General features: G+C 41.8%; 7 protein-coding genes and 1 long non-coding RNA gene across 33 annotated transcripts; 2 read left to right on the top strand and 6 right to left on the bottom strand.

Annotated features, from left to right (window-relative positions):
- The first annotated feature begins 1933 nt into the window (after positions 1–1933).
- On the top strand, positions 1934–25319 carry LOC109572265 (zinc finger protein 235). Of its 8 annotated transcripts, XM_070771201.1 has the most exons (6): positions 2491–3420; positions 3724–4044; positions 10323–10388; positions 14630–14756; positions 15596–15688; positions 22464–25319. In XM_070771201.1, exons 2-6 carry the CDS (start codon positions 3862–3864, stop codon positions 24428–24430), a joined length of 2436 nt encoding a protein of 811 aa, XP_070627302.1. In that variant the 5' UTR covers positions 2491–3420; positions 3724–3861; the 3' UTR covers positions 24431–25319. The 8 variants fall into 8 exon arrangements, with proteins under 8 accessions (XP_070627304.1, XP_019834459.2, XP_070627302.1 ...); XM_019978900.2 differs by lacking the exons at positions 2491–3420; positions 3724–4044 and adding an exon at positions 2004–2095; XM_019978903.2 differs by having other exon boundaries at positions 2491–4044.
- Positions 18633–65174, bottom strand: LOC109571750 (zinc finger protein 233-like). Of its 2 annotated transcripts, XM_070771213.1 has the most exons (7): positions 65042–65174; positions 62029–62077; positions 58435–58558; positions 57549–57641; positions 47132–47179; positions 45743–45801; positions 18633–19136 (listed from the first exon to the last, which is right to left on the bottom strand). In XM_070771213.1, exons 1-7 carry the CDS (start codon positions 65065–65067, stop codon positions 19056–19058), a joined length of 480 nt encoding a protein of 159 aa, XP_070627314.1. In that variant the 5' UTR covers positions 65068–65174; the 3' UTR covers positions 18633–19055. The 2 variants fall into 2 exon arrangements, with proteins under 2 accessions (XP_070627314.1, XP_070627315.1); XM_070771214.1 differs by lacking the exons at positions 18633–19136; positions 45743–45801; positions 47132–47179; positions 65042–65174 and adding an exon at positions 52263–55715 and having other exon boundaries at positions 62029–65034.
- A 1256-nt stretch (positions 65175–66430) lies between these two features.
- Positions 66431–93658, bottom strand: LOC109572263 (zinc finger protein 227). Of its 8 annotated transcripts, none has more exons than XR_011561615.1 (8): positions 93533–93658; positions 80214–80383; positions 78486–78547; positions 76250–76376; positions 75011–75133; positions 69012–71000; positions 67452–68094; positions 66431–66618 (listed from the first exon to the last, which is right to left on the bottom strand). XR_011561615.1 is itself a non-coding variant. In XM_070771198.1 (8 exons), exons 2-7 carry the CDS (start codon positions 80347–80349, stop codon positions 68018–68020), a joined length of 2514 nt encoding a protein of 837 aa, XP_070627299.1. In that variant the 5' UTR covers positions 80350–80383; positions 93533–93658; the 3' UTR covers positions 66431–66618; positions 68000–68017. The 8 variants fall into 8 exon arrangements, 7 of the variants coding, with proteins under 7 accessions (XP_070627299.1, XP_070627298.1, XP_019834445.2 ...); XM_070771198.1 differs by having other exon boundaries at positions 68000–68094; XM_070771197.1 differs by lacking the exon at positions 66431–66618 and having other exon boundaries at positions 67517–67628; positions 68000–68094.
- On the bottom strand, positions 87610–102477 carry LOC109572264 (zinc finger protein 226-like). 3 transcript variants are annotated; one of them, XM_070771205.1, is made up of 3 exons: positions 102259–102477; positions 96615–96660; positions 87610–89805 (listed from the first exon to the last, which is right to left on the bottom strand). In XM_070771205.1, exons 1-3 carry the CDS (start codon positions 102475–102477, stop codon positions 87644–87646), a joined length of 2427 nt encoding a protein of 808 aa, XP_070627306.1. In that variant the 3' UTR covers positions 87610–87643. The 3 variants fall into 3 exon arrangements, with proteins under 3 accessions (XP_070627306.1, XP_070627307.1, XP_019834456.2); XM_070771206.1 differs by having other exon boundaries at positions 102236–102263; XM_019978897.2 differs by lacking the exons at positions 96615–96660; positions 102259–102477 and adding an exon at positions 92663–92726.
- Positions 93533–145501, bottom strand: LOC109571749 (zinc finger protein 721-like). Its single transcript, XM_019978271.2, has 15 exons — positions 145391–145501; positions 137996–138156; positions 137803–137912; positions 136575–136632; positions 134641–134767; positions 133486–133581; positions 129632–131456; positions 121529–121712; positions 111782–111844; positions 110292–110418; positions 109307–109399; positions 102259–106994; positions 97005–97153; positions 96615–96660; positions 93533–93659 (listed from the first exon to the last, which is right to left on the bottom strand). The coding sequence occupies exons 3-12, from the start codon at positions 137811–137813 to the stop codon at positions 105193–105195; spliced, it is 4386 nt and encodes a 1461-aa protein (XP_019833830.2). The 5' UTR covers positions 137814–137912; positions 137996–138156; positions 145391–145501; the 3' UTR covers positions 93533–93659; positions 96615–96660; positions 97005–97153; positions 102259–105192.
- Positions 145502–151208: 5707 nt separating this feature from the next.
- LOC139177139 (uncharacterized) lies at positions 151209–152885 on the bottom strand. The gene is made up of 2 exons (XR_011561616.1): positions 152775–152885; positions 151209–151448 (listed from the first exon to the last, which is right to left on the bottom strand). It is a non-coding gene; the product is annotated as an uncharacterized lncRNA (long non-coding RNA).
- A 72-nt stretch (positions 152886–152957) lies between these two features.
- On the top strand, positions 152958–175833 carry ZNF404 (zinc finger protein 404). The gene is given in 4 exon segments (XM_019978904.2): positions 152958–153089; positions 168437–168588; positions 171698–173031; positions 173033–175833. Coding segments are annotated over 3 exon segments (1662 nt in total). The 5' UTR covers positions 152958–153089; positions 168437–168443; the 3' UTR covers positions 173216–175833.
- A 148-nt stretch (positions 175834–175981) lies between these two features.
- ZNF283 (zinc finger protein 283) lies at positions 175982–195897 on the bottom strand. Of its 9 annotated transcripts, XM_070771209.1 has the most exons (6): positions 195758–195894; positions 194730–194785; positions 194286–194347; positions 193550–193637; positions 191124–191250; positions 175982–184385 (listed from the first exon to the last, which is right to left on the bottom strand). In XM_070771209.1, the coding sequence occupies exons 3-6, from the start codon at positions 194297–194299 to the stop codon at positions 182683–182685; spliced, it is 1932 nt and encodes a 643-aa protein (XP_070627310.1). In that variant the 5' UTR covers positions 194300–194347; positions 194730–194785; positions 195758–195894; the 3' UTR covers positions 175982–182682. The 9 variants fall into 9 exon arrangements, with proteins under 9 accessions (XP_070627310.1, XP_070627309.1, XP_019835572.2 ...); XM_070771208.1 differs by having other exon boundaries at positions 194286–195357; positions 195758–195897; XM_019980013.2 differs by lacking the exon at positions 194730–194785 and having other exon boundaries at positions 194286–194344; positions 195647–195893.
- Between the last annotated feature and the right edge of the window lie 14769 nt (positions 195898–210666).

Genomic DNA, 210666 nt, shown 5'->3' with positions numbered 1-210666 from the left:
ACGCTATTTAAAAAAATCTATGCAAAAAGCAAAGAAACAAGAATAGCCTTAAAAATATAAAAAATGAAGAACAATATTTGAAGATTCATAATATCTGATCTCAAGACTTACCATAAAGTTACAGTTACTGTAAATTGAGACAGTGTGTAAATCGATAAACATATAGAACAGTAGGATGTTAAATAGAGTCCAAAAATAGAGCCATATATGTGGTCAATTGATATTTTTAAAAACATGCCAAGGCAATTCAATGAGAGAAACAGTATGTCATTGAAATGTGCAGGAATAATTAAACATCAACATGCAAAAGAGTGAATCTTAACCTATACACCACACTGTATAAAAAGTTTACTCAAAATGGATTTTCAATGAAATTTTTAATCCTAAATAATAAGAAGTTCTTGAAGAAACTGGACAGTTTTTTTCATCACCTGTCAGCTTGAATAGGCAAGTTTTTCGTATGATCAATACAAGAAAATTTGATAAGTTGGGCTTCATCAAAATTTTAAACCTCAGCTTTTCAAAAGACATTTGTAAAAATACAAAGAGAAGCTACAGACTGGGAGAAAATATTTGTGAAACATAACACTAAAAAAGAACTTGTGTTCAACACCAAGAAAATAACCCATTAAAAAAAGTATATAAGCAAAAGTTTTGAACAGACACTTCACCAAAGAACGTATTAGACATATGGACATATTAGAATCAGCATCACTATCATCAAGGAAATTCAAGTTAAAACCCCAATGAGATGGAACTACACACTTACTAGAAGGAAATATTTTTCTAGTGAAAAAAAAAAAGTGGACAATATAAAGATGCAGGAGGGTCACAAGACTTATGCAAAAATCATGCATTGAATGGACATATTTTGATATAGATTTTTTAAAAAGTGTAAAACACTTGGAAGAATTTGGAACTTAAAGTAAGGATAGAGTAAATTATTATTGAGACTATTAATTTTGTTCAGTGTGATAGTGAGTACATGCATGAGTGCATTTTCACTTGTGTCCCACTCTTGGCAACCCCATGGACTGTAACCCTCCAGGCTCCTCTGTCCATGGTATTTCCCAGGCAAGAATACTAGAGCAGATTGCTATTTCCTGTTCCAGGGGCTCTTCCCGACCCAGGGATTGAACCCGTCTCCAGCTTCTGCAGGTAGATTATGTACCACTGAGCCACCTAGATTGTGGTTATGAAAATAAATGTCCTATATTTTTGAGAAATATATGAAAATATTTTAGGGAGAAGTGACAAGATGTCATGGATTTGTACTTATGTCAGTTATTAAAAAAGAAAGGAAAAAATGAAGCACATGGGGAAGCATGTCAATAATGTTTCATTTGTAAGATGTGTTTATGCACATTTAACTTTTTTCTCCAGTGTTTTTTGTTTTTTTTTTTAAGTTTTCACTATAGATTATTTCATTCTTATGCCATTGAAAAGTAGACAGGACAGCCTTTTTGAATTTTGTGAGATTTTTCAATTTTGGTGGTAATCAGTTTTGTTGTTGTATAGTTTTTCTAGACTTGAGCCCCTATTTCACATGATAAATCATGGCCTCTCTGATTTCAATTGGCATGTGGAATAATAAGGCATATCATTAACTCATTGGATTTACTGTGCCAAGAGCAGGTTAGTAGTAGGTGATGTGATATCTCAAGATTAAAAAGAAATATTCTCAAGATTTTATATATGATTTACCCTTTTAAGTGTTGCAGTGTTTACTCCAGTTCCCTGCCAGTGTAGCTTTCATTCACTTTTAAAGTGAGAAATTAAGACTAAGGAAATGCTGGGAATTTTAAATACTTCTGCATTATGACCTAATGAACATTTGTCTTTTTGTGATTTCGTAGTACTTCTGATGGTTGGATGGCATCACCAACTCAATGGACATGTGTTTGAGCAAGCTCAGGGAGTTGGTGATGGACAGGGAAGCCTGGCATGCTGCAGTCCATGGGGTTGCGAAGAGTCGGCATGATAGCGACTGAACTGAACTGAATACTTCTGAATCAACAGTCTACACCAGCTGACACTGGTAGAAGTTTCAGATGCATCCAGGTACACATGGAACAAAGAAGGCAAACCAGTCGAGGTAAGACTGAGATCTTGTGTTCCTTAAATTTTCCAATGCAGTTCAGGCCAATCCTCTTTCAAGATCTCCATTTTTAACTCACACATTGCTCCCATTCTGTAACAATTTTTATTTTCTTCCCATAGTTCAAGCTTCACTTTTCTCTCCTATACAAGGTATTTTCTTGACAATAGCTTATTAGGATCAGATCAGATCAGATCAGTTGCTTAGTCGTGTCCAACTCTTTGCGACCCCAGGAATCGCAGCACGCCAGGCCTCCCTGTCCATCACCACCTCCCGGAGTTCACTGAGACGCAAGTCCATTGAGTCAGGGATGCCATCCAGCCATCTCATCCTCTGTCGTCCCCTTCTCCTCCTGCCCCCAATCCCTCCCACCATCAGTCTTTTCCAATGAGTCAACACTTCGCATGAGGTGGCCAAAGTACTGGAGTTTCAGCTTTAGCATCATTCCTTCCAAAGAAATCCCAGGGCTGATGTCCTTCAGAATGGACTGGTTGGATCTCCTTGCAGTCCAAGGGACTCTCAAGAGTCTTCTGCAACACCACAGTTACATGAAAAAAGAGGGGGGAGTGATAAAAGGGAAAACTGGGCTCAGTCAGCAGCACAGAATTCATCCAAATTGAACCCACTTATTCATAACACCCAAGGGCTTCATGACAGTAAGCACTACCTTGCAGCCACTCTAGAAACTGGAGAAAGAAACTTCTGGTCAGGCAAGCTGTCAGTGGTGCTCAGTCCGCTAGAGCTTTTTTTTTTTTGGTGCCATTTGGGCTCCACAACCATGTCTATCGAATATTTTCCCCTCTAGGACTCTGGGAAATTTAACCCAGATACTTAGAGTAGTATTCCACGTTTCCGTCCTAGAAGACTGGGCTGTAGTCTTCGCTGCCCTAGGCCACTGTAGAAAGTGTTGTCCAGGCGCTCCCCTTAGCCACAAACACTTGGCAGGACCATGGACAGCGGTCTCCCGCGGCATTCTGGGAAGCACCTCTCTGGAGTTCAGAATACTCTAGGGCATTTCCGCCCAGAGGGCCCGGGCAGTGGATGTTGTCTCCTCCCGCATTCTGGGAAGTGTAGTGCTGGAACTCCGTGGTGTCCCAGGCACTTCCGTTCCCAAAGGGCCGTGACGGGGTATTCTGGGAAACATTGATCTAGGGCACCTGGTAGTTGCAGGCACTTCCGGCCCAGGCGGACGAGGTTGTGACTAACTCTTCCTTTGTAGTGATTGTCAGTTTCGCTTCCGGCAACTTTTCCGAACTTAAGAGTTGCTCTGCAAGCAGCAGCAAACCGGTTGTGGGTTTAAGGAGAAAAAGGATGTTTGAGGTGTAAGGACGACATTTTTAGTTCAATTAGACGGAGTCGGCTAGAGTTTGGGGAGATATCCTCACACGGAGTTGGGCGCGGGGCCCGGGTTGCAGTCCCTTCCATGCTCAGTTCCCCCAGCTAACCTCTCCCATCTGTTAGCTATTTTCTAGCAGTGTAATATTGCATAAATTTTATAATCTCTCTATGCCTGTTTGCACATCTATAAAATGGATTAATAGCAATTCTTTCCTAGTAGCGTTGGAAGCCCTTCTGTGGTTCATTTGAGCCATGATGATATTTCACAAATTCCTTTCCTTCCCCAGCCCTGACTTCATAAGGACTTGCACTGACGTGAAGGGAGTGGTCACTTCCTTGCAATACTTTGGCTACTTGAATCGAAGAACTGATTCATTTGAAAAGACCCTGATTCTGGGAAAGATTGAAGGCAGGAGGAGAAGGGGATGACAGAGGATGAGATGGTTGGATGGCATCACCAACTCGATGGACATGAGTTTCAGCAAGCTCTGCGAGTTGGTGATAGACAGGGAAGCCTGGCGTGCTTCAGTCCATGGAGTTGCAAACAGTCGGACTCAACTGAACTGGAGGGAGTGACTGACCCTTCGGCTCCTGGCCCAGGGCCCCATGTGAGTAGGACTTGGCATTCTTCTCCTGTAAAGATACTCGCACTATTTATTTGGTTGTGAGGGATGCCAGTAGTTACACCTTAGTTAAGTTCCAGTCTAAGGGCTTTATACAAATTACATTTAGGGTGACCAGATGAAAAGTGTTATTTACTGTTTAGGAATAGTAATACTTTTTAAAAATTACTTTAAAACTTTGATTAGTCTATTTTTAAAATAAACCAATAACAGAACTAGCTTTTATGAGAAAACGGTATTTCCAAAAACAAATTTAACAAGAGTAGCAATGTTTTACATTTTTGCAAATCTTTTTGTTTTTTATGAGAAAAAAAGCTGGATTTTCATATCTTCTGTTACCTGTGGTGATATATTATTTTGGTTGAAGTAATGACAAAAACCCAGCCCCACAGTTATAATTAAGAAAGAAAAGATTGATAGACTTTACAGGTAATGCTCACCTTTGATACTGCACCCAAGTTCCGTATGTGATAGTTTCTTAAGGTTATTGCAGTGTACAACCTGAAACCATCTCAGAGTATCTTCTTACTCTATTCCATTAAAATTCTTTGGTTTGTCCTGTACTTTTTTGAGTCTTTTTATCTATTCGTGGTTTTGTGAAATTATGCATCCCTCATATGGAAAATACGAAATGACTGAGTTTTATTGATTTCATAATACCTTTAAAAAATCACATTTGTCCATACCATCACCCATCTCATCAGAAAAGTTCTATCTTTAAAGACCTGAAGTCTTTAAGCACTGGGAACCTGTCAAGCTCTTAGCGACACAAATTTTCCAAAATTCTGATACTTTTTTTTTTCTTTTTCTTTTGGACACAATGCATGGCATGAGGGATTACCAGGGATTGAACCGTGCGCCCTACAGTGGAAGTGTGGTGTCTTCACACTGGACCATCAGGGAAGCCCCTTATAGTTTCTTGAAAGCATAAGTTTGGTCATTGGCAACAGATGCTGACAGTAACTTTCTCTGAAGTGCCAGTGCTCACTTCCAAAAGTTCTGCCAAATACCTGGATGTAACCAACTGTAGTTTCCCAGTTCTTTCAAGAAAAGGGTGTTGTCCATAAACAAATGCCTAATTTACCTGAGTTACCAGGTAAAATTAATAACTTTTACTGTTTCATCAAGTATATTCTTAAGCAAAACTATCACTGTTTTTTTCTGAGTGAATGGAAATTAAGAATACAATAACTGGGAATTCCCTGGTGGTCCACTAGGTAGGTCTCCGTGCTTTCACTGCTGAGCTTGGATTCAATCCCTGGTTGGGGAACTAACATCCTGCAAGACATGCGGCACAGTTTTTAAAAAAAGAATACAATAACTGCTTACATATTTGGTAACCACTGTTTTATGACCAAGGGGCCAGCAACTTTAACCAACATTCTTATCTATCCATACTAAATGTAATAGTTTGCATCTACCAGCCCCAAACTCCCAGTGCATCCCCCTCCCACTGCCCACCCTCAGCCCAGCAACCACAATTCTGTCCTGAGTCTGTTTGGTTTTGTAGATAGGTTCATATGTGCCATAGTTTAGGTTCCGCATGTAAGTGATATCCTAGGTATTTGTCTTTCTCTTTCTGACCTACTTGGTATGATAATCTCTAACTGGATCCATGTTGCTGCATAAGGCGTTATTTTTATGGCTGAGTAGTGTTCCATCGCATATATACATGTACCATATCATCTTTATCCATTCGTCTGTTGATAGGCATTTGTTTCTGTGTTTTGGCTGTTGTGAATAGTGCTGCTATGAACATAGGGGTGTATGTATCTTTTTTAATGATAGTTTTGTCTGGGTATATGTCCAGGAGTGGAGTTGCTGGATCATATGGTAAGTCGACTTTTTTTCTGAGGAACCTCCATACTGTTTTTCATAGTGGCTGCACCAACTTACATTCCCACCAAAAGGGTAGGAGGATTCCCTTTTCTCCACACCCTCTCCAGCATTTGTTATTTGTAGACTTTTTAATGATGGCTATTCTGACCTGCACGAGGTAGTAACTCATTGTAGTTTTGATTTGCATATCTAGAATAATTATTGATGTTGGGCATATTTTTCACGTGCCTATTGGCCATCTGTATTTCTTTTCTGGAGAAATATCTCTTTAGGTCTGCCCATTTTTCAGTTGGTTGTTTTTTTGTTATCGAGTTGTAGACATATAATTATTGATAATACTTTCATGATCTAAGACACGTTTCTTTAGAAACAAACCAGCACTAAATGTGTGGTTCCTGTATGTATCACATGGTGACTTTAATCATAATGATGATAATTATTAGCAGCTATGAAGCACTTACTAACAGGCAGAGACTCTAACGCTTTGCACGTATCAGCTTGCATAATCCTCATATGACCCATCCATTACAGGAGAGGGAAGAGAGGCACAGAGAGGTTCCTTGAACAATGGCTTGTACTGAGGGTCACACAGCCAGGAAATGGCAGAGCCAGGAGTAAGTCTCAGCAGCCTGGTTGCATTGCCAGGCTCTTGGCCAGCACATCCAACTTTCATTAGGATGTGAAGAAGACACACGTGCTGACAAAGCAAGAGACTTTATTGGGAGGGGACGCCCAGGTGGAGAGCAGGCAGCTAAGGGAACCCAGGAGGACTGCTCTGCCACGTGGCTCTCAGTCTCGGGTTTTATAGTAATTGGGTTAGTTTCCAGGTTGTCTCTGGCCAATCATTCCTACTCAGGATCCTTCCTGGTGGTGCTCACATTACTCAGCCAAGATGGATTCCAACCAGAAGGATTCTGGGAGGTTGGTAGGACATGTGGACTGGAGTCTTCTCTCTCCTTTTGACCTTTCTCGAAGTCTTCTGATTGGTGGCAGCTTGTCAGTTCTGCACTCTTTACCAGGACCTCCTGGTCCTGGTAACTCGTGCAAGTGGTTACTCTGATGTCTGGCCAGGGTGGGTGGTTTCAGTCAGTGATTCCCCTAACAATACCAACCCCCAGCTGGTTGGTGACCCCTACCTTCCCTCCTACAATTTACTGTTTATATTAACATAACTACTATTACTACTACTACTAAGTCACTTCAGTTGTGTCCGATTCTGTGTGACCCCATAGACGGCAGCCTACCAGACTCCCCTGTCCCTGGGATTCTCCAGGCAAGAACACTGGAGTGGGTTGCCATTTCCTTCTCCAATGCATGAAAGTGAAAAGTGAAAGTGAAGTTGCTCAGTTGTGTCCGACTCTTCAAGACCCCATGGACTGCAGCCTACCAGGCTCCTCTGTCCAAGGGATTTTCCAGGCAAGAGTACATAACTAGTAAGTTTTGTTGTCATGCCATTATTATTCCAAAAGATTCTTGCCCAAGTAAATGGCTTGAGTTTTAGAGAAACTTCCACAAGCACCCATCCACTCTTCCATCTCATCTAAAGAGAGGGTCAACAATTTCAGCTGTAGTTTCCTCACCTCACAAAAATCGTTGCTGCTCCCACCAGTCCTGGACTACAGCATCCTGACCGTCAAGCAATCCCATTCCTCTTCTGCATTGAAAAACTCACCTTAAATCGAACTTCCAATTATCAGTAAATTCCAACCTTGGCTTCCGGGCTCTGTGCACACCGTCAAGGTGCTGAAGCTCTGTGGAGGTGTTCTTCCTTACTGCGGTAAGCAATAAACTACGTTTCTGTCTCATTAACAAATTTTGTTGCCAATATTTGGGGAGCCAGAATTCGAAGCAAGTGAAAAATCCAGTGTTCCATAAGTTCTGTGTTAGGCAGCCTAGCCTAAGTTACTTTTATATTTCTCATTTCTTAGTCTACCTTTTGTCTTCCCTTAAAAAAATTGTTTTTTAATTTATTTTGGTAGCGCAAGCCTTGCTTTTCTCTCTTACACGGCTGCATTTTTTTAAAGTTCGCATTTACAGCATTATTTTCTCATGAGTTTTAATAACTGAATAAAACAGAAAGGAATTTGACAGGTCCAGCACCTGCGACTTTAAATCCGAACCTTCTCCAGTCAAAACCCAAGACAGCTGGTGGGAAGCAGGGGCGAACTTCATTCTAGGAAATGTAGTCCGGGAGTTGCGTGAAATCGGAGGCGCTTCGTGGGGATTCTGGGAAGTGTAGTCCGGGAACTGTGTATAGCCCAAGGCACTTCCGCTTTGGGAAGGCCAGGTTGGGGCCGAGATTGCTTCCCGGGAGGTGAGTTAACCCAGCGTCCCTGCGATCCTTGCCGGCCTCTGCGTGGGGCCAGCAGAGACCCGGTCCTCGCTCCTGGGGCAGGGAATCCTCGGCGATCGGCGGGGAGCGGCAGGGAGCCGCGGCGCTCCCCTGGAGTCGCGAGTTGGGGGCGGGCTCGCGTCCTGCGTCGAGTTTGAGGGTCTCCCGCGCTCTGCTCCCTCAGCCCTCCTCGGGGAACCAGGGGCCAGCTCTGTCGCTTTCTTGGGCAAATTATTGAGCGGCTTGTGTAATCTCTCTGCCTGTTTCCTCGGGTTAGTTCTTTCGTAGTGGTGGTCTTCTGAGGATTGAGATTATATTTGAAAAGAACAGGGCTGAGTACGGTAAGATGTTGGATGTTACCATAAAGTCCACTAAACACTCAGGCGCCCTGTTGTTTGGGAAGTTCCTGCGAGCGGAGATGGGGTCGGAGCTCCAGCAGCAGCCCCGCTGTCCTTTCCCTCGTCACTGACCGTGGGTTTGGTCCTGGATTCCTGGACTCTTTCTGGACACTTGTTTAGGAAGGAAAGTTGTTTTCAGCTGGATTCAGGGAAAACTCCTCTGTGGCTTATCCCAGACAGAGAAATTAGAACAGTGGAGTCTGGCTGATTGTTTCTCAAAAGCCGGTAAAGAGACCAGATTGGTGGAAAGGAAAGTTTGCTTTATTTTGGATGCTGGCAAGGAGAGGAATACCTGTCCAAAGACTGAGTACCCCCACCCCCAGTCAGTGGGCAAGATCTTTTATAGACAGAGGGAGGAGGGGACGACCTGCAGTAACAGCACAGTCAGCTGTGACAGTCATCTGGAAATTGATCATCAGTGGTCTGACTAGCATCATCTTAGTTGTTTTAGGTACAGCTACTCTTCACTTCCAGGGTTGGTTGGTTCCCATTTCATTGAGGCCAGTTCTTGGGATGGCAGCTTATGTCATGGCCACAGTCTGGTCATCATGTAGTTAACTTCTTCCACCTGGTGGAGGTTCCAGTAGCTAGAAGACAGCTCGCTCACAGGATACTACTCCGAATATTACCTATAGCCGCTGAGAAGGAGCTAAAGGTCCTTGACTGTGCTTAATGACCAAACTATTAATCATTTGTTCTCCTTGGACTCTTTTCCCTTTTTTTCTGCATATTCTCACTTCTCTGATTAAATTTCTTCTTTGGCTAAAGTTTGTCCACAGACAAAAGGCAGGCTGAGACTATACGGGGGAGGGACCACAGGGTCCTGCTTCATTTCAGAGTGATCCTGCTCACAGCTTAGCACGGTGCCTGCAGCCTAGCCGGGCCTTAATTTTTTAAAATGCCTAGTATTGTGTAACAACTCTGTGTCATTAATTTAAATGAAGCATGATTTCTTAGTCTTAGGTTTTTATTTGTCATTGTTTACCTTCATGCATATTCTAGAAGAAACTTAGTTGAGTGCCTCCAGCTTAACAACACATGCAAGTAGTTAAGCTTATTAAGGAGGAAAATTCCTTGACCATTTAACCTTCATTAACAACAGCACAAATCACCTGTGAGACCACTTGTCCGAATTAGACTTTTTTCTGAAAGTGAGGGAAACTCAGGAGCCATCATCTGTGAAGTCAGTGTTTCCTAAGATCCGTCTTCTGTGGAAGTTTTATGAGTCTTAAGAGGACCTCTTGTCGGAAGCTGCAGGCCACAGGGAGTTAGGGCGCTGTTGTGCCCATTTATTTACAAGTAGACTGGACTGAGATCAGAGAGATTAACAGCCCGCTCAAGGTTTATGTGACAAGTAGAAAACAAGCAGAAAGGCCGGAATTGGATCCCAGACATTTTGGCCCCATTAAGTTGTTGGTGCTGCCTGTCTGCATCTCACTTCCTCTGATAGCCAGCCTCAGGAATACCCTGGGAGCTTATAAGAAACACTTAGGGTAGGGCTGTTTCTGGATTGTTCATGAACTCAGGCAGCTGGCCAAGGGGGGCCCAGGGAGCTGGAATCTAGCTCCGTTCTCACGGGGTATGTCATCACTGCGATTGCCGAGAGAAAGGGGACCCTCTTCCTGTACATTTAGCCCCACGTGCTCCAGCCATCCCGGCAGCTGTCTCACCGTGGCTTTCTTTCCCTTCCCCAGTTTTACCTTCCCAGAACTTGGCCTTTCCCCAGAAGGAAGAGGGAGAAAAAAATGACCAAACTCCAGGTGAGTCGGATATGCCTGTTTCTTAAAATGACATCTCATTTCACAAAGACTGGACATGGTTTTCTCCTGCTCAGGAAAGGTAAGAGGGAACCAAAGGCACCTGAGGAACTGTGTGACAGGCCCTTGCTTTTTATTTCCAAATAATGGTGTGAGAATATTTTTTTAAAAAAATACTTACTTGGCTGCATCAGGTCTTAGTTGCATCACATGGGATGTTTTATTGCAGGACAGTCTCTAGTCATGGCTCCCGGCTTCAGTACTTGTGACCCATGGGCCTCACTAATTGCACCGTGACATGTGGGATTTGTTCCCCCACCAGGGATCAAACTGGAGTCCCTTGCATTGCAAGGTAGATTCTTAACCACTGGACCACTAGAGATGTCTCCAAAATTAATATTGTTAAAAAATAAAAAATAGCTCCCACATTATAAACATGTTTACAAATCAGTTTTCATCTTCCCACATTCCTTTTCATTTGTATTTACGTGTATAGATTTGTGATTATAGTTTCAGTACCATTTGGGATTTTTAAAATTTGATTGTATAGCACCTGCAACTTAAATGGTCATATCACTTTCCATAATTTACCTAATATTTTTCCCTGTTGTCCATATTTATGTGGTTAATGAATTTCAAAGGGCTTCCCTGGTGACTCAGTGATAAGAACCCACATGTAAGGCAGGAGACTTGGGTCCAATTCTTGGGTCGGGAAGATCCCCTGGAGAAGGAAACGGCAACCCACCCCAGTATTCTTGCCTGGAGAATCCCGTGGACAGAGGAGCCTGGCGGGCAACAGTCCATGGGGTTGCAAAGAGCTGGACACGACTTAGCAACTAAAAAACAATGAATTTTACCATTTCAAAATGTTAGCAGTGACAGTTTTCCTTCATATAACCTTTCTTCCCAAACAGGAATTCTGAGTGCTCTGCCATTTTCTTTCTAAAATTTTCAGAGCTCATTTTTCTCACGGGGAGCCTCAAGTTTTGTGTCTAAATTGTCTAAAATATGGTTTAGTGTAACAGAATCCAACTGATATTGAACTCAGAGAAAATAGTTTTGTTTTCAGACAAAAAGAACTAGAGGTTTTTTTTTTTTTCCTTTGAGTAATTTATTTATTTATTTGGCTGTGTTGGGTCTTAGTTGCAGCATGTGGGATCTAATTCCCTGACCAGGGATCAAACCCCGGCCCCCTGCATTGGGAGCGTGGAGTCTTAGCCACTGAACCACCAAGGAAGTTCCAAGAAAGACTAGATTCTGTAATTCTGAGTTACATGTGTATCTATTATAGTTAAGTGTCTGTTTTATTCATTGCCGTATGAATATATTTTAGAGGGACACACTTGAGTTTGGAGAGTCTAGTAGCATCAGGGACTTACCAGACATTTACTCTATGGAGCAACTGTGTAAGGATATGTGTGTGTGCTCAGTCGTGTCCGATTCTTTGTGACCCCATGGACTATAGCCCCCCAGGCTCCTCTGTCCATGAATTTTTCCAGGCAAGAATACTGGAGTGGGTTGCTGTTTTCTTCTCCAGGAGATCTTCCCGACCCAGGGATTGAACCCGAGTCTCCTGCATTGGCAGGCGGGTTCTTTACCATAGATGCCTTGTGTCTGCATTACAGCTAAAATACAGTTAGCTGTATTAAGATACAGTTAAAATACAGCTGCATTTTAACAGATTTGTGAGCTTTCAGTTTCCTATTAAAATCTGCTCAGTCCCCAGCTGACACCAGAGTTTCCATTGCCTGGGCTAGATCTTTTCAGGAGTTGGATGAGGGTAAATGGAGAGAGCCAGGAGAAGAGACTGCTCTATTCTGGGCCCTGAGGCCGAGTCGTGTAGACACCTGGCAGGGCCGGTGGCTGGAGGACTCCAAAAATAACACTCCCCTCACGTCCTGCCTTTTCTAAGTGCCTGCCTCTTCTTTGCCAGATGTGCCAACTAGTTGTTTAATACATCAGTGCTCAGGACTCCAGTCAGAGCAAGTGCAGAGATGAGCGAAACCTTTAGGGAAATAGTCTCATTTGTTTATCTGTGGCTCTGCTGAGTCTTTTTTGTTGCTGCCTGCAGGCGGTGAGCGGGCTTCTCACTGCTGTGGCTTCTCTTGTGGAGCACGGCCTCTGGAGCTCGGGCTTAGTACTTACGGTGCAAGGGCTTAGTTGCCCCGCAGCGTGTGGAATCTTCCTGGAACAAGAATTGAAACTGGGTCCCCTGCATTGGCAGGCAGATTCTTTCTTTTTTAAAAAATGTTTTATTTTGTGCTGTGCTCAATCGCTCAGTCATGTCGGACTCTTTGCGGCCCTGTGGTACATTACTTTATTTACTGGGTCTTTGCTGTGTTCGGGCTTTCTCTAGCTGCGGAGAGCGAGGGCTACTCTAGTTTTGGTGCACGGGCTTCTCACTGCGGTGACATCTCCCGTTGCAGCGCAGGGGCTCTAGGCACGTGGGCTCAGTGGTTGTGGTGCACGGGCTTAGTGCCCAGAAGCATGTGGGATCTTCTCGGACCAGGGATGGAACTACTATCCCCTACCTTGGCAGGTGGATTCTTTTTTTTTTTTAACTGGAAGGATAATTGCTTTAGAGTATTGCATTTGGCAGGTGATTCTTAACCACTGGACCACCAGGGAAGTCCCTCAGTTCAGTTCAGTCGCTCAGTCGTGTCCGACTCTTTGTGACCCCATGAATTGCAGCACGCCAGGCCTCCCTGTCCATCACCAACTCCCAGAGTTCACCCAGACTCATGTGCATCGAGTCAGTGATGCCATCCAGCATCTCATCCTCTGTCATCCCCTTCTCCTCCTGCCCCCAATCCCTCCCAGCATCAGGGTCTTTTCCAGTGAGTCAACTCTTCTCATGAGGTGGCCAAAGTATTGGAGTTTCAGCTTTAGCATCATTCCTTCCAAAGAAATCCCAGGACTGATCTCCTTCAGAATGGACTGGTTGGATCTCCTTGCAGTCCAAGGGACTCTCAAGAGTCTCCTCCAACACCACAGTTCAAAAGCATCAATTCTTCGGTGTTCAGCTTTCTTCACAGTCCAACTTTCACATCCATACATGACCACTGGAAAAACCATAGCCTTGACTAGATGGACCTTTGTCCCTAGAGGTGCATATTTTTTGATAGACAGTTGCTACTTCTTGGAACTTAACCTAAGGAAATAACCAGACAGGTTGGCTGAGGTCTATATGAAAATATGATTGTTTGTTTTTGCAGCATCTTCAATAGGTTTAAATCCTTAAATTTTTATATCATTTATTTGGAATGATTAAATGTATTTTTCACTTGGGCGAAGTACCAGGCAGACACAAATAATGATAATAGGAATAGTGGTGGCTGACATTTGTTGAATATTTATTTAATGACACGTGTCAGGTACTATCCTAAATCTTTTGCACATTCTCATTTAATCCCTTCAAGTACCCTATGGTGAGTCGCCTTTTTATTTTTAAAAAAAGTAATTATTTATTGGACAGCATTGGATCTTAGTTGCAGCATGTGGAATCTAGTTCCCTGACCAGGGATTGAACCTGAGCCCCCTCTATTGGGAGTTCTGACTTCGCCACTGGACCACCGGGGAAGTCCCTGATGTTCTTTTGTGCAGATGAGGAGATTGAGGGATTGAAAAGTTAGGTGACTTGTCCAAGACCGTAAAGTTAGAAGTGGAGCCAGAGAGTATGAACTGAAGCATTCAGTCTCCAAAACCTGTGTTCTTCACCTTGGCACTGAACGCTGCTGCACTGATAGATACGGCACGCTCCTGAGACAGAATGAACTATATACCTGCCTCCACTCGAGGTGCTGAAGGCTGGTTAGATGGGCAGGCATTGACAAAATTGTGGTACTGCCCACTCAGAGGAGGAGATGGGCACTGTTAAATACTATTGGGAGCCAATGAACTCAATATTTCTTACAAAACGTGGCACTTTCAAATTGTAAAATGCATGTATACCATGATTGAAGGACGACATTTCTAGAGACACGACCATACAAAGGGCGCTGTGTTGCGTGCACGGAAGGTTTTAGAATTTTTCTTTTTCATTCCTTCCTCCACCATCCCCCTCCCACTCCCTGCGTCTCTGGTGTGACTGTGGAAGGGGAAGAGGAAACTGTCTCCTAAAAGGAGGTTCAGGTCACTTAGAATCTGGAACAGCTTCCCATGTGTCGTCTCCACCGTCTCCGTGCTGCTCTTCCCTCAAAGGCAGTTGGTTGTAGGACTGAGGCTACATGTGTTTGGTGTCGTAGGAGGCATTGACCTTCAAGGATGTGGCTGTGACCTTCACCGAGGAGGAGCTGGGGCTGCTGGACTTGGCCCAGAGGAAGCTGTACCGAGACGTGATGCTGGAGAACTTCCGGAACCTGCTGTCCGTGGGTGAGGATGGCGCCCTGTGACTTGGCATCACCCCCGTAGGGTTCCCTACGTCGGCACTACTGACTTTTGGGGCCAGATGATCTGTCATGGAGACTGTCCTGAGCATTTTAGGATGTTTAGTAGCGTCCCTGGCCCTCTGCCCGCTACTTCAAGACTGGGACTCCTCAGAGACCAGTTTTCCAGTCCCTTTGGAAAACAGAGACAAAATGTTCCTAGTCTTTGTTCCAAGGTAAACATTAGTCTTTTGTAAATGAATTGTGTGAACAGTCGAGCTTGACTGCACCTGGCTCCTTATTTCATATTATAGCTTGCTTTTTTTAAATCCCAAATTTAACCCTCTCCTTGAAACTTCCCCAGGTGGTCCAGTGGTTAAGAATTCGCCTCCCAATGCAGGGGGTGTGGGTTCGATCCCTGGTTGGGGAGCTAAGATCCTACATGCCTTGCAGCCAAAAAAAAAAAACACACACAAAACCCTTTCCTATTATATCTTTTGTAAACTTGTGGGTCCTGATGCATTGGTGCATCATGAAATTAGTAAATTGCTTTAGCATTCTTACCATAATGTAGAATAAAGTAGCAACATCAGAGCCCCTTGGCCAGAATGGTGCACATTGTAGCGGTAACTGCAGTGCTTACAGTAAGGAGTGTGGGAGTCTACAAAGGATGTGATGACCACAACGAGAGCCAGGTCATTCTGGCTTTTATTTCAGTAGTTTGTGTGGGGTAGTCACTAAGGAGACTATATGTATTTTTCACAGTGGGTCTGATGAAAAATGTTCATCATGGGATTGGAACCAGAATTGTTCAGTACTTCCCCCCCCCCACCTTTTTTTTCTCAGGGCACCAGTCCTCCAAGCCAGACATGATATCTGAGTTGGAGAGAGAGGAGTTCTGGATGACAGAGATCCAGCCCCAGAGAGGAGGGTGTTCAGGTGAGAACAGCGCGGTCGGGCCGTTCCCCGGCGTCTGTCTGGAGCATCTGTGTCTTCTCCATGCAGCAGCCAGAGCGGCCCTTTGAAGAGCTCAGTCACCGCACAGTCTGGCGCTCCGGTCCTCCCGCACCGCCCCCAGCATCCACTCCACTAGGAAAAGGCCGCTGTGTTTAAGGGCCCCCTCGCCCAGCCGTGCCGTCCTGCACTTCCCTCCTGTCACATCCCCTCCCATGTCCTCTGTTCTCACATCCGAGGTTTGTGTTTGTACACGAGGATCGTTTCCTCTTTTTCCTCTGGCCGGAAGGCTGCTAGCCCACAGACCTCCGACCCCTTATCCTCTGCTCAGAAGGTGTCTCACCCACGGCCTTCCCTGGCCGCTCCTTTTACTCTTAATTCATGTTTGTTTGATTTTTTGGCTGCGCTGTGCAGCATGTGGGGATGGAACCCGAGCTCCCTGCAGTGGAAGCAGAGGGTCTTAACCACTGGACCACCAGCAGAGTCCCTGGATTCTGTATGAGTTTTCGGATGAATTTTCCTATTTCTGTGTTGGGATTTTGACAAGCATAGCGTTGAATCTGTAGATCCCTCTGGGTAGCACTGGCGAAGCAGTATTAAATCTCCCCATCTGTGGACCAGCGTTTTGTGGCTTTCAGTGTACAAGCCTTTCACCTCCTTGGTTCATTCCTAAGTATTTTATTCTTTTTGACGGTATTATAAATGGAATTTTTTTCTTTGTTTTCAAATTGTTCATTGAGGATAGAAATGCAACTAATTTGGGTTTTTTTTAATTGCAGTATAGTTGAGTCACAATGTTGTATTTTCTGTTGTAAACAAAGTGATTGAGATATACATGCACACATTCTTTTCTACATAATTCTTTTCCATTTTGGTTTATCACAGGATATTAAATACAGTTCCCTGTGCTATATAGTAGGACCTTGTTTATCCATGCTGTATATAAAAGCTTTATCTCCTGACCCTGGACTCTCAGTTCATCCCTCCGTCCCCCCATGTCCCTTCACAGCCGCCACTCTGTTCTCTATGTCCATGTTTCTGGTTCATAGATAAGTGCATTTGTGTCGGATTTCAGATGTCACACATAAATGACATCGTGTGGTATTTGTCTTTCTCTTACTTCACTTAGTGTGATAATCTCGTTGCAGCCACGTTGCTGCAAGTGGCATTACTTCGTTCTTTTTACGGCTGAGCAGTATTCTATTCTGTGTACGTGCTCACCCCACATCTCCTTCATCCGTTCATCTGTCGATGGCTGTGTGCTGCTGTGAATACAGGGGTGCCTGTATCTTTTTGAATTTTCGTTTTGGCTGAATATATGCCCAGGAGTGGGGTTGCTGACACACATGGTAATTCCATTTTCAGTTTTCTGAGAAACCTCCCTACTGTTTTCTACAGTGGCTAGAAATGCAACCGAATCTTTGTATGTTAACATTATACCCTGCTGCTTTGCTGAATTCACTTACTGGTTTTAGCAGTTTTTTTCTGTGTGGAGTCCATATTCCCAGCCAGGCAGGCAGTCACCTCACCCTCTCTGCCCCTCTCTGGTGCTTAAACAATCACTTGGCCTCAGTGACGTTTTCTACATTTCAAACGTGACATTTATAGAAGTCACAGATCTTGCAGCTGGGTCGACGAGGCGGCTTTGTGTAGGAACAGAGAAGAAGTTACAGAAATGAACCTTCTGCCATTCTAAGTTTAATTTGCATACTTTGGTTTTACTCTTAATTTGTCCTTAGTATTATAAGCACCACCTTGTGGATTCCCCGTGGACCAGTAGTGAGGCCTGCGTGCTTTCACTGCCAAGGGCCGGGTTCATTCCCGTGCGTGATGATTGAGGAGGAAAAAGATCTGTACTCTGAAAACTAGTCCCTGTTAGCGTTTCCATGGACCCCTAAGCTGCCTGTTTGCCATCTCCTGGCAAGTGCAGCATCTACTGCAGAAGTGGAAGAATCTCATACAGAAAATCAGTTAATTCCAAACGTGTGAATGTGATTAAGATAATCATATACAAAAGCACCAACCTGAGGTATACATGATAAAAATGAGTTCAGTTTTAACACCCATCTTTTTTTTTTAAACTCCACCAGAGAATTTCCATCATCATGTCTTCTGTTTGATTTCTTTCATCAATGTCTTACAGTTTTCAGAGTACAGATCTTTTTCCTCTGATGCAGTGGTAAATGGGATTTCCCCCTTAATTTCTCTTTCCGATCTTTTGTTGTTAGTGTAGTAGGAATGCAAGAGATTTGTTGTGTTAATTTTGTCTCCTGCAGCTTTGCCGAATTCATTGACGAACTCTAGTAGTTTTCTGGTAGCGTTTTTAGGATTTTCTGCCTATAGCATGGAGTCATCTTAAGCCGGGTGGCCTCCTCAGTGGTCTTCTGTGCCTGCGTCTCAGCTTCTCTGAAAGTGTTCACCCAGGTGCAGCAAGTGCTGCTGGCCACAGCGCAGATACCGCCTCACTCAGCGGGAAGATAATCGAGGGCCATCCTGTCAGGCAGGCTTCTCAGGTGGCTCAGTGGTAAAGAATCTGCCTGCTAAGCAGGAGATGCGGGTTCAATTCTTGGGTTGGGAAGATCCCCTGGAAGAGGAAATGGCAACCCACTCCAGTATTCTTGCCTGGGAAATCCCATGGATAGAGGAGCCTAGTGGGCTACAGTCCATGGGGTCGCAAAGAGTTGGACATGATTAAGCAACTAAACAATCCTATTAGCAGCAGCCTCGACCAGAAGGTCCACATATTTCTTTAGGCAGCTAGTGTCATAGCAACGGAATCTGCAGTCTCTTCAAGAATTAAGGTTTCTGATCACAGCCTCACTTACATCTACTCTTAATCAGGGAAGTAGGGCCCTGCCAAAGGAAGCGGATCCTGAATCAGGAAAAGCCTCCCGGTAGGCCCTTTCTAGAGCAGGTAGGGGGCATGGTTATGTAACTGACCAGCATTACCCAGCTGTGTGCCACCATTGAGGCATCCACAGGCCCGAGGAGAAGCATAATCACCCCAGAGAAAGAGGAGCCTTGTCAGGGCACAAACCACTTCTGTGAAGACGGCCCATTAGTGGATTCATTTGTAAGAACTGTTATCTGTTTGTTATCATTTCAAACCAGGGGTCTGTTAACTTTTATATAAGGCCAGGACAAAATCTAAATTCCAGGCATTACCCCCTTAGCTGTGGCCTGGGGGGTGCAAGTGACGGTATAATCTCCCCAGGTCAACGCCCAAGTAAAGAACAGGATTCACGCTTAGTTAAAGCCTGGATCCGGCACGTTGGGCTGAGGCAGTTGTCTACCCTGGTGTCAGCTGCCTCTCGCCTGTGTCACTGTGGTCGGGAGGTCCCCAGCGTACCTTCTAGTTTCCCCGAAGGGGCAGTGGATAAGCACACTTGGTGAGGCCCTTTCTGAAGGGGCATGAGGGCTGCTTTTCTTCTTCCTGATTCCAAATCAGAAGGGGGGAGAAAATTGGAAGTGTTAATTTGAATCAGTTAGATATTTGAGGAAACCAGAAAAATTCAGGATCCAGGCCAGTTTACACATATGTGAAAAAAGCTCCAAGACAATTAGCAGGAGTAGAATCTAATAGCCACAGAGGTAAAACCTTTTTTTTTTCTTTATAGTTACTCCCCCACCCTTTTTTCTTTAACCAAAGATGATTGCAGTAAAGCTCATTTGTTTGTGTTAAACTTGGCCTAATTGTTTATATAAGCACAGCAGGAAAGGTGACTGATCACATTAAATCTTTTCTAAGATTGCTTTCCTGGAGGCCTGAAAGCCAGGTACCAGCTCAGTTGCTCCAGGCAGTTCCTTGAAGCTGTGTGGGCGCGTCCAAATCTACACCCATCTCTCAAATACGATATTCCAGTCAAGCCTGGGTAAATGATGGTGTTTCAATTTGTGTCCTGTCACCAGGAGAACAGATTCTTAGTGAATTTATGTGAACAGATACACTGTCTGGAAAATAAGGATAGTCACTGAGACTTCCTGAATTCTGGAAGGATCAGTTAAGGATAAAAAATAGATGTCTCAGGGCTAGATGTCCAACGGCTAAGACTCTGCTGTCCATGCAGGGGGCCCGAGTTCAATCCCTGATCAGGGAACTAGATCCCACATGCTGCAAGTAAGAGCTCATATGCTGCAAAGAAGACCTGGTGAAACCAAAGAAATAAGTAAATTTTTTTTTTTTTTAAGTAGATGTCTCATCTTTGCTAACAAAAGTATATTTTACCAGATTGCTGTTAAGTCATAGGTAACCTAAGAGAAAAAGGTCTCTCTAAATCTGGAAAAACAAACAAAAAATAAATAAATAAATAAATCTGGAAAAACAAAAAACATCAGAGCATCCTCCCCAGCCTCTGTTGTCCCATAATTAACACTTAATTCTGGTTGAATTTGTTTTTCCCATTAATTCTTTCAACGTTGCCTGATGATTGAGGTCAACAGGGCAGCAATCCTTCCAAGAAGTTCGTAGGGTTTTCATGTGATTTGCCCGGTTGATGTGGGTGCCTGTATCATTAGAGACTGGAAGGTGCACCCCAAGCAGGAAACTCAGTCTCTAACAGTTTCTTTGCCACCATGAGGGCTCTGGTCTTGTGGCCGGGAAAGGCTTTACCACCTGGAAGACATCCTGCCTAGTGACCCACAGTGAGGGGCCCTTGAATGAATCCCTGCTGCTGCCGACTAGTCAGAGGATCCACAAAGAGCAGGTCTGAGGCCTCTAGGGACAAAGAGTTTTTGTCCTCCCTAGAGGCCTGTTTTACTTTTTCCTTTAAATTGAGGTAATTAACATTAATTTCAGGTGCACAACATAATGAATCAACATTTGTATACATGACAGAATGAGTCTAGTTAACATCCGTCACCACATGGAATTTTTTTTTCTTGTGATGAAAACTTTTAAGGTCTCCTATCTTAAGGTCTCCTCTCAGCGACTTTCAAATATGCAGTACAGTATTATAACTGTAGTCACCAGGCTGTACAGAGAGTTTTGACTTACAGGTTTTTCTTAAACGCACTGTGGTGAGTGAAGGAATGCAGACACCAACAGTGGGGTTTTCCAGGGAGCTGGAAAGATCAAGCAGCCACCTGGGGTTTTTCCTGGAGCCCTGACTATCCCTTGAATTTACAGCCATTGTTTGCGCGTCTCAGTCTGATTCAGGAGCTGGGTGTTGCCAGGTGACAAGTATGTCAGGGTGACAGAAGTCTGGCATTGAGGGGTCGCTCTCTACAAAAGCAGAGTGCACTTCATCCACACACACCACACTGAACAGATGCTGCTGCTGCCTTCGTGTAAAGGTCAGCAAGGGCGCTTCCCTGAGACTCGGGTGCAGTCCTTTCTGTCTCAGCCTCAGTTTTGATGACAGACAATGTTTATAACATTTCAAGCCAGGACACACAATTTCAGGAACACTTGCAACGTGTACCACCAGTCCCCAGAAATGGCGAGAAAGACAGTGAACTCAGATGGCTCTCCCGACGCCGTGCTTGTGTTTCTTCTTGACCCAGAGCACCCTCAGAAGTTCTGCTTGGGGATCTTGTTGCTGCTACTGATCTGATACGAGACAGAATTCAACGGAGTAGATGTGAAGATCTAAATGGACTTATTCATCAATTCATGAAGCATCCTGGGCTTGTTATGAATAATAAGACACCCATTTCACCCTTAGGGCTCTGAAGCCATTTCAGGAACAGAGACCAAAATATTAGAACAAAGTAAAAAACCAAGTATTGGAACAAAAGACACTCCCATTTTCTTTCCCCTTAGGAGCCGTGAGCCAGGAACAAAAGACACTCCCATTTTCTTTCCCCTTAGGAGCCGTGAGCCAGGAACCACGGAAGACAATGAAACACCTGTTACAAATCACCACTCACCTATAGCATATAGTGTGTAGGAATTGTATATCGCTTTTTCAGAAGTGGTTTTTTTTGATGCTATATAAATGGAGTTAATTCCACTTTCCAATTACTTCTATTACATCTGAATATATTTTTGTATAATTTTATTTTCTTGTGCAGCAAAAGTTTAAAGTGAAAACAGAGAAAACTTCTGACACAGACCTCAGAAGGGAGCAGAAAGAGTGCCCAGATTTTTGTACCATCTTGTAGCTTGTGACGTTCCTCTATTCACCTATTCTAAACGCATTTTTGTATATTCCTAAAGACTTTTCTTTATGTAGATTCATAACCTTTGCAAATATATTCTTTGCTTTCCTTCCCAATCTGTATGCCTCTTGCTTCCTTCTGTGTGAATGCGGGTAGAGATTATAGGGGAGTCTGCGTCCACACAATATGGTTACTGAAACAGTATATTAACAATCACTTGTTGGGGGCGGGTTCTCCTCTGTTTTATTCATCTTTGTCCTCTTCTCATTCTTTTGGGTAAATCACGTGTGTTGGTGTCACGCTTCCGTGTCTGTCTTGGCTTCTAGCGGCTGTTTTTCAGTCCAGACCCTCCGTCTCTTCCTTGTCTGCATCCACCAAGGATATGGGCACATCTCACTCTCAACTGATCCCAAATAGCACTTTTTAAAAATTATTTAATTTTTTTCTACTCCCCTGCCATACTTTTTTAAATGTGGCTTTTTCTTCATTGATGTTCTCTTGGTTTCTGTAGGCCTTTGTTTTTCGGAACTCTGATGAAGGCATTTTCCCTAGTCGCTTACTGAATGTTTCCATGGCGGGAGCAACGGCTTGGTGCTGCCTGGCCCACCGTCTTGGTGATGCCATGCTCTCCTTCCTTAATTCCTTATTCTTTCCCTTTCAGGAGGCGGGAATCACGAGATGGCAACTGTTCAGGACACAGGAGTGAGGTGCCTTTCACGGGTAGAGCTTTCATGCTGGCAAATCAGGAGACACGTTGTGAGCAAATCAACTAAAAGCCAAGACTCTGTGATAAATACTCAAGAGAAGAGTTCTCAGTCCCCCAAACAACATAATTCCCCTGCAGGAGTGTCCGCTCAGGCTTCCATGGAAGGCAGCTGTTTTGTGACTCTTATAGAGGATCATTCTGATATTATTGAAAATCAAGCATTTCCAGCTGGGAGAGCTCCGAATTCCTGGAGTAAACTCTGTCTGAGCGAGACCCAGAATTACCAGAGGGGTTGTCAGCTGACTTCCATGAAGAACAAGATCTGTATGTTTGCTCCATGTGTTGACTTTTTCCCACGTATCTCCCCCCACCACGATGACCACACAGTGCCCCAAAGAGAGAAGGCTCAGGGCACGAGAGAGTGTGGCAAAGACCTCCTCAAGGCATCACCACTAGCCCAGCGAAGCATCGTTGAGGCTGGACCGAAAGCCTACCCGAGCAATGAGGGTGAGAGAGGACTCGGTGACCGCACCAGCCTGGAGCTTCATCAGCGGCTACACTTGGGCGGGAAGTCCCCGACCCACAGGACGCCCAAGAAGGACCCAGCTCACGGCTCAGCACGCCCCACTCCGCCGGGCGCCCTCCCGGGGACGAAGCGCTACTGGTGCCGTGAGTGCGGGAAGGGCTTCAGCCAGAGCTCCAACCTGCAGACCCACCAGCGCGTCCACACCGGGGAGAAGCCCTACTCGTGCCACGAGTGCGGGAAGAGCTTCAACCAGACCTCGCACCTGTACGCCCACCTGCCCATCCACACCGGGGAGAAGCCCTACCGCTGCGAGAGCTGCGGCAAGGGCTTCAGCCGGAGCACCGACCTCAACATCCACTGCAGGGTCCACACCGGCGAGAAGCCCTACAAGTGCGAGGCGTGCGGCAAGGGCTTCACGCAGAGGTCCCACCTGCAGGCGCACGAGCGGATCCACACCGGCGAGAAGCCCTACAGGTGCGCGGACTGCGGGAAGCGCTTCAGCTGCAGCTCCAACCTTCACACGCACCAGCGGGTGCACACGGAGGAGAAGCCCTACAAGTGCGAGGAGTGCGGCAAGCGCTTCAGCCTGAGCTTCAACCTGCACAGTCACCGGCGCGTGCACACGGGCGAGAAGCCCTACAAGTGCCAGGAGTGCGGCAAGGGCTTCAGCTCCGCCTCCAGCTTCCAGAGCCACCAGCGGGTGCACACGGGCGAGAAGCCCTTCCGCTGCAGCGAGTGCGGGAAGGGCTTCAGCCAGAGCTCCTACTTCCAGGCCCACCAGCGCGTGCACACCGGGGAGAAGCCCTACAAGTGCGAGGTGTGCGGCAAGCGCTTCAACTGGAGCCTGAACCTCCACAACCACCAGCGCGTGCACACGGGCGAGAAGCCCTACAAGTGCGAGGAGTGCGGCAAGGGCTTCAGCCAGGCCTCCAACCTCCAGGCCCACCAGAGCGTCCACACCGGGGAGAAGCCGTTCAAGTGCGCCGCGTGCCAGAAGCGGTTCAGCCAGGCCTCGCACCTGCAGGCACATCAGAGAGTCCACACCGGGGAGAAGCCCTTTAAGTGCGGTACCTGCGGCAAGGCCTTCAGCCAGAGGTCGAACCTTCAAGTCCATCAGATAATTCACACGGGCGAGAAGCCCTTCAAGTGCGAGGAGTGCGGGAAGGAGTTCAGCTGGAGCGCGGGGCTCAGCGCCCACCAGCGGGTGCACACGGGAGAGAAACCCTACACTTGCCAGCAGTGTGGCAAGGGCTTCAGCCAGGCCTCGCACTTCCACACCCACCAGAGGGTCCACACGGGGGAGAGGCCCTACATATGTGACATATGTTGTAAGGGCTTCAGCCAGAGATCACATCTTGTTTACCACCAGAGGGTCCACGCAGGAGGGAATCTATAGGGGTTGGGGGTGTGGAACTGGCCTCAGTGAGAACCCACCTCTTCACCTCTGTTGGAAAAGTCCTGTCCCAGGGGTCATGGGAGGTTCCTGTGGGCCTCAGAAGCTCCGAGGCATCTTCATGGGAAAGAAGTTGTAGAAAGGCAGTGTTGGCAAGTTTCAGCCGGGAGGTGACCTCTTTGTATTCTATAAATATGGTCAGTAGTTACACCAGAACCCTGAGGGCCCTCTCAAGATGTGACTCGAGAAGAATCATTGCCCTTTTCCTGGGAGAGAAGGCTTAAACATGAAGGTTTTCTGGGCAGGACTTGAACTAACAGAAGTATAGTGCAGACGGTCAATGCCAACTGCAGGGTGCCCTGCGCACAGGGCGGGCTGTTGGTCGCCACTCCGGCTCTACCGTGTAGAGCTGTGTGTGGCTTCTAATAGGTCCCTGGCGATTACTGAACCAAGTGGAGAAAAACCCTCTAATCAGGACAGATATTTGAAAATTCTAGTCCGTTCCCTAAATTGTAACAACATACTCAAGAGGAATCCTGCAAGTCGCCTTAATAAAATTAATTTCAGGAAACATTCATTGACAGAATCACATTAATACTGCCACCCCCAACACTATAGATTTGGACAAGGCTTGTGAATGGCCACCAGCCTCCATCCAGCTTCAGTCATATGTATGGAATTACCCATTGTGAGCAGTGTAATATTGAGTATCATTAGCTTGTATTTTATACACCGAAAGACTTTTTATTAGTCTAATAACATATTACAATTTATATGATGGGAAATTTTGTACCCTAACTTGTTACGGTAGGGTGTTACTGTAACTGAAAGTGTTAAAAGTAGTTACTAGTGACAAAAAGTTTCTTAGTAAACTTGAATTGTTAATAATTGATTTCTTTGTACAGTTTCCATTCAGGTCCTGGTCACAGTGTCTTTTCTATGCATGACCCTTCGTCCACACTTCTTCAGGCAGTGGGTTTGGCAGAAACCAAGGATATTGTTGGTCACGTTCCACCCAGTTGTTCCTTCCCTAAAAATGGGGTGGGGTAGACAAGAATGCTTTTGGATTTTGAGATTTCATGTACACAGCATTCTGTGTTCAAGGATTGAACGTCTTAGTGAACATTCACTGGTTAATATATATCAAAATACTCTGACCTGGCAAGTCCTAGCAGTAGGGGTTTTGCTTACACAGAGGAAGATCGTCTCACTTGTTCAAGGGGCCTCCCTAGTGGCCTGGTGGTCAAGAATCCACCTGCCGACACAGGAGATGCAGGTTCAATCCCTGAGTCAGGAAGATCCCCTGGAGAAGGAAATGGCAACCCACTCCAGTACTCTTGCCTGGGAAATTCCAGGGACAGAGGAGATGGGGTCACAGAGTCGGGTGCGACTGAGCATGCAAGGAAAATTGTACATAAAGATGCTTATACTGATTTAAAAAGGGGTGGGGGGGGACAAAATACTTACATAAATATATTCTAATAATACACAGCCATGGAAAATATGTTACAGGTTGTGATGACAGGAAAAAAGATGTTCGTGAGAAAGTGAGGTGAGAGTTCCTGGTGTAGTCTAGGTCATTAAAGGATGTATATACCTAATGATGTGATCAAGGGCACGGAGGTGTACCCAACCGTGTGATCATGGGCACGGAGATGACAGGTGGAGCGGTACTGATTAATATGCTACCTGGTTTACTCCAGCAGAGGTTGGGATGGATTTTCTTTACCTTTTTGAAAAATTATTTTACAGTGACCATTACCCATTTTACCAAAGCAGTAAAACTGGGACAGCAAAGTTACTGAATGAAAATCCCTTAAGCGCTTTATCTCACAGCATGTAAACCTGTGTCATGGATGTACACAGAAGGGTGTTCACCGTTAGCATCACTGGTAGCAGCACACGCTGCATTCATCAGCTGGATCTGACAGAACAATCTGTGGCTTATCCCTTCGGTGGAATATGATACAGCATCAAACAGGAAAAGGTAGATTCACAGTTACTGACATTAGTAGGTATGCAGAATATCCTGAGGAAAGTGGGCAGAGGCAAAGAATTCTGTATGAAATGTTTCACATAATGCCCTCCTTTTAAAGGTAACTAGATCATACACATATATGTCACAATAAAGATACATCACAGATACCTAAGGGTATTATTGTAAATTTTTAATTTTTTGAAATTAAAGTGTTTTAGAGCATTTTAGTTCATTCTAAACACTCAGAAAGAAGAAAAATAGAAATCTCATATATACTTTTTGAGTAATGTGATTACAAGCAAGCCTATTTATCTAATAGCTGAACTGAGAACCCAGGGAGCCTTGGCCTGTCTTTACAAATCGGCATGGCCTCCAGCATGACCGCATCACAGTAACTGGACTGGACAAGGGGCTGAGTCTGCTGAGAAAAACCAGCAGACACACTATGGCCTTTGCTGATCTGACTGTGGAAGTAACACTGTCAGCCAGTCTGTAGAAATAGTCACAAAAGCCTGCCAGGATCAAGGGGAGGGGATATGGACCCCACCTGAGGTGAGGAATGTCAAAGAATTACCAAACATAATAAGACTATAATACATTGCTACAAAACTTTCTAATAAACAGTTCATTCAAATTCCAGTTACTCCTATATACACACACACACACACACACACACACACGTGTGTATGTATAACATTCCCCCCCTATTTCTGGATGTAATCTTAAGATGTGTCATAATCTGCATTTGATTGTCATGTTCTTTAGGCTTTAAATCTGGATCCGTTCCACAGCCTGCCTTTGCCTTCCATGAAACTCGTCTTTTTGAAGAGCACAGGCTAGTTATTTTGTAGGATGTTCCTAACTGGGGCTTTGACTCCTCATAATTAGATTCACGTTAAACATTTGTCACGTGAGTGTTATGAATGATGCATAGTTCCCAGCGTGGTAGGACAGGAAACACAATGTATCTGTTACATTAATGATGGTGACTTTGGTCACTTGGATACACTGATAACTACTAGATTTCTCCAGCTGTAAAATTGCTATTTGCCTTTGAAATTAATAACTAATCTGTGGGGACGTCTTGGGGACTGTGTAACAACTACCTCATCATAACCTTCACCTGCTAGTCTTTGCATTCATGAATATTCTTGGAATCAATTATCACTTATAATGATGGCAAAAGGATGACTTTCTTACTGCCTCATCCCTTTTATATTTAGGAGTTGGCGCTCTGCCGTTAGAAGAGCTCTCCCCTCTCCTCCATGTCTCTCCCTCAGTATGAATCCTTGCTTACTAGCACAGCAGGATCCTGGGTTTATCTTACTGTGTGCTGGAGCCTTGGAGTGGAGAAACCACTCACTGTTCTCATTGTTACTGGGGGAGCAGTCCTTCGTGTATATGTGTGTAAATGCTGACACCTTTCATTTCAAGTAAGTCTTCCAGTCTTTCCCTGTTCCATATTGACTTCGTTCTCCAATAGTCAGAAATTGGCTCCCAGTCATCGGTCTGTTTACTCATTTGTTGAGCCCTCCAAAATGCAGCTCTGCTGGAGAAGGGGTAGGCTAACCGCTCCAGTGTTCTTGGGCTTCCCTTGTGGCTCAGCTGGTAAAGAATCCTCCTGCAATGCGGGAGACCTGGGTTCGACCCCTGGGTTGGGAAGATCCTCTGGAGAAGGGAAAGGCTACCCACTCCAGTATTCTGTCCTGGAGAATTCCACGGACTGTATAGTCCATAGGGTCGCAAAGAGTCAGACACGACTGAGCAACTTTCACTTTCCAAACGCAGCAAGTACCTTTAGAGTTCCTAAACAATGTCACTGCAAAAAAACACACCTGCTTGTGTGGCAAGGCAGATTCTTAACCACTGGACCACCAGGGAAGTCCCTCTTCAGATATTTAAAGTGGGCTATTTACCTCCTTGGAATTACACAGTAAATGCTTTTCAGTGTTCCATATTCTTCATGAAATTCATCTTTAATGACTGCATTATATTCCTTTGCGTAGGTAGACCATACGAATGGAGAGACTATAATACATGGTAGAAACTGGGTGGGTTTACAAAAGCTGGAAAAGACCCTGATGCTGGGAAAGACTGAAGGCAAAAGGAGAAGAGGGTGGCAGAGGATGAGATGGTTAGATAGCATCACTGACTCAATACTCCTGAACCTGAGCAAACTCTGGAGACAGCAAAGGACAGGGGAGCCTAGCATGCTGCAGTCCATGGGGTTGCAAAGAGTTGGACACAATTTAGTGACTGAACAGCAACAAAAGCTGGATGGCTTATAAAGGGATATTTGTTTCATTCTTATATTTTTCTTTATATCAAAAATATGCCAGGAATTATATAATATAGAAAGAGCTAGTGGGTATAGACATTTAGGGTCAGAAAGTTTATAGCAGAGCTCTGTAGTTGATGTGGTTGCTTTAAGACTTGGACAATTTACTAGTTATGATATATGTATTTATAGATATATGTATATTAGTGTATACTAATAATATGTATATTAATGTGTGTGCTGTGCTTAGTCGCTCAGTTGTGTCCAACTCTTTGAGACCCTGTGGACTATAGCCCGCCAGGCTCCTCTCTGTTCATGGGATTCTCCAGTCAAGAACACTGGAGTGGGTTGCCATGCCCTCCTCCAGGGGATCTTCCTGACCCAGGGACTGAACCCAGGTCTCCCGCATTGCAGGCGGATTTGTTACCATCAGAGCCACCAGGGAAGCCCATGAATACTGGAGTGGGTAACCTATCCCTTCTCCAGGGGAAATTCCTGACCCAGGAATCAAACCAGGGTCTCCTGCATTGCAGGCGGATTCTTTACCAGCTGAGTTACCCAGGAAGCCCATATTAATGTATACTAATAATTAATATGTAATCTTATTTATACTATATATTTCTGCCTATAAATGAGGCATTCTTAATAAATATTCTGAAATTTCAGTGAAGTTATTCCCCCCCCCACCCGCCATGACGCTCCTCTTTCTCTCTTTCAAGTGGTCTCCTGTGTTCTCTCTCACAGTCCTTGTCCCACTAGGTCTGGACATGGGGTGGGTGTCTTATTCATTTCTCCTTCCAAACTGTCTTCTGAAATTCCAGTTCCCACCCCTCCAGCATTAATCTTCATGTCAAACTATCCACCATGCCTTCTCCATAGAGCCACCTACCAATCTGTTCATTCTTCCTTATTCCTCGAAGGTTTTATCTCCAGATAAAACCAGACCAGTTTCACTCCTCCAGCCACACTATTTGAAGATTAACACACCCACTTCCCAAACCCTCAGTTCCTCCACTCTCTGCGTCCAGGCGTCTTGTCTTCCACGGTGCCTCCGCCCCTGCCTCCACGGTAACGCCTCACTGCCAGTCACCTGAAACCCCTCTTTCCTCTCAAGTTCAAGTGCTCCACTCTGCAATCACCAACTCTTATTTCCCCAGCTAATTCCCTCTTTGCTCCCACTTTAATAACTGAGAGCACAAGGACCTAAAACCCATTGCTCTCAGCTTTTTCACTCTCCTTGGTCACTTCTCTTCTTTGACATTCAAGGTATTTGCTCCTGTGTCTAGAAAAGGGAGTGGACTTCTGTTTGTGTCCCACTGTCCAGAGCTGTGTCTCAAGTCAGCCTCTAGCACCAGGGAACACTGAGTTTCTTTTCTCCAGTTGTTTGTTACAGAAGACGCAAGCAAGAGCTAGGAATTTGGGTTAGGAATACGTGGGGGATGAAGCTGTCTATAGTGTGTGGTTCAGATAGGCTGTGACTGAAATGAATTCTAAGCATACTAGCTCCAACTCTAATTTTTGTCTTCCACTTAAAGAACATTGCTGTTCTGGTGAGAATAGGGCTATTAGAGTAATAACACCAACACTCTTGGGATTTAAAAAAAATAATTTCTGAGTTTGGAGACTGAGCAATTGCCAGAACAAGTTATCTGGGAAGCATCTCACGAGCTGTCATGATGTAGCTGGAAAACACTTAAGGGATACACTGCTTACTGGGATAGACATACATGTAAACGGGTAACCACATATGAAGGACGTGAGGAGAGGAGAGTTTACATATGCTGGAGTTCAAAGGACGTTCTTATTGTACCAAAACTCTTAATGGATAGCAAGTATTAATTCTATACCAAATATTTTAAATTAAAAAATGTTTAACTATACAAAAGCAATGGCGAATGAACAAAAGTAGGTACATCCTACTTATCCTATCCTGGGACTAGATCAATACTGAGAAGGAAATGACAGGATCAGTTTTCTACATGGCTTTCACCCTGAGAGCAAGGCCCAGTCAAATCTAGGGCAGCTAAAATTTTAGATTGTATCTTGGACATTACCATTTGGAAAACTATAAAAGAGTTCAAGGCCTGTATAACTGCTGCTGGAAAATGACATGTGTAGGACAGCCTGGAAAAAAGCAAGCCAGAGAGGGAAAATCCCAAACTCAACTCTAAAAGGCAGAGGAGACTTAAAGCTACCAAGTCAATACAGAGAGAGCTGAATTGAAATTTGAGCTGTTACTCACAGGAAAGAATTTTCAGCTTGAATCCAGCTGAATTAAGTACCTAATAAAAATACATTTTTTTTTTTAAAGAAAATCAATATTCTTTGGAGGAACTCAATGAAATCCAGTTTCTTCAATATATTAATGACAATATCTAGGAAATAATCCAAAATTACTAGACAAATGAAAGAAATGGGAAAACGTGACTCATTCTCAAGAGAAAAGAGATCAATAGAGATCAGCCATGAGATGATCCAGATATTGCAATTAGATAATGAATTTTAAAAGCTATCATAACTATACTTAACATGTAAAGGGATTTATACTCACTATGAAGGAAGAGATAAGAAATCTCAGCTGAGAAATTGGATCTATCCTAAAAGAACAAAATAAAAATTCAAGAACTAAAAATATATATATATATATATATATATATCCTAAGTTAAATTTACTAGATCACTGTAACAGAAATGAAAATGACAGAGAAAAGTATCTCAGTGAACTTGAAAATAACTTAGATGAAATGGACTTATTCTTTGAAAGACACAATCAAGAATAAAATAGGTAATCTGACTAGGCCTGTGTCTATTAAAGAAATTGAACCAGTGGTAATAAACTTACAAAAAGTGAGGCCCAGAGGGTTTCATCAGTGAAGTTACCAAACATTTAAGGAAGAAATTATAGAAAACTGATATTATTTGTTCCAGAAAATAGAACAGAGGGATATTCTATGAGGGCAGTATTACCCTAATATCAAAGCCAGGTAAAGATATTAGAAGAAAGAAAACTATAGGCAAATCTCTCTCATGGACAAAGTGCAAAAAATCTCAACAAAATACTAGCAAAACAAATCCAACAATGTATGAAAACAATTTATACCATAATAAAGTTTAATGTTTAAAGTTGAATATTGGTTCATCAGTTGTACAAGTATACCACACTAATCCAAGATGTTAATAATGAGGGAAATGGGTGAGGAGAAGGACAGGGAGACAGGGTTCATGGGGACTCTCTACTATCTGCCTCTTTTTCTTTGGTAAACATAAAACTTCTCTTTTAAAAAATCCACAAAATCTGTTAATTAAAAATATAATAACCAAAGTGAGTTTGCCAGATTACTAAGCGTGCAGAATGGAAAAAGATGATCAGTGGTCTTGAAGATGGATTAATAGATGATCAAATCTGAAGAGCGCAGAGAAAAAATATCACAGAAAAATTGGAGAGAACCTCTGAAATCAGAGGGGTAATACAAAGGTATAATGTGCATGTATTTACATTCCAAGAAGGAGGGGGACAGGGATTGAGGCACAGAGGAATTTGAAAAAATAAAGACCAAAATGTTGCCCAATTTGGTGAAGGATGTAACTTTACAGATTCAAGAAACCCAGGGTGAAATGAACCTATCTATGAAACAGGAACACAGAAAACAGACTTGTGGGGGCCAAGGGGGAGGGGGTGCGGGAGGGATGGCGTGGGAGGTTGGGATGAGCAGGTGCAAACTGTTAGACATAGGCTGGATAGACAACGAGGTCCTGCTGTGCAGCACAGGGAATACGTGCATTATCCTGTGATAAACCATACTAGAAAAGAACATGGAAAAGAATGTCAGCATACATATATATACATGTATAACTGAATCACAGCAGAAGTTAACACATTATAAATCAACTAGACTTCAATATTTTCTAAAAAGAGCTCAATGTACTCTAAATAGGAAAAACTGACCTATATACATTGTAGTCAAACTGATGAAAAGATAAAAGTCAAATCATGAAAGCAGCTAAAGAAAAAAATGATATTGCAGAGGAAAACAATGATTTAAACGACAGCTGACATTTAAAAAAAACGCCACACAGAAAAGAAATCTAGGGCAGGAAAAAGAGGAGCAATATCTTTAAACTACTGCAAGAAAAAAGAAAATCAATCCTACCTTCAAAGAAAGCTTTCTTTCAGAATAAAGACAAACTAAAGACATTCAGATAAAGGCAAACAGAGTTCACTGCCAGCAGAACCACACCGTAAGAAATGCTCGAGGAGTTTTTCAGGATGAACAGAAATGATGCTGGGGAAACATCTCCAGGAAGTGCAGGAGGACACCAGGAATGGCAAGGATGTGGATAAATATAAACTATAATATTTTTTCTTAATTAATATACATGACTGTTGATGTAAAATATATAGTGTATATTGATGAAATACATGTACAAATACACTATTTGCTTTAGATGAAATGACACAACAGTCACTCTAAGACAACTGTGAAAAGCTAGGAAGAATTTTGTAATCACTAAATTCCCTGTTAAATGATGCAGAAGTATAGCCAAGAAAACAATAAATAATTGAAATGGAATCACTGAAATATCTTAAAGATACTGAATTAGCCCAAAAGATAGCAGGAATGGAAAAACAGAGAAACAAAAATCAAGAGGAAAGATCATAAATAGTAAAAGAGTAGCCCTAAATACGGAGAAGGTGATGGCACCCCACTCCAGTACTCTTGCCTGGAAAATCCCATGGATGGAGGAGCCTGGTAGGCTGCAGTCCATGGGGTCACGAAAAGTCAGACATGACTGAGCGACTTCCCTTTCACTTTTCACTTTCATGCATTGGAGAAGGAAATGGCAACCCACTCCAGTGTTCTTGCCTGGAGAATCCCAGGGACGGGGGAGTCTGGTGGGCTTCTGTCTATGGGGTTGCACAGAGTCGGACACGACTAAAGCGACTTAGCAGCAGCAGCAGCAGCCCTAAATATAGCCACATAAATATATTAAATCTTAAGTACACAAAGGCAAGGACTGAATGTATTAAAAAGTAACTATATGCTCTCTTCTAGAAATGTACCTGAAACATCAAGAGACAGACAGATTGAAAGTACATATAATAATTTTTACCTGCTAATTCCAACCTCCCACTCCATCTGTTCTCCACTCCCCTCCCCCTTGGCATCCAAAAATCCATATGACTTTGCTCATAAGTGTGAGAAGGCTGGAGCATATGTTAATATTAGATGAAGTAGATTTCTTTTCAAAGATTCTTATAGAGCTAAAACAGGGAATTTTTTACAACAATATAAAGGTCAATACATGAGTAACAATTTTTAAATGATTATGGAACAAATCACAAAGTTTTAAAATACATGAAGCAAAACTTTGAAAACTAAGAAAACAATCCAGAAAACACAGAGGTAAAGATTTTAACCTCTCTCCCAGAAAATCAGTACAACTAGACAATAATCAGTTGAGACAGATATTAACAATATTAACCAGGTCGATCTAAATTGATATTTATAGAACACGATACCCAAGAACAGGGCTTCCCAGGTGGCTCGGTGGTAAAGAACCCACCTGCCATTATAGGAGACACAGGTTCGGTCCCAGGGTCAGGAAGATCCCCTGGAGAAGAGAATGGCGGGAAAAAAAAGAAAAGGAAATGGCAGCCTTCTCCAGTATTCTCGTCTGGGAAATCCCATGGACAGAAGAGCCTGGTGAGCTACAGTCCACGGGGTGGCAAAAGAGTCAGACACGACTTAGTGACCGAACACAGAACAGCAGAATACCAGTGACTGTTAACTGGGAGTTTAACAGAATAATTTGGTGACAAAAAAAGAAAACTATTAATCTGGGCATGAATTAACTTAGTCATTTTACATAAAGACCAAATCTACATCCCTTTGGTAAGACATAATAACTTGTAGTTTAATAACGTTTTTTTCTTTTAAACCATTTTTGATGGTCAATCTTGACTAGATATTCCCAGAATAACAGCAGAATGATTTTTTGGATAATGAATCTCAAAAGTTTCACAAGAGAAAGGAAAAAAGAGGAAGTGAAACAAACAAAAGAAAGAGAGAGGGATCTAACTTCAGACAATTATGCAATTATACTGTAAAAGGCTGGGAAGAAAGTTTAGATGTAGGAAAAAGATTCAGACGTAGACTCACTCAAAGGACATAATTATTTTTGAGTTTAATTAATAAATTTTAAGCCTGGTGCGCTGCAGTTCATGGGGTCACAAAGAGTTGGACACGATTTAGCCAACTGAACAATACAGAAAGAAAACAAGACCAAGGCTTTTTAATGATTGACTTAAAAAAAGGCAGTTACTCAGATCAACCAGGAGAGGGGGCTAGTTGATCATTTTTGTTTGGGTGCTATTTTTGTACCTGTTGAGGCAGTGTTTTGCACAATGGGCTTGGTTTTGCCTTGCTGTATGTATCATTATAACAAAGTGGCCTTGTCTGATGTTGATTTTCTGTGCCACTGTTTATATTAAAGAGACTCCGCCCTTCAGGCCCTTCCTCCTCAGGCCAGATGCTCTATAGTCTAAGAATGTCTCCAAGTGATGGCAGCTAGACGCAAAGCGTGCCCACCACCTCAGAAGCCCACCAGGGAAAACAGAGTTAGGGCAAGAATTTTCTTGTTATTTAATTCAGGGGTCCCCAGCCTCTGGAATCTGATGATCTGAGGTGTAGCTGATGTATAATACACGTAAAGTGCTTGAATGATATTGAAACCATTCGCCCTCCTCTATCCCTGTCTATGAAAAAACTGTCTTCCATGAATCTAGTCGCTGGTGCCAAAACAGGTTGGGGACCGCTGATTTAAATGCACACATATCTTCAATTTGCCTCTTGGCCCACAAAGTCTAAAATGTTTACTCTCTTATCTTCAGGTGGCTCAGTGGTAAAGAATCTGCCTGCCAGTGCAGGAGCCACAAGAGATGTGGGCTCGATCCCTGGGTCGGGAAGATCCCCTGAAGGATGAAATGGCAACCCACTCCAGTATTCTTGCCTGGGGAATCCCAGGAACAGAGAAACCTGGTGGGCTACACAGTCCACGGGGTTGCAAAGAGTCAGACACGACTGAGCATGCACACACACACACCTTTTCAGAAAATGTTTACCAATATTGGTCTCAGGAAGAAAAAACATTTCATTGTATCATTTCAATTGATACAGAAAAGGCATCTGACAAAATAAAATATCCAGTAATGATAAAAATCTTTGAGCAAACTAGGGAAAGAACTTCAACTTGATAAAAGACATGGAGAAAACCCAACAGGTGACATCATACTTAGTAAAGACTGAAGGCTTTTCCCATGTGACGGGACAAAGCAGGAACATTCACTCACCACTTCTATTCAAAATTGCACTGGAAGTCTTAGCCAGCGCACCAAAGCGAGGGACAGAAAGGTATATGGACTGGCAAGGAAGAAATAATTATCTACCCAAGAAAATTCTAAGGAATCTACAAATACCTAGAATTTAGAAGCAGTACATCAAGGTCATTTAAGGCCAATAAATACAAAAACACAAATCAATTATATTTCGATATCCTACCAAACTCCAAGAGATAGTGAAGGAGAGGGAAGCCTGGCGTGTTACAGTCCATGGGATCACAAAGAGTCGGACACGACTGAATGACCGAACAACTTTTTGCCTGGAGAATCCCAGGGACAGAGGAGCCTGGTGGGGCTATAGTCCGTGGGGTCTCAAAGAGTCCAATTTTCACTTCCCTAGTAATGTATAATATTTCTATGCCCTAGCAATATACAAAATTTAAAAATAATGCCATTTACAATCTCTCCAAAGAATGAAATATTAGGTTAAATCTAACAACATGTAGAGAATTTGTGTGCTAAACATTACAAAGTACTGATAGAAAGAAACCAAAAAACACCTAAATAATTGAAGAGATATACAGTATTCATGAATTAGAATACTCAACACGGTAAACATATCAATTATTCCCAAATTGACTTACAGATTTAATGCAACATTAATCAAATTTCTAGCAGCATTTTTTTTTTTTTTTTTTTTTGCATCAACGCAAGGCATGCAGGACCTTAGTTCCCCAACCAGGGATTGAACCCACACCCCCTGCAGTGGAAGCTCAGAGTCTTAACCACCGGACCTCCAGGAAAGTCCCCCAGTAGCATTTTCTTAATACAGATTGTGTGCGTGTGTGTGTAGTTGCTCAGTGGGGTCTCTTTGTGACCCCATGGACTGTAGCCCACCAGGCTCCTCTCTGTCCACGGGATTCTCCAGGCAAGAATATTGGAGTGGGTTGCCATCCCTTTCTCCAGGGGATCTTCCTGACCCAGGATTGAACCCACATCTCCTGTGTCTCCTGCATTGCAGGTGGATTCCGTTGAGTCATCACAGAAGCCCATAGATGTGGATTAGCTCTAAAGCTTTTGCACAGCAAAGAAAGCCATAGACTAGACAAAAAGACAATCCTCAGAATGGGGAGAAAATATTTGCAAGTGGAACAACTGACAAAGGATTAATCTTCAAAATATACAAGCAGTTCGTGCAGCTCAATATCAAAAAGACAAACAACCAATCAAAAAATGGGCAGAAACTACCTAAACAGACTTTTCTCCAAAGAAAACACACAGATGGCCAACAAACACATGAAAACATGTTCAACATCAGTCAGTATTAGAGAAGCTCAGCATCACTATTAGAGAAATGTAAACCAAAACTACAGCAAGGTATCAGCTCACACCGCTTGGAATGGCTGCCATCAAAAAATCTGCAAATAAGTGTTGGAGAGGACGTGGAGAAAAGGGAACCATCTTGCACTGTTGGTGGGACTGTAAACTGATAAAGCCACCATGGAGACTGGTATGCAGGTTCACTTAAAAATCAAACTACCATATGACCTAGCAAAACCACTACTGGGCATATACCCTGAGAAAACCGTAACTGAAAAAGACACACACCCCTGTTCACTGCAACACTATGGACATGGGAGCAATCTAACTGTCCATTGACAGATGACTGGATAAAGAAGTGGTGGTGCATATATGCAATGGAATATTACTCGGCCATAAAAAGGAATGAAATTGGGTCATTGGTAGTGATATAGATGAACCTAGAGTCTGTCATACAGAGTGAAGTCAGAAAAAACAAATATCATATATTAACGCATATATATGGAATCTAGAAAACTGGTACTGATGAACAACAAATATTAATAGTTACAGACCAGGAATAGAGACACAGATGTAGAGAACAGACATGCATACACAGCCAGGGAAGGAGATGGCGGGATGAACTGAGAGAGTAGCACTGATGTACATATACTACTGCGTGTAAAACTGATGGTGAGAGCTACTGTGGAGCACAGGGAGCTCCGCTCAGTGCTCTGTGACGACCTAGAGGGGTGGGAGGGAGGCTCAAGGGGGAGGAGATATATGTATACTTATAACTGATTCACATTCCTGTACAGCAGAAACCAACATGATATTGTCAAGCAATTATATTCCAATTAAAAATAAATGAAATGTATATGGAAAAACAAAGAAACAAATAGACAAGTTTTGATTTTAAAAGAGTAAACTGGAAGAAACACACTACCTGATATTGAGAGATACTCTAACGCTACAGTAAGCAAGAATGTTGCGATAGTGACTGGGCAGACACACAGATTAGCAGCAAACAGAAAGTTCAGAAATGTATGCATGTAAACCTGGCAAACTGAGAGGCAAAAGCGATTCAGTGGAGAAAGGACAATCTTTCAACAAATGATGTTTGAACAACTGATCTCCAGTGCGGAAAACGGATGAGCCTTAACCTAAACGTACACCTGATGCAAAAATTAGCAATGACTTACAAATCTGACTACAAAATTATAAAATTTAAAAAATAGTAAGAGGATATATGTATAACTGATTCACTTTGCTGTACACCTGAAACTAAAACACTAAATCCACATACTCCAATATTTTTTTTAAAAGGGGGGAAAATTTTAAAAAGAAAACATAAGAGAAAATCTCTGGGGTCTGAGACTAAGCAAAGAATTCTTAGATTTGACACCGCAAGTACACTCCATATAAAAACACATTCAGATTTCAGTTCTGTCGCTCAGTTGTGTCCGACTCTTTGTGACCCCATGAACCGCAGCTAAATCTTATCAAATTTTGAAACTTATGTAAAAGACAACATTAAGAGAATGAAACATTCAAGCAATGGGCAGGAAGAAAATATTTGCAAAAACATATTCAAAAAATATTCTCTCCATAATATATAAAGAACTTTCAAAACTCAACAATAAGAACTTTAAAACTCAACAGTAACCAACAACCCAATTGAAAATGGGCAAAAAGACATCAATGTACACTTCACCAAAGCAGATATAATGATGACAAATAAGCACATGAAAATATATACAGCATCATTAGCAGTTAAGGAAATTACAAGTTAAACCACAATTAGATTCCACTACACACCTTCCCTTGTGGCTCAGCTGGTAAAGAATCCACCTGCAATGTGGGAGACATGGGCTCGATCCCTGGCTGGGTTGGGAAGATCCCCTGGAGAAGGGAAAGGCTACCCGCTCCAGTATTCTGGCCTGGAGAATTCCATGGGCTGTACAGTCCGGGGTCACAAAGAGACAGACACGACTGAATGACTTTCACTTTCACACACCGATTAGAATGCCTTAAATAAAAAATAGGAGCGATATACAAGCAGCTCATGAAGCTCAATACCAGAAAAACAAAACAACCCTGTCAAAAAGTGGGCAGAAGACCAAAACAGGTGTTTCTCCAAAGAAGATATACAGATGGCTAACAAACACACAAAAAGATGCTCAATGTCACTCAGTATTAGAGAAATGCAAAACAAAATTACCACAAGGTTATCACTTCACACCCGTCGGAATAGCCATCATCAGAAGGTCTACAAATAATAAATGGTGGAGAGGGTGTGGAGAAAAGGGAACCCTCTTGTTGCACTGTTGGGGGAATGCAAATTGATACAGCCACTATGGAGAACAGTATGGCGATTCCTTAAAAAACTAGGAATAAAACTATCATATGACCCAGCAATCCCATTCCTGGGCATATACCCTGAGGAAACCATAACTGAAAAAGACACATGGACCCCAGTGTTCATTGCAGCACCATTTACAACAGCTAGGACATGAAAGCAACCTAAGTGTCCATTGACAGATGAATGGATAAGGAAGTTGTGGTACATGTACACAATGAAATACTACTCAGTCAAAAAGGAATGCATTTGAAAAAAAAAAAAAAAAGGAATGCATTTGAGTCAGTTCTAATGAGGTGTATGAACCTAGAGCCTGCTACCCAGAGTGAAGGAAGTCAGAAAGAGAAAACAAATACTGTATGCTAAGGCATATATATCGGATATAGAAAGATGGTGCTGATGAACCCACTTTCAGGCCAGCAGTGGAGATGCAGACAAAGAGAACAGACTTGTAGACACAGTGGGGAATGACAGGGTAGGACGAATCGAGAGAGTAGTATGGAAACATACAAACCACCATATGTAAAATGGATAGTCGGTGGGGATTTGCTGTATGACTCTGTGACAACCTAGAGGGGTGGGGTGGGGTGGGGTGGGGTGGAGTGGGAGGGAAGTACTAGAGGGAGGGGACATATGTACACCTACGGCTGATTGATGTTGATGTATGGCAGAAACCAACAACACCATAAAGCAATTATCCTCCAATTAAAAATAAATTTAAAAACAAAACAAAGATAGGAACAATGTCAAATTGTCACGAGGTCCCAGAACTGGAATTCTCATATATGACTGGGGAGGGGAGGAATGGAAAATGGTACAGACAAGAGGAGAAGGGGGCAACAGAGGATGAGTTGGTTGGATGGTATCACTGACTCAATGGACATGATTTTGAGCAAACTCAGGGTGAGAGTGAAGGACAGGGAAGCCTGGCGTGCTACAGTACATGGGGTCTCAAAGAGTCAGACATGACTTTGCAACTGAACAACACTGGTGGAAATCAATTAGAAATGTTGCAACAAATTTAAAAATACTCTAGAATACTCTTCTCAGCAATCTTTCCTAGAGAAATGAAAACTTATGCTTATAGTAAAGGGCTTCCTTGGTGGCTCAAAGGGTAAAGAATCTGCCTGCAATGCAGTAGACCTGGGTTTGAATCCTGGATTTGGAAGATCCCCTGGAGAATGGAATGGCTACCCACTTCAGTATTCTTGCCTGGAGAATTCTATGGACAGAGGAGCCTGGTGGACTACAGTCCATGGGGTTGCAAAGAGTCCAGCACGACTGAAAACCTGTACATGAATATTTATACCTGCCTTATTCATAATTGTCAGTAACTGGAAATAACCCAAATGCCCTTCAAAGGGTGGATGGATAAATAAACTGCAGTATATCCGTACAATGAAATACCATTCAGCCATAAAAAGGAACTAACCATTGATATACACAACAACTCTGATGAATCTTAAGTTAAAATTAAGATTACTTTGGCCACCTGATACAAAGAACCGACTCATTGGAAAAGACTCTGATGCTGGGAAAACTGAAGGCAGGAGGAGAAGGGGACGACAGAGGATGAGATGGTTTGATGGCATCACTGACTCGACGGGCATGAGTTTGAGCAAGCTCCAGGAATTGGTGATGGACAGGGAAGCCTGGCATGCTGCAGTCCATGGGGTCGCAAAGAATCAGACACAACTGAGTGACTGAACTGAACTTAAAATTATTTATTTATTCATTTGACTGCACCGGGTCTTAGTTGCGGTATGTGGGACCCTCAGTTGCAACCTGTAAGATCTTTAGTTGCAGCATGTGAGGTCTAGTTCCCCCACCAGGGATGGAATCCGGGGTCCCAGCATTGTCTTAACCACTGGACCACTAGGGAAGTCCCTTAAAGGAATTATCTTAATTGAAAGAATCCAGTTACATAATGTTAAGCATTATATGGTTTCATTTAAATGGCATTCTCTAAAAGACAATACCATAGGGTTAGAGAGCATATCACTGGTTTTGAGGGTTTATCAATGAGGAGGAGCCATAAAGAGATAGCATAAGGAAGTTTTTTGGTGTGAAGATATCATTTTGTATTCTGAGTATGAGGCTTACACGCATCTATACATGTGTTAAAATTCACAGCATTTGGGAACTCTCTGGTCATCCAGTAGTTAAGACTCCATGCTTCCAGTGCAGGGTATGCAGGTTCGATCCCTGGTTATGGAACTAAGATTCCCACAAGCCATACAGAATGGCCAATAAATAGATAATTCAAAGAATTAAACACCAAAATATTCTTTATTATTATAAAGTCATTTTTATTATAAAGTAAAATAGTGATATTTTAAATAAACTTTGAAGAAATAGACTATCTGAAGCACAAATATTTTTGAAATTACATGTGTGGGGTGAAATGTATGATGATAGCACAAAGGACAGAAGGGAGAAGCTAGAAGCACATGGTTGTAATGATCTGACATCATTCTTTAAGCAACGCAGCATTATTTGAAAGATTATGACATTGTGGGGTCGCACAGAGTCAGACACGACTGAGGCGACTTAGCAGCAGCAGCAGCATGACATTGTGTGGGTTTCCAAGGTGGCGCTAGTGGTAAAGAATCTGCCTGCCAGTGCACAAGACACAAGGGACATGGGTTTGATCCCTGGATCAGGAAGATCCCCTGGAGCAGGAAATGGCAACCCGCTCTAGTATTCTTGTCTGGAAAATTCCACAGACAGAGGAGTCTGGTGGGCTACAGTCCATGAGATCACAAAAGAATTGGACATGACTTAGTGACGAAACAACAACAGACCTATTAGAATGGATCAAATTAATAAGGAAGGAAGTTCTACTCAGGATGCACAACTGGAACTCACATAAAATTTAACAGCACTTTGGAAAATTGTTTGATAGTTTATTATAAGAATGACTAAAATGTACCCTAAGACCCAGCAATCTTAATCCTTAGGCAGTGACCCAAAAGAAATGAAAACATGCTTTCAAAAATCTGTATGCAGTGTTTATAGCAGCTTTATTCATAAGTGCCAACTGCTGAAAACAAACTGAAAGCTCCATCAGCTGGTTAATAGGTAAACAACTGTGACAGATTCATATCATAAATTTATATCCATGCCATAACACGAAATAGAATCTTAAGAGGAATGAACTGATTAATGAACTAATTAATTCTAATTGATAAACATTAAATTAACAATATTGATGAACCTCAACTCTATGTTAAATCAGTAAGTCATACATGAAAACATAATTAAGTTATATGACATTTCAATTGTATGATTCAATTCATGTGACATTATGAATCATAAAGTTGAGGTTTGTATTGAAAATAGTACAACTTACTGGGAGTGGGGGAAGTCTGGCTGTTTTTTTAAAAACCTTAATATACTATCTCTCCTGTGCCCCCTTAATATACTATCTTTCCTGATTACCCTCCTGGGTGTTGATGTAGGACAAATTAATCCATGGTAGTACTTATATAGAAATGTTTGGCCAAAATGGTAGAGTTAAGGACTTTGGAAAGTCCACTCTACATAAAAAAAAATGAAAAAAAAAGGGCAGATATGGAATTGACTTTTTCCCAGAACTCTGGAAGTTAACCAAAGACCTGCAGCAACCAACCCAGGTGGATTTAGTCAAGAAAAATTGCTGAATGTCAGTCAGGAGAGGAAGGTCTGTGGTTTTACTTTAGCTTAGGCCCACCTCCCACTCCCCAGCTCAGCAGTAGCCTTGGAAACTGAGACCCTGTTCTTCCTATCCTGGAGGAAGCAGAGCAGACCTAGAGCTCTTCCCAAGCCTCCTTCCCAAGGAGTTATTATTGGGCCAGTTGGTAGATTCCCTGGAAGGCCCACCCCATACAATGTTCGTGCACCATGGTGGCCCAAGGCAGTTCAGTTGGGGCCCATAATGAACTAATCACAAAGCTTAAAAGGGAAAGCTGAGGAGTGAGACGTCCTGTATGGGTTCCTGGTCAACCAAAATATAATGTGGGAGGCTGCAAATAAGAGTTTATCTGGGGTCTTAAGAATTGCAAATGAGGAGATGCAGGTTCAGGTAACCACACAAGTGTGTTCCAAAGAAGGCAGAGTCATGGACTTACAAAGACAAAAGGCTACGAAGGTTGTCAAAAGTTGCAACTAGAGATAATCATACTAAGTGAAGTTCAGAAAGAGAAGGACATACTGTATGGTATCACTCATATATCACTTATACGGAATCTAAAATATGACAAATTGAACCTATCTGTGAAACAGAACAGGAGAAAATATTGGCAAATCGTGTATCTGCTAGTATTTAGAACATACGCTGTACTATTACAACCCAATAATACAAAGTCAAATAACCCAGTTTTAAAATGAGAAGATTAGTTAGGAAAAGGCAGATCAAAACCACTTCATACCCACTCGGATCGCCAGAATGAAAAAATAAAAAAATCCACAAGCAATAAGTGTCGGGAAAGATGTGGAGAAATTGGAACCATCAAACATTGCTATTAGGATCGTAAAATGGTGCAACCACTTTGGAAAACAGTCTGGCAGTTTCCCAAACATTTGAACATAGTTACTAGATGACCCAGTAATTCCACTTCTAAAGAGAAATGTCCCAGACAAATGAAAACATATTCACACAAAAACATGTATAGAGGTTTACAGTAGCATTATATACAGCAGTCAGAAGGTGGAAACAATCCAAATGGATGAGTAGATCAACAAAATGTACTATAGCATAAACAGAATATTATTCGGTCACAAAAAAGGATGGAGTAGTGATACATGTCACACATGGATAAACCCTGAAAACATTACACCATATCAAACTGAAAACATTACACCCTATCCAGCAACTCAGTCACAAAAAGACTATATATTATAGGATCCATTTTCATGAGGGGTTTGGGGGTGCAGTAACTAAAGGGTACAGTGTTTCTTTTGAGGTGATGAAAATGCTCCAAGATTAACTGTGGTGATAGGTGCACATATCCGTGAATATATGAAAAACTACTGAATGTTACATTTTAAGTGGGTGTATTACACAGTATGTGAATTATAGCTCAATTAAGCAGTTATAAAAAGTAGGCAAAGACAGCACTCTTCAAAATCACTTTTTCTATTATTGCAAATATTATCACGAATGCCTATGTTTTCTTTTTTAAATTATGAAAGTATAACAACACATTTACTTGGGAGATACAAGTAACTTGGAAAATACAGAACAAGGTTACATATAGTTCCACTATACATAACTCAGCAACCAAACAACAACCAAAAATACATTACAATTATTTAAGTGGATAAATTAAGATATTTGGTTAGTTTCAATAGCAAACACTCAAAAAATTAATAGAATGAATATACAGAGAACATAGTAGAGCTGAGACAGCACTATGAACTAATTCTACAGAATTAAATTTTTTACAATTTTCACACAACAGTAGGATACAAATTCTAGTCAAGTTCTCATAAACTAGGAGACACTGGAACATATCCAGGAACATAAACACATGCAAAAATTTCATGGTTGAAAGGATGAATGCCTTTTTTTTTTTTTAAAGAGCGCTGAAAACAACTGGCTTAGAGGAGAGATACATTGGGAGTATGGGATTAAGAGAAGCACACTACCACATATAAAATAGATAAAGAGCAGTATTTTCTGTATGGTACATGGAACCATATTCAGTATCTTATAATAAACTATAACAGAGAAGAATTTTGAAAACAGAATACAGATATATAAATATATGTGTAACTGAGTCACTTTGCTATACATCTAAGACACAATATTGTAAGATCAACTTCAATAACAAGTAAATAAAATTCAAGTCAGAAAACTGGTTTGTAATGAAGTAGTAATGCAGAAACTTTTAAATTCACCTTTATACTATTATTTGGGAAACAAACAAGAACAAGCAAAAACTATAAATGAAATTGCACCATAAAAGGCAAATGCCTGGCACATCACAAGTACTAAATATTCAGTATCATATTTCATACTTCCAGAAATCAGAAAAGACACGGCCACACATTACAAAACAAGACATGAGAAAACAACTCACCTGGAACTTGGTTGTTTTCTCCTTCCTCTGGGGAAGGGCAGAGTCATGAGAAGACAGAGCTAGAAAAAGACATGATGAGAGAAAGCCTGTTTGGCATCTTTGTGAAAATTACAAGAAGGTGCCCCTCCTACAGAGCAGACGTGGCCCCACATGCCTTGGTGAGCCAAGTGTGGGCTGGGGTCCAGCTGCCACTAATTCACCTTGGCTGAGCACCATCATGGTCAGCAGCTGGTCCCCAGAGAACCCAGGCTGGCTGTACTATCCTGGGAAACATGGGTAGGGAGGCAATAGAATGTATTTTGGTGCTGGATCCAAAATGCCCGAGTTCAAGTCATGGCCAGGCTACTCACTGGTCAAGTAACTTGTGCTTACATTAATTCGCCATCTGCTAGTTGAGGACTCCAACAGAGCCTACCTCTCAAGATAGTTGTGAGGATTCAACATGTGGGCAGGTGAAAAGCTGTTCTCACGTTCCCTCAGGGACCCTTCCTTTCCTGGCCACTGCACAGAAGCTGATGCTATGCTGCACGGTAAAGCCATCTTTGTCAAAGAGCTTGTCAAACACCTGAACATCAGACTGTTATCTTGAAAAGTGTAAAATTCTGAGCGCTACTTATCTGTTGCCTAGTTATTTTATATTCATAATTAAAAAAGGAACCAGGCTTCCCTGGTGGCTCAGTGGTAAAGAACCAACCTGCAATGCAGGAGAAGTGGGTTCAATCCCTGAGTAGGAAAGATCCCCTAGAAGAAGGAAATGGCAACCCACTCCAGTATTCTTCCTCAGGAAATCCCAAGGACAGAGGAGCCTGGTGGGTTACAGTCTATAGAGTCGCAAAAGAGTCAGACACATCTGGGCGACTAAACAACAACAACAAAAACCCAAATCATTGCTGGTCAATTTTCTTTGTGAAGCCAGTCTCTATTTCACTGTTTCTTTTAACTGCTTTTCGGGTCCCATCCCACAGTATGTGATGGAGTCTTAATTCCCTGACCAGGGAGTTAACCTGCACCCCCTGCACTGGAAGGCAGAGTCTCAACCACTGGGCCACCAGGGAAGTCCCTGTGAGTCTCTGTTTTAATACTACTTGAGCAGCGATGACAAAAACCCAACCCATGTAGTCATTTTGGAGGTTCTGTGAGCCTCAGGGCCTGGCACATTAAATTCTCAACAACTAATGAGATGACCAACTAATGGGATGACCATTGCTCCAATTTAACAGATAGGAATGCTGAAGTTCAAAGAGACCAAGATACCCGGGTGTTACAGCTGGCAAGTGGCAGTGGTTGGGAATGAACCCAGGTTTTTTGTTTTTGGGATCTGTAAAAAACCTCATGGAAATTTAAAAACATATATGGGCTTCCCTAGTGGCTCAGTGGTAAAGAACCCACCTGCCAATGCAGGAGACGCTGGTATGATCCCTGGGTCAAGAAGATTCCCTGGAGAAGAAAATGTCAATTCACTCCAGTATTCTTGCCTGGAAAATTCCATGGACAGAGGAGCCTGGTGGACTACAGTCCATGGGGTCTCAAAGAGTGGGACACGACTGAGCAAATAAACTACAACTAAAGGGGTAGTTACTGAATCCACTTCTGACTCAAGAACCTGTGCTCTTCACCTCATCATCAGGCTGCTCTAAAGACAAGTACAGACGAGAAGCGGGGATTCTCGTGGAATCAGGAAAGGACAGTCCAGGAGTGGATTCGTTTCCTACGGCTGCTGTAGAAAATTAGTACAAACTCAGGGGCAAACAACACAAATGCATTCTCTTACAGTTCTGGAGGTTGGAAGTCGGAAGCGAGTAAGGCTAACATCAAGGTGCGTGCAGGGCTGGGTCTTCGTGGCGGCTCTGTGGAAAGCTCCGTCTCTCACCTCTTCCAGCTTGACGATGCGCGCGGTCCCTTCCGCCATCTTTAAAGCCAGGTGCCTGCTATTTTCTGACAGCCGGCCCGCCTCTTCTAAGACGCTCGTGATTACATTGGGCCCACCTGGATCATCCGAGCTCCTCTCCCCATCTCCAGACATTAATTACACCTGCAACGTCCCTCTTGCCACATAAGGGAACATATGTACAGGTTCTTGGGGGTCAGGACATCTTTAGGGGGCACGAACTCAGTCAACCACAAAGGGTAGAGGACAGACACACGGAAAAGGGGAAAGCTCCTGCTGACATGCGATCATAATTTTCAGGGGTGTGTGTGTGGTTTCTGGAGCCATAACTTTGAGGGGGATGTGTGTGTGTGTAGGGGGGGGGCCGTTTCCTGGAGCCATAACTTTGAGGGGTGTGTGTGTGTGTGTGTGTTTGGCTGCACCACGCAGCAGGTGGGATCTTAGTTCCCTGACCAGGGATGGAACCTGCACCCCCTGCATTGGAAGGTGGTGCCTCAACCACTGGACCACCAGGTAAGTCCCTGTTTGAGGTTTTGATAGTGACTTGCTACCTCTCTGTGCTTCACCTGGGTAAAAGGAAGAAAATCATAACCTCCTCACTAGGTCTTCAGGAGGCATAACACAGTGACTATACATGAAACATGGATCTGTGGTAGGCACGTGGTAAACATTTAGACGTGTTCCCTATTCTTGTTAGTACTCATGCTCAGTCGTGATCAACTCTATGTGACCCCATGGACTGTAACCCACCGGCTCCTCTGTTCATGGGATTCCCCAGGCAAGAATACTGCAGTGGGTCACCATGCCTTTCTGCAGGGGATCTTCCCGACCCAGGGATTGAACCTGCACCACCGGCATCTCCTGCATTGTCAGGTGGATTCTTTACCACTGAGCTATCGGGGATGCCTATTCTTGTTAGTGTCTATCCTTCCTTGAAGGAGCATCCCGTTCCAATTCCTGATTTCCTCTCTCTGCCTCCAGGATTATCAGATGCCTTCTGCCTTGTATCTGGGGGCCACACAGAGATCTGGCAATTCTGGATGTTTAATTGGAAAAACTCATTGGACCAAATAAGGGTCAGTTCTGTCTGTACAACCCAGATAATCATGATGGTGTGATCACTCACCTAGAGCCAGACATCCTGGAATGTGAAGTCAAGTGGGCCTTAGAAAGCATCACTAGGAACAAAGCTAGTGGAGGTGATGGAATTCTAGTTGAGCTACTTCAAATCCTGAAAGATGATGCTGTGAAAGTGCTGCACTCAATATGCCAGCAAATTTGGAAAACTCAGCAGTGGCCACAGGACTGGAAAAGGTCAGTTTTCATTCCAATCCCAAAGAAAGGCAATGCCAAAGAATGCTCAAACTACTGCACAATTGCCCTCATCTCACACGCTAGTAAAGTAATGCTCAAAATTCTCCAAGCCAGGATTCAGCAGTACGTGAACCGTGAACTTCCAGATGTTCAAGCTGGTTTTAGAAAAGGCAGAGGAACCAGAGATCAAATTGCCAACATCCGCTGGATCATGGAAAAAGTGACAGAGTTCCAGAAAAACATGTCTGCTTTATTGACTATGCCAAAGCCTTTGACTGTGTGGATCACAATAAACTGTGGAAAATTCTGAAAGAGATGGGAATACCAGACCACCTGACCTGCCTCTTGAGAAACCTGTATGCAGGTCAGGAAGCAACAGTTAGAACTGGACATGGAACAACATACTGGTTCCAAATAGGAAAAGGAGTACATCAAGGCTGTATATTGTCACCCTGCTTATTTAACTTATATGCAGAGTACATCATGAGAAGTGCTGGGCTGGAGGAAGCACAAGCTGGAATCAAGATTGCCGGGAGAAATATCAATCACCTCAGATATGCAGATGACACCACCCTTATGGCAGAAAGTGAAGAGGAACTCAAAAGCCTCTTGATGAAAGTGAAAGTGGAGAGTGAAAAAGTTGGCTTAAAGCTCCACATTCAGAAAACTAAGATCATGGCATCTGGTCCCATCACTTCATGGGAATTAAATGGGGAAACAGTGTTAGTTTATTTTGGGGGGGCTCCAAAATCACTGCAGATGGTGACTGCAGCCATGAAATTAAAAGACGCTTACTCCTTGGAAGGAAAGTTATGACTAACCAAGATAGCATATTGAAAAGTAGAGATTTTACTTTGCTAACAAAGGTCTGTCTAGTCAAGGCTATGGTTTTTCCAGTGGTCATGTATGGATATGAGAGTTGGACTGTGAAGAAAGCTGAGTGCCAAAGAATTATTGCTTTTGAACTGTGGTGCTGGAGAAGACTCTTGAGAGTCCCTTGGACTGCAAGGAGATCCAACCAGTCCAACCTAAAAAGAGATCAGTCCTGGGTGTTCATTTGAAGGACTGATGCTGAAGCTGAAACTCCAATACTTTGGCCACCTGATGCAAAGAGATGACTCATTGGAAAAGACCCTGATGCTGGGAGGGATTGGGGACAGGAGGAGAAGGGGACAACAGAGGATGAGATGGCTGGATGGCATCACTGACTCGATGGACATGAGTTTGAGTGAACTCTGGGAGTTGGTGATGGACAGGGAGGCCTGACTTGCTGCGATTCATAGGGTTTCAGAGTCGGACACGACTGAGCGACTGAATTGAACTGTTTGTGCTGTTTTGTCACAGTTTAGGGTCCCTCTAGAGGGGTTTCCTGGGCTTCTCTGGTGGCTCAGATGGTAAAGAAATCTGTGAGCAATGCAGGACACTTGGGTTCAATCCCTAGTCTGGAAAGATCCCACATGCCAAAGAGCAACTAAGCCCATATGTCACAACTATCGAGGCTGTGCTCTAGAGCCCGTGCTCTGCAAACAAGAGAAGCCACTACAGTGAGAAGCCCAAGCACCACAACTAGAGAGCAGCCCCCACCCAACAACTGGAGAAAGCCCGCCCAACAACAAAGAGCCAGCACAGCCAAAAATAAGTAAATAAAATAAAAATTTTAAAAAAGAGAGAGAAAGCTCTTGAGAGCCTAACTTGGTGCTGCAGGCTGCCGTTGGCTTGCCTGACCACCATTCCCTCAACTCTGCCAAAAGTGTGTATGCCTCTTATTGCTTGCATTAAAAGCATGTGTGCCTGCAGAAACTAACACAACATTGCAAATCAACTATACTCCAAGCAAAATGAACACTCCATGGGAATTTTCTGGCAGTCCAGTGGTTAGGACTCTGAGCTTCCACTGGAGGGGGCACAGGTTTGATCCTGGTCAGGGAACTAAGATCCCACATGCCACATGGCAGGGCAAAAAAAAACAAAAACCCTACTACCAACCCCCCTCCCCCCCGCCCCCGAGACACACACACAAAGCATTCATGCCTGGAATATACAGAGTGGCATCTGTTTCTCTATTGAACCCTGACAAGTCAAGTACTGACCATATGCATAGAATTTCTGTCCTCTTGTGCAGGCTCTGATGAGTGAGGTCTGAACTGTTATTAAAAGCAATAAACTCAAAAAAAAAAAAAAGCAATAAACTCTTCACATACACATGGTTTTCTTTTCCTCATGCACCTCTGCTGAATAAAAAGGTATGAGTTTCACTTGAAGTCCTTAATATCTTTTTCATACGCCTGGAGCCTCTCATGGGTTCTGTGCATGTGTATGTGCTAAGTCACTTCAGTCATGTTGGACTCTTTTAAGATCCCATGGACTGTAGCCCCCAAGTTCCTCTGTTCATGGAATTCTCCAGGCAAGAGTACTTGAGTAGGTTGCCATGCCCTCCTCCAGGGAATCTCCCTGACTCAGGGATTGAACCCACTTCTCGTGCATCTCCTGCATTGGCAGGTGGGTTCTTTACCACTAGTGCCATCGGGGAAGCTCGTGGGTTCTGAGATGGACACAAAGATCTAAATTCCAAAGCAACCTTTACTCCACTCATCACCTTCATGGCTGTTTCACTCATTACACTTATAGGATTCATCTACTGAAAGAACCCTCAGATGAGTGTGAAAACTCAGCTCTACGCAATATCCTTTCCACACACACAGCACTTGTAGGGCTTCTCCTCCTCATGGACTCTATGAAGGTATTTGATCTCTCTGGAGCTCTTTCTACCCCTATTCACAGTAAATCCTCCATCCTGGGTGTAAACTAAGAAGACTTGAGGAATATCACTTAAACTGAATTTGGGGAAATGCTTCCCTGGTGTTCCATTGGATAAGACTCCACATTTCCAATGCAAGGGCCCTGGGTTCAACTCCTGGTCAGGGAAGTAGATCCCACATGCCACAACTAAGACCTGGCATGTGTGTGTGTGCTAAGTTGCTTCGGTCATGTCCGACTCTTTGCAACCCAATGGAATATAGCCCAGCAGGCTCCTCTGTCCGTGGGATTTCTCAGGGAAGAATACTGGGATGGGTTGCCATTCCCTCCTCCATAGGATCTTCCTGACCCAGGGACTGAACCCACGTCTCATGTGGCTCCTGCACTGCAGGTGGATTCTTTACTGCTGAGTCACTTGGGAAGCCCTTAGAACTGTGTACTACACCTAAACAGGTTTCCTGCCACAAAAGACCCAAAGTCTTGCAGCAGCATACCCCAAGTATCCAGTATACAACAACAACAAAAATCACTCATCATACCAAGAACCAGAACAATCAGAACTTGAATGAGAAAAAACAATTAACAGACATCAATACCAATTCAGATGTTGGGATTATCTGAAAAAGATTTGGAATTAGGTACATAATCCTCCTTTTTGTCTCAGCTAGTTTGAGTTGAGTTTCCTGTTTCTTGCAATTGAGAACATCCTAGTGGTTATAAACCACCAGGAGCTCTGAGCAGCCCACTCCAGGGTCTGGTGATGGCCCTGGATTTCTTCAGTAACATGAAATTTGAGATAGAATAGAATTAAAGTATCCAGTGTCCTGGAAGGTAAGGCCCAGAAGAAACTGTGAGAACAACAAGGTTCTACTATATAGCACAGGGAACTCTACTCAATATCTTGTAATAACCTATAGGGGAAAAGAATCTGAAAAAGAATATACCAATATATACATAAATCACTTTGCTGAACACTTGAGAGTAATACAACATTGTAAATTAACTATATTTCAATAAAACAATAGTGGAAAGCCTCCAGTAAATGTACACTTGAGTAAACTGTTCAACCAAGCAAACTTGAAAGCATCTGAGAGGTACAGAGTGGTGTTCAAAACATTCTGCCTTAATAGCTTAGTGCAGCATCTAGAATGCATGTTTTAATGTTTCCCCCTTTTGTACACTCTTTGCCACAAAATTTTATGGAAAGAAAACCAACTTTCTCTGTTTAGTCTGGTCACCAAGGACCCAATACAAGAAAAATAATGAAACTTACACTACATATGACTGATGGTACACTGTCCAGAGAAAGTCTTAACTGGTAAGATAAAAACTTGGGTCCTTTTCTGCCTGTAAAGTGAAGCTAAGCAGGACAGAATGCAATGGAAAAAATCTAACATTCAAATTGCAGATTGCATCATTTTACGTATCTTTATTAAATGATCATTTCTTTGAATTAATGTTTAAGGCCTCTTCTAAGAATCCTTTTCCTAGTACAATTTATTGTGATTAACTGGGATTGAGTGCACTAAAATTTTCAAATGTTTGTCCTATTTATAGTAGGTTTTCCTATCCTTCGAGTGATACAAATTCCAGGGCACCTGCTATGTTTGGCACTGGTGCCAGGTCATGGCTGTATAGCAGCAAGTAGATTTCCTGCCCCTATGGAACCTACATTCCAGTGGACATGGATTTTGTTGTGTCCATCATTATACTTTTGCTAAAGTCCTGAGAGTACTTCTAATTGTAAAGCCTCCCCTATGTAGATTCTATTGAATGTGAAAGTTCTGATTGAAACCCACTGCACCATCCTTATAGGTTTTCACTGCTGTGTATTTTCTTGAAAATTGTGACATTTTGGTCTCTGTTGGACACACCAGCCATACTCATACAAATAGGTCTCCTCATTGGAATTCAGATGACTGTAAAAAATACAGCTCCCTCTTGAATTCTTAAAATACAACATTTTATAACTAGCCCCTGCTGTGCAGGTTTTCTGATAAAAATGTCATGTCTAGGTTCTGAAGAAATTTTTATCACACTTGTACACACAAGTGTACTGGACTGATCACTATTATGGACTCTCTGATGAACCCGAAGACAAGAACTCTTGCTAAAGCCCTTACCACAGTCAAAACATTTGTAGGGTTTCTCTCCTGTATGGACCCTCCAATGAAGATGGGAGGTCTGACTGAAGCTCTTCCCACACATGCTGTACTTAAAGGGTTTCTCTCCTGTGTGGATACGCAGATGAACATGAAGGTATCAGTTCCAGATGAAGCCTTTCCCACATTCTTCACATTTCTAGGGTTTCTCCCCTGTATGGACTCTCTGATGGGCTTGAAGATGTGGGCTCCAACTGAAACCCTTCCCACACACATCACACATGTAGGGTTTCTCTCAGGTGTGGACCCACTGGTGGTCTTGAATATGTGAGTTTTGACTGAAGCCTTTCCCACACAAATCACATCTGTAGGGTTTCTCCCTCATGTGGACTCTCTGATGGGCCTGAAGATGGGAAATCTGACTGAAGTCCTTGCCACACATATCACATTTGTAGGGCTTCTCTCCTGTGTGGACTCTCTGATGGCCCTGAAGATGGAAATTCCAGCTGAAGTTCTTATCAAACACATCACATTTGTAGGGTTTCTCCCCGGTGTGGATTCTGATGGGCTTAAAGGTTTGAGGCCTTACTGGTCTTTCCCACATACCTCACATTTATGTGGTTTCTCTCCAGTGTGAACTTTTGAAGAGGACCACAGCTCTGGCTGAACATCCTGTCACATGTGTTTTATTTGGATGTTTTGTCTTGAGGGTAGGCTGTTTGATGGGCTTGAAGTTGTGATATCTTATTGAAGCCTTTACCACACAGCTCACATTTCCAAGATTTCTCTTCAGTGTTGTCCACACAGCAACTGTTGAGGTCTAACACATGACTGAAGCCCTTCCTATACTGGCCACATCTATACACATCCACCCTGGGGTGAATGGGCTCAGCAGCAGGAAGGGAGGAGTTCTGATTGAAGCACTCAGCACATACCTGACATTGTAGGGTTTCTCGCCTGGGTTGGCTCTCTGGTGGGTTTGCATATGTGAGCTCTGATTCAAGCCCTTCCCATACTCACTATACATACCGGGCTCCTCTCCTTCTTGCAGCTGCTGCTGAAGTTCAAGATCAGAGACAAGGTTGATGCCTTTTCCATTCTCATCAGAGGTCTGACCTTCTGAGTGGATGATGCTATGCTGGGATGTGTTCCTCACAAAGTCTTTTCCACAATTATTGTGGCCAAATGCCATGTTGCTTTTGGGTACTTCCTGATCACCATGTGATGAGAGATCATTCTCATGATGCAATGATCACATGGCCACAGTTTATTTTTTATGTCAATTTGCTGATACCTCAGAGAAGGCAATGGCACCCCACTCCAGTACTCTTGCCTGGAAAATGCCATGGACGGAGGAGCCTGGTATGCTGCAGTCCATGGGGTCACTAAGAGTCAGACACGACTGAGTGACTTCCCTTTCACTTTTCACTTTTATGCATTGGAGAAGGAAATGGCAACCCACTCCAGTGTTCTTGCCTGGAGAATCCCAGGGACAGGGGAGCCTGGTGGGCTTCCATCTATGGGGTCGCACAGAGTCGGACACTACTGAAGTGACTTAGCAGCAGCTGATACCTACTCTGATAATTCTGACTCTCTCAGATTCATTTTCATCCAGAAATCTCAGGAGGTCTGAATTTGAAGCTATTGATTGTTGACACTATTGGAACTCTTCCCTTGAAGCTTTCCCACACAGTTCTCATCTTCAGCAACCTCAGCATATTCTCCTGCCTGCACCCAACAGGAGGAATCAACTTGTTTTAGTAATTTGGACTTGTTGATTTGTAGACCTATTATTGAGTCCTGAGTTCTGGTTAATTTATTTGTAAATTGCTTCCATATCTGCCTGCACATAAGGCCTTCATGCAAAATGTGTATTAGTCCTATTTCTTGAATTCATTTTGATTCCTGTGTCCTAGAAGGATAAAAAATTCAGAGATGAAAGTGAGGACAAGTTCAGGGATATAAGATATTTCACAGGTCGACTGTGTTGGGAGATCCTATTCAACCAATGCATTGTTCAGCTGGATTCTTAGTTTTATCATGCCTATGGAAACAAAGAAGTAATAATGGGACTCATTTAGAAGTATGCTGATGGGACTTCCCTGGTGGTCCAGTGGTTAAAACTCTGCATTCTCAATGCAGTGGGTATCAGTTCAATCTGTTGGTTGGGTAACTAAGATCCCACATGCTGCATGTCATGGCCTAAAAATAAATAAATGAATGAATAAAATTAAATTTTTAAAAAGGAACTAATATGCCGAGGCTTATAGATGAGGTCAAAAGAGAAATACAGTGCTACAGAGCACGGGATGTTCTCAGCAAGAGTGAAAAGAATATATTTGCAAAGGGAGACATCGCTTCTGTCCTGATAATGAACCCATGAGATGATAACTTTATTTTCCTTAATTTAGCCACTAAATGCACATGTTAATACATAAGCTGGGCTTCCCAGGTGGCACAGTGGGAATGAATCCTCCTGCCAGTGCAGGAGATGCAAGAGATGTGGGTTTGATCCCTGGGTTGGGAAAATCCCCTGGAGTAGGAAATGGCAACCCACTCCAGTATTCTTGCCTGGGAAATCCCATGGGCAGAGGAGCTCAGAAGGCCACGTCCATGGGGTCACAAAGAGTTGGAGATGACTGAGCACAAGCACAATACATAAGCTAGATTTGAGAGAGTTCTTCTTTATTTCAATGATGTCTGAATATATAATATTCAACTAATGAACATTATAACTGGGGAAAAAAACTAGAAAACTTATTCCCTTAGCTGACGCATCTTATGGCAATAAAAAAAAATACTATGATAATTATTGCAGCTCAATTTGGCTGGATTTTCTGAAAAGCCTGAATGGCTAATATTATCTTCCAGGTTTTGTAGATATGCATCAGCATATACCAATAGATGCTGTGGTAGCTAGCACACAAAACAGCCTCAAATGATCCCTGCTTCCTAATATGAACATCCTATTGATGTCCCCTCCACAACCTATCAGGATTGGTCTGCGAAGCCAATAGGATACGGCAGAAGTGCTGGTGATCACTTCCAAGATTATCCCATAAAAGACACTGTAGTTTCTGCCTTCTACTCCTTTGAGTGCAAGTACCTTGGGAAAACTAGTTCTCAAACCCAGTGGTTAAAACTCTGCATTCTCAATGCAGTGGGTATCAGTTCAATCTGTTGGTTGGGTAACTAAGATCCCACATGCTGCATGTCATGGCCTAAAAATAAATAAATGAATGAATAAAATTAAATTTTTAAAAAGGAACTAGTGTTTTGAGAACATTCAGGGAGAGGGCTGTTTGCCAATGAACTAAGGCCTCCTCTCCTGTCAAGCCAGGGTAGAAATGAGGCCTCCTACCAACAACTCTGTGAATGACCCCATCTTGGAAGCACGTCCTTCAGGCCCATCAAGCCCTCAAAGGACTGCAGCTCTGGCAGACTTGAGATCTTACGAGATCGTGAGCGAGGCTGCCCCAGAATTTTGATGCACAGGAACTGTGATGTCTATAGTTTTAAGCTGAGAAATTTAAGAATAATTTGTCATACAGCAACAGATGACTAATTAGGTACATAGAAACTAAAGTTAGACATTCATCAGAAGATGAACTGTGTTCTGAAATAATCCTTTCATCACACCACTTTATCCTCCACTCGTGAGCTGTCTGCAGGAGGAGCGGACAGTGAGACCCACTTAACACCACTCTCTGTGAGCTGCAAGGGCTCAGATCTGCATGGTTCTCACCTGAACACTCATCTCGGGTTTCTGGCTCCATCACCCAAAGCTGCTCTTCTCTCCCCAAATGGAGTATTATATCTAACGTGAAGGGTTGATATCCTGTGACAAAGTAACCATACATGTGTAAGGTGAATAAAAACAAAATTTTTAATTCCAATACTATGATCTTCATGCACTCTGAGCAATATTTTTCCAAATTCTGATCATGACCTGTTGTAATAAATATCTCTTCTGTTGTGATTGGGCACGCAAATAAACAGATGCACATCACTGAAACAAGTGACTGAGTCCTAACCATTATCTACTTTTTTTTAAAATAAGGATTCTACTTTTACAGCTTTGTAGATCTCAACATTTATGCGTTTTCATTTTCATATTGTACAGAAGTTTTACTTCACATGATTAAATAGATTAGCTTATTTCAACTGCCAGTTAACTTTGTTCTTTTGTTTGCTTGTTTTTTGGCTGTGTCCTGCAGCACATGGGATCTTAGTTACCTGACCAGGGGCTTGAACCTGTGCCCCCTGTACTGGAAGTACAGAGTCTCTTACCCACTGGACCACCAGGGAAGTCCCTGATTAACTACTTTTATCATATCTCCTTTCCTGTTTTTTACTCACAGTTTCTGTTGCACTATACACAGTTTCTGAAAAGCTATGCTACTTCTGTCCTAGTTCATTAAATGCAATAATGATACAATTCACTAACTGACTTTAAACCACAAGATGTTACAACTGCAATTTGAGGAAACAGACAAGGAATAAATAAGATGTCCCATAAAAAGGAGGAAATTCAGGCCCCCACATGCAAGGAAGCATTTCAAGAGCCCCAAAATCTTAACATGTTGACACCAAGGCACTCTTGAGGGTTGACAGAGTCCCTGAGCCCTCACCCATGGAGACCAGGTTCCAGAAGTTCTCCAGCATCATGTCAGGGTAAGTTTCCTCTGGGCCAAGTCCAGCAGTCCCAGCTCCTCCTTGGTGAAGGTCACAGTCACCTCCTTGAAGGACTGCCTCCTACAACACCAAACACATGTAGCCTCAATCTTATGATCAGTAGAGTGTGGGGGGTAGGAAGTCACTGTTTAATGGGTATGGAATTTCACTTTGAGAAGAAGAAAAAAGTTCTGGAGATGTGTTCAACAGTGTGAATGTACTTAAAAGTACAGAACTGCACATTTAAAAATGGTTAAAATGGTAAATTTTATGCTATGTATATTTTATCACAATAAAAAAGCACATCAGGAGGTGGATGAATAACCCAATTGTGGTATATCAAGTGAAATATGCAATGAAATACAATGAAGTAATAAAAAGGAGCAAACTATTGACCTGTGTTCAAAATGAACAAATGATGCCAGACACAAAAAGAGTACATACTGTGTAATTCCATTAACATGAAACTCAAGAAATGATGAATCTAGTCTGTAGTGACATAAAGTACATCAGTTGCTGCCTATAGTCAGGCATGTGGGGTAGGGATTAACTGGGGATGAGGGAACCTTTTTGGTGATGAAAATGGTCTACATCTAGACTGAGGCAGTTGTCACATGGGTATGTTTGTCAGAATTGATCAAATACACTTATTATATGTAAATTACATGTAAATTTCACCTCAAATGATATAAAAAGACACAATTAACAAAGCAAATAGACAAACCACAGAATGGAAAAAATTACTCCCAAAATGTATATATAACAAAGGACTTGAACTCAGAAAATATAAAGAACTCCTTAATAATAAAAAGTAGAAGCCATTTTTTTAAATGGGCAAACAACTTCAGCAAGCTTTTCATAAGAGATATGACAAAGGAGAAAACCCACGAAAAAGTATTCAACATCACGAGGGAAAAAGAAATCACAGTCATGGTGAGATGTCATTCCATTCAGCTCAGTCACTCAGTCCTGTCCGACTCTTTGTGACCCCATTGATTTCAGCACGCCAGGCTTCCCTGTCCATCACCAGCTCCTGGAGCTTACTCAAACTCCTGTCCATTGCATTGGTGATGCCATCCAACCATCTCATCCTCTGTCATCCCCTTCTCCTCCCACCTTCAATCTTTCCCAGTATCAGGGTCTTTTCCAATGAGTCAGTTCTTCACATCAGGTGGCCAAAGTACTGGAGTTTCAGCTTCAGCATCAGCCCTTCCAATGAATATTCAGGACTGATTTCCTTTAGGATTGACAGGTTGGATCTCCTTGGAGTACAAGGGGCTCTCAAGAGTGTTCTCCAACACCACAGTTCAAAAGCATCGATTCTTTGGTGCTCAGCTTTCTTTATAGTCCAACTCTCACATCCATACCAACTCTCACAATCATAGCTTTGACTAGATGGACCTTTGTTGGTAAAGTAATGTCTCTGCTTTTTAATATGCTATCTAGGTTGGTCATAGCTTTTCTTCCAAGGAGCAAGCATCTTTTAATTTCATGGCTGCATTCACCACTGCAGTGATTTTGGAGCCCAGGAAAATAAAGTCTGTCACTGTTTCCATTGTTTTCCCATCTATTTGCCATGAAGTGATGGGACCGGATGCCATGACCTTAGTTTTCTGAATGTTGAGTTTTAAGCCAACTTTTTCACTCTCCTCTTTCACTTTCATCAAGAAGCTCTTTAGTTCTTCTTCACTTTTGTCTGACTCTTTGTGACTTCATGGACTATACTGTTCATGGAATTTTCCAAGCCAGAATACTGGATCCCCTTCTCCAGGGGATCTTCCCAACCCAGGGATCAAACCCAGGTCTCTCACATTGCAAGCAGATTCTTTTCTAGCTTAGCCACAAGGGAAGCCTATCATTTCATTAGAATGGCTTAAAGAAACAAGATCCATAATACCAAATGACAGAAAAGAAGAAGGGCACACTGAAAATTTCATGCACCACTGCTGTGCTGTCAAATGGCACAGGTATTTTGCAAAAGAGTTTATATTCACTTACCCTACAAATCCAGTCATTCCGTTTCTAAATGTTTACCCAAGAGATAAGAAAACACATCCCTAAGAAGGTCTGTGAGGCATGATCATGAGAGCAAAATAATTAAAAGCTACAAATAGGGCCTTCCCTGGCAGTCCAGTAGTTAAAACTCCATGCTCCCTTAGCAGGAGGCTTGGGTTCAATCCCTGGTCAGGGAATTAAGATCCCATATGCCACAAACTATGGGCAAAAAAATAAATTAATGAATGAAATAAATAATATACAAATAAATTATGAAAATTTAAAAATAAATACATTATAGCTACAAACAACTCAAATATCTCTTTTAAAAGGACAAACTGTGATCTATTCATAAAATGGAATATGATAAAAAGGAATGGATTACTGACACCTGCAACAACACAGCTGAATCTCAAAAACATTATGCAGGGTCAAAGAGGTACAAGAGTACATACAGTGTGATTTTGTTAATTATGTTTAATTTGAAAACAAACAAATTTAATCATATGATGACAGATCAGAACAGGAGATGCTTCCCAGTCAAAGAAACTGACTTGAAAGAGACATGAGAGAACTTTGGGGGTAATATAAGAGTTTTTATTTCTGTTTTGGATAGTGGGTTAATACAAGTACACAACCTTGAAAACAGCATATACAACTGTCATTGACCCAACACTTAAGATTTGTGTAGTTTTTGTAAGTAAATTATATTCCATTTTTAAAAGCCCTAAGCAAAAGTGTTATGAATCAAAACCAAATTTATTCAGAGTTACAACAGTCTGTAGGCTTAACTGTGACTTCTGAATGGTTAAATAAAACACAGAAACCCTTCTGAGGTAATACATAAAAGAATGCTGAATCATAAAAAAACTCGATAATATTAAGTGAAAATATAAAATTGAAGTCTGTACATAGACTATGATTCTAAGTAAATAAAGGATCATAGACTATGATTTTAAGTAAATAAAGTATAGCTGACTTACAAGCAGTGTAGTAATTTGTGTTTTTCAGATTTTTTGATGTCTGAGTTTCTGTACTATTATTTGTGAAATGAAGATGACAAAATAAAAAAAATAACTAAAAGCAAAAGCAAAAAATATAACCATAAAAAAGCAAGTACATGGCATACAAGGAATGTTTTCTTCCTTTATCCTTCCCATGGAAGAGAAAAAAGATAACAGAAGAGAAGAAAATAAAAGAGAAAAAAAAAAACATGATAATAGAGAAAAGACTTGTGATTGTTAAAGGGTGGAAGAGGGATGCACTGAGAGTTTGGAATTAGCAGATGCAAACTACTATTCATAAGATGGATAAACAACAAGGTCCTACTGTATAGCACAGAGAACTATATTCAATACCCTGTGATAAACCATAATGGAAAAGAATTTGAATAAGAATGTGTTCATATGCATAATGCAAATACTCTGCTGTACAGTGGAAATTAACACAACACTGTAAATCAATTACGCTTCAATTTTTAAAAATGTACCTAATCTTTAAGAAAAGAGAATCTTTGCAGAAAGAGATGTAATTTTAAGAGATAAAACTCAACTCACCTGGAACTTGGTCATGCTCTGCCACCCATTCTGGGGGAAGTCAAGAGTCCTGGGAAGACATAGTGGCAAAGGAGAAAGAAGCCTTGAGACATAGGTCCAAGCCCAAGTGTCTGCTTCGTGTGAATCACCAGCCTCTCTGGCCCTTAAGCAGTAGAGCTCATACAAGAGTCCCTTGGGGCTCCCGGGGTTCGGGGCCATCATTCTCATCCTGGGTATTGGGGGAAATGAAAGGCTGTGGGATGTACTGGCTATGAGAGTGGACTCTGGGGCCAACAGGTCCCAGGTCAACCCTGGTGCTACTCCTGTGACATAAGATACTGGTTTTCCTGCCCTCAGTTCCTGACACAGGCTCCTGAAACCTTCATAATTTCCTGAATGCTAGAAGTGTGTTTTGTTTCGCCTTCATTCCATTAAAGGAGTCTTTTTATAACATCCAGATTTCAGAGACTGTATAATGCTCTGTCTTAAGAAATTCACCCTTATTTCTAACAAGTCCATAGTTCTGATTGGCTATGTCACTTAATAGTTTCTGGTCTTGTAATGATATTTCATTGATATCAGCATCTGGTTCTATGAAAGGTATAAATACAGTTCTTGTGAATTTTCTTCCAGTAGTCAGAAGAGTCTCAATGGCACATCCTCCTCTGCCATGATGACTGAAGTAAAAAAAAAATTTTTTTTAAATACAACTGCTAGGTTTCCTTTTTTTTTTTTTTTTTTCATTTTAAACAAAAGTGCAATGGTCTGTCTCACTTAAATGAATACTGTAGTGGCCACAAGAGATCTGAATTTATAAGGGTGCTTTCGGGATTAAGTGAGCAAGTCCAATAGCCCTGAATAGGCAAGTCAATCCTGACAGAAAGTCAATTAGTGGTTGCCAGGGGCTGGAAGGGGGCAAGTGAGAGGTGACAGCTCAGGGGCATGGGGTTTCTTCTGGGGGTGATGAAAATGTTCTGGAACTAGACGGTGGTGATGGTTGTACAATCCTGTGAATATACTAAAAAGTTGTATATTTTGTAAGAAAAAGTATATGTGAATTACATCTCAAGTTAAAAAATAGAAAAAAGGACTTCCCTGGTGGTCCAGTGGTTAAGACTGTGCTTTCACTGCAGAGGGCATAGGTTCAAACCCTGGTCAGGAAACTATAACCCCACAAATCACAAATAGCAGCCTAAAAAATATTTTTTTAATAAAAAAATTTAAAAAAACAGGGGAAGAAAACAGGCTTGGCTCAGTGCTTGGCACATAACACAAGCTCTCAATAAGTGATGATATGATGATTATTTTCCCCATATAATGGAAGAGAAAGCTGAGGATTCATGCAATTACTTTACTGATAATCACAGAGCACATGACTCCAACTCTGATTCCAGGGCTGGTCTCCAGGTCTCTAATCACACAGAAGGGTGTCACTGGGGAGAAACGAAAGGGGAGTTGGAGAATATAGACTCTGCACATGGAATCAAAGGATGACAGAAGACACACTTTCTCAGGCAAGGATTGGGCTGGACCGTCTCAGAGGTTCCTCTGAGCTGTAAAATCTTGAGGCTGTTCCTGATTGGGAGGAGAGAAGATAAATTGCATCTTCCAATTTTTTCCTCTGGGTTTCGGGAACCTCAGTCATCAACCTGGTTCCAACCCATCCAGGCTCTACATGACGGTGGTTAACATGCATGTAGACCCCAGATAGGTTGGAACCAGGTTGATGAATGAGATTCCCAACAAAAGTCTGTATAGTCAAAGCTATGGTTTTTCCAGTAGTCATGTATGGATATGAAAGTTGGATCATAAAGAAGGCTGAGCGCGAAGAATTGATGCTCTTGAATGGTGGTGCTGGAGAAGACTCTTTTGAGAGTCCCTTGGACTCCAAGGAGATCAAACCAGTCAATCCTAAAGGAAATCAATCCTGAATATTCATTGGAAGGATTGATACTGAAGCTCCAATCCTTTGGCGACTTGATGCAAAGACCTGACTCATTAGAAAAGACCCTGACGCTGGGAAAGATTGAAGGCAGGAGGAGGAGGAGACGACAGAGGACTAGATGGTTGGATGTCATTGCCAACTCAATGGACATCAGTTTGAGCAAACTCCAGGAGATGGTGAAGGATGGGGAAGCCTAGCACCCTGCATTCCATGGGGTTGCAAAGATTCAGACACAACTGAGCAACTTTCACTTCACTTCACAATGCATATAACGCCTGTAGAAGAATACCTGGCATTCACTATGTTAACAGATTATTATTACTCATTCATCAGCAGGTCTCATCCAACCTCCCATTTATTCTATAAACATTGGAACATTTATCTGGTAGACAAAACCTGCTCATGAGTGAAGGAAACTTGTTGCCCACCTGGCAGAAATGACATGGCAAGATAAAATTCCCTCACGTTGGGACAATGTACCAGGATTCGTGCGTCACTCACTCTCTCCTCTCTGTGAGTTCTCTTTGAGAAATCAGGGTCAGGCATGGAGAGATAAGAAAATATGGGAGAATGAAAAGACACAGTTGTGTGTCTCGGGCCCAGGATATCTTACAGCGGACATCCCCATGCACCGGCTAGAGGTGAGACCCTCTTCTTCCTTTAAAAAAGATCAGGGCTGTGGGTGTCAAAGGAATCCACGGAAAACCCCTCTTTCTGCAGAGGTTAGAGAGGTTCTGAGCTGGAGCTCAGAACACCCGGGGCTCACAGAGGCTTTCAAGGACTGAAAGCATCGCGGAAAGAAGAAACTGAACAATCGACCACTTTTAGCAGGTGCCAGCGATCGGTTCTAAGCAGTTTCACATTTGCTTCCCGTGAATCTCATCACATGCCAACTAAGGAGGTAACACTATTAACTCTTTACATAAGTGAATCGGAGCAATCTGATAATTCTATGAAGAGTATATCCGTAAGAGATGGCAGAGCGTGCCCAAGGTAAGGGAGGCGAGGAAAACCAAGGGGCTGAGAGACTCTCAAACTGGGAGAGCGCTACCCCGCTTTGCCCCCAACCAGGGGACCCGAGAACCTCACCAAACGCCAGACACAAAAACCGTCATCCCTGCCCTCCATTGCTTCTGTTTCACGAGGGTGAAGGCGAGGGCGGCAGCTGCGTATTCCACATCCAGACAGGATCAGAAGAGACCCAGACTCCAGGTACTGACTGACTCACCTCTCAGAAGATACTGAAGTCTCTCACTCCTGTAGCGGAAGTGCCCGGACTGCACGCTGTTCTCAGACTACACTTCCCAGAATCCCCCACCGGAACAAGGCCCACCCTCGGGGACGGAAGTGGCGCTGAATACCCGGAGCACTGGACTACACTTCCCAGAATCCTCGGCAAAAGTAGTGAAACTTTGAAAAATGAAGCTTGTTCAGTTCACCGAGGTGCTGTTTTAGCTTGATCTTTCTTTTCCTTCCTGTCTTTTGGAGGGTCTGGGGTGTTGTTTTCATTACATTACTAATAAGTGTGGCTGAAAAGTAAATGTGGCTGCATGAAAAAACGGCGAAGAGAGAATCTCAAACTTGGTTTATTGTTTTTTTACTTGTACCTGGATGCATTTAGACCACTGACAATGTTTACTTGGCATGACCTAGTCATTCCAATATGTTAAAAACTCACCAGAAGGAAAAGTAACCTTTGATCAAGCCACAAAACAAATAACAAAGTTTCCCACTTTTGTTGGCTTTAATTGCTCCTTTTGAAAGCTGGAGTTTCTAGCAAATTAAAGAAGATGCATTAGCAAGAAGGGAGGGAAATACTGTAATTTGAAAAAGAAAGGCCTAGAATACAGGCATACCTCGGAGATATTTTAGGTTAGATTCCAGACCACTGCAATCGAGCAAATTATCAAATAACGTGAGTCCCATTAATGTTCAATATTACACTATAGTAGTCAAGGTATGCAATTACGTATTAAAAAATAATGTATGTACCTTAATTTTAAAATGCTGTTGGAAAAGTGGTAGCAGAAGACTTGCTTGACACGGGTTTGCCACAAACCTTCAATTTGTAAAATCATCATAACAAATAAAACCATCATAAATACTACAGAATGTTTTTTCTCCAGGTTGGTCTAAATCATTGAGCCATGATTATTCAAAAAGTTGGTGTGAAAGTGGAGTATCCTGCTCAGATAACGGTAACAAATTCAGCTCCTTTTTTTCAACTTTATGAGGTATAATTGATAAGTAAAATTTTAATATATGTGTTGAATTTATATATACTGTAAAAGGATTCCCACAAATGAATTACTTAACACCTCATCACATAGCTAACTGGGGGTGCAGGGAGACCCTTTAATATCTATTCTTAGCAAATTTCAACTATACAATATTGCATTATCAACTATAGTCACCAAGCTATAGATTAGATCCTTAGATCTTACTCATCTTAAAGCTGAAAGTTTGTACCCTTTTTATAACCTCTCCACATTCCCAGGCAGCCACCACCATTATTATACTCACTGTCTCTAGTAAGTTTGACACTTTTCCCCTTTGGATTCCACATATAAGATAAAATGATGCCATGCAGTGTCTTTGTCTTGTTTCATTTAGTTTATGTCCTACAGTTTCATTCATGTTGTCACAAATATTTCTCCATATTTTCCCTGTGAACCAAGGGTTAGAACGGTTTGATTCCAGTTTTTGTTTTTTTTTTTTTTTTTAAGAAACAATACTTCATGGGGGTTCTGTTTGTATCTCCTATTATCCTAACTGGAAGCTGCCAAGACACCCCTAAAAAGAACAAGATGAGAAAATGTCTTCTACCAAATACCAAGACTCATTGCAAAGCTATGTTGAAGTAGTGTGGTATTAGTAGAATCACTGAAAAGCAGACCAGTCAAAGGGAATTGAGAGTCAAAACATCTATCTAATCATATTTAAATCACTGATTTTCTTCAAAAGTGGCACTGCAAAGTAGTGGGGAATAGGGAAATTTTCAGTAACTGGTATAGCAACAACTGAATATTCAAATGGTGAATAATTAAATTATATGGGAGGCAATATAGACCTTTCTTTAAAGATCCCATAAGTTGATTTTAGTTCTGTCACCTATCAAAAAATAAATAAAAAGGAGAGGGAGGGAGAAAAGGGAAAGAGAGAACTGATAAATTTGAATAAGGTCTGGAGGTTAGACAATGTTATATATCAATATTCAATTTTCCTGAGTGCTGCTATACTTGTAGATATGTAAGTAAATTTCCTTGTTCTTACAATATATCAATACAGGGTAAAAGGACTGGAACATATTCATGGTTAAGAAAAAGTACATGTCAATGTAATATTACTCAGCCATAAAAAGGAATGCATTTGTCAGTTCTAATGAGGTGGAAGAACCCAGAGCCTATTATACAGAGTGAAGTAAGTCAGAAGGAGAAAGACAAATACCGTGATAAACACATGCATATGGAACCCAGAAGGATGGAAGTGATGAACCAACCTGAAAGGCAGCAGTGGAGATGCAGACAGAGAAGAGACTTGCAGACACAGCGTGGGAAGAAGGTGGGAAAACCTGACAGAGGAGCACTGAAACATGCATTGCCAGGTGTAAAATCAGACAGCCAGTGGAAATTTGCTGCATGACACAGGAGCTCAAATCCAAGGTTCCGCTGACAACCTAGAGGGGTGGGGTTGGAGGTGGGAGGGAGGTTCAAGAGAGAGGGCACATGTGTACACCTACAGCTGATTAATGCTGATATATGGTGGAAACCAACATAATATTGTAAAGCAGTTATCCTCCAATTAAAAATAGTTTTTAAAAGTATGTGTCAACACGTGTGCACATACATACACATTCACATACATTAAGAGAATATGTTTCAAATATGTTAACTGGTAAATCTGAGTAAAGGGTGCATGAAAGATTTCAGATAGTTTTTACAATTTCTGGCATGTGTTAAATTATTTCAAAATGAGTTTAAAGAAACATAAAAAATTTACATGAAGCAAAATTCCATCATTTAGAGATCAGTAAAAATAAATACCTACCTTTTCTTTTTAATGAGATCACACAAAAATCCCATGCTTTGTTTCTCCAGGTGAATGTTTTCTGGATATCCTCCAACATCCATTAACAATTAGCACTAGATAAATAAATCATAAAATACTTGGGCAATCCAACTGATTATTTGTTTGCTATTATAAACAATGATGCAATGAACATTCCTTCATATCCATCTGTGGCAGATATATGTTTTAATTCATATTATCATACAAAATAAAGTCATATTATAAATTCTTGGCTATATGAAACTTTTAGTATTTTATTCATTTTCATAGTTTTACAGTATTAGTAAAAATAATGACCATTATAAATAAGTATAAAATGGAAATTGATGAAAAAATAACCCCAAGTCTTCCTTGACTCCCACCCTCCCACCAAAAAACTAGCTAGTATATGGCAAATATCCTTTTCACATATTATTTTTAGGCATATATTCACTTTGTAGTGGTGGATGGTTTAGTCACTAAGTCGTGTCTGACTCTTGTGATCCCACGGACTGTAGCCTGCCAGGCTCCTCTGTCCATGGTGTTTTCCAGGCAAGATTACTGGAGTGGGTTGCCATTTCCTTCTCCAATATTCACTCTGAGATCATTTAAATCAAGGGGATCTTACCAAGAGGGTTACAACCTATTTTTTCCCTATTACTATCTATGGTTCTATGTCACCAACCATTTTAAATGGATTTGCTAGAAAGAGCCACCTGAAGGAATCCCTTTCCATCTCAATATTTTATAGCAGCGGACCCAGGACCAGAGGTAGGGGGAATGGTTTTGGGATGATTCAAGCACATCCTTAGCTCCAACTCAGATCATCAAGCATTAGATCTTAGAGGTTGGGGACCCTTGCTTTATAGTTTATCACCAGCATGGACTCTCCAAAACCCTGAATGTGTGTATCCTGACTGAAGCCGTCAACACGTTTCTCATTTTTAAAGATTCTTGCCAGTGTGGACTTTCTGATGGTATGTCAGCCGTGAACGGTGACTGAAGTCCTTACCGCATATGTTGCACTTGTACGGTTTTTCTCCTGTGTGGACCCTCTGGTGGGCTTGAAGCCGAGAACTCTGACTGAAGCCCTTCCCACAATCCTCACATTTAAACAGTTTCTCCCGGGTGTGGACGCTCAGGTGGACTCGAAGATTGGAGGGGAGACTGAAGGCCTTCCCGCACTCCTCACACTTGTGGGGTTTCTCTCCTGTGTGGACCCTCTGGTGGTGGCGAAGGTTCAGGCTCCGCCCAAAGCCTTTCCCGCACTCCTCACACTTGTAAGGCTTTTCGCCAGTGTGGCCCCTCTGGTGGTAAATAAACTGGGAACTGTATCGGAAGCCCTTCCCACACACATCGCATTTGTAGGGCTTCTCCCCGGTGTGGACCCTCTGATGGGACTGAAGACCCGAGGACTGGCTGAAGCCCTTCCCGCAGACACCACACTTGTAGGGTTTCTCGCCTGTGTGGACCCGCTGATGGACCCGGAAGTCTATGGCCTGACTGAAGCTCTTGTCACACGCCTCACATTTGTAGGGCTTCTCTCCCGAGTGGACTCGCTGATGAGCATGAAGGTTGGACCTCCAGCTGAAGCCCTTCCCGCATGCCTCGCAGGTGTATGGTTTCTCTCCGGTGTGAATGACCTGGTGCAGCTTCAGGTTGGAACTGTAACTGAAGTCCTTGCCACACACGTCGCACCTGTAGGGCTTCTCCCCGGTGTGGACTCGCTGGTGGGTCTGGAGCTTGGACGACTGGCTGAAGCCCTTCCCGCATGTCTCGCACTTGAACCGCTTCTCCCCAGTGTGGACGTTCTGGTGGACTTGAAGATTTGAAGCCTGACTGAAGCCCTTCCCACACTCCTTGCAGATGTAGGGCTTCTCCCCTGTATGGACGCGGAAGTGGATGTGGAGGTCCGTGTTCCGGGTGAAGCCTTTGCCGCAGGCCTCGCACCGGTAGGGCTTCTCACCAGTGTGGACGCGCCGGTGGCAAATCAGAGGCGAGTTGTGACTGAACCCCTTGCCGCAGACGTCGCACTTATAGGGCTTCTCCCCGGTGTGGACCCTCTGGTGTATGTGGTAATGGGCGGCCTGCGTGAAGCCCTTCCCGCACTCCTCACACTTGTAGGGTTTCTCGCCCCTGTGGACCCGCTGGTGAACACGGAGGTTGACGCTCCAGCCGAAGCCCTTGCCGCACTCTTCACACTTGTAGGGCTTCTCTTCCGTGTGGACTCTCTGATGGCACTGAAAATTGGAACTCTGGCTGAAGCATTTGCCGCACGCCTCGCATCTGTAAGGTTTCTCCCCTGTGTGCGTCCGGTAATGGATGATGAGGCCTGTGCTGCTACCAAAGGCCTTGCCACAACTGTCACACCGGTAGGACTTTTCTCCTGTGGGGTTGGAGTGATGGGGGTGAAAGGAGTTCTGATGGAAACCATCGCCAGATTTAGGACATTTATTGACAGTCCCTCCTGGGTGAATTCTCTGATGAGTCTGCAGATGGGAGCATTTTTCTCCAGGGTCAACCTTCTGATGAACTGGGAGCACTGCACCATGACTGAAGCCCTCCCCACACACTCTACAGGGATGCGGTCTCTCTCCTTTGCAGGGTGTCTGTTTTGCGTCAGTTTTACCAGGATCGCTCAGCGGTGAATTCTTTGTGAAGCCTTCACATACATGCAGATGATTTTTCACATTCATCTGTTTACCTCTGCTTGGATTCTCTGACTCGCTCAGACACCTACTCCCACAGGAAGCCTGGGCTGTCGGAATCAAAAACTCCTGATTCTCAAGGCAACCGAAGAGATCTCCTTTATGATTCATTATATGGTTCTCATCTTCAGAAACTTGAAGAGAATGACCTTGCAGGAACCAGGAACTCTTCCTTTGCAGAGTTAAATCATTTGTGGTGTGTTTCCAGATTTGCCAGCAGGACAGTTCTTCACACGAGAGGTATTTAAACATGACTTTCCCAAGAGTCTCCATCTCATTTGGGATCTTGCTGCCTGAAGAAAAGACAATATTCAGGGGTGAGGACAAGTAAATGCTTTGTTCAGAAATATCGGGGTTTCACACCTGGGCCATGGGATGAGGCCTTGATAATCCAGTGCAAGGGTCATGTCTGTACCACACCGTTTATCCTTTTGTTATTCTTTCCAAAGCAAAGAAAGGGGTCAGCAGACTCTTATGGAAATGTGACCCATTTAGAACCACAGGTCCAACAGTTTAATAGGAGGGTGGTAGGTTTGAAACCAGATGGCTGCAGGACAACTAAGACAACCCACACTCCAGACAAAAGCAACATCAATTAAAAGCCCCCTCGTCTTTTCCTTAGCAGCCTTACAATAAGTGGGCTTCTACCCAGTTAAGTTATAAAAGCTCAGAGTGCAGGCACAGAACAGTATTTTAGGTCCTGGTAGAAATGATCTTCCAAGAGCAAATCTGGGAAGCGGTTGGGATAATAGCATCCATTGTTCTAAACCTGGGAGTGATTCAGGTCTCTGTGAAAAGAAGCAGGAAAGGGGAAAACTAACTTTGAACAGCTGGGAAAGAACTTGGGTGGAGGAAAGAAAGAGAGCAGAGTGCACACTCTCAAAGGAAACCTCAAATGGGAGGAGAGGGGGTGTTCTATTCAACTTAGAAAGTTTTTGTCCAGGAAGCTGTGAAGCTTGCCTTTTCTCTTATTCCCTTTGGGTTCTCTGCTTGAATGTCACTCTGTTGGGTGAGGCCTTCCTATCACCCAATGTAAAAATAATTCCTCCCCACTCCCCACACTTTCCATTCTTCCCATCTGTCTTATTCTGCTTTATGTTCCCCCACAGCACTTACTGATTTACTAATACTCCCTAGTTTTTTCTTCCCTCTTAGACCCACTAGAATAACAGTCATAAGGAAGACATGCACTTTACTTTCTTCACTGCTTTATCCCCACTGTAGCAGAATCCTTCGAATTGCTGACATGTTTTAGAGAACTGTGAAACCAATCCTATACCTTGTGACATTGGGGAAAAAGAAAAGATTAAAAACATGAAAAGTGTATCAAAAGCAGTAAGGGTACGACTACATGAAATGCCTGTTTCAGCTGTAGACATACACATAAATATGCACATGCATTATATTCATGCTGGGTTGGGATATAAAATACTTCTTATTGAGGATCACAGTTAAAAATGTATGGAAGGGGCTGCCCTGGTGGTCCAGTGATTAGGAATCCACTTGCCAATGCAGCAGACAAGGGTTTGATCCCTGGTCTGGGAAGATTCCACGGGGCAACTAAACTCATGCACCACAGCTACTGAGCTTGTACTCCAGAGGCTGCGAGTGGCAGTTACTGAAGCCTGCAGACCTAGAGCCTGTGCACCATGAGAAGCCACCACAATGAAAAGCCTGCACACAACTAGAGAGCAGTCCCTGCCTGCCGCAAGTAGAGAACGCCAACGCAACAACGAAGACCCAGCACAGTAAATAAATAATTAATTTTTTTAAATGTATGGAAGCCGCTGGCTTAAAATCTTTACGGGGGTGTCAAGTCCTGAATGATTTCCTTAAATGGAAAGTTACAGTCAAAGATAAACTGAACAAGTCCCAGCAGTTATGTGCACGCTTCTGGGTATGACAGACTTGTTAACTGAATGTCCTTAAGATGCCCATGCCCTAATCCCTGGAGCCTGCAGATATGTGAATGGACACAGCAACAAGGATTTTGGGTTTGATTGAATGAAGGATCCTGAGATGGGGAGGTTATCCTGGATTCTCCAGATGAGCCCAGAGTAAAGACAAGGGTCCTTGTAAGAGGGAGACAGGAAAGAACTCTCCCAGAGTTCCCTACACATCTCCCTCCAGTACCAATCTGCATCCTTTTTGCTATAATAAAATCGTAATTGTACGTAGAGAGCTTTCCTGAGCTTGTCCTGAGTTGTCCTAGCAAATTATTGTAGAAACGCCTGAATTTGTAGCCAGTTGGTCAGAAGTGAGGCCCTGGGAACCCCAGGCTGGTGTCTGAAGTCCTGGTGGGCAGTGCCCTTAGCCTGTGAACTTTGCGTGTTTGGTATCAGAACTCATTGCAACATGTAGAAGGCTTCTCATGTTGCCTATGACATCAGCCTAGTATGACACCAGGATGCAAAGTACACTGAAAAATCTATTTAGATTTTCTGTAAAAATTCTGTAATTTTCTTTCCTAGGATGTGAATTACACTGGAAAATCTATTTAGGAATTCTGTCATTTTCTTTCCTAATCAGAACTCCTTCATATCCATGGGTTATGTCAATGCCCTTAGACTTCTGGAAATATACAGCTTGAAACAATTACCATATATGTCATAAGACTGCTTGGGTAGTGGCTATATAGAAGTTCAGTGGGAAGTTGGCTGGAGGGATGAGGCAGTTCCTGTTCATAAGCAGCCAAGTTGAAATTGTTACATGAGAAGCGATGAACTATAATGCCTGGCATCTTGGTGTGGCTAGTTTTTGATAATTTAGTGATACATTCTGATAACTGTGAACAGCTTTTATCTTATAAGGTTACTGAGTATGTACTGTTACATATTGAAAGATGTTAAGAAATTAGAATTATATTAGAGGTTCATGGGGAGACAATGTTCCAAAATGATCCATTAAATCCTGAAATGTGGATGATGAAGAGGTCCAAAAAAAAAAAAAAACTACAAAAAAACATTTGAGAAAGGGTGGCAGAAAATGCTACCAGATTTTTTAAGAGAAAGACTCGGTCTATGGCACAAAGCTGAAGTGTGACAATATGGAGGCTCATGATTCCTGAGGTCCAGTGTGCAATGTAAAACACTGTAAATTAACTATACTTCAATTTAAAAAAAAAGAAAAAGAAAAGAGAGACCCTTTCCAGTGAAGCAAGTATGTAATATTCCTGAAGGCATCAAATTGTGAAGCAACATGTAGATCTGAGAAGGGAGATGGACAAACGAAGGCAGATCGGCGATTCTCAGAATTCAGGGCCTGGTCCATCATGTTTACAGATAAACTTCTCTGCTTCGTTCTTCAGGCAGAGGGAGAGTATATAGTATATTAGTATAGAGTATATAGTATATTAGACATTCCCATGAATGTCTAATATGTTTAAATGGGTAGAAGTGAGGAATGTGCAAATTAAAAGAGAAAGGAAAGAAGCGGAGGGAAAGGAAAAGGAGGTCAGAAAGTGAAGTGAACAAAGATCTGAGCAAGGGCAGGAGAACCGAGGGCCACGGAGGGGCTGGGGATTTGGAGGATGAAGCGCACTTCACGGATGAGGAAGGCTGGGGTCACAGGTCAGGAGGAACTGTGAGGAGAGCTTCCTCACCCCTGCTCCAAACAATAGTAATTTTTAGAGTAATTTCTTCACCCAAGAATTATGTGCTAGGCACCTACCACGCAGAAGGGCCACTGGAGGCTTTGAACAGAGACAGCAAATACAACTGCCCAAATTCTTACTTTCACAGGGAGACAGATGATGAACAAGGAAATAAAGACAGGTTACTGGGTCAGGAGGTGATCAGTGCTTAGACACAAATTAAGACAGGGTGAAGGCATGGAGAATGGGGAGAGGATGGGACAGTAAATGGGGCAGACACAGAAGGGCTATCTGATGAGATGAGATTTGAGCAAAGACCTGAGTAAGTAAGGGAGTGGCTGGGGGCCTGGACACCAAGGCAGAGAGCAAGTCGAAGGCCAGGAAACAGAGGAGAATACTCCAAAAAGGGCCAGGATGGCAGGGATGATGTAAGCAAGGGTCAACGGCCAGGTGATCAAAGAGGAACTTGGTGAGAAAGCTAGGTCAGGTAGGGTCCTGCAGTCCACTGGAAGGTCTCGGAGTGAGACGGGAGGCCTTAGGAGAGTTTCGAGCAGAGGAATGGCGTAGTCTTACCTGCTTTCTAAAGAACCAGTCTGGCTACTATGTGAGCTTACAGGAGTGCAAGGGTGGAAGCATGGAGACCAGTGTGGAGGCTGCTGTCACAGGCAAGAGACGATGGCATGATGTGGAGAGAAGCAGATTAACTAATACCTGAAGTAACAGTTGAGTGGATCTCACTGGAATGCCCATTTCTTTGGGTTTCCCTCTCCGTTGTCCACAATTTTTCTTCTGTCTCCAACTGGGATACCATATCTGCTTTGAATGGAACATGTCCTAGGAAAAGCCAGATTTATGTATTTAAGGTGAACACACTGCTAAAAGAGATCTTTGTCCAAATTCTATAACCCTTGAGTGATATTTCAGAACCTTCTGATCATGAACTGTAATAAGAAATAAATTTTGGGAACTACACTCAATGTTTTGTAATAACCTACAAGGGAAAAGAAACTGAAAAAGAATACGTATATACAACTGCATCACTCTGCTATACACCTGAAAATAATACAACATTGAATTAATTTATCAACTATACTTCAATTAAAAAAAAAAGAAAGAAATGTCATAACCTAGTTCATGACTATAAATAGATAAAATCAGATTTAGCCAATGTCTGTTTTTATCATATTTCCCACATTCCCACACTACTTAATGCAAACGGTCATGCGTTTTGCTGCAATGTGAGAGGGTCTTGATAAGGAACTCTGACAGTTTCTATTCTTATTCTATTTTATTGAAAAAAAATAATCCCAGTACAATGAACTAAGGTGACTCCATGATCCACCAAAATATTTGACAATGTATAGAAGCTAAGCTGCGCATTTCTAGTTCCTCTAAAACAGGGTTTTTCAGTCAGGCACTACTGATATTCTGGACTGGCTATTCTGTGTGGTGGGGGTTGTGCTGTGCATTGGAGGAGGTTTAACCGCATCGCCAGCCACTAGATGCCAGTAGCACCCCTCCCTCAGCTGTGACAATCAAAACCATCTCCAGACATCACTAAATATCCCCAGGGAGGCCAAATTACCCCTGGACAGAATTTTGCCCAAGTAGACAGGGACCAGAGAAACCTGTGAATTAGAAACACCTCTGTCTTCCAGGGCAGGAACCATTTCAGAAGGGCCAAGGTGGACAAGGAAATGGCAATCCACTCTGGTATTCTTGCCTGGGAAATCCTGTGGACAGAGGAGCCTGGTGGGCTATAGTTTATGGGGGTCACAAAAGAGTTGGACACGACTTAGCAACTAAACCACAACAACAACAAAATAGTAACTATAAAACTAACCTTCAGTTAAAAAAAAAATTGGCTAAAAGGTCCAACCCTTCAAACAAAGAAGGATCAGAGACTCTCAAGGGGGATGAGGTTCAGGGTCAGAGGGCGCCCGTCCTCACCCACTGAGACCAGGTTCCGGAAGTTCTCCACCATCACATCCTGGTACAGCTTCCTCTGGGCCGAGTCCAGTAACCCCAGCTCCTCCTCAGTGAAGACCACAGCCACATCCTTGAAGGTCACGGCCTCCTACAACATCAAACACGTGTCAACTCAATCTTACAACCTCCACTGGAAGGACAGCATCAAGCAAGATAAAGAAGATGAACCCCAAAAAGGTTACTGATTTGGAGGGACTCCAGGCAGTTTTCAGTCCCAACACTTGTCTCTTTCTCTCAGTGACGGCGTTGTCACCTCCCTACCACCCCACTCCGTCACTGTTTCTAACGTCTGCAAAGGTCATGGGCCATCAGTAACCCTCTAGGACAGGTGCACAGCTTCTGGTCTGTGCTTTAAAAGCACAAGCCACATCCAGAAACTGCTGCACGCACAGCTGGTGAAAGCATAGGCTAAGTTCACACTTTAAGGCTTTAATTACAGGATACTGGGCAAATTCCCTCGCCTCTCACTATCTTAATTTCCTCTCTATAATGGTATCTAAATCACAAGGTGTTTGAAAGGATCACATTAATGAATATATATAAATCACTTACACTGGTGCCTGGAACATAATAAGTGCTCAATAAATTTGAACAAGCAGTTTTATCAGAATCTCTTTCATTTTGTGACCGTACAGTATAGTATTCCTTAGAACTGGTGACTTAGCTTTACTCAATTCAAATAAAATACATTTAGTTACAGATATTTACTTATCATCAATGCTGTAAAGATCCTTTTTCAGAGACCTTAGCCAAGAAGTAGCAATTGCAAAGTCAAAAAATATGCACTTTAAAATATTTGAAAGTGTAATGGTAGGTTTCCCTCTCAAAAGGTTTTCCCAATTCACCTTTCACATGCTGCTAAGCTGCTAAGTCATTTCAGTTGTGTCCAACTCTGTGCGACCCCATAGACGGCAGTCCACCAGGCTCCCCCGTCCCTGGGATTCTCCAGGTAAGAACACTGGAGTGGGTTGCCACTTCCTTCTCCAATGCATGAAAGTGAAAAGTGGAAGTTAAGTCGCTCAGTCGAGTTCGACTCTTCGCGACCTCATGGACTGCAGCCTACCAGGCTCCTACGCCCATGGGATTTTCCAGGCAAGAGTACTGGAATGGGATGCCATTGCCTTTCACGTGAAGGAGTACAAATGCGCCTGAATCTCTAGACAGGTTAATAAGGACCTAAAGCCTTGTTGAGAAAGATTGAAGGCAGGAGGAGAAGGGGATGACAGAGGATGAGATGGTTAGATGGCATCACTGACTCAATGCACATGAGTTTGGATAAACTCTGGGAGTTGGTGACGGACAGGGTAGCCTGGCGTGCTGTGGTTCACGGGGTCACAAAGAGTCGGACACGATTGAGCGATTGAACTGAACTGAAAGCCTTAAAAAATGAAACAAAAAAAATTCAAGAATCCAAGTGAAATAAATAAATAGGAAGATTTATTAACATTTTCACACATTTAGTTATTAATGATCATTATTTTCTTCATAGATCTACTTTCCTTTCTTTTTGACACGTCTAATAATTTCTTTTATTCATATTCCAGTTGGGTCTTAGTTTGTATTGCTAATTTTGATAAGAATTAGAGATATTAAACCTTTATCTAATGTTTACACGTACACCTCATTGGACTTCCCTGGTGGTCCAGTGGTTGAGAATTTGCCTCCCAATGCAGGGCACATGGGTTCAATCCCTGGTCTGGGAAGATTCCACATACCGTGGGGCAACTAAACCCACACACCACAAGCAGAGAGTAGCCCCCTCTTGCCACAACCAGAGAAAGCCAGTGTGTAGCAACAAAGACCTAGCATAGCCAATCAATCGGTTACACAATAAAACTCTAAATAAATAAATAAGTACATCCCATCAGTTCTAATATTGCAAATATATAGTCGTGAATGCCTATAAAAAAGGAAAATAAGAAAGTGAAAACAGCTAGTCTGTAAGGAGGGTAGCACTGTAAATTATATTTGTCTATTTTAATTTTCCCTTATTTTTTCAAAGATTGCTTTGTGAAGCAAAGAAGATGATAAAACAAACAAAACACACAGCCAGCAGCAGCAGCAGCAGCAGCAGCACACAACGTGCACTCAAGACGTGTTGTGTTCATTAAGCTTTCCAAGGAAGATTAGGGACAAAGATGTCCCTAATCTCTGAGAAATAGAATCCTCAGAAGACAGAAAGCAATGCCTTACTTACCTGAAACTCGGTCATTTTCTCATGTTCCTTCTGGGGAAAGTCAGAGTCCTGAGAAGGCATAACTGGGGAAGGACAAAGAAGCCATGAGATGCAGGCCACGGCTTTCATGACCCCATGTGGATCTTTGCAGAAATTATGCACAAACACGCAGGCTCCAAGGTAGATACGCCCACATAGCTTGGTAAGCAGAGCTTGGAGTAGACTGCAGCTACTAACAAGACTGTCAGCCAGCAGCCAATGGACAAAGAACAACCTGCACGACCACACACAGCATCCCTATTGTGAATATTTCTGCTCCTACTATACACAAAACAAAAAGACAACCTATGGAATGGGAGGAAATGTCTGCAAATGATGCGACCGATGAGGAATTAATCTCCAAAATATACAAACAGCTCATACAGCTTAATATCAAAAATGTAAACAACAGGGGGACTTCCCTGGAGGTCCAGTGGTTAGGATTCCAGGCTCTCACTGCTGTGACCCAGGTTCAATCCCTGGTTGGGAAACCAAGATCCCTGCAAGCTGTGAGGTACAGCCCAAAATACAAAATAAAATAAAAATAAATTTCAAAAAAAGCAAACAACCCAATCAAAAAACGGACAGAAGACCTAAGTAGACATCTCCAAAGAAGACATACAGGTGGTTAAAGGGCACATGATAAGATGCTCATCATCATTAATTATTAGAGAAATGCAAATCAAAACTACAATGAGGTACCACCTCACACTGGTCAGAATGTCCATTATTAAAAAGTCTACAAATAATAAATGCTGGAGAGGGTGTAGAGAAAAGGAAACCCACTTACACTACTGGTGGCAATGTAACCTAGTGAAGCCACCTGGAAAACAATATGCAGATCCCTCAAAAAAACTAAAAGCAGAGTTGCCATATAATCCAGCAATTCCACTCCTGGACATACACTCAGATAAAACTATAACTCGAAAAGATACATGCATCCCAATGTTCACAGCAGCACTATCCACAACAGCCAAGACATGGAAACCACCTAAATATCCACTGCCAGATGAATGGATACAGTACATGTTGTGTATACATATGCAAAGAAACTTTACTCAGACATTAAAAAGAACACAACAGTGCCATCTGCAGCAACATGGATGGGCCTAGAGATTATTATACTAACCGAAGCCAAAAAGAAAAAGGCAAAGACTATATGACATTACTTATATCTGGAATCTAAAGTATGACACACATCCATGAACAGAAACAGACTCATAGATATAAAGAACAAACTGTTGTTGGGGGAGGGGGGGGCCGCGGCGGACGACACATTAGGGGAGGGGAGGATTGGGACCTTGGGATTAGTAGATGCAAACTATTATGTACAGAATGGGTAAACAAGGTCCTACTGTGTAGCATGGGGAACTATATTCAATATTCGGCGATAATCATAGTAAAAAGAAGATAACTGAATCATTTTGCTATACAGCAGAAATTAACACAACCTTGTAAATCAACTATACTTCAAAAAAATTTTTTTAATATTTAAAACCTAAAGTAAATAAAATGTTCTATATTTTTAAAATATTTATTTATTTCAAAAACATATTTATGGTAGAAACACACACGCACATATTAACAAGCATATTAAACATTCTCAGATGTATTCAATAGATAACTGAACGTTTTCCTAGTGTAATTTATTGAGTCAAGGAAATCTAATTAACTGAAAACAGATGACCAACCAAGAAAGACCGTATGTACCTGCGGCTATGCTCTGAGGAGGCAGGAAGTCCTTCCTTTCCCTCCCTTCCGGATTCAAGACGGGCGATGAAAACGATGCGGTGGGACAGAATGACTGTGTTCGTCTCACGTTTCCTGTATAAACTGCAGCGGACATTCCGAGGCACTAGCGCGGGGTGACTCAGTGCTTCCTAAAGAAAGAGATCAGTCAAAGCTCGGAAGGAGCTGTCTCCGGACAGAAAGGCCACGCCATCGCTCCTGGGTGTCTTCCCTGGGGCATCCAGTCAAAACGATGCTCCTGGGAAAAGAACTGCATCAATAGCAAAAGCCAACCCGTGGTGCCGCCAGTATTCGAAGCTGCTGACACGTGTGATCTCACTTGAATCTAATCACAACCCTAATCAGTAGTGACCATATCTCTCGCAATCTTACAGAAGATGCAAGTAGGGGCACGGATAATCAACAGCTCGCCATATATCGTACGGACAGAAGTAGCAGCGCTGCTTGGCAAGCCAGGGAGGAGAGCAGAGGGATTCCGCACTTCTGCTCTCCGATTCTTGGCTTCCGCCGGCGGCCACGACCTCTCCGTACTAAGACAGCCGGCCAGGTAGTGACTAGTACCACGCTCAAGCCAGAAAACCTCGGAGGGGTCGCGGGGGCGCAGGGATAACTCACCTCCCAGACCGAAAGAAATGGTGGCGGCTGCGCTTTCCCGGAGCGGAAGAGCCTCTGACTACACAGAGCTCAAGAACTACACTTCCCAAAAGCCCTAGAGAACAGGAGCAGCAGCCCCTCATTTCCGGAGAGAGTTGCGCCGGGGGGTGGGGGTGGGGGGGTGGGGCGGTGATAGGGCGGCGAAATACATTTCCCAGGACCCCAAGTGGAGGAAGGGCCATGCCCGCCCCTTGGGAGCTTTAACCCCAGACTCTCAGGACCTCTCGGCCAAAGATTTCCAGAAACTCCTTCATGCCATCCATCCTATTACTGCCAACCTAAAGCAGTTCTCTGACGGCAGTAGAGCTTTATCTCACTGATAAAACATAACAAATATGTGAAGAGTCAGAATCTTAATAAAAAGAACTATAAGAAACATATCATTGCAGTAGGATTGTAACCACTCTACCAGAAAAAACAAATGGGCCGGGGGTAGGGCGTGGGGAGGATGATAGCTTTAAAATGTAGTTTTAACGTTTTTAGATATGAGTGAAATACCCCAAAATGCAATGGGGGAAGATCACAGATTTCTACTATTGTTAACAGAAAAGTCATATAATTCAGAACTTGGCTGCTGAGGACAACTAGACATGAAGTGGAAAGACAAGTTTCGTAGCCTGTGGGATCAATTTCTCAATGCAATCAGGGCCTTTGTACTCAATCCTCAGAGTTACTGAATTTGAAAGATGAAAACATTATTGTTAATTAGCTGTTTAGTGCTGGAGAAGGCAATGGCACCCCACTCCAGTACTCTTGCCTGAAAAATCCCATGGACAGAGGAACCTGGTAGGCTGCAGACCATGGGGTTGCGAAGAGTCGGACACGACTGAGCGACTTCACTTTCACTTTTCCCTTTCATGCATTGGAGAAGGAAATGGCAACCCACTCCAGTGTTCTTGCCTGGAGAATCCCAGGGACGGGGGAGCCTGGTGGGCCGCCGTCTATGGAGTCGCACAGAGTCGGACACGACTGAAGCGACTTAGCAGCAGCAGCTGTTTAGTGGATGGACTGCAGCCCACCAGGGTCCCCTGTCAAGGGGATCTCACAGGCAAGAATATTGGAGTGAGTTGCCATTCCCTTCTCCAGGGGCTTTTCCACCACCCAGGAATCAAACCCAGGTTTCCTGCAATGAAGGAAGATTCTTGACCATCTGAGCCACCAGGGAAGCTCCTAGCTGTTAAGTTTGGGCAGATACGATAAACTCACTAAAAGTAAAATTTTAAAAACCTGAAAGAAGACTTTTCCTTGTCCAAAGGACAACTAGACATGGAGTGGAAGGACAAATTTCGTAGACTGTGTGATCAATTTTTCGATGCAATAAGGGCCATTGTAATCATAAAGTTACTGAATTTGAACTTTTCCTGTCCTTTTTCTTATAGCAATTTCATAAAAAACCCAGTGCTTTTGGATCCTTTCACTAACCTTCTGATATGCATGAAAATTTTCTAAGACACTAAACTCTTTAGATCACAATAAACTGTAAATTTCTTAAAGAGATGGAATACCAGACCACTTTACCTGCCTCCTGAGAAACCTGTATGCAGGTTAAGAAGCAACAGTTAGAACTGGACATGGAACAACGGACTGGCTCAAAATTGGGAAAGCAGTAGTCAAGGCTGTATATACTGTCACCCTGATTATTTAACTTATATGCAGAGCACATCATACAAAATGCCAGGCTGGATAAAGCACATGAGTTTGAGCAGGCTCTGGGAGTTGGTGATGGACAGGGAAGCCTGGCATGCTGTGGTCCACGGGGTCGCAAAGAGCTGGACAACGACTGAACTGAATTACACTACTTTAATAATGCGGATAATGAGGCCAGGACAGAGTAAGCAACTACCACAAAATTATACCCTAGGAAGTGGCAGAACTGACTGTAGTTGAGGGAGGCCAGTTGAAGTGCCGGGAGACCTTCAAACCTGACGACCAGCGACTGGGCAGTCCCCAAGTTGGGGCTACAGGAACTTCTCTGAATTGGAGGCTCAGCGGAGGGGAAGACAAACTGCAGCCGGCCGCGGTTTCTCTTACTTTCTCTGAGGACGAGGGTCAGAGACTCGCTGGCTCCACCACAAGATTAGCCGGGCCCCGCAAATTGAAGACACTTTTACCCGAAGGGAAAGTGGGAGGTAGCCGGTCCCTCCTACAGCGAAAGCACCACCTATCAACTAGAGACAACCCGTGGACCACTTCCCAGAATGCTCCAGCCGTCCATAACGGAAGTGCTCTATGCTATACGGACCTCAGACTACACGCCCCAGAATGCCCTAGAGAAAAGACGGCCACGGCCCCGCCCCCTGAAATGGAAGTACTTCCGAATACCCTGAGCCTCTAGGTACTGAATTCTAGAAGGCCAGTGCGGAGTTTGGCGAAGTTGTTCCGTTTGGAGCTGCTACTGTCCTTCTTGAGAATCCCAATCATTCTAGTATTGAAAGCTGAGCATCACTTTAGCCACGTTCAAGGGGCTTGAGAGGAGGTCGGGGTAGGCAAGAGAAGCCGGTAGTAAAATCTCAAAGAACTGTCCTATAGGAATAAGTACATAGGGTGATGTACTTCAGAAGGAGATCAGCCCTGGGATTTCTTTGGAAGGAATGATGCTAAAGCTGAAACTCCAGTACTTTGGCCACCTCATGCAAAGAGTTGACTCACTGGAAAAGAGTCTGATGCTGGGAGGGATTGGGGGCAGGAGGAGAAGGGGAAGACAGAGGATGAGATGGCCGGATGGCATCACTGACTCGATGGACGTGAGTCTGGGTGAACTCCGGGAGTTGGTGATGGACAGGGAGGCCTGGCGTGCTGTGATTCATGGGGTCGCACAGAGTCGGACATGACTGAGCGACTGAACTGAACTGAACTGACATAGGGTAATGGATCACCTTTGCTGCTAAGTCGCTTCAGTCGTGTCCGACTCTGTGTGACCCCACAGACGGCAGCCCACCAGGCTCCCCCGTCCCTGGGATTCTCCAGGCAAGAACACTGGAGTGGGTTGCCATTTCCTTCTCCAATACATGAAAGTGAAAAGTAAAAGTGAAGTCGCTCAGTTGCGTCCGACTCTTAGCGACCCCCATGTACTGCAGCCTACCAGGCTCCTCTGTCCATGGAATTTTCCAGCCAAGAGTACTGGAGTGGGGTGCCATTGCCTTCTCCAGAGATGGATCACCTTTGGTGGAGACTAAAACCAGACTCTAAATCACCTCAATTACTTGAAATAGGATTAGCATGAATCTTTTCTATTATCTTCAAGCACTTAAGTCCTGGCTTCGCTGGTGGCTCAGATGGTAAAGAATCTGCCCGCAATGCGCGAGACTCAGGTTCGACCCCTGGATTGGGAAGATCCCCTGCAGAAGGAAATGGCAACCGACTCCAGTACTCTTTGCCTAGAGAATTCCATAGACAGAGGAGCCTGGCAGGCTACAGTCAGTCCATGGGGTCGCAAAGAGTCGGACACGACTGAGCTACTGACACTCAAGCACTTAAAGGGAACAAATGACAATTCTTTCTAGGGAAGATAGCATTATCCAAGGTTTCAAATTATTCCTATCATTTAAAAATTATTAATATATGGCAAAGTAGTCCTTGAAGAAAAAAGCATTATAAAATACACAAACTTTATAAATTTCAGACTACCAAGAATGGGTTCACATACAATATAAAGCAAACTTGGAAAAGCAAAACTGACAGAACCACAAGGAGGAAAATTCACTATCAGAATGGGAATTTTAAATACATAATTAGGAAGAAATGTGGGATTTTGAAAGTATATACTAATACATAAGTTAATTATTAAAATGAAAAAATCGCCCCTTGGTAATTTAAAAAATAACAAAAAATACAGTAAGTAGATGTATGTGAATGAAGAGATCTATGAAATAGAAAACAAACAAGGACTTCCCTGGATGGGGAACGAAGATTCCATATGCAGAGAGTTGTGGCAAAAAAAAACAAAAACAAACTTAAAAGGCAGTAGTTTTCCAGTCCTTGACCTAACTCACTATACAAATTACCTTGAGAGTTGGTGGGCTATTTTGATATCTACTCAAAACAAAATATAACATCTAATGCAATTTGAGGTAGCATGGACTTTCATACTCATATGAAGATGTGGTCTAGGAAATGAATCTGAAAAACCTGCCTCTCACATTATTAACATACTCATTTTTGCTGAGTAAAGTTCTTTAACCAAACAAGTGTTAAACATCAGTGAAAAATGAACTAAGAACTAGTATTCAAATCTCAACAGGTTGTTCCCATCATGCTGTGTTCTTTCTCTAAGCACATCTTTTCCATTTTACCTCCAAGACTTACATATATTGACTCTTTTATCTTCAGGTTTGCCCATTGTTACCTTGGTAAACAATTAAAACACTCATTTTCTAAATTCCTTTCCCCCCATAGCTCAAGGTTCTTTGGATTACAGTACCTGGAATGAACCAGTTATTTTCCTAATCAGACCAAGCACTTGAAAGGATAAGCCAGTACTCCGGATTATCCATCCATCAGCCCAGTAAGGAACAGAACTAAGATGTATAAATTTCTACTATTGGAATTAAAATAATCTTCTGAGCTGTATGGATTTATGCCTAAACTTCGTTACAGAAATATATGTTATACTAGCTGATATTCTGTATCTTTGAACAACTATATAAATTTCCTTTTATAATTGATTCCGAGACTTCTATTCCTTAACTTGGGCTATATATACATTTTCTTACTGTGAGGGATTAGTTTAGTAATTTTCTGTTTTACATAGTTTTACTACCTACAGTACTATAAATATCACAGTATTTTACTGTAAAATTGATGCTTAATAAAAATTTTAAAATATGGAATCTAAAACATGGAAACTCCCTGAAAATCCTGTCACTGTTTACATGAGGGTGAATATACCAGGCTCTTCCGTCCATGGGATTTTCCAGGCAAGAGTACTGGAGTGGGTTGCCACTGCCTTCTCCATTTACAGATGACAGGACGCATTAAAAAACACACGTTTAAACTGTGTGATGTCCCTAAACTACATCAGCCTGTTACATGCTTTGGTCCTGAGTCTTGGACATCATTTCTCTAGATCTGGTTTCATATACCAAAATATATTTAAATAAACTCCTACTGAATATTTCACTTTTATAAAATTTAGCAGCATCCTTGATGTGCTACTCACCTTTTCTACATGACTCTCTTAATTATAAGTTCCACTTCTATGATTTCTGTATCATAGTCACATCCTGTATTTTGATATATACTTCCCAACTTCTCTTCAAAAGCAATTTTTCAATCCATCGCTAGGAAAAGTTTGCAAGTCAGTCACTGAATCAATGTATTTGATGAAATGACCAACTTCCAACAAATTTTTTTCCTTTTATTTCAGGCCAGGAAGGAGTAGGAATGGGGTAGAGAACTTGATGAAAGTAATCTACTTTATAAAGTGTTTCTTCTTTACTTCGGAAGTCTTGATGAAAGTTAACACTAAGACCTTTGGAAGACTATCACATCAAAGCCTGGATGGCAATGTGAAGAATAAAAAACCAACAATCGATTCATTTACTAAGAAATGTTTGTCCTTTAGTCACTGTCATTAATAACTCTGATTTGAAAAAAGAATCAATAGTATGTTTTCTGTACTGCAAGATTAACAATCCATTTTTCAGTAAGTCTATACTGTCACAAGGGCTTCCCTTTTGGCTCAGCTGGTACAGAATCCTCCTGCAACGTAGGAGACGTGGATTCAATCCCTGGGTTGGTAAGATCTCCTGGAGAAGGGAAAGGCTACCCACAGTATTCTGGCCTAGGGAATTACAGAGTTGGACATGACTGAGCAACTTTCACTTCACTTTATACTGTCACAAAAAGTAACTTAATTTGCACTGTATAAATCTGACAGAATACTAGACAAACTCCAAGATGGTAAGATCCAACTGGAAGCAAGGCTAGGTGGACAAGAGGAGCTAATCAAAATGGGACAATGTCAAATTAATACTGCAGACTGCAGTACTGAGTGGTTTACTTATACTTTTAACTCTGTCTCTCTGAACTACTTGTAAGGCCACATTTAATTACCTGTTCTGAATAAAACTTTTTATGAAATTTTGAGCATGATTGCAATATAATTTATAAAACATTTTTCATTTACTAATTTAACAAACATTGAGCACCTATGAAGTATTATGGGTTTCCCTGTGGCTCAGCTGGTAAAGAATCCACCTGCAATGCAGGAGGCCTGGGTTCAATTTCTGGGTTAGGGAAATATCTTGGAGAAGGGAAAGACTACCCACTCCAGTATTCTGGCCTGGAGAATTCCATGGACTGTATACTCCATGGGGTTGCAAAGAGTCAGACATGACTGAGCAACTTTCACATGAAGTATTACTTGGCCATGGTCAGACTATGCAAATTCAGAACAAAGTCTCTGCATTCTGGAGAGACTATTGGGCATCAAGAGTTCTAATGGGCATTAGTTTTGACCCATCCATCATACTTTTGTACAAGGCCTGATAAAATCATACTAAGTCTTCTCATCTGAGTAGTATTTAATAATAAGGTCAAAGTTGAACTGAAACCCTTACTATACCCCTTATAAGGGATCTCTGTTACGTGGCCTTCTGACTACTGGGACATGGTGAGCTATGGTTAAAATGCTGACTTTTTAATGAAACAAATGATTTTTTTTTTCTTTTGAACTTGACAACTGGAAGCATTCACATGACACTTGAGTTTTTAAAAAATCATTTTAATGAACTTTTCTAAGTTGAATCTCTGATGGTCTTACCACCCCTATGACTTTTATAGGATTTATCAGCAGCATGGATTCTTTGATGAATTGTTAGATTGGAGCGCCAACTGAAGCTCTTACCACACATCTCACACTTGTAAGGTTTCTCCCCTGTGTGGACTCTCTGATGAGACTGCAGTTGTGAAGACCGACTGAAGACTTTACCACACACATCACATCTGTAGGGCTTCTCTCCAGTGTGGACACTCTGATGAAGCTGAAGACTTGAGGCCTGACTGAAGTGTTTCCCACACTCCCCACACTTATATGGTTTCTCTCCTGTGTGGACCCTCTGATGCATGTCGAGGTTCAGGCTCCACTTAAAGCCCTTCCCACACTCCTCACATTTGTATGGCTTTTCTCCAGTGTGGACTTTTTGGTGGGCTTGAAGGTGTGAACTCCGACCAAAGCTCTTGCCACATTCTTCACATTTGAATGGCTTTTCCCCACTGTGGACTCTCTGATGGGCCAGGAGATTTGAGGCCTGCCTGAAGACTTTTCCACACTCCTCACAATTGTATGGTTTCTCTCCGGTGTGGATTCTGCAGTGAATTTTAAGATCTGCTCTACGACTGAATCCCTTCCCACACTCTTCGCATTTGTATGGTTTCTCACCAGTATGGATCAGCTGGTGGATCTGAAGTCGTGAATTCTGATTGAAGCCCTGCCCACACTCCTTGCATTTGTAGGGTTTCTCTACACTGTGGGCCTTTTGATGGATTTGAAGATATGAACTCTGACTGAAGCCCTTCCCACACACTTCACATTTATAGGGTTTTTCTCCTGTGTGGACAACCAGATGAACTTGATAATGGGAGTTCCTCCTGAAGTTCTTCCCACACTCCTCACATTTGTATGGTTTCTCCCCTGTGTGGACTCTTTGATGTGCCTGAAGGTTTGAACTCAGAGTAAAGCCTTTACCACACACATTACATACATATGACTTCTCTCCAGTGTGGATTCCCTGATGGGCCTGAAGACTTGAAGGCCGACTAAAGCCTTTCCCGCATTCCTCACATTTGTAGGGTTTTTCTCCTGTGTGGACTCTCTGGTGAATGTATAGATTTGAGCTACAAATGAAGCCCTTCCCACACTCCTCACATTTGTATGGTTTCTCTCCTGTATGGACTCTCTGGTGGGACTGAAGGTGTGAATTCCGACTGAAGCTCTTACCACATGCATCACATATGAATGGTTTCTCCCCGGTGTGGACTCTCTGATGGTCTTGAAGGTGGGAGGCCTGACTGAAGGCCCTGCCACACTCCTCACAAGTGTAAGGTTTCTCTCCCGTGTGGACTTTACAATGAATGCTAAGTGCTGATCGACGACTGAAGCCTTTCCCACATTCCTCACATGTGAATGGTTTCTTTATGCTGTGGACTTTCTGATGAGTTTGTAGTTGTGAGCTCTGATGGAATTCCTTTCCACACTCAGCAAACACACTGCATTCTTCTCCTATGTGAACTCTCTGATGAATATGAAGAACTGAGCTATAACGGAAGCCTTTTCCACACTCATCGCACACGTGAGAGGTCTCTTTTGAGTGTAACTGCTGGTGAAGATCAAAGGTAGAAAGGCTGGTAAAGGTTCTTTTACATTCATTACACTGGTAAGGTTTTTGTCCTGTGTGAATCATACTATTCCGATCCAATGTGGAAACCGTGCTGTCTTTTCTATAATCATTGTGGCAATAAGACTTTTCATTCTTGTGTACTCGATCATCAAGGTGGTATGAGATCCGACCAATGCTGTCAACATCTGCTTTACACCGACACAGTTTACTTTGCATGGAAATTTCCTGGTATCTATTCTGGTAATTCTGTGACTCAGTCAAGGAACTTTTTCTCCAAGAATCCCGGGCTCTCAAAGATGCAAACCTTGGATTTCCAGTATCACCAGGACCACCTGCTTTCTCATTTAATATATAGTTCTCATCTTCAGAAATTTGAATAGATAGTCCTGACCCAACCTGGTGCGGGGAATAACCTTGTTTGTGGAGCTGACAATTATTTATCATGGAGTCTTGACATCTGGTTAAGTCGTTAGCAATTTGTTGCCAGATTTGCCAGCAGGAAAGCTCTTCATGTAATCCTCTCTCTTGAATGGCACTCAACTCACTCTGATTGTTTTCTTCTATAATAACAGAGAATTGAGAGATGTGGACAGGTGAAAGCTTTGTTCAAAGAGTCAAGAGTTCACACTTAAGACACAGTACGAGACTTTAATGAATCCCAGCATGGTTTGACTTATCTTTCTCCCCACAAATAAAGTTCTCAGGTTTATATACTGACAGCAACCAAGAGATGGTCCATTAAACTCCCAAATACTTAGCAGTAATGAAAACCATGTAAAACAAAATGCTATCTGACATACTATTTACAGCATCTTTCAAAAATTACATATTGCTCCTATCACAGTACAGTATCAAGACAGACAAGCATTTTGCTGTGCTCACAGGTTTCACAATGTTTGGCAGTTAAGTTAGTCAGGGCTCAAGAAAGGCATGTACAGGTGAACCCCAGTTTGATTTCCAGGATGCTCAACAATTTGAATTCCAGATTATCTCTGAATCAAGTCAGAGAAGCAAAAGAGCTTTCACAAGGAAGGTGTCTGAAAGAGGAAAAGCACTGGAAAGTACAGCGTGCTGAAAAGCTGAAATGCTGCACCAGAGGCAGCAGTACACCAAGGAGGGAGTGCTGAGAAGATTCAAGGTGCTAAGAATCAGTGGGGGTGATAAAAAGCACAAACCTATACAATACTCTGTTTCTTAGTGCGGTAGGCAGCACGTCAGTATCATAATCTGAAACCTATACACTGGATCCTTCTGAGGTAGCTGTATAGCCTAATGTGGCTCCACATCCCCATAAAGTAGGAATCAACATTTACAGGCTAGGGAAGAATGATGTCTCAGCATGGAAAGGACTTCCCTGGTGGTCCAGTCGCTAAAACCGGTGGTGCAGTTCCCAATGCAAGGGTTCTAGGTTTGATCCCTGTTTGGGAACTAGATCTCACATGCTGTAACTAAGAGTTACCTGTTGCAACTTAGAGATGCCACATGCCACAACTAAGACCTGGCACAGCCAAATACATAAATAAATATTAAGAAAACAAACTGGCTGCTTATTTTTTTTAAAAAAATAACCACAGCATGGAAAAATTTTGGACATAAATACATTGGCCTTTAACAAGAATGATTTCCAAAGTGAAAAAGGCAGTTCATGAGTGAGGTGGGAATAAATTCCATAGCTTATGATAAGTATTTAGAAAGACTAGACACTGTCAAAGAATCATCAAAGCAGTCAAGGCAAACATGATCTGAAGTCCCTTCTAAAGGATATGTACAAACCGCCACACAAACAAAATGTTTGTAGAGGTAACAACCTAAGATCCATTTCTTGTTACTGAGGTGGGCTTGGGAGGAAGGAGATGGGACAGAGCTGGGAAAATCTTTTCAGGGCAAGACTAACTCACCAGTTAGCTATTTTCTGAGACCTTTTCTCCCCGGATATGATGGATAAGGAAATAGAATTTTTTTTTCCTTCTATGAAAAGCTACCTAAGAAGTAGACATAAGAATTCTTCATTCAAAAAAAATTTTTCTCCCCAAATGAATATGCTTGCTAGTAACGGCTAAAAGAAAGTCACAGGGAAAGCATTTCACTCAGTTTGGTTATAATTACAGGTTCTATGCATGTGTCTGCTCAAGTTGATGAGGGTCAACTTGTACGGAAAGGCAAACACCCACATATACACCATGGGACCTGAGAAGTTAAGAATTAGGCTGCTGCTGCTGCTGCTGCTGCTAAGTTGCTTCAGTCATGTCCGACCCTTAGCGACCCCAGAGACTACAGCCTACCAGGCTCCGCTGTCCATGGGAGTTTCTAGGCAAGAGTACTGGAGTGGGTTGCCATTTCTTTCTCTGAGAATTAGGCTAGGAATTCATTTGAAGACACAAAAACATTTTGCAATATCCCTATTCACTTGGATTTGTTCACCAGCCACTGGCTATTTAAGTGGTAGGCAAATTTCTCTATCCATCAACTCATCCATTTATTCAACAAATATTTAGAGTCCTTGTCATGTACCAAGGCTATTCTAAGCACTTAGGCTTGTAAGCAATAAATGGAACAGACCAAATTCCTCCACTCTGGGGACTTCCCTAGTGGTCCAGTGGCTAAGACTCCACACTCCCAATGCAGGTGGCCTGGGTTTGATCTCTAGTCAGGGAACTAGATCTCACATAGGCAGTGAAGATTGAAAATCCAGCATGCCTCAACTAAGACTGGCACAGCCAAATAAAGAAATGAATATTAAAAAACAACAGTGACAAATTCCTCCATTCCTGGAATACCCTCCAGGGGAAGAGAGAGAAGTGAGAAACAGGTGAACCAAAATGTATGTACATGAGTGACGATCAGTGCCCAAAGATCAAAGAAGGCAGGGCAGAGAAAGAAAGAGAGGACTGGATTTTCTATAGGGTGGTCCAAGGACAGCCCTCTCTTCCTCTTGAAGGTGAGTGACCTGAGGTAAGTACATAGGCCTGAAGGATTACAGGTGAAAGAGTATTCCAGGCAGAGAGGACAAGGAGATGCATCCTTTGCAGGTCTGAGACAGTAGGGAGGATGATGGAGATGGAAAGGACAGAGTCAGAAGGAGGGGAGATGTACTCAAGGAGGTGGTAGGGTCGAAAAGCAGACCATTAGAGGATTCCAGAAGTTGCTTTAGGTGGTTTTTATTCTAAGTAAAACAAGCCATAAGAGAATTTGAACAGACAACTAACATAATCTGACTTAAAGTTACAAAGGATCCCTTCGCCACTTCAAGAACAAACCATAGGAGGGGAAAGCTGGGAGCAGGTGATCAGTATAGGCTGTATAATAACCAGGGAAACAGATGTCCCATTGGGACCAGGTGATGGACAGCACAGGGCTGGTGAGAAGCACAACATATGGAGAGTTAACCACGAGAATGAACAACTGCTTGGTGCTTACCTAAATTTCTATCTGGGCCGCTGAATTCATCATCCAAAGCCTCTCTTCTCTTTCTATATGTTTTGTATCTCTTTTGAAGAATGAGAACATGCAGAGTTGCAAGTTAAAATGAACAGGTCAGAGCTACAATTTACTGGAAATTTGAGTTTCCAACTGCATATTTAAGATACTGAAGAGTGAAGTATGAACAGCAGAGAAGAATAAACTGTAAAATGGTTCTGATTATATTTCCATTATCAAGGCTAATTGTTTTAAGAGATTTTGCCTTGATTATAACAATAAACAAATAATTTATGTTTCAAAAAAAGATACTGAAGGCCCTGTTTTTCAAACTTTGTATCGTGACCCACTGAAGAAGTAGCATTTATTTCATGACTCAGACACATATGTAGAAATATGCATTACTAAAATGAAGGCTGAATGACCTATTTCTGACTGGTCTATTTTCCTAAAATCTGTTCCCACTGGCTCTCACACCACTCATGCATCGACCAGGGTTTTCACTGCAACGTGATCTATTCTTCCTAAGAAGCTCTTGATATTTTCTCTGTAATATTTGATTTCATTAAAAACAGCATATTAGGCTTGATAAGTTGGCTTTATAATCCACTAATGGGACTGCCACTAATGGGACATGAGTGAAATCTGAAAAAGAACAGACAAAGTACATCAGGATACTGTTCACTGACTGTTCTTTGACCAAAAAAAGAAAAAGACCTGAAACATACTGTTTAGAAAGACCAGAGATAGCCTCTCATATTCCACTGGAACTGAAAAGTCTGGTCTTCAAACTCAGGGAACCATTTCAAGAACCCCAGAGCCTTGAAACACCAAGGTCACAAGACACTTGCAGAGAAAGGCTGTCCTCACCTACTGAGACCAGGTTCCGGAAGTTCTCCACCATCACATCCTGGTACAGCTTTCTCTGGGCTGAGTTCAGTAACCCCAGCTCCTCCTCTGTGAAGGCCACAGCCACGTCCTTGAAGGTCACTGCCTCCTACAACAAACAATACCAGCTCAGTCTTATAGCCAGTGTCCAGTGGAAGGGGGCAGCACCAGGAAGGAGAGGAGGATGATGAGAAGTTGCCCTGGCTCCTGTGCAACGTGTAGACTTCGCAGCCCCACTCCTTCCATCCTGCCAACATCACACTGACTTTCCTTAGCCTCACCGCAAGTGCAGCTATGAAGAAGGAAGGTTTGTGTATTTACCTGGTGTTCTCAGTGAACTCATAAATAAACTCCCTAGAATTCTAACTGCTGCATCCTGAACTAAAAAGCCTTCACTTTTTATTTCTGGCCATGCCTTGCAGCTTGTGGGATCTTAAGTTTCCTGACCAGGGATTGAACCCGGGCCTTGGCAGTGGAAGTGCAGAGTCTTAACCACTGGACTACCAAGTGAAAGTCACTAAGTTGTGTCTGACTCTTTGCGACCCCATGGACTATACAGTCCATGAAATTCTCTAGGCCAGAATATTGGAGTGGGTAGCCTTTCCCTTCTTCAGGGATCTTCACAACCCAGGGATTGAACCCAGGTCTTCTGCATTGTAGGTGGATTCTTTACCAGCTGAGCCATAAAAGGAACTCCCCAAAACATTTCACTTTTTAGTTACAATCGTCAATTGTCCCAGAAACATTTACTAATTTAGGCCTGGCAGTATATGATGCCTGCTTCTCACTGAAGTAGGAACCAGGTGAGTAAGAGGGTCATATGAGGGAATTAACCAAAAGGCCATGCCAGGCCTCAGATGAAACCCTTCTTTCTTTCCCTATTTGTCTTTCTCTTATCTAATGGTGTACTCTGACTCCAGAATCTTGGTTTTCTGGATAAATCTGAATTGGTTCCTCATTTTTCACAACCCTTTTACTTAAAACAAAGATAAAACCAAGTATGTACCTCTTATAGACAATTGTTCTCAGGTGTCAATGCAGTGACAAGTGAAGTACCACCTGACTTTTAAAATTAAGGTCATGGATTATTTTGATCAAAATAAAAAAAAATACTGGGTTAGCCAAAAGGTTCATTCCAGCTTTTCTGTACCACCATACAGAAATATCTGAACAAACTTTTTGGCCAACCCAGTACAAGATGGATAAACAAACAAACCAGTAAATAAAATACACACAGGGTCTGATTCAACCACAGGAAGACAGAATCTCACTCTTGTCATAAGAAAACTACCAATAGTTATTTTCTCTGTGTGAAGAGGCAGTTTGACTCTGCTGTGCCATATTTGGCTATTTTACCAAAAAACATCCAAGGCACCACTTACAAAACATACCACTTCAATTTTGCATATCTAGTATGTCAAGGGCAAAAAGAGGCAATATTTTTTAGAATACATTTTTTGAGAAAAAAGTTAAATCAGGAACATTGTCACTGTAGCATTCTTAAAACAGTCAAAGTCCTAAAGGTCTATGAATAAAAAATAGTGTAAAACTAGGTATGTAAGAAAGCTAAGCATCAAAGAATTGATGCTTTTGAACTGTGGTGCTGGAAGAAGGCTCTTGAGAGTCCTTTGGTCTGCAAGGAGATCCAACCAGTCAATCCTAAAGGAAATCAGTCCTGAATATTCATTGGAAGAATTGATGCTGAAGCTGAAGCTCCAATACTATGGCCACCTGATGTGAAGAACTCATTCACTGGGAAAGACCCTGATGCTGGGAAAGACTGAAGGCGGGAGCAGAAGGGGACCACAGAGGATGAGATGGTTGATGGCATCACCAACTCGATGGACATGAGTCTGAGCAAGCTCCAGGTGTTGGTGATGGACAGGGAAGCCTGGCGTCCTGTAGCCCATGGGGTTGCAAAGAGTCAGACACGACAGACATGACTGAAGTTTTGGGAACATGATAAAGCAATTAAAAGCAAATGTTAGGTAGTATTAAATGAGAAAAGTTTTTAAACTATATCTATTTTATAAATGAGTTTCCCTGTAGCTCAGATGGTAAACAATCTGCCTGCAATGCAAGAGACCCAGGTTCGATTCCTGGGTTGGGAAGATCCTTTAGCAAAAGGAAAGGCTACCCACTCCAGTATTCTTGCCCGGAGAATCCATGGACAGAGGGGCCTGGCAGGCTACAGTCCGTGGGGTCACCAAGAATCAGACATGACTGAGCGACTAATACAACTGTTACTATGTTATAAATACAAATACACAGATATGAATACACATGATGAAGAGATTACAGAAATATAAAAGCAGCTAATTTGTAAGCTGGGAAATATTAAAGTGGAAGATGTTCTTCATGTCCCTTAATTTTTCTTTTACTTGTGAAATAAAAAATGACGAAATAAAACCAAAATTAAAACCAAAACTAATTACATAAGACAGGAATTTTTTAAAAAGCACACATGGCTCACAAAGGTCTTCATAGGCTTAGACTCTCCTTGAAAAAGAAAAACCCACAGGGAACTACAGTCAGTATTTTGTTATTACAGAATATTTCCTTGTAAGGGAAAAGAATCTGAATATATATATGCATACACATATATATAATTGAATCATTTTGCTGTACCTGAAACTAACACAACATTGTAAATCAACTATGAAAGTGAAAAGTGAAAGTGAAAGTCACTCAGTCATGTCCGACTCTTTGCGACTCCATGGACTATACAGGCCAGAATAGTAGAGTGGGTAGCCTTTCCCTTCTCCAGGGGATCTTCCCAACCCAGGGATTGAACCCAGGTTTCCCGCATTGCAGGTAGATTCTTTACCAGCTGAGCCACAAGGGAAGCCCAAGAACACTGGAGTGGGTAGCCTATTCCTTCTCCAGCGGATCTTCCAGACCCAGGAATTGAACCGGGGTCTCCTGCATTGCAGGTGGATTCTTAACCAACTGAGCTATCAGGGAAGCTATACTTCAATTAAAAACAAAGAAAGAAAAACCCACATAAAATCTCTGAGTACAAAAATGGTATTTTTTAACAGGAAGAGAGACAAGCTCTACTCACCATGAACATGTTCATCTTCTCTCTCCTTCCAGGGAAGTGCAGAGTCCTAGGAAGACAGTGGGGGAAAGCAGAAAGAAGTCAGTGAAAACTGGTTTACAAAAACGTGACTAACCCAGGTGGGACTCACTGTGAATCAGCAAGGCACTCAGTCCTCCAAGTGGCTGCAGCCGAGTGGGCTTGAGAGGGATCCTGCACTGATAGCAGATGCCTCCGAAACCTCTCTCATTAGCTGTTCAGGGAGCAACGTGCCCACCCACACACTGGCCCTATCAGTGTGCTGCGGCTTCCACAGTGGTCATTCTTATTCCAAGGTGTAATAAGAGACCATGTGAGTAAGAGCAGGCTTTGGAGTCAACACGCATGGGCTGAAATCCGGGCTATACCACTCACTAGCAGTGTCATCTTTGGCAAATTATTAACATCTCTCCGCCTCAATTCTGTCATCAGCAAGTACGGGAGAACAGGGGTATCCACCTCATGAGACTGGTGTAAGGCAGAAAGCTCTGAGAACCCCGTCAGGATTTCTTATTTCTCAGCAACTGTGGTAAAGCAGATGATATTGTACAATTTGAAATGATCCTTATAGATGTGGTTTCTAGCAATAGAACACTGTCAAATATGGGCAGGTCCCAGGTTGTTGTCCCGAAATGGGAGCTTTTAGAGTTCTGCAAACTTCTGCTTGTATTCCTCATAATTTTGTTACCACAACATTAATATTTAAACTGAAATAGGCAAACTTTTATAAAAGATATAAAAATACATTGTTTCTTTTTAACCAGGAAGTACCCTTCTGACAATTATGCACAGATGTAAAGACAACTAATAAAAGCCTGGATTCTGCAACAATAATAAGAAACACCTTGACAGTCCATACCAAAAAATTCCATACAGGAATCTGGATTATAAATAAAGAAATGTTTAAGAAATAAATGGATGAAGGGACTCCCTGGTGGTCCAATGGTTGAGAATGTGCATTCCAATGCAGAGGACACAGGTTTGATCCCTGGTCAAGGAGCTAGGATCCCTGTGTTTCGGGGCAACTCAGCCACAAGTACTGAGCCAAGTGTCGCAAGTAGATAGACGTGCGAGCAACACAACTAAGACCCGATGCAGCCAAATAGAAATAAATGGATGAGAAGAGAGAGCTTCCCCGCTATGGTAGAACACAAACTAATAACTGTAGAATGAAAGACAGAAAATCATCAATGGGTGCTAAAATTTGGAAAAGTTTAGTGCAGAGTAAGATAGCCACATTGCTTCAAAATATTAATTGCAAAAAGGACAACAGTTACTTCGCAGACACCTTAACCAAGCACACAAAGCTGAAATCACCAGCTGGAACAAACCCACAAACTGACATTTGCTTGGTATGATGCCTTAGAGGGCTGCCTCACCACTTCTGGGGCATCACTGTTAATAGTGGATAACCTGAATCCAATTATGAACAAATATCAGATAAACCAGGGCTTCTCTGGTGACTCAGTGGTAAAGAATCCACCTGCCAATGCAGGAGATGAGTTTGATCCCTGGTCCAGGAAGATCCACATACTATGAAGCAATTAAACCCATGTGTCCCAACTACTGAACCCGTCTGTGCTCTAGAGCCCGTGAGCCACAACTACGGAGCCCTCAAGCTGCAACTACTGAAGCCCACGTGGCCTAGAGCCTGAGCTCCACAACAAGAGGAGCCACCGCAAGGAGAAGCCCGGGCACCACAGTTAGAGAAAAGCCCGTGCAGCAACGAAGACCCAGCACAGCCAAACACAAATGAGTAAAATTATTTTTTAAATGCATAACCTGAATCTAATCATGAACAAGTATCAGATAAACCACAGCTTCCTTAGGTGGCTCAGTAGTGAGGAATCTGTCTACCAATGCAGAAGACGTGGGTTCTATCCTGGATCTGGGAAGATACCACATGCTGTGGAGCAACTAAGCCTGTGCTTCACAACTACTGAGCCCACAAGCTGTACAACCTGTGCTCCACAACAGAAGCCACCACAGTAAGAAGCCCGTGCACTGCACTAGAGTGCAGCCCCCGCTCACCATAACCAGAGCAAAGCCCATGCAGCAGCAAAGACCCAGCACAGCCAGAAATAAATAAAATTATTTTAAAATGATAATGTATAACCAGAACCTAATTATGAACAAAGGTCAGAGAAACCAAAAAAGAGGGCCCTCCCACAACATAATTTATCAATACTCTTCAAAAATATCAAAAGCCAGAAAGTCTGAGAAATCATTCTGGGCTAAAGAAGACTAATGAAACAAAGATTAAGTGCAAAGCATATAACTGGACTACACCTTGAAGAAGAGAAGTGGCTCGCCAAGACTTTATTAGAACCAACGAGGACCTACTGTATAGCACAGGGAAATTACACTCGACATTTTGTAGTAACCTATAAGGGAAAAGAATCTGAAAAATAAGTGAATCACTGTGCTGTGAAATAAACATGATATTATAAGTCAACCAGATTTCAATTTTAAACAAGATCTTAAAGAAAAGGCTAATAAAAAATATAAATATGGGCTGTGCATTAGATAGTAGTGTGTTATCAATGTCATTAACCTCCTTTTGATCAACTGGCTCTGCAAACGAAAAAATATACAAGCATGATAAAGCCATGAAAAACCACACTGCACTGAGAACTAGCAAGAGAAACGGCTCGAACTTGGTGTTTTTAACTGATCAACAAGAATCGTGTTGAAATGAGAAAAAAACAAGCTGCTCCATAACACAGACAAAAATAACCAAAGAACTGGGACTTCCCTGGTAGTCCAGGGGTTGAGAATCCACCTTCCAATTTAGGAGATGTGGGTTGGACCCCTGGTCGGGGAACTAAGATCCCACATGCTGTGGAGCCACTAAGCCTATTTGTCGCAACTAAGACCTGATGCAGTCACAAGTAAATAATACTAAAAAAAACAAAACAAAAAAACAAAGAACTGTCCTCTCAGCAAACATGAAGTGACGGACCACTTCATTAATAATGACTCCAGTCCCATTTTGTTTCTCTCATCCACTAGATGCAAATCATTATGATATTCAGTAGTCAAATTGCATCTCCTTCTTGACACCATCCAATCCAGAACAAACTCTCACTGCCTAAAGCTCTCCCCAACTCAGTTAACACGAACCGAAACCGTAGAAACAGCCATACCTCACCGCCTCCTTACCAGGACACCAGTGCGGCATAGGTGTCCTTGCTTCAGTAAGCTCAAACAAACGGAGCTCTTTGATTACAGGTATGTTCCTGGGGGCTGCTGCCTGGCGGTCACAAATGAGCAACTGAGCAAAACAGAAATAATTGGTGACTCCACATAAAGAGTATATGAGAACTCCTTATACTATTTTTGCAACTTTTCTCTGTTTGAAATTATTTTTATATTATTTCCTAATATTTTAATGAAAATAAAGTTATAGAAAACATATAACACAGCATATCAGCTATACTCCAATAAATATTTTAAGAAATAAAATTTAAAAAGAGAAGCTAAGAAACAGTCATAGTAATAACAATAGTAATAATAGTAGTGGTTCACTGATGATGACTATGGCAAAAATATCTAGTACTAACTAACAATAACTACTAGTTGATCTTCCCACTTTAGGCACAAGTACTCTAGTTTACGAGGCTTTCCAGGTGGCTCAGTGGTAAAGAATCTGCCTACCAAGCAGGAGACTCAGGTTTGATCCCTGGGTGAGAAAGATCCCCTAGAGAAGGAAAAGGCAACCCACTCCAGTACTGCTGCCTGGAAAATCTCATGGACAGAGCTGCCTGGTGGGCTACAGTTCATGGTGTCCCAAAGAGTCGGACACAATCTAGCAACTAAATACCAGCAACAGAACTCTAGTTTAAAAGATAGCAATGAATCTACCCCCAAAAGCCTGGAAGGGATATATCTTCACATCTAATACCCTTCCATTTTGATTCTACACTTGCTAGCTACATTTTGCTCAAGTCAAGATTTTTTCCAAGGATCCCTGACAAGTGACAATCATTAGTGGGGTAATAAAATCCTCCAACTAAGTAAAGCTCCGCTTTATCCAGCTCAGCTTTATTTGTGACATCCAGCAATTTCCTCGGCCTCAGTTTCCAGACAAGAAAGAGCCTTTCCTGAGCTTCTCATATTTTCACATGCAGGGGAGTTACTACAGGATCTTGTTGGAATGCAGACTTCTGGGCCCCCTATGCAGAAATTCTAAATCAGAAGGTCTTGAATGGGGCTCAAGGCTGGGCCTTCCTACCCAAGTGATGCCAATGCTGCTGGCCTGTGGACCACAATTTGAGTAGCAAGGCAGTGTAACCTCAGTCCCAAAGAAAACAGCCTCCACTAAACACACACACAAACAAAGAGTAACCAGACAAAAAGGCACAAAAACATTAACAGCTGTTATCTTTACATCCTAAACTTATGGGTAATTAAAATTTTTCTTTACATCTGCATTTACCATAATGATTGTTACTTCTGTAACATAAATATTATTTGAAATAAAATAAATGACCCAGTTGAGAAAACTATCTTAAAATTGATAGACTAGGCAATTCCCTGGTGGTCCCTGGTTAGGACTCGGTACTTTCACTGCCATGGGCCCTGGTTCAATCCCTGGTCAGGGAACTAAGATCCAGCAAGCTGTGTGATGAGACTAAAGAAACCACACACACAAAATACAACAAACAAAAAAACTTCACAGAATAACCTAAACTTTGCTCTCAAGGTCCCCACATTTAAGCCCCAACCTACTTTCATGAAGAGATTCTAGTCAGTTCCCTATGCTCAACAAGAATATATCAAAGAGATTAGCAAACTCAGGTGTTGGATTCAGCCTGCCCAGGGTTACAACCGCAGCTCTGCTTACTATTCAGGTGAGGATGGGCCAATAGGGTTGTGTTCCCCTGGCTCCATCTCCTTATCTCTAAAGCAGAGAAAAGAGCAGTACCGATGCACAGAGCCAGTGTGATGGAAAGGTGTTCATCAGTATAAAGCTTTTGGAACGTAACTTAAGTGACCAAGGCACAGTTACAATCATTACTCATGCCCCATACGTTCTACAGTTTATGTATCTTAAATAGAAGAATGCTGAGTTCTACTCCCGTGGGTCTCTGTTGCCTCTTCCTTCGTGTAGTGCTTTCTGAGAAGTCAGGGCTGGAGAAGGAAAGGAGGTTGTGAAATCCCAGGATTGTGTTTGCATCCCCTATATTTCACACCCTCTTGTACCAGCTAGAAGAAACCCTCCCTTTTCTAAACAAGTCCGGAGTCCAGGACAATTCAGTTTCCTGGGCTCTCAGAATCTGTGAGAATCCAGGTGCTTCTGAATTACAGAAGCATTAATAACAATCATGTGTCAGGCATTTGTTGACCTTTTGCTATTTTTTTCTCCAAATACTGTATTAAGAAAGCATTGCTTTTATTTCTCTTTTACAGAACAGCAACGGAGGCACAAAAGGGTTAAGCAACTCACCCAGTGTGACAGAGTATGAAGCCAAAGTGTTAGCTTCATAAGTGGGAGGTCAGGTTAGGGGTTCAGAAAGCCGGGGAGACCCTCAAATCCCAAGAAGCACGACCTGAGCCCGCCCCATCCCGAGATGCTACCAAACGCTCCGCCCAGGGGCACGAACATCATCACCCTTGGCCGTCAAACCTCTGCTTCTAGCCGCTGCTTCTCTTTCTCTCCAAATGAAAGGTCAGGAGATGCTGGCCCCAAGCGCATTTCGGGGAAGTTTGAATGAATCGTGAAAAGCGGACCTGAAACATCATCATCAAGTGAAAGATGGCTGCTACGTCGTCTTCCCGGGGCCGAAGGGCCTGCGACTACCCGGAGCTCCTGGACTACACTTCCCAGAATTCCGTGGGGAGACATTCGCAGTCCAGCCTTACTATAGCTGCAGTGTGCGAACCTACACGGAGCTTTGGACTACACATCCCAGAATACAAAGGGAGTGCGTGTGGGCCCTGCACACTACCGCCCTCTTGGACTACACTTCCAGCGAAGGTCCGAGCGGAAAACCGTCAAAGCCTCGCCCCCTGATGAGGAAGTGGTCAGTTCACCTGGTTTTCACTTCCCTTAACCCCTAAGGTCTCAGGCAAATGTCTTGCCAGTCTACTGTGTCAGCCTTAGAACAGGGTTACAAGCTTAGAAGCACTTTGGACATGTCCAAGGGCCTAAGTGCCATAAATTTATTACCAGCCATAGAGGCTTCCTGGTAAACCCCAGAGTTACTGTTGAAATAAGAGAAGGAAACTAGGCTTTCTTAGGAATAGGCTGAAGTCAAAAGTCAAAATACCTCAATCCCTGAAATGTGACCAAACATGCTTTGTCCTTACTGGTTCCACATCGAGAGGGTCCTCTGTTGTAATTCTGTTTTCCCTCCTCACGCACATCTTTTCAACAGGAAAAGTGAAAGTCGCTCAATCGTGTCCGACTTTTTGCGACCCCATGGACTATACAGATTGTGGAATTCTCCAGGCCAGAATACTGGAGTGGGTAGCCTTTCCCTTCTCCAGGGGATCTTCCCAACCAGGTTTCCCACATTGCAGGCGGATTCTTTACCAGGTGAGCCACACATGTAAAGAATCTGCCGGCAATGCAGGAGACGGGATCAATACCTGGGTCGGGAAAATCCCCTGGAAGAGGGCATGGCAACACACTCCAGTATTCTTGCCTGGACAATTCTATGGACAGAAGAGCCTGTCAGGATACAGTCCACAGGGTCGCAAAGAGTCAGATGCCAATGAAGGTACATCTACTTCGTTTCCAGCTACTGAATTTGCCCTCTCCATGTTCCGTATTTAAAGTACAGCATAAAGATTCAATGGTTGAAACATCAATTTATCTGTGTATACAAAACAATCAGAATTTTTTTTTTTAATTTTGAAATTGGCTTCTGGGATCCTATCATAATTTTGATCTTTATATGCCTTATGACAATATAGAACAATCATATTATGTGGTGTTAACTACAAGGGATATTTACTAGTAATTTTTAAAAATTCTATTGTAATTTCCTGCTTTGATAGTACTGGTCAATGAAAAAACCATAACAGGAAATTATAAAATAAAAAAATACCACAAAATGCTCCTAACTAAGGAAAACCACTATGGAAGAGTATCCCTTTACACATGATCTTATGCATGTCTACATACAGATGTATGTGTACATGCACATGCACACACACACAGATTCGATTATACTCTGAAGGTTACAATCTGTGACCTCTCAAAGCCCATATTGTGTATCTCTTGCCATTATATTTGCCATAATTTTAATGGCTTCAGATTATTATACAAATATAGTAAAACTCAAATTCCTACAGCTGTACAATTATTTCCATTAAAAAAATTCAGTGACATCATTGATGTGGTGCTTATCTTTTTCGTATTTTAACTTCATAATCAAAAACATTCAATTATATGATTTTGAGATCAAAGAGATATACAACCTAGATACTGATAAGTACTCCTTTCCCAAAACCATGCTTTACTGCTACCAATAGGTCAAAGGACATAAATGTCAGTCTTGCCTCAATACTACATTTAATAATTTTATCAAATTCCTACATTTTCCTGGGTATTTTCCTCATGGATGTGTATGAAAAATATGGCATAGCCTCTACCTGAGAAGTTTTGACAGAAGAAATGCTACAGTTCTTAGTAAGCAAACATTTCAAAGTCTGGATAATAATGCAGGGAATTAGAAATCAGTAAGTTCAAGGTCGACCAATAAAATTTTTTCTAGTGACAATTTTTGTGACATTTTCAAAATGTTACAGTAAATCCTGCCTTAACATTGAGTGACTCATAAAAAATCAATTGTAAAGTATACAGTTACCTACTGTTGCAAAGTTAGTAACATTTTCAGTTTGTACTGTCAGAAAAAAAATCTGCAAGACAGTTCAATTTTATATTAGACACAATCCTTGGAAAACTAGACAGGGCCTCAGAAAATAACTCTACTTGAGAACAGAGGCTGTGGGAGGCAAGGAGCCAGTTGCAATAGGCTCATATCATATTAATACTTCAGATTATAATATCAAGTGGTTTTCTGTACTTCAACAAATGATCACTTCCTGAATTAATTTTATTTGGTAGGTTTCCTCCTCTGAAACAATTTTCATATAGTGTACATTTCCCCCTTTTGGTTTATTTAACATACATGAGCTGAGCACACCTACAGGCAAAAGTTGATGTTAAGGTTGTGTAGATTCAGCATCCAAGTGCCTGCCCTCATGGAGCTCACATTCTCCTGGACATCAGTTTTGACAAGCCCATACTTACACTTTCATTAAAGGCAAGACCAAACTCTTCCTCTCTAAGTGCTATCTCCCTAAGTGGTATCTGACAAATGTCAAAGTTCTGAATGCAACCCTTACTGCACCACTCAGAGGAGGTTTCTGCTGTGTGGTCTGGTGAACACTGGGATATGTTCAGCTACTGCTTTGATACCCAATACCTTCCCTCCTATGAGACCTGACACTTGCAAGAATTCAGGGTTGCACATGAGTTTTTTGAAACAATCATTTTGTGGAACTTCTTTCCTCTGACAGTTCCCTGATGTTCTTACCACTCTCATTGCTTTCATATATCTCCAGTATGAATTTTGTGATGACTTACAAGATTGGAGCGCCAACTGAAGCTCTTACCACACGTCTCACACTTGTAAGGTTTCTCCCCTGTGTGAACACGCCTGTGATACTGAAGCTGTGAAGACCGACTGAAGACTTTACCACACACGTCACATCTGTAGGGCTTCTCTCCAGTGTGGACACTCTGATGAAGCTGAAGACTTGAGGCCTGACTGAAGTGCTTCCCACACTCCCCACACTTATATGGTTTCTCTCCTGTGTGGACCCTCTGATGCATGTTGAGGTTCAGGCTCCACTTAAAGCCCTTCCCACACTCCTCACATTTGAATGGCTTTTCTCCAGTGTGGACTTTTTGGTGGGCTTGAAGGTGTGAACTCCGACCAAAGCTCTTGTCACACTCTTCACATTTGAATGGTTTTTCTCCACTGTGGACTCTCTGATGGGTCAGAAGATGAGACGCCTGACTAAAGACTTTTCCACACTCCTCACAATTATACGGTTTCTCTCCGGTGTGGACTCTGCAGTGAATTTTAAGATCTGCTCTACGACTGAATCCCTTCCCACACTCTTCGCATTTGTACGGTTTCTCACCAGTATGGATCAGCTGGTGGATCTGAAGTCGTGAATTCTGATTGAAGCCCTGCCCACACTCCTCGCACTTGTAGGGTTTCTCTATGCTGTGGGCCTTTTGATGGATTTTAAGATATGAACTCTGACGAAAGCCTTTCCCACATACCTCACATTTATAGGGTTTTTCTCCTGTGTGGACGACCAGATGAACTTGATAATGGATTTTCATCCTGAAGTTCTTCCCACACTCATCACATCTGTATGGTTTCTCTCCTGTGTGGACTCCCTGATGGGCTTGAAAACTTGAACTGTAAATGAAGCCCTTACCACACACTTTACATACATATGGTTTCTCTCCAGTGTGAATTCTCCGATGGGCCTGAAATTGTGAAGGTTGAACAAAGCATTTACTGCACTCCTCACATTTATAAGGTTTCTCTCCTGTGTGGACCCTCTGGTGGATATGCAGATTTGAGCTACAAGTGAAACATTTCCCACACTCCTCACATTTGTATGGTTTCTCTCCAGTGTGGACCATACAATGACTGTTAAGTGCTGATCTGCGGCGGAAGTTCTTACCACATATATCACATTTGAATGGTTTCTCCCCAGTGTGGATTCTCTGATGTTCCTGAAGATGTGAAGCATGAATGAAGGCCCTTCCACATTTGTCACAAGTGTAAGGTTTATCTCCCGTGTGTAATTTACAATGAACAGTAAGTGTTGATCTACGACTGAAGCCTTTCCCACACTGCTCACATCTGAATGGCTTCTCTACAGTGTGGACTTTCTGATGAATTTGCAGCTGTGAACTCTGGCTGAATTCCTTGCCACACTCATCACACTTATAGCGTTTCTCTCCCGAGTGCACTCTCTGATGAATGCGAAGTGCTGAGCTGTAACAGAAGCTTTTTCCACACTCACAACATGTATGAGACTTCTCTCCTGAGTGAATTTGTTGATGAAGGTCAAAGTTGGAGAGATCATCAAAAGATTTTGTACATTCATTACACTGAGAAGGTATCTGGCATGTGTGAATTACAGATAGTCCTGCCCCATTCTGGCCAGGTGAGTCACATTGTTGGTGGAATTCAGAACATTTTATCCTGGAGTCTTGACACCTGGTTAAGTCACTTGCAATGTGTCGCCAGATCTGCCAGCAGGAAAGCTCTTCATGTGGTCCTACTTCTGAAATAGTCTCCATCTCACTTTGGATCGTTTCTTCTGCAAAGACACAAAATTCAGAGATGTGGACAACTGAAGGTTCTGTTCGCTGTTTTCAAGATTTCACATTTAGGAGAGAGTATGAGACGTGAGTGAATCCAGAGAATGTTCAGTTTGTCTCTTCCATTGTGTGTCATGTGCTCTGATTTGCATGCCAGTGGAAACCAAGTGGTGGTCCAGGTCGCTCCTACCCACTAAGCATAACAAGCTTCCTCCATGAGGTGCAAGTTAGATGTCAAAAATTTAACTTGAAAAATTGATAATTAGATTCAAACTGTTCACCTATAGACATTTTCTATTGGATTCAAAGGCAGTGTAGAATCTCCAATAGTAAACTTTATAGTTAGTAAATGATGCAGACAAAAAAGTTATATAGATAATAAAATATGAATCAACTAGAACTTTAAGGGAAAGCAATAACTTTTTTTGTAAATAAAACTTGGAAGCAACTAAGATGCCCTTCAGCAGGTAAATGTATAAATAAAAAGTATGGTACTTCCACACAACGGAATGTTATTCAGTGCTAACAAGAAATGTACTACCAAGCCAGGAAAAGATGTGGAGGAAATGTAAATACATATTTCTAAGTTTCTAAATAGAAGCCAATCTGACAAGCATACATACTGTGTAATTCCAACTATATGACATTCTGGAAAACCCAGTGCAGCCAAATAAAGTAAATAAAAATAAATATTTAAAAAGAAAAAAGAACCAGCATCATCATCAACAGGAAAGGGGTCATCACATGAAATACCTATGAAAGTGATACATATAAATCTCCAACACCTGAAATGCAGGTTTTTGTTATGACAAAGCATGCATTTCTTACCATGGCTCATGTTTTACCAAAAAAATCCCTCAAAAACTGAGTCTAACTTCTTGAGTTACTTTCCTGCACAGCAGAAATTAGCACAGCATTGTAAATCAACTATTCTTCAATTTAAATTAAAGAAAAAAAGGAAAGAAATTAAAATAAAAAGGAACTGGGAAAATTAAATTTTAAAAACTAAAAGGAAGAAAAAAAAGAAAGTAATCAGATAGGCAATCATCAAAGACAAAAAATGCTCTCCAACCTCCTTCCTTCACTCTGGTTTTTACATGACCTATAATTATCCCCTTCACACTGAGAGAAACAGAGCTCTCCTATCCCATCCATCAAACTTACACAGTCAACAAATATTTACAGATGCTTGCCACAACTGGGCTGCTCCGGGTACTCAAGACAGACAAAACTCCACACTCCTGGTGATCACACTCCAGTGCAGAGAGGGGTGATAAACAAGCAAAGTCTGTGAGATCCAGTAAGATGCAGAAAGAGGAGAGAAAAGGGAGGATGGAATTTTACACAGGGTGGTCAGAGAAGGCCTCTCTCATGATGTTGGAACTGAGCAAAGACCTGAAGGCAGAAAGGGAGGGAGTTGGAAGACCAGAGGTAGAGGAGTAGGTCTGGCAGAGTTAAAGGCTCATAGGTGGAAGTATCTGCTGTGATCACAGCAACTGTCCCCCAAAGAACTCACATCCTGATTTTTGGAGCCTAGACTATGTCAGATTATGTGGCAAAGGGGAATTAAGATTTCAGACAGAATTGAGGCTGCCGATTAGCTGACCTTAAAATGTAAGTACATCCTCTACTTTGGGGTGGAGTGGGAGGCTCAATGCAATCAAAAGTCTCCTATGAAGCAGAAGCATGATGCAGGAAAAGAGCAGAAGAGGGACATGTGACAAGGGAGGACGGGGCAGAGAAAAGCGATGTCGCTAGGTGTGAAGCTTGAGGAAGGTGGCCACGAGCCACTGGAAAGGCAAACACAGATTCTCCCCCAGAACCTCCAAAGTGAAACCACACCACACCTCTGACCTCTGGAAGTGTAAGATGTTCAACGTGTGTTGTGTTAAGCTATGGTGTGTGCAGTGATTTGTTCAGGCAGCCGCGGGTGATACAGCATCCCTGGCGAGTCTGAGCCTGGTGTGGTGTACAGCATGGGTAGGAGACAAGGAGCGAGAGGAAAGGAATCAGAGAGACAGTGGGGGACCATGAGCAGATCCTGGAGGACTGCAGAGCCACTTTAAGAGGTTTAACTTTAAGAAAAATAAGAAGCTATAAAAGATTTGGAAGAGAGCAATGGCAGTCTTGCCTAAGCATCACTCTTGGCTGCTACCTGGAAAACAGACTATAGGCGGGGCAGGGCAACCAGTACTAAGGTGTGTTAAAGAAGAGGTCTGGCAGTTTGGACGAGATGCCAGCCAAAGGGTTGGAGAGAAGCAAAAACACAGGGGAGGGCTTCTCTAAGGACCCCCATCTGCCTGGTTCTTACCTGACTTTCCTTCTCTTTGGGTTGCTGTCTTCACCACCCAAAGCCTTTTTTCCTTTTCTAAGTGAAATATATCATGTCTGAAGGGGTGACACCCTGTGAACATGCAGAGTAACATATTTAAAATGAACACACTGTGGCTGATTCATGTTGACGTTTGGTAGAAACCAACACAATACTGTAAAGCAATTATCCTTCAATTAAAAATAAATAAATTTAAAGTCAGAAAAAAAAGAAAATGAATACACTAACAGTACAATTTACTGGAAATTAAGATTCCTGTATTTAATGTTGATCAATGAGTCAAAACGAGTGTAATTAAAATATTTTTAAGAAAACATGACCTATTTGAAAAAATATTGGAACTTCTCTGATGGTCTAGCAGTTAAGACTCTGGGTTTCTATGCAGGAGGCACGGGTTTGATCTCTGATCAGGGAACTAAGATCCCTCATGGCCCAAGGTGCAGTCAAAAAGTTAAAAGGAAAACACACAAAAAACACACACAAAAAAACCCCAAGATACCAATATTTCAAGACCTGGACACATAAATACAGTAAGTATTACAGAAACCAATTTCTCACCAGTGTCTATTTTCATTAAATCTCCCCTTACTGGTTTTTATATGATTCACACAATTGGCCAGAGTTTTTCCTGCAATGTATTCCATTCTTCCTGACAAATTCTGATATTTTTCTCCCTTATTTTATTTTGATAAAAAGCTTTGGTATGAAAGTCAGGTCCCCAAATGCCATTTTAATACCCCAAAAGCCTTCCACATCTGAGGACACAAAGCCAAACCAAGGCGATGACCTTGTTAGAAAAGGTGCCTGGGACCTCTCTGGGGGTCCAGTGACTAAGACTCTGCACTCCCAATGCAGGGGGCCCGGGTTTGATCCATGGTCAGGGAACTAGATTCCACATACTGCAACTAAGACTCGAAACAGCCAAGTACACATTTTTTTAAAAAGAAAGGGTGCCTGTCCTCACCCACTGAGACCAGATTCCGGAAGTTCTCCAGCATCACATCCTGGTACAGCTTCTTCTGGGCCGAGTCCAGCAGCCCGAACTCCTCCTCCGTGAAGGTCACAGCCACATCCGTGAAGGTCACTGCCTCCTACAACAAATAATCTCAGCTCAATCTTACAACCAGTGTCCAGTGGAAGAGGGACAAAGCCAAGAAGCAGAGATGGATGATGGGAAGATATTCCGGCTCCTGTGGAAATGTGTAGACTTCCCAGTCTCCCTCCTTCTGTCCTGCCAACACCATACACTGACTTTCCTCAGCCTCCCCAGAAGTGCAGCTATGGAAAAGAAAGGATGGGTGAGATGTAAGTTCAGATTCTGAAGGACTTCAGTCAATTTGTAGACTTCCCAGCCCTTCTTCTATCATGCCAGTGCCACACACTGATTTTCCTCAGCCTCAGTGGCTTCCTCAGTGATTCTCCTTCCTCAGTGGCAACAGACTGACTGAAGTCCCTCAGAATCTGGACTCACTTCCTACTCATCCTCTCCACCTTCCTGGCACTTTCGCTTTTCAAGTAGCCACTGATTGTAAGATGGACATTACATGTGTCTGGTGTTATACCAACATTTTTAAAAAATAAGTTTATTTATTTATTTGGCTGAACCAAGTTTCAGTTGCGGCATGCAAATTTTTAGTTGGGGTATGTGGGACCTAGTTCCCTGACCAGGGATTGAACTCAGGCCCCCTGCATTGGGAATATGGAATCTTAGCCACTAGACCACCAGGAAGTCTCCCCAAATCTTTTTAACAAACTAAAATCCCACAAGCTGTGTGGTGCATCAAAAAAAAGAGAGAGAGAAAGAAAGAAAGAAGAGCTGTGCCATGCCGTTATTTGGATATTCTACCTAAGAAACAGCCAACACAACACAGATCAAATGTACTCTTTCTATATTGAATGCATAGTACATCAAGGACAAAACTGACATTGTTTTCAGAACTGATTTGAGGGGAAAAGGTATCATGGAAGAAAGCTGTCACTGAAGTGTTGCTTAGAACAGTCAAATTTGTAAACCACCTAAATGTCTACAGGTGGAAAGTAGTCAAAAATAAAAAGGCAGCCCCCCTCCCCAAAAAAAGGTGTATCAATACAGTGGCAAATGTCAAGTATCCATTTAAAAATATAATATTAAAGGGACAAAGTCACAATTTAAAGTTAGATGTACACCATAAATACAAATACAGTTATAAATGCACATGAGGAAAATACAAAATAAAAAGTTAGTTTGCCAGTAGGGAAGTAATGAAATGGGAGAGTTATTCATTTCTAGTCATTTTTCTACTCCATAAAATATATAATAATCACATAGAATAAAAACAAACACAAAGAAAACTCAAGAAGGACAATGCAATGTCTCCCATGTCTCCTGTTCTGCTTGAGTCATCCCAAAACAAACATGTAACAATCTGAGCAATGAGATGGAACTTTAAAGTGAGAAAGGCAGGTACTACTCACCTTAAATGTGGTCATGTTTCTTCCTATGCCTGGGGATGGGCACAGTCCTGAATTATACAGGTTCTAGGAGGTCAGAACTGTCTTGAGAGAGTTCTGAGAGTCTGAGAAGGCAGAAAAAAACATGAAAGAGTAGCTTGGGTCACTGCTCATCCACACAGATGCTTCTTGTGAATGAGTGTATGAACATTCATAGCAGCATTACTCAGAATAATCTACAACTGGAAACAACTGGAATGTTGGCCTATGTGTGAATGAACAAACTGTGGTATATTCATACAATGGAATACTATGCACCAATGAAAATGAATCCAGTACTGACTATGCTACAACATGGGTAAACCCTGCAAATGCTATGGCAAGCAAAAGAAGACAGACACAAAAGACTGCATACTGTATGACTCTATTTACATGGAATGTCTAGAATAGGCAAATCTATGGAGACGGAAAGTATGTTAGTGGTACCCGGGGTTTCTGGGGAGAGAATGGGGGTTAACTAAGGAATCCAACTGCAGAAATGAAAATGTTCCAGATTATTATGGTGATAGTTGTACTGCTGAGCAAAGTTACTAAAAATCTTTAATCTGTATACCTGAAATGGGTGAATTCTATGATACGCATATTTTGGGCTGGTAAAAGTAAATGTTTATTAATCAACATGTCATTTAGATTTGCAATATGAATTTATGGATTGAGTCCATCTAATATTTATATATGAATAAATAAATACATAAGTAGAGAAGGAGAAGCTTCTCTTTACAGTAGAATGTAAACTAATAAACATATCTCCCTATTAAAAAAGTTTATTAAAAAAAGAAGATAACTTTACAATGAAGAAATCTGACAGACATTACCTGAGCCTAGTAAATAAAGCTGAGTTTACTAATATAGGGATATACTGATATCCTTTGGCTCCAGCTATGTTGCAGTGACAAGGACACCTCACCACTTCTGTGGAATCCCTGCCAACAATGCATAATCTGAACTTAAAAATGGAAAACATCAGACGAACCTCAAATGAAGAACTTTCTCCAATATAACTTGACTCTATACACCCCCAAAAACCTAGACAGCATATTAAAAAGCAGAGACATTACGTTGCTGACAAAGGTCTGTCTAGTCAAAGCTATGGTTTTTCCAGTAGTCATGTATAGATGTGAGAGTTGGACCATAAAGAAACCTGAGCATCAAAGAATTGATGCTTTTGAACTGTGGTCTTGGAGAAGGCTCTTGAGAGTCCCTTGGACAGCAAGGAGATCAAATCCGTCAATCCTAAAGGAAATCAACCCTGAATATTCATTGGAAGGACTGATTCTGAAGCTGAAGCTCCAATACTTTGGCCACCTGGTGAGAAGAGCCGACTCACTGGAAAAGACCCTGATGCTGGGAAAGATAGAAGGCAGGAGGAGAAGGGGTCGACAGAGGATGAGATGGTTGATGGCATCACTGACTTGATGGCATGAGTTTGAGCAAGCTCCAGGAGTTGGTGATAGACAGGGAAGCCTGGCATGCTGTCCGTGGGGTCATAAAGTCGGACACGACTGAGCGACTGAACTGATACTCCCCCAAAATATCAAGAATAAAAAAGACAAAGGTTGTAGAATCATTCCACATTAAAGAATGTTAAGAAAAGTATGAGAAAAATTCTGTAAAATGTTTATTAACAAAAAGTACGAATTAAGGCATAAAATTGGACTTTGAACTGGGGGGAAAACCAGTTATGAAGACTTTTAGTTAAAAAAAAACATAACAAAAGAAATACAAGACTGTGGATTATTTAATAGTACATTATTTAATATGCTATCTGGCAATACTTACTTATGATTAACTTAATAGATACCTACTAGATAAAACACTATTCTTTAGTATAATATATAACATTACCAAGTATGTGATGCTAAAATTCTACAATCAGTCTTTCTGAAATCCCTCTTATCAAGACACCTCCTGATTTCATGTTATGTGGGCTTCCTTCACGCAGAAAGTTAAGATAAGCTGTCATTGAATACAAGTAACTTCCTGGTGTTATTTGGATGATGGAGGTACAGAGCAGATAGGCAAAATGTAAACAATTGGTCAATTTGAGTAACAGGTATATGAGAGCTCCTTATAATATTTTTGCAACTTTTCCATAGGTTTAAAATTATATAAAGATAAAATAGCCTTAAAAATCAGAAAACAGGATAAGAAAGCTATGGTACATATACACAATGGAGTATTACTCAGCTATTAAAAAGAAAACATTTGAATCAGTTCTAATGAGATGGATGAAACTGGAGCCTATTATACAGAGTGAAGTAAGCCAGAAGGAAAAACACCAATACAGTATAATAACGCATATATATGGAATTTAGAAAGATGGTAACAATAACCCTGTGTACGAGACAGCAAAAGAGACACTGATGTATAGAACAGTCTTATGGACTCTATGGGAGAGGGAGAGGGTGGGAAGATTTGGGAGAATGGCATTGAAACATGTAAAATATCATGTATGAAACGAGATGCCAGTCCAGGTTCGATGCACCATACTGGATGCTTGGGGCTAGTGCACTGGGATGACCCAGAGGGATGGTATGGGGAGGGAGGAGGGAGGAGGGTTCAGGATGGGGAACACATGTATACCTGTGGTGGATTCATTTTGATATTTGGCAAAACTAATACAATTATGTAAAGTTTAAAAATAAAATAAAATTAAAAAAAATCAGAAAACAGTCATAGGAATAACAATAATGAAAATACTAAAAAAAAGAAAATACTAAGACTAATTATGAAATTATATGGAAGTTCATTAGTTTATTCTATCTTATCAGGGCTTGGAAATTCCCATAGTTAAAACACATAAGGGGAAAACCATTGAGAAAGGCGTGATTAAAAAAAAAAAAAATCTGTAAAATGTTTATAGAGAAATATACAAAAAGACCCACTAAGCAAAAACATATTAGAAGCTTAACAGTTGCTATCATTACACCCTGGATTAATGAGTAATTAAGAAATTTTTTCTCTCAAATTTTTAATTCCTGAATGCTCCACAATAAGAGTCTGTAAGAATAAGAAATATTATTCACAACAAGGGAAACAAAATAGTTGACAATGACTTTAAAAACTCACAGGAAAGTCCAAACCCATCTTACTTGATTTAAGGTCCTTCATGACCAATTCCTAACTATGATGCCTGATTCCACCTGGTTCCTAAGCCTTAAGGACTAAAAGACTATGAACTCAAGCTCTGGACTGACTGCCTGAATTTCAACCTCAGTTGAGCCCCCTGACTTGGTGGGTGACTATGGGCACATAATTTACAGCACTCTGAGTATCAATCTCATTTTACAGAAGGGGAAAAAAGCAACATTTCTTTTCAGAGTCATGGTGTGGCACAATGTATTTATTTGTGTAAAGCCCTCATCATTGGCGGAGAAGGCGATGGCACCCCACTCCAGTACTCTTGCCTGGAAAATCCTATGGACGGAGGAGCCTGGTGGGCTGCAGTCCATGGGGTCGCAAAGAGTCAGACACGACTGAGCGACTTCACTTTCACTTTTCACTTTCATGCACTGGAGAAGGAAATGGCAACCCACTCCAGTGTTCTTGCCTGGAGATTGCCAGGGACGGGGGAGCCTAGTGAGCTGCCATCTATGGGGTTGCACAGAGTCGGAAACAACTGACACGACTTAGCAACAGCTCATCACTGGGGCTTCCCTGGTGTCTCAGAGGGTAAACAATCTGCCTGTAATGCAGAAGATCAGGATCGGATCCCTGGGTCAGGAAGATCCCCTGGAGAGAAGAGAAAGGCTACCCATTCCAGTATTCTTGCCTGGAGAATTTCATGGACGGGAGGTTGAAGGGCTACAGTCCATGGGGTCGCAAAGAGTTGGACAGGACTGAGCAACTAACATTTTCACTCACTGAAGTTAACGGTTAAGGGTTAATTATTATCAATGCCCATGTCAAGTTACACATCGGACACATTCTCTGATTGATGTAACCGTCATTGTAAGAGAAAAATATCAAGTCCTACTCACGTGGAGCTTTGCAGTTAGTAGCCCAGGAGTCACTCCTACCTCCTGTAGTTCTTTTTGAGGTCACGTTGGGGAAAGAAAGAATGCTAGGAAATGCCAGGACCGAGCCCTCGGCCTCGTTAAAAGTTAAAGCCTCCCTTCCCTCCGAGCAGTCTGGAATCTTCTCTTCCAAGTCATAAGGGGTACAGGATGACCCAGTGTAGCACAGAGATAGAAAGAAGGGTAAGGGTCACTGAAAATGGATCTCTGATGCTAACCCGGTACCTGACCACTCCTTGAGATATTAACAGCACGGAGAAATCACCATTCACTATTTGCCAGAAACCGGCTAAGACTTTTATCCTATCACCTCTTCCCAAAACAAAAAGTAATGGGTAGGCTCAGGCGATAAAGACTCCTCCTGCAAAGCGGGAGATCTGGGTCCGATCCCTGGGTTGGGAAGATCCTCTGGAGGAGGGCATGGTAACAGTATTCTTGCCTGGAGAATCCCATGGACAGAGGAGCCTGGAGGCCTACAGTTCATGGGATGGCAGAGTCGGACACAACTGAGCGACTAAGCGAGCGGCGCGCACACACACACACACACACACACACACACACACAACGGGAGGCACAGGGAGATTCACACACACACACACACACACAACGGGAGGCACAGGGAGATTAACTCCCCATGTGAGGAAGTAGAAGCGCGCGTGGACAGCTGAGAGGCGGAACGGGTTATCCCAAAGCCACGGAAACTCCTAATCTAGGAGATATGCGAGGGGAGCCGGTCCTCTCAGTCTCCAGAATACCCCAACCGCTCCGCCTAGGAGAACGCACACTGCCGCCTTTGCTCCTCCGCACCTGCACTCTGCGCCGAGGATTCGTTTCCCCTAAGTCGATTGCCAGGTAATTGCGCATCCCAGGCATGGATCCACGAAATTTGGAAGGACCAGCAAGACGCGGAACTGACAAGCCCTCCCCACCGAAGAGACACCCCAACCTCACTCTCCCTGAACGGAAGTCCTAGGAGTTCGCAGGGCGTCTGGACTACATTTCCCAGAAATCATCAGATTTCCTCTTCCTGAGCGGAAGTGCAAGTAACTAAGTGTCAGAACTACACTTCCCCGAATGCCAAGGGACACTAACCAGAGTCTCGCTTTCCAGGAAGTGTTGAAACTACGGGGAGCTCCTTAACTACACTTCCCTAAATACCACAGCGGAAAGAACCCCACAGTCCCGACTCACGGGGTGGTAATGAGGTTTCCTGTACGGAATCTGTTACTTTTCCTTGAGTTCCCCAGTGAAAATATTCCATAGACATGACTTTCTGAAATCAAAATGTCTCCCAATTTTGGCAGGAGTGTTGTTGGACAGGAACAAGATACAATCTTCAAGATATTAACTGCTTAGGGGACACAAGGTGATTGAATGTAGGCTCATTTTAGTGTAATCTGATGTTATGAGGCTAAAGCTGTGAGATAAAAGAATACGCAAAGAGGAATGACTTGGGAGGGGCAATGAGGAAGGAAGGAGGTAACAATGCCAACTCCAGACCCTTGGTACCACTGCTTTGGCAGGAAAAACAAACTTGAGAGGGCCAAAATGGAAGCTTGCCCTCATGGAAAAGTGCTCTTCCCTCACCTGAACTTTTCATTGAAGTTGATACAATCCCGACTTTGGATGTGAAAACACCCAAATTTCAGAAAGTTAAGAAATTGTCTGCTATTTCAATGCAAGCATCATTGCTGAAGAGCTTGTCACTGGAGTCACTGTGATTCCCAAAGCCTATGATTTAATGCCTGAGCACTGAGGAGGATTCTATTGGTGAGGGAGGATGTTTATATTAATATGAAATGTTGTATTTATTGTATTAAATATTAATATTTTCTGGTTAAAATCCTTATTATAGGTAGTAATTTTTAAACATATGTTCAGTTCAGTTCAGTCCCTCAGTCGTGTCCAACTCTTTGCGACCCCATGAATCACAGCACGCCAGGCCTCCTTGTCCATCATCAACTCCCAGAGTTCACCCAAACTCATGTCCATTGAGTGGGTGATGCCATCCAGCCATCTCATTTTCTGTCGTCCCCTTCTCCTCCTGCCCTCAATCCCTCCCAGCATCAGAGTCTTTTCCAATGAGTCAACTCTTCGCATGAGGTGGCCAAAGTATTGAGGTTTCAGCTTCAGCATCAGTCCCTCCAATGAACACCCAGGACTGATCTCCTTTAGGATGGACCAGTTGGATCTCCCTGCAGTCCAAGGGACTCTCAAGAGTCTTCTCCAACACCACAGTTCAGAAGCATGAAATCTTCAGCGCTAGCTTTCTTCAAAGTCCAACTCTCGCATCCATACATGACCACAGGAAAAACCATAGCCTTGACTAGATGGACCTTTGTTGGCAAAGTAATGTCTCTGCTTTTCAATATGCTATCTAGGTTGGTCATAACTTTCCTTCCAAGGAGTAAGCGTCTTTTAATTTCATGGCTGCAATCACCATCTGCAGTGATTTTGGAGCCCAGAAAAATAAAGTCTGACACTGTTTCCACTGTTTCCCCATCTATTTCCCATGAAGTGATAGGACCGGATGCCATGATCTTCATTTTCTGAATGTGGAGCTTTAATCCACTTTTTCACTCTCCACTTTCACTTTCATCAAGAGGCTTTTTAGTTCCTCTTCACTTTCTGCCATAAGGGTGGTGTCACCTGCATATCTGATGTTATTGATATTTCTCCCAGCAATCTTGATTCCAGCTTATGCTTCTTCCAGCCCAGCATTTCTCATGATGTACTCAGCATATAAGTTAAATAAGCAGGGTGACAATATACAACCTTGACGTACTCCTTTTCCTATTTGGAACTAGTCTGTTGTTCCATGTCCAGTTCTAACTGTTGCTTCCTGACCTGCATATAGGTTTCTCAAGAGGCAGGTCAGGTGGTCTGGTATTCCCATCTCTTTCAGAATTTTCCACAGTTTATTGTGATCCACAGTCAAAGGCTTTGACATAGTCAATAAAACAGAAATAGATGTTTTCCTGGAACTCTCTTGCTTTTTCGATGATCCAGTGGATGTTGGCAATTTGATCTCTGGTTCCTCTGCCTTTTCTAAAACCAGCTTGAACATCTGGAAGTTCACGGTTCACATATTGCTGAAGCCTGGCTTGGAGAATTTTGAGCATTACTTCACTAGCATGTGAGATGAGTGCAACTGTGCAGTAGTTCGAGCATTCTTTGGCACTGCCTTTCTTTGGGATTGGAATGAAAACTGACCTTTTCCAGTCCTGTGGCCACTGCTGAGTTTTCCAAATTTGCTGGGATATTGAGTGTAGCACTTTCACAGCATCATCTTCCAGAATTCGAAATAGCTCCACTGGAATTCCATCACCTCCATTAGCTTTGTTCATAGTGATGCTTTCTAAGGCCCACTTGAGTTCACATTCCAGGATGTTTGGCTCTAGGTGAGTGATCACACCATTGTGATTATCTTGGTCATGAAGCTCTTTTTTGTACAGTTCTTCTGTGTATTCTTGCCACCTCTTCTTAATATCTTCTGCTTCTGTTAGGTCCATACCATTGCTAATTAAAACAGTATAAAGCCAAATGCGGGGGGGGGGGGGGTCGTGGTGGTGGTGGTGGTGGAATGATACTTAGATTCTGTCCCCTTGAAGATAACCAGATTTTTTTTCTCCCTATAAACATACTTAACATGTATCAACACACAGACTTGGTTTTTTTTTGTTTTGCCCACACTCTATGGCATGCAAGATCTTATATAGTTCCTTGCCCAGGGTTTAAACCCACACCCCCTGCAATGGAAACACAGAGTCTTAATCACTGGGCCACCAGACAAGTCCCCACATGTACTTGTTTTTTCAAGTCTCGTATTTTGCCTCTATTTTTCTAAACTCAATATAAGCTAGATATTTTCTAATAAAAGCCACTGAAAATCTAAAACCTTTCAATGATGATTATATAATGATTCATTGAATGAATCTGAGAAGTGAAAACAAAACAGCCCCTGACATGTGGAAGCTGGCACAGCACTCCAACTAGGCCAATGTTATTCTCCTTTAGGATATAAACCAATCACAGAATACCATCCTCAAATGAGGTGTCTCTGAGACTATGGGTAAAGTAAGACAAAACAAGGCTTCTTCCTAATTTTGTTTAGAAAGACAAAAATAAGGTCACTGTGCCACCCACATAATACCAAACATCACCCTCTTGGCTAAAACAGTGACTGCTACTTCTTTACCACTTTAGACTTTATCTTTGTTCTATTCTGCTCTCCCAAAGCCTTCTGACAGCATCCAACCTAGAGTGAACCCTGCTTCTTTAGGCTCTGTCCCAAAACACCGAACCAAAGCCCAAATCCTGTAAGACTGAGCAGCGACATTTCCACATGGCATGGTGGAAATGCAAGGGCTTGTCAGTCCCATTGTCTCTTGGCAGTACTAGTTCCCTGAGTGAAAAACTGAGCTGCTGGCTACCCTCTGGCCACATGGGGACAAAAAGGATATAGATAAGCTTCCTGTTACCAGGGATAAGCTGGTGCAGTGGGTGAGGACAGAAGTCTGAGAGGTGACTCCTAGAAGAGCAGGAGACTACATCCTACCCAGGCTTTTGGCCAAGCTCAAACTGCCTTGTGTGCTACTCGCCAACTCCCATGATGTCCCAGGGGTTGCAGTGTCTGGGAATATTAGAAGGGTCCTGTGCAGGAAGCTCTGTCCAGTCCAGGTCATGCACAACTCTCATTTTTGTGCAGTACCAAACAACTGATGGCTTTACTGAAACTTTTGAGATAATCTCCTCCTTGAAGGATAAATTTAAAAATTGAAGTACAGATAAGGACAGAAGCTAGGAAAATCCCATGCTAACTGGATGCTGCATCTTATTTAAGGGGACATTGCAGATTCAAATGTCTCCAGCCAAATACCATACTTAGGGATGGGACCAAGTTCTCCGTGTCTTCACCAGAGACAGTGGCCCTATTCTCTAAGATAAAAGGGGGAAACAGAGGAATTAAGACTTTTCTGGGAATCATGGACACTGCATCCCATATGGTAGTTTTTCTAGGCCTCTGTAGGTCTAAAGATTAAACTGATGACACTGGGCTTTGGGGATGAACCTGATACCCATAGTGCTTATGTGCTTGTGTGGCCTACGTGCCTGATGTGGTTGTGGGTGCGGTGCTTTGGGAGATTTTAGGTGCCAGTCATTGTGGTTTCCATCAGTTCAGTTCAGTCGCTCAGTCGTGTCCGACTTCTTCACGACCCCATGAATCGCCATGAATCGCCATGAGCGGCTTGTGGGATCTTACTCCGCTGACCAGGAATCCTACCCAGGTCCTTGGCAGTGAAAGTGCGGAGTCCTAACCACTGGACAAACAGGGAATTTCTTGAACCTTGTTTTTTAAGAGAAGTAACCTCATCCCAAACTTACGGAAAACCGTCAGAGGAGGAGGAGAAATTTAATTCATCCAATGTTCTACTGCGTTAAATGACAGAGTAAGATGGCGTGCAGCTTGAGAGGACGGTCCTTACGGGGAGAGATCTGGAGACCCTTCAACTAGGCCAGAACTGATCCCATCCACCTCCGGAAACGGAAAGGCCTCAGCCCAAAGGAACCACCTTCCACGCCCCATCCTTCAAACCACTGCTCTCTGAAGCAGCTCTTTCCCCCAAATTGATGACTGGGTTAGGCAGGATCCCAAAGACGTTCCCATGGGTCGCATAATGCGGAAACCACTCACCGTTGCCAGGTAGGAGAGGGGGATAACAGGCAGCTCAAAGCAGAAGTTCCGCCCAGAGAGGAAGTTCCGCCCAGAGCGGAAGTTCCACCCACAGGCTGCTCTGGAGACACATTTCCCACAATTCCCGTGCCAGGGTTGCGCCTGCGCGGAAGTGACCGCGAGCCTACCGAACTTGTTGACTACACTTCCCAGAAAGCCAAGTGGGCATACCGCTCACTTTCTCAAAAGGTCTGCAATCTGAGGCCTGCAGTGCAGGAGACCCAGGGTCTATCCTTGGGTCGGGAAGATTGGAGTAGGAAATGACAACCCACTCCAGTATCACTGTCTGGAGAATTCTATACACACAGGAATCTGGCGGGCTGCAGTCCTTGGGGTCTCGAAGAATCGGAAACGACTGAGCGACTAACACTTCATTCTTTGCACTGGAAGTATTTAAGCCCCCTCACAGATGTTGGACTATAGTTTCCACAATGCCCTTGCAGGCAAAGTTTATGCAGTCGACTTCCTGGGCAGTAAGGTGGATTCCTACTAGGGGCCAGTGTTACCCTCTCCTGAATCCGAGAGCAAAACTACGTATCATTTGAAAGTTTAGTTCAAACTCCAGTGATGAACTTCAGATTCTCTGAAAGAACATCGCACAAAGTGAAGGCTCCAGAAGCTGCACGTTTGGAAATCTACATAGAGCTGTTGATAAAAACAATTTCAGTTCAGTTCAGTCGCTCAGTTGTGTCCAACTCTTTGTGACCCCATGAACTGCAGCACGCCAGGCCTCCCTGTACATCACCAACTCCCGGAGTTCACCCAAACTTATGTCCATCAAGTCGGTGATGTCATCCAGCCATCTCATCCTCTGTTGTCTCCTTCTCCTCCTGCCCACAATCTCTCCCAGCATCAGTGTCTTATCCAATTAGTCAGCTCTTCGCATGAGGTGGCCAAAGTACTGGAGTTTCAGCTTCAGCATCAGTCCTTCCAAAGAACACCAGGACTGATCTCCTTTAAAATGGACTGGTTGGATCTCCTTGCCGACAAGGGAATCTCAAGTCTTCTCCAACACCACAGTTCAAAAGCATAAATTCTTTGGCGCTCAGCTTTCTTAAAAGTCTAACTCTCACACCTATACACGACCACTGGAAAAACCATAGCCTTGACTAGATGGACCTTTGTTGGCAAAGTGATGTCTCTGCTTTTCAATATGCTATCTAGGTTGGTCATAACTTTCCTACAAAGGAGTAAGCGTCTTTTAATTTCATGGCTGCAATCACTATCTGCAGTGATTTGGGAGCCCAAAAAAATAAAGTCTGATACTGTTTCCCCATCTCTTTCCCATGAAGTGATGGGACCAGATGCCATGATCTTCGTTTTCTGAATGTGGAGCTTTAAGCCAACTTTTTCACTCTCCTATTTCACTTACATCAAGAGGCTTTTTAGTTCCTCTTCACTTTCTGCCATAAGGGTGGTGTCATCTGCATATCTGAGGTTAGTGATATTTCTCCCAGCAATCTTGATTCCAGCTTGTGCTTTTTCCAGCCCAGCGTTTCTCATGATGTACCCTGCATAGAAGTTAAATAAGCAGGGTGACAATATACTGCCTTGACGTACTCCTTTTCCTTTTTGGAACCAGTCTGTTGGTCCATGTCCAGTTCTAACTGTTGCTTCCTGACCTGCATATAGATTTCTCAAGAGGCAGGTCAGGTAGTCCGGTATTCCCATCTCCTTCAGAATTTTCCACAGTTTATTGTGATCCACAGTCAAAGGCTTTGACATAGTCAATAAAGCAGAAGTAGATGTCTTTCTGGAACTCTCTTGCTTTTTCGATGATCCAGCGGATGTTGGCAATTTGATCTCTGGTTCCTCTGCCTTTTCTAAAACCAGCTTGAACATCTGGAAGTTCACGGTTCACATATTGCTGAAGCCTGGCTTGGAGAATATTGAGCACTACTTTACTAGTGTGTGAGATGAGGGGAATTGTGCGGTAGTTTGAGCATTCTTTGGTATTGCCTTTCTTTGGGATTGGAATGAAAACTGACCTTTTCCAGTCCTGTGGCCACTGCTGACTTTTCCAAATATGCTGGTATATTATCTTCCAGGATTTGAAATAGCTCCACTGGAATTCCATCACCTCCACTAGCTTTGTTCATAGTGATGCTTTCTAAGGCCCACTTGACTTCACATTCCAGGATGTCTGGCTCTAGGTGAGTGATCACACCATTGTGATTATCTTGGTCATGAAGCTCTTTTTTGTACAGTTCTTCTGTGTATTCTTGCCACCTCTTCTTAATATCTTCTGCTTCTGTTAGGTCCATACCATTCTGTCCTTTATCGAGCCCATCTTTGCATGAAATGTTCTCTTGGTATCTCTAATTTTCTTGAAGAGATCTCTAGTCTTTCCCATTCTGTTGTTTTCCTCTATTTCTTTGCATTGATCACTGAGGAAGGCTTTCTTATCTCTCCTTGCTATTCTTTGGAACTCTGCATTCAGATGCTTATATCTTTCCTTTTCTCCTTTGCTTTTTGCTTCTCTTCTTTTCAAAGATATTTGTAAGGCCTCCCAAGACAGCCATTTTGCTTTTTTGCATTTCTTTTGCATGGGGATGGTCTTGATCCCTGTCTCCTGTACAATGTCACAAACCTCCGTCCATAGTTCATCAGGCACTCTATCTATCAGATCTAGTCCCTTAAATCTATTTCTCACTTCCACTGTATAATCATAAGGGATTTGATTTAGGTCATAGATGGCAAGAGTACACAGAGGAACTGTACAAAAAAGATCTTCATGACCCAGATAATCACGATGGTGTGATACTGACCTAGAGCAGACATCGTGGAATGTGAAGTCAAGTGGGCCTTAGAAAGCATCACTACGAACAAAGCTAGTGGAGGTGATAGAATTCCAGTTGAGCTATTTCAAATCCTGAAAGATGATGCTGTGAAAGTGCTACACTCAATATCCCAGCAAATTTGGAAAACTCAGCAGTGGCCACAAGACTGGAAAAGGTCAGTTTTCATTCCAATCCCAAAGAAAGGCAATGCCAAACAATGCTCAAACTACCGCACAATTGCCCTCATCTCACACGCTAGTAAAGTAATGCTCAAAATTCTCCAAGCCAGGCTTCAGCAATATGCGAACCGTGAACTTCCTGATGTTCAAACTGGTTTAGAAAAGGCAGAGGAACCAGAGATCAAATTGCCAACACCCGCTAGATCATGGAGAAAGCAAGAGAGTTCCAGAAAAACATCTATTTCTGCTTTATTGAGTATGCCAAAGCCTTTGACTGTGTGGATCACAATAAACTGTGGAAAATTCTGAAAGAGATGGGAATACCAGACCACCTGATCTGCCTCTTGAGAAATTTGTATGCAGGTCAGGAAGCAACAGTTAAAACTGGACATGGAACAACAGACTGGTTCCAAATAGGAAAAGGAGTACGTCAAGGCTGTATATTGTCACCCTGTTTATTTAACTTATACACAGAGTACATCATGAGAAACGCTGGACTGAAAGAAACACAAGCTGGAATCAGGATTGCGGGGAGAAATATCACTAACCTCAGATATGCAGATGACACCACCCTTATGGCAGAAAGTGAAGAGGAACTAAAAAGCCTCTTGATGAAAGTGAAAGTGGAGAGTGAAAAAGTTGGCTTAAAGCTCAACATTCAGAAAACAAAGATCATGGCATCTGGTCCCATCACTTCATGGGAAATAGATGGGGAAACAGTGGAAACAGTGTCAGACTTTATTTTTCTGGGCTCCAAAATCACTGCAGATGGTGACTGCAGCCATGAAATTAAAAGATGCTTACTCCTTGGAAGGAAAGTTATGACCAACCTAGACAGCATATTGAAAAGCAGAGACATTACTTTGCCAACAAAGGTTCGTCTAGTCAAGGATATGGTTTTTCGTGTGGTCATGTATGGATGTGAGAGTTGGACTGTGAAGAAGGCTGAGCGCCAAAGAATTGATGCTTTTGAACTGTGGTGTTAGAGAAGACTCTTGAGAGTCCCTTGGACTGCAAGGAGATCCAGCCAGTCCATTCTGAAGGAGATCAGCCCTGGGATTTCTTTGGAAGGACTGATGCTGAAGCTGAAACTCCAGTACTTTGGCCACCTCATGCGAAGGGTTGACTCATTGGAAAAGACTTTGATGCTGGGAGGGATTGGGGGCAGGAGGAGAAGTGGACGACAGAGGATGAGATGGCTGGATGGCATCACTGACTCGATGGATGTGAGTCTCAGTGAACTCCGGCAGTTGGTGATGGACAGGGAGGCCTGGCGTGCTGCGGTTCATGGGGTCGCAAAGAGTCGGACACGACTGAGCGACTGATCTGATCTGAATGGTCTAGTGGTTTTCTCCACTTTATTCAATTTAAGTCTGAATTTGGCAATAAGGAGTTCATGGTCTGAGCCACAGTCAGCTCCTGGTCTTGTTTTTGCTGACTGTATAGAGCTTCTCCATCTTTGGCTGCTAAGAATATAATCAATCTGATTTCAGTGTTGACAATCTGGTGATGTCCATGTGTAGAGTTTTCTCTTGTGTTCCTGGAAGAGGGTGTTTGCTATGACCAGTGCATTCTCTTGGCAAAAGTCTATTAGCCTTTGCCCTGCTTCATTCCGTATTCCAAGGCCAAATTTGCCTGTTTCCCCAGGTGTTTCTTGACTTCCTACTTTTTGCATTCCAGTCCCCTATAATGAAAAGGACATCTTTTTTGGGTGTTAGTTCTAAAAGGCCTTGTAGGTCTTCATAGAACCTTTCAACTTCAGCTTCAGCGTTAGTGGTTGGGGCATAGACTTGGATTACCACGATATTGAATGATTTGCCTTGGAAATGAAGAGATCATTCTGTCTTTTTTGAGATTGCATCCAAGTACTGCATTTTGGACTCTTGTTGACCATGATGACTACTCCATTTCCTCTAAGGGATTCCTGCCCAGTAGTAGATGTAATGGTCATCTGAGTTAAATTCACCCATCCCAGTCCATTTTAGTTTGCTGATTCCTAGAATGTCGACGTTCACTCTTGCCATCTCCTGTTTGACCACTTCCAATTTGCCTTGATTCATAGACCTAACATTCCAGGTTCCTATGCAATATTGCTCTTTACAGCATCGGACCTTGCTTCTATCACCAGTCACATCCACAGGTGAGTATTGTTTTTGCTTTGGCTCCATCCCTTCATTCTTTCTGGAGTTATTTCTCCATTGATCTCCAGTAGCATATTGGGCACCTACTGACCTGGGGAGTTCCTCTTTCAGTATCCTATCAATTTGCCTTTTCATACTGTTCATGGGGTTCTCAAGGCAAGAATACTGAAGTGGTTTGCCATTCCCTTCTCCAGTGGACCACATTCTGTCAGATCTCTCCACCATGACTTGCCCATCTTGGGTAGCCCCACATGGCATAGCTTAGTTTCATTGAGTTAGACAAGGCTGTGGTCCGTGTGATTAGATTGACTAGCTATCTGTGTGGAGAAGGTAATGGCATCCCACTCCAGTACTCTTGCCTGGAAAATCCCATGGACAGAGGAGCCCAGTAGGCTGCAGTCCATGGGGATTGCTGAGAGTCGGACACGACTAAGCAACTTCACTTTCACTTTTCACTTTCATGTGTTGGAGAAGGAAATGGCAACTCACTCCAGTGTTCTTGCATGGAGAATCCCAGGGATGGGGGAGCCTGGTGAGATGCAATCTATGGGGTCGCAGAGAGTCGGACATGACCGAAGCGACTTAGCAGCAGCAGCAGCTTTCTGTGATTATGGTTTGTGTGTCTGCCCTCTGATGCCTCTCGCAACACCTACCATCTTACTTGGGTTTCTCTTACCTCGGACATGGGGTATCTCTTCACGGATGCTCCAGCAAAGTGCAGCCGCTGCTCCTTACCTTGGACGAGGGGTATCTCCTCACAGCCACCCCTCCTGACCTTGAATGTGGAGTAGTTCCTCTCGGCCCTCCTGGGCCCGAGAAAAACTTAAAAACATTTTAAGGTTGTATTATAGGGACTTCCCTGCTGAATCACGGGTTAGAATTCCAGGCTTTCACTGCAGTGGCTTGGGGTCAATCCCTGGCTGAGATTAGAGATCCTACAAGTGTGGCGAAGCAAAAAACATACAAGCTCAAAAGTGTATTATAGCCTTCATGGGCCCAAGAGAATACAGTAACTTGGTTGATTCTTTATTGTGTCTCTCATATGAGTCTGAGTCACCAAAGTCAATGAGTCAGAGACTTTTGTGGTAGTTCAGTGGCTAAGATTCTGGCTTCCACTGCAGGGGGGCCTGGGTTTGATCTGTGGTCAGGGAATTTGATCCCAGAACCCCATAACTAAAGATTCTGCATGCCGCAAGAGCATAGATCCTACGTGCCACCAATAAGACTTGGCATGGCCAAATAAATAAATATTAATTCAAATGGATCATAGACCTAAATGTAAAACCTGAAACTGTGCAGCTTTTAGAGTAGGAAAAAAAAGTGGGGGCAGAAAAACCTTTGTGACATTAAATTAGGCAGAGTTATTATATCTGAAACCCAAAGCACAATCACAGAAGACAAAAACTGAACTTAATCAAAAATTTAAAAAACTTAAATGCTCTGTGAAAAATACTATGTGGCAAAAACAAAAACCACACGCTGTGACAAAATATCTGCAAAACACATAACTGACAAAGGACAAGTGTCCAGAACATATAACTAACTCAAAAATCTAGAACAAGAAAACAGTTCACCAAAGAAAATAGGTCTATGGTTATCAAACATTCATGTATAAAGATGCTCAACTTAGTCATTGCTGCTGCTGCTGCTAAGTCGCTTCAGTCGTGTCCAGCTCTGTGCGACCCCATAGACGGCAGCCCACCAGGCTCCGCCGTCCCTGGGATTCTCCAGGCAAGAACACCGGAGTGGGTTGCCATTTCCTTCTCCAATGCATGAAAGTGAAAAGTGAAAGTGAAGTCGCTCAGTCGTGTCCGACTCTTTGCGACCCCATGGACTGCAGCCAACCAGGCCCCTCCGTCCATGGGGTTTTCCAGGCAAGAGTACTGGAGTGGGGTGCCATTGCCTTCTCCAAACTTAGTCATTAGGGAAATATAAATTAAGACCAACATGAGAAACCACTATAAAACTACTGAAATGTTATAAAATAAAACCCTGATATGCACTGGTGGTGGGAGTGCAAAATGGTATATCCACTTTAGAAACACCTGTTTTTCACAAAGTTAGACATACTCTTACAACCCAACAATCCCACTCCTAAGTATTTACCAAAATAAAGAAACCTGTGTTGATACACAAATATTGTCAGACAGATCTAGTTAATACACCATATAGAAATCATCATACTTGCTGCCACTGGAGGTAGAACTGACAAGAATGGTACACAAGGAAACATTCAGGTTTAATAGAAATGTGGTATATATTGATTTTGGTGATGATTACACAAGTAGATACATTTATCAAAATTCACGAAGCTGTAAACTTGAGATTTATGCATGTGCTTGCATGCAAATTACATCTCAATAAGGAACTGTTAGCATACAAAATTGCTGGTCACACACAACCTGGTGATTCTGGACCCACTAATGGGTTATGACCTTCAGTTTGATAAGCACTAGTTCACAAGACCTGCAGGGCTGGGAAGATGACCCCAAGTGTCTAGTCCAATCCTCCAAGCCTTGGAGAATTCCTCTGTTTACAAGTTTACAGAAAACTTTAAAGAGGAACTGAATAAAAATTTCAAAAGTGACTTCTCCCTTTAACTCATTTAACATTGCTGGACACCTGCAGTGTGGTAGGCACTGAAGAGGCAGAGTGGACTTGCTGTAAACAAAGTCCATGCCTTCCGGGAGCTTCTATTCTAGTGGAAGAGATTTGGGCATTTCTGTCTTAGTACTTTTGGTTCCCTCCAGATCGGACCCATCCTTCCCATGCCTCTCATCCATGTAGTATCTGCTAAATGTCAAGGTTCTGAATGAAGCTCTCTGTCTCCACACTCATGAGGCTTCTCTGCTGTGTGGTCATCCAACCACCATGACACTTTGCGAGTTCTGGAGGAAATAAATGTTTTGTTTTCTACGACAGGACTATTTCAGCACGCATGTGAGGTATTAACTCACGCAATTTTATAGAGATTCTTTGCTGTATGTATTCTCTGATGAGGCAAAGTCTTTGTCACCCTCATCCCCAGCATGGACTCGCTGATGAATTGTAAGACTGGAGCTCCAACTGAAGCCTTTCCCACACTCTTCACATTTATATGGTTTTTCCCCTGTGTGGACTCTCTGATGGGCCTGGAGGTATGAGCTCCAACTGAAGACCTTACCACACTCCTCACACTTATATGGTTTCTCTCCAGTGTGAACCCTTTGGTGGGCTTGAAGGTATGATCTCTGTCTGAAGCGTTTACCACACACATCACATCGGTACGGTTTCTCTCCTGTGTGGACTCCACGGTGAGCCAGAAAATTTGAGGCCCGACAGAAGCCTTTCCCACACTCCTCACACTGGTAGGGTTTCTCTCCAGTATGGCACCTCTGATGGGCCTGCAGCTGCGAGCCCACACTGAAGCCTTTCCCACACTCTGCACACTGATACGGTTTCTCGCCAGTGTGGACTCTCTGATGCACTTGAAGGCTTGAGAACTGACTGAAGGCCTTCCCACATTTTTCACATTTATAGGGCTTCTCTCCTGTGTGGATTCGACAATGAACGTTAAGATCTGAACTCCGGCTGAAGCCCTTCCCACATGTACCACATTTGTACGGTTTTTCTCCAGTGTGGCCTCTCTGATGGGCCAGAAGATTTGAGGCCTGACTGAAACCTTTCCCACACTCCTCACATTTATATGGTTTCTCTCCTGTATGGACTCTAAAATGAATGTTAAAATCTGAGCTACGACTAAAGCCCTTTCCGCATGCATCGCATTGATAGGGTTTCTCACCACTATGGCCTCTCTGATGGTCCAGAAGATTTGAGGCCCGGCAGAAGCCCTTCCCACACTCCTCGCATTTGTAAGGTTTCTCTCCTGTGTGGCTTATCTGATGGGCTTGGAGATGGGAACCCACACTGAAGCCTTTCCCACACTCCTCACACTTATACGGTTTCTCACCTGTGTGGATTCTACAATGGATGTTCAGGTGTGAGCTATAACTGAAGCCCTTGCCACACGCATCACATTTGTAAGGCTTCTCCCCAGTGTGGATTCGCTGATGAGCTTGCAGGCGTGAATGCCAACTGAAGCCCTTCCCACACTCTTCACATTGATAAGGTTTCTTTTCCGTGTGAACTCTCTGATGGACATGGAGATAGGAGCGCTTACTGTAGCCCAGCCCACATTCCTCACATTTATAGGGTTTCTCCAATGGGTGGGCTATTAGAGGAGCCTGAAAATGTGAGCTTTTTCTGATGTTCCTCCCACACTCCTCTAATCTGTGTGGATTCTCTCCAGCAGGGACTCTTTGATGTTGATGAAGATATGACCTCTGACTAAAACCTTTGTGTGACATATCATGATTGTTCAGTTTTGCTCTACTGTGGACTCTCTGATGGGCTTGAAGACTTGAAAACCGACGGAAGGTGTTTTCACATTTTTCACATTTATAGGGCTTCTCTCCTGTGGAGGCTGTCCGGTTCATTTGAAGGTAAGAGCCCCATATGAAACCCTTCCCACACTCCACCCCTTTATAGGGTTTTCCTCCAGTGTAGTCTCTGCGCTGAACTTGAAGATGTGAACTCTGACTGAAGTCTTTACTGAACTCATCTTTATAGAGTGTGTCACTTTGTTTTTCCAACTGAGAGCCAATTCCTTGAATAATTCCCATGGAATCTCGACACCTGGTTAATTCCTCTGTAACCTGTAGCCAGATTTTTGAGCAGAAAAATTCTTCGTGTGGCAGATACCTTAATCCAACTTCTTGAAGAGTCTCTATGCCATTTAGATTCTGATTTCCTAAGAGGATAAAGAAAATTAAAAGATGGGGCATATGAGTGCTTTGCTCAGAAATGCCAAGGTTATAAACTTAGGCCCACACCCTAAGGCCTTATGAGGACATGAAAAACTTCTATTTTTCTTCAGCATCATGTATCCTTTGCATACCTCCAGACACCGAGAGGTGTTCCACCAGGCTCCCTTTCACTACACATAAGTGGGATTCATTTAGAATCATAATAAGTTTCATAGCTGAAATATAAATTAGAGATCTAGTAGCTATAGAGCAAGAAAAATACCTCCTAGGGAATGTTTACCAAGACGAGGCTGCATGTTACTCAAAGCCTTACTTTCTCTGCTGCAACAAGTGTTTCATAAACAGCTTTCACATAATTGCACATCTGATCCAAATGCTCAAAAGCTCAAGTAAGACCCTTACTGACAGATTATCAGAAGACACCCCCAAGCAGTGTTGAAAACTTTTGCTTTATTAGAAGTTTACTCCACTGGAAGGAGCTTTGAAGGCCCTAGTAGGTTGGAAAGATAGATGTTTAGGAGAAAATAATTTATCACCTAAGGGCCTAAAGTTCAGAGTATAAGCAGAGAGAGTGGTCTTTTGTCTCCTGCTGGGAAATATCCTTCAGGAAAACAATATGCAGAAAAGTTTACTATAATAACATACACTATTCTAAAACTTCACATCAATAAAATTCCTACAACTTCCCTGGGGGAAAAATAAAGACTGAAAAATTAAAAGATAACCTAATTTTTACAACAGAGTAAGACCTTGCAAGGAGTAAATAAATAGGGTGGAATACAGATTTTAAAAGTCAGTATTGGACAGGAAGAGTTACACTCTCCTTGGAACTCTGTTCCACCAATTAGTCATATAGCTTGCTACTAACTTCTTTAGAGGTGTCTTTTCAAATAATGCCTTATCAGTGATGCCTCTTTTATTACCATACAATATCATATACTAAATTCTCCCTATCTATTCTACATTCTGAGCGACTGATCTGATCTGATCTGATTCTACATTCCTGGAAATCTCCATTAGCCATACACTGTCTTGTTTTTACATAGCACATATTCCCATCTGACATACTATATACATAGTATAGGGCACAAAAAGTCCTTGATCTTTTTCGTTTTACGTCTTCTCATGCTTGAATGTAATACCCACAGGGACAAGCATTTTGTACTGTTCACAGGTTTATCACCACTCCCAGAACTCTGTCTGATACGGTCAGTGTTCCAGAAGTACATGCTGGATGGATAAATAAATCCTAGTTTGATGCCTCTGTGACAGTTTGAGCCATGTTACAAAAGTAAGAGAGATTTTGCAGGTAACTTACTCATCACAGGAAAGGCAGTGGAAACAGCTGGGAAGCTGAAAGGCTTCACTAGATGCAGGGCTAACCTAAGTGAATGCTGCTGAGAGAAAATCACGATGATCACAAAATCAGGGAATTTCCTGGTGGTCTAATTGTTAGGACACTGCGCTCTCATTGCCAAGGGCCCAGGTTGGATCCTTGGTCAGGGAACTAAGATCCCACAAGCCACACAGTGTGAAAAAGAAAAAAAAAATCTTGGCAAGAATCACTCGGAAGGCAAAAAAAATAAAAAAGCATAGGGCATAAAGATGGCCATGGGGTATACAGATGGAATGTCTCTGAAATTCTTATACCCTTTTCCTGAATGGGTGAAGATTTTCCTTTTTCATTTAGGAGTCAATATTTTGACCCTTATGTTACCCCTGCCCTGTGAAAAAGTTGTCTCTGAAAGTAGACTATAAAACTGACGGGTATAGGGGACATCACAAGCCACTTTCTATACTGGGATTTTATTTTGAATGAGAGATCTGAGCAGAGAAATGACAATGCTTGAATTTAAAAGAATCACTTGGAGTGGAGAACGGATTGTGAAAAAGCAAAGCAGAAGAGAGAGCATTACAAAGACTGTGGCAGTAATCCAGACTATGACTTGGACCAGAGCCACAGCTGGAGAGGCCACAAGAAGGAGGACAGACTCAGAGTCACAGGACTCTCACCCGAGGAACAGCAGCTCTGGGCTGCTGTCCTTATCATTTGCAGCTTTTCTTCTCTCTCTAATTGGGATGGTACATCTGGTGTGAAGGATTGATGCCCTGTAAAAAGGCAAGGACAAACATTGAAAATGAATGTATTAGAAGCCCAAATTGTGAAAAATGGTGGTTTACACTATATCAACACTGACATCAAAATCAGTGTTTTCCAAGCTTTCAATTATGACCCATTGGCAGAAATATATTTTATGCAAAATCGAGGATGTGTAGTCATTGCTGTTGCTGTTTAGTTGCTAAGTCATGTCCAACTCTTGAGACCGCATAGACTGTAGCCCACCAGGCTCCTCTGTCCATGGGACCTTCCAGGCAAGAATACTGCAGTAGGTTGCCATTTGCTTCTCCAGGAGATCTTCCCGACCAAGGATGAAACCCATATCTCCTGCATTGCAGGTGGATTCTTTACCACTGAGCCACTTGGGAAGCCCCCAGGATATGTAGACTAAGTATAAATTACTGGAAGACATTATTTTCATTACACCCTTTTCACCATTTCTCATACTCTTCTTGGCAACAGGCCATAGTTTTTATCGCATTGTGCAGTTACTGCCAAATGCTGTGATATTTTCTACCCTATTTTATTTCAATTCCTTAAAGAATGTCATGACCCACTAATTGGAGATGATTACAATTTGAAAAGCCAAAAAGGTAGAGCAATCATGCGGACAATTTATAGTATGTTTACAAACACCTTTTGGTCAGCAGAGAAAGAAAAACACTATTTCTGTGGGACTTCCCTGGCGGTCCAGTGGTTACGAATCTGCCTTCCAATGCAGGGGTGCAGGTTTAGTCCCTGGTCAGGGAGCTAAGTTCCCACACGCCATGGGGCAACTAAGCCAATGCACTGCAACTAGAGAACGTGCACTTCAATGAAAGATCCTGCATGAAGCAACAAGACCCCGTGCACCTCAACTAAGACCTGATGCGGCCAAATAAATAAATAAATATTAAAACAAACTAACAAACAAAAAGCCCTGCGATCTCTGCATCTCATGCTGATTACAAAACCGAAATTTGGTCCAAGAGCTCCGAAGCTCTGCCTGTTCAAGGGCACATAAATATTGCAGGGGTCTCTGTTCAGTTACAGAGGGCACCCGTCCTCACCCACTGAGAGCAGGTTCCGGAAGTTCTCCAGCATCACTTCCTGGTACAGCTTCCTCTGGGCCAAGTCCAGCAGCCCCATCTCCTCCTCTGTGAAGACCACGGCCACATCCTTGAAGGTCACTGCCTCCTACAACATCAATCACACTCCTGATTCTCCCTGGAGGAAGGGTAACAACTGAGAAAAGTGGGCAGGATGTGTATAAAGTGGTTCCAGGTGCTGAGAGACCAGAGTCAATTTTACTGTAACATAATTAAACGTCCCCAATAACGCATTTATGTTGTATATATTTTTCTTTTTATAATAAATGCTGAAAAGAACAACTTTTCATATAGATTTTTTTGCTTTCCTTCTGATTATTTCTTTAGGATAAGTTCCAAACAGTGAAAAATTACCATGTCAAAGAATAGGCAGCTTCAAAATTGTTATGTACAACAGCAGATTTTCTTCTCAACTTTTCCCTTATTTTATCCTTCTCCAAGAGTATATAAGTAGCCCCAATTCTCCATATCCCACACTTGGAATATAACCATATTTTTAAATCCTAGGCAAACTTAGTAAAAGAACAACTAATTTGATTATTTGCACTTATTTGATCATTAATTAGCTTATCATATTTTCACATATTTACTAGGTGTTTTTATTTTTTTCTTCAGAACTTGGCCTGTTAATATTCTTTTTTTTTTTAATTTTTATTTTTTTTCAGCAACAGAGGTATCAGTGGATTCATAGAGGAGTAGCTTCCTTGTCTGAAGCAAGGTCCTGGAGCAAATCCTACTGTGTGTGTCCCATGGCAGGCAGGACATGGCCAATATATATATATATATTTTTTTTTTTAATTACCTTGGCCATACCACATGGCACGTGGGATCTTAGTTCCCCAACCAGGGACTGAAGGCACACCCCTCTGTAGTGGAAGCACAGAATATTTAACACTGGACCTCCAGGGAAGTCCCACCTGTTAATATTCTTTGCACATACTCCAACTGGGGTTTTATATTAGGATTCTGTAAAATTCCTATTACAGATTTCAAGCTTTGGTTTTTTGAGCATGGTGATGGACAGGGAGGCCTGGCATGCTGCGGTTCATGGGGTCGCAAAGAGTCGGACACGACTGAGCGACTGAACTGAACTGATTACACATATTTTCACCTACATTTGGCTACTGTTCTTGTACAGCACTGGGGACAGTATGGTTTCACAGCCTTGGCACTTCTGACATTTGAGGCCAGATGATTCTTTGTTGAAGGGGGCTGCTGCGTGCACTGCAGAGTATTTAGCAGCGTCCCTGGCTCTTATGTACTGTATCAGTAATATCCCCCAAGTCAGACAGCAAAAATGTTTTCAGACATGGCCTGAGGGCACAATCGCTCATGACTAGGAATCACTTGTGCTGCTGCTGCTGCTAAGTCACTTCAGTCGTGTCCGACTCTGTGTGACCCCATAGACAGGAGCCCACCAGGCTCCCCTGTCCCTGGGGTTCTCCAGGCAAGAACACTGGAGTGGGTTGCCATTTCCTTCTCCAATGCATGAAAGTGAAACGTGAAAGTGAAGTTGCTCAGTCGTGTCTGACTCTAAGCGATCCCATGGACTGCAGCCTACCAGGCTCCTCCGTCCATGAGATTCTCCAGGCAAAAGTACTGGAGTGGGGTGCCACTGCCTTCTCTGAAGAATCACTTGTATACAGCATTATTTTAACATCTTCTATTCTACTCTGATATGAAATTACAAAAAAGTGATAAAACAACAAAAATGAAACTATACTAAAATTAAAAACCAGTGATCATCTGGCACTCTTCTTGGAAGAGGTTCTCAGATGCCTACTGTTTACTTCAACTGTTCACTTCAGGGCTTCCCAAGAAAGAGAAACAGGATGTGTTTAATTGCTGAGAAATGAGGTGACAACTGAATGCCTAGAAAGGCAAGCCGAACTCACCTTGAACTTGGACATTTTTTCCTCTTCCTTCTGGGGAACTGCTGAGTCTTGGGAAGGCCTGATGGGAGAAGAAGGAAAAAAACTGTCAAAGTCTGGTCCAGGATGTCACTGACCCATGTTGTTATTGTTCAGTTGCTAAGTTGTGTCTGACTCTTCTGAGAACCCATGGACTGCAGCCCACCACACTCCTCTGTCTATGGGATTTCCCAGGCAAGAATACTGGAGTGGGTTGCCATTTCCTTCTCCAGGGGATATTCCCCACCCAGGGATTGAACCCAGAGCACAGCAGAAAATGGAGGGATTACCAATGTCTATCTTGTACACCTACTGTCTTTGCTAAAATAATTAACTTGTATTCACAATTTCAGTACAACTTATGTGGCAAAATGCACAGGCTAACGTAACTTTTCACCATTCGAATAGAACTTATACTTTTAATTTTAATTAAACCTGGAGTATAAACACAAAACAATGCCTAGGATTGCTGTCAGAATTAAATGAGTAGGCGGAAAGCTCAAAGAACACTTCCAAGGCACCTTATTTCTCAGTAGCAGCAGAAAGCAGGTCATGTTCAGTAATGAAAAACCTGTCCTCATAAATAGTTTCTATCACTGGATCCTTCAGAGGCTGTTGCTTTGTCATATGAAAATCACCTTTAGCCTCTGACGTGTTATTCTTGCTTGGTTTGTCATACTTAATTTGATGCCTTTGCAGTAATATTTAAGATTACATTGATGATTTTTTTCCCTGTGTAAAATATATATCACATAAAATTTTATGTTTGAACCATTTTTTTAGGGTGTTGAGTTCATTAGGTATGTTCATATTGTGAATCACCATCACTGTCTGTCTCTAGAACTTTTCCACCACCAGGAACTGAAACTCTATACTCATCAAACACTTAACTCTCCACTGCCTATCCCCTTGGCCCCTGGTAACCACTATTCCACTTTCATAGTCGTAGTGTCAAATTTTTCATGACACTACGAATGACCACTTTTTCAAAGATATAAGACCTTGCTAATTTGACTTTGCTATCAGTAGGGCCTTAAAAAAACTCATACCATTGAGCTGAAGAAAAATGAACAGAATCCTATTATTTAACAGTAAGTTAATCAGTATGCCATTTTAATTAACAAGCTAATCATAGTAATGACAGAAACAACACAAATGGCAATGTTTAACACCACACAAGCACTAAGTACGCACTAGGGACCTTGAGACGCACTTGGCACACATTGCTCCATTAGGTACCTCCCACACACCTGTGAAGAATCTAGTGTCGTACCAGCGGTGTGACGCTGGTCTGATCACCTCCACCTCTGTGCCTCTCCTCAGCTACAACAGGAGGGAAAAAAAGAGAATGTCAGTCCTAGGGTTACTGTGAGGGATGAATGAGCTCAATGCCCTTAGCCCTGTACCTGGCATTTTAGAAAGTTCTCAGTAAATGGTGATGGTCATGACTGTTGTTTCCACGTAACAGACGAGGAAGCCAAGGCTCGGTGAGGTCAAGAGGTGGGGAGGAACCTGAATCCACTCTCACAAAGGAGCTAATCTTCTAGATCTCGTATCTCTGTTGCTTCTAGGGGAAAAAAAAAATACACAGATGGGAGTCTGAGGTCTCATGAAAAGAGAAATGAGAGGTTGAGAGCTGGGGACAGAAGACAGACATGGAAACTGGAAGAGGACTCTGAAGTCAGAGGATCCGCCTGAAGGAGATGAGAACAGAATCAGGAAGGGTGGCGGCTTTGGAATCAGACCACTGGTATTTGAATACTGGCATCTCCAACATGCCACTACTTAGTCCCAAGGTCTGATCTGTAAATCAGGAATTAACTTGGTTATGATTAACCAGTGGCCAACAGAAGAGTCAAGATTTTCACCGAGAGCCTAACCTAATAGCACATCAGACTCACAGGGGAATTTTTAAAAAATGGTCAGACTTTAAATGGAAAGCAACTTATAAAAGCTGTATTTTAAAAATTGTTTTTTTTAAACAAAACAAAGACAAAGAAATCCTCAGAACTTATTCACAACTAATTAAATCAGAAACTGTGGAGGAGGGTTGCTAACATCTGCACTCTTACCCCTCTCCGAGCACCCCAGCCTGTGATTTCATTGTCCAGTCAGGACACTGCACCAGGAAACGAACCCCAGGTAACAGGACACGGGGTGGTAACCGTGATCAACGTGCAGTATTTCCCAAGCTCCGGTCAGCTCTATCGTAAGGCCTAAAATGCCCAGTTCTCCCCTGACACCTTTGAGCCTCACAGAGCCCAGAAGGCCTAGCTCCTAGCTCCTCTGCTCTCTCCAGACATGACCTTTTCCCTGGGGAAGACTCCCCATCCAGCTGGTTCGCCTATGAGTTAACCATGTTTTTATTTATTCATTTATTGGCTGTACCTCATGGCTTGTGGGATCTTAGTTCCCCAACTAGGGATCGAATCTGGGCCCCTGAAATGAAAGTGCTGGGCCTAAAGACTGAACTGCCAGGGAATTCCCTTAACCATATTTTATTTTAATTCATTAATTAACTAATTTATTTATTTGCCAGCACCACATGGCATGTGGGATCTTAGTTCCCCAACCAGAGATCAACATATGTCCCCTGCAGTGGAAGTGCAGAGTCCTAACCACTGGACCGCCAACAAGTCCCATCCCTTAACCATGTTTTTAGATTCTAGCTATTTAACATCTGTGATTCCTGACTTCTTCCTCAGTCTGTTGAATCACAGGGCCAGACTGTCAACCACAGTTAGTAACACATTCCCCACAAGCCAGCTTCCCAAGGCATGTGAGGGTCACAAGGGTCCATAACATGTTATGGAAAAAATTCAAACAAACTTTTTAGTCAATGTAAGATAACCCGCCCAACCACTGCCCCCTGCTCTCCTGTTCTTAGTACCCCAAAGTGGGATCTCACCACCTATTTACTTCCCACCACTATAGTCATAAAGACACAGTCCTCTTGCTCTGCTCCACGACTCCTGTGTGCGACAGGCCTTGTATGGCCCTGGGTGGCATGCTGTGTCTCTTTTTGGGGGAAACTTCTTTCTTGGTACAGAAAACCTTCTTTCTTGGTAACCTCTCCATGCTGTCATTCGATCACCTTTATAAATGAAGACCTGACACAGTTCACCCCATCAAATGATCAGATGTAGCCCACCTAGTTCTCAACCTAACAGGTTTTGCCTCTGTGCCAGCTTCAAAATTGTTCCAGCAAGCCAACCACATCCTCCTGCCAGAACCAAGGGTTACCCTGCTGCTGCTGCTGCTAAGACGCTTCAGTCGTGTCTGACTCTGTGCGACCCCACAGACGAGAGCCCACCAGGCTCCCCTGTCCCTGGGATTCTCCAGGCAAGAACACTGGAGTGGGTTGCCATCCTACCCTCTGTTTAATACAGAGCCTGCCTCCCAGAGCCACTGCTGCTTCATTCAAGTCCCAAGTGCAACCATGCGTGGCCTTGCATGGCTGTATGTGATAAACAAACTGCTGCCAACCTCACCTGCCCGACACAGATATCTCATACTGTTTAGGACAGGGATTCCGCCTTCCTAAATAAGGTGAATAGGAAGTGATTGGAACACCATCACAATCATCCAGAAAGCTAAAAGAGAACACATTGGTCCAGGGACTTCCCTGGTGGTCCAATGGTTAAGATTTTGCCTTCCACTGCAGGGGGTGTGGGTTCAATCTCTGGTCAGGGAGATTCCACATGCCTCACAGGCAAAAAGCCAAAACATAAAACAGAAACTATACTGTAAAAAAAAAAAAAAAAAAAAAATTCAATAAACAAACAAACCCACAGAAGCCCAGATTCATTGAAATGGTAAAAGGACTGGGTTTTTACCAACTTCCTTAGGTGATTCCAATATGGCCCAAGTTTGGGAACCACTGCAGTATTCTATTCTGCCCCTCAAACTGTTATCTGAAATGCCTAATAGCCAGGAAGCCCATGAGAGGACTAGAACTGGCACTCAGGCCTCCTGATGACTAGCCTCCTTCTTCTCTCTGTTGTAAGATGCCCTCGAAGGTCTAAAGAGGTAGGAGTAATTTGTAAATGCCCCGGGAGGCAAATCCTCAGAGGAAAAATGGAGGCTTCCATTTATACCAGTGGTGCCCAGCTGAAACATAATGCAAGTTACATGGGTAATTTAAATGTTTCTAGCAGACATGTTGAAAAATGTAAAAAGAAGTAGCCTTTATTTTAACAATATATTTAATGCAACATATCCAAAATATTACTTCAACCTGCAACAGAGATATTTTACATTCTTTTTCAGTGTTTGAAATCTCTTGTGTGTCCTACACTTAACAGCACATCTCAGTTGGCACCAGCAACATTTGAAGAACAACAGTCTCACGTGGCCAATGGCTACCATAGTGAATGGTGCAGACTCAGGCCTTTTTAACGCAATAGAGACCATATGATTATCCCCGAGGAACCGCTGCTGCTGCTGCTAAGTTGCTTCAGTTGTGTCTGACTCTGTGCGACCCCACAGATGGCGGCCCACCAGGCTCCCCAGTTCCTGGGATTCTCCAGGCAAGAACACTGCAGCTATTTCCTTCTCCAATGCATGGAAGTGAAAAGTAAAAGTGAAGTCACTCAGTCGTGTCCTATTCTTAGTGACCCCATGGACTGCAGCCTACCAGGCTGCTCCGTCCATGGGATTTTCCAGGCAAGAGTACTGGAGTGGGGTGCCATTGCCTTCTCCGCCCCTAGGAACTGACTAGGTTCAAAAGACAACCAATTCTGTTAGTTATCAGTTTCAACAAAGGTTATTATGGAAACGATTCATTTTTGCTCAACTGTATGGTCAAATTGAACTATTAAAAGAAAATGGGGGAGAAAAGAAAACCCTAAAATATTCTTTGCACTTTTAATAACTCACTGCATTTTTCATACTGCATACTCTTCTGTAATAGAAAAAAAAGTACAACTGTAGTCTATAATACATATAGGATGTACTACGTGCCAGGCACCATTTCAAGCACTTTCCACATCATATTTCTTTTAATCATCACATGTCCAACTCTTTGTGACCCCCTCAGCTGTAGCCCGCCAGGCTCCTCTGTCCATGGAATTCTCCAGGCAAGAATACTGGAGTGGGGTACCATTTCCTTCTCCAGAGGATCTTCCTAACCCAGGGATTGAACCCAGGTCTCCTGCATTGAAGGCAGATTCTTTACCATCTGAGCCACTAGGGAAGCCCCCAAAACTTTAATTCTGTGGTTACCTGATGTGAGAAAACCGAGGCACAGAGAAGTTAAGTAAGCTGTGCTGGCCACAGAGTGCTGGAACAAGGAGGTTTTAAAGCTAGCTGCTGAGGTTTAACTCTGGCTCTGCCCCTTGCTGGGTCACCAGGTCATTTATTCAACTGTCTTCGACTGTTTCTTCATTTAAAAAATGACAATAATAATTATTGCACTGGAAATTCACTGAAACAGAAGAGGTGCCCAACAAATGTTAGCTTTTCTCAGCATCCCCATCACAATCCTGACATAACAAACAAAAAACTGAACACTAACATCGATTTGACAATAAATTTATGGTTACCAGGGGAAGGCAGAGGGACAAATTAGGAGTTTGGGATTAAAATATACACAGTTCTATACACAAAACAGATAATCAACAAGGACTCACTGTACAGCACAGGGAACTATACTCAGTATTTTATAGTAACCTTTAGGGAAAAGAATCTGAAAAGACTATATATACATATGTACTGAATATATATATATATATACACATATACACACACATATATGCTCATATATATAAATAACTGAATCACTGTGCTGCATACCTAAAACTAACATGAAAGTAAAAGTCATCAGTTGTGTCTGACTCTACTGACCCTTTCCCTTCTCCAGGGGATCTTCCCAACCCAGGGATCCAACACCAGGTCTCCCACATTGCAAGCGGATTCTTTACCAGCTGGGCCACAAGGGAAGTCCAAGAATACTAGGGGGAGTAGCCTATCCCTTCTCCAGTAGATCTTCCCAACTCAGGAATTGAACCAGGGTCTCCTGCATTGCAGGTGGATTCTTTACCAACTGAGTTATCTGGAAAGCTTGAAACTAACATAACATTGTAAATTAACTATGCTTCCATTTAAAAAAAAATTTATTTGCTTCCAAGGAAATCTGTCTTACACATGACAAAATTAGGCATAATGATACATCAACTTTTTTTTTTTAAGGTAAAAAGTAGATTTATTTAGAGAGAAATACACTTTACAGAGTGTGGGCCATCCCAGAAGGCAGGAGAGTTGATGATACATCAAACTTTGAACACTCGGAAAAAGCTGATGAATTCTACAGCTCGCCAAAGGAATGTGAGGCACCAGACAAGGCATATGCCTATAGACTGCCTTTCTGTTTTGTTCTCTAATTCCAGGCTATAGCCCCTCTGGGCGACTGTTTGCATCACACTTACTCACTAAATAATTCCTTTCTGCCGACCCTGTGCTGGACTCTCCAAAAAGATTAGGACCAGGTCCATGAATCAGAGGTCCCTGTAGCCTAATAGGAGAGAAAGATGAAACTGAGAGTTATATGCCCATGGCAAGTGCAACTCCAAAGAAGCACAGGAAACTTATCATTTTCCTTTCATAATTCCAACTCTTTCTAACGTTCTTATATAAAAAACATTCTCCTAGTGGCCAAGTGTGAAAAATCGTAGAGTTGCTGTTAATACCTGTTATGGACTGAATTTTGAGTCCTACCCCTAAACTCACACATGGAAGTCCTAATCACCAGAACCTCAGAATGTGGCTGCATTGGCAAACAAGGCATTTAAAGGGGTGATTAAGTTAAAATGAGGTCATTAGGGTGGGCCCTAAGTCAATCTGACTGGTATCCTTCTTTGAAGAAACTGGACATAAATAGGGATAGTAGGGGCATGCACACACACAAAGGAAAGACCTTGTGAGGACATGACAAGAAGGCAGCCATCTGCAAGCCATGGAGAGAGGCCTCAGAAGAAACCAAATTTGCTGACAGACTCCTAGCTCCAGACTGTGAGAAAATCTGTTTCTGTTGTCTATGCCAGCCAGGCTGTGATATTTTGTACCAGTAGAAGCTGAAGCTCCAATACTTTGGCCATCTGATGCGAAGAGCTGACTCACTGGAAAAGACTCTGATGCTGGAAAAGACTGAAGGCAGGAGGAGAAGGAAACAACAGAGGATGAGATGGTTGATGGCATCACCGACTGGATGGACATGAGTTAGAGCAAGCTCTGGGAGTTGGTAATGGACAGGGAAGCCTGGCGTGCTGCAGTCCACGGGGTCGAAAAGAGTCGGGCATGACTGAGCGACTGAACTGAGGCACTGTACTTCAGATACACTAACTTATTTCTTCTCATCTAACCATGTCATGATCTTTAACTTCAGCTTACTTGTTTTTATGATATATCGCCCCCTGCTGCAACTCAATAGTCCATCTTGAATTTTTTTTCCACTTTTACAAATAATACATGGATCTGTCATTTCAGGTGCCTCTTACATTCAGTGATGTGTCAGTGATGTGGCATGCTGCAGTACATGGGGTTGCAAAGAGTCGGACCCAACTGAACGACCGAACAACAAGTTTTAGCAAATTAATATAGTCTCGGTATAATAACTAACGTTTAAGTTCTATTGACTCAACATCTGGGTTTGCTTTAAAATACTCAATGGGAAAAACCTGTGCATGGGGATAGAGCGATGCAACAAGATCAGCAAGAACTGAAGCAGGATGACTGTTACACAGGAGTCATTATATTACACTTTGTGGGGCTTCCCCCATGGCTCAGATGGTAAAGAATCTGCTAGCAATGAGAGAGACCCAGGTTCTATCCCTGGGTCGGAAAGATCCCCTGGAGAACGGAAGGGCAACCCACTCCAGTATTCTTGCCTGGAGAATTCCAGGGACAGAGGAGCCTGGCAGGTTGTCTGGAAATTTCCAGAATTAAGAGTTAAGGATATGAATAACCTGATAACAATTGTATATAATATAGATAAATACATATAGAAAAGCTGCTAGACAGAAGTGCACTTAAATGTTGATAATCGTCTATATCCTATAGGTCTGTGTCCTATATACGTCATACACATCCTACAAGTTATAACATACGTATCTACGTGGGTAATTCGTAATGGTTTTGACTATGTCATAGCTCTACATTTTCTGAATTCTCTACAATGAATGTGCATTTCTTCTATAATCAGTATACAAGCTTTAAATAATATTTAAAATAAGATTAAGTGAGAATGCTTTCAAATTTTTACAAAGACGGCCAAACTCACTAACACTGCTTTCAAATCCTCTACAATAAAATTTCAACCTACCTGCACAAATTGATCCCAAAAGTCTCCTCTGCAGCCAGTTTCCTAATGGTTGACTATTTCGATAGACTGCTTTTCTATCTACGAATGGCAAGTGAGTATCTGCCTTATACTCTTAATATCCCTTTTTATATTAAAGGAATCCAAGGAACAGAAAGAATAAATTCGCATCTAACGTTACCTCGCTAGGAAGTAACTAACGGTGTGGAAGGTGCTGGAGCAGGCGGATTGGACAGCAAAGAGACCTGGAGACAGTCAAACTGCCGATTTCAGTCCGCCTACAACCCCAGGACTTGTGAACCGCCCCAAACGCAGAGAATCCAGCCGTTAAGAGGAAGGCAAGCGGCCGCCCTCGCCCTTCCATCCCGCCCTCTGTTGCAAGTCGCGGCTTTTCTGCCCTGCGACCGAATACCGAGTCCAGCTGATCCCAGGACCGGGTGAGAAAAGTTAAAAGAGACGGCAGGCTCCCAAGGAATCACTCACCTACCTGTGAGAACCAAAGGCCGCAATCGCAATCTCCTAAAGCGGAAATACCTCCAACTATTCGCAGCCCCTGGACTACATTTCCCAGGATCCCCGAGAGGGGAAGGAGCCACTACCCCGCCCCCGACAGGAAGTGACGTGTTCGACAGCGCAGGCCTGAATCGAATTTCCCAGAATCCACGAAAGCAGCGAGGTTCGTGTTCTTGCCCTCCGGTAGGCGAAATACCAGCAGACACGCACAGCGCTGATTATGATTTTTATTTCCCCAGCGCAGCGAATAACCCCTCCGCGCTTTCCCGGAGCGGAAGTTCCGAATCACAGGAAGCCTCCGAGACTACACCTCCCAGAATGCTCTCTGCCGCTGAGCTTCCCACCTGTCTGCAATTTTACTTTTGAATTAGCAGGTGGATGGGGTCGCTATAAGTTGGACACGACTGAGCGACTTCACTTTCACTTTTCACTTTCATGCATTGGAGAAGGAAATGGCAGCCCACTCCAGTGTTCTTGCCTGGAGAATCCCAGGGACGGGGGAGTCTGGTGGGCTGCAGTCCATGGGGTCGCGAAGAGTCGGACACGACTGAAGCGACTTAGCATAGCATAGCATATGTGTAGGAGAAGGCGATGGCACCCCACTCCAGTACTTTTGCCTGGAAAATCCCATGGATGGAGGAGCCTGGTGGGCTGCAGTCCATGGGGTCTCGAAGAGTCGGACACGACTGAGCGACTTCACTTTGATTTCCCACTTTCATGCACTGGAGAAGGAAATGGCAACCCATCCCAGTGTTCTTGCCTGGAGAATCCCAGGTGCGGGGGAGCCTGGTGGGCTGTCGTCTATGGGGTCGCACAGAGTCGGACACGACTGAAGCGACTTGGCAGCAGCAGTAGCAGCAGCATATGTGTAAGCTGTCGGGCGCTTGTAGAACTTGGCTTTTTTACCCCCCCTCGCTTCCTGACAGAAATTGGAAATATGTATGGAAAAGTAAATGGCAAATAATTGTAAAGGCGTGGTATGTGTGAGAGATCTCTTCAAGAAAATTAAAGATACCAAGGGAACATTTCATGCAAAGATGGGCTCGATAAAAGACAGAGATGGAATGGACCTAACAGAAGCAGAAGATATTAAGAAGAGCTGGCAAGAATACACAGAAGAACTGTACAAAAAAGAGCTTCATGACCAAGATAATCACGATGGTGTGATCCCTGACCTAGAGCCAGACATCCTGGAATGTGAAGTCAAGTGGGCCTTAGAAAGCATCACGACGAACAAAGCTAGTGGAGGTGATGGAATTCCAGTTGAGCTATTTCAAATCCTGAAAGGTGATGCTGTGAAAGTGCTGCACTCAATATGCCAGCAAATTTGGAAAACTCAGCAGTGGTCACAGGACTGGAAAAGGTCAGTTTTCATTCCAATCCCAAAGAAAGGCAGTGCCAAAGAATGCTCAAACTACCGCACAATTGCACTCATCTCACACGCTAGTAAAGTAATGCTCAAAATTCTCCAAGCCAGGCTTCAGCAATACGTGAATCGTGAACTTCCAGATGTTCAAGCTGGTTTTAGAAAAGGCAGAGGAACCAGAGATCAAATTGCCAACATCCGCTGGATCATGGAAAAAGCAAGAGAGTTCCAGAAAAACATCTATTTCTGCTTTATTGACTATGCCAAAGCTTTTGACTGTGTGGATCATGATAAACTGTGGAAAATTCTGAAAGAGATGGGAATACCAGACCACCTGACCTGCCTCTTGAGAAACCTATATGCAGGTCAGAAAGCAACAGTTAGAGCTGGACATGGAACAACAGACTGGTTCCAAATAGGAAAAGGAGTACGTCAAGGTTGTATATTGTCACCCTGCTTATTTAACTTATATGCCGAGTACATCATGAGAAACGCTGGGCTGGAAGAAGCACAAGCTGGAATCAAGATTGCCCGGAGAAATATCAATAACCTCACATATGCAGGTGACACCACCCTTATGGCAGAAAGTGAAGAGGAACTAAAAAGCCTCTTGATGAAAGTGAAAGAGGAGAGTGAAAAAGTTGACTTAAAGCTCAACATTCAGAAAATGAAGATCATGGCATCCAGTCCCATCACTTCATGGGAAATAGATGGGGCAACAGTGGAAACAGTGTCAGACTATTTTTCTGGGCTCCAAAATCACTGCAGATGGTGACTGCAGCCATGAAATTAAAAGACGCTTACTCCTTGGAAGGAAAGTTATGACCAACCTAGATAGCATATTGAAAAGCAGAGACATTACTTTGCCAACAAAGGTCCATCTAGTCAAGGCTATGGTTTTTCCAGTGGTCATGTATGGATGTGAGAGTTGGACTGTGAAGAAAGCTGAGCGCCGAAGAATTGATGGCTTTTGAACTGTGGTGTTGGAGAAGACTCTTGAGAACCAGTCCATTCTAAAGGAGATCAGCCCTGGGTGTTCTTTGGAAGGACTGATGCTAAAGCTCAAACTCCAGTACTTTGGCCACCTCATGCGAAGAGTTGACTCATTGGAAAAGACTCTGATGCTGGGAAGGAATGGAGGCAGGAGGAGAAGGGGACGACAGAGGATGAGATGGCTGGATGGCATCACCGACTTGATGGACGTGTTTGAGTGAACTCCGGGAGATGGTGACCAACAGGGTGGCCTGGCATGCTGCGATTCATGGGGTCGCAAAGAATCAGACACGACTGAGCGACTGAACTGAACTGAACTGAGCTATAATGAACCATCTTCTTTACTACCTGGCCCTGTATTCAACCTTGGCCAAGAAAACGAGATGCGACCATTGAATGGGATGTGAAACAGAAGCAGAAAAATGCTCCGCTTTTGCTTTGGTTTTCTTACATCGTTAGGAAATTGAAATATTACTTGTATTTCGAAAAAGTTATTCATCTTCCAATTAAGAAATCACACCATGTAATTCTTTTTCCTTTTTAACCGGTTAATTGACGTGTAATTTTAAGGTACAACATATGTTGATTTGATGCATTAATGTATTGCAATATGATTATCATCTTAGTGTCAGCTAACACTTCTATCACCTCAACTAGTTTTCATGACTTTTTTGGTTTCAGAACAATTAGGGTCTAGTCCCTTAGAAACTTTGAAGTTTATAATACAGTATTATTGATTATATCACTATGCTGTCCATTAGCTCTCCAGGACGTATCTCCTAGTCCAAATTTGTACCCTTAAAAAACAGTATCCCATTCACACCCAGCCCCCTAACCTGGAATAGCTATCATTCTACTCTGTATTTATGAATTCGCCTTTTTTAAGATTCCACATACAAGTGATAATAAACAGTATCTCTCTGTCTGATTTAATCTCACTTTAGCATAATACTCACCTTTGCTTTGCAAATGGGTCTGTTTCTTTTCCTTCTTATGGCTGAATAAATTCCATTGTATATATGCCACAACTTCAACACTTAGGTTGTTTCCCTATTGTGAATAATGCTGAAAGAAACATGGGAGTGCACGTACCTCTTCAAATAACTATTTTCATTTATTTTGAATATACAAGCAGAAGTAAAATTGCTATGTTAGTTGCTCAGTCATGTCCAACTCTTTGTGATCCCATGGACTGCAGCCTGCCAGGTTCCTCTGTCCGTGGAATTTTTCAGGCAAGAATACTGGAGAGGGTAGCCATTCCCTTCTCCAGGGGATCTTCCCAACCCAGGAATTGGAACTGGGTCTCCTGCATTGGAGGCAGATTCTTTACCACCTGAGCTACTGGGAAGCCCATCTTTGTAGTAGACTTTGGAATTAGGAAGTGGGATGTCTCTGGCTTTGTTCTTCTTTCTTCTGATTGCTTTGGCTATTACAGGTTTTTGTGGCTCCATACAAAATTTTAGAATTTTTTTTCTATTTCTGTGAAATATGCCATTGGAATTTTGATACAAATTGCACTGAGTCTATAGACGGCTTTTGGGTAGTAGGGACATTTTAATGATATTAATCCTTCTGATCCAAGTACACAGCATATTTTTCTGCTTATTTGTGTCTTCAATTTCTTCCATCAAAGTCTTATCATTTTTGGTATACAGGTCTTTCATCTCCTTATTTAAATTTATTCCTAAGTATTTTTATTGTCTTTAGTGATACTGTGAATGGAATTATTTTACATATATTGTTACTGTATAAAAATAGCAACTGGTTTTTGTATGTTAATTTTGTATTATTCAACTTGACAGAAGGCACTAATGAGTTCTAACAGTTTTGATGTATAGTGTTTAGAAAATATATATTTATTTATATATCTCTTTTGTTTGTATCTGCAAAGGCAATTTTATTTCTTCCTTTCTGACTTGGATGCCTTTTAATTTCTTTATATTTTGATTGCTCAGCTAGGACTTCCAGTACTCTGTGGAATAGAAGTGGTGAGAGTGGGCACCTTTGTTTTCTGTTTGTAAAGGAAAAGCTTTCAACCTTTCACCACTGAATATGACGTTAGCTCTGAGTTCACTGTATATGGCTTCTATTACATTGAGTTATGTTCCATCTAGGAGAAGGCAATGGCACCCCACTCCAGTACTCTTGCTTGGAAAATCCCATGGATGGAGGAGCCTGATGGGCTGTAGTCCATGGGGTCCCCAAGAGTCGGACATGACTGAGTGACTTCCCTTTCACTTTTCACTTTCATGCTTTGGAGAAGGAAATGGCAACCCACTCCAGCGTTCTTGCCTGGAGAGTCCCAGGGACCGGGGAGCCTGGTGGGCTGCCGTCTATGGGGTCGCACAGAGTCGGACACGACTGAAGCGACTTAGCAGCAGCAGTAGCATGTTCCATCTATACCAATTTGTGGAGAGTTTTTATCATCAAAGGATGTTGTACTGTCAAATGCTTTTTCTGTATCTATTGAGATGGTCCTATGATTTTTATCTTTCATCTTGTTAAAGTGATGTAACGTGGTACATATTGCATATGTTGAATCATCCTTGTATCGGAGGGATAAATCCCACTTGGTCCTAGTGTTGTTTAGTCGCTAAGTCATGTCTGACTCTTTTGTGACCCCATGGCCTGTAGCCTGCCAGGCTCCTCTATCCCTGGGATTTCCTGGGCAAGAATACTGGAGTGGGTAGCCATTTCTTTCTCCAAGGGATCTTCCCAACCCAGGGATCAAACCCATGTCTCCTGCATTGGCCGTCATATTCTTTACCACTGAGCCACCAGGGAAACCCTGGTCCTAGTATATGATCCTTTTAATATTCTGTTGAGTTCAATTTGTTGATATTTTGTTGAGAAGTTTTCCATCTATGTTTTTCAGAGATATTAGTCTGCAGTTTTCTTTTCTTGTATTCATCTTTTTGTGATGGGCTTGTTTCACTTAGTACAACGTTCTCTAGATACATCCGCGTTATAGCATGTGTCGGAATTTTTTCTTTTTAAGGCTAAGTAATAGAGCATAAAATATCCAAATGATTTGCCAAATAAATAGCAAATCCTTTAACCCAAATCTTAAAGTTATTGTTCCATAAAGGTGCAACATTCCTCTCATTCATTGTTGAGAAGAGTAAAAGCAGCTTATCGTCACTCACCAAGATATACAGTCATAATATCACAGGGTTCTATATTCATAAAATCAGAATCACACATTTCCATCTCATGTAGTTTCTCACTTAATAAGCCTGTTCACACTTAATAAGCCTATTTTAAGTAATCCGTTCACAATATCCGTAAAATGCCCACATAATAAAAGCATGTCTTTAAAGGTATCACATACATTTTAAGTCATACTCACAGATAAAAACACACAATCTCATAACTAAAGCCATAATCTCACAGGCCTCAAAATGTGCATTATATTATATAATTCCACACACAGTCACAAAAGCACTCAAACTTTTTAATGCTTATTTACAAAGAGTCTGGGAAGGGAAGTTTTATTAGGAGACCAAAATATGTGTTCAAACTTCATTTTCAAGGTGCCCAGACAGCTGGAGAAGGAAATGTTCCACTTCATCCTGGGATCATGGAAGACTCACATGAGGGAAGGTCAGAGTTTACTGCAGTTTCACCTAAGGTCAGCAGGTACAGTGCTGTTTTCACAAGTCCCACTGAAGAACTGAAGAAGAATAAGGCAGAATTGAAATCTGATTTGATTTGGGTAAGATGCGGGGCTGTATTAGAACTTCTGTGGGGCCCTTCAACAATAAATAGAAAATAAAAATAACAGTATTTTGTGATTCTTTAGGTATAGTAATAATAATAAGTTGAGTTTCTTTGAATTAAACATTTCCTTTGACCAAAAATTAATGTTTATTTCTGATTTTAAAAGACTTATTGGTAGGCCCCTAAAATCAACCCTGAGTATTCACTGGAAAGACTGATGCTGAAGTTCCAATATTTTGATGTGAAGAGCCGCCTCATTGGAAAAGACACTGATGTTGGGAAAGATTGAGGGCAGGAGAAGGGGGCGACAGAGGATGAGATGGTTGGGTGGCATCACGGACTCAGTGGACATGAATTTGAACAAACTCTGGGCGATAGTGAAGGACGGGGAAGCCTGAGGTGCTGCAGTTCATGGCGTCACAAAGAGTCGGAAAAAGCAACTAAACCCTAACAACAAAGAGTATTGTGGGCTCTAGACGTTTTGCATACTATGTCTAATGGATGAGTTGGCCCTGCTAGCGTATGTCTCTGGCAAAAGTCAGCCAGAAGTAGCCCTTAACGGAAAGAAACGCAAGATACTGGGCAGGAGGAATTTCAGGGTGGGGATGGAGGAGTGGGAAGGAAGTGTGCTTAACAAGTTTTATAATATCTCAAAATCTGAAACAAACCATCTTCATATTTACACTCTAGGAAACAAACCAAACAGAAAAACAATCCCATACATAGTGGTTGTTTAGTCGCTAAGTCGTGTCTGACTCTTTGTCCTCAAGGACTGTAGCCTGCCAGGATTCTCTGTCCATGGGATGTCCCTGGCAAGAAAACTGAAGCAGGTTGCCATTTCCTTCTTCAGGGGATCTTTCCTACCCAGGGATAGAACCCCCATCTTCTGCATTGACTGGCGGATTCTTTACTGCTGAGCCACAAGGGAAGCCGCCATACATGGTTACAGACACACATTGAGGTCCCACAGAAACACAGAGAATGAAAACGCAAACACACAACCCCAGGGGTTCTTTCTTTAAAAACAAATGCACACTTAATGCCAGGTGTGCTTCTGGCGCTACTCGGGATGCTGATGCTACCTAAGCGGGAATGGGGGTAGGGATGGGGGTCAAAAGACTGAAGTCCCAATCCTCAGAGCTCACACCCAAGAAACCACCGTACACAAGAGCCCGCCGTCTCCTCCTGCTGCAGGTTTGGGGCTCTGAAGTTCCCAGGATCCCACCCGCCTTCTACAGACTGGACACAGATTCCACTCGCTTTTTCCATGTATGCTAACCTCACCAGCTACCATCTTCCTTCAGAGGGGTCTAGCCGTTCTCCACCGCGCGCTGACACAGTCCTGGCATCTGCGAATTCGGATCGCCGAGCTCTCTCAGAGCCAGAAATGTTCCGGATGGACTGCATTTCCCAGAAGCCACCGGGCTCGCATCAGCCTCGAGCCCTGGGTGCTCTTCCGGTGGCGGAGTCCCTACGTGTTAAGCAGATCCCCAAAACGGAACACGCTTCCATAGTCTATTTCGGTAGCCGTCTGGTGACGGGCCCTCAAGGCTGGGACGCTCCGGGCACGGATAAGACGTGTCGGTCCTCGAATGTAAGGCTCGTGTCTGCGACAGCAGCAGAGATTTATGTACCTATTGAGAAACTCGTATGTGTAGACGTGTCTCCATGAAGTGTATGTTTGTGTGTCATTATTTAATTGGGTGATGGTGCTTATTTCAATGATGCGTGGCTTTTGGATGAGCAGCAGTTGTGTGGCTGTGTGGATTGTCACTGGAACTCTTGGCTTTTGTCTCTGCCGATTCCTCGTATCTCTCCCCTCACAGCCGCATGGGGTCTGTGGCAGATAAAGGAGGGAAGCCAGAATCTTAGCGTTAGAATGGAAGAACGGAGGATCCCAGCAAGAAGACACAGATTGGATCACGAGATGAGATTTTCTGAAGCTGAATACGGCCCCAAACAGGCTTTTGGGAAGACCTAATGGCAACCCACTCCAGTACTATTGCCTGGAAAGTCCCATGGACGGAGGAGCCTGGTAGGCTGCAGTCCATGAGGCCGCTAAGAGTCGGACAGGACTGATCGATTTCCCTCTCACTTTTCACTTTCCTGCACTGGAGAAGGAAATGGCAACCCACTCCAGTGTTCTTGCCTGGAGAATCCCAGGGATGGGGGAGCCCGGTGGGCTGCTGTCTATGGGGTCGCACAGAGTCGGATACGACTGAAGCGACTTAGCAGCAGCAGCAATGACGTCCTGGAGAAGGTAATGGCACCCCACTCCAGTACTCTTGCCTGGAAAATCCCATGGACGGAGGAGTCTGGTAGGCTGCAGTCCATGGGATCGCTGAGGGTCGGACACGGCTGAGCGACTTCACTTTCACTTTTCACTTTCATGTATTGGAGAAGGAAATGGCAACCCACTCCAGTGTTCTTGGCTGGAGAATCCCAGGGACGGCGGAGCCTGGTGGGCTGCCGTCTATGGGGTCGCACAGAGTCAGACACGACTGAAGCGACTTAACAGCAACGGCAACAATGACGTCTAGGAGTGGGTTTCCTCCTGGGAGGGTCCCCTTTGAAAGTTTCGAGGGGCCAGCTATGTTTCACTGCCACAGCATTTCCAAAACTCTGGCCCCAGAAGCCTGCTGTCAATTCCACAGATTCCACCCTAGACATCAGTTACCCCAGCCTCTCACACACTGGGAAAGGTCAACGCTGTTCTAGCCTCCTTCCTATTCCCATCTGGTTGTTTATGGTGAACTGGATGAGGGGGGGTGGGGGGGCGAGTTTTGTAAATGAGTGTGCTCTCCAAGAAAATGCTGATGTCTCATGTTCATTTTCTCTTTTCTTAGTGCTGCATGTCTCTAAAAAATAGGATCCTGAGAGAGGAAAGAATTTTTGTTAAACTAAAAGTTTAAGTTAAAGTGAGTTTGTGTTTTCTCATTGGTAAAATACACTTTAATTTTAAAGGCATATGATCCTTCTTTCCCTGGGGATGAAATATACTGTCTGATAGTAACATATCTGTAAGTCATAGGGCCATGCAGATTAATCACCCTTGTCAGGGTCCCCAGGCCCTTCTGTCTCTAAATTATTTAACCTGTGCCTAACATCAGTCCTGTGATCATGTTAGTTTTTGTGGAAAAAGTGATGGGATGTCACTACTATGGTTCCATTTTATCATTTAAGACTCCATTGTAGCAGACTGGAGCTAGAGACTTGCCTTGTGGGCTTGATGAAGTAAGTGGCAATGTTGGAGAATTTCCTGTTGCAAGAAATGGCAGGCAGCTTCTAGGACCTGAGGGTGTCCTCCAGCTGACAGCCATAAAAAAATTGAGGCCATCATTCATCTAGCCACAAGGATATGAATTCTGCCAACAATCTGAATAAACTTGGAATTGAATTCTTCCCCAGTTGAGCCTCTGAATGAGAACACAGCCCAGCTGACACCCGTTTGTAACCTCAAGACCAGCCTGAGGAGAGCACCCAGTGAAACTGTGTCCAGACTCCAAGTCCACAAAACACCATGAGATAATAAATGTGTGTTGTGTTAAGATATATTTATGGTTAATTTGTTATGGCAGCAATTGAAAACCACTACCACAGGAAAGACTGGGTAGACTGGAAGAGACTGAGGAGAAATAACAAACAGTCTGGAACTTCCCTGATGGTCCAGTTGCTAAGACTCTGTTCCCAATACAGGAGGCCCAGGTTCGATTCCGAGTTAGGGAACTAGATCCCACATGCCACAACTAAGTGTTAGCATACCACAACTAAAGATCCCACATGCCGCAACTAAGACCCATTGCAGCCAAATAAATATTGTGGGGTGGGAAGAAATAATAGCCAAATGCAATGTGGGATCATGTATAGGATCCTGGAAAAGAAAAAGGACATTAATGGAGGGAAACTGGTGATATTTGAATAAGATATGCCATTGATAGTATCTACTATACCAGTGTTAATTTCATGGTTTTGATAATCCTAAGATGTCAACAGTAAGTTGAGGGATATACAGGAAACCCTCTGTACTACTCTTGCAAATTTTCTCTAAGTCTACAATAAGTAGAAATAAAAATTAAACCAGAAAAAAAAAGAGGAAAATTTTGGCTATCCCAAGATCATGGAGATATTTTCCTGTTTCTTCTTCCAGAAACTTTATAGCTTTAGTTTTCACATTTAGGCATATGATCCATCTTGAATTTATATGTGTGTGTGGTAGGATCAGGGTTAAAACCATTTTTTCCATACAGCTAGCCAATTGCTTTGGTACCATTTGTTGAAAAGACTTTCCTTTCTGTTCTAATTTGCAGTTAGACTTTTATTGTTAAAAAAAAAAAAGTGGCTATATATGTGCAAGTCTCTTTCTGGACTCTGTTCTGTTGGTCTTTTTGTAAATCCTGTATCAGTCCCACTGTTTTAATTACAGTAATTACATAATACATATGTCTTGATGACTGGTAATATACATTCAACAACTTTGTTCTTCAAACTTGCCCTGACTGTTCTGGATTCTTAGCTGTGTGCTGTGCTTAGTCGCTCAGTCATGTCCACCTCTTTGCGACCCCATGGACTGCAGCCCACCAGGGCTGCAGTCCTCTGTCCATGGGGATTCTCCAGGCAAGAATACTGGAGTGGGTTGCCATGTCCTCCTCCAGGGGATCTTTCCAACCTAGTGATCAAACCAGGTTTCCCGCATTGTAGGCGGATTCTTTACCATCAGAGCCATTTCCATATAAATTTAGAATGAGTTTTATTAATGTTCTACAAAAAAGCTCCTACTATTGTTTAGGAATACATTGAATCAATAGATCAATTTAGAGAAAATTGGTCATCTTAAAATTGATTCTTCCAGTTCATAAACATGAAATAAGTTTCCATTTATTTAATTCTTCTTTTCTTAATGTTTTGCTTTTGGTCTATAAGTTGAAAACACTTCTTTTGTTAGGTTCATTTCAAAGTGTTTCATATTTTTCTTATTTTTTATACTGTTCAGATTTTTTAAATTTCATTTTCAATAACTTTGTTTTAATATAATTGTTTTATACTGTGACCTTTTATTTAACAAACTTCTTAATATTCATGTATTAATAGTTTATAGAATTGAAAAAATTTTTTTCTATGTACAAAATGATGTTATCTGCAAATAAAACTGGCTGTACCTCTTTCCTTCCAATCTTCATACCTTTCATCTCACTTTTTCTCGTATGGTATTAGAGAGGTCTTCTAGTAGAAAGTTAAGTGGAAGTGGTAAAAGTGGACACCCTGCCTTGTTCCTGAGCTCAGGGCAGTGGTCCATATTTCACCTCCCAGTTTTATTCTGCCAGATCCCTTTTATCAAATTAAAGAAGTTCACTTCCATTCCTAGTTTGAAGGATTTTTATCATGAACTGATGTTGAATATTATAAATGGTTTTTCTGCATTTAATGAAATCATTGAATAGTTTTTCTCCTTTATTATTTTTTAAAATAATTTTATGTATTTTTATTTTTGGCTATGCTAGGTCTTCACGGGCTGCATGGGCTTTTCTCTAGTTGCTGCAAGTGGGGGCTACTCTTTGTTGTGGTGCACGGGCTTTTCATTGTAGTGGCTTCTCTTGTCATGGAGCACGGAGTTCCCTGATAACTCAGTTGGTAAGAATCTGCCTGCAATGCAGGAGTCCCTGGTTCGATTTCCTGGGTCGTTTCAATTCCTGGGTCGGGAGATTCCTGGGTCAGGAGATTCCCTGGAGAAGGGATAGGCTATCCACTTCAGTGTTCTTGGGCTTCCCTTGTGGCTCGGCTGATAAAGAATCTGCCCACAATGCAGGAGACCTGGGTTCAATCCCTGGGTTGGGACAATCCCCTGGAGAAGGGAAAGGCTACCCACTTCAGTATTCTGGCCTAGAGAAGTTCATGGGGTCATAAAGAGTCAGACTTGACTGAGTGACTTTCACTTTCACAGGGCTCTAGGGCACTGGGGCTCAGTAGTTTTGGCTTCCAGGCTCTAGAGCTCAAGCTCAATAGTTGTGGCACACTGGCTTACCTGCTTCACAACATGTGGGATCTTCCTGTATCAGGGATGGAACCTGTGCCTTCTGTATTGGCAGGTGGATGGATTCTTTACCACTGATCCACCAGGGTAACTCTGTCTTATTTAAAGTTGGAAGATTACATTGATTGCTTTTTGAAAACTAAGTGACTTTGCATTTCTAGAATAAATCTCTTGCTCATACATATCAGTGGCCTCTTGCTAATAGTTTATTTAATAGTCTTGCATCTACATTCATGAGAGAGATATACTGTAGTTTTCCTTTCCTATAATGTCCTTGTCAGGTTTTGATGTCATAATTATGGACCTCATGATGTGGTCCATTTTGGGGGTTTGTTTTCTAGAAAAGATAGTTTGGTTGGCATTTTTAATTCCTTAAGTGTTTGGAGAATTTGCCACTGAAGCCTCTGGGCCTGACATTTTATGGGAAGGTCCTTAATACAGATTTAATTTCTTTAATAAATCTATATTCAGATTTTCCATTTTTTATATCAGTTTTTTTATATCAGTTTTAATAAATTGTGTTTTCAAGAAATTTTTAAATTGCATCTATATTTTCAAGTTTATTGTCATAGAGTTCATAAAGTTATGTTATCAATGTATCTCTTATCAAAATAATGTCTATAATATATGTAGTGATATCTCCTTTTATATTCCTGATATGGGCAATGTTTTTCTTGACAGTATACCAAGAGGTTTATTAATCTTATCTTTTCAATGAAATAGCTTTTGGCTTTATTGATTTTTCTCTGTTATATGTCTGGGTTTTTTTTTATGCCATTTGTTTCTTTTAGTATGTTTTACTTTCTGTAGACTTAATTTGTTTTTCCTTTTCTAGCTTTCAGAGATAGATCATTGTTTTTTAACCATTCTACTTTATAAAACATATGTTTATGTTTAGGTGAAGGGGATCAAAGAAGGGTAAAAAGAAAGGGAAAACATAAGTGGGCAGTCATTATAAATGCTCATGATATCTATGGGAGAAAATAAATTATGGATTTACTTGGCATTGCAATAATTTGACAAAGTATTTTCATAATAATTTCACTACCAATTGATTTGCTATGACTTCAGTACACCTAGCAATTATCAATGGTGATAAGATAATGAATGGTATTTATCTGCAGCATTTGTGAATACAAAACAAAAACAAAAATACACATTTAAAGCTAAAAATATCTTTCAGTTTTTTATTGTTTTGTTTTTTATAATTTACTTACTTATTCTTTTGGCTGCCCTGGGTCTTCATTGTTTTGAGTGGGCTTTCTCCAGTTGCAACAAGTCAGGGCTTCTCATTGCAGTGGCTTCCCTTGTTGCAGAGCACAGGATCTAGACACATGGGCTCAGTGGTTGCAGCTTGTGGGTCTAGAGCACAGGTTCAGTAGTTGTGGTGCACGGGCTCAGTTGCCCGGTGGCATGTGGAGCCTTCCCAGACCAGGGATCAAAACCGTGTCCTCTGCTTTGGTAAGCAGATTCCCATCCAGTGGGCCACCAGGGAAGTCCTAAAAATGTCTTTGTAAGCATTGGTGTGATTGTGTCTCACAAGCTTTGTTATGCCATACTTTCATTATCATTTAGCTTGAAATATTTCCTAGCTTTTTTGCACATTCATGCTTCCATCTAGGATTATTTTCCTTTTGCCTGACTTCTGTTCTTTAGTATTTCTTGTATTATGGGTCTGTTGATACGAAATTCTCTCAGCTGACTTCGCTGGTGGCTCAGATGGTAAAGCATCTGCCTACAATGCAGGAGACCTGGGTTCAATCCCTGGGTCAGGAAGATCTCCTGGAGAAGGAAAGGGCAACCCACTCCAGTATTTTTGCTTGGAAAATCCCTTGGACGGAGGAACCTGGTAGGCTACAGTCCATGGGGTCACAAAGAGTCGGACACGACTGAGCGACTTCACTTTGTTAAAAAAAAAAAAAATCATTATTTCACCTTTCTTTCTGAAAGATATCTTCTCTGGGTATAAGAGTCAGAGTTCTCAGGGTTTTTCCTTTTAGCACTTTTTAAACACATGGTTCCATTTTTCAGGCTGCTAAAGATTCTCTTGAGATATGGACTGTTTTTCTTGTTTATTTATAACAGATGTCTTTTTTTTTAAACTACATACTTTTAATATATGTTTTTCAGCTTTGTTTCTTAACAATTTGGCCAAGATGTGCCTAGGTATGGATTCCATTATTTCAACTGGTTAGGTTTGCTGAGCTTTTTCATTTATATATCAAGATATTTCATGACAGTTGCACATTTTGTCCATTATTTCTTCAAATAAATTTTCTGTTCTATTTTGTTTTAGATGTTCATTTCTACATTTTGGCAGTTTCTTGTATTTCTCTTACGTTCAGCTCTGTTCTTTTTTTCTCTCAGTATAAGATTATTGTTAATTTAACTTTATGTTAATTAAAACAGTTTTCTGCTGTTAAATCATCCTGTACAGTTTTAATTTTCAGTAATATATTTTGGAAGAAATGGAGTAGCCATCATGGTCAACAAAAGAGTCCAAAATGCAGTACTTGGATGCAATCTCAAAAACGACAGAATGATCTCTGTTCATTTCCAGGGCAAACCATTCAATATCACAGTAATCCAAGCCTATGCCCCAACCAGTAACGCTGAAGAAGCTGAAGTCGAACAGTTCCATGAAGACCTACAAGTCCTTTTCATTATAGGGGACTGGAATGCAAAAGTAGGAGGTCAAGAAACACCTGGAGTAACAGGCAAATTTGGCCTTGGAATACGGAATGAAGCAGGGCAAAGGCTAATAGAGTTTTGCCAAGAGAACCCACTGGTCATAGCAAACACCTTCTTCCAACAACACAAGAGAAGACTCTACACATGGACATCACCAGATTGTCAACACTGAAATCAGATTGATTATATTATTTGCAGCCAAAGATGGAGAAGCTCTACACAGTCAGCAAAAACAAGACCGGGAGCTGACTGTGGCTCAGATCATGAACTCCTTATTGCCAAATTCAGACTTAAATTGAAGAAAGTGGGGAAAACCACTAGACCATTCAGGTATGACCTAAATCAAATCCCTTATGATTATACAGTGGAAGTGAGAGATAGATTTAAGGGACTAGATCTAATAGACAGAGTGCCTGATGAACTATGGAATGAGGTTCGTGACATTGTACAGGAGACAGGGATCAAGACCATCCCCATGCAAAAGAAATGCAAAAAAGCAAAATGGCTGTCTGAGGAGGCCTTACAAATAGCTGTGAAAGGAAGAGAAGCGAAAAGCAAAGGAGAAAATGACAGATATAAGCATCTGAATGGAGAGTTCCAAAGAATAGCAAGGAGAGATAAGAAAGCCTTCCTCAGTGATCAATGCAAAGAAATAGAGGAAAATAACAGAATGGGAAAAACTAGAGATCTCTTCAAGAAAATTAGAGATACCAAGGGAACATTTCATGCAGAGATGGGCTCAATTAAGGACAGAAATGGTATGGACCTAACAGAAGCAGAAGATATTAAGAAGAGCTGGCAAGAATACACAGAAGAACTATACAAAAAGGAGCTTCATAACCCAGATAATCACAATGGTGTGATCACTCATCTAGAGCCATTCATCCTGGAATGAAGTCAAGTGGGCCTTAGAAAGCATCACAACCAACAAAGTTAGTGGAGGTAATGGAATTCCAGTGGAGCTATTTCAAATCCTGAAAGGTGATGCTGTGAAAGTGCTGCACTCAATATGCCAGCAAATTTGGAAAACTTAGCAGTGGCCACAGGACTGGAAAAGGTCAGTTTTCATTCCAATCCCAAAGAAAGGCAATACCAAAGAATGCTCAAACTACTGCACAATTGCACCCATCTCACACCCTAGTAAAGTAATACTCAAAATTCTCCAAGCCAGGCTTCAGCAATACGTGAATCGTGAACTTCCAGATGTTTAAGCTGGTTTTAGAAAAGGCAGAGGAACCAGAGATCAAATTGTCAACATCCGCTGGATCATCGAAAAAGCAAGAGAGTTCCAGAAAAACATCTATTTCTGCTTTATTGACTATGCCAAAGCCTTTGACTGTGTGGATCACAATAAACTGTGGGAAATTCTGAAAGAGATGGGAATACCAGACCACCTGACCTGCCTCTTGAGAAATTTGTATGCAGGTCAGGAAGCAACAGTTAGAACTGGACATGGACCAACAGACTGGTTCCAAATAGGAAAAGGAGTACGTCAAGGCTGTATATTCACCCTGCTTATTTAACTTATATACAGAGTACATCATGAGAAACGCTGGGCTGGAAGAAACACAAGCTGGAATCAAGATTGCCCGGAGAAATATCAATAACCTCAGATGTGCAGATGACACCACCCTTATGGCAGAAAGTGAAGAGGAACTAAAAAGCCTCTTGACGAAGGTGAAAGAGGAGAGTGAAAAAGTTGGCTTAAAGCTCCACATTCAGAAAACGAAGATCATGGCATCTGGTCCCATCACTTCATGGGAAATAGATGGGGAAACAGTGGAAACAGTGTCAGACTTTATTTTTGGGGGCTCCAAAATCACTGCAGATGGTGATTGCAGCCATGAAATTAAAAGACGCTTACTCCTTGGAAGGAAAGTTATACCAACCTAGACAGCATATTGAAAAGCAGAGACATTACTTTGCCAACAAAGGTCTGTCTAGTCAAGGCTATAGTTTTTCCAGTGGTCACGTATGGATGTGAAAGTTGGACTGTGAAGAAAGCTGAGTGCCGAAGAATTGATGCTTTTGAACTATGGTGTTGGAGAAGACTTGAGAGTCCCTTGGACTGCAAGGCGGTCCAATCAGTCCATCCTAAAGGAGATCAGTCCTGGGTGTTCATTGGAAGGACTGATGCTGAAGCTGAAACTCCAATATTTTGGCCACCTCATGCGAAGAGTTGACTCACTGGAAAAGACCCTGATTCTGGGAGGAATTGGGGGCAGAAGGAGAAGGGGACAACAAAGGATGAGATGGCTGGATGGCATCACCGACTCGATGGACATGAGTTTGAGTGAATTCCGGGAGTTGGTGATGGACAGGGAGGCCTGGCGTGCTGTGATTTCATGGGGTCGCAAAGAGTCGGACACGACTGAGCAACTGAACTGAACTGAATATATTTTTATAAGTATAAAATATCCATGTGATTCTTGTTTTAAGAGTCTTAACCTCTATTGATATGCTCCATTTTGCATTCCATATTTTTCATCTTTTCCTCTCTTTTCTTTAGCATGTTAATCATAATATCTTCAAATCCTGTCTGTTAGCTCCACTGACTGGATTATCTTTGGGTTTATTTCTATTGAGACTTTTCTTTCTTGATTATCAGTAACATTTTCCTGTTTCTTTGCATTTTCATTAAGTTTTATCATAGACTGGCATTGTGAATAACATATTATTGACACTCTGAATTATGTTATCTTCCTTTAATAAGCCTACAGTCAGGGTTTCTCAGCCTTAGCACTGTTGATATTTTTGACTAGAAAATTCTTTATTGTGGGGGGCTTTCCTGTGTGTTGTAGGGTGTTTAGTAGCATCCCTAGTCTCTACCCACTAGATAGTAGCCTCCTTCCACACATTTTGACAACCTAGTATGTCTCCAGACATTGCCACGTGTGCCCTGAGGAGCAGGATCACCCCCAATTGAGAACCAGTGATCTGCCCATTTTAAATATCTACTTCATTTTCTTTTTTTAATTTTGGCTATGCTGGATCTTCAGAGTGGCACAAGTCTCTCTAGTTGTGGTGCAAGGGGTTAGTTGCCCTGCAGCATGTGGGGTCGTAGTTTCCTTACCAGGGATTGAACCTGTGTTCCCTGCATTGGAAGGTGGATTTTTAACTGCTGGACCACCAGGGAATTCCCTTACTTCATTTCCATTATATAAATGAATACATTTTATTTAATTAATTACCCATCTAAGTACCTTTAGACTTTTCTCCAGCTTTTTTTTTTTTTTATTTTAACTAGTGTCTGTCATCATATTCCTTTATACATTTCTAGACACGTTTTACTGTTATTTTTTTGATGAAGACTCTGAAATGGCTTTCTATTATTAAATTATTCTTATGCATATTTTTTTGTACAAGTCTCAACTTCAGTAGGTTTTCATAGGTCTAAAGGACAGCATGAGCATAAGGTTCTTGTTTTCCTACAGCCTTATTAATACATGGTGCATCATTAATTTTTAAAATCTGACAGTAGAATACCTGCGAAATGGTACTCTTTATTTAAAACATCTTTAATAGGTCTTTTGGCAGGTGATATCTTAATTACCTGTGCTCAGATTTCATACAATGGAACAACAACAACAACAAAAAAACCTGGGTGTCAGAGACAACAGTTAAAGTTGAATTTATAATTATAGAAATGTTGGAGAAGGAAATGGCAACCCACTCCAGTGTTCTTGCTTGGAGAATCCCAGGGATGGGGGAGCCTGGTGGGCTGCAGTCTATGGGGTCGCACAGAGTCGGACACGACTGAAGCGACTTAGCAGCAGCAGTGACTATATAACATCCAGCTGAAGACTAGCCAGGGGGGTACTCTTTCTGCCCCCTTCTGATGCCTATGTCAGAAGCTTTCTCTGTCTCCTTTATACTTTAATAAAACTTTATTACACACACACACACAAATTATAGAAATGTGCTTCAAAACACATCACTTCTACTTACTGCTTATTATATGGGGAAATATCTTTACTTCTTTGAGCTTCTATTTCCCCATCTGTTGAACTGAGTTAATAATTACATTTTAGGATTAAAAGTTAATGTGTATAGAGCAGCTATCACATAGAAGGTTGCAAAAATCTATGTGTTGCTATACAGCTATAGTGAGCATAAATTCACCTCTCTCTTGTGGGTACTGGGTGGGTTGGGAGCAGGGGATGTGGGGGAGCACAGGAAATAATTCATGTCAGAAAGCAAAGTGGATCCTGATGGGAAAAACCCAGGTTGGTCACCCCAGGGGACCTTGAGAGTCAAGTTCAGGCTTCATATGGGCAGGCAGTTTTAGAGTAGTTACGTTTTTCAGATTGGTCTCTACTGTTTTCTGCCTTTTGTGTAGCAGAGTCCAGATCCACTGGGAGGCCATGAGCTTATTGAAGTTTTTGTTGTATGGCCTGGTCTCAACCCTGGCAGGTAGGGCTGGATTGGGGAGGATCCACTCATTGTGACTGGACAACCCAGGCTGGGTACATGTGGTGTGATCAGAATTAGAAATAGGCCAGAGAGGTGTGTCTGGAACTGGCTTTGCCTCAGAGAGCCCCTGCTGTGTATCCACGCTTGTGTGGCTTGTTTCCTAGGCATAAGAAAGGGTGGTTGGATTTGTCTGGGGTGTGTGTGTGTGTGTGTGTGTGTGTGTGTGAGTTAGTCACTCAGTTGTGTTCAACTCTTTGTGATCCCATGGACTGTAGACTGCCAGGCTCCTCTGTCCCTGGGGTTTCCCAAGCAAGACTACTGAGTGGGTTGCCATTTCCTTCCCCAGGAGATCTTCCCAACCCAGGATTGAACCCATCTCCTGCATTGCAGGCCAATTCTTTACCACCTGAGCTATCAGGGAAGCCGGAATTGTCTGGACTCCTACTCATATTCCCTGACATGTGTTTATGTGTTTGGGAAGGGGAAGAGTGGCAAGGACAATGGGAAGCAGGAATAAAGAAGAAAAAAGAAAGGCTCTCATACCTTAATTTTTGGAGTTCTGAGCTACGCTGGGTCTCGAAGCTTCTTTTTCCTCCCTCAGCTCTGGCTTCTCTGGACTCAGCTTCTGAGAATGATTGGCAATTCTAAAATCATGGCCCTAGTAAGTGGATGTCTCTATTTCCTTCCTGAAATATAGTTTTTAATTCAGGTAATATTTTCATTCTTTAGCCCCAAATCTTCTTCTTAGGGAAGCTGTATCTCTAAGCCAATTTTCACTTTTTCCCTTTACAGAGAATGATTGTGTCCTCTCTGTTTGCTCCCTTTTTTTGAACTGGTTTTTCAGTTTTTCATCAAATAATTTATGTATCTTATATGTTCAGTCTTCTCTTAGGGGCAGTGTTGGAGCAGTGAAGGGGTAGAGTACCTTGAAGGAAATATTGGAGCTTCCCTTATTGGGCTTGTAGTTTAATTATATAAAAATGGTGGTCCTCTTTGACCAGAAGAGGGAGAACTTTCTCCACTGTTTCCCAGGTAGATAAGGGAGAGAGGTTGAGGGCAGTAGGAGAACCGGCCAACAGAGGATGAGATGGTTGGATGGCATCACTGATTCAATAGACATGAATTTGAACAAAACTCCAGGAGATAGTGAAGGACAGGGAAGCCTGACATGCTGTAGTACATGGGGGTCACAGAGTCAGACAAAACTTAGGGACTGAACAACAACAAAGGGTGAATTTGGTTATGAATGGTCTCAGTCTCAGTGTGGGATGAGACTTCAGCTTTGAAAAGCTTTTAGGTTTGGGTTGAAATGGAGTTGGTCCCTTCCTAGAAAGAGAGAGAGGTGGGGTTCTGGCTAAGGAATCACTGAGAAATGAATAGGGTTCTGAGGTCCATTATGTGGTGGAAGAGAAATTGCTGGTCTTGAGTGATTCAGTATTATTCTGGATCATTCTATATTAGTGTGTTCTAACTCAAGAACCAGAAGTTCAATAAGAGATTGTAAAAAGGAAGATCACTGGGAACCACATTCGCTGGATAATACTAAACTTTGAGGAAGAGGTCAGGATTTTTGTCCAGCCGAAATACTATAATAGTATATATGTTATTATTAATAACCTAACACTTTAAGAAAGATTAAACCTGATGTCTATGAAAAACCTGATGTTTATGAAAGTGTAAATTTGTCAGAATAAGGGAAATACTTATGATATAATCTGACATATAATATGCTTGTGTCTTGACAATAATGGATGCCCTTCTCCAATTAGATAAAATTGTTTGGATTCTTTTTTAGTCAAGAATCCCCACGTTGATTCTTCCCTGCTGATCCAGCGGTTAAGACTCCATGCTTCACTGCAGGGGGCAGGGCTTCCATCCCTGGTCGGGGAACTAAGATCCCATATGCTGGACGGCACAGCCAAAAAATAAAAAATAAAACATTAAAAGAAAGAATCCCCAAGTTTCAGCATAATAATTTGGGCTATAGTATAAATTATATGTTATCTTACTAGCTATAAACATTGGTATATCTGGAAAGTTGTTTAAATTTAGTTATTGATCTCTATTTAAAAGTGAAATAGAGATTGATGGTTTTGGAAAACTCAGCAGTGGCTACAGAACTGGAAAATGTCAGTTTTCATTCCAATCCCAAAGAAAGGCAATGCCAAAGAATGCTCAAACTACCGCATAATTGCACTCATCTCACATGCTAGCAAAGTAATGCTCAAAATTCTCCAACCCAGGCTTCAGCAATACGTGAACCGTGAACTTCCAGATGTTCAAGCTGGTTTTAGAAAAGGCAGAGGAACATGAAATCAAGTTGCAAACATCTGTTGCATCATCGAAAAAGCAAGAGAGTTCCGGAAAAACATCGATTTCTGCTTTATTGACTATACCAAAGCCTTTGACTGTGTGGGTCACAACAAACTGTGGAAAATTCTTAAAGAGATGGGAATACCAGACCACTTGACCTGCCTCTTGAGAAATCTGTATGCAGGTCAAGAAGCAACAGGTAGTACCAGACATGGAACAACAGACTGGTTCCAAATTGGGGAAGGAGTGAGTCAAGGCTGTATATTTTTACCCTGCTTATTTAACTTCTATGCAGAGTACATCATGCAAAATGCCAGGCTGGATGAAGCACAAGCTAGAATCAAGACTGCTGGGAGAAATATCAATAACCTCAGATATGCAGATGACACCACCCTTATGGCAGAAAGCAAAGAAGAACTGAAGAGCCTCTTGATGAAAGTGAAAGAGGAGAGTGAAAAAGCTGGCTTAAAACTCAACATTCAAAAAACTAAGATCATCACCAGTCCAAGTTCGATGCATGAAACAGGGCACTCAAAGCCAGTGCACTGGGACAACCCTGAGGGATGGGGTGGGGAGGGAGGTGGGAGGGTGGTTCAGGATGGGGGGCACATGTACACCCATGGCTGCAATGTATGGCGAAAACCACCACAATATTGTAAAGTAATTAGCCTCAAATTAAAATAAATTAATTAATTTAAAAAAAAAAAAACTAAGACCATGGCATTCAGTTTCATCACTTCATGGCAAATAGATGGGGAAACAATGGAAATAGTGAGAGACTTTATTTTCTTGGGCTCCAAAATCATTGCATATGGTGACTGCAGCCATAAAATAAAAGACACTTACTCCTTGGAAGGAAAGTTATGACCAACCTAGATAGCATATTAAAAAGCAGAGACATTACTTTGTCGACAAAGGTCCGTCTAGTCAAGGCTATGGTTTTTCCAGTAGTCATGTATGGATGTGAGAGTTGGACCATAAAGAAAGCTGAACACTTTTGAACTATGGTGTTAGAGAAGACTCTTGAGAGTCCCTTGGACTGCAAGGACATCCAACCAGTCAATCCCAAAGGAAGTCACTCCTGAATATTGGGAGGATTGATGCTGAAGCTGAAGCTCCAATACTTTGGCCATCTGATGCAAAGAACTGACTCAATGGAAAAGACCTGATGCTGGGAAAGATGGAAGGCAGGAGGAGAAGGGGACAACAGAGGATGAGATGGTTGGATGGCATCACCGACTCGATTGACATGAGTTTGAGCAAGCTCTGGGAGTTGGTGATGGACAGAGAAGTCTGGCGTGCTGCAGTCCATGGGGTCACAAAGAGTCAGACATGACTGAGCAACTGAACTGAGGCACTGTACTTCAGATACACTAATTTATTTCTTTTCATCTAACTATGTCATGATCTTTAACTTCAGCTTACTTGTTTTTATGATATATCACCCCCTGCTGCAACTCAATATTTCATCTTGAATTTTTTTTCCACTTTTACAGATAATACATGGATCTGTCATTTCAGATGCCTCTTACATTCAGTGATGTCTCCATAGACTTCTCTCAGGAGGAGTGGGAATGCCTAAATTCAGATCAGAAGAATTTGTACAGAGATGTGATGTTGGAGACTTATACTAACTTGGTATCACTGGGTAAGGACATCTGCCTGGAATAATGTAGAATCTGCTGTCTGGAATATCCACTTTCTTTACTGTATATTTTATGCTCTGTGTCAATACACTCACAAAATTTCTGCTCCATATTCTCAAAGGACTATTTTGGGCATTGTTAGATGGAAATGGGCTCCTCCATTCAGCACCTACATCTCCCCTTTCCTTCATTTACCATCCTACCTCCTTCTGATCCATCCTGTAGTTGCTTCCTTTTCTAAATGACCAAAGGATTGAATCCTGGGATTTTTCTGCATAACTGCTGGCAAAGAAGGCAAATTTCATATTATGTATATGTTCAGAATATCTATAAATATTCTATTTTAGTTGCTAATTCACCTGTATGGAGAACAGGTAGCAAAGAGTCTGGTTTTCTCTTTACTACAAATGAGCCTTTGTAATTTTTTACATTGGTAGGGTGAATCAAGCTCATTAACTTTTTGAGTATTATTTAAAATTTTATAGCAGTGGAAATGTTGGCTTTCAGTGATTTGATAGGTTTTAGTCAGAAGTGTTGGAGAAGGCAATGGCACCCCACTCCAGTACTCTTGCCTGGAAAATCCCATGGACGGAAGAGCCTGGTTGGCTGCAGTCCATGGGGTCGCTGAGGGTCGGACACGGCTGAGCGACTTCACTTTCACTTTTCACTTTCATGCATTGGAGAAGGAAATGGCAACCCACTCCAGTGTTCTTGCCTGGAGAATCCCAGGGACGGCGGAGCCTGGTGGGCTGCCGTCTATGGGGTCGCACAGAGTTGGACACGACTGAAGTGACTTAGCAGCAGCAGCAGTCAGAAGTGTCTTTGTTCAGTTTTTAGAAAAAATAGATCATTCTCTCCTCTCTTCTGGGATTCTAATTATACTTAAGTTAGATCTTTTGAGAACTTTTCTCACAGTTCTGAGTCAATAAAGGGCTTCCCAGGTGGCACTAGTGGCAAAGAACTTGCTTGCAAATGCAGGAGACATAAGACACATGGGTTCGATCCCTAGATCAGGAAGAGCCCCTGGAGCAAGGCATGGCAACCCACTCTAGTATTCTTGTCTGGAAAATACCATAGACAGAGGAGTCTGGCAGGCTACAGTCCATAGAGTCACAAAGAATCAGACATGAATGAAGCAACTTAGCATGCACGCACCCACTGAAGCAATAAGATGTGAGAGATTAAGAGTCAGAGAGAGATAGTTGGTGATTGCCACATAATTTTCATAAACTAGATCATTATTTTACTCAGCTGCCTTCTCCAGTGACCTTGACTTTAATCCTTACTTACTGTGATTTTCATCCGTTACCTTTTTTTAATTCAGTATTTTATTCTACAGTTAATTATGTAATACCTTATGATACAACTTGTTTTTCAGTAGTAGTTAGAAAAAATTTTGAATGCATATGTGAGTTTTAGAGTATGAAAATAAGAAGTAAAATAAATGAGGCAATATGTACTAGAGAAAAGCATCATGAAGACAGAATTAGGTGTTGGGATATAGAATAAGGGATATGAATATACTTACATTTAGCAGGGCCAGCCTTTCTGAGGAAGTGATTTCTAACCTGCCACACCTGGAGGTAGTCATTTATAGAAGCTACCTAAGAGGATTCCTGAAAGGTAGAGCATTCATGTGAAGCCACAGGCAATGGGAAACATCACAATATGTTCTTGTAGCTGAAAAGAAGCAATGTGGTCAGATATAGGGGAACAAAGATGTCAAGGGCTTGAAATTAATTTGTAGAAATAAGACAGAGTCTTATTCGTGGTTATATGCTTGGGTTTCATCCTAAGATAAAGACAGACCTCCATTCGTGGTTATATATTTGGGTTTCATCCTAAGATAAAGACAGACCTTTGGAAAAATTACATAGAGATCCATCTGGTTGTGTTGTTGTTTAGTCACTAAGTCATGTCTGAATCTTTGTGACCCCATGGACTGCAGCACAGCAGGCTCCTCTGTCCTCCACTATCTCCTGGAGTTTGCTCATGTCCATTGAGTCAATGATGCTATCTAACCATCTCATCCTCTGCTGCCCTCTTCCCCTGCCCTCAACCTTTCCCAGCATCAGGGTCTTTTCAAATGAGTCAGCTCTTCACATCAGGTGGCCCAAGTATTGGAGCTTCAGCTTCAGAATCAGTCCTTCCAATCAATAGTCAGGGTTAATTTCCTTTAGGATTGACTGGTTTGATCTCCTTGCAGTCCAAGGGACTCTCAAAAGAGTCTTCTCCAGCATCACAATTTGAAAGCATCAATTATTTGGAGTTCTACCTTCTTTAAAGTCTAATTCATACCCATACATGACTACTGGAAAAACCATCTGACAGAAAACATTAAAATGTAGTTGATCAAGACCTACTCATAGATTTTGATTCACTCAGTCTCAGTGGATATCTAAAGGGTAGTATATCCACATGGAGAAGGCAATGGCACCCCACTCCAGTACTCTTGCCTGGAAAATCCCATGGATGGAGCAGCCTGGAAGGCTGCAGTCCATGGGGTCGCTGAGGGTCGGACACGACTGAGCGACTTCACTTTCAATTTTCACTTTCATGCATTGGAGAAGGAAATGGCAACCCACTCCAATGTTCTTGCCTGGAGAATCCCAGGGACGGGGGGGCCTGATGGGCTGCCGTCTATGGGATCGCACAGAATCAGATACGACTGAAGTGACTCAGCAGCAGTATATCCACAAGCTGATCATGCCTTCTATAAAACTTCTCACTGCCTCCTCCAGGTTGGTAGTCTTGAGGGTTTTAGCCCACTGTAGCTCCTTTTGCCTGGCAAAGCAATAAAGCTATTCTTTATAATAAATAAAGAATAAAATAAAAAGGGGGGAGGGTAGTATATGTAAGAAATTCCTGTGATAATTCTGATCCACAACTAATTGAGAACTACTGATTTTTCTCTTTGCCTACTCACAAATGTTACATTCTCATATGAACTTTCAGAGTCCATTGTGCCTTTAAAAAACTTTATCACAGTAATTTAGAATTTTATGGCCTTTTACTTCTAATGGATTTACTTGTCAATTTTATCATTATTCTTACTATATTTCCCCCTGTACTGGAAAAATAGCATTTGTTCATTTTCTTGTTTTCTTTCAGACTTCGATTTCACAACTGAGAACAACAAATTATCTTCAGAAAAAAGCAGTTTTGAAGTAAATTCATACCATTGGGAGATAATGAAAAGTAAAACCTTCAACCTCATGGGGTTTATTTTCAGAAATGACTCACAGAGCAGAAATCAATTTGAAGGACAACAGGCATCTCAAGTGGGACATTTTAGTCAAATGATATTCCAAAAACATATATCTCTTCCTCTGCATCAGAGAATTCACACTAAAGAGAAGTCATGTGAATGTAAGGAATGTAGGAAGGGCTTTAGGAAATATTCACATCTTACTGAAAATCTGAGAGACCATAGTGGTGTGAGACCCTATGAATGTAGAGAATGTGGAAAGGCCTTCCCAGTTCTCCAGCATTTTATTAGACATAAAAAAAGTCACACTGATTTGAAGTCCTATGAATGTAATGGATGTGAGAAAGCCTTTAGATTGTATTCACAGCTTATTCAACATCAGATAATTCATACTGGTGTGAAACCCTACAAATGTAAACAATGTGGAAAGGCCTTTAGACGTCATTCTCACCTTACTAAACATCAGAACATTCATGTTGGTTTGAAACCCTACAAATGTAAGGAATGTGGGGAAACTTTTAGGTTCTACCGACACATGTGTCTCCATCAGAAAATTCATCATGGTGTGAAACCTTATATCTGTAAGGAATGTGGAAAGGCCTTTGGTCATCATTCAAGTCTCTATCAACACAAGAAAATTCATTCTGGTGAGAAACCATATAAATGTAAACAGTGTGGAAAGGCCTTTGTTTACAGCTATCTACTTACTGAACATCAGAGAAGTCATACTGGTGAAAAGCCTCATGAATGTAAGGAATGTGGAAAGGCCTTTAGTAGGGCCTCAAGCCTTCTTAGACATAAAAGGATTCGTAGTGGTGAGAAACACTATGATTGTAAGGAATGTGGGAAGGCCTTCTGTAGAGTTTATCAATTTACACAACATCAGAGAATTCATACTGGTGAGAAGCCCCATGAATGTAAAGAATGTGGGAAGACTTTTAAGCTCCATTCTTACCTTATTAAACATCAGATCATTCACAGTGACTTGAAACCATATGAATGTAAACACTGTGGGAAAGCCTTCAATCGTGTCGGGAACCTTAAAATGCATGAGTCAATTCATACTGGGGAGAAACCTTACAAATGTAAGGAATGTGGAAAAACCTTTAGACTTAATTCTAAACTAAATTATCATCAGGCAGTCCATACTGGCTTGAAACCATATATATGTAAATGTAAAAAGGCCTTCCGTTCTATATCAGGTCTTTCTCAACATAAGAGAATTCATACTGGTGAAAAAACCTTATGAATGTAAGGAATGTGGTAAGGCCTTTAATCGTAGCGAGCGACTTATTCAGCATCAGAGAATTCATACTGGCGTGAAGCCACATAAATGTACGGAATGCGGGAAAGCCTTTACTCGTTGCTCTCAACTTACTCAACATCAAAGATTTCACATTGGCGAGAAACTCTTAATGTAATGAAAGTCAGCCTTTAGCCTTGGCACATCCTTTAATATTATCACTTTTCTACCACCTAACTATGTCATGCTAAAGATTATTAAACATAAATATAAATGCTTGCAAGGGTGTCTGGCTCAGAGTATTTGCTTACTATTAATAATTATTCTTTAATGATAATTACTAGTATTGTTATAAATTCACATGGAAGGAAGACCCTATGAGCATTTTAAAAATCTTTCTATCATCACTCATCCATATTTCACGTCAGAGCATTAATTTTGCACAAAATCCCATAGAATGTATTAAACAGGAAATTTTTTTATTCAGAGCTCATCCCCCTGAAGATGAATAATGGGAAGAAACCCTATGCCTTTGCTGAATGTTGAGTATATAGCTGTTGGGAAATTACAAAATGGCTTGAAGAAATTTTCTTACAGTAATTTCTGGGATACAGGTGACAGACAATTCACATTCTCTACAATTCATGGAAATTAGAGATTTCAGTTGGGTAGCCAAAAGAGAGGTGTTGACCTGGCAAAGTTTTCCTCAAGTATTTGAAAAAGTTCACATTTACATGAATGGTACAATGGTATAATGAAGGTCTTTTTGCCTTCCACCTAGACTCAGTGTATTGCCACTCTCTCTCCATCTAAGAATGTATATATATTCACAGCTATCATATTTATAACATATTGAACATATATACATATATATGTTATATACTATAGTATATCATAGTGCTGTGCTTTTTGAGTAAATGTTTCAGGTATCACCTCACCTCTAAAAAAAAATCATCTCAAAAATACAACTCCTAGATTTAAAGATTATCTTCTACATGACTATTAGGCCATTGTCACCTAAAAGACATTAATACTAGACCTATAATGTTCTATAATCAGTCCATTTACAGATTTCTCCAATTATTTAAGAAATGTCTTTCAAAAGTGTTTGCTTTTTCTAAAAGCTCAAAACAAACTAAGGTCGTATATTTTATGATTATGGCAATTGAGTCTGTTTTGGTCAAGAACTTATCGTCCACCTATTTTGTGAGTCAAACTCTTTGAAGACTCAAGAGAAGTAACCCATATAATGTTGCCCATTCTAGATTTGTGCTAATTTTTCTTCAGATAGGCTTAACTTGTTTCTCTAACCTTCACATTTACTGTGAACATTATGTCTAGAGGCTTGATTAGGTATCAGATTAAACATTTTTGACAAGATAACTTCATAGACAATATTGTGTGCTCAATATTTTGTCAAATAACAGGGGGCACATAAGTGAAGCTATGTTTAATCTCCTGATGCATGTATTGACCACCAGCTCTCTTCTTTGCATCAGTACTTTTTTTTCTTTTTTTGCAGTCAAGAAGTAGTAATCCATAAAGTCACATCAGCACTCCACTTGGAAATTTAAAGTCTTTTGTATTTTAAAGAAATTAAGACCAAAAAACTTTTTTATTTACTCATATATTTACCTTTTCACATGATTTTCATTCTTTCCCAATGATCTAAATTCCATTATCAATTCCTTTCAGCTTGAAGAACTTAATTTCTTGGAGTACATGTCTGCTAATGACAAATTTTCATTGTGTCTTTTACTGAAATGCCTTTGTTCTTTATGGATTCTTTTCTTTGCTACTGAATTCTGGGTCTTGTTTTTTATATTTTTCTGCTTCATTTCTGAAGACAAGTCATTTTTGTCTTCATGCTGCCAAGATTTTCTCATTACCTTCAGTTTTCAGTTGTTTAAATATGATGTGCCTCAGTATGGTTTTCTTTGTGTTAACCGTTTTTGGATTAACAGGGTTGATTTCCTTTAAGATTGAGTGGCTTAATCTCCTTGTTGTCCAAGAGACTCTCAAGAGTCTTCTCCAGTACCAAAGTTCAAAGGCATCAATTCTTTGGCGCTTAGTCTTCCTTATGGTCTAACTTTCACATCCATAAGTGACTACTGGAAAAACCACAGCTTTGACTATACAGACCTTTGTTGGCAAAGTGTATATGTATCATCTCTTTCTCTGGAGAACCCAGACTAACGCACACAAATAAAAAATCTCAGCTATGATGGGGCTCAGCAATTATGCCATCCACTGAATGTAACCTATGGAAGTTGTTTGAAGGAACTCTTAGGGGAGGGGATCCAGCCAAACGATACTTAAATCACAACTAAGCTTTCAGGGAAAGGGAAATGAAGTGCACATCCAGGAGTGATGCTCCGCACCTCTGATCTTCCAGTTCCTTTCAAAATCTCCAAGCACTTTCCCTTCTTGGTGTTGGTTTGCAACAGGAGTTTCCAGGTGAAATTCAAAACTGACCCATGAATATGGAGGGCAACAGAATAGGCAGACAGCTCCATCTTGGTAGGTGGCAGTGTAAATAAGCAAGGGAACTCATGTAGGAGGCTTATCTTGGGCAGCTGTAAGCTGTCTACAGAGAAGCCTTAACTGAGTTCAGTCACACTGTCCAGATGGTCTCCACAACACAGTAGCATCTCAAGGCTGCATCCTTGAAATGGCTCCTAGTGTGAGAACATTGGGAATTCTGCACTTTCCAAGGAAGGGAGTTGGGAGGAGTCTCCAATTGCCAGGGTCCAGCTTTAAGGTCAACCAGTTGTCACCTCCTTTTGATGACCTCTTCCAATAGCCTCCATCTTATAAAAGGCTGTCAGTGGGACCCTGCACAGCCTTTTGTTAGAGCACCTCCCAGTCCAGCACTAAGGTCCAAATAATACTCATTTGGAGGAGTTCCATGTTGTGAGACAACCCCACAAAGTAAGAACACCTGTTTATCTGCCCATACCTTTTATTTCTTTGTCAAATTGTGCTCACATGGTGGGGGTCACATTTTCAGAAGTCTGTATGAAGGAGAAATTTCTTTAACTTTGGGTATTACAAAGCATCTTAACGTACAGAATTCTGACACATTTTCTCCCTTTTTCTTGTAATTTTCTCCACAACTATTCATAACTATTCATGGACTGTGTGTTGCAGCCCATGGGGTCACAAAGAGTTGGACATGACTGAATGACTGAACTGAACTGATTCATAAGCAGACTTATTAGTGACAATGGTTCTGCCACAAGTCATCATAAGACTCAATTTGTTGTTTAGTCACTAAGTTGTGTCTAACTCTTTTGCAACCCCATGGGCTGTAGCCTGCCATGCTCCTCTGTCCATGGGATTTCCCAGGCAAGAATACTAGAGTGGGTAGCCATTCCCTTCTCCAGGGGGCCTTCCCAACCCAGGGACTGAAACCACATCTCTTGCATTGGCAGGCAGATTCTTTACCACTGAGCCAAGGAAGACTCAATTTAAACCTTAATAATACACGATAATTTACTATTTTTGAAATAAATAGATGTAAATTTATAAATTCATATGGCAACTATTAGCATGGTTATAGGAAAGGTTTATATTTTTCTATTGGCTGACATCATGGAGATATATTATCTTTGAAATGATTAACTATTGCTCAGCTACCCCCATAAGGCAATATAGGGAAGCCACCTATGTTGTTGCTTATTTAACTTCTATGCAGAGTACATCATGAGAAACGCTGGCTGGAAGAAGCACAAGCTGGAATCAAGACTGCTGGGAGAAATATCAGTAACCTTAGATATGCAGATGACACCACCCTTATGGTAGAAAGTGAAGAGGAACTAAAAAGCCTCTTGATGAAAGTGAAAGAGGAGAGTGAAAAAGTTGGCTTAAAGCTCCACATTCAGAAAACTAAGATCATGGCATTTGGTCCCATCACTTCATGGGAAATAGATGGGGAAACAGTGGAAACAGTGTCAGACTTTATTTTTTGGGCTCCAAAATCACTGCAGATGGTGACTGCAGCCATGAAATTAAAAGACGCTTACTCCTTAGAAGGAAAGTTATGACCAACCTAGATAGCATATTAAGAAGCAGAGATATTACTTTGCCAACAAAGGTCTGTCTAGTCAAGGCTATGGTTTTTCCTGTGGTCCTGTATGGATGTGAGAGTTGGACTGTGAAGAAAGCTGAGCGCTCAAGAATTGATGCTTTTGAACTATGGTGTTGGAGAAGACTCTTCAGAGTCCCTGGGACTGCAAGGAGATCCAATCAGTCCATCCTAAAGGAGATCAGTCCTGGGTGTTCACTGGAAGGACTGATGCTGAGGCTAAAACTCCAATACTTTGGCCACCTCATGCGAAGAGTTGACTCATTGGAAAAGACCCTGATGCTGGGAAGGATTGGGGGCAGGAGGAGAAGGGGACGATAGAGGATGAGATGGCTGGATGGCATCACTGACTCGATGCACATGAGTCTGAGTGAACTCTGGGAGTTGGTGATGGACAGGGAGGCCTGGTGTGCTGTGATTCATGGGGTCGCAGAGTCGGACACGACTGAGTGACTGAACCGACTGACCTATGTTGTTATGAGCCTGGTAGCTTGTACTGTTTTCCCACAATTCTTCCTTTACCATCTGCCCTTGGCATGGCTCACCCCTGCCTCTGTTAATGTTGGGCTTGTCCACTTGACTTGTCTAATCAACAGAATGTGAGCTGATCAGGATGGGTGTATAGACCTTAAAGATGCTTTGGCTCAGCATTTTGTGCTTCTGCCATGGACCGTGAAAAGAACATGCTCAAGAATCTGCTGGCCAAAATGAGACATCAGAAACAGAAGGGGAGAATAATCTTTTTAACCATGTGAGTGATTTTAAAGTCACCCCCTTCTAAGAAAGCAACTGGAGGTTTTCCACCTGGGGAGCGAGCAGAGAACTAGAAACTCAATATAGGAGAGAAGTGATGTGATGGTGGTGGAGATCACAGTATCTCTCATGTCAGGCACAAAGGGCAACCAGCCCAGAATGGATCATATTATATGACTCAGTATACTTCCTCATTGCTTCAGTCATTTTGGTTCTTTTAATTTCTGATGAGTGTATCCTAACTGTGTTAAACAACTAAAACTCATGGATCACACTGTGAGCTGGAGATGCAAAGACAAAGTTGATTCCATCATAGCCATCAACCAGCTCCCTGTCTAGTGGAGGATAAATGCACAGATGATGGCCTAGGTGTTAAATCCTGTCCTAGAAATTGTGCAGATACTTTGTGAAACTGTACACACTTAATGCATCCAATGATGTATGAGCAAGGAGCGAAAAGATACTGAAAAATTCAAATAGCCAACAGACAATCAGAAAACTGGAAATGTGAACCATAATCATTACAATCAGGTAGCACTGTATACCTACCACAGTAGCAAAATATGTACATATATTTTTAAACTGATGATGCCACATATTGTCAAGGATACGAACACACACTGCTGTTGGGAGTGTCAGCTGGTATATTTGTTTGGAAATCTATTAATATGTAGAACTAAACTTATTAAAGCTGAACATAGGCATACCCATAAACAAATTCAAGCAATTCTACCTCCCAGTATACACAGAAAGAAATGTGTATACTCTGAAAGTGAAAGTGAAGTCGCTCAGTCCTGTCCGACTCTTCACAACCCCAAGGACTGCAGCCTACCAGGCTCCTCTGTCCATGGGATTTTCCAGGCAAGAGTACTGGAGTGGGGTGCCATCACCTTCTCCAGTATACTCTGAAAGACATGGCTAATTATAACAGTCCTATAAGGCACTCTGACTTCCCAACAAAGTATCTTCCAGAACACATACTGGAAGATTTTCAATTAGGGACTATGTTGGAATGATCTTTTTATGTGGATCTTGGCTGGTACTATGAAGATTCCTTAAAGGAACTGTGCTGGATATTCAGTGAAACTGTTGTGTCCTAAGTGGAAATTCAAAGACAAGAAAATCAACAGATTAAACTAGAAAAATGATTCAGTTCAGTTCAGTTCAGTGGCTCAGTCACGTCCGACTCTTTGCAACCCCATGAATCGCAGCACGCCAGGCCTCCCTGTCCATCACCAACTCCCAGAGTTCACTCAGACTCATGTCCATCGAGTCAGTGATGCCATCGAGCCATCTCATCCTCTGCCGTCCCCTTCTCCTCCTGCCCCCAATCCCTCCCAGCATCAGAGTCTTTTCCAATGAGTCAACCCTTTGCATGAGGTGGCTAAAGTACTGGAGTTATAGCTTCAGCATCATTCCTTCCAAAGAAATCCCATGGCTGATCTCCTTCAGAATGGACTGGTTGGATCTCCTTGCAGTCCCAGGGACTCTCAAGAGTCTTCTCCAACAACACAGTTCAAAAGCATCAATTCTTGAGCGCTCAGCTTTCTTCACAGTCCAACTCTCACATCCATACATTACCACTAGAAAAACCATAGCCTTGACTAGATGGACCTTTGTTGGCAAAGTAATGTCTCTGCTTTTGAATATGCTATCTAGGTTGGTCATAACTTTCCTTCCAAGGAGTAAGCGTCTTTTAATTTCATGGCTGCAGTCACCATCTGCAGTGATTTCCCTGGTGGCTCCGAGGTTAAAGCGTCTGCCCGCAATGTGGGAAACCTGGGTTATATCCCTGGGTTCGGAAGACCCCTGGAGAAGGAAATGGCAACCCACTCCAGTATTCTTGCCTGGAGAATCCCATGGACAGAGGAGACTGGTGGACTACAGTCCACGGGGTTGCAAAGAGTCAGAAAAATGATTAAGGACCTCCAATTCAAAACAAAACAATCCAATACAGTCATGCAATTTTAAAGAAGAGGTAATCGCAATACAAAAACAAAAAATATATTCTAAAAGAAAATCATCAGATAGTCTCACTCACAAGATGTAAAAATTCTAAATAGTAGAAAGTGAAATCAAGTAGTGCATCCAAAACACATACACACAGACACACACGCACACCAATGGCTAACCTGAGTATACCAGAAACAGGAAGAAGTCAAAGAGTCTGTCAGTATAAATAATTATCACAGTATAACAAATTAAATACAACTGCAGGAAGAGATGATAAAATGGCATTTGATAAAACTCAGGAGCCATGCCTACTTAGACACAACAAAGATATTTACTCATAAGAGAAAACATTAGAAGGCAACTGAGAGTACGATACTGTCATCCTGTCATAGCTAAACAATCAGACTTGGTGACTGAAATTTCCAACTTTATCGTCTCTTTTAGTTATGGTTGCACCTCCCAATGCAGTTTCACACTCTCAAGATGTTATATAAGTCATGAGAATTAGTATTTCCATAATGAAGTTTGAGATACGCCAACTTAAACACAGTTGAACAATTTTCTTCACTACTCTTTAGTCTTTTGATAAGCTGATAAGGTACTTTAGGTAGTTCCTTAAGAGGGTATTTTATTATTTTTTTTAAGAGGGTATTTTAGAAGATGCTGCTTCATAAGCTTCTTTAATCAGAGAATTAATTTCCTTTGTTCCTCAAGTACTATTAAGCACTGGTGACTTCTGAGACCTATTCAGAAATGGTAGGATAAGGTGCTATCGCCATATCGCCATATCGCCTAGTTAACATGTAAATATGGTACCCAGGAGGAGTAAAATACTAACTGGTGATGATATATTTTGTATTACATTTGTATTACATTTGTATTACATTTGATTATTACAATTATGCAGAATAATGCTGTCAACCACTAGACCATAAACGACTGAACAGAGATACCATGGATGGCCTATCTGCAAAAATGGACAGAGAAGTGAGGTGCAGATTAAAACAATGACCAAGATAAACCACAGACATTTGTCAGTCCAGTTCTTATGTAACTGATTTTTTGGAAATCAGTCATTTTTAAAGGGTCAAATTCTGAGTATATAAACATTCTTTTATTTCATCATAACTAATATACTTTCATGTCGGCACTAAATCATAACAGCCACCCAGATGAAAATGAAAAGTCACCAATTTTGAGATGCATTCTGATTTACAAATATTAAATTCTTCTTAGAATTAAGTCATTGCATGTAATTTCCTACTCTAAAAGTCACACAAATCTAAGATGAACTATCAGAATGAATTAAACTTATACTGATTCTTTTTTTTTTTTTTTTGTCAGTTAGCCTATATTTCCATTTAAACCAGAAAATTTGGGGCTTGGATATTTTTATCTCTATTAAATTATTTCATATAATTTCATAAAAATTATTTTCTATTGTGCAATCTTACATCTGGATTCTGCTTACTGGCATTTTAATTAAAAATTGTGCATTTACCTGGGTCAGGAAGTTCCCCTGGAGGAGGGCATGGCAACCCATTCCAGTATTCTTGCCTGGAGAATCTCCATGGACAGAGGAGCCTGTCGGGCTATAGTCCATGAGTTCACAAAGAGTCAGACATGACAAGCAACTGAACAGGCATGCACGGAAATTCAATTAATCTAGCTTTTGCTTTTTAGAGGCTATCTCCATTTAGTTTTGTTACTAGATATATATGTTATCCAGATGAGATAGTAAAAAAAATTTTTTTTCCTCTTGAAATTGATACCTAAGAAGATGACAATTTCCAACTATTGTTTCTAAAAAAGAGATCTTGGAGCAATTTTTTTCAGTCTTTTCCTTTGCTTATTGATCCAAATATGTTTAAATAGATTGTGTTGCCTTAAATAAAAAAAGAAAAACTCCATATCTCTAATTATATCTTTTCTTATTAATGATTCTACAATGTTGCCAACTTTCTTGACTTTTCCTTATTCAGATTTACCAAAGTCTGATGAAGTATACATCATACATATCTTATGAAGTATTAAGTATTCTGCTACTCTAATCATTGTCTGACGAGTGAAGAATTCTTATTCTAATTAAGTTACTTTGTAACTTGTCTCCTGTTTTAAAGTATGAATGTTGTCTCTCAACTTAAAGAGGGAAGGACAAACTTTTCATTTTTAATTTCCAATCATTCATTGACTGATACTTTTGTAAAATATAATGTTATGGCAATATCAAATTTCTATGAAAGTTTCCAAACATTTACTCTCACTTTCTGCATTTATCTCATGATTGACAGGCAATGATTTTATAGACTGGCAGAACGTCTCTGGACAATAGCTGGAGTAGCACTTGTATAAAAGCCTTCCTACAATTCTAATTCAAATGGCTTCTCATTAGGATGAATTCCCTGATGTATTTTAAGATGTTTACCATGATTACAAGGCTTCCCTTACTCCTCAAATTCACAGGATTTCACAGCAGTATGAATTCTCTGATATGCAAGAACCAAACTAAATTTAAAATCTTCCCAAATCCCTTTAACAGTTTCTGATGAGCATAATTTTTCCAACGCTTATGAGACTTTGTATTATGAATTAAAGATCTTTACACATTTCCTACATTTAAATGGTTTCACATCAGTATAGATGTTCAAGATCATACAGAAGTCGAAAGGCCTTTTCATAGTCCTCATTTTCAAAATATTCCTCACTAATATGAATTTTCTGCTATCAGTTATCCATACAGTTTAGGGTTTTTCACATTCCCTACATTCAAAAGGTTTCTTAAGAGTAAGACTTCTCACATTAAGTAAGTTGTTTATACACATACACAAACACATTCTTTCACATTTCTTCAGTCATAAAGTTTCACCAGCATCAACTGCCCCATTTGAATAGGCTGTCCATATAAAGGCTTCCCCATACTCTTTGTATTTGTAGGGTTTATCATTATTACTAATTCTCTCATGTTGAACATGGCTTACGCCACAGGTAAAGGTCTTCCCAAATTCCTTACATTGATAAGGTTTCTCACCAGTATGAAATCTCTGATGAACACTAAGTTGATAGTCACTATTGAAGACCTTCCCACAGTCTCTACATTCATAGTATTTCTCACCAGTATGAACTCTCTCATGTTTAACAAGGCTTGAACCCCAACTAAAGGCCTTCCCACATTCCTTACATTTAAAAGGTTTCTCACCAGTATGGATTTTCTGATGTTGAGTAAGGTGATAGCCACGACTAAAGGTCTTTCCACATTCTTTACATTCATAGGGTTTCTCACCAGTATGGATTCTCTCATGTTGAACCAGACTTGAGCCACAATTAAAGGCCTTCCCACATGCCTTACATTTATAGGGTTTCTCACCAGTATGAAATATCTGATGTCGAGTAAGTTGATAGCCACTACCAAAGGTTTTTCCACATTCTTTACATTCATAAGATTTCTCACCAGAATGAACTCTCTCGTGTTTAACGAGGCTTGAACCCCAACTGAAAGCCTTCCCACATTCCTTACATTCAAAAGGTTTTTCACCAGTATGGATTTTCTGATGTTGAGTAAGGTGATAGCCACGACTAAAGGCCTTTCCACATTCTTTACATTCATAGGGTTTCTCACCAGTATGGATTCTCTCATGTTGAACCAGACTAGAGCCACAATTAAAGGTCTTCCCACATTCCTTACATTCGTAGGGTTTCTTGCCAGTATGAAATATCTGATGTCGAGTAAGTTGATAGCCCCAACAAAAACCCCTTCCACAAATTTTACATACATAAGGTTTCTTACCAGTATGGATTTTATGATGCTGAGTAAGTTGATAGCCACGACTGAAGGCCTTCCCACATTCTTTACATTTATAAGGTTTCTCACCTGTATGAATTATCTCATGTTTAGCAAGGCTTGAGCCCCAAAAAAAGGCCTTCCCACATTCTTTACATTCATAAGATTTCACACCAATATGAATTTTCTGATGTTGAGTAAGGTGATAGCCACGACTAAAGGCCTTCCCACATTCTTTACATTCATAGGGTTTCTCACCAGTATGAATTCTCTCATGTTTAACAAGGCTTGATCCCCAACTAAAGGTCTTCCCACATTCCTTACATTCATAAGGTTTCTCACCAGTATGAAATCTCTGATGCACAGTGAGTTGATAGGCACTTAAAAAGTCCTTCCCACATTCTTTACATTCAAAATGTTTTTTAGCCATATGAATTCTCTCATGTTGAACAAGTTTTGAGCCATGTCTGTAAGCCTTCCCACATTCCTTACAAATGTAAGGTTTTTCTTGATTAGGAGTTCTTTGATGTGCAATAAGAGATTCATGCTTTTTGTAAGTGGGCATTTTTTCATAGCTGATTATCACTTGACTGAATAATCTCTCTTGGTGTCCCTGGAGCCCCTTGAATCTGCTCTTACACTTCCAGTTATTTTTGAAAATGGATGCCTCGAGCTCAATGGTTTTACTTCTTTCCTTTATCTTCCACTGGGAAAAATTTATTTCAAAAATGTCCTTTTTTGAAAATGTATTTTTTGTCTCATATGTCGACTCCAAATCTGAAAGAAAACAAGAAAACCACAACATTTTATTTCCTTTGCCAGAAAAAAAAGTCCTTTATACTAGAACTAAAGACAAATTGAAAATAATACTCATAAGTGAACTGCATCAGGAGACTTAGTAAATTCCTAAGCACAAGCCTCTCTCCTGTCCAACAACAAATTCAGTTGTGATTTTTCAGCTCTTGTGATCTCATTGTTCTTTTTTTTGGGGGGGGGGGCTTTTTTTTTTAATTTATTTTTTATTAAAGGATAATTGCTTTACAGAACTTTGTTGTTTTCTGTCATCATCATGTTCTGATTTGACAGTTTTCTGGAGGATTCCACAAAGGTCATTTTAACAAGTTCCTCATCATCTTCCTTTGTAAAGTCTCTTAAACTAAAATGTGCCCTTCCACCAATCAAGTCACTGGGCAAAGGATATTAGGATCTGAATTCAGGGCTGCTAAGGTGAGTAGAATTTGTGATTCAAGGTTTATCAAAGGAGAAGCCATGCAAAGGAGCCCCAGGAACCTATGCAGGGGTTCTTCCTTGGATCTGTAACCAAATATTATGCATTCACAAGGTGCCTGGGGTATTGACTACAACCAGAGATTCTAGAAGTTGCACACTGGAAGTCAACCCAATTCAAATGGAAAGACCTCAATGAACACTCCCAAGCATCTACTTTGAGGTCTCTGAAAGACCATATACTGAAAGTAAGAACCATACCCTGGAGCAATAGTTCTCAAACTTTTTGGTCTCAGTAGACTCTTATACTCTTCAATATTGGTGAATCCCTTGCTTGCGCATGTGTAAGTATATCTGAAATACAAAGTATACAAATCTAGTGTTTTTGCCTATTGGTGATTGTATAATACCTTGGTAAGCTAATAAATGTTGGATGAGTACTGTGGAAATGATTGTGGGAAGCAATTTTAATCAACAATAATTGGGCACAGGCCTAAACTGCACTGACTATTGCTATTTTATTTAATAATTTCTTATTGTTTTATATACAATAACATTTGGATGTGAAGACTGTGTGTATATCCAAAAGGAAGCCAGTATTTAAACTGACCAACCTAATATTACAATTACTTTGAGATGACCAAATGTAAACTAAAAGGAGTGCACTTATTTACAACTTAGCCTCAATAAGTAGTTCAACAAATAAGAATTGAGCTTCCATTATAATTACTTGGTATTTGAATGTTTTTGTTTAAGGCTCAACAGTGATAGTAAATGAACAGAAGTTTAGCTTCTTTTTAGATATTAAAAAAAAAAAAAGCATTGAGGACCCAAAAGAGCTTTTGTTTATGTAGGCTATATCTTTTGAAATTAACCATATTAGAAATTAAAACTGAGAAATTAAAAGTTATTAATTTATTTAAAAATGATAAATCATTAATGTTAAATAACACATTTTATGAAAAGTAACCATATTTGGAAGAAAAATTCCAAAACAAAAAATTAATGAATAACTTCTTAAAATATTTTGTAAGTCTCTTTAATATCTGGCTTAACAGAGGACAACTGGATTCTTTTGCATTCAAACTGTGGCAATGCTATTTTGGTTGAAGAAATAGCACTGAAGAAAATAGCATATGAAGAAAATCCAGCCTCTAACAGATATATAATTATAAAATAGCAGAATATTCTATGAGCTTGTTTAGGTAATAGTGGATGCTATTCTTTGATACAGTAAAACATGAGAAGTGATGGTTTCTTAAAAGGTTAGTTCCAAGGTGGAGTATGCAACCATACCCATGAACTTTTCATATTATGTTACAGAATCCATTACACTTTAGATGATTTTCTTTTATCCATGCATAATTCTGTAATATCATGCACTGGTCATTTGAAAAATACTGGTTCACTGAATTCTGCAGATATTTGAAATGCTGACGTATTTCATTACATAATATCGAAGAAAACCGTAAGTTAAAAATATATCTACCTCACCAGAAAAATATTTACTAGGAAGCTGTAAAGTTCAAAATAATGGATATAAGCTTCACACAATTCTAATTTTTACTTGAAAGTTTAAATTTTATCATTGGCAATAAATACTCTTAGTTGTTCTTAAAGTGACATGCTCATTTAGAAGAAAATGTTTTCCAACTACTCAAGCCTTCAACCATAGTGTGCCTGTCAGTCATTCTTTCAAGGAAAAAAAAAGGGGTGTTCCATGAAAAAAGCAGCTAGTTTAACTCATAATTCAAACAATGACACAGGCAGTTTCCTGCAAGGTAACCACTACACTTCAGTATACAGCAGAAGAGCTTAATGAAGACTTTCCATCTCATCACACATAATATTTTCAAAACGCATCCTCAAGGATCAGTTTTTAATAAAATGAGGCCCAGAGCAGGATCTGAAGGTCAGCCAGCACGAGGACAGTCACAATGTAAAAAGGTTTTCTCATGTCAGGAGTCAGAATGCAAGCAAGGTAAGGACAAGTGTTCATGTGCTGAGTGACTTGGCATGGGTTGTCACAGTCCAAGTGGGATAAGAAAGGCAATCACGTGATCAAGGTGGTGGTGGCAGTGGTAACAGAAGACTGGTTAGTCACAGAGAGTTTGATCAAATAAATACAGTCATCCCTTGGTGGTATCTTGGGGGATTGGTTCCAGAACCCACCTCAGGTACCCAAGGATGCAAAGTCCCATAGTTGGCCCTCCTTTTCCATGGGTGTAGAACCTGTGGAAACGGAGTCTACTGTATATTTCTTGACAAAAATCTGCATATAAGTGGACCTTCATGGTTCAAACCCATGTTGTTCAAGGGTCAACTATAAATAGATTAAGAATAATGGAACCCATGTTTTTCACTATCAGAAAAGGGAGTTAGAAATATGGAAGGTGAATAAGCTGAAATGAAACCTGTAGTGTTGAAAAGGAACTGGAGACATCTGTGTGAACTCATGGGATAGATGTAAATGTGTGTACATACATGCATGCTGCATATAAACATATTCTCTTCCTACTCTGTTCACTGAGAGGGCCTAGGGACAGCCATTCCCCAGCAGCAATGAGCAAATCTAGCACTCAGATTCTGGCTTCTAAATACCATACTCAACTAAAAGGAACCAGGGCACCTCGAAGAAAAGGCTGACTTTAGGGCTGGAACATGGAGTTATGTCAGAAAATAAGGTGTTCTAAGTGTGATGGAGACATGTCAAAGGACACAGAAGCTACTATTTAGAGGGTTCCCACCCACCTCTGGAACCAGCTCATATATTTTGAGCTTCAAAATAAATAATGGGAAGAACAAATTACAACCTACTGACTAGAAATCCAACATATGAATAAACCGAAAGTTTGAAGAGGAATACAACATTTAATAGCCTCAAAGTTCCTCCTCATAAAAGTCTCATTAAAGGGGTTAATTTCCAAAATATACAAACAGCTCATACAACTCAATAAAAACAAACAACCCAATCAAAAAATGGGCACAAGATCTAAATAGACATTTCTCCAAAGAACACATACAGATAGCCAACAGGGACATAAAAAAATGCTCTACATCACTATTTACTACAGAAATGCACAACAAAACTGCACTGAGGCACCCCTTCATACCAGTCAGAATGGCCACCATAAAAGTCTATAAGTAATAAATGCTGGAGACAGTGTGGAGAAAAGGGAACCCTCATACACTGTTGGTGGGAATATAAAATGGTACAGTCACTACGGAGAACAAAAACAGAGGTTCCTTAAAAAAAATAAAAATAGAGCAATTATTATTATTCAGTAATCCCACTCCTGGGCATATATCTTGAAAAGACAAAAACTCTAATTCAAAAAGATACATGTACCCCATGTGCATAGCAGCATTATTTATAATAGCCAAGACATGGAAACAACCCTAATGCCCATCAATAGACAACTGGTTTAAGAGAATATGATATATATACACACAATGGAATATTACTTAGCCATAAAAAGGAATGAAACATTGTCATTTCCAGCAACATGGATGGTGCTAGAGAATATCATACTAAGTAAAGTAAGTCAAACAGAGGAAGACAAATATTATATGACATCACTTATATGTGGAATCTAAGAAATAATACAAATGAATCTATATACAAAACAGAAACAGAGACATAGAAAAGAAACTTATGGTTACCAAAGAGGAAAGTCAGGGGAGGAAGAAATTAAGAGTATGGGATTAACAAAACTACTATACACAGAATAGAAAAACAATAAGCATTTACTGTATAGCACAGGGAACTATAGTCAATATCTTGTAATAACCTATAATGGAACACAATCTGAAATATATATATATATATACACACACATATATATGTATAACTTAATCACTTTGCTATATACTTGAAACATAATATTGTAAATTTTTATTCAGGAAATAAGGAATGTAAATCAAGAAAAGATGAATGGTTTCAGACTGAAACTAAACAATCCAAATTCCTATGAAAACAACAACACAACTGTATATTATCTAACCCGTGTTTATCTCCAGGACCAGTACACACTCCTTTACTAACTCTACCCTTCTTAGAGTTCTTCCAATAAAGTTCCTTACCACCTTCAGGACCTTTGCCCTTCAGTTCACAGGTATTCATATAACCTGATTCTAGACCTCACATTTCTATTCAAAAAAGCTTTCCCTGACCCCCTTATCTGAATTAGCTGTATCAGTTCCCATCATTTTCTGTTCTCTTATGCTGCCTGCCTCTCATGAACATGTTTCATTACATGATACTATTTATCTATTTATTTATGTTTCTCCCCAATGACACAAAGTACACAAGAATGAGCAAGTTATCAATCTTGTTCCTGATGGTATTAATAGTGCCCAGTATGCAGCCTGGCTAGGAGTAGGAACTCCAAATATGTGGTGAATTGATGAACGAGTATGTGTATTCATTCACATACACAAATGCAAAACAGCTGGAAAATAGCTATATCCAACATATAAGTAAAATAGTTCCAACGAGAACAAAAAAGAATTCCTCACTGAAATGGGAGGGAAATAGAAGAAGAGAAACAAGGAGTCTCAGAAATGAGATCAGGATGAAGTTTCTCTGGTAGCTCAAACTGAGATCTCTATCTTCTCCCAGGTGTCAGGCCTTCACTCCACAGGCCTTGGTCCTTCATAAGGAACTTCCAAACACCATCCCAGCTGTTCCCTTTCTCCTCCTGTGTGACCTGTGAGGTTGTTCCCTGGGCTGATGGCTCCCTCCTGCCTTTGCCTTCCTGGGATCTAACTTCTTGCACCTCCTCACATCCCCAGCAATTATCCAGGGCTCTTCTCCTTAGAAATGGAGTGTCTGCTTGCAGGAAAAGAAATCTCAAATGGTGCAGATTTTTTGTTTTTGTTTTTTTAATTATAAGTGCAAAACATTTGGTTAAATTTGCAATAAAGGTAAAAATAATATTGACAAAGACTCCAGAGAAGAGTGAAACAGTGGGAATGAACACGAGATCATATAAAGTAGAAAAATGACCTTGTTTTAGGCTCATTCAGGTTCTACCTCTTTTGAGCAAACAGAACACATAATGGTGATTTTAAAACACAGATTCTAGAGCCAGACTTCTTAGGTTCAACTGTTGCCACTGTGTCCCCACCAGCTGTGTGACCTTGGGAGGTCATTTAAACTGTGTATGTGCCTCAGTAATCTCGTCTATAAAAAGGGTTAAAAATAGTACCTACCTCATGGGGATGTTGTAAAAGTTAAAAACATTCATGTATTTGCTCTGCTCAGTACAGGGCCTGGTTTTTAGTAAGCATAATGTTAACTATTAATGTTATTATTGTTACTGTTGTTATTTTGCTAAGGTGAAAACAAGTTTTGTGAGACATTTCTAGGATTTAACTCAGTGTAGGATTTAACTTTGTCAAGTGCAAAGTTCAGATTGTAATTTTCAACTTCAAATATGTTGGAAGTAAAGGAACATGTTCACTTAGCATGCAATGAATTTCTGTTCATTCAATCCACCATTCTATTAAAGTAGAGAGGTTCTTCTGAGAGCCACAGTGTATCAGGATTTTGTTTCTAGCTGTACTTCCCATATGTGGGTCAGAACATAACAAAGGGGAGCAATTCTTTAAGGTGAATAAAAATCACCAGGGACCATAAGTAAATACAGATGCTGGAGTAGGACCTGACAAGGTGCAATTTCTAACAAACCCTGGAAGAAGTTGATGATAGGTGTTTGTGTAACACTTAAAAATAAAAAAGTTAAAACCCCACGTAAACCAAATCATGGCTTCTAATCACTGAGAGAACAATCCACATTATTCCCCGAAACCAACACCACAGCCTGTCACCTAGGCTCTTCCTGTCTCCCTCACTCACTTCTGGGTACTCTCTCTTTCACTAACTCTCTTCTGGCCTTTCTATGGTCCCTCACACAAAAGAACCACACTATGACTAGCAAGGACAGAGATCACCTGTAGAAATGCTGACGTTAAACACAGCATGAAATGTGGTTTCTCTGACAGTAGTTATGAAATAAACATATGCCCCATAATACAAATCCAGCTCCTTGGTCATTGAAGAGACGCCACTGCAGAAAAGGCCAGAGGAGGGTTGAAGCTCCCTGAGGGATGGGATGATCAAGGTGCTCAATGAACCCACTTCTAAGCCAATGAATACCAATGCATTATTTTGAGAACATGAAGGTGAAATTCACCTGATTTCTTCAAAAAGAGCCCTGTAATTCCCAGTGGAGAAAGCTGATGTTGCAGATAGAAAAGTAAATTATTTCAGGCATATGACCTTACCCAGTGAGACCAAGTTGCTGTAGTTCTCCAACATCACATCCACATACAAGTCCCTCTGAGCAGGGTCCAGAAATTCCCACTCCTCCTGAGAGAAGTCAATGGCCACATCCCTGAATGTCACCATGCCCTAAAACCAAAAACCCACTCATTACTTGTGAAATTAAAGAAATTAAAAAAATATTCCCAAGAGGAAAAAAGAGAGGAGTATGAAGGATAACCTATAAGAAGAGAAAAATATAGCAACCAAGTCAGCTGAAAGCCTGTGAAACAGATGGGTAGGAAAAAGTAAGGAAATTAGTATGATTAAAGCAGAGTGTCTACACGTTCAAAAAGAAACCTGTTATCGCAGAAAGAACTTCCTGTATACTGTGAGATAATTCAGCTTCCCAGATCTGTCTGATATGCATAAAATAATCCTAGTTTCTCCTCTATTAAATAAAAAGTGTGTTGTGGGAAGGGACAGGGATGTTTATGGGTGTGTATACATACATACAACCTGCTATGTGCCCACTTCATAAATTCTTTATATATAGGAATTGCTACACCATCTTGTCCCTTTAAAAAAATATGAAAAAAACTCCACTTTTCCCAAATGTACTATAAAATCTTATTTTAGAAAAATGATTTCCATTAAATTAAAGATTACCATTAAACCTCAAGTGAATCATTCTCTTAGATTATATCATAGGCATTTTCCTTTTTCTTCTTATATTAATTTTTTACTGAAGTATAGTTGATTTATAATATTGTGCTAGTTTCAGGTATTGGAGAAGGCAATGGCACCCCACTCCAGTACTCTTGCCTGGAAAATCCCATGGATGGAGGAGCCTGGTAGGCTGCAGTCCATGGGGTCGCCAAGAGTCAGACACGACTGAGCGACTTCACTTTCACTTTTCCTTTCATGCATTGGAGAAGGAAATGGCAACCCACTCCAGTGTTCTTGCCTGGAGAATCCCAGGGATGGGGGAGCCTGGTGGGCTGCCGTCTATGGGGTTGCACAGAGTCAGACACGACTGAAGTGACAGCAGCAACAGCAGCAGTTTCAGGTATATAGCACACGGATTTCAGATTCTTTTCCCTTATAGGTAATTATAAAATACTGAGTATAGTTCCCTGTGGTTAGCATTTTTTTCTTATTATGATGAATTTAATACATAAAACATTTTTATTAGATGCAACTCAGTTCATCATATGAATGTACAAGATTAATAACTATTACACATTTAGGGTGAACAAAACTTTTAAAGAGTTTCTTAATTCCAGGAGTCTGTTATCATCCAGTATTTAAGAATCTGGATCCTCTTCTTATGTGGTACCATCAACCATCCATCACTTAACACATTCCTTGTTCTCGAGTTGGAAGATACGGATAGAAGATCATGACATGACACAGATGTCACAACCTGGTCAATAACAAAATGGACTTTGACACTGGTGTTTATTGATAAGGGAATCCCTGGAAAGAACCACTTACTCCCCACTCTAATCCTGAAAGTTCACAATACATGTGATCTCATACAAACTGAAGCTGAAACTAAGAAATCCTATATTCTATGTTATCTTTCTAGAAAACTCAGGTCTGTGTAGAAGTTCCAAGTTTTCCTGTGTGATCCAAAGGAACCCTCATCACTAACTCATCACACCACAGACCTGTCATGGGAATGAGAAACCCTAATAAGGGAAACGGGGCAGCCCTGGCTGAACGAAGATGGAAGTAATAACAAAAGGCAAGACTTAAGACAGCCTGATATGGATCTGTGCCAGTTAAACACCAAAGCTCTACCAGAGAATACACAATTGAAACTCTTCCCATGGGTGACCATTCAGCTGGCTAAGGGCAGAGCACCCTGACCCGCTTCTTTGATAGCTGTATATTAGCCTGAAAAAGGAAAACTATTGAGGAAACTTTATCCTTTTTTTTTCTAGATAGAACATGAATTAATCAGCATCTTGGCTTGCAAAAGGAAAACTGGTGCTTTCCAAAGGTCTTAAGTCTTCATTCTCTCCTCTTTCCTCCTCTTATATGAATCCTCTTCATGCCTTTGAAAGATGATGAACTCAACCTACTGTTGGTTTTCCTAGTATATAAATAAAAGCGAACTGATTGTTCAGTATATTTCTTTGTGTTATTCTTGGACAGATGCTCAAATATTTCCCTTAGAGGACTCCATCCCTTCACTGCTCTTGATGGAAGACTGAGCCACAGGAGATGTTGAGTTAAGTGGTTGATGAATACGATGGTGCTGACTGGAAATGGCACAGAGGGCAGACGCTGGGATATTTGGCATCACCCTTTACTGGAACAGGAAGAACTGAGAAGGAGGTTCAAGGAGGGGGTTCTGTTAAGTAGAAAGCTTTAGGGTAATTCAGGAAAAGATCCACATGACCTAAACATCACAACATGTCAAGGAGAAAGACCAACTTACGTCAGTCATGGTTCTAGAATCCCAGGAACTAATTAGTACTCCATAGAGTTCCTCTATTGGTGAAGCACAGAGTCCAGAAAAGCCAGAGCTGCAGAAGGAAAAAGAAGCTTTAGTCCAGGTGTGCTGAAGTGAGCCTGTCCTGACTTAAACAACTGAATAAAAAGACATCAAAATAATAAGAATGATTAACTCTATGGGATATAATTTTAACTTCCTTTTCTATACATTTCCCAGATTGGTGAATGTTTTGCAACAAACCTGTGTTAACTCTGAAATCAGAAAAATAAAAGTGAAAGTTGCTCAGTCGTGTCCAATTCTTTGCGACCCCATGGACTGTAGTCTGCCAGGTTCCTCTGTCCGTGGAATTCTTCAGGCACAAATACTGGAGTGGGTAGCTGTTCCATTCTCCAGGGGATCTTTCCAACCCAGGGACTGAACCCAGGTCTCCCACATTGCAGGCAGATTCTTTTCCATCTTGAGCTACCAGCGAAGCCCAAGAATACTGGAGTGAGCAGCCTATCCCTTCGCCAGGAAGTTTCCTGACCCAGGAGTCAAACTGGGGTCTCCTGAATTGCAGGTGAATTTTTACCAGCTGAGCTACCAGGGAAGCCCAATTAGAAAAATAAAGATATTTCCAAATGTAAAAAATTGAGTGATAGGGAATTCAGTCATGAAGAAAAATGAACCAACAGGCCCAACACTGAAAATCAGTGGGTCTGAAACAAATGACACCTACCAGCTCCTCAACATCTTGTAGCTGTAGCACAGTGAGACACTTTCACTGTCAAGATTCTCCTGTGAATGAACACAAATTATTTTTTCCCTTCAAAGTCAGAGCAGGGAAATCTACACACATAAACACAACAATATTTCCTACAGAGTAGATACTTAACCAGTGTGGCTACACCATTCTCATTCTTCACTGAATGGTCAATTTAAAACATTTGGATATAATCCTTGAAAAATGCCTTCCAATGCATTCGAGGATTTGAACAATTTGCCATATGAACAGATGGCTACTGACTGAGGAGAAGGACAATAGGGGGTCTCTGGGGAGAGGGCTGCATCAGCGTGGTGGGTCATTCACCAGAAGGCCCAGGACAGACACTACTAATGGAGATACTTAACATCAAGGAAAACAAAAATTCTCATAATTATAAACAAAGGTGGGACTTCCCTGGCAGTCCAGTGGTTAGGACTTCACCTTCCAATCCAGGGAGTGTGAGCTCGATCCCTCTGGCCAAAAAAACCAAAACATATAACAGGAGCAACGTTGTAACAAATTCAATAAAGACTTAAAAAAGAGAAGCAGAGAGAGATAAGAAACAAAGGGAACTATGAATTAAAAAAAGAAAGACAAATTCACCTGAACCTTGATTTCTAAGTATGCAACACAAAAAATATGCAACAGTTCTTTCCTACTTCTCAGGGTCGTCTCAGAAACCCAGCAGCACCGGAGGTGGTGGAGGAGGTGGGGGTGAGGGGGTCGGTAGGGACGGCGAGAAGGGATGAGAAGAAATCGTGAGACACCAGAATTCCTTGGAACACAGACAGACCTAACTAAAAACAAACAAAACACTCTCCGGGGGCACATCTGCCGTCGTCCACACACAAACAAACGGAATTAAAGGGGAAGCTGCAACTCAGCTGAGAGCAATTCCTGGGGACAGAGGTCTGGTTGCAGTGGTGCTGACACGTGAAGCTGGCCCCGCAAAGAGGAATCGTACACATCTTCCCAGGAGACTGTGATGAGGACGCTTCCAGATGTAAAACTGTAAAATTCTCAAGACTCGATCTGTGTCTTCTTGCTGGAAACACACATTCTAAGGCTTAATACAGGGCTTCTTTTCTTGTGGTCACTTAACTCAGGCAGCGACTGAGGGAACCTAGAGCGTCCGCCAAAGCAAACCACAAGTACTAACAAGACCACGCACCTCGTCACTTTGTCACACAATCCCAATCTCGCACACCGTTAGGGAGACATACTCTGGCTCTGTCACGCCGTCTGTCACACACCATTTTTCTCAGACTCTCGCTCACACACCAGGCTTGAGGTTCCGGACATCACACAACCTGTCAGCCGCCGGGCCTTCTCACCTCGAGCGCCTCCCTCCCTCACTGCCGTTTCTGACAGGGCGCTGGAGAAGTCCGCTGAGCCCTCCCACCCTGACTGGGGGCTGACCACTTCCTCCAACTCGTCCAACTCACCACGCAGAGTCCAAAAATCTCGGAAACACCGGAAAGAGACCCAGAGACTGAGGTTAGTTTAGGCCCAGAGGTTCATGGGAAATAAGAGCCCGAAAATCCTCAGAGGCTCTAGCCCAGCACTTCGAAGCGCTCTCCGCAAACTCGCCCCGCCCGGAGAGGATTTGTGCCGAAAGACTTCTGGGAAATGTAGTCCGGGGCCAGCGAATCCCCCGGAAGATGGGAACCTGGACCTTCATCCCAGCACGCAACTTGGCTCCGCCTGTCACGGGCGCCTTTTCTAAAGCCAATCTGAATTTCTGATCTTTGCCGGAAAGAGAAGAGTATTGGCCGAACCTAGTGGCTTCGTTGTCTTTGGTGTGGCTGACGGAAAGTTAAGAAGTTGTCAATGAAGGTCGAGGAAGGCATTCTCAAGTCCAGGGCAGGTGGAGATGGGGGTTATGATAGCTTACCTTGAACGATGTCGGATTTGTGATCTCCGAAAAAGATTTAGTTTCAGGACCAGAGACCAGGCTTGATCATTCAAGAGCTTTTGTGTAGCAGAGTTTTATTAAAGTATGAAAAGGGACAGAGAAAGCTTATGACATAGACATCAGAAAGTGGACGGAGAGTCCTCCCCTTGCTAGTCTTAGCAAGGGAGCTATATACTTTTTAAATTGGTCATTACAATAAATCAAAAGAATGTCTCAAGATTGTAAAGGTCTTACTAGGCCCACTCCCACAATTTACATTTTAAGATGACAGGATTAGTTCAGTTCAGTTCAGTTGCTCAGTCGTGTCTGACTTATTGCAACCCCACGGACTGCAGCACACCAGGCCTTCCTGTCCATCACCGACTCCCAGAGGTTACTCAAACTTATGTCCATTGAGTTGGTGATGCCACCCAACCATCTCATCCTCTGTCATCCCCTTCTCCTGCTTTCAATCTTTCCCAGCATCAGGGTCTTTTCAAATGAGCCAGTTCTTTGCATCAGGTGGCCAAAGTGTTGGAGTTTCAGCTTCAACATTAGTCCTTCCAATGAATATTGAGGACTGATTTCCTTTAGGATAGACTGGTTGGAACTCCTTGCAGTCCAACAGACTCTCAAGAGTCTTCTCCAACAACACAGTTCAAAAGCATCAATTCTTTGGTGCTCAGCTTTCTTTATAGTCCAATTCTCACATCCATACACAACTATTGGAAAAACCATAGCCTTGACTAGACACACCTTTGTTGGCAAAGTAATGTCTCTGCTTTTCATTATGCTCTTTAGGTTGGTCATAAATTTCCTTCCAAGGAGCAAGCATCTTTTAATTTTATGGCTGCAGTCACCATCTGCAGTGATTTTGGAGCCCCCCAAAATAAAGTCTGTCACTGTTTCCACTGTTTATTTGCCATGAAGTAATGGGACCAGATGCCATGATCTTAGTTTTCTGAATGTTGAGCTTGAAGCCAATTTTTTCACTCTCCTCTTTCACTTTCATCAAGAGGCTCTTTGATTCTTCTTCGCTTTCTGCCATAAGGGTGGTGTCATCTGCATATCTAAGGTTATTGGTATTTCTCCTGGCAATCTTGATTCCAGCCTGTGTTTCATCCAGCCTAGCATTTTTCATGAGGTACTCTGCATATAAGTTAAATAAGCAGGGTGACAATATACAGCCTTGACACACTCCTTTACCAATGTGGAACCAGTCTGTTATTCCATATCCAGTTCTAACTGTTGCTTCCTGACCTACATACAGATTTCTCAAGAGGCAGGTCAAGTGGTCTGGTATTCCCATCTCTTTAAGAATTTTCCACAGTTTGTTGTGACCCACACAGTCAAGGGTTGTAACATAGTCAATAAAGCAGAAATAGATGTTTTTCTGGAACTCTCTTGCTTTTTCGATGATCCAATGGATGTTTGCAATTTGATCTCTGGTTCCTCTGCCTTTTCTAAAACCAGCTTGAACATCTGAAAATTTATGGTTCACGTACTGTTGAAGCCTGGCTTGGAGAATTTTGAGCATGACTTTACTAGCGTGTGAGATGAGTACACTCATGTGGTAGTTTGAGCATTCTTTGGCATTGCCCTTCTTTGGGATTGGAATGAAAACTGACCTTTTCCAGTCCTGTGGCCACTGCTGAGTTCCAAATTTGCTGGCATATTGAGTGCAGCACTTTCACAGCATCATCTTTCAGGATTTGGAATAGCTCAACTGGAATGCCATCACCTCCACTAGCTTTGTTCCTAGTAACGCTTTCTAAGGCCCACTTGACTTCACATTCCAGGATGTCTGGCTCTAGGTGAGTGATCACACCATCGTGATTATCTGGGTCATGAAGATCTTTTTTGTATAGTTCTTCTGTGTATTCTTGCCACCTCGTCTTAATATCTTCTGCTTCTGTTAGGTCCCTACCATTTCTGTCCTTTGTTGTGCCCATCTTTGCATAATATGTTCCCTTGGCATCTCTAATTTTCTTGGAGAAATCTCTAATCTTCCCATGCTATTGTGTTCCTCTATTTCTTTGCATTGATCACTGAGGAAGGCTTTCTTATCTCTTCTTGCTATTCTTTGGAACTCTGTATTCAAATGGGTATAGCTTTCCTTTTCTCCTTTGCCTTTCACTTTTCTTTTCACAGCTATTTGTAAGGCCTCCTCAGACAACCATTTTGCCTGTTTGCATTTCTTTTTCTTGGGGATGGTCTTGATCTCTGCCTACTGTACAATGTCACAAACCTCCATCCATAGTTCTCCAAGCACTCTGTCTATCAGATTGAATCCCTTGAATCTATTTGTGACTTCCACTATATAATCATAAGGGATTTTATTTAGGTCATGCCTGAATGGCCTAGTGGTTTTCCCTACTTTCTTCAATTTAAGTCTGAATTTGGCAATAAGAAGTTCATGATCGGAGCCACAGTCAGTTCCCAGTCTTGTTTTTGCTGACTGTATAGAGCTTCTCCATCTTTGGCTGCAAAGAATATAATCAGTCTGATTTCGGTGTTGACCATCTGGTGATGTCCATGTGTAGAGTCTTCTCTTGTGTTGTTGGAAGAGGGTGTTTGCTATGACCAGTGCATTCTCTTGGCAAAACTCTATTAGCCTTTGCCCTGCTTCCTTCTGTACTTCAAGACCAAATTTGCCTGTTACTCTAGGTATTTCTTGACTTCCTACTTTTGCATTCCAGTCCCCTATAATGAAAAGGGCATCTTTTTGGGTGTTAGTTCTAGAAGATCTTGTAGGTCTTCGTTAGAACTGTTCAACTTCAGCTTCTTCAGCATTACTGGTCAGGGCATAGACTTGGATTACTGATATTGAATGGTTTGTCTTGGAAATGAACAGAGATATAATATATATTTTAAGATGACAGGATTAGTCAGAAGGTTCTCAAGAAGGAGAAATATGTCCACAAGCAGGATACATTGTTGTTATATTATCATTGGTACAGAGTTTAAGGGAGAACATATCCTTGAGCAAGATGAGTTGTTTTGTTGTGCAATCATCAGCTCTGGGCTTAAAGAACAAAATGTTTGTCCTTTTCTCCTCCTTGAGAACTCCAGACCCCTATCTCCTCCTCTGGGACCTTGGACTTCTTGTCAACCTACCTAGGAATTGATTCTCTCATTTAGGGGGCTTAGGCCTCAGTGAGCTGAGGCATCTGGGGTAAAAGTTGTGGAAATGACCCTGAGATGGGCCACGACAAGCTTGCCTGGGTGTGAAAGACTGCAGCAGGGTCTGGCAGTTGAAAAGATGAGTGTGTATTGCCTTAGGTGAGCCTGTGGATGCAATTCGATGTCTGGAACACTGTAGAGTTGTTTATATTGATGGGATAGTTTCTGCAAATGTGAATCTCTGTTTCCTAGGCTTCCCTGGTGGCTCAGCTGGTAAAGAATCTCCCTGCAATGTGGGAGACCTGGGTTCGATCCCTGGGTTGGGAAGATCCCCTGGAGAAGGGAATGGCTACCCACTCCAGTATTCTTGCCTGGAGAATTCCATGGACTGTATACTCCATGGGGTTGCAAAGAGTTGGACACAACTGAGCAACTTTCACTTTCAAGGCAGTTTGTATTAAAGATTATATGCCACTGTTGGGAAGCAACAATAAATGGTCATGAATGGATGTGACCATGGGGACCTGTGAGAAGAACAGAGACTTGAGGTCTGTGTCTTTGTGTATTTCTATTAATGTCAGTAACTGAACATGACAGTATTTGTGAGATGTTTTTTCTGATAGGTTTTTCTTTTGTGTGTGTACCATGGTGATTGTGAAAATGGGACACTGTCCAGCTGGAATTGAAAAACAGTACAATGTTATCTAACTTGGCATGTTAGTTTTTTAGTTTGATTATCTACCAACCACTATATGTGCCTGGGAAATCAAGACTGTGTGTTTTGATAGTGAATGACGTGACTGAGCAGGACAATAATCCAGTTTCATTACCTCAAAAATAGAATAGTGTCATTTCATCTTGTTGGAGAATCAAATTTAATATGCAGAAAAAGACTTGAAATTTATCTGCCAAAAGATTTGGGTATTTTATAATGAATCAAAGATGTTTTATGGGAAAGAATGCAAATCAGCATAACCTTGAAAAATAAAAAAGAAATCAAAGTAACAGCCAGTCATGGAATGGCTGAGGTAGGCTTCCACTCTTCTATGATGTTAAAGAAACTTGAGCAAATGATTTTGAAAACCGTGGACTAAAGAAATAAATTCCCACTTGTAGGGGCAGGTAGATTTCAGCAGAGCCCAGAATTAGGGAATCAGATGTCCTATCTTATGGGTCAGATAAGGGATGGAATCTGTTTGAGACGATGTAATTAGTCAGTCAGAAAACTACTTGTTTTATTTCCAAAAATGATCATTGCATTTTAAAATATTCTAAATATACAAAATCTAGTTTCATTTCTTAGACAGGACCTATGCCAGTTGCAGTGCTGAACCAAAATATATATAGTTTCTTCTGTCAGACCTTTTTTTCTTATCTGAAATGGTAGATAAAAATAGATGAACAGTTAATGGGTATAGTATTAGGGGAGAAGATAAAATTTCTCTCTTATGGTAATTTCAGAATAAAAATCTAAGCATTCCTAAAAAAAAAAAAAGTATTTTCTTTTCTGACCTTTTTTTGTTGGTTGGTGTGTTTCTCTTCCAAAACTCTCTCTTTTGCTTCACCCTAATTGGTTTCCTGGGTGTTCACTGGAAGGACTGATGCTAAAGCTGAAACTCCAATACTTTGGCCACCTCATGCGAAGAGTTGACTCATTGGAAAAGACTCTGATGCTGGGAGGGATTGGGGGAAGGAGGAGAAGAGGACGACAGAGGATGAGATGGCTGGATGGCATCACTGACTCGATGGACATGAGTTTGAGTAAACTCCAGGAGTTGGTGATGGACAGGGAGGCCTGGTGTGCTGCAATTCATGGGGTCGCAAAGAGTCGGACACAACTGAGCGACTGAACTGAACTGAACTGAATTGGTTTCATCAAAATTTTCACTGTCATCAAAATCAGCAGCACTGATTTCACTACATTGCTTTCACTGTTTTCATTTCACTGCAATGACAAACCCAGAAATGAAATATGCCCATCAGAAGAGGAATAGTTGTGGAGTACCTATACAGCGGGAGAGTGCACAGCAGTGAAAATTACTGAATTTAACAAATATGATGAGCAAAGAGTTATATATATACAATATAATTTCATTCATAAAACTTTAAAAAGAGGCTAAACAAGTGATATTTTGTGCATAAGTGGTACATAATAAAAAACAAACATGATAAATTCAGGAATGTGGAAACTACAGGAAGACAGGAAGATGAAGAGATAAGTTGATAAAAGGATTTAAAGTTACGTTGTGTTTTCTATTTCTTGGGTTGTACTTACACAATTATATACTTTTAAAATATATTCATTAGTTATAAAGAATTTATCTGTGCTGAAATTTTAAACTTTCTGATATAGAAATTGAAGGCAACTGTGTTTGTATGGAGAAGGCAATGGCACCCCACTCCAGTACTCTTGCCTGGAAAATCCCATGGACGGAGGAGCCTGGTAGGCTGCAGTCCATGGGGTTGCTAAGAGTTGGGCACGACAGAGCAACTTCACTTTCACTTTTCACTTTCATGCATTGGAGAAGGAAATGGCAACCGACTCCTGTGTTCTTGCCTGGAGAATCCCAGGGACGGGGGAGCCTGGTGGGCTGCGGTCTATGGGGTCACACAGAGTCGGACACGACTGAAGCGACTTAGCAGCAGCAGTGTTTGTATATGTATGAGTGTATGAACAAGAGCAAAGTTATGTATGCCAGACTTTTAACAATATTCTATGCCTGTTAAAAATGTCAAATACAGGACTTCCCTGGTGGTGTAGTTGATAAGAATCTGCCTGCCAATGCAGGGTACATGGGTTTGATACTTGGTCCAAGAACTATCCACATGCTGTGGAGCAACTAAGCCTGTGCACCACAACTTCTGTGCCTGAGTGCCCTAGAGCCTGTGCACCACAGCAAGAGAAGCCATCGCAATGAGAAGCCAGTGCACCACAGGAGAGAAGCCCCTCCTCTCCACAACTAGAGAAAGCCCATGCAAAGCAACAAAGACCGAGCATAGCCAAAAATAAAAAAAATAATTTAATAAAAATTTTTAAAATGTAAAATACATACATACACCTCCTACACCTCTTATTTACATGTATATGTGTCAGAAGAGACTGAGAGCTACTAAGAATCATTATAACAAGGCAATAGATGTCCAGGTGTTTTCACTTGATATTTTTATGCCCTACTTGAATTTTGGACAAAATCTATTTTAGGTAATTAAAGTATTGCCACCCATGCTTTGGGTCTTCCCTGGTGGCTCAGCCATAAAGAATCCCCCTGCCAATGCAGGAGATGTGGGTTCGATCCCTGGTCAGGAAGATCCCCTGGAGAAGGAGATGGCATCTCATGAACACAGGAACCTGGCAGGCTAGAGTCCATGAGGTTGCAAAGAGTTGGACACAACTTAGTGAGTAAACAACACCCATGCTTTCATTTTTAATTTGCATGGTATGTCTTTTTCCATACTTTCAGCCTCTCTGTGTCTAAATTTAAATTGAATCTCTTGTAAATAAAACATAGTTGGATCTTTTTTGTTTATTCTTTCAACAACTCTGTCTTTTGATAGGGAGGTTTAATCCATTGTTATCTAAAGTAATAATTAACAGGGAAGGACTTACTATTGTCATTTTGTTCATTGTTTTCTGTTTGTCTTACAGCTTTTTTGTCACTTTTCCCTTCTTGCTGTCTTCCTTTCTGTTTCATTGATTTGTGTGTGTGTGTGTGTGTAGCAATGTGGTCTGCTGTCTTTCTCATTTTCTTTTGTGTATCTTCTATATGCATATTCTTTCAGGTTACCATGATCTCACTGTGGATTACTTTGGATTCATCCTATTTTGAGTCTATATGGCTTCTTGAATCTTGATGTCATTTATTTTCCTGGATTTGGGAAGTTTGGGGCCATTATTTTTTTCTTTCTTTTTTTTTAAATCCAGGTAACATTGGTTTATAACATCATGTTTCATGTGTATAACATTATATTTCTGTTTCTGTATGCACTTAGGCCTCCTTACCACCAAAAATTTAGCTTCCATCCATGACTTTACCGTTGACCGCCTTTGGGGAAGTGAAGATATGGAGTAATAGTCTCTGAACTGAGAAGAAACTTTGAGACTGGAATATTAAGCAGGCCACTACATAAAGTGCAATTTTACATAAAGTTCATTGTGGTTAACTTACATACAGGCAGGAAAGATCTGGTGGATGGATGATCCAGAAGCATTCACAGCCACACTCCATGTCATCAAAAAGGGTGTGGGGTAATTTAAAGGAGTCAAAGCTAAAAATAGAATTTGACTACCAAGTAAAAAGTACACCCACACTGACAGGAATGGGAGATTTTTTTCCTCTCTCTGATGGGTCTCATGACCACTGACCATCGGCACCAGCAAAGCATTCATCTATTTGCCTACTAGATGAAGGCAAGGGTAAAAATTGATAGAGAACTTATCTGGCTTGGGTGCATTCCTTGTGAGGAGGCTAAAGTTCAGTCACTCAGAAGGGGAAGAGGGTAGGACTGTGAGTCTGAGAATGAGCTGACAAAATGGAGTCAGTGTGGTCAAGCCAGACACCCCTTTTAACCACTTCACGTTCTCCTACCCACCAACCTACTCCTTCCCCTCTGGCAACCACCACTCTGCTCTCTATGTCTACACATTTAGTTTGATTTGGCTTGTTCATTTGTTTTTTGATTCTTTTTTTTAATATCCCACAATATGCATGAAGCCATATGTTATTTGTCTTTCTCTGTCTGATTTATTTCACTTGGCATAATTCCCTCAAGGTCCATCCATGCAGTCTCAAAGGGCAGGATTTCACCTTTTTATGGCTCAATACTATTCCTGTGTATCTATGAATCTCCCACATCTTTGTCCATTCATCCATTAATAGGCACGTAGGTTGTTTCCATAATACTAAGATGAACATAGGGGTGCATATATCATTTCTGTTTCTTTTCTAAGGTTTCTAATGTTCTTATCCCTTCTTCCAGGGGGAAGGAGGAGAAGGGGACGACAGAGGATGAGATGGCTGGATGGCATCACCGACTCAATGGACGTGAGTTTGGGTGAACTCCTGGAGTTGGTGATGGACAAGGAGGCCTGGCGTGCTGCGATTCATGGGGTCGCAAAGAATCGGACATGGCTGAGAGACTGAACTGAACTGAACTGAATGTTCTTATCCCTTCATCCAATTTCCTAGAGGTTCCTCCATTTTAATTTCCTACCACCCTACTGAATACTTCACCTCTTCTGTCATGTTTCTAAGTCCCAGTAGTCTTTTTGGTCTTCTATCATTCTTTTGATAGCATACTACCCTTGCCTTATGCATGTAATAGAGTTTCATATCTCACCAACAATATTGCTCACAAATTGTAAAATTTTAGCTTACTTCTTTAATATCCTTTTTCTTCCATGTTATTTTCCCCTATCTGTTTGTCTTTGTCTTTGTTTCAGGATAGAATGCTTCTTCAAGTGCTTGCTGGTCCTCAGCTGATCCATTTTAAGGATGAGGCCTTAAAAAGCTAAATCAAATTATATGTAGTAGGGCAAGAATAGTATCAAGTAGGTCTTCCACTGGAATTATTAATAGTTCCCTGTCATATAGGACAATGCCAAGTGTCAACAGAAGTGATCCCTTTTTTCTTGGGTAGAGGAAAACATATTGGCTGCATTGAAAGACAATATGCGAAGAGAAAATACAAAGGCATATAGAAAATTAAACTAAATCACAAATCACATTGAAAAATAATACATTTTAGATGAGTCTACAGTTAAACTCAGTCACCGAATATTGAGTGCTTAAAAAGTGTTGAATGAGTGGTAGCTATTTGTAAAAGGACTATTTGGAGATTTTTATTTTACCACAAATAACAAGGCAGGTTCTGAAGATTTGAGTATCACAGCTGATGAGCACAAAGGGGCTGAAAGCTGGAAAACAAGCAGCCAGGAATGCACTGACATTCACTAGTTGCAAGTTGGGGTTGACAAAGCAAGTCATATAAAGTGATAAGATGGAGGAGAGAGAATAAAAGGAAACAAATGAGCTCACCAGAAGCAGGACACTGCGAATGGCAAAAGCCTCCTGGGATGCTCTGGGAGAGAGACTATTGTGGTAAATATACCGGACTCTCTGCTTATGTCTTTGCAGGAAGAGCACTATGGACCCACTGGCCCAACCCATGTTTACCAAAAACAACATATCAAGGAAAGGAAACAGGAATGCATAGATTGAGGTCAAAAATGAATCAGGCATTTTTGCAGAACACAATCCAAAACTTTGATTTTCTGTTATATTTGCAGTAATTATCTGGTGAGTCAGTTTCATGGGCACAACAACATTTATCAGGAGATGAACAATCCAACAGAGGAAACAGGCAGGTTTAACAAATTTTGGAGCTTCAAGTTTGAGTTTCGCCCACTTGGAATTACTAGGGCTGATTGTGATAGCCTGGAAGCCACTCAAGAGGCAGGTGGTACAGAGGGAAACCCCCCGGGCCACTCTGTGAGTATAAAAGCTAACCTTACATTCAGCTTCTCCCAGGAAATGTTTCAAACCAAAAGCATCCAGTGTCTGAGGGATTCCCCTAGAGAAAAGGACCAGGGAGTTGGCTAAGGTCAATTGGTTGAGAATTACATTTGTGGGCCTCTGACTGTGTTTTGTGAACAAGGTCAACATATAAAAATAAAGGAGTGAAAAATTCCCTAACAGCCCAACTCCAGTCTGGAAGAGAAAGAGAATCCCCAATACCAACTCACCAGGAGCCATAATGTAAACATCCAGCAGCTTATTTTATTCAAAGCCAGATGGTCTAGAGGGAAAGATAAGATGTGTATTATTTTTCCTTCATGTGGCAAATTTTACCTTGATTCGTATTTTTAAAATCCTACTTCAGATTTGGGTATACATATATTGATTAAAACTATCTTGAAAGAATAAACTAGCTATTTTCCAAGTTGTAAATGATTTGCTACCATTTTATGTAGGGTATGTGGTTTTTCCAGTAGTCATGAACAGATGTGAGAGTTGGACCATAAAGAAGGCTGAGCACCAAAGAATTGATGCTTTCAGACTGTGGTGTTGGAGAAGACTCTTGAGAGTCCCTTGGACTGCAAGGAGATCAAACCAGTCCATCCTAAAGGAAATCAACCCTAAATAGTCATTGGAAGGATTGCTGCTGAAGCTGAAGCTCCAATACTTTGGTCACCTGATGTGAAGAGCTGACTCACTGGAAAAGACCCTGATGCTAGGAAAAGTTGAAGGCAAAAGAATGGGGCAGCAGAGGGTGAGATGATTGGATGACATCATTGACTCAATGGACAGGAGTTTCAGCAAATTCTGGGAGATAGTGAAGGACGGGGAAGCCTGGAGTGCTGCAGTCCATGGCATTGCAGAGTCTCACACAACTTAGCAATTGAAGAACAGCAATGTGGATATGTATTTATGAATGATGTTTGTCTAAACATAGGCTACACAGTGGCAGAAAATGGGCAGTTATGGCACCAATATGTCTCTTCTTTTTCCCATTCTGTGGTTTATAAATTTTAGATTAAATGCCAACTTCTGAACAATCTAGATTTTTTTTTTTGGTTTCTTTTAAAAAATTAGAAAATGCTATAGTCATGGCCAGTGTTTTCCCATGAAAAATGGTAAATGGAGCTAAGTAATTTCACCTCTATTGACTGGAAAGGCATCCTCTAATTCATTGTAGCCTCCATGAAACAGACTTTATTTATTCATGTTAATGGCTTAACCTTGTAGGATTTTTTTTTTTTCCACATCGTGCAGCATGTGGTATCTTAGTTCCCCAACTGGGGATCAAACCTGTTGCCCCTGCATTGGAAGCAAAGAGTCTTAACCACTAGACCACCAAGAAATTCCCTTAACCCTGTAGGATTTCAAACTGACAATTTCCTTTTTATAGTAAAAGGCTTTAGGAAATAGAAGGACACAAGATGCAGTTTAACAGATATCTATCTGAAGAATGTCACTGAGTTCCCAAAATAAACAAAATATAGAGAATTTGAGTAACATGCTCAGCCTGCCTGATTTGATAGATTTAAAGGAATAATTTTAAACTGTGAAAAAAATATTTAATTAACTTATATATTTTGCTTAATTTTGCTTAGGACAGTAGAGGGAACATAGCATGAAGATAAAAAAATAAATTAATAAAATAGAAATATAAGTAACTATACTTGATAAAAGTAGAAAAGATGTAAACAAGACTAATATTGGTAAATGTGGTCAAGAAAGATGATAATTTTAGAGAGAGACCTTTGATATTCTACACTTGTTGCTCCCTGTATAGTATTTCAAGGATATATATTGACCCAATATCCATAATATTAGATAATAATATCCTAGGTGGGGATTTCCCTGGTGGTCCAATGAGTGGCTAAGACTCCAGCTTCCAATGTAGGGGGCCCAGTTTCCATCCTTGGTCAGGAAACAACATCTCACATGCCAAAAGTAATTAAGAGTTCATATGTCACAGTTAAAAGATCCTGCATGCACTGTTTACAATAGCTAGGACATGGACGCAACCTAGATGTCCATCAGCAGATGAATGGATAAGAAAGTTGTGGTACATATACACAATGGAACATTACTCAGCTGTTAAAAAGAATACATTTGAGTCAGTTCGAATGGGGTGGATGAAACTGGAGCCTATTATACAGAGTGAAGTAAGTCAGAAAGAAAAATACCAATATAGTATATTAACAAATATTTATGGAATTTAGAAAGATGGTAACGATGACCCTATATGAGAGACAGCAAAAGAGACACAGATGTAAAGAACAGTCTTTGGGACTCTGTGAGAGAAAGCGAGGGTGGGATGATTTGAGAACATAGCATTTAAAACATGTATATTACCATACGTGAAATAGATGACAAGTCCAAGTTCGATGCATGAAATAGGGCACTAAAAGCCAGTGCACTGGGACAACCCAGAGGGATGGAATGGGGAGGGAGGTGGGAGGGGAGTTCAGGACAGGGCGACACATGTACATGGCTGATTCATGTCAATGTATGGCAAAAACCACCACAATATTGTAAAGTAATTAGCCTCCAATTATAATAAATAAATTAATTTTAAAAATAAAATAAAACATAAAAAAGAAAAAAAGATCCTGTATACCATAAGACCCAGTGCAGCCAAATAAATAATAACATAAATTGTTGTTGTTTAGTTGCTAAGTTGAGTCTGATTCTTTTGTGACTCCATGTAAGCCCTCCAGGTTTCTCTGTCCCTGGGATTTCCCAGGCAAGAATACTGGAGCAGGTTGCCATTTCTTACTCCAGGGGAATCTTCCTGACCCAGGAATTGAACCCATGTCTCCTGCATTGCCAGGCAGATTCTTTACCATTGAGTCACCATGGAAGGCAAATCAAATAAATAATTTTTTTTTAATCCCAAGTGACGTGACTTTGGAGGGGTTGATCCAGGAAAATTAAAAACCTTGCTGAATTGAGAAAATTATGAAAACAGATGTAGGTTACCAACTCTGCCCAGATACTCACTCCTTTCTTTCTCCACCAAACCCCAGGGTGGCAGATGATGGAAGAAATCTCCCTACCAAGTTCTGCTTCTTTAGGTTTTAAAGTGGAGTCCCTGGCAGGGAATTGGCAATCAATAGAGTGATCCATGGGCTTTCCTGGTGGCTTAGTGGGTAAGGAACCTGCCTGCAATACAGGGGACCTGAGTTCTATCCCTGGGTCAGGAAGATCCCCTGGAGAAGTTAATGGCAACCCACTCCTGTATTCTTGCCTGGGAAATCCTTGGACAGAGAAGCCTGGTGGGCTACAGTCCATGGGGTTGCAAGAGTTGGACAGGACATAGTGACTAAACTACTACCACCACCAGAGTGATCCACAGTCATTCTGTGGAACTTGAGGCCTTCCAGTCTACAGCCCTTCCCCTCTCCTCTGCCTACACTCAACAAGGGCACAAACCGGAGCCTTGTTGTGACCTTTCCACAAGGGAGATTACCAGTCAGGAATGGAAAATAGATGCTCACAGACTAAAAGAGTTAAGGGAGGGAATGACACTTCTCTAATTAAAAAAAAAAATGTACATACTTTGACTTTTTTAAAAACATGTTTAAAACGTTCTACATTTTCCAAGAATAAAATAAAATCAGAAAGGATGGGAAAGGATTTACAAAAAAACTAAAATTGAAACCAATGAACCCAATTGGACTTCAATGACTACGATAACCGCACTGAGGAAAGAACGAAAAGAAAACAAGACAATATTTGAATAGACACCCTCAGTCTTGGGTGAGGTAGGTGGTGGAAGAGAACAGCAAATTAACTGCAAACAAATCTGGAACTCCGTTTAGTAGGTGTGTTTTCTGTGATTGAAGCAATTCTGAAACTATATTTTGCTGCACCAAAAATGTGAATAAATGTGTTGATGCTGGGAGCCAGTGTTCTCATTGAGGTAGAAAAGACACATTCAGTAGCAATTCAATAGGAATATTGCAAGAAGAAAGGCAAAAATGCACCCCTGGAGTTTGATTAGAGCCCCTTTTCATTCTAAACCTTTCTGGCTTGGAAAATTAATTGTTTGTTCATGCTAAGCATAAACTCTGGAAGTCATGGAGGGGGAGGTATGACTGACTCAAACGTGTGTGTCGAGTACATAAAAACAGGGGAAGATGGCAATGTTCTAAGTATAGTACTTCGTGTAATACTTTAACTTACTAATTTCTCTTTTAAAATGGGCTTCCCTGATAACTCAGCTGGGAAAGAATCTGCCTGCAATGCAGAAGACCCTGGTTTGATTCCTGGGTCATGAAGATTCCCTGGAGAAGGGAATGGCTACCCACTCCAGTATCCTTGCCTGGAGAATTAAACCAAGGGAGGAAGGCAATGTTCCAAGTATAGTACTTTATGTAATAGTGTAACTTACTAATTTCTCTTTAAAAATAAATGTTGGGATTTTCCTGGCAGTCCAGTGGTTAAGACTCCGTGTTTCCACTGCAGGGAGCATGGGTTTGATCACTGGTCGGGAAACTAAGGTCCTTCAAGCTGTATGGTGGGGAATAAAGAAATAAAAGAGGTGTTATTATCATCATCTGTTACAGATGAGAAAAACTTAATAAATTACCTAAAATTACAGGACAGTGATGTAGGAACCTTTGAACCCAAACATGGCTTCTCCGTGTCTCCTACTCTCAACTCCTACTTTACAGGTAAGCACAAAACCTTCTCAGAAAAGGAGGAATTAAACAGCGTCTTACTTTCAAAGGCTCAGGTACATGCCTTTTGTAGTTCTGAGGAAGGAGCTGCTGTATTTGAATGGGGCGGGGGGGGGGGGGGGGCGCTATAGATTAGCAGTATGACC

Source organism: Bos indicus, chromosome 18 (genome assembly GCF_029378745.1).
Source record: "Bos indicus isolate NIAB-ARS_2022 breed Sahiwal x Tharparkar chromosome 18, NIAB-ARS_B.indTharparkar_mat_pri_1.0, whole genome shotgun sequence".
Classification (NCBI taxonomy): Eukaryota; Metazoa; Chordata; class Mammalia; order Artiodactyla; family Bovidae; genus Bos; species Bos indicus.
This window is presented reverse-complemented; position numbering and strand designations above follow the sequence as displayed.

Bases quoted from the DNA above. Each gene is read 5' to 3' on its own strand.
- LOC109572265 (XM_070771201.1), top strand. From the start codon at position 3,862: ATGACAGAGGATGAGATGGTTGGATGGCATCACCAACTCGATGGACAT. The intron at 10,389-14,629 runs GTGAGTCGGATA...TTGGTGTCGTAG, and splicing joins AAAAAATGACCAAACTCCAG to GAGGCATTGACCTTCAAGGA. The intron at 15,689-22,463 runs GTGAGAACAGCG...TTTCCCTTTCAG, and splicing joins CCAGAGAGGAGGGTGTTCAG to GAGGCGGGAATCACGAGATG.
- LOC109571750 (XM_070771213.1), bottom strand. From the start codon at position 65,067: ATGACGGTTTTTGTGTCTGGCGTTTG. The intron at 62,078-65,041 runs GTGAGGTTCTCG...ATGTCTTCCCAG, and splicing joins GTTTTTGTGTCTGGCGTTTG to GACTCTTGACTTCCCCCAGA. The intron at 45,802-47,131 runs GTGGGTTCTTTA...GTCTTTTTCTAG, and splicing joins AGCGTCTCCTGCATTGGCAG to CTCTGTCTTCTCATGACTCT.
- LOC109572263 (XM_070771198.1), bottom strand. From the start codon at position 80,349: ATGTCCGCTGCAGTTTATACAGGAAACGTGAGACGAACACAGTCATTC. The intron at 78,548-80,213 runs GTACATACGGTC...GTCCTTCCCCAG, and splicing joins TCCTCAGAGCATAGCCGCAG to TTATGCCTTCTCAGGACTCT. The intron at 75,134-76,249 runs GTGAGGACGGGC...GGCTTTTCCTAG, and splicing joins CCGGAACCTGGTCTCAGTGG to GACATGTTCCATTCAAAGCA.
- LOC109572264 (XM_070771205.1), bottom strand. From the start codon at position 102,477: ATGTCTCCCCACGGAATTCTGGGAAGTGTAGTCCAGGAGCTCCGGGTA. The intron at 96,661-102,258 runs GTTTGACGGCCA...CTGTCTTCCTAG, and splicing joins AGCAGCGGCTAGAAGCAGAG to GACTCTGCACTTCCCTGGAA. The intron at 89,806-96,614 runs GTGAGTAGAGCT...CTGTTATTATAG, and splicing joins AGAAGATGAACATGTTCATG to AAGAAAACAATCAGAGTGAG.
- LOC109571749 (XM_019978271.2), bottom strand. The intron at 134,768-136,574 runs GTGAGTTCGGCT...TTGATGTTGTAG, and splicing joins AAAAAATGTCCAAGTTCAAG to GAGGCAGTGACCTTCAAGGA. The intron at 111,845-121,528 runs GTGAGTGGTTTC...CTGACCTCCTAG, and splicing joins CCCTCTCCTACCTGGCAACG to AACCTGTATAATTCAGGACT.
- ZNF283 (XM_070771208.1), bottom strand. The intron at 191,251-193,549 runs GTAAGTTGGTCT...TTTTGGTTTTAG, and splicing joins ATTCTAGAACCATGACTGAC to GGCATGGTGACATTCAGGGA. The intron at 184,386-191,123 runs GTAAGGTCATAT...GTTTTCTTTCAG, and splicing joins CAGCAACTTGGTCTCACTGG to ATTTGGAGTCGACATATGAG.